The sequence below is a fragment of the Apostichopus japonicus genome, chromosome 19 (genome assembly GCF_037975245.1).
Source record: "Apostichopus japonicus isolate 1M-3 chromosome 19, ASM3797524v1, whole genome shotgun sequence".
Classification (NCBI taxonomy): Eukaryota; Metazoa; Echinodermata; class Holothuroidea; order Aspidochirotida; family Stichopodidae; genus Apostichopus; species Apostichopus japonicus.
Genome location: NC_092579.1, coordinates 30760023 through 31048380, shown reverse-complemented (window position 1 = coordinate 31048380; position 288358 = coordinate 30760023). Strand labels below are relative to the sequence as shown.

Below are 288358 nucleotides of genomic sequence, written 5' to 3'. Positions count from 1 at the left end.
CTGATCAGCTAGCTCTCAGTGATGCTGTAAATCTCTCATGCTTTAGATAAAAAACAAACCTCAGTTGGAATCTTGATCTTAGTAAGACATTGACACAATTGATCACAACAGTCTCCTAACAAAGCTCTCTTATTATGGTATCAGAGGTACAGCACATTCCTGGTTCAATAGTTACATCAGTTCACCTCATTTAATAGTAGCTCTGACCCCCTGCAGATAAATTGTGGAGTACCACAAGGTTCCATTTTGGGATGACTTCTATTCATCTTACATTTACCAGGATTCATGAGCTCTCTTATTAGCTGAATGATACAAATATTTTCTTCACGTGAAAAGATGCAAAACTTGTACAGGATAAAATTAATAACGAAATAAATTGTTTCAATGAATGGTTCAAAGCCAATAAATTATCTTTAAATATTAATAAAACAAATATTGTGGTATTTGGATCATATAGCAAAAAGTGGGATCTAGAGATCTTTGTGAATAATATCACAATCAATATAGTCGACAATGCTAAGTTTCTGGGAATCACCATCGATGCAAATCTTACTTGGCAAATTAACCATATTCATTCACTTTACGTAACTGTAGCAAGTGCTGTTGCTATTATTCCAAATGTTAAGTACCATATACTGTGTAATGTCATTACAACTTTTACAACACATTAATACTTCCTCATCTTTCATATTGTTCCACCATTTGGTTGGGGGCTATTCTTTTTGTCTGACTAAAACTAACAGTCTTACAAAAGCGAGCTATTCGATATATTGGGAACATACCTCAGCGTGCAAACACCAGTAAATTATTTTCTTTACTAAATCTTCTTAAGTTGTCAGATCTAATCCACTAGAATCTTGCTATTTTTGCTTTTAAAGTAACACAAGGGCATGAAAATACAAATATTTTACAAGTCCTCTTGTTGTTCTCTTTCAGGACTCAGCAAAATCTGTCCATGGGCATCTGGATGACTCTGAGAGAGTAGTGACCTTAGAGGTGAGTATTAGTATAATTCCTTCAAGTCGCTGTTTCATTGCTGATTTTATTTAGTACCGAACAGTCTCTTATGAATAATTACCCAAGAAGTCACCTGTTGAATAGCAGTGCAGTTGTACCAACCTCCATTTTCTGTAGTCTCGGACTTGGACCCTGGATGTCTGGGATCCAGACTTTTTGTCATACTTGTCTCAGATCCAGATACTTTTTGACTGAGTTCAGGCAAGTCCACTCATGGTGGGATTACTGTTTGAGGAAGAACCGTGGGACCGTGGGGGGGGGGAGGACATGTCAACCCAATATTTTGAATGGGGAGACAGAAGATGATGAAGATATGTTTGATAGCAATTCAAGCAACATCACTTTTACTTTCTATTTCCAATTCTATTCCCACTTGGTGCAAATATTGTGGCCCTTGTGTCATGCATAGGTCAGAAGGCCATATGTATTGCAATTATATCTGTCATTTCATGCAAAAATAAAAACAATAGTTCAAAGAAAGAAGCCCTGAATGCTTGAAAATTCTTCACTAGCTATATAATGTGCCTACTGCATGTCAAAGGGTTACAGTAAAATGGGCACATAAATCATTTGTTGACATCTTTCATTGCTTTGTTTGTTATTTGTCAAAACCCCAGATTACATTTTTTTCATTGAAATTTAATTCTTTGCAATTAATCACTTCACAGCAAAACCAGTAACCAGCTGGGGGAGTGGTGGAGGGGGAGGTGCATCAGCAAACTGTGTGTTTTGGTATCCATGCTTGTGAAAAAAAATTACTTCAAAGAACCTATTTTATTTTTAGATTCTCCTCAACAACTCGATAAGTATATAAGAAAGGTAGGAAAAGCTGTCTCAGAATATACCAACATCTGTGCTCCACTTGACAGGTTGTACAAATTTCTACAGGGAGGTATGTCTCTTTCGTAAAATAAGCAGAGACCTCAGGTGGCACCACAATTGCTGTTAAAATGACAGTCCTTTTTCCTTAAGTAAGACATGCAGGCAGAGTTACAAAACATTTTGGGAGGATCCTACTGTGCAAATTATTATTATAAAGTCTGAAATTATTTTTCATGACCTGGGATAGTGTTACCACAAGGCCAAGATGACCAAAATAAGTGAAGTACAACCAAAAGTAATCATGGAAAATATTTTTTGAAGAAAGGTTGAAAATGTTGCTTGTCTTCCATTTCATATTTCGTTATTCCCCCAGCAGAGCAATTTTGATTTTTTTTTTTCTTTTCTTTTTGGACAAGATGTCAGTTTTATCTTATATGCAACTCTTAAATGGTAAAAATGTACTTCTTTGCTGTTTAATGCAGAAATCTTAACAGCTCAGAGAGAGACTTAGCATTTTAGAAGCAAAATTCTCTGTTTCGTCATTCTGCAGGAAACGGGTGGTCAACTTCAACTCCACCGGCATCAGAGAAGAGAAAAAAGACTAAACTATCAGAAAAAAAAACAAAGCTATAGTGTATATTTAGTCAGCTGCAGCTATGTTTTGGAACTTCACTTTCCACAAATGTTTTTGAGGTTTTGGTGAGTGCCTATTCTATGTAATAGCTTCATGTAATACAGAGTTTCATAGCTGTTCCAATGTTCCATACATCTGCTTTCTATTTTTGCGATTGGAACATTGTTTTTGTTTGGTATTGCATATGCAGGTACATTAATTAACACACTGAGTTGTACTTGATAATGGTCTAACATGATGGAAACATGTACAGTACATTGTACATTATTCTATGGTACCAAATATACCTAATCGATTTATTAAAGATTGGATTACTTTTAACATCCTCAAAAATTAAACATAAAAAATCAAATGTTTCTTGGATTGGACTACATGTTTCACATATAAGTGAAAACCATTCTGCACAGCAAAGTTGCCCCAAATAAAGTACCATCTGATACAACTTTTGGACTGATAGCTGTTCATATATATAGCATAAGGCTTGGCTAGAATGGCACTGGCACAGGCAAAAGAACACCAAAGGTAAACTTTCAGATGTATGTATGTATATTAGATCCTGCTGCAAGCAGGAACTCGCGAAGAAGCCATCATTGGCTTCACAAAGCCGCAAGGTGACCGAAGTCAGTCTCTTACATTTATATTTAACGTCCATGATTATGAATTGTTAATTGTCAACAACTCTGTAACTGGAAGACATACATTAATTAATCTGGGAGTGACTCAAACCGGGGACCTTATGATTGAAAGGCACCAGCTTTAACCACTGAGCTAACACTCCAGTCAGATGTGGAAGTCTACAATTTTTAATTTGAATTTCTAGGACCCATAGGAGCAGAATAGTTCAAAATGTTATACAAGGGGACTGAACCAGACATCTACCTCCACAACTTAACCCTAGCCCTCACTACATGATTGGTAACCTGATGTTTAACCAGCTTAATGAGTTCCTCATCCATGCAGTGCTGTTGCAGAGACTATAAACATATCAGTTGCAAAAACAGTGTAAGACAATGACTGTGTCTCTGAAGCACATTTAACTGTGCTCTGTAATACTGTAAACCTTGATGGAGTCAAACTTAGGTGATATTATCAGAGTTCTTCTAAATATTACCCTTTGCCTTCTGTATAACTGCATTGCCCCCATCCAAAACTTCTCCTATGTCATACTGCATACACAAGTGCAGTATTCACAAAGCTTCAAGTTTTGCTGAAACGCAACATTCACTAGACCCTGTCGAGGGTATTTTCACTTGACATAGCATCAAGTGCCATGGTCTTCTCCGCTTTCCGTACGTTGGCCCTTTCTAATAATGGCTAGGACACACTGTATGTAATTGTAGCCTAGACCAGCCATAGCAGATGATGTTGTATGAGGTCTACATACTAAGTGGAGTGGCTGCTGCATGTTAATACCTTGCACATCGAATGTTTTCAGTCTTATAATCCACTAGGGTACATCATGCCATTTCCTGCTCCTTCATATGTGCATCAAGGTTTATTAGCCTACTCACTATAATTGATTGTCTGCTGTTTTGCAAATTTTCAGACAAAGTTGAAGTCCACAGCAATCACAGAGAAATACCAGTGCTACCCATCAGTTATGGAGTATAAGATAATTAGTCAATGTTATTCTTTGCCAAGCAATAAATTTGAATGTTTCATCATGCAATCTGCCCCCCCCCACCTCTCTTCCCCTAGGATTGTCTTTAAGAACAATGTAACAACCTAATTGGACAATTTTTAACTGGACTGGATATGCTTGAGGTGAACAGTATATCTACCTGTAAATAACATTTCAGTAAGATTTCTTTTAGTTATTGTACATGTATTGTTACAATGTGTTATGTGGTTTACAAATCCTGATTAGCCAGATTTTGGCCAATTGTCTTGTTCTATTCGTAGCAACTTAACAGTTGTACTAGACTGACAATATCAGTTAGACATGTTCTCTACAGACCTGGAATACATTGGATATGTCATGAAGGTCAGTTTGAGAGGAATCAGCTGAACTAAATAAAAGTACTTTTCATCACTTTTCAGAACCAGGGATGATAAAGCCTGTCCCGCTGACCCTTCTCAGGACGATGATGTTGCAGGTAGGACAAGCCAGACCAAATCCACTGTGATCAGAATTACCAGTAAAATCTGGAAGAATCCTAAATGTACATTACCTATTAGACTTTACTGATTGCTCCTATAGGGAGGGGGGAGGGGGAGATTAAGTTATCAAATCCACTTTGATCAGAATTACCAGTAAAATCTGGAAGAATCCTAAATGTACATTACCTATTAGACTTTACTGATTGCTCCTATAGGGAGGGGGGAGGGGGAGATTAAGTTATCAAATCCACTGTGATCAGAATTACCAGTAAAATCTGGAAGAATCCTAAATGTACATTACCTATTAGACTTTACTGATTGCTCCTATAGGGAGGGGGGAGGGGGAGATTAAGTTATCAAATCCACTGTGATCAGAATTACCAGTAAAATCTGGAAGAATCCTAAATGTACCCACACTGGTAGCATTGTTGCAGACTTACATTACCTATTAGACTTTACTGATTGCTCCTATAGGGAGGGGGGAGGGGGAGATTAAGTTATCAAATCCACTGTGATCAGAATTACCAGTAAAATCTGGAAGAATCCTAAATGTACATTACCTATTAGACTTTACTGATTGCTCCTATAGGGAGGGGGGAGGGGGAGATTAAGTTATCAATAAATGTAGTGTCATCACTCTCCAGAGTGGATATCGCCGTTATTCCATAGTTATTCCATACTCTCCGAGAAATCTGGGTAGGATTAAGCATGTAATCTGGCACATGCAGGGCCCTACATTTGGCCGTTTTGAACAAATTGATCTATTCTCCTGTTACTAATGACGTGTGGCACACTGACTAAAAACTATCCTGGAAAATAGACCCACCCGAAGCTGCAGTCCACCATGGAGTCGGGCTATAAACAATCTAGGTGCATCTCTACCTCCACATTGCCGGACGAACTCTTGCCAGTTAAGGCACCCCCTAAGCCACCCTCCCTACGACATTATAAACAGTATCCACCAGCCAGTAACCTACACTCTGGGGCACCACTAATTTAAACAGAAGAACCAAGATCAAACAGTGTCATATAGATCTTTAAGTCACAAAATGGAAGCGCATGCGCCATATGTTCCTAGCCCGATTCTTGTATTAGATACAGTAACTACTACTGATAAAGTAGAATAGAATTGTCCAGTGTGACTTAATTACATTTAATTCATTTATTTGTTTTATCGCCAGTTGTGTTCAATGGGAATCATTAAATCACAACTGTTGCCCTAAGTGTTGTTTTTATACTATGTCACCATAAATGCTGTGGAAAGAGTTAAATTCACATAGGGCGACAATAAATGCCGCGACATGTATATGTGTAATTAATTTATTAGTTAATTAAATTCCTTGCTATATGTACTTGCAGAGGAATTATTATAAATAGTACCCATACTGGAGTCCTAACAATGGTCCAGTGTGATGTAATTACATTAAATCGCCAATGTTGCCTTAAGTGTTGTGGAAAGAGTTAAATTCACAAAGGGCAACATATATATGTGGAATTAATTAATAAGTTAATTAAATTCCTTGCTATATGTCTTTAGCAAAGGGACTATCATAATTACAACTCATACTGGAGTCCTAACAATGGGCCAGTGCGAAGTAATTACTGTACATTAAGTCGCAAATGTCGCCCTAAGTGTTGTGGAAAGAGTTAATTTCACATAGGGTGACATGTATATGTGTAATTAATTAACTAGTTAATTGTATTCTTTGCTATATGTACTTTGCAAAGAGATTATTATAAAAAGTGCACATACTGGAGAACAATGGTCCAGTGTGACGAAATGACACTAAATCACCACTGTCGCCCTAAATGTTTATTTATGCTATGTCGTCCTAAGTGTTGTGAAAAGAGTTAAATTCACCTAGGACGACATTAAGATGTCGCCTTAAGTGCTTTATGTGCAATTCACTATTATTTTAATTAAACACCTTAGTATTTGTATAAGGCAGAGGGATTATTTATAAATAGCACACCATCAGTCCGGTTCTCCTTCAATACTTCTCTCCAGAAAGGACACAATTTTCTGGTCAATGGTTCAAGAACGGGATTGATAAAGTATACCGTTTGTATTAGAAACCATTACTTCATCTAGCTAAGGATGTGAAGAATTATTAGTCTCCAGTAGTTCTTGATTCAGTGGTCCATATTCAATTCATGTGGAGTTTTCAGGAACTATTACCAGTTATGCAACGAGTCAGGGATAGAGTCACTAAATTTCCGAGAAATAAAGTAACTCAAACACAAGTTCATGGACAGTTTTCCCATAGATCTAGATTATGCAGTGACCCAAGTCCAAGATTCAACTCAAACGTAGGTTTCATAAAAGTGATATCTTGATTAAGTATCTTGATAGTCACTGACTTTTTCATGTTTGCTAATAGTGGCTGTACCAGATTTCATTGTCTTAAACTCCACAGGTCACAAAGTTAAGCATTAATTTTCGGCATAACTTTTTTTCTAATAGGGTTGTGAATGAGTGGAATGGTTTGCCTGAGAAAGTTGTACTTTGCAAGTACTGTAGTGTGAATGGGTTTAAGAATGCTTTGGACAAGCACTTTAAGCATTGTAATCGGGTCTGATCGTTTGTGTCATCAGTTTTCTTCCCTCTCCTATAGGGTCTTTGATGGGGACTTGAGTGTCCCTCCTGATCCTTTTTCTTTACTAAACTAAACTAAACTAAACTAAAAGGGTCAAGCATAATGTATGTGTGCTTAGGCCTACGCAATTGCAGAAGCCAACCTTCTTAACCTTTTTGAACTAGAACTTTAGAAGGTTAACTTAACCTTTTAGACGGTAAGCTTAACTTTATCTTTGCAAATGTAACACGAACACGGTTGAGCAAGAGTCGTGCCAGCAATGCCACTGCATGAGGGAAATTCACAGTGACAGAGTAAATAATTGCTTTCGCACCCACGGATGAACACATGTTAGGTATATTACTATCACTAATCTGGGGAAATTGCATTTAAGAATATAAATATGTTTATCGGCTAGTCAACAGTTATTTAAGGTATCATTTAATTCTTTTCATTTACTCCATTAGTGATCTTCCCTTTTCCAACAGCTTTACTGGAAAGACTCTTGCTCAGCCGCATTACACAAACACTCAGTTACGAACAGAATACTGCAGATAGCTGATCGTTAACTATGTTAGGAATCCACATGCAGTTCTGGTTATAAAAATAGTAAGAGACAAGATCTGTTTTTCAATCTATGTTTATGGTGAACTACGATTAAGAATAATGAGTTGTAATTTTAATAAATGAGCCCTTCAGTACTGATAACCAGGATTTTAGTTATCTATTTTTTCTTTCTTTACAGTACAGAAATGCAGGGTTGCACTACACCATTTCCAACAGAGGAAGTATGGCAGAAAACAGGTGGAATTTTACATATAAATGCCCAAAATATGTGCTGGACAGAAAGGTTCAATAATCTTTGGAACATTGACACCCCATACACTTACATGAGGAAACCTTTTCTCATAGATGTTGAATAAACAGTTGTAAGAAGATTAACATGTACAATTGGTTCATTTTAGAAACATTTAAAAAAGGTTCATAACAACTGTCATATGGGTGAGACTTTGGCTATGAGGAATGATGTGGTCATACAAATTCCCATCAGTAGTGAAGATAATGGTTCTGATATTCCCAAATATGGAGCTGACATAAGTAATCCAGGTTCCCACTTGCCAAATCAGCACAGAAGTTAATATATATACAGCCATGTGAAATACATATAATGAAATGGGAGAAATCACAAATTACCCAGAACAAGTTTAGATGAAGTTTCTAATGAATATAAGAAACTTTTTGACTCAAATCTTCTAGATATTGAAAGAGATCGAATCGTTAAAACTGATTTAGCTGAATCGGGTTGATGTGAAAGATTGTCCAAACATTCATGTGGTTAATGATCAATTGTGTAGGAATCCAGATATTGTGATGGACTATTGTGATGGGGCCAACTATAAATCTAATGCTTTATTTCAAACTATGTTTTTTTCACCTTTTCAAGTGCTATTTCATTGTGCAAGAAATGGACACTGATTGCTTTGATAGGGAATGCCATGTATATGATGTTGTAGAGTCATACAATACATTAATTATAAGAAAGCCAGAGTTCTACTTATCACTGTACTTTGCCATTATTCAAAGCAGATGTTAACAGCTAAGATGTTTATAGATATTGATAAAATCAACTTTGCTGTTCCAACAACACCATTACTAGCTTCACAACAGTATTTCAATGTGCTGTAATCTCATTCATTTTCTTTTTCATCAGACAGTACAGTGTCTAAATCAGCCAGCATTGTCACACAATAATAATTATGCCAGACCCTGCAACTTTAGTCAACAATGGCTCATATTTTGTATTGCACTTGGGAAGTGAGTGAAGATAAACTAGACGTAATGGACCGCTTTCCGAAAGGTAAAATTGCAACAACATTTTATTGAATATACTCTATATGAATGAATCGAAATGATTAACTGCAGTTTTAGAACAAAGTGTGAGATAGAAGTTATTGTCGTGAAACTAAAGCAGTATTTATGAACTCCTCACACCTTTGACCTCACCTTAAAAGAACAGAAACAAGTTGTTCAGGTTGAAGAGTTAGCAACTTCAAATTAGGAAATTGTTTCATATTCAAGAAGAAATCAAATTTCAACTTTATGATAAAGAATGGAATGATTGCATGGGTAGGTGTGAAAAACCTCTCAGCTACCTCAAAGGGGAAAAGTGAAAGTAATACCCATCACCTCAGAGCTTAGACCATCACAGACTTACACTCACTAAGTAGTACATGTAGCTTATTTGATAGTGAAGTCGTAAATCTGATGAGTAGCCTACTTCTGTGCAGTGTGCCTAGCAGAGCAAAAGCGACAGTCAGAAGTTTAAAAGCATACAGTACTACTCAATGTGGTTTAAGTATCAGCTGAACTGAGCCCAAGCTGCATTCAGAATAAGCATAGGCCTATATACATTGAGACATATGGAACTGGAAAGCTCACACCTTTACAATGTCAGACCAAGATTAGATGGCATGGGCTGATGACATAAACGAAAAGTTGGCAAACCATACATCAGCCCCAGCAAGTGGCACAAGGGGATGCAGAATGTGGACAGGTGCCTACACCATCAGTATGCCAGGGGCACCATCATATGGCATTATTTTCACAATGCTAACCCTGGCAGCTAAGAGAAGAGGCAGCAGAGTCCACATTCTGACATATATGCTCTTCAAAGTATTGTGCAAAGTAAAGAAATCTTAAGGACCAAACCATTTGACATCTACATATGCCACAACAGCCTACATGTGGAGAGAGGTGTCACATCTCTCAACAGTATCTTGCAGTGCAACACAGCAGAAAGCCTTGAAAGTTTGATGGCACTTGCCAAGTTTATGGTCATCAGCTTGATTGCCTACTTCCCTGAGTGAGTGATACTGTTTTAACTCATAACAGTGAGTGTGGATAGACTCAGTTTACAAATTACTGGCATCATTGATAAATATTGTCATCTTCATCATCAGTGTAGTTTTTCATCCTAGAGTAACTGGTCATGAATCAGTTGATCTTTCTTATAGATACTGGACTGGTTTATGTTTTTAGTTCTATCATGTAGCTTGTATGTTCTCTCTCTGAGTTGTGCTCTCCTCCATCTGTATGCTCTGCCTCTCTTACGTAATTCATCACATTGCTGTTTTCTTTGCATCTATTTCAGAGTCTGGATTCATGGACTATTTGAGCTCACCTTTAATACTGCACCTTCCATCTTCCTGGCTATGGATTCTCCAGGCACATTATTTGTTATGGGTATGGAACTGTAGTCCCTGTACTGACCAATGCACGAAAGTGTGGTACTATGTTTTGGATTGGTCACAGTGAAAGCCTTATTGACGGCATCTTCTTTTGAGTGGAAGCCTCAAAACTAGTGGACCATAATCATTTGCTGCAGGTGGGTGTCTCAGATATTTTGTTTAGCATGACAACAACTTGTTACTGTGATGGTAATCAATAACAAATGTATCCATGGTGACATTTGCAACTATTACATCTCTGCATTGGCTTGCTGGAGCAAATGGAGTCTTACTTCTTGCATTATGCTCAGAGGGTTGTGATATGATCATATTCTGCCTGAATTGGAAAGTCTTTGGAGAGGCCATGCAGTTGCAGTGTCTTCTTAATTAGACCCCTCTTTTGTGCCATGTTATGTTTCATTAATTTCTTTCATTACCTGTAGGTACAAACTGGTTGTAGTGTACTGACAGCAGGACTGGGAAGAGACATGCTGTTGAGCAATCTACGAGCTGCACTTGAACTGCCCACTACTCAGAGGCAGCGTGGGGTACCCGTTCCTGGGAAAGGCAGCCATATACCTGGAGCTCATCCTGTAGTAAGTAATGTTGATATGCACATGCTATTGTGTCTGGGCTGGGTAAAATATAATTCCTTATGCTAGGTTGCCAAGGTCAGCTCTGTGCATCGTTGTCTTTGTAGAGAATTTCAGAGTGTTTGGTAGACCAAACCAACTGTGAATAGGAAATAACGGCTTTCAAACAGCATGTGTTTGTATTTGATTAGATGTGTGTGTGCGTGAAGCTTTGGGGTTGGAATGGGATTTATTGTGATTGGTGATTACCTAGTATGTGAACATAGAGCCTTCGATATTATTTATAATTCCTTTTGAAACAGGAGTACTGGAGCATGAAGTTGATGCACAAATTTAGAAATGAGAGGAACACATGCAAGCAGAAAAGAGGAGAAGAAACATTGGGGGCACCTGTTCCACTGAAATTAACCAAGTAGATGACCCAGCTAGCAAACAAAGGCATAAAATGTAAGTTCAGGTATAACTTTTGAGAATGAAGCTCATCTTGAGGAAAATAGACATCATTAAATAATTAACATACTGGAACATTGCAGCCACTGGGAAGGGTTTTTCCTTTTCTCTGTTTTCTTTCAAATGTAATTTCCAGTGGATCTGGATCTTAGTACATAGTTCCTTTCTGTGTCAACGTAAAAATAGGACTTCATGAAGTCAGACCAACTTAAAATTGATCTCAAGCATTGGGCTTTTTGATAGGTCTATTTATATGTAGGGTTATGCACTAGATAATTCCAGTTTCAGCCCTCCAAACTAGTGTAGGGATATGCACTAGTTTATTTGCAATTTCAGCCCTCTAAACTAGTGTAGGGATATGCACTAGTTTATTTGCAATTTCAGCCCTCCAAACTAGTGTAGGGATATGCGTTAATTTATTTGCAATGTGGCCCTTCAAACTGGTGTATACAATTTCAGCCTTCAAAACTCCAGGAAGTTGCGGGTAAGGGACCTGAAAAAGTTTGTGGTCAGGACCATTGACAACGTGGTTTATACACGAAATCTAAGATTTATGTATATATCCAAAAATATCCGTTATTTTTAATTAACTTTCCCTGTGTCAGTTTATCAAAAGCTCTATGAGGTAATAACATGTTTCATTTGTAACTTTTCTAAGATTTTGACTGATATGATGCTTTTTTTGTAGTTTGATGTGAAGTTAGGTGTTGCAGAAAATGTACGTTTGCAGTGTATGCTGAGGGCAGCTATGGAGACCAGGTACAATCAGGTAAGTTCGTTCCTCACTTTTTAAACATCTTAGGTCCAAGCATGTGTTATATTATGTGATATGCCTGCTACTACTGTACTAGATCCAATAATTATTTCAGTATGTGACAGAAGACGTTACAAGTATTCATATCTGCTTGCATTTCATTTTTATATTGTAGGTGATTTCCGCTGGTAGACAGCATAAGGCTAGATAGGTTGTACATATTCTGCGGTATTTGCCAGTAGCACCCTCAGTTTTATCACAAGTTTTTGTAGTATAAGATGGCCGTGTCCATGTGTATGATAAAGGTAACTGTTGTGTTCATATTGTTGTTGGCGTTGGTACATAATAGTATTCCATGGCATTGGGATTAGTTGGTCATATGTACACTTAGAGTTGTAATAAATAAGCTGTATTGATTCCCTTCAGCTATCATCTATTGACAAAGCAAATATTTTTTTAGATGGTTATGGATTTTGGACAAATTTAAGATTTTATATCTTATTTTTATTGATCATATGTCGGTTATAGCCATGATTTTTAGAATAGAAGGTTAATTTTTGACATGAGAAGCATTGTGGGTTGCATGGCATAAGCATTTAAAAGAGCCTTCTACTCCTTAATATTAAAGGAGCCATTCACTCGTTAATATTTTCTGAGCATTAAAGGACTAGTGTTCCAACATTTAAAAGCTAGTTTATTATTTTATCAAGCATTGTTTATTTAGGGGATAAATACGAGGGGAACCGGTCTTAAATTTGATTTGAGACCGATGATGACGTCATCGAGGAGGCTGAGCGGACCGAGGCGATAGCCGAGGTCCGCTGCACTTCTCGATGACGTCATCAGAGGTCTCAAATCAAATTTAAGACCGGGTACCCTCGTTTTTATCCCCATTCATAAATGACCCTCACAAATGTTAGAAAACGGCATTTTTTCGCTAATTTTTGCTGATCTGTATTCAATTCTCCTTATGCCTCCCTTGATCTTTTTCCTGAATGACGTAATAGTCACCTCATGTAAAACAACATTTTCTTCCCACGAACATTAAGAGTGAAAAAAGTACGAATAAAGCAGTGTCGTTTGGTCTTAAATTTTGGTAGTTTAATCAATTCAAACAATAAAAAATGGAGGGAAATGACAATTAAATAAGAACAGATGAACAAATTTCTAAAGATAACATTTTAAACGTTTTTTGACCTACCAAGTCAAATTGCGCAATAAACAGATGCTGAGTTATGTGTGTTTTGGAAAGTCCGTAAACCAGGGTTGTCCAACCTTTTGCAGAGGAGGGCCACATAGAATGATTATGATGAAGGAGGGGGCCACATGAACCCTACGCTCGATTTTTCGAATTTTTTTTGCCCGAAGCCCAAGACAACAAAATGTGAGCACTGGGAGATGTGTTTCATTATTGACCTTGGAATCCAGGGTCTTTTGGCTACTGTAAATCCTTAGAAAAGCTACCAGTTGAAACTGTGGGAAAAATTTCTCTTAGAGATCTTTTATGAAAGTCATAATTGAGTTTTCTATTTGTATGTCTTGAAGGTTCAGCAACACACTTTACTAGTGGGTTGGGATTACAAGTGGTGGGGGAAGTGGGGGGTGTTGATGGGCAGGAATGGGAGTACTTGGTCCTCTCTTCTCCCTGCAGCATCAAGAGTTGTTTGCCTGGGTTTTGTCAACCTACAATTTTATCAATCGGTGTGTGTTTTTTTTTTGTCGAGTCTGGGTAACAAACAATGGATTATCTGCTTTCTAATAAAGTTACCCTTACCTGACACGAATATTTTCGATAAGTATTCAATAAGTATTCAAAGATTTCCTTAGTATCCAGAAAATTTACCATATAACACACAGTACAAAAGAAGTATTCAAATACTAATACGAATAACTATAAGCCTTCGTCAGAGCCGAAATATGTAAATGAGTCAAGTATTCGAATACCTGTTAGGTATTCAAATAGGTATTCGAATAGGTATTCGAATAGGTATTCGAGTAGCTTTTGGAATAGCTATTTGAATACTTAGCTCATTTACATATAAGTATTTGCTCATTTAAATAATTCGGCTCTGACGAATACTTATAGTTACTCGAATACTTATTCGCTAGTATTCAAATACTTGTATGCTGTTAATTTATGAAGGCTTAACAGGTTTCTGAATACTTACTCGAATACTTATTGAATACTTGTATGCTAATCAGTTCCAAGTAGGAGAGTTAGGAATTTGGCCAGCTTGTTGTCCTAGCTCCTTGATTAAAGCTCTCCAAACAAATAATGAGAATAACCAGAATTCTGAAGTCTCCTTTTTTATTCAACAGCTATAAAATTACAAAACAAAACAAAAATAAAACTACAGCTTCTTCAATTTCATGTATCTTGGAGCATTTGTGCACTTGTATGCAAATCGTTGGTTCATCTCTTGTGGCTGTGGCTCTGTCCACTGGTTTCTGCCACACATACTGTGAATGCACCCTGAACATAAAACAAATAGAAATAATTAATAATGATAGGGCACAAATATACATTGGCACAATAACCACCCACCAGAAACGGAAAATATAATATATAATATTCAGTGCATTACAGGGACGTCGCAACGCGGGGGAGAGATGGGTGGCTTTAGACCCCACTTTTTTGCAAGCAAGCATGTTTACACATGTCTTACAACATGTCACAAAGTTTATATATAACCTTACTAGCCCTCCCCCATTCCCCTGTAATAATTATTAAAATGATGAAAAAATTGGCTTCTTGCATATAACCACATATGAAAAACAGAAATGTAATCACATTAAACCCTACATGCCCAACACTTAAATGTTTTGCATTTTTATAACGCTATTTCATTGGTAAGTAAAATCTCTGTAGTACGGTAAGAAAAACGTCAGACTTGAATGTGAAGTTTGACTAGGTAAAACTAGGAAACTAATCCAAGTACTGAATGTCCAAATAATTACCAAACATAGGTATTGCCCCATGCACCCATAAGAATAAGCTTAACTGTAGTAACCCTATAAGTTTAGGCCTAAACAAGAAATATACTACACATGTAGCCTCAATGTCTTATTTTAATTTGATTATTAATTTTATTAACTGCAAATATGCTGTTTATCGTGGCACAAGACAGGAGAAAATTAGAAGTTGAACTTGGTTATTGTGCCACTGTCAGAAAGTTTCATATGATTACACATAGAAATGAAACAGAAAAAAGGTCAACATACCACTTATTTTGATGATTTTTCTAGAATACGGCACCTTTCCTCTCCACTTTATCAAGCAGACTGCATTTTCAATTGCAATTTCTTTGTCCATCACCGAACTTAAAGGCTCTGGACTAACTTGTTGATCTTTAACCCAATAAATAACACATTTTTGAGGGTTGGTCTTTTTAGATGGGTCAACAATATTTTCCATATTCTTGGATAACTGCAGCAAGTTCTGAACATCCATTATTGGATATTTAGGCCTAGGCCTATCGCTGTGGGATAAAATTATATTTTCTTCCAAGTGTCAGCCTAATGTTAATAAAGTTCAGTCCACCACATGTTGGGCTGCAAGGACTGGAATAAATTTAGTCGGACTCAAAACTGAAACATTTATTTCTGCAAGCTCAAATTCAATCTGCTAATAAAAATTGAATAACATTCACAAGGAATAAATATCTATTCAAAATGGAGTATTAAGCACAGAATACTAAAACAGTAGGTCTATGAATATGATCGATGAGATTTTGGAAAGGCTTCAGCTTTTCAATCCTCCACGGTATATTTCAAATATTGCCGCGCCGGCGCACTTCACCTTGGCCAGAAAGCGTATTATAAGTAATACTAATGTGATGACACTAACATCATGAAAGGAAAGCTGGGATGCTCCTGAGGGTCTTTGTAATTTTGCTTGAGCTCAGCTTGGGCCCGCAGGCGTCCACAGGATTCTGTATCAAATCGTATGGAGAAGACGCCTAAACACAAACTTCCGTTTTCCCTGATAGTGACACAATGCTTCTATTGTACCTCATACATATTGTACATAATGCTTTTGCCTGTTTGCTATCAAGGTGCCTTGCAGAATCCAGGCATTGGTTATATCCACCATAGAGAAGTTGACATCTGTTTTTTCCGTTAAAGAGCAAATTATCAATTGCCAAGTTTGGTCCAGTTTTGTTGACCGACAAATTGTTTTGGGATAGAAACAAATGAAGTGTTAGTGCCCAGACAGACAGTTGCTCAAATATTTGCCTGTTGAAGGAGAAGTGCATTTCTGTGCTTGTTCTGTAATGGCAGTATTTAGCTCTTTTGTCCCTTGTCAGAGAGATGGAAGACAAAATGCTTAAAATGAGAAGGATTCAAAGGTTTCATCAAAAGGATGAAAGTTCAAACCGGATTTAAGCTAGAAAGGACTGGGTCTTGTATTTTTGAAGCATGAACGCCAAACGGATGGTTTCTTCGGCAAATCATGTACGATGTTGTCGTCCTCTTATATGAAATTGCTGATTCACCCCGTATGGCATATATAAGATGGCATATATAAGAATCTCCTTAGTAGTGTTAGGACCAGCAGATCAAAGTCGGCGACGAGAAACGACAAAGGAGGAATAAGAGAGATTAAAAGAGTCGCTCGTAAGACTTGTGTTCGATAAAGTAACAACAAACTGCATTCAAACGCTTTACCGTATGCTAATTATTCGTGACAGATACATGCCGTAGGCCTGGATAATGTCATCCACCTACCGGATGAAGTCAGAGACAAGGTCGGCGAAGCGACTGCCAAGGACGCAGGTGGGGTCAGTGAGACAGGACACAAACTGAAGGTCGGTGAACTGGAGTTTGAAGCCATGATGAGATTTTTGGACAATATGGTAAGATTTCAAAATGCAAAAATTCCAACTCACTTGGCCTGCAGCGTCTGTGCAGCAGACAAACTAGCCTTATTTGCATTTAAAGATCTGGGCAGACATAGCAAGCATTTACTATGCTAATTGCCAACCGATTGCGTCGCTAGTTAATGTATGAACTTTTTGATCATATGTGTACCAAGCGAATGCGCTTTATTAAGTGAGATAATTCAGTGAGAAGTGAGTTGTAGGAAGTCAGTGTGGATAAGCAGGTAGCTTCGTTCAGATGGTGGCTTTGATATGACAGATATTGAATCTTTCATTAAAAGTCTAAACTGTAGCTGGGTAAAACGGTATTTAGCCCCTCAGAGAGGAAACTGGAAAATATTTTTGATTTGTACCTAAAACAGTTCGGTGGTGCTTTTCTTTTAAATGTAATTTCAATAAGGAGGCAGTTTCTTGTATGTCTAATATTTTTTGCAGAGAAGTGTGTGAGGCTTGGGCTGAGTTTAATTTTTATCATCCAGACAGTAATTATGGTAATGAAATCATTTTAAACAAGTCATATATTGGTTAACAATAAAGTAATTTTCCAGTATAATCTTTTAAATCACAGAACAATTCATGTGAAAGATTTCATTAAAAATGATGGATCGTTAATTCCATATTACACGTTTCAAGCGAAAATATATATTAGAAATTTTCCTTTTCCTTCGTACTTTGGGATTATTCACGCCATTCCTAGTTATTGGAGGGGGTACCATGATTCTGTTTTGCTCCCAATGAGTGAAATTAACTTTAATATGTGCATGCGCACACATAAAATAACCAAAAATGTTTATAATAAGCTAATTACCGGTTTCTGCACGCCCCCATCGTCTATTATGAAGTGGCAAGCTATGAATTTTCCAGTGTAAATAGTTTGGAATAAGATTTTTAGGCTGCCTTATACGGCTGTGAATGACCCCAAAGTAGCATATCTACAATTGCGTTTTCTACATCGTATTTTAGGCATAAATAGCTTGCTTTATAAAATTAAAATGGTTAATTCTCCACTTTGTTCATTTTGCAAGAATGCTGATGAAACACTTATACATTTGTTTTATAATTGTAGTCACGTTGAGCGATTCTGGGAGGCAGTGAATTCAAATTGCATTAAAATTAATTATACTTTTAATTTGACCAATATTTGTTTTGGTGATTTTGGTGATATGGATAATCCTGTGAACTTTTTAATTTTGCATGCTAAAAAGTATATTCATACTTGTAGCTTGAATAACAAAATCCCACATGTGACGAATTTTATTTTAAGTTTCGCTTTCAACTTGACCTTCACTATTTCACTTCTAAGCAAAGCAATAATTTGTGTAACCTTAACGACTTCTATGATTTCTTTATGTAAGCTTCTTATGTAAGTCTTTTTGCTGATTCTTTTGTATTATGTGTTACGGTATTGTAAATAAATACAGTGGAAAAAGAAAAAAAAAGGTAGCTTCGTTCAGTCAAAGTAAACAGCTGTGATGTATCAGGATGGTTGGATACACCATTCGATTTGATTTGTGTCTTACTTGAAACTCTAATTGTTACAGCTTGATACTCTCTTAGATTCAATATATATATATATATAGTATTGGCAAGCTCTTGACTTAATAATCAGAATGGTTTCATACGCTATTGAACATAATCCAAACTTTATCGGTTTGGGGAACTTCATGAAGATCCCTACAAGTGATCTGTCGCACACCCCACCAATTTTGAAAATATTTTCAAGATCACCTGCATCCAAAATTGTGCCGTATATCATGGAAATGGCATAGAAACATAATGTTCCAATTAGTTTGGTCCTGAATGCACCAATGACAGTGAATGTGTGAGATTTGTAAAGAGATACTTGTCGAAGACTTGATATGTAATCATTTCATAAGTAAAACAGTAAAGAAGACATTGATGGAGGAATGTTGTGCTGCTGATGTTAGATGTAAGAGTGATTTAGATCTGCACCCAGCACAAAAATTTGGTCACAGGAACTTTTTATTTTGTGACAGGGTTACAGAACAGGCTACATTTACTGCCAAGCCGTTTTTGAGACACAAACTGAAGCCCAAGAGCGACGTCGGCTACCCAGCCGCCTCCACCAACTTCACCTACATCTACGACAACGAATTTGAGAAGAGCAGATACGAGTCACCGATCAAGATGTTGAACAGGAGGCAGGCCGGCGAGAAGACGAAATGGCTGAACACGCCAAACACATACTCCAAGGTGGAGGTGGTGGATTGTAACCATTCTGGACAATGTGATTATGCGTCATCCACAACTCTTCTCCCTCGTTACATTTTTCACAGTGGGTAGGTGACAAGGACCCCAAGAGTGGTGATGCAGTCGCTATCACCGATCCACAACAGTTTGCAAGACAGGGACTAGATCCTAAGGAGTACAAGAAGAAGGTTAAACTGTACGTTGATGACGTTATACACTGTTATTTCTAATTGATTGTTTTATTTTTGTTATTTATCACCACTTTCTCCTTCCGCTCACTTCTTTCCCATTTTTTCGCCTTTCCCCTAATTCTGTCTTCCGAGGAGTGAATGATGTATCTGGTATGTTATAGAAAAAGTGGTAAAAAAAAAGAAGATATTGTAAAAGTGTATCAGTGGGTGCAGTGGCCCTGGATTCGTTGAAGCGGACTCCCCACGTAGGTAGGGTTCTCCCCTTGAAGGGAGCGGACTCCCCAGTTAGGGAGCCATTTCCACATGTAGGGAGGGTTCACCCAAGAAAGTTGTTTAAGTTGTGCTATTTATTACTTTTGTATTTTTATGTCAGGTTGAAGCGGGTGGGTGTATATTACCATCCCGCCCCCGACCCCCTTCCCACCCAGGATCATTTTACACACAGTAGACCCTTAGCAAGCCTCAAAAATTTGCTGTGAGAACTTTAAACACATACATTTTTCATTCTTAAATCTCTCCTCCTTAGTATCACTATTCAATGTCCTCTTAGTATTATGTTATGTGTCTTCTTAGTGCTTTGTTATGTGTTCTGTCATTCTGACATCCTTGATAGATGTCCCAAAGAGTGTCTGCCTGTGAAGTTTCCGTAATCATATTAGCCAGAAATGAATAAGTGATGAGGTCACACCTGCATCCAACAGAACGAGGCATTAAGCTCTCACGCCACACGCTCCTTGCAGCTGGTGCCAGGACCGCGGTGGCAGAAGGCATGAATTTTTAATGCCTCATCCTTAATGGCAGAGAGACTATGAATAGAAGTGTTATGTTACTAACGAGGATGTTGTCTACTCTTTGAATTTCAGATTAGGCAAGAGCATTTTGGGTATAAGACGCACCCTGGACCCATCTCTGAAGTTCTGGCAGGTATAACTTATGGAGATGCTTGCAGGACACAGGTGCGTTGGAATTTTCCTTGTCTCTGGCCCCCTCCACCTTCCATTCTTGTCCCCACCCCCCACCACCCCCTCTGCATTTTTTTATTAGTCCGCATTCTTAAAGGTACAAGAACTTACATTTCTAAACTACGGATATCTCTTGTTTTAGATTATGAATAGCAGAGCCACCTACCTATTTCTGTTTATAGATTGTTTATGATTTGCATACTAGTATAAAGTATACCTATTATGTTCGGTAGTATGTCAGCTGATAAGGTTTTTTGTTTCATGGACAAGACCGTAATAAGTTGGTGTAGGGTTACACAGCAGTTTTACGGGTATGCTACTGTAGACAAGGACGGAATAAAGCGCCCTCGCTACCTGTTGTGTTCTAACACGTCTCATACCAGCACAACAGTGTCCTGTTTCATTTAAGCTTTTACACTGGTTCGAGAGTAAACCACCTGTATCAGCCCGATGACCCTCTCGTAATATTGTAAACATTGATCAAGATCTAATAATATGGTAAAGTTTGATCAAGGTACCAGTTTACTTAAGAATAGAAAGTCTTTTTTTTTATCGTCTGTAGTTAGGTAATAGCTTGGCTGGCCTATCCCCCAATCCCAACAAATTATTTTATGTTATTTGATTAAGCATTATCTTGACTGCACCTACCAATGGGCTGCCAAAAACTTAAGTATCCTTGCTTAGAAGAATCTTAGTAAAAATCTTCATCATTAATCCAAAACAAGCACTAAGTAATAGAAAGAGAGAAAATAAAAGGGAGGGGGGGGGGGGGCAATTTTGTTTTATCAATGTGCCTTGTGTGACAGTCGTTAGGATACGATTCATGTGTACTTATTAAAGTGTGGTGAAATTTACGAATGGTCTTGACATTCCTGCAGTTAGGTTCTATGTAGGTAATATCAGTGAATGTAGAAAGTACATGTGCTACGGGGAAAAGTTGAGATATTAGCCACTCCCCCTTCCTCCCCCCTCCCCACTCCACCCAGTAAAATGCGAGGGTAAATTGACACTGAAGCTAGTACTTGGACATGCCACTGGAGTTGCACTTCATGTTAAAATCAATAGGTTGAACAAACTTCCATTGATAAGATCGAATTAATTGATCAATCTCAACTTACTAAAGCCAGCTTACTCGGAAACAAATATCTTTCAGTTATGGCTTGTTTTGATATTCTTCATTAATGATTACACAAAGTGATTGGTTTTAAGTGTAGAAATCATGTCACCTTTTATGTGAGTCATAAATCAATGCTTTGTGTTACTTTTGTTGGTGAACTCGGTTTGATCAGTGCTGTTCTACCCAACCTCTACCCCCATCCCCACCCCCAAATTGCAGTTGTTTTCAGATTGGTTTGACTAGACACATGTTTGAAAGACTTGCCTGCAGCTTTTGTTTACTTTTCAATTGAGTGTTTTGTTTTGAAATTAATTTTGAAGTGATATTGTTTTCGTTAGCTTCACTTTCACCCTTTTTTGCATGAAAAAATGTTTTTATGGTAATGTTTGTATCTTTGCTGAACATCAGAAAGAAAAAAAATACAAGAAGATAATTTCATAATGAAACTGTAGTTTAGAGAATTAATACCCAAGAGATTCTCAAAGAATATTATTTTAGATTTGCCAGATTTTCTGAAAACATCGGTTCTGATCCTGCCAGACTCTATGTTTATTGTTCAGTTAAAGTAGCATTCAGCTTGAAAAATCTCAATAAAAAACCAAACCATGTATTCCATATCAAATACGAACTTAATTGATGTTCAAATGATAGAAATTACACAAAGAGGAAGTTTTAACCTCCGGCTATGTCCATATTAGCTGTTAGCGTTAGTCTTTACCATGTTTTTACTGTTTCTAGCTTTAGTGTTTGGCTAACAAACAGTTTAAAACAAAAAAAAATGGGGAAAAAAGTGCTCCTTTAATCTAAATTGCCTGCATGGAATATAGCTCCACTTTTAGTCAAATTACAGTAGTGCATGTCACCTTTAAACCCTGTCTTTCTTCAATCTCCTTAAACTAGATCCCCCAAAATTGCTTGACTTTCTCTCCAAACTGGGATGTTGCCTCGACCAAAAAGAGGGGAGAAAGGAGAAACTGTTTTCTTTCTTAATTCAGCCATCTTTTTGGGCATTTGCTACAATGATGTGATTTTGCTGTGACGTTGTCACAACTTGTCACAACGTGTCACAAGTCTGTATTTACTCTGTCGTTGTCGTTGATGTTGTTGCAAGTTTTGGTTTCCTTCCCCACTCGGTCGACCAGGATGCGCCACTGTCGGATTCTTGTGACGGTATGTAACCAGGCCAACAGGAATAGGAAATAAATTTAATAACAAAACAAGAACAATAGCGCATCTTGGGAATAAAAGCAACCGAAATATCATCATTTTGTCACGGTGGATTTATATTGCAGACTTGAGGTTTCTGTATTATCTATGAGGACATGATTAGAACAAACATCAGTAGCAACTGAAGTTCTCTCTCACCCTGTTTACTTCATCCATTTTCATTTTTCTTGGTGGTGAAGGGTGATGGGTGTGGGGAAGTGGGGGGTTAAATGCCACCCTGAATATTTTAAATATGCAAAATTCTTAAAACCACAGAAAGATCAAATGTAAGAGAGGATCAAGATGTCTTACTTTACTTTTCATATAGCAGAAGGGACAGAGGTGATCAGGCTAATTAGCCATGTGAAGTTGCACCTCTTTGGGCGTGGGTCGGAGGGGGAGAAATACACCAAGGGTTTCGTACAGAAATATTGCATAATATTGCCTTCACCTGGTGGTAATTAGAATTGAATGAAAAGTGTAGTACGTTAAATGCTACTTCACAAAATTGATTGATCTTTTAGCTTTCAATGCAGTCTTCGTCTCTGAAATGCTCTCTCAACCGATTCTCCATTCAGTGATAAAAGGACATCTGGATTCAACTTTAAGTCTCTGCTTGTTTGTTTGTTTCTGTCCTCTCTAAATATGAAAGTCTCAATATCTGTCCCATCCATGTTTTGCCATGCCAAGCATCATATATTTACGGACTAATTGCACCCATTTCGACGGTGCTGAAGTAAAACTCCTTAAAGTGTTTTTAGGGAACTATCCAGTAGCTACTTGACCCGACTGTCAACTTATTTTCTATGGTTTCAATTTTTTCTTTAAATCCATTGGGATATGGGTGTTTTGAGTTTTTCATATGACATAAACACAAACAAAAATGTTGGTCATGAATAGCACACAGCTCCTCTGTTTTTACTTACATTTCAAAACTGAGTAAATTGGTTGGTTTTATAACTTGCCTCGTAGTTGTGTTCTGATGAATATCCTTCATTGTTTGTACTTACTTTCATGTGATATTTAGGTATAAAGCCCCATTAAGCCTTCCATTATAAACACGAACAAACTGTTCCCTAACCCTATTTTGGTACCATTGTGTAGTTAATAAGTAGACAATCTTGTAGGTGCATTGTTTGCCAAATATTTTGGCTGAATCTCAGAGAACGAGCGAGAATAGAAACCTCCAAAACATTATTATTCATTATTATTGAGACTTGTAACATCAAAGGACAAGATGTACAGTGACCTTTGAGTTAATGTTATATATTCTTTGATGGTATGATATTCCTTTTATTACCCTTATATTTCTTACATCATGGTGAAGCGTGTAAAACCTACCTTTATAATCCCCACCGGTTTCATACACAGTGTATCAAAGACTGGAACAGTATGAACTATCTTTTTAACTGTTTCCATTCATTTAGAAGATAGTATAGTATTCAAATGGTGGCCTTTACTGTAGAGTTGTTTACTCTGTTGTTCACTGTGATAGTTGAGTATAATTAAGTTACATAATATATGCTGCAAGACACTTGGGGCGATATTTTATGAAGCAAGTACGTTCCTTTGTAGCTACTTGTTCTGTTGCTATATGATCTAACTGTTAACAATGAATTATTTGACAACCTGTAGGCTTTATTTTCACACTCAAATGAGTACTTATTAATGATTACCCACATTGTTGATTATTATAGATGTGATTGAACACACAATATCACAACCTAATTAAAAGGCTTGTATTAGTATACATCTCTCTCCAGAGGCTCCAGTTCACTGTACTTTCATCAAGGGATGTCATTTTCTTATCATGTTTTCAGTTTTAGTACTTTTATCTTTTATGTTACTGTTTAATTATCATTCAATTATGGTGTGTATGTATGCTGTTGATAAATAAAAAGGATTCCAGCTTCCACAGAGTGGTAAAATAAATTGCTGTCCTTTGAGTTTCTTATAAAGCTAAGATTTATATCAGAGCTATAACATTATGTATATGTGGTTTTTCTGTTTCTTAATCTTGGCATCCAATTGCACTACACATCCAACAAGTGCAGATACCCCTCCCCCCACTCTAAAGATAAGAATGGGGTTACACGGCCCTTGTAATAATATTAATGAGCAGTTATTTTTACAAAGCTTAATCAAACTCAAATGTAGGAGAAGCCTGCACAGGCGTATGGATCACAACTTACACTACGGGTGGCTTCCAAGTCAACATTTTATATAAAATTTAGAAACTCATTTCAAATGGGAAAACTGTAGACTGCTCTTGGATGATAAACCCACCTTACATAGAACCTCCTGATTGCCAAACCTCATTGCTTCAAATGCCATTTTGCCTTAAATTTACCACTTGATCCGTACAGCACCAGTGATTCATCCTAGATGAAACCTGGCAGAGGGATCCTCGAGGGGGGGGGGGGGGGCACCTAAGATACAGTTACAGCAACTGAAGTAGATATAACTATTGATTCTATTAAAATTTAGCAAACCTCTACTTTACCCAACCTCTACTTCAATACATGCATAAGGAACAGATGCTCTAGAACTCTGCACAAAAAGGTAAGACTGTACTTTAAGAACAAAACCTCTACATGGATCAGAGAAACAGTGAATTTCATTTAATACCTTCATTTATATTGGGGAATGGGTTAAAAATTCAGACAATTTATCTACAAAATCTCAAATGTGACATTTTATCACAAAATTCCAGCAGTTTTTGCCAAAATTTGTTGTATCTGAAAATGTTCATACAGCTAGCTAAACAATTTTAGGCTGACATTTTTATGTCAAGATTCGCCCCAAGAGTCCGGCCCCCTCAAAAAGTGTAAATTATTATCTTTAGAATGTCTGTCCCATGGATATGCCAGACCTACACCCTCGCCCCCCCCCCCCGGGTTGATCATGACAGTAGGCCTACTGTCCCGTTTGACAGTAGGCCTACTGGCCTAATGCCAGACCAACCCATTCGGGTGATGATATATTGGTCATTAAAACAACTCAATAAATTATCTTGACCAACATGTTTAATGACCTTAGGCCTATGTTATGAGACCATTTGAATTGTTTCGTTGTAAATGTAATGATTTCAAATGGACATGCATCTAGCATGTCATTGCTAGTTTATTTTTTTTTCAATTAATACGTTGATATATTATGCGGTGTTTGTCCCACATGGCTTGCCATAGACGCACACGGTCGTGGTCAAAGGTTAAGCAACGGAGCGCGAATTATGATCTGTATATAAAGCTCACGAAAGGTTACACGAGCAGTACGTGCAGTTCGCTTCCTGGCAGCCGTTGGCTAACAATTCATACGTAATTGTAATTTGTAGCCTATTCTGTATGGGGGGGGGGGAACTGCCAAAGAATGTGAATGGCAGATATATTCGCCAGCTCGAAGGTTGTGTATTAGTTTTGTGGAGCAAGTTAGTACTTCACATTGTTTGAGTCAGCGAGCGTGAGAAATTACGCTAGCCTATCATATAATAGTATCGCTTAGGCCTAACGATAGGCTAGCTCACGTAGGCACTGGCGTCTATACTAGTTGGAATGCTAATCTAGGCCTAATATGATTATTCACTAGACAATTAACGTAAGTAAAGTAGGTCACTTTATATCTTCCGACAAAATACTAGACCTAGCTGGTTGGGCCTAATTACTTTCTGGTTAAGGCAAGTATAGTTAGGCTAGGCCTAACTTAGTTAGGCTAGGCCTAAATGTCTTTAAATTCCTACCAGAGTAGCCTACCATAGCCTAGGCTATGCCATCTAGCACTTAACACTAACAGTAACACATCCACAAGAAACTAACTCGCAGCCGGACAAATTAGCTTAGGATGAAAGCTCTTTCCTTTTTTTTTCCATCATGACAGGCAAGTCCGTTGGTTTCTTCTCCAACTTCCAAGAATAAAAACAATAGTTTCCTCCCTGAAATTATTTTTAGGGGTTGAAACCAATGTTTTCCAGGGGAGGAAAGAAAGACGGCTTGGCTGTGGAAAGAATTAATTTAGGTAGTGAAGCAACTGCACGTAGTAAATGTGTCTTGTGATTTAGGAGAGTTTGGTGAAAGAAAGGAACATATTTCAAGAGACACTTGTACCTGTAGTAATTGAAGAAACTGGTAAATAGGAAAACAAGGAGAGGAACCAAGGAGGGCATACCTATAGGCTAAATTTTCTATGTTATTTCATTCCCACAATGAATGCCATTACAAGCAAACGACCCATTACCACTATGAATTCCATGCATGTAAATTACCCCATGTTCGCATACAATCCTATGCAAACAATCCGGCCTATTCACAAACACTTTTTATCTTCCAATCACTGAACAGTTATACAAGGAAGATACCTGGTCACATTTTCTATTTTCATACTATCACAACTTTCTTTAGCTTACTCTACAAGAATATGCAGTCAGAGCCTACAGAACAACAGTCTCCTCCCTTGAAAATAGTATGTTAGTTTCCTTAACCATGTTATTTTCACCCTTAACTTTACCTTTCTCCCATTAAATCTTTTCTTACAGTTATTCCACTTACAACATCTATTCTTTCCACATAGCCTAGCCAATATGCCTCCCATGAAAAACCTTAGTTAACTCCCCTGAAAATGTTAATGTAAGTTGTTCAACTTTTAAGTGGGAGGAAAATAACGTTGTTAGGGGAGGGAACAAATGGCCCCAGGCTAGGCCTACCACCAAATGAAAATGGGAAACCTAGGCTAGCCTACCAAAGCGAAGGCTAGATAGAGATGAGGACTAACTAGCCTATCCTAGGCTTCTGTAAGCAACAGTACTCTGTAAAATGAAATTCTCAAGCAATTAGGCTGTGGTCTAATTGATGTTAGTGATGGTTCAAGTATGGAGAAAACTCTCCATGCAAGCTGATGTTACCTAGCGTAGGCAACTAAATTGATATACATGTATTAATTTGATCAACTAGCATAATTTTGACCTGAAGCTAGGCTTAACAGTATTGGTCCAACTCTCGGCATATCTTTATCAGATCATAGCCTTCTTTTGATGCCTAAGGCATGATTTTATGGTCTGCAGAACTGTTTCACTGAAACTTTGATTATTATTAAACCGAATTCAAACTTTGCTAAGTCGACCTCTCATTGTTGAGTAATTGTCTTTAATTTGGTTTTTAATTTGAAAACATTGATTGAAAGTTGTGAGGAACACAACTCATGGTAAACACATATTAAGAGTATTGAGAGATAAGTACAATATATAGTATCTCTGTGCTTGTTGATATAGAATATTATTACACAGGTGGAAGTCATGGAAGCACATGAGGGTTTACCATGAATATACTAATATGTTGTTGGTACTTGTGTGTTGGCTGAAAAGCCAGTTTTCATCTTTGCTAAGTGTACATGTTGTAGCTTAAGTGTCGGTCCTTATTTCACTTGTCAAGTTTCTCGTTTCAAGAATGATGTTTATTTCAGACATTTTTCAATTTTCCAGTTCCTCATGAATGTGCTTGCTAAGTTTGTTTAAACTAGTACATGCTCTCCAAATTGTTTGGCTGATGAAATGTTCTCAAATTGTGTTGAATTCATTCCTTTCAATCAGCTTGACCATTATAGTGAACAATATACATCAAAGGAAGTTTTGGCATTTTACCAAGTACTCCATAGGTTTGATAGCAATGTCTAGTAAGGTTCATTAAAGAGTCATATTGCAAGTATTAAAAATAAACAGGCAGTTAGTAACAAAAAGAGGTACAGTTTATTCATGTTTGTAAACATTCATCAAAAAGGTATCTGCATACGCAAACTGGAAGATGATCTTATGTAAAACTACTATAAAAAAAAAAATACTAAAATTTATTTCACACCAAAGGTATATATATACATATTGCTTTGATATTTGTCTTTACAGCATTGCATTGGCCACATTGATTCACAAGGAGACTCCATGAACTGTGACTGTAACATCCTGCTGGAGGTCTGAGACATTGAAGATTCTGTAATGCTTCCGTTTGGGTATGCAGTTTACTATAGTAACACAGAAATATTTAAGCTCTGGTATTTATTTCGTTTATTTCTGCCATTAAACCACAGTCATATACATTTGTTTATACATAGTTATATCAAGGAGGCAGCAGTCAGGGTTGTTTAGGTAGTCAGGGGGAGGGAGGGGAGGGAGTGTATAAAAATGAGTCTAGTTGCAATGTCTATCTGCTTTCCAATATATGAAATCTTATCTTTTACAATACTGTCTCAGGTGAAAGAAGAAGATGAAGAAAATTGAAGGAAAATTGTGAGTCTTGGATGTCTGTAATGAAGCTGGATCAGGTTTAGAACAAGTGGTTGAAAGATCATAAACTCCACCAAATACGAGAAGATCCTTCAAGCCTGTCCTCTACAGAGAGATCTGGAAGTGTTATCTGGAGGTGATTTAATAGAAATTGGAGAAAAAGTAAGATTCAAGGAAAACATCAGTGTGAGCCAGTATCATGAACATCAGTCTTGTCCTCTCAACAGTTGATTGTTGTCAAGATCATTTCTAAATGTAAGAGACACGGTGCCTTAGCCTGTTGGAACCAGTCGGTATTTGGTGTGGTGTGTTTGTATTAAAGTGATAAGTTCTGCCTTAGTTTATTGATATGAGTTGCTAATTAGTGTGGTCTGTTTTGTGCTAAATTAATGAAACCTGTTGCCTTAGTTTGTTGGAATGAATTTGTAATAAGTATTTTTGTTGTCTAAAATTAATAAGACATTGTACCTAGTTTGATGGAACGGGTTGGTATTTAGTGAGGTCTTTTTTGAGAGTTGTTCAAACCAGTGTCCAATAACTTTGATCTGACCATAAGATTCCATTTCTTTCACAAATTGCCCCTGTAGAAGAGTATACATGTTTTGTCTCACGGCTGACAGTTTGGTTGTTAACAGGGTTTGACTTTTTTACTTTTGCTGTTACTTTGAAGAAAAGTGACTAATTTGTTTTGTATTCCTCTCCTTTCATCAGAGATCTGTGGCCTATGTTGCTCAACAAGCTTGGATCCAAAATGATACCGTGAGAGGAAACGTTCTGTTTGGTAAAGATCTCAACTCCACCAAATACGAGAAGATCCTTCAAGCTTGTCCTCTACAGAGAGATCTGGAAGTGTTATCTGGAGGTGATTTAACAGAAACTGGAGAAAACTTAAGTTTCAAGGGAAACATCAGTGTAAGCCAGTATCATGAACATCAGTCTTGTCCTCTCAACAGTTGCTTGTCAAGATCAGTGCTAAATGTACGAGACACGGTGCCTTAGCCTGTTGGAACCAGTCGGTACTTTGGTGTGGTCTGTTTCGTGATAAATTAAAGAGACATTGTGCCTTAGTTTGGTGGAATGAGTAGCTAATTAGTGTGGTCTGTTTGTGCTAAATTGAAGAGGAGTACTGTGATAATTTGTTGGTAGTTAGTGTGGTGTGTTTGTATTAAATTTATAAGTTTTGCCTTAGTTTATTGATATGAGTTGCTAACCAGTGTGGTCTGTTTTGTGCTAAATTAATGAGACCCGGTGCCTTAGTTTGTTGGAATCATTTTGTAATTAGTAATTTGGTTGTCTTAAATTGATGATTGTTGCCTTAGATTGTTGGAAAGAGTTGCCAATTAGTGTGGTCTGGGTTGTGGTAAATTAAAAAGACAGTTGATTGTTGGAAAGATCAGAAAACTCAAAGATTAGCTGATTTGATGGAAAAACACAAGCTAAGCTGGAAAGCTGCAATAAACAGTCAAGGTTAGTCATAAGAAAGAAAGGTTCATAAAAATGTAATATATATTTAATTATGTTTGTTGGAATTATTTGCTAATTAGTGTTTAATGTTTTGTGCTAAATGTACGAGACTTACTTTGAAGAAAACTGGCTAATTTCTTTTGCATTCCTCTCCTTTCCTTAGGGTTCTGTGGACTATGTTGGTCAACAGTTAGCTTTTTGACATAGCGCTACCCCACTCTATGACTTCACTCCTTCACTATGACTTCACTCTATGACTTACCCGCCATTTACAAAACGTACGCGTCCTTGGATACCAACACAACGCTGCCGAGTACACTTTCAATTCATAGTGTGTCTCTTCAAAAGGAGTTCCTATTCTTTCCGTCCGCCGTCTTAGGCTGGAGACTAATTCTTTCTGGTAAGTGAAGTTTATGATCAATTTCATTGTATAGAAGCCATTTAATACCCGTAGGGAGGGACTGTTTGGCCAATATGACAACCACTTACCCACCTATAACCGCCCCCCTAGTCGAAAACCTAAACCTCTCTGATTTTGACATAGACATTAATGACTGGATCCCTGTACAAAAATAGCAGAAAAAGACAACGTCCAATCTACGTTGAAATGAACCCATCTCCTAACTCCAAACCAACCACCAAAAAGTCCGCTCAAACAATCATTGTATCAGGAATCTTACCAGAACTATCAAAAAACCTAATAAACACTTGCTAAACTAATCAATGAAGAAAAACCAAATGCCATGATCTCAAATATAAACCGTCTTCGTAGTAACGACATCCTAATCACCCCCATGACCCTAAATCTGCAAATATCCTCCTGAGACCATGGACTCAAAAGACTAAACTAGGCAACCCCAAACCAAGAATCCCCCAAAAAGTATGACAAAGAAACTTCTCCATAGTAGCCTGTGGCATAAACCCTGAAATTCAAATCAAAGAAATTGAACAAGAACTCAAAGACCAAGAATACACCCCAATACAAACTAAAAGACTCATTAGTCATGCCACAAACAATACAACTTGGAGAGTAAAAATGACGTTTGAAGAACAAGGGCCTCAACAATCCCTAATCAAACAAGGTTTCTACTTAGGATACTCTAAACACAAAACAGAAGAATACCACGAACCCCCCCAAACCACTCAATGTTTCAAATGTCAACTTTTTGGACACACCCACCATACTTGCAAAAATCAAACCAGATGTCTCAGATGTGGCGAAAACCACAGAGTTAAAGACTGTTCCAAACCAAAAGAAAACCCAAAATGTGCCAATTGCTCAGGGACTCATGTCGCCCTTTACAAAGGATGCCCAAAATTTAAAGAAGCTAAAACTGAAGCTAATAACAAACAACAAGAACAAAGAACCTACGCGAATGTAACCAATTTTACCCCTAAAATTGAAATAACGAATAAAATCGTCACTGAAAAAAAACTTAATATCGCAACCTTTGTAATTGAATTAGTACAATACACCTTCCAAACAGCCAACATTAATATTAAATCTGACGACCTTGCCAGTTACACCACCGTGTTAGCACTAAAGCACCTAAACTTAAATATCCCAGAAACTGTAATTATGGAACGTCTCCACCAACCTCTCCACCAACCTTCAGTATTTAGCCCTCCTCAATCACCTACATGACAAGCACACTCCCTCCTTCGGTCAAGTTCCTCCACCTAAACATCAACAGTATCCTTTCAAAATTAAGCCTCCTACTTAGTATATTCACCAACCACTCCCCAGATATCATTTTGTTAAACTAAACTAAATACAAATTCCCACCTTAGCATCCCTGGTTACCAAACTTTTAGACACGATATCTCTCGCTCTATGGGAGGAGTACTTATTGCTGAAAAAAACAACCTCAAAGCCGCCCTCCTCCCAAACCCAACCCAATCAAACAATTGAAATTGTACTCGAAAGAGACAATAAACCTCTCCACATTATTAGCTATTATAGTCCCCAAATGAGCCCATATCCACAATTAAAAAAAGTTCTAATAAAAATACAATACTACTAGGAGATTTAAATGCCCACCACATCATTTTTGGTAGCACCAAAATATCTGAAAAAGGCATATCCCTCTTAGAAATATGTGATAAACACAACTTAACAATAATTAACCAAAATACCAAAACTAGGATAAACCCAATAAACAATAATACTGAACTACTTGACTACGCCATAACCTCAAACCACCTTGCAACTAAAACTCATTCGATTCAAATCCTAGAAGATGACCTAATCAGTGACCATTTTCCACTCCTTTTTGAGATAGACATAAACCTCAGTCGCATCCAAAATAACGAATTAACGTATAATTACAATAAAACAGACTGGACATAATTTAAAAAGGGATCATAACAAACAACACTATTGCCAATTACCACAACAACAAGCTAAATTACATCGGCATATATTGTGACAGCATTGCCCAACATATCTTTAATACCTTCAAAAAACACTGCCCCTTAAAAGCAAAACAGAAATCCAAAACTAAATAGGAATATTCTTACACTAAATAACTCAGACGTCACCTACATAGAACCTATATGATCTCCCCAGATCCAACTCTAAAAACCTAAATTAACCAACCTAAAAAACAAATAAATAGACAAATATCGGCAGTCGACCAAAACCAATCCAAAACAAATGCGATTCAATCATTAATGACAAAAACCCAAAACACTTTTGAAAAAATTAAAAAAATATCATAAACCCATTACAACCCAAACACAGGTAATACAGACCAATGCCTTAGAGATAAAGTAGGTAACCTCATCACAAAAACTTAAGACCAAATAAAGCTTAGTGAATCATACTTGAAAACTATATTCAATATCTTAGATGGCCCTCCCTACGATAACAGATTCCAACACAAAATAAACCGTACAATTATCCGTAATGCAACCAGCTTTATCCCCAACTTCTAAGGATGTCTCAACAAAAACATCCCTCTACTCAAAGAAATAGATATAAATGATTGGTATAGTGCCACTGAATATGCAAAAATGCCTCCTCCCCTGGTCTTGACAACATAAATGACCTAATGCTAAAAGATTCCCCTCCGTGGGCCTCCGATATTCATTAACTCTCATATTTTCCCATTATTTAACAAACTCCTTAGACTGGGTCATTTCCCAACCCTGTGGACATCCGCCAAAATGATTTTAATACCGAAACTAAGTAAAGACACACCAAAATTCTAAACTATCAACCAATTAGTCTCCTACCAGCCTTAGGTAAGATTTTCAAAAGAATTATAGATAACCGCACCAGAAACCACCTTGAGCAAATTAATCACTTTGCCCGTATCAATCAGGCTAATTCCGGGCACACAAATCTACAATAAACCAAACTTTCCACCTTTCCAAAGAAATTTGCATCGGCTTCATAAAAAAACATGATACCACTGCCCTCTTCCTTGATGCCGAGAAGGCGTTTGACAAAATTTGGCACAACGGTATAAGAATTTAACTACTTAACTTTAATCTCACCTCCAATTTACACCAGACTTCTTTCCTCTTTCCTTAGTGAGCGCAATGCCAAAATATGCTACAAAAACCAACAATCAAAACCTATTCCACTTGGTGCAGGTACTCCACAGGGCGCTGTTCTCAGCCCCCTCCCCTGCACCCTATTTGTTAATGATTTGAACATCCCCCCTCTATCTAAATGCAACTATAGTCAGTACACTGACGACATAGCCATTTGGAGCACCAGTTAAAATATCTATATGACGGAACTAAATATTAAAAGAGCAATTACACATCTCGAAAAGTGGTGCTCGATGTGGAGAACAAAAATATATCCCTCAATATCTAACCTAGCCAATTTCTCCATAATAAACTCAAAATACCATAACCATATTGCCAAAATGAATCTTTTCAACACCTCAATCACTGCTACTCCTAATGCAACCTTCCTTGGTACCACTTTCGATAGCAAATTATCGTTTAATCTACTTTGTAACAGAACTGCAGGACGCTGCTGGTTCCAACTTAAATCCATTCAAATCCTCTCACACAAATATAACTTCCCTCCGAAAACCATTATCCAAATCTATAAATCCAAAGTAAAAATGATTCTCAGTTACGGGAGCATCTCCCTGCTTACCATCTCTAATCCCAATAAACAAATTTTAAACAGAATCCACACCACAGCTTATCGACTCGCACTCAAAATCCCTACCTATATTGCTACTTTGTACGTTCTTCGTGCAGGAAACACAAAATCTACTTTCACCCGACTTGAAGAATTCAACACCAAGTTATACAAAAACAACCTCGAGAACGACCCTTTGATTGAAGACCTCCCCCTGAAATACAAAGTCGCAACAACTCACTACCCCAAAACCAAACCCTTTCTGTATTCACAATTGTTACTACTTAAAGTCTCATTCCATTAAAAAAATCCTTTCCTAAATGGTTCTAGGCCCAAGTATACTTATATATACAGATTATATTGTTACCAAACAATAGAAACCACAACCACTCCCTACCCAAACAATAGAAACCACTCCGTCTCCACAATTCTCAGTACTTAAAAAATTCCTCTCCTTTAGAAATCCCTCCCTAAGTGACTCTTTGACTCTGACCTCGGGTATGATTATGGCTATCCTGTCCAATGTAAATATATAAGACTTCATTTACCAGCAATTCCCTGACTGAACATAGACAACCTTTCCAAGAAAAAAAAAAAAAATGTCTATTCTATAAAAACAAACTTATTATCCCCCGTAGGACCTCTCGCCAGGTCAACCAGGGGTTAAACTCCTTTTGATTTGATATCAACAACAACAAAAACAAAACTTTTACTCGAATTAAAAAAAAAGGTAACTAATTTCATTTATTTCATTTCATTTATTGATTTTTGTTCTATTTTAACATAAGTATGACATATGACATAGAAGGAGATAAGAAACAAAACTTGTGAAAGGAAGTGTATTAAAAAACCCTATAGGGCTTGTCGGGTAGTGACACTCCCTAAAAACTCCCTAAACTCTAAACTCCCTAAAGACATCATGATTAGATTTTGGTTTCATTTAATCAATAGGTGGAGGTAGAGGAATTGGACACTCTTGCGCAAGATATCAACGACTTGAAGTACTCTGCTCAGGTGGCCTCCATTCTAGGTATGTACTTAATAATAATATAATCATAATAATAATAATAATATTCAATTTACTGTGTTTGGAAAGAAACTTTTTGCTGCTTTGGATGAAGATTAAGGATTCTTGTTTTTCAAAAGGCAAAATGCAAGATGGACTATATATGAAAGGATGAATACCAAAACTTTAAGAAAAGAAATTGGGTGGGGGGGAGGGGGAATCAGGCAGAGACCATCATGTTACTACCCTGTTACTTTTGTGTAGGACGCTGGTTAATTTAAAAGGAAGAAATCCTTTAGTACCCTTGAGTTTCTGAAAGGTTTCTTCTTTGGGATAACAGTGGAGAGACATATCGATGTTCTCTTTTGGGTCTGATCGTCAGGAAAATGCAGATTAAACTGCCGTGTCCATTTGGAACCTTGGAATTGAACCCTGCTACTGGAACAAATGTATTCCATCAGAGCATAGACAATGATTCAGAGAAATATGGCCTTTATATTAATAATCTGTTGTTTTCTTTCCCAAATTTTTCTCTTTGGTTAAACAATGAGTGAAAAGATTCATTCGGTTGGAAGCAGCACCGCCCCTTTTCACACCTTTTTTGGGGGGGGGGGGGGGGGGAAGAGACCTATTAGCCCTTAGGGTCTGAAAATATTACAATAGGATTATTGTGGTGGACAGGACAGACAACAGTTATTTTTGCTTGTAGCTGAATGTATGATGTTCAGGGATCACAAGGAAGTATCAAAAGCCTGATCAAAACTGCCGTCTTTTGTACTATCGAAATTTGTCAGAATAAAGAAATTGAAAGCCAAAATATAAAGAGTTTATCTGGCCTTGTAGACTGTGATTGAACCAGTCTCTGTCATCTACAAATAATAGAAAGTGGGTATCCATTTCTGTTTGTGACAGCAATAACAAAAAATGACTGCAAATTAACAAGTTTTTGTAAACTTTCTCTATTCAGGGATTTGAATCCCAAATTCCACTCGAATATACCCCCCCCCCCTACTTATGAACTGTCACGTAGCTCAAGGTGACAAACTTACTACAAAGATGAGAATAGGCCTTAGGTGGTTCCTAATTCAATGACATTTCTCACAGTTAATTGAATTGACTTCCCCCACCCTCCGGATTATCCTCACCCATAGAAAATAACCTCCACCCAAGAATACATGAAAAAAAAACCATGGCTTACCAAGAACCTCTCTGCGTTCATTTTTCAGATTCCAATGAACCTTTCATCAGCAAAGGAATGGCGCAACTCGGTCTGAAGGACAATCGACCGCTGGCGGAATGGCTTGACCGGTACAACGCCAACCAGCCGGACCTGGCCGCCAAGCCCAACTTCACCACATTTCCACTGGACTTTAAGCCGTCACCGTGCAAACCGCTCTTCTTTGACATAGCTCTGAACCATATAGAGTTACCCTCCTTGGATGAGAAACTGGAACAGAATAAATCGTCCCCGCAGGGGGGTCTGGGTGGGTTCCTGCGTGGATGGTGGAGCGGGGGTGAAAAGTAACTCTCGATTTGCCACGATGTCGGAAAAAGGATTTCGGAAAAAGGTCTTTTGTATACATAAGCCGGTAGTATTTGGGAGGGCTCTCACTCTTCTCCTGCATGTGCTATAATCATCTTTTATTTAAGTTTTATTTGATTTTATTTGTTTTTTAGTATAGAAAACTACACCTTGTTGCAATGCAAACACCTCTGTGTTTGCATTGCAACAAAGGAAGGCCAAAAAGAATAACACTCACTTTTTTAACCTGGCTTGGCAAACAAAATTTGAAGAATGTTCAAAATGGGAATTGGAATTTTATATATTTTGGATTTGGTGTTTGTGTGTTTATCTTGTTTATCTTGTTTAGAGAAAAAGAAGAAAAAAACAGCATCTTTATTTGATGGGGCTTTAAAGTTTTAAAAATGGGTTTCGGTTGTTGATTTCTTGGTCTACAAACATTGTGGTGCTTGACTGACTGACACTTTATGGGGGCATGATAAGGTGACTGAATTTAATATTGGCAGGAGTTATGGATGGTAGTTGGAAGGACCAGGGGTGGGGTGGGGGGTGGTGAGGCGAAGGATAGAGAAGGAGAAATGAAAGTGAAGAGGGAGAATCTTTGAATTGAATTTTCAGTTTGCAGTAGCACAGGTTTGCTGCATGATAAGACTATATTTAAAGAAACTTTCAATAATGCACTCTTCGTGTATATAATTTGGGGTGTGGTAGTCGGAGCCGGGGGGGGGGGGGGGTGATTGAGACAGCAATGAAAGGGAGCAACCTTTCCACATATATGTTGTTTGTGCTATGGTAGTAACGTTTCCTTTTTCAAACTGGAGGGCAAAAAATGTAAAAATTGAGTTATCTAAAATTAATTCAAAATCAGGTTTAGTTAATAAATGAAAGTTAAAGACAATTTTATTGATGGTAGCAGGGGCGCCATGGTATTGTAAACTGAATCAGCAATCAGCCATGGAAGGCCAACTCCTTTTTGTTGGGAACTTGTCGTCAAGCAAACCTATGGATTCAAGCCCTATCTGGCTAAAGTAAGATGGGGTTATTATTTTTATCTAGGAGAAATCAATTCTTTTTCCCCTCATGTTGAAATGGTCTTCCAAATGTTTAAAAAAAAATGTCCAAAAAGAATGTACTGGTGTGAATTGGATAGCCACCTGGTGTGAAGTAAAAAGGCCATAGGCTTATCCCATATGTACATGTGACTGCTTAGTATCATTAAATAACTGCCCTCCAGGCTGATATTATAAATAATAGAAACATTATAGAAACTAACTGTCTGTTGTCACCCAACCATCTCAATAGTAGATGCAGGTATCACTAAGAATGTTTATGAAATATGTATTGCATGTTTTGATTAGTATTTGCATAATAATTTGATGAGGGATAACCTGTTTCTGGACAGGTAGTTGAAGGGTATTAACTGTGGTGGGAGGGATGAAGGTATATCCTGTCCATGAACTGATTTGTCATTAAAAAAAAGAAGTTATTTCAAAGTATCATTCTTTTTTTTCCTTTTTTTCTTCCTTTTACATGAGTATTGTAAAAGGAAAAGCAAAGATTGAGTTTGAGCCAGGGACCTTGAGATGCAAAAGCAAAAGTCTTTACCACTAGACCATTAGGTGGGCCTCTGGTTTCTAAAGCTTTACAAATATTTAAAGATCCTGCTGTTTGGACTTAGTCTTTTTTTGTAAAAACATTTTCTCCACTACTCCCTCACTCCCGATTAGCTAGTCAGGGGGAGGGGTGGCGGCGAACTCACCTTGTCCGCGTTGAACCTTGTCAGGGGGAGGGGTGGCGGCGAACTCCACTTGTCCGCGCCTTTACCTTGTCAGGGGGAGGGGACCTCGCCTTGGCGACCTCGCCTTGTCCGCACCCTCACCCTCTCTCATCCTCCCCCCTCTCACCCTCAGTACTCACCTTGTCCACCTGCCAGGAGGAGGGGGACCGCCCGCCTTCGGGATTCACCTTATCCACTTGTCAGAACTCCTTTTGCGAATACTCACCTGGGGCTTGAACCGATGCAATCCAAACCAATCGCTTACTGAACGATGGAATAACCAATTACACCATTTCGGTTCCCTCTGGAAAAACTTCGTTTCTTATATTTATACTTCCACTCCCTCCAAAGAACAGAAAAGTAAAAGGCTCTGTCTAGACATTAACCGCAGACATGATGCTCTGTCTGGTAATCGAACCGGAGACATGGAGTTTGTCTGTGTCTCTCCAGTCCAGAGCACTACCAACTGCGCCACTAGAACTGTTGAGAATTAATGCTCGTTTCTAATATTTAAACTTCAAAGTCCAGAATGGAAGAAGGAAAAGAGAAAAAAATCAAAATGCTCTGTCTGGGAATCGAACCTGAGACACAGAGTTTGTCAGTCCAGAGCACTACCAACTGCGCCACTAGAACTGTTGAGAATTAATGCTCGTTTCTAATATTTAAACTTCAAAGTCCAGAATGGAAGAAGGAAAAGAGAAAAAAATCAAAATGCTCTGTCTGGGAATCGAACCTGAGACACGGAGTTTGTCAGTCCAGAGCACTACCAACTGCGCCACTAGAACTGTTGAGAATTAATGCTCGTTTCTAATATTTAAACTTCAAAGTCCAGATTTATGACTTATGAAAAAAATAGAAATCATATAAACAAAAAGCCTTTTCCGGTCACTCGGTCAGATAATTACACGAAATAAGTGTATAACAAAGACAAGGGTGTCTTCTACTCCACGTCTAATTTTAATTTCGATGGGTGCTTCAGAGAGGACAAGAGAGGGGCCTTAAAAGGGGGTTTTCCAAATTGTGCACTTATAAAGAACACGTATTTCTATCGGGTCCTTTGAGACCACGTATCTCCCGAACGGAAGCAGATATGGACCTGGGAGTTGCAGATTTGGGCTCCTGAGCATCGGTTACCCCCTGTCACGTCATATGGGCGAAATCGATTTGGGGTCAATTTTTGGCAATTTTTATTTGCGACAAAAATAGGTTTTTTGTCTGAAAAGTTTAAAAAGTACTTCTTTTTGATACCCAATTCCAAAATAAACTTCAGATTCGTAATCAGCGTGTCGCGAACTACCAGAAAAGATACACATTTATCGAATTTGCGACAACAAGTTTTTGCACCTCAAACTTGAAAAAGTAAGACCGAAAAACTTTTACGACGAACAAAGGATTAAAATCTTTTGTTGCCCCTAAAAGTTTTTCCGTTTTCTATTGTTCCTCTGAAAAGTTGCAAACTGAGCGAAATAAAAGGGCGCTCGACGCATCTTGCCAGTGATACGTGATTTCAAAGCAGTCAATTCAAACCTTTGTTTGTCATCTTGAGTTTTATCTTGACATTTATGAATAAATGGGTCAAATTTTGGCATAAATTTGGAAAAAACTGCTTACGGTTTTTAAAGGTGAAAAAACTTTTTGTCGCAAAGGCGATAAATGTGTATCTTTTCTGGTAGTTCGCGACACGCTGATTACGAATCTGAAGTTTATTTTGGAATTGGGTGCTGTGTGGGGGCGTGCAGGGGAAAAAAATGATTTGTGATTTATGAAAAAAATAGAAATCATATAAACAAAAAGCCTTTCCCGGTCAGATAATTACACGAAATTAGTGTATAACAAAGACAAGGGTGTCTTCTATTCCACGTCTAATTTTAATGTCGATGGGTGTTTCAGAGAGGACAAGAGGGGGCTGAAAAGAGGGGTTTTTCAAAATTGTGCACTTATAAAGAACACGTATTTCTATCGGGTCATTTGCAGTGGCGGAGCTAAGGGTATTGGTCGAGGGGGGCGAGAATGGTCTGTAGGGGCGCTTTCGAAACTATCTAAGCGGAGCGCCACCACGGGTTTGGCGCGGAGCGTACCGAAAATTTTGAATAAAGATGCTCCTTAGATCGGCGGAAATGACACTTTCCGGGCCTTGCTAATTTGCAGATAAAGGATAAATGTCAATAGGTAGATGAGAGCGCAATAAAAACGTCAATAATAGCATATAAAGTGGTAAAAAGCTAAAAAAGGTCGCCAGCAGTCCATTTGAGTCCGTCAGGGGGGGGGGGGTATCCGCCCCCTGACTGTATGGACGCTGCGCCACTGCCAGATAGACCACCCCCCTCCCCCCCCCCATGGTACGCCATTTGACGAAAGAATAACACACCCTCAATGCAACCTATACCTAATGGACACTTTCGTGGTATGATTATAGTCCCCCAAATGAGCCCATATCCAGCATAGCATATATATGTTCTAATAAAAATACAAAACTCCTAGTAATTGCCAACATTATTTTTTCTGAAAAAGGCAAATCTCTTAGAAATATGTGATAAATACAACTTAACGATAATTAACCAAAGTACCAATCCTAGGATAAACCCAATAAACAATATTACAGAACTACTTGACTACCCATGTAACCTCAAATCACCTCGCAACTTAAACACATTCGATACAAATCCTAGAAGATGACTAAATCAGTGACAATTTTTCCACTCGTTTTTGAGCTAGACATAAACCTCAACCGCATACCAAATAACGAAGTGACGTATAATTACAATAAAACAGACTCCCAAAATACAACAACCAAAACAACGAGCTAAATTCAGTGGCGGCGGAACCGGGGGGGGGGGGGGGGTAAGCGCAACACAACTACGTCTTAGGCCAATGATTTGCCTCATTTCAGCCAGTTCTCCAACATCCCCTGAAAGATATATCCTTCCAATGGTAGCACATTTCCCATGGATATATCCTTCAGGGACATGGGGGGGGGGGAGGGTAGGTGCGGAGCATTGCAGCCAGAGCATTCAAACGATATGATAATTGATTGTCTGTATCATGCCTCATCGAATGTTAGTGTTTTAAATAAGAGTGTAATAAGCTAAACGCTATACACTCATCAAAATTTGCGTTTACACTACGAGTACACGCAAGGCGTGGAATATGGCTCTATGTGCGCAATTAATTATTAAACGAACAAAAACACAATATTAGCATTTCACCTGTACTGTATAGGGTACATGCATTCGTGACTGTGCTTGGTTCATAGAAATTTGTTGGCAACTGCACATGGTTTGGAATTACCCATTTGTTGACATTAAGAAATGCTTTCTGTTTTTTCTTAGGACATTTATTTAATTATTGCATTTAATTGCAAGTAGTAATTTACTACACTCAAAAACGTCTTTGCGAGTACACTACGAGTAATAGCTACTCTCTTAAAACACCCTCGAATATACAAATTACAATGCTTTTACAGATTTTTTGGTGCAATCTGAGAAATTGCAGGCTTGAGACCCATATCTTAGGGCTAGGTATTCGCAGCATAAAACACTCGGCAAGTGCCGTTTCCGGGCATCTGGGGGTTTGAAAACCCCAAAATTGTCTTGTACGCTCCGCATCAACCCATGGTGGCGCTCCGCTTAGATAATCTTAACACATTAGCACCCCAATAATTTTCCCGTTCCGCCGCGCCTGGCTAAATTACATCGACAATTACTGTGACAGCGTTGCCCATCAATCATATCTTCAATACTTTCAAAAGACACTGTCATTTAAAAACAAAACAGAAAACGAAAACTAAATAAGAAAATCCTTTCACTTATGAAACTCAGACGTCGCCTACGTAGAACCTATATCATCTCCCGAGACCTAACTCTAAAAACCCAAATTAACCAACTTAAATAGCAATAAACAGACAAATATTGGCGGATGAACAAAACCGCGTCCCAAACAACTGCGATTTAATAATTAATGATAAAAACCCGAAACACTTTTGGAAAATTTAAAAAAATCATTAACCCCATTACAACCCCAAACACAGGTAAAACAGACCAAGGCCTTAGAGATAACGTAGGTAACCTCATCACAAAAACTCAAGACCAAATAAAGCTAATTGAATCGTACTTTAAAAGTATATTCAATATCTACGATGGCCCCCCATACGATATCAGCTGTAAACACGAAATAGACCGTACAATTATCAGAAATGCAACCAGCTTTAACACCAACCCATTAGGATGTCTCAACAAAAAAACATCCCTCTGCTCAATAAAATAGATATAAACAATTGGTATAGTGCCACTAAAAAATGCATCCTCCACTGGTCCTGACAACATAAATGACCAAATGCCTAAAAACTCCCCTCCGATATTCATTAACTCTCATATTTTCCCACTATTTAACGAACTCCTTAGACTGGGTTATTTCCCAACCCCATGGAAATCCGCCAAAAAGATTTTAATACCGAAACTAAGTAAAGACCGCACCAAAATTCAAAACTATCGACCAATTAGTCTCCTCCCAGCCTTATGTAAGATTTCCGAAAGAATTATAGATAACCGCACCAGATCCCACCTAGAGCAAATTAATCACCTTTCCCCGTATCAATCGGGCTAATTCCGCGCACACAAATCTACAATAAACCAAACTTTCTGCTGATCTTATTTTTTAAGCCTCTGAAGAAGATCCTGCTAGGATCGAAACTTTTACACATTCTATTACACAGGCTCTCTAGTGGATAAGCAGTTTGCTAACAGTTTCATTCTGCTTATCTTTTAGGCCTCTTTTGGCCTCTGCTTATCTTTTAGGCAGAACAAAGGTTTGTGAATCCTTTGTTCGTTTTAAAAGTTTTTTCGGGTTTCTATTGTTCCTCTGAAGTTGCAAACTGACCAAAAAAGAGGCCGATAGAGAGCGCTCCACGCATCTTGCCAGTCATAAGTTATTTCAACGCAGTCAAATCAAACCTTTCTTATTCATAAATGTTCTCCAGTTTCACGGTGTTGTTTCCTCGGAAATTGTATGCTAAGCGATAGAAGTGTTCAATGTTTTAATCGTAATTTTTTCTTCAAAAATGGAACGGAGGGTGATAAAATACTGCCTGATACTGTTGTTTTAACTGGTTGTTGTATATTAATAGTTTTCAACCGCTCCGCGACATGAGCTATGCAGATTCAGGAAACGTTGTCTTGACCATTACTTTAGCAACAAGGCAATCAAAAGAATTAAGATCTTTTAAGGACTCAAAATGTAGAATATATATTCCAAAATGTTTCAATACCCAGAGAGAACAGTCTTCCTATGTGATATAAAGACATACAGATGCTCTATGTATGAGCACATGGACATATTCTTTGATCAATTTGAGCAAGAAAAGCAGCTCTGCCAACCCTTTAATAATTAATGAGTAACATGACATTGTTTTATTTTCACTATGAAACATTTTCACAAGTTACTGCCAAACCTAGAGTCATGTAGTATAAATCACTGAAAATAATGCCAATTTTGAGACCATTTGAAATATGAAGTTCAATAAAGGTGTACGTTTTGAGTTATCCTGTACAGCATTTGAACATCACCCTCCGTTCCATTTTGAAGAAAAAATTAGCATTATTTCTCAACAGTTGCAGTGACGCAGTGGTTAGCAAGGGCGTAGGAACCGAGGGGCTGGGCTGGATCTAACTGCGCCTAAGTTCAATACAGGGGAACTTGAAATGCAGATATTGGTCAAGAAAAATTGGTGGGGACACGGTATATTATGTCCCCACTACTGAAAAAAGTTGATGGGGACGCGTCCTGCTGTCCCCACCAGGATCTGCGCCCATGGTTTGAAGGCTGTTCATCCTGGAACGCCATTTTCATGCTCACTGATATGATGTGATATCTGCTGTTTGCTTAACAAATTCGAATAATTGAAATGAGACTGAAATATATAACTTTGATCTGTTTATTGTGCAATTCCCCACATTCTTTTCATTTCGAAAGACGCACAGTTTCAAGTTCAGTTCACTGAAGGTTTCGATTCTCTATCTGCCTTCAGTTTAGGTAAGATCTTGGGATATTCATCCCTAGATATCGCTGGATATTGCTAGAAATCCATACAGCACAGTGTTCTTGGTATTTCTTGGGATTTTTCGGGCCTGATCTTGGGAAATTGCAAAATCGGGAGTGGTTACACTCCATTTAGGTCAGTGCACGTATGGCAAGCCGTTTTAACATTTACCTCGCAATTCGACTTAAGTCGAATACATTTCACTTAAGTGGAATTCAATATCACTTAAGCAGAATACTATTTAACTTGAGTGGAATTCTATTTCACTTAAGTGGAATACCATTCCACTTAAGCTTAATTGTATTTTACTTAAGCTGAATTCATCAACTTGTCACTGCATCTTACTTAAGCTAAATCTATTTCACTTAAGTGGAATTGTATTTCACTTAGGAAATGCATTTCACTTAAGTGGAATTGTATTCTACTTAAGTGGAATACAATTCCACTTAAGTGGAATGTCCTGTCTATTTCACTTAAGTGGAATACAATTACACTTAAGTGGAATACAATTCCACTTAAGTGAAATGTGATTGGATAGTCTATTTCACTTAAGTGGAATGTGATTGGCTAGTGTATTCCACTTAAGTGGAATGTGATTGGCTAGTTCATTCAACGCCAAACTTTGCCCATGCCTTTGCGCGCCATTATAAACAACTTGCCGCGATACGTGTACGTACGTGGTGTCGATATGTGCACAATGAATATCGGCTGTCCATCTGGATCCAGCTAGCACTTAACATTTGTGCAAGGTGAGTACGTACGTACCTGACCTGGTACCTGACGAATACCATTACCAAAATAAAGCCATGGCAAATACATTACAAGTGGTTGGAGCTACAGCCGAAAACGCATTGACAAGGGCTAGAGAACGTATTACTTTTTTTTTATTTTGGATGGAATCTTTTACTTCGTCAAAAGTTTCACTATCTAAAAAGTTACGAATTCTGCCTATGTTACTTAAACAAGATGTAAGTCGCCTCTGTTGTGCATCATACTGATTGTTCCCCTGTGCAAGTGAGAAAACAACACTTCGAATTGTGTCTGTAACAACAATTATTTGATCGCATTCCAGCAATGTTAGATGTGAATGATTAGCCATAGCCATAATGTACACGTGCAACGAGGATCGACTACATCATCATATGTGATGAGCAATTGAATGCGTTACGACGAACATTACCCTAAATTGTATTTATATATAAGCCACATATCAACATTTCCACTTAAGTGGAATTGTATTTTACTTAAGCAGAATAGAATTCCACTTAAGTGAAATTGACGCCCAAAAGAAATTATTCCACTAAAGTGTAATTGTATTCCACTTAAGTAGAATACAATTCCACTTAAGTGGAAATGCATTCCACTTAAGTGGAATTGTATTTTTAAGCAGAATAGAATTCCACATAAGTGAAATTGACGCCCAAAAGATATTATTCCACTTAAATGAAATTGTATTCCACTTAAGTGGAATACAATTCCACTTAAGTGGAAATGCATTCCACTCAACTGGAATTGTATTTCACTTAAGTGGAAAAGCATTTCACTTGAGTGGAATTGTATTCCACTTAAGTGAAGTAGATGGACTATTTAGCTTAAGTGAAATGTTATTCCACTAAAGTGGAAATGTATTCCACTTAAGTAAATTACAATTCCACTTAAGTGGAATGTATTTCCACTAAAGTGAAATACAATTCCACTTAAGTGGAATACATTTCCACTTAAGTGGAATAACATTTCACTTAAGAAGAATGTATTCCAATAAAGTGAAATGTATTCGACTGAAGTCTAATTGCGAAGTAAATGTTAAAACGGCTTGCCATATGCACGATCGCTAGACGTCACTAATACACAGCCCGATCACTAGACTCGTTATCTATCGATGAAGTAGTGTGTTGCCGGATTTTGTCAAAGTTTTGGTACTACGAGCGAAGGTTATTGTTTAAGTTTTGTAACTCATCAGGAAGCAATAAGAGGGGTGGGGCATAGGGGTTGTGGGGGGTGGGTGGTGGGGCGTTCACACGCAGATTGGAACAATCTCAAGAAGTGATAGGTGCGTCCGCCTGCCCCCCCCCCCCATGCACTACATGATATTCACAGGAACTGTGCTCAATTCTCCAATCACATGCGGAATTTATTTTTAGATTCATTGTATGAGTTACGGTACGAGGTTTATGGTAACAATTAGCATTCAGGTCGGAGTATAACAGTTTATCTCTGGATGGCAGTGTTGCATCGAAGGACATATGTCTAGTGCAGTTCGCATATAGATCCTGGTCTAATACCGAAATGCATCATGTTCCTGATGACTCGGTCGAGTTCGAGACCAGCCACAGTTGGTTTCATAGCACAATTGTACATTTGTTTATATATATATATATATATATATATATATATATATATATATATATATATATATACATTAGTGAGAGAGGAAATATGAAAACGTCAAATGGAGTTGTCAGTGTAAGGGGTAGGGTGAGGCGCACACCCCTTCCAAAATCATCGATCCGTCACTGGCTACCCTATGTGTATAATAGGGATCAGCCCTGTAATTATGTCACTGTTCTTTTTTCTCTTCCCAGTTGCTTGCCGTTTTTTCTACTCCCTCCTTTTCTCCTTTTCCTCTATTTCTTCTTTTTCTTTTCCCTTCCTTCCTCCCCTTCTTTCCCCTCTTTTCCCCCTTTTTTTTTCTCTCTTTTTTTTCTCTCCTCTTTTACTTACCCGGGGGGCGCACCCCCCCAACGCCCCCCCTGGATATGCGCCTGATCAAGGTGGTCAGAATTTGAAAAATAATGTGATATATCAAAAAGAAATAAAAGAGGATATTAACTTATACATAAAATGCTCAAAGTTTCACGTTTTCCCAAAACCAGGGGAACAAGAATAGCTTCCAGCATAAGATTTGAATGTGGTCGATATAATTCAGCCCACGCGGGAGAAGCAGTTCAAGGCCACATGTGTGTGCTGTTGGATATGCCTTCTGATGCAGTGAATGTCAATACGCTTGGTGAATCCATCCATTGGGGGGCATTGCACCAGCACCAGTACAGAATCAGAGAATGTGATGCAATCTGGTCATGTGACGTGCTTCCTTCGTCATGGACAAACATTGTCCAGCTGTGTAAGGAATACACATTTGAATTATGATGATATATGTAAGAAAAATTCTGCTTGTGTACCTAAGTGGTTTAATGAAAATACAAAAGCAATCAATGATAATAAAAGCCAGAATGAAAACATTGCATGGTTCCTAGCTGCTGCTCATTGATTAATCTAGTATGGCATAGGGAATATAACCAGAATGAAAACATTGCATGGTTCCTAGCTGCTGCTCATTGATTAATCTAGTATGGCATAGGGAATATAACCAGAATGAAAACATTGCATGGTTCCTAGCTGCTGCTCATTGATTAATCTAGTATGGCATAGGGAATATAACCAGAATGAAAACATTGCATGGTTCCTAGCTGCTGCTCATTGATTAATCTAGTATGGCATAGGGAATATAACCAGAATGAAAACATTGCATGGTTCCTAGCTGCTGCTCATTGATTAATCTAGTATGGCATAGGGAATATAACCAGAATGAAAACATTGCATGGTTCCTAGCTGCTGCTCATTGATTAATCTAGTATGGCATAGGGAATATAACCAGAATGAAAACATTGCATGGTTCCTAGCTGCTGCTCATTGATTAATCTAGTATGGCATAGGGAATATAACCAGAATGAAAACATGGTTCCTTGCTGCTGCTCATTGATTAATCTAGTATGGCATAGGGAATATAACCAGAATGAAAACATTGCATGGTTCCTAGCTGCTGCTCATTGATTAATCTAGTATGGCATAGGGAATATAACCAGAATGAAAACATTGCATGGTTCCTAGCTGCTGCTCATTGATTAATCTAGTATGGCATAGGGAATATAACCAGAATGAAAACATTGCATGGTTCCTAGCTGCTGCTCATTGATTAATCTAGTATGGCATAGGGAATATAACCAGAATGAAAACATGGTTCCTTGCTGCTGCTCATTGATTAATCTAGTATGGCATAGGGAATATAACCAGAATGAAAACATTGCATGGTTCCTAGCTGCTGCTCATTGATTAATCTAGTATGGCATAGGGAATATAACCAGAATGAAAACATTGCATGGTTCCTAGCTGCTGCTCATTGATTAATCTAGTATGGCATAGGGAATATAACCAGAATGAAAACATTGCATGGTTCCTAGCTGCTGCTCATTGATTAATCTAGTATGGCATAGGGAATATAACCAGAATGAAAACATTGCATGGTTCCTAGCTGCTGCTCATTGATTAATCTAGTATGGCATAGGGAATATAACCAGAATGAAAACATTGCATGGTTCCTAGCTGCTGCTCATTGATTAATCTAGTATGGCATAGGGAATATAACCAGAATGAAAACATTGCATGGTTCCTAGCTGCTGCTCATTGATTAATCTAGTATGGCATAGGGAATATAACCAGAATGAAAACATGGTTCCTGGCTGCTGCTCATTGATTAATCTAGTATGGCATAGGGAATATAACCAGAATGAAAACATGGTTCCTTGCTGCTGCTCATTGATTAATCTAGTATGGCATAGGGAATATAACCAGAATGAAAACATTGCATGGTTCCTAGCTGCTGCTCATTGATTAATCTAGTATGGCATAGGGAATATAACCAGAATGAAAACATTGCATGGTTCCTAGCTGCTGCTCATTGATTAATCTAGTATGGCATAGGGAATATAACCAGAATGAAAACATTGCATGGTTCCTAGCTGCTGCTCATTGATTAATCTAGTATGGCATAGGGAATATAACCAGAATGAAAACATTGCATGGTTCCTAGCTGCTGCTCATTGATTAATCTAGTATGGCATAGGGAATATAACCAGAATGAAAACATTGCATGGTTCCTAGCTGCTGCTCATTGATTAATCTAGTATGGCATAGGGAATATAACCAAAATGAAAACATTGCATGGTTCCTAGCTTCTGCTCATTGATTAAGAGGGAACAATCCAAGTATGTTATGATCAAGTATTCCCTAAAGCTAAGTGAACAAAAATGTTGTTACCAAAATAATGCTAGCCATGGGGCCCTTCATACATAGACATGAACCATTCAAAATAAACAATTTAAAAATCTTAGTGACATTCTGCTGATTTATTCTCTTCTCCTCTCAAAGTAATGTAAAGTAATCATAATGTACATCATTGTATACAGCAGCAGGCATGCTACCAATGATTATGAGATACTACTCATTAAAGTACAAATTCAGATCTGACAACTCTAAGAGATGACTCGCCCACCTTTAGACTACTTCTATGGGATGTTGTATGCAAACTAATGATTAGTGAAACACCAAATATTATGAAGAATTAGCAAGTCACTCCAAAGAGCCAATCAGGATTGAAGCCATAAGCTCCGCCTACAGGTGTGCCGAACACCTAATCATGCCTAGACTCGCATTGTTCCTGAAGGGTTCAATTAACATCATGTACAATACAATTTCATAACTTGTTTGTCTCATTATGAAGGGTGAGAACTGAGTATACAACAATCCATTACAAACAACTCCAGGATAGCTATAAGGGTATTAAAAGAGTTTAATATATAGTTATATAAGTATATATATATATATATATGTATCTATATAAATACATGTATTCAACACCAGGACTTACCTCTTTAACCATAACTACTGTAATGATAGAGAGTTATAGTGTAGATGACAATACTAGATGAAACAAACACAATACATTACTGCATTGTTAATTATAAATATACATGAAGCACTGAAAAATCAAAGATATGAAATATTAAGTAAAAGTAGGACAATGTCTTAAAGACCTGAAACCAAAAAGTCAAGATCAGATAAAGGAAAATATGATAAGCCAGATTGAATGTTGATTTAAAACAGATAAAAGTATACAGTTTCTTGTATTCTTAAGTTTGCAATCATTTCATGTAATTTAGTTAATACATGTCATAACTTATAAAATATCACTTTAAGGTCACATGGTATCATGTGATCATGTGGCAAAATATATTACATATATAAAACTGGACAATCATTAAAATGAAAGAAATGTGTAAATAAATGAAATACACACAAGAATTATTTGCACTAGTACTCATTACTTTCTACTTTTACCCATACTTGTACAATTATGGCTTCATGCTTTTACTGGAGGCATTTTACTCATACTTAAACAAGCCTAATGATCATTGGTTTTTTTATCAACAACACCTAGGCTATGTGGCTTTGGTATAAACCTGTAGTTCTTCTTGATGTAAATCGCACCACAACAAATTTACTGTATATGTGTAGGTTCATTTTACAGCAACTTCCTTAGCCTGAATATTCATGTGCACAAATCTTTACGTACAATTAGGCCACTGGAAATATTTCATTCTATTTGGTTGGGTTTCTTGGTCTCAGGATTAAGGCAGTGCCACTTTAAAAATTGATGAAGCACACCTTAATATCAGGATAAACAGTGCCATTATAATAATTGATGAAGCACACCTTAATATCAGGATTAAGGCAGTGCCACAATAATAATTGATGAAGCACACCTTAATATCAGTATTAAGGAAGTACCACAATAATAATTGATGAAGCACACCTTAATATCAGGATTAAGGCAGTGCCACAATAATAATTGATGAAGCACACCTTAATATCAGGATTAAGGCAGTGCCACAATAATAGTTGGTCATTAACAGCTTACTTTCAGGATTAAGGCAGTGTCATAATAACAATTGATGAAGCACACATTACTATCAGGATTCAGTAAAGGCCACAGTTATAATTGGTGAAGCACACCACAATGAAAATCACTAATATCTTAACTGCTGAAAACATCAATCCATTTGACAAGTTTATTTTCAAGATTAACCATATAATGACACTGTTATGGTAGGTTAGAGTTACAGTGTGATGGTACGTGAAAAATTGTACTCTGTCACATTGGCAAAGTAGCTTAACCTTTCACACAGGAAGACCTACTAATTAGTTAATAGAATAACGTTAATTGTTCTGTTCAACAACAAAAACAAAGACTGCCTACTAAATTTCCTTTATTCCAGCTACGTCAATAGCATATTTAGGTAATATGTGTTCACTAAAAATGCCACTGTTGAAGGCCATAAGGGATGAAGATAGTTCTAATTCATATTTACCAAGAAGCATTCTAATTATTGGGTGATGGTTGGTTTTTCACTAAACTATACTACCATAGCAACCTTCTCCTTCACATGGTCCAATTGGAAAGACATCAGGTATGATGTTAACTTCGGAGGTGAAACGAATCGGTTGACCCCCCACTGCAGCAAATTCAACCTATATGGAATAAGTAATAAATATAATCATCATCCTCTTTTCCTTGTGTGAGCCAAACTCTATAGAAATTAAAGTGATAAACTGGTAACATCAGTAGGTCTGGCAGTAGGTCTGTTTTCAGGGGATTACATTGAAGGGATATCAAGGAACACAGGAAATTGGGAATTTAGGCCTAGACATTAAGTTTGATATTTTAAAGACCCAAATCAATTATTGCCAAGGTTTTTGGGGGGTTTTTTTTTTTGGTTTTTTTTTTTTGGGGGGGGGGGGTTAATGTAGAGCAATTTTGGGGCAAACTAACTGTTTTGAGACTGTCTTCAATACAACAAAAGCATCATGTTGTTTTATAATTATAAAACTGCACAATGTTATATGCTGGAAATACAGGGGATGAAATAGGTCCAGGAAGCTGAAGCATTTTTAGAAATATGATTTACATTGAACTCTATGGAGTATATCTTGGAGCCCTAGTGTGGGCCCCAATGCTGCAGCACTTTTTGGTCCCAGTAGAATACCAATTTCAGAGTCTCCTTAATAACTGATTATGGATTACTGTATAGTATCCGATTATAGAAGCCCCTTAGTAGGGCCTGCTGATTATAGATAACTGTATAGTATCCCATTATAGGAGCCCCTTAGTAGGGCCTGCTGATTAGAGATAACTGTATAGTATCCCATTATAGAAGCCCCTTAGTAGGGCCTGCTGATTATAGATAACTGTATAATATCCAATTATAGAAGCCCCTTAGTAGGGCCTGCTGATTAGAGATAACTGTATAGTATCCCATTATAGAAGTCCCTTAGTAGGGCCTGCTGATTAGAGATAACTGTATAGTATCCCATTATAGAAGTCCCTTAGTAGGGCCTGCTGATTAGAGATAACTGTATAGTATCCATTATAGAAGCCCCTTAGTAGAGCCTGCTGATTATAGATAACTGTATAGTATCCCATTATAGAAGCCCCTTAGTAGGGCCTGCTGATTATAGATAACTGTATAGTATCCATTATAGAAGCCCCTTAGTAGGGCCTGCTGATTATAGATAACTGTATAGTATCCATTATAGAAGCCCCTTAGTAGGACCTGCTGATTAGAGATAACTGTATAGTATCCATTATAGAAGCCCCTTAGTAGGGCCTGCTGATTAGAGATAACTGTATAGTATCCCATTATAGAAGTCCCTTAGTAGGGCCTGCTGATTAGAGATAACTGTATAGTATCCCATTATAGAAGTCCCTTAGTAGGGCCTGCTGATTAGAGATAACTGTATAGTATCCCATTATAGAAGCCCCTTAGTAGGGCCTGCTGATTATAGATAACTGTATAATATCCAATTATAGAAGCCCCTTAGTAGGGCCTGCTGATTAGAGATAACTGTATAGTATCCCATTATAGAAGTCCCTTAGTAGGGCCTGCTGATTATAGATAACTGTATAGTATCCCATTATAGAAGTCCCTTAGTAGGGCCTGCTGATTAGAGATAACTGTATAGTATCCTATTATAGAAGTCCCTTAGTAGGGCCTGCTGATTATAGATAACTGTATAGTATCCCATTATAGAAGCCCCTTAGTAGGGCCTGCTGATTAGAGATAACTGTATAGTATCCATTATAGAAGCCCCTTAGTAGGGCCTGCTGATTAGAGATAACTGTATAGTATCCATTATAGAAAACCCTTAGTAGGGCCTGCTGATTAGAGATAACTGTATAGTATCCCATTATAGAAGTCCCTTAGTAGGGCCTGCTGATTAGAGATAACTGTATAGTATCCATTATAGAAGCCCCTTAGTAGGGCCTGCTGATTATAGATAACTGTATAGTATCCCATTATAGAAGCCCCTTAGTAGGGCCTGCTGATTAGAGATAACTGTATAGTATCCATTATAGAAAACCCCTTAGCAGGGCCTGCTGATTAGAGATAACTGTATAGTATCCATTATAGAAGCCCCTTAGTAGGGCCTGCTGATTATAGATAACTGTATAGTATCCGATTATAAAAGCCCCTTAGTAGGGCCTGCTGATTATAGATAACTGTATAGTATCCATTATAGAAGCCCCTTAGTAGGGCCTGCTGATTATAGATAACTGTATAGTATCCATTATAGAAGCCCCTTAGTAGGGCCTGCTGATTATAGATAACTGTATAGTATCCCATGATAGAAGCCCCTTAGTAGGGCCTGCTGATAATACATAACTGTATAGTATCCCATTATAGAAGTCCCTTAGTAGGGCCTGCTGATTATAGATAACTGTATAGTATCCCATTATAGAAGCCCCTTAGTAGGGCCTGCTGATTAGAGATAACTGTATAGTATCCCATAATAGAAGTCCCTTAGTAGGGCCTGCTGATTAGAGATAACTGTATAGTATCCCATTATAGAAGTCCCTTAGTAGGGCCTGCTGATTAGAGATAACTGTATAGTATCCATTATAGAAGCCCCTTAGTAGGGCCTGCTGATTAGAGATAACTGTATAGTATCCCATTATAGAAGCCCCTTAGTAGGGCCTGCTGATTATAGAAAACTGTATAATATCCAATTATAGAAGCCCCTTAGTAGGGCTTGCTGATTATAGATAACTGTATAGTATCCCATTATAGAAGTCCCTTAGTAGGGCCTGCTGATTAGAGATAACTGTATAGTATCCTATTATAGAAGTCCCTTAGTAGGGCCTGCTGATTATAGATAACTGTATAGTATCCCATTATAGAAGCTCCTTAGTAGGGCCTGCTGATTATAGATAACTGTATAGTATCCATTATAGAAGCCCCTTAGTAGGACCTGCTGATTAGAGATAACTGTATAGTATCCATTATAGAAGCCCCTTAGTAGGGCCTGCTGATTAGAGATAACTGTATAGTATCCCATTATAGAAGCCCCTTAGTAGGGCCTGCTGATTAGAGATAACTGTATAGTATCCATTATAGAAGCCCCTTAGTAGGACCTGCTGATTAGAGATAACTGTATAGTATCCATTATAGAAAATCCTTAGTAGGGCCTGCTGATTAGAGATAACTGTATAGTATCCCATTATAGAAGTCCCTTAGTAGGGCCTGCTGATTAGAGATAACTGTATAGTATCCCATTATAGAAGCCCCTTAGTAGGGCCTGCTGATTATAGATAACTGTATAGTATCCCATTATAGAAGCCCCTTAGTAGGGCCTGCTGATTAGAGATAACTGTATAGTATCCATTATAGAAAACCCCTTAGCAGGGCCTGCTGATTAGAGATAACTGTATAGTATCCATTATAGAAGCCCCTTAGTAGGGCCTGCTGATTATAGATAACTGTATAGTATCCGATTATAGAAGCCCCTTAGTAGGGCCTGCTGATTATAGATAACTGTATAGTATCCATTATAGAAGCCCCTTAGTAGGGCCTGCTGATTATAGATAACTGTATAGTATCCATTATAGAAGCCCCTTAGTAGGGCCTGCTGATTATAGATAACTGTATAGTATCCCATGATAGAAGCCCCTTAGTAGGACCTGCTGATTATAGATAACTGTATAGTATCCCATTATAGAAGTCCCTTAGTAGGGCCTGCTGATTATAGATAACTGTATAGTATCCCATTATAGAAGCCCCTTAGTAGGGCCTGCTGATTAGAGATAACTGTATAGTATCCCATTATAGAAGTCCCTTAGTAGGGCCTGCTGATTAGAGATAACTGTATAGTATCCCATTATAGAAGTCCCTTAGTAGGGCCTGCTGATTAGAGATAACTGTATAGTATCCATTATAGAAGCCCCTTAGTAGGGCCTGCTGATTATAGATAACTGTATAGTATCCCATTATAGAAGCCCCTTAGTAGGGCCTGCTGATTATAGATAACTGTATAATATCCAATTATAGAAGCCCCTTAGTAGGGCCTGCTGATTATAGATAACTGTATAGTATCCCATTATAGAAGTCCCTTAGTAGGGCCTCCTGATTAGAGATAACTGTATAGTATCCCATTATAGAAGTCCCTTAGTAGGGCCTTAGTAGGGCCTGCTGATTATAGATAACTGTATAGTATCCATTATAGAAGCCCCTTAGTAGGACCTGCTGATTAGAGTTAACTGTATAGTATCCATTATAGAAGCCCCTTAGTAGGGCCTGCTGATTAGAGATAACTGTATAGTATCCCATTATAGAAGTCCCTTAGTAGGGCCTGCTGATTAGAGATAACTGTATAGTATCCCATTATAGAATCCCCTTAGTAGGGCCTGCTGATTATAGATAACTGTATAGTATCCCATTATAGAAGCCCCTTAGCAGGGCCTGCTGATTAGAGATAACTGTATAGTATCCATTATAGAAAACCCCTTAGCAGGGCCTGCTGATTAGAGATAACTGTATAGTATCCATTATAGAAGCCCCTTAGTAGGGCCTGCTGATTAGAGATAACTGTATAGTATCCGATTATAGAAGCCCCTTAGTAGGGCCTGCTGATTATAGATAACTGTATAGTATCCATTATAGAAGCCCCTTAGTAGGGCCTGCTGATTATAGATAACTGTATAGTATCCATTATAGAAGCCCCTTAGTAGGGCCTGCTGATTATAGATAACTGTATAGTATCCCATGATAGAAGTCCCTTAGTAGGGCCTGCTGATTATAGATAACTGTATAGTATCCCATTATAGAAGTCCCTTAGTAGGGCCTGCTGATTATAGATAACTGTATAGTATCCCATTATAGAAGCCCCTTAGTAGGGCCTGCTGATTAGAGATAACTGTATAGTATCCCATTATAGAAGTCCCTTAGTAGGGCCTGCTGATTAGAGATAACTGTATAGTATCCCATTATAGAAGTCCCTTAGTAGGGCCTGCTGATTAGAGATAACTGTATAGTATCCATTATAGAAGTCCCTTAGTAGGGCCTGCTGATTAGAGATAACTGTATAGTATCCGATTATAGAAGCCCCTTAGTAGGGCCTGCTGATTATAGATAACTGTATAGTATCCATTATAGAAGCCCCTTAGTAGGGCCTGCTGATTAGAGATAACTGTATAGTATCCCATTATAGAAGTCCCTTAGTAGGGCCTGCTGATTAGAGATAACTGTATAGTATCCATTATAGAAGTCCCTTAGTAGGGCCTGCTGATTAGAGATAACTGTATAGTATCCCATTATAGAAGTCCCTTAGTAGGGCCTGCTGATTGAGATAACTGTATAGTATCCCATTATAGAAGTCCCTTAGTAGGGCCTGCTGATTAAAGATAACTGTATAGTATCCGATTATAGAAGCCCCTTAGTAGGGCCTGCTGATTATAGATAACTGTATAGTATCCATTATAGAAGCCCCTTAGTAGGGCCTGCTGATTATAGATAACTGTATAGTATCCATTATAGAAGTCCCTTAGTAGGGCCTGCTGATTATAGATAACTGTATAGTATCCCATGATAGAAGTCCCTTAGTAGGGCCTGCTGATTATAGATAACTGTATAGTATCCCATTATAGAAGTCCCTTAGTAGGGCCTGCTGATTAGAGATAACTGTATAGTATCCCATTATAGAAGCCCCTTAGTAGGGCCTGCTGATTATAGATAACTGTATAGTATCCTATTATAGAAGTCCCTTAGTAGGACCTGCTGATTAGAGATAACTGTATAGTATCCCATTATAGAAGTCCCTTAGTAGGGCCTGCTGATTAGAGATAACTGTATAGTATCCCATTATAGAAGTCCCTTAGTAGGGCCTGCTGATTAGAGATAACTGTATAGTATCCCATTATAGAAGTCCCTTAGTAGGGCCTGCTGATTAGAGATAACTGTATCTTATCCAAGTATAGAAGCCCCTTAGTAGGGCCTGCTGATTATAGATAACTGTATCTTATCCAAGTATAGAAGCCCCTTAGTAGGGCCTGCTGATTATAGATAACTGTATCTTATCCAAGTATAAGCTGCACCTTGATACCCGATGTAGGATCTTCTTAGTATATATTCGATTGTCAATACTGATACAGAACCTGATTATAGATTTTTGTAGAGCGCACCACAGGATTACTGATTATCATTTTATTCCTGTTTAGTACCCAATGTTAGATTCCTTTAGCAGCCGATGGTGTATTCCATCAGCATACTGGAGAAAAGAAAGCCTCTGAGTATATAGTAGAGAATAGAGTCCTAGCTTTAGCATGCGATTATATATGCAGGCAGAAAACCAGATATTAGATTCTGACTAAGTTCTTGAATATAGATTCAAGCTGAGTACCCCATGACAGATTCCTGTATAGTACCACAATATAGACTCAAGCTGAGTACCCCATGATAGATACCTGTATAGTACCACAATATAGATTCAAGCTGAGTACCCCATGACAGATTCCTGTATAAGTACCACAATAAAGATTAAAGCTGAGTACCCCATGATAGATTCCTGTATAGTACCACAATATAGATTCAAGCTGAGTACCCCATGACAGATTCCTGTATAGTACCACAATAAAGATTCAAGCTGAGTACCCCATGATAGATTCCTGTATAGTACCACAATATAGATTCAAGCTGAGTACCCCATGACAGATTCCTGTATAAGTAACACAATAAAGATTCAAGCTGAGTACCCTATGATAGATTCCTGTATAGTACCACAATATAGATTCCACACAGTACCCGATCACTGCACTGAGTCCCTACAGCATCTCATCATATGTGCCTGCAGAGTACATGCCTGATAATAGATTCCCCTATGGTATCATAGTATAGCTGTATAGCCAAATATAAGATTCCTGATGCTACATTGTTAATTCCTGGAAGGTATATCTTTGATTGTAGGAGCAACAGTGTACATACAGAGCACTTTATCTTCTAAACTATAGTCAGAAAATTGGAAGGATTCCAAAACCAGCTTCCAACATGCAATGGTTAATACTAACCTCAATGAAAAAGCATGTCCACCCGGTAGTTGGTTTCTCAGTTACAGCGACAAAAGCATTCATCTCCTGTGAAATGGAATTGAAATAATCTCATTGGTATATGCATATCACTATAGGCATAGGTTTGTGCTTCCTGTAACAGATAATTATCCAATCCTATAGCAAGTTGAACATGAGTAGATATTGTACATTATCTAACATACAAGCACATATGTGTGACATAAAGATGGGGTTCATGTCAGTTAGAACAAAGTTGTTTGCTGTGTTTGCCTTGAGATGCATAGCTTGCAGCCTGGGCTAACTCAGTTGCTGTGTTTGCCTTGAGATGCATAGCATGCAGCCTGGGCTAACTCAGTTGCTAAGGTTGCCTTGAGATACATAGCATGCAGCCTGGGCTAACTCAGTTGCTGTGTTTGCCTTGAGATGCATAGCTTGCAGCCTGGGCTAACTCAGTTGCTGTGTTTGCCTTGAGATGCATAGCATGCAGCCTGGGCTAACTCAGTTGCTAAGGTTGCCTTGAGATGCATAGCTTGCAGCCTGGGCTAACTCAGTTGCTGTGTTTGCCTTGAGATGCATAGCATGCAGCCTGGGCTAACTCAGTTGCTAAGGTTGCCTTGAGATACATAGCATGCAGCCTGGGCTCACTAGGATATAAATTGCTACCGATGGCGGCAATTAGGCCTTGAAAAATGACACACATTTGGCGTCTCTGACGAATCAAGCACTTTTCAAGGCCAAAAGGAAGACAGGGCCTTCCTCACCTCAAACAAGGCTCAGCCATCAGCAGCTTAGATCCAGTGGTGTATCAGTTCCAATTAGCCTGTATATTGATAGGCCAATCAGTTTCCAGTAGAATGGGACTGAACATTTCAGGCAAAGTCAACTTCCAGGCAACTCTTTATGAATTTACCACAATTACTTTAAATTCAACCTTAAATTCAAACTTACCTCAGCTACTTCAAATTCTTCGTACACAACTGAGGACATGGCAATATTGCCTGTGGTATAATCAAAGAAGTGTAGCCGAAAGTCACGTCTGAAAAGAAAGTAAAATCAAAATTAAATAAAACTGTTAGTAAACTGCTTATCCACTAGAGAGCCTGTATGTGAGAGTGTGTAAAGGTATAGAGGGCCTGACGTTTCAATCCTAGCAGGATCTTCTTCAAAGGCAGAAAAGAGAGTACTCTACCAACTGTAGATTATTTATATCCATATTTAGTGATTCTTAATCCTCAAAAATTGAGTTAATTAATGTCCAGTAATTTTCAAAGTTTGATACAGTGTTCACTTAAAGCAGACTGATGAAGCAAAGACCAAAACTACCAAAGAAGATTGAAAATGAAACTAGAATTCAGTTATATACAAAACATGTGTCGTATCTGAACCAGTGTCAAGATTAGAACTGAATTCAAAACAAATACAATTTGGGTGAAAGTTCACAGGAATAAGAATAGCTCACAATATTACTATAAGCCGCCAATAAGAATACTTGCTGGATGACGAAACTGTAGATATTTTATTTATACTTCAATCGATGAAACGACTGAATGAAACCCGATATTTAAAGCCAGAAGGATGACTGCAACAGCCACATGAAATAGTAACTCAAACACAAACTGGAACAACCTGAGAGACCTATGAACATAATCAACTATTTAAAGCCATGAGTAGGAGCACAACAGCCACATGAAATAGTAACTCAAACACACACTGGAACAACAGGAGGGACCTATGAAGATAATCAACTATTTAAAGCTATGAGTAGGAGCACAACAGCCACATGAAATAGTAACTCAAACACACACTGGAACAACAGGAGAGACCTATGAACATAATCAACTATTTAAAGCCGTGCGTAGGAGCACAACAGCAACATGAAATAGAAACTCAAACTTCCCTAAACTTATTGTAAGCAATAACATCCAATCCATACAGTTTGAGCCCTGCCTTAAACTTATTGTAAGCAATACCACGTACACTGTGCAAACCTCTGGTTACCTCTGGTAAGCACCACCCTATAAATGCAGATGGGACTAATTCTGTCAAAGGTTCAAAGACCGGCTGACAGAGAAAATGCCATATTGTACTGTAACTATCTTTATCTTTGTCACATGGAATACTATGTCCTCTGTGGAATCATATTAAGATTCACAGACTGAATTGATTGAGCCCAGGTAATTGCTGATCATTGAAGAGATGCAGGTTTGCTATGTCCCCTCACCACTTTTACTCCAGATCAGATCAATTCCTAAGAGGAAAAGCGTTTTAAAGGACTTTATATTTCGGCCTGCTATGACCTCAAATGACCTCCATCCTGTTGTGCACACATTAATGAAGACCCCAACATGAGCAGAAACTTTGACAACATTCGTCTGGATCAAGCAAAGGTCTACAAGCAACAGCCTTGGAACTGATGTTGACAGACAGACAGACAAACTGACAATGGCATGAGCTCCTTTTTCTATGTCAAAAGAGAGCTAAAAAACAATATATATAACTGTAATCAAGGAATAGTAATGAAAATGTTTAAAATACATCCAAGCCATCTTAGTGCAGGACTTCCTGATGTTTACACTGGCACATTTTACTTCCTTGCACAGAGAGACTATACATAAACCAAACGTTTCCATTACAAACAATTAGAAGTGAAAACTTATTTCCTGCCCCATTTCATTGTAACCTACAAACCTGTACCTATTAGATTCGTTGTTGGTATGCGCACGATAAGCTGTCACCTTGGTAGGAGTTTGCTGCTCCACAACCATTCTGATTTCACCATGTGTAGCATTCTAAAAGGTGAAGAATCCAACACAAGTTCATGATTAATCAAAATATTAGCTAAATTCAAATTGATGGCTTTATCTGCTGATGACCATGCAGAAATGACCAATAAGAAGCCGATAAGTACATCTAAATCTCCAACGGACCTTCACTAATTACTCGGGGGCAACATGGTAGGATTTTTGGTAAGTAACAAACTAGGGGCCAACCAAAAAATGTGATATTTTTCAACCAAATGACTAAACATTGGGGCTGGGCAAATGAAAATCAAGATATGAAAAGTCATGAAACAATACTCAAAGATCTATGACAGAACCAACACATATCATATATAGCAAAGAGTTGTAGAAGTTGTGATGCTAGAGTGAAGAAAAGCTAGCTTTGCTCGAAAGCTCTGCAAAAAACTAAACATATTGGCTGTTTTACTTCCAAACACTCACTTAAATTAGCTTTTGTATCTCACTCAAGATTCAGCCATCCTCTAAATGCAGCATAGTTGTTAAACAGCAAAAAAGGGCTCATTGGAAAACCCTAACATGTCATGCACGTGGGGCATTTTGTACTGCAGGGAAATTCTCATGATGTTAACTTCAATTTATTGTGATATCATAGCATGTAGAGTCATCATATGTTTCCATACAAGGCTACCCACGTGTATTATGCTCCAACATTTCAACCACTAATTGGAAAGTTAAAAGGGTACTAACATAGTTAGTTCAATAAGTTCTTAACCTACAGAAATTAAACTAAGTCCACATACCTCTTTACGTGTCCATGTGAGAGTTGGAAATGTCCAATCCTGTTGAGAAAAGCAATTTTCTCTTTGACAGACTTTTCTATATCCACTATAAATGTGTGCACCAGCTGTAAATGTGTACATTAAGTTCCTTCTGATTAAGAATTAAGATACTGTGCATAACTTGGAAGCAGTAGCTTTCAGTCTTAACATTGGAAGAACAAATGACCTTAATTAAGCTGACATAAAAAAGCTAACATAACAGAACTTTGAACCCTGAAGAAACCAATATGGTTCTTGTACTCAAAAAGGTGGATCCAAAAACAACCTTAAATTTCATCTAAGTTTTACTTTCGTTATCATATTACTAGCTTACAGACTCTGCTGACCTCACATGACCATTCACATCTGCCATAAACAATAGTTTTTGTATCTTAGGTTAATCCACATATCAAGAAGAAAATTCATTCAAGACAAAGATTTAAAGAATGCAAACATTGTAGGATAAGATTCAGTTAGTCAACATGTAGCTGCAAACGAGTCACAGTTATAATCAGCATGTAGCTGTAAGACAAGTCACAGTAATAATCAGCATGTAGCTGCAATACAAGTCACAGAAATAAACAGCATGTTGCTGTAAGACAAGTCACAGTTATAGTCAGAATGTAGCTGTAAGACAAGTCACAGTTATGATCAGCATGTAGCTGAAAGACAAGTCACAGTTATGGTCAGAATGTAGCTAATGTAGCTGTAAGACAAGTCACAGTGATGGTCAGCATGTAGCTGTAAGACAAGTCACAGTTATGGTCAGCATGTAGCTGTAAGACAAGTCACAGTGATGGTCAGCATGTAGCTGTAAGACAAGTCACAGTTATAGCCAGCATGTAGCTGTAAGACAAGTCACAGTTATAGTCAGTATGTAGCTGTAAGACAAGTCACAGTTATAATCAGCATGTAGCTGTAAGACAAGTCACAGTTATAGTCAGGAAGTAGTTGTAGGACATGATCAGTTAGTCAGTATTTAGCTGTTAGAAGTTAATAACAGTAAGTCAGCAGGTAGCTGTAAGACATGATTCACAGTTAGTCAGCAGGTAGCTGCAAGAAATTACTAACAGTCAGTCAGCAGGTAGTTGTAAGACATGAGTCAGTTATAGTCAGCAGGTAGCTGTAAGACATGATTCACAGTAAGTCAATATGTAGTTGTATGACATGATTCAGTTAGTCAGTATGTAGCTGTAAGACATGATTCACAGTAAGTCAATATGTAGTTGTATGACATGATTCAGTTAGTCAGTATGTAGCTGTAAGACATGATTCACAGTAAGTCAATATGTAGTTGTAGGACATGATTCAGTTAGTCAGTATGTAGCTGTAAGAAGTTACTAACAGTCAGTCATTATGTAGCTGTAAGACATGATTCACAGTTATAGTCAGTATGTAGCTGTAAGACATGATTCACAGTAAGTCAATATGTAGTTGTAGGACATGATTCAGTTAGTCAGCAGGTAGCTGTAAGACATGATTCACAGTTATTATCATGTAGGCTTAACACTTTATAAGACAATACTTGTCAACATGTACATGACTTTACCCGTCTTTTGTAAAATCTCGCAGCAGGAAGAGCTCCTACCATATTCCAAATTTGCATTAAATGTTAGATTTGTAGGTAGTTGAAACTTACCTCTTCAACGCTGGTAATGAAGGCAATCAACTCTGATAGAAGGAAAGTAGCTCTGGGCGTGAGATTATGACCAACGTTGGGATGAATTCTACAAGGAATCAATAACAGCAAAGTGCAAAAAAAGGCATTATGGTTGAGATATTAATGCAACTAGTAAAAGCTTTTAGGAATCAGGTAGGCTTACACATAAGAATTTATAACTTGGGATAGCATGGTTACAAGATTTTACACTGTCGGTGACTGATATCCACTTTAAATGAGCTGTGCTATCCAATACACCCAATGATTACTATTACTCATTATAAAAATAAACTTGCAAATCCAAGTGTTTTCTTGAGATATCATGTCCACAGGGTTTTTAGGTATATTTGACTTCTGCTCATCTTTGATCTCCAATAAAAATCATCAAGCTTCATCTATTCATTATAGGATACCCACTAAACAACCTCCCAGTCAGATCCAATGCAAGTTCTCCATCCCCCCCCCCCCCCCGCCAGTCAGATCCCCTAACGAGTTCCCTATCCCAGTCAGATCCCCTGCAAGCTCCACCTCCCAGTCAGACCCAATGCAAGTCCCCCCCTCCTCCAGTCAGATCCCCTTACAAGTTCCCTATCCTAGTGATACCTTGCAAGCTCAACCTCCCAGTCAGTTGATTTCACCTCTCTACCTAGTTCAATATGTTAAATTCAAGTACAAAACAATCTATCTGCTGTCTTGCTATGAATACCCACCTTAAGAATGTTGGACCATTCATTTGATCATAAAAATAATGAGAATCATCGGGTAGGAAGAATTCATCATTGCTTGCTGTAATGATGTATTTGGGCATTGTCAAAATATCTCGGTAAGCTGGAACAAAAAATATCATCAAATATATTATGGCAATCTAGTGAAGGAACTTTGTCAATAAATCTGGGTTAGCAAGTTGACAAATATCATAGATATATTAGGGTACACTAGTGAAAGGAACTTTGTCAATGCATCAGGGTTAACCAAGACATTGACGATAACCAAGAGTACCCTGACAAATGGAATATTGTAAATACATCATAGTTATCTGGTGGACAAAATATCATCTACATATTACAGAACACTTAAATAGAACATTGTCATATATCCAAATTAGATTAGATAAGCATTGAAATATATCCAGATTAGATTAAATAAGCACTGTTGATATATTACAGTAAATTAGTAAATAGAACATGGTCAATATATAGGCGTTAGCTGGTTGGTCAAACATTGTTTATATGTTACGGTAAACTACTAAATAAAATATTGCCAATATGTAGGCAATAACTATAGCTAGGTTGTTTATGGTTACAGGCAATAGCTATAGCTAGGTTGTTAATGGTTACAGTCAATAGCTATAGCTAGGTTGTTTATGGTTATAGGCAATAGCTATAGCTAGGTTGTTTATGGTTACAGGCAATAGCTATAGCTAGGTTATTTATGGTTATAGGCAATAGCTATAGCTAGGTTGTTTATGGTTACAGGCAATAGCTGTAGCTAGGTTGTTTCTGGTTACAGGCAATAGCTATAGCTAGGTTGTTTATGGTTACAGGCAATAGCTATAGCTAGGTTGTTAATGGTTAAAGGCAATAGCTATAGCTAGGTTGTTTATGGTTATAGGCAATAGCTCTAGCTAGGTTGTTTCTGGTTACAGGCAATAGCTATAGCTAGGTTGTTTATGGTTACAGGCAATAGCTATAGCTAGGTTGTTAATGGTTACAGGCAATAGCTATAGCTAGGTTGTTAATGGTTAAAGGCAATAGCTATAGCTAGGTTGTTAATGGTTACAGGCAATAGCTATAGCTAGGTTGTTAATGGTTACAGGCAATAGCTATAGCTAGGTTGTTTATGGTTACAGGCAATAGCTATAGCTAGGTTATTTATGGTTATAGGCAATAGCTATAGCTAGGTTGTTTATGGTTACAGGCAATAGCTATAGCTAGGTTGTTAATGGTTACAGGCAATAGCTATAGCTAGGTTGTTAATGGTTACAGGCAATAGCTATAGCTAGGTTGTTAATGGTTACAGGCAATAGCTATAGCTAGGTTGTTTATGGTTACAGGCAATAGCTATAGCTAGGTTATTTATGGTTACAGGCAATAGCTATAGCTAGGTTGTTTATGGTTACAGGCAATAGCTATAGCTAGGTTATTTATGGTTATAGGCAATAGCTATAGCTAGGTTGTTAATGGTTACAGGCAATAGCTATAGCTAGGTTGTTAATGGTTACAGGCAATAGCTATAGCTAGGTTGTTTATGGTTACAGGCAATAGCTATAGCTAGGTTGTTAATGGTTACAGGCAATAGCTATAGCTAGGTTGTTAATGGTTACAGGCAATAGCTATAGCTAGGTTGTTAATGGTTACAGGCAATAGCTATAGCTAGGTTGTTAATGGTTACAGGCAATAGCTATAGCTAGGTTGTTTATGGTTACAGGCAATAGCTATAGCTAGGTTGTTTATGGTTACAGGCAATAGCTATAGCTAGGTTGTTAATGGTTACAGGCAATAGCTATAGCTAGGTTGTTAATGGTTACAGGCTGTGACAAAGTAATCTAAACTGAATTAAATAAACATTGTATGTATACACTGCTCAATGTTCATTGAGATCATTCCAGAAAACCTAACTATTCTATTACTGACCTTAAGGGCAGTTGTGTGCCAATTTCTCGCATTATCTTTTAATACAAATAAGAATCAATTTTTCCTGTCATTTCACATTCCAAATAAAAGAAATAAGATAATATACATTCTTTCAATAAGCCAAGCAGTCACAAACATTTATCTTTCTTTGTTGTGCCTGACCAATTGATAGATACATTTTCTTTTTAGCTGTGGTTTTGATCTTAAGATTCTTCATCTCTAATCCCAAATTATTTTGGGCAATCACTTGAAACTTACAAAATGGATCAGAAACTTGGACCAGTAGAGGAAAATTTGGATGACCATATAGACTTGTAGTATTTTCACTCCAATAGGGCTCCAGGGCAAAGGTCCATCCTTTCAGAGATCGAAAATGATGCTGCAAATTCTGAATGATACGGAGAGATCAAGATATGAAGACTTTATGCAGGTATCTTTGATTCAACTGAAGAGATGGTTTTAATGAACAGCCATAAACAATTTTCATTGTTGTGATTCATACTGTATACCAAAGAGACCATCATACCCAACAAACACAATTATGTCTTCAAATATCAGGAAGATGTTTGCACAAATGTTGTGTTTACATTATTAATAATGTTTTAATAACATTAAATGTTGAGTCGCTAGGCAAGATGGAGAGCATTTTCACATTTTCTAAAAATGAACTTGCAATATTAGCACAAGTTTATACAATTTCACATAAAATATTTTGGAGATGTTTCGGTAACATTTTAGGAGCATTATCAAAATGTTGTCTATAGCATTTTATGTAATGTTTAATGTTCACTGGCTAGAAAGTCAGAGCATTTTACATATTTTTAACATTAAAATATTAGCATTATGTTTCAATATCACTATAGGAAATGTTGTAGGAATTTTGGCATAATGGTGTGTCAAACATCTTAAGAATGTTAAATGTTGAGTCACTAGAAAGCCAGTAGAATATTTTCACCATGTTTTCTACAACAACATTTTGATATTATTACGTTTCAACAACATTATAGCAAATGTTTTGCAGCAGCTTAAATAAGGTTATCGGAATGTTGGCATAACGTTGTGTAAATGTCTTTATGATGTTAAATGTTGAGTCACTAGAAAGGCAGTAGAATGTATTGACGATGTTTTCTACACAACACTTTGATATTAGGGTTAAGTTTCAACAAATTTCTAGTAAATGGTTTGTAGCTGCTTAACTAATGGTTTAGGAATGTTTCTAAGAACGTAAGAAAGTCAGGAGAACATTGTCATGCTTTCTACAAAACAACATTTTGATATTAGATTAAAACTGGTCTGCAAATTTCTGCTGTCAGAATGGCCTGGTGAAGATGTGGTGGTTATGTTAAAGTTATTGGCTCTCTCCAAACTGGTAAAGACATGGTGGTTATGTTAAAACTATTGGCTCTCTCCAAAACATGATTTTATGTTAGAAAATAAGACGGCACGAGACCACACCTTTAAATTAAAATCAGATTTATAACCAGTTCTGCTCATTTTATCCATTTGGGGTATAACAGATGTTATAATCTTTCTACTTGTTTACCTTTGTTTGTCTGGTTTTACTAATACTTAGATTCTATAGTTTCTATCTAGTGTATGACAAAGTTTGCTTTCTTAACTTTTATTCCATTCTTAATGTTCATTCCTTAGCTTCCTGTCTATAAATTATTTGAAGTTTAACTTTGAATAAACTGAACTGAAGTATAACCATTTAATATTGCAGTATTCATTTGTGTATAGGATTCATTTTCGTGCATGACTTTTAAGATCACTAATAGAATCTCGTCATAGCAGATTCACTTCGATTTACAGGTCATGTATCCTAATATTACATACATCTCTGTTAGTTCAGGAGACAACCTAGTCACAAAGCTCTTTCTTACAATACATTTATTTTATTTTATTCAGAATTGAACTTTTCAATTGTTTTGTCCAGGGGCAATTTGTGTGGCCATATGATGTCTATGAAATTCTAGCATGTAGCTTCAAACTATGACATCATTACGTAATGATGCCTTGTTTGGTTCCTACAAGCATAAGTATAGGCCTATGACCCCTGACACTAGTGCCTGGGAAAGGGACCAGTTGTAATCAATTTCCCCCTTTCATTTCTATTATTGACTTCACAAAGTTAAAGATTAAGATAATAGAATTATTAGCAAGTCCCTAGTTTTTACTGCTTCTACATGCTATTATATAGGAGGTAAACTGACACAGCTGTGGAGTCTGCCCCAATATCAACATCTATGTTAATATCTACCTCTCATATATTTCCTTTGTTCTTTCTTTTTTGGACGCTTCCCTTTCGCTACTTAAATTAATACTTGGTTATACGTGGCAAACATGAAGGCAAAACCAAAGTTTAGTTATTCAAGCTCTCTATCCTACCTGACAACCGATGTTTCTCCGCAATCAAACATGATTACATTAAGTGTTATCAGTGAGTCACAGATACAAACCATAGTGCACTTACAATTGGTTTGTCCAAAAGCAGCAGTTTTGTATACAATGCTCAGAGTTAACTGTTACACTAAAACCAAAAGAAGCATGATCAATTTATACTATACTTTCTTACATCTTCAAAGTTGAGCAGATCTAGGACCTGTGGCGCTATACCAACAACTCGGTCGTCAACGGCTGCAGTGGACCAAGCAGTCCATCCTCTCTGTGGAAAAGTAAGTTATGAGTTGTCATATTTATGTGTTTTAACAAGCTAACATCTACAATGTTCATATTGCATTATATCCAAGAATAGAATGATGGTGCTTTGTTAAAAGAAACTGCAGTCTCATCACAGCACCAAGTGTACTAACTTAATGGCATACTTGGTCATACAGTTAGGATACAATGCCATATTGGTCATACAGTTAGGATACAATGCCAAACTTGAACATACAGTTAGGATACAATGTCATACTTGGTCAAACAGTTAGGATACAATGCCATACTTGGTCATACAGTTAGGATACAATGCCATACTTGAACATACAGTTAGGATACAATGCCATATTGGTCAAACAGTTAGGATACAATGCCATACTTGGTCATACAGTTAGGATACAATGCCATACTTGAACTAGTGAGGATGCTGGTTAACTTCTCTCAATGGTCGTATCATTTGACATGCTTAATTCAATACACAATGCCCATATCTTACGTCATGTTTGTAGCCCAAACAAAGTCCATACAACTGTTAGAGTAGCAACACAAGGTTCATGTGACAGTGTAAACAATGTTGATGTGACCGCTACCTCTGTAGCGCTAGAAACTTTTATGTGATGGTTACCTCATCATGCACAACGAAAGCATACCTTAAAACACTGATAGTTTTCTCTAGCTTAAACAATATTTATGTGACAGCTAACTACCTGTTTTCACAAACATGATATGCATATTAACTGTAAACAATCTTTATGTGACAGTTACTCTCTAGCTTTAACAATATTTATGTGACAAACGAAATAAGCATATAGTAAACAATCTTTATGCATATTCTACTATGATGTTCAAGTTCTGGAGATTTTCACTTTTACCCTCTGCTGACCCCAAAAGAACTTTGAGCTCTTCCCGAAACAATACGGTTCTAATACTTGGAAAGCCACATGCCAAATATGGGAACTGCAGATATTACCTCCTTTGAGATATTGTGTTTACAAGCTAGGGAGTCACATACACACCCACACACATTCACTAACAACCTTATATCAACAAAAATGGAGAAAAAGGCATTGTGCCCACTTATTTTCAGCCTACTCAAACACTCAAACATTATGAGGCTCATAACAACAGCTCATGTGTTCTTGATACCTGATATAAACACATACTGGGAACCTTATCCATGAACTGTAGTCCAGTCAGCGGTTTATTTAATACTGGCTTTATTCACCATAACTTACCTTTGAAGCACCAGTAAGATAAAAGCGACTTATCTTTGAATTCACAACGTTTGAAATGGTATCCATTGCTTGAACTGTTGCCTATATGTAAAAAATATGAAAATTAATTATAAAAATAAACTATTGCCACCAATACTATATATTTTTAAAATAGTAAAAAAATTAAAGAACTACTGTGGTTTATTAGGTACATGTAAATAGCAAAAACATCTACAAAAAAGGTCTACATTTCCACTCCAATCTCAAGCATGCAACTTTTAATATCATGAAGATGGAAATTTTGAGAATGAAACTTAAATTTATGTCGAAATGTTGATATAAGAAAAATTTGGAGAAAAGTTTGGAGATTTGAAGTAGAAAGTTTGACATTTTGCACATTTGTTTTGTTCTGTTCTACCATGTCCTTAATAAGCTACCGTACGTAACGATGTAAACCCAAATGAGGTACAGTCATGATTATCAACTGGTCAATCATGAAATTAGTTCACAGGGCAAAAGCATAGATACCAAGAGACAGCATCTTACTTCACATCTTCTCTGTTTGTTTTCAATACAGACAAGTGATTGGTTATACTCAAGAAATTATGCCGTGGTTTGCAACCCTTGGATGACTTAATCGTGCACCGCTGTACACTAGCCCAGATTCCTTTATGTTAATGAGTGAAAGTGATTGGTTACTCAATGCTATCAACTCTCTTTTACACCAATCTGTATGATGAGTAACTGACTGATAAGAGACTATATAAGGAAACCTGCTGTTCAGCCCACCTACACAAGAATATAATCTGCAAAGTTTGTCCATTCAGTCTCCAAGATGCTCCAGCACCTCATTCCGATCACTGAACACGTCACCCTTAAATATGTTTGAATATGAATATGTATGAATATGAATATGTATGAATATGAATATGTATGGTACATTGCTATACTAAAACTGATACATTGCTGGATTTTATACATTGGCATTGCATACTTTATGTCAAATTTAATGCATATATGCAGTAGCTCCATACCTTGGTCATCGGCATTCTTAGAAGAAAATAAGGATCTTCCGGAGCCTCGGTTATAAATCTGCGCCAGCAGAAAGCTATGATGTCGTCCTCATAACGATCAAAGTCCCGTTTGTCGTTCTGCAAAATTAAGAAGAGGGAAAAACTGAATGATTACATATAAATAGAAGGTATGAGGTGTACTGACCACAATTGGCCAAGTGTTTAGAATAAGAGTTACATGGCTATTGAGACATTTCATATCCCAGCTGATACCTATAAGATACTGATAACAATAAGACAAAATGTAGCCCAACGTGAGCTTATATCTGCGTAAAGTCCCTCAAGTTGATTTGATCATTCCATTCCTGCTCGTAGCTTACATGTTGCACATGTTATACGAACCATTGTTCTTAGCTGTTCTTATGCTACGGTGATGCTTGAGAATGCAAATTTAAATCTTCTTCTTCTTTTTCTTTACATATTATGTAGTAAACGAAATTTTACCCCTGATCGACCTCGCAAGAGGTCCTGCGGGGGATAATAGAATTGTTTTCAAAGAAAAGACAACGTTTTTTTTTTTTTTTTTTTTTTTTTTTTTTTTTTTCTGGGGATCAGTTGTCTTTGTTGAGCCAGGGAATGGTTGATAAGCGAAGTATCGTTACAATAGCATTGAATAGAAAGCCATGGGTGAATGGAGGAAAGAACCCGAAGTCAGGGGACAAAGGAGACAAAGGGCTAGCGAGGGAGAGATTTCTATTGATTGGGGTTTAAGTTCTTAAGTACTAAGGAATGAAAAGACAGATTGGTTTCGTTTATTCGGGAAGTGTGTGTTTACGACTTGGTATTTCAGGAAAAGATCTTTGATTAAAGGGTCTTTATCGAGGTTGTTTTGGTATAGGTTAATGTTAAATTCTTCAAGAAGTTTAAAAATAGGAGTTGTGTTGCCCGCATGAAGAACATGCCAGGTTCCGATATAAGAAGGGATTTTCAGTGCAATTCGATAGGCTGTTGTATGGATTCTGTTTAAAACTTGTTTGTTGCTATTAGAAATGGAAAGCAGGGAGATGCTCCCGTAGCTGAGGATCGGCTTTATTTTGGTTTTATAGATACGGATAATAGTATTCGGAGGGAAGTTATACTTACATATTATATAATACATAAAAATCCATATATTAGTCTTAATTGAAATAAATATAAAATTCATGATAATTTACAGTTCACATTTAAAAATTTAAGTGAATTTACAATGTTGATCCCACAACACCTGTGTAGAAGCAACCGTTGATGAGCATATTGCTACGTGCTCATGGTTTTTATATGGTATTTACTAGTTTAGAACAGTTGAGAGATCACATTGAAATGCCACAGAATGGGGATTGGTTTCTAGACCAAAAATATTGTCAACTTATATAGGCAATATATATATATAGCAATATATAAAGTCATCATTTGAAAATGCTAAAAGCGTTAAACACAACATGGGCCCAAACTTGAGTACCAACTGTCCTTTGCAAAATATGTGTTTCATTGATATCTGAGACAAAAAAAGCGCTAGGAACTGCATCAAATTGTGTGGTTGTTCCAGGCACTTTAATACTTGAATATTTCACTTTACAGTAGTCCTGATGTAAAGGTTCTTTGAATTATAACTTGCACCAGTTGATGAATGGTCTGTAAAGTTGCTATATCAAAACAAAAGTATATCATTATTAATTATGGTCTCATAGGTTAACATATTTTACCCCTAAGCTGCATTTCTGACAGTTTAGCGATAAAAGGTTAAATGATGGACAGCCCGCTATTGGCTAAATGTAAAATAGGCCTAGAGAAGATCACAAAGCTATTGTGCCATAGATATAAAGGAACAAGAATAGAAGTTACCACGGTAACAAGTACACTTACAGGAAACCGAATCGGCTGGTTAGGTACCTGAAATAGAGTTGCCACAACCCTATTGGAGGAGAGATGAGAGGGAGAGAGTCACATGACATTGTTATTACACATAGACATACCATACACCAAAATCAGAGTTATTGCTATCTTAAGTTAGCATGAATACAAGTTGGTGTAAATTCCCAGAACACTGAAGGTATTTTAGAAATTTGCCAGTGAAATGGAATGATTCTATGACAAGAGCAGATATTTGCAGCAAAATATGCTAAAAACTCCTCTTCTAACTCAAAATGTAGAAGTGGCAGTGCATGATTGTTGAAACCATCGGCCAGCACATAATGGGGAAGAACAGGTCAGATGAAAGCAGCTTTAATATCTTCCAACCTTGGAATATGATGAAGTCAGTGTGTCAGTCAACTAAGGGAACAAAACACACTGTGTCACATAACCTACAACAGTAGCGGAATCTTCTGTTGCAATGTTGTGCCAGGACATTTATCAACAGTAATTTTTAACATTACTAAACTGAGACCATGCAGTTGTCTTGTGAATGTCATGTATACAGACAGGTCTTACAAGCCCGGTAGTTATTAAGTTACATGTAGCACCATTCTACTAGAAATGGTGCAGCTGTATGCATTGACCAATGCTTACCTGCTCTGCTAAAGAAATGGCAAACTCCAACAGATGTTATGTAGACTTACACAACCATAGGTACACTATTGTATGTGGTTTCTGTCTTCATAGGATATTACATCCTTCATCCTTAAAAGAGGACATTCTGTATTGCCCAATCCCCTGTCACAAACCTTACTGTCACAACCTTACTGTCACAAACCTTATGCTGTCTTGGCAGCCGTTTAGCGCCGAAAAAATCAAGTCATTGGAGCCTCAAATGATATGATCTTAGGTGTAGTACAGGTTATCTGCCCATACAAGGATTTGAGTATACATGACATGCATGCAGTTACATTCACTCCCCCTTCAAAGTATGTTTTTTAAGGTGCTAGACAAAGGAAGAAATTTCTTCCGTTTACACTAAACATTGGACCAACAAACTTGTTGCAGAGGTGATGGCAGACTTGGCCAGATCCAGCAATGGTTACAATAAAAATACAAAGGAACGATACAGCTCCAGAAAAGTTTGATAATATTATTAATTAATAACATATGGGTCTCCTATTGGGTCTCCCACCATCATAGCAGTGTCACTATATTTGCATATGTAGAATATTAACACACATACCACATCACGATTGCATTAAACATTAATATTGTAGGTAACACATGAAGAAGCCACACTCTTAAAAGGATTGTCTGGTGGCCCAAAGAAATACCTTTAAAAATGATAAATAATTTTCCAAACATGTTGTCAAAGTATGAGAACGCTAATGTTGCGTTTGACAGAGAAACAATTTTTTAATCGTTAAGGACAGACATTTCCAATATGATTTGAACAGTACAGAACGTGAAGTTATCTATGCACAGTAATCCCAACAAAAACCGTGTTTGTAAACAGATTAATTTCTTCCTTAATTTATTGTGAAATTTCTTATAAATTAGATGTTTTCAAAAACTCCTTAAGCCGCCATATATGTAGTAGATTGGTGGTTTCGTGGTCTTTGTGTAACACAAGATTAGTTTGAACAGCAGACTCTTCGTTGTTTAAACATCGCACTAACCAGCTCCAACGCGAAGAATGTTTGCATGTAGGCTACTCTAACGTTTACAATTGGACAGTACTGCGAAGCCTAAGCTTCTCGATACTACATTTAGCTCTGACATCAATTCCGCCAAGTTTCATCTTTCGGTGTTCCGAATACTTTTCAAGTTTCCTTTTAATGTAAATTTGATCCGTGAATTTTATTTCAACGATTTAGAAGAACAGTTTATGAACTGTGGTTTGAATGTGAGAGTGTATTATGTGCAACGCTAAAAAAGTATACCAACTGGGCATGGTAGGATATACATTCGCGATGTGTACGTAATATACGTAATATATAATAGGCAATCACCTGTGCGTGTACACTTGAGAGTGTATGGGAGTCTAACTTCAAGCCGCCTGTTTTGCCTATTTGCCTGCGCTACGTCAATCACTAAGTTGATGCGTTCGAACAAACGGTACTTTTGATGAGAAACTGGTGAATTTGAAAACCAGATTTTACAAGAAGAACACGTCGAATGGGGACAGTTTTTACATGGTTAGAAAGAAAAAAATAAGAACTAGAAGGGCAATGTATCAAATCAAAGACAATTCCTTTAATCATCAAACAAACCACTGAGATATGTAACTACCTTGTATCATTTTTAAAACAGAGTATACTCACATCCCTAGCTGAGATGACATTTGCATTGTCCATGCAACTTCCTGTTTCATAATAGTTGGTGGGCTGAAAGGTAAAAAGTTAGCAAACAATGAATAACATTCATGGGGTATAGGTAAACTGCATGTCAGGGTGATTATCTTGAAATCTGCAGAAGACAGGGTTTGAAATCATTAATCTCTTTTAGTTCTAGTTCAGCTGAGTTGGGGAATTTATATTATTCCATTTTCAAAGATCATTACTTTAAAAGAAATGTAGAGCAGTGTTGCAGTTAGACCGTCCAGACAACTGAAGCCAGAAGAAATTCACTAACCTGTCTAGGTTACTCCCTCCAGTGATGAACACAAGTGCTGTATCCTCATATTTGATTTCATTAGGAATAGTAATAGACATGTAATGCCACCATATATGGCCATTCCCGGCCAATTCAGCTAGAAAAAAAAGATGACATTATTAAATTTATTATATTGTCACAAGACAAGTTTCATTAGTTTGTAGCCTGGATTATGAATATTGTCCAAACAGGTAATACAGTTCACATTGCTAAGCCACCCAGACTGTTAACTAGTAATTGTGGTTATGACAAATGGCAAGTTGGCAACCACCATATCCATTAGGATCAGCTACTTGCATGAACTGTGCATGTTAGTTTAATATCAAATAACTTTAATATAATGAAAATGTGGTACTATTCATGATTTTATAAATGTACTCAGTAAAGACATTTTGCACAAGCTTGTTTGCACTAAATATGTCCTCACTTATTCAGCACTCTACCTAATTCAATGGTCTGCTCCAAGTCAGGTCCAAACTACTATGAGTATCTAAGAGTATCTAATCCAGTTGCAGACTTCAGTCAGCTGCAGTTAAAACAGAACCTTCTCTCCCTTACATCCAAATATCCTTTATTTGGGTAATATTAGACAAACAAAATCCTACACACTGGACCCGCACAGAGGCTCTTAAATACAATCTGATATAATTGCATTCTCTGGAATGTATTTCTGTGTTGAAGTTAAAATAGTTGCAAGAGAACTGTTTGAAGCACTGCAGCTTCCAGGCTAATTGGAATATCTTCCACAGAAATAAAAAAATTCTCTTTCTGATATGTGCTTTGTGCTTTAAAGTCACTACAAGATAACACAAAATATTTCAAATTCCAACAACTTCTGGGACACTTTCCCCCTCCCGAACCCCCAACCACACATCCAACCAGGGCGTGGAAATAAATGCCATAGATATTGAATTTTTCTCTCACACTCACACATGTATTTTGTGCTTTAAACTCCAGAGCACAAGGGACATCTGAAAAGGCTTGAGCTTTCGGGGGCTTTTCCCCCCTGGACCACAACTTGGGCTCTGAGATATATTCCAGAGAAATGTAAGTATAATTCTTCTTTCACCTATGTATCGATCTATTTCTTAAAGCAAATTGGGAACAGCATCACCTAAACTCTCAACTTTTTGAAGTCAATTTCCTTTTCCAGAGAATGGCCCAAAACTGCAATTTTCATATCTGTCACCATTTTGACGGTAAGTGTGTCTCAAACAAACGGAATATATTCCTTTTTTCTTGTTTTGTTGTGGGTAAGTTGTCATAGTAATGTTCCTCAACTACATATCCATACAGAGATTCCTCTGTATCAAAGCAACAATTTTTACTGTTAGAGCGTGTTTCCTACAAGCAATTACGTTCTTTAACTGAAGGCCTTGGGAGCCTGGCCTACGTGAAAATTTTGCAACAATGAAATCATGTTGCTGTTATGTTATTTAACTTACGTTCCATACTAGAACAGCAAACATTTTAAAATTTAATCCAATTCAGCAACCCTAGCCTTCCAAGTAAAATGAATATATCCAGTGAACCTTTCAAAAGTGCAAGGCATTGTGTATATTTCATTGCAGGCATTTGTTTACCATTCATATGCAGGTTTATGATCACCAATGTAGAGCTGTTACTGAACATTACAACCTCGCGCACCTTCTCGTCATAAAGCCTACTAGGCCTAACGAGTAGCAGACCCTAGGGAAACCACTGTTTTGCTACTGCTGACCGACATCTTTGGAACAAAATGCCTGAATTCATTTCAAAGGTGGAATATCTTTGGTTATACTATAGTATACTATAGCCAGGGCACCTTGCGTAGGCTAATACTAGTAATAGTAACACTACGTAAGTCTAGGTTAGACTAGAGCCTAGGCAAGATGGTAAACTAAGCGACGAAACAAACCTTTGTATATCGTGTTATGAGCAAAGAATTCAGGCTTTATCAAAAACGTCTCATAGCCACAGCTTTTATGCGCCAAATACCTTATGCCAATACGAGAACACTCCTGTATATAGCCTATATTTGCCCAACTTTCACTGTGCAACGTTTCCGACAGTCGAGAAACCAAGGATTGTGCTGCACTTTTTGACCTTTGACACTGACACACAGTAGACGGTAAACACTGGAAATTCAACATTACTATGGAACGCTGTTTGTACGTTATGACAAAATCTTTACTTGCCGTGGACAAAATATAATCAAACAGAAGGGAACTAAGAGAAACTACCACAAATTGTGCTGTGGGATGCTTAGCGTGTCAAATGTGCGGCAAATTCTATATATATCATCTGACTGACCGAGGGAGGGCCAGTGGTGTGCGTATAAGGGGAGAGGGGGGGGGGGCAGTGATCACTTGTCACCCACACACAACTCCAACGTCCGGCAGGGGGCTTGCCCGATCGGGGTATTTTTCGCTATCAGTAGAGGAAGAATAAGATCAATATTAGTGGTGTCCATCCCTCCCTCCCCTCTTTCCCCATAAAAACTTATATACCTTATATAAGTAGTAAATATGCCCCAGAATGTGCCACTTGACGTTAAAACTTAATAAAATCATGAGAGTGAGCTTCAACAGTCCCAGGGACGCAAACCGTCCTTTGTCAAATCCTTGAATCCCCTTTGGCCCTTCCATAAAGATTTGTGCCTTTACCTAAATCAGTTTTTCCTCATAAAAATTCAAGAATATTTATTAGCACACCCTTGCATTTAGAGCTACTTTTATATACCTTATATAAGTAGTAAATATGCCTCAGAATGTGCCACTTAACGTTTAATCTTCGCCTTTACCAAAATCAGTCGGTGAGAGGCTTTGTGAATTTCCCCCACCATTGAAATCATGTGCACGGCACCATATTTTCACACGTCAAGGGTAGATTGAAGAGAAAAGTGACTTCTTGATATGAATACAACGCCAAATTGAGTAGACATGCATTGTTAGAACGTACAAACAAATTCAAGCACAATGCTGTTTTGTTCAATGAGGAGCCCATGAATGAGGGTCGTGAATTTGAAACAAAGTTAAAAAGATTAGCCCATATGCAAGTATTCATTTAGGGTGTTTGCGATGAGATATGATGCAACTCCGTGGATTGCCCTCTTGTTTATGTATGTTTTCTTCGTTTTGATTAACTCAGATTTCAAAACAAATTAAATTGGTTTTAAATTGGAAATCCAGCTCAAGATTAATCTGTGATAAATTCATGACAAATGTTAATTGCATAATTTCTGGTATTGTGACATTGTTGTGACATTTGACGCCGAGTGCGAAATCATGTCATGTTCAATGGAAATTAGTACTTTACAGCCCGGTTCGTTTTCCTGCAGCAGTATTACTATAAAGTATACATTTCGTTTTATGTTTCTACAACTGTATATATATATATATATAGCACCATGTACAGAAACGCTATCTTGCCAATAGTTGTGGTACCATAGGTCTTATATGGATGCTACCATTTTCTTATTGGCCAGTAGTTGTGGTACGGTTGGTCTTAAAGGGATGCAACCATTCCAGACTGTTCATTAGTGTTGTGGTTCAATACAGGTCTTGTAATTCTACTATAATATATGAGTTTTAGCGTTTTCTTTTCATTTACAGTTGTCTTTGAATTGTCCCTGAAATGTGACATATTTGAATGTTTAATTACCGGTAGTTGTCATTGTCTTTTGAACGGCATTTTTTAATTCAAATTTCCTCGTTATAAAATGATTCCCTCTGTGAATTGGATGAAATTTATTAGTATCCTATATCTTACTATATAGGGAAAGAAAGATTATTGTCAGTTCAATTTCGAATATATTTTAACAAATCCACCAACCTTTAAACAAATATTCTCTTCAACTGTGGCTTTCGCGTTCCACAGTGGCATATTAAAAGCCGCGCTGCAGCAGTCAACATGGACTAACTGACACTCAAGTTAAAAACATATTAACATTTATTCCGCGACGACTTCGACGCTTTTGGATGAGCCTTAATTTAACATTTGCGTATGATAGTGCACGAACGGCATGTTAGCCCATCAGGTATTTAGTTTTCCGCTCAAGTACAGGCCTACCTATACTTACGTGTACTCCATGCCTGTGACGTCATATTTAGTACCAATGTGGTGGTGTTGCTTGATGAATCTACATGGGTCAATTCATGGAGAAGTTGGTAAGAGTACTGAGGATCAGGTGTCTGACAGTACTCCCGGAGAGCTTGCTGGTAATCAATGACACCGGGATCATCTGTGGGTGATACATCTGAGGGTGATTCATTTTCCTTGTTAATAATTATTACCGTTATTACAACTGCAATGGCTGATGTGACGAGGGCTACGCCAAGAACGATGAAGATTTGAAAAGCCAATGTGCGTTTTCCGGCCATCTTCATTTACTGTAGAAATCTATTAACACATATAGCTGTTCGCTCGAACTGGAAACTTAACAAACCACTTCCAACAGCAATTCACTGCCAACTGACATACGTAAGACAAATAAAAGAGATCTACTTTATGGTATGGTACGAGATTTATATGATTGATTGGTACTCGTTGCTACAAAGAAAAGCAATAAAAAACAACAGTAAATATTGACTGACGATTCATATACCATCGTAACGTTGCACGACGAGAGGTTATAACAGAAAACTTAGCTGCCTTGTGACTCATTGCAACAAACCTTTTATAACAAATCACTCTGTGACGAGTCTGAAGTCAAGTCAATGGAAGTTGAGTTGTCGTAGTCACGTCAAGTCATTTGTTAGTTTTTCAAAGTCTGACACGATGTCTGGTAACTCCAGTCAGTAGCAAAGTGTGTCATTGTGTGACTATAGCATTAAATTCATTGTGTTCAGTGGCGGAGCGTCCATACAGTCAGGGCGGATGCCCCCCCCCCCCCGACGGACTCAAGTGGACTGCTGGCGCCCTTTTCATCTATTTACCACTTTTTACTTATTCGCGATTATTGACTTTTTATTGCGCTTTCATCTACCTATTGATATTTGTCACATTTTGTTGGCCATGACACTTATTTATTCTTCGTTTTTCTGCAAATTAGCAAGGCCCGAAAGGGTCATTTCCGGCGATCTAGGGAGTATCTTTACTCAAAAAATTTCTGTACGCTCCGCGCCAACCTAAAGGCGCTCCGCTTAGATACAGTCGAAATCGCCCATACAGACCATTCTCGTCCCCTCTGACCAATACCCCTAGCTCCGCCACTGGATCCCAATCATTCTTCACCGTCAATCCGTCTAGTATCCCCCCTCCCTCTCTACAACCGAACCTCGTTTGTTGATGGAATATCTAATGATAAGAGACACTTATTCTAATGTAAAATCAGCAAAGAGCAAGCAATAATGATTTTATCACTAAGATTTTTTATTAATTTCTTAGTTACACCGTCATTTAACTTCCCACTCAATCCTACACTCCCTGATACCCTTCCATCCCAATGTAGGAAACTTCATCGTTACACGCAGCACGCAACGATTTTTGTTCTACTTAATTGATCCTTACTGAGTCTCTCAACTTAAAAGCATATTTTTTTCCAAATAGATTAGTGAAAGTTACACAGTTTTAAGTAATAAATTAGAAGCATCTCTCTTGTTTAAGCATTGTATTATCGGCCTAGTCTTCCGATAAGCGTAACTTAGGGTTGAAAGAAATCAGTGAGAGCAGGCAGTAATGATATTAACTTACATATATATTTTCAAATCTCTTATTGAACGAATTATCAGCCCCCTGGTTACATCGTCATTTATCCCTCCCCATCAGTGGTGTCGCCAAGGGGGGGGGGGGGGGGGCACGTGCCCCCCTGGAAAACCTAGTGCCCCCCATCTGAGATTTGGGTTGGTAAAAAATATATATATATTTTGTTATATTCAACTCCCACCATCTGTGTTGGTTTTTCATAAGGACAAAGAAGCACAGTAATTCGTATTTTCTTCAAATGAGCTGCGAAAAAATGAAAAAAATTATCCTTGACCGTCGGGTATCGAAGTCGTAACCCGCGCCATCACAACAGGTGTCGATATTTACATTGAATGTGTCAGTGCTCACGCCATACCAGCGGCTATACACGTCCGCTTCGCGAGCTACATGACTCATCGTTCAAAACAATGAATTTCCCTGTTACTTCTTAATAGTTAATGAGAGAAAACGAGAAGGACAAGAAAGCAGTCGGGGGTCATGCACACATTAATTTTTCAACAAATGTAGGTTCTATTGATAGGGTTAGGCATAATATCGACATGTGGTTCATATCCTCTGCAAAATTCTCCGCGTTGTTAAAATCATTACCTCAAAAATAGCAATTTCTGGAGATATCTTCAGATCGAATTTAGCATCAAATGTGGCACCATTTTGCATTTTTAGACCCCTCCCACAGGACGGCGATCCGTATCCACCTAAGTGCCCCCATCAAATGCTGGTGCCCCCCTGTGCCCCCCAGACTGAAAAGTCTGGTGACGCCACTGCTCCCCATCCTGCCCTACCCTTCTTCACCTCACACACTCGGCTCCTAGGGTTAAAAGAAATCAGCGAGAGCAGGCAGTAATGATAGTTACTTATATTAATGAATTTTTTTCAAATCTCATTTAGGACGAATTATTAGGTCCCCCTGGTAACATCATTTACCCCCCCCCCCATTCGCCCCTACCCTTCCTCACACTCACCGCTTCTCTTACACCTAATATATGAGATATCCTCGTAAAGCGTGATGATCTAGGTTCCTCATTAATCTAATGCATGGGAGGAACTCGAAACTTTCTTCCTTATCCGCATATTCCAAGCTTTCTCCAAGAAAAGAGTTACAGTACCTATTACCCAGATGTTATGTAAATAATTTAAAACAGCCTCCCTCCTCATAAAACGTGATGACCTATGTCCCTCATTAATCTAAAGCATGGATGAACTCTCAACTTTAAGCATATTCCAAAGTTTTTCCACAAAAAGAGCTACAGAACCTATTACACACAAATTATGCAAATGTCACTGGACGGCATCCGTAGGGACATCGTTTTTTGGTCCACATTTGAGTTTCCATCATATCTTTAATCTGCTTTTCATACATATCTTTCAATGTGGTTGTTATAATGATCACATCTAATGACTTTTGAGTCGTATTTCTGTATCCAGTGGAATTGTCTCGCTGAGATATAAAAGGATGAATTTTCCGTACGTTTCCACGGTAGGCCCCTCTGTTCAAGGTCAATGTACGACTATAACATTAGGTCCACTAAGTGCGGATATTGGTCTCCATTTGCCACTATTACAGTAAACCCAACCGAGCAACGTATCTACGGTGTCTCTTAAAAGACATCATTATTAACAAAGTCGAAAAGAATTTTTAGTCTCTTTGGTGTCATTTTAAAAGTATTTCTGATTACATTACGTACAGATTCGCCCTCCCTCCTTTTCTATGAGAAAGTTACATATGGGAAACATGACAATGACCGTGATAAAATCACTTTCAAGATTACTAACGATCAATTTGCTCAATTTGTTTCCAAACATGGTTGAAAAGTAACATGAATTCCTCCTCATTCATTCATTTGTTTGAGCATGTTGAACGCTTGCGATAACATGTCACTTGACGTATTTATATGCGGCATGTTCAGAGTCCAACTCCTGTCAATTCTGCCAGTTTTATCTTTCACCTTTGTGCACACTACAAACACACTCACGAGAGTAGTATAATTTGTGAACATGTTGCCACGAAATATTTGCAAAGGCAAAGTGAGCACTCGGTCACAGAGTTAAAAAGTTTTAACCGACCAGTTAGATATTGAAAGCATGGGGTAGGAGCCAGGGGGCACTGGGGGTATGTGCCCCCCCCCCCCACTTTATCCAAAATAGCAAATGTGCCCTACTGGCAAATAAAATGTGCCCCTTTGATGAAGAACTGTCTTTTGGATATCTTAAGCCTTTGTTAATCTTATTATTTTATTTTACTTATTTAGTTTTAGTCAGTAGGCCTACATGCTATTTTTAAAATGGCACCCATATCTTTTTGTAGCACAGATAACAATAAACAATCTCAATAAATAGTATTGATAGCATACTAACACATCATATACATAAGTGATATGGCCGGTGTGTATCAGTTTATAACATAACAAGTGGTGGGCCCCTCTGGTGTTGTGCCCCCCCCCCCACTTTTTGGAAGCTTCCTACTGTAAGGAACTGAATATGTGATTCCATCTAGATTTTGCCTCTATTCAAACCTTGTAACTGTGTTCAAATACCAAAACATGGATTAAAGATTTACAATGTACATGCATAGAAGCCTGCCTATACTGTCTCAGTAATTCAGTAACTGTATAGAAGTAATACAATGTTGTATCTACATACATATGCTATGTGTTTATATGTATACTGTACCTCTTATTCCAAGTATATATAACATGTGAAAGTGACTGATACCGATACACAGTATCACATCAGTGAAGATTGTGGTAAGACTTGAAACTGTTCACTTGTGGTTTACTGATAAATGTTCACAGTAAATTAGTTTACTTCTTGAACTATATTGTGCACTATTTTAGGGAAATATGTTTCAAATGATGAACTTGTTACAAAGAAAACTTGAAAGTAATGATGTGTTCTCGTCAGTGACACTGATGATGTCATTCAAATGTGCTTGACTTGTTTTAGCACTTGACAGAAAGTGAAAGAATCACTACGATCTGTGTATGGAAATAGGTTGACATATTTTAGTACATCTTAAAATATTATCAACTCCTTCCAACTGCAGCTGTGTAGATGGTATTTACTGAATTGTTATTGGCTTTTAATAAATATTTAATCTCATTAGTTAAAGAAAAAGTAAATAACTTCCAATTTGCTATTTTTCAAGGCCAAAATAATTGTGATCTGGCCTGAGAGTTGTTCTGTCTATCCTAACTACGATGGCAGGTGTTCAATGTCGTCACTGTTCATCAAATCTTCTCATTCACTTTGGGTAAGCAAGCTGATTTGCCTTATGCAAGAAAATGCATTCTTCTTACAGTATCTCAACACAAAGAGCAATTAAGAGAAATGCTACATACACACTGCTTTGTAACACACATTCAGCCTATCTTTAATTATTCACATGTATATAGAATGTTTGTTTCCATGTATTGAAAGAGAAAAGGTAACTAGAAATGCTACATACACACTGCTTTGTAACACAATTTCAGCCATCTTTTAATTATTCACATCTATATGGAATGTTTTTTTCCATTTATTGAAAGACAAAAGGTAAAGTGGGAAACAAATACAAAGCTTAACACATAAAATATAAAACTAAAACAAAACATTAGTAGAAAAATCTAGAACACAGAGAGTATGGAAAGTACATAGTAAGCTTACATTGTTAAATAAAAGGATAGCATTGGTTTTCAATGATAACAAATTAATAGTTGTAATCTATTGTCATAAATGAAACCCCAAAATTTGTCACATTTTAATACTTTTTTTTTTTTTTCAAGTATGAACTATCAACTATCAACATGTAGTCTTGTATAAACTGGAATTTACTTTATAACTTGCTTGATCCAGTCCAACAATAATAGGTGTTCCTACATGTCGGTCTGGAACGTCTTTCATGACTTATATATTACATCATAACACAAACATGATGACTAAAGGTATCCTTACATGCTAGTCTAGAATCTCTTTAACCAATTACTACATTATAACACAAACACAACACTGATAATTAAAGGTATGCTTACATGTTAGTCTCGAATTTCATTCACTACTTATTACATGATAGCACAAACATGATGATGCTGATTAAAGGTATCCGTACATGTTAGTCTGGAATCTCTTTAACTACTTATTACATTACATTATAACACAAACATGATGATGCTGATGATCATTAAAGGTATCCTTACATGTAAGTCTGGAATTTCATTCACTACTTATCATATCATAACACAAACATGATGATGATGATTAAAGGTATCCTTACATGTAAGTCTGGAATTTCATTCACTACTTATCATATCATAACACAAACATGATGCTGATGATTAAAGGTATCATAACATGTAAGTTTGGAATCTCTTTCACTACTTATCATATCATAACACAAACATGATGCTGATGATTATTACAGGTATCCTTACATGTAAGTCAGGAATCTTTCACTAATTACATTATAACACACACATGATGATGATCATGATGATTAAAGAAATCCTTACATGTAAGTCTGGAATTTCATTCACTACTTATCATATCATAACACACACATGATGCTGATGATTAAAGGTATCCTTACATGTACGTCTGGAATTTCAAACACTATTTATCATATCATAACACAAACATGATGAGCACTGATGATTAAAGGTATCCTTACATGTAAGTCTGGAATTTCATTCACTACTTATCATATCATAACACAAACATGATGCTGATGATGATTAAAGGTATCCTTACATGTAAGTCTGGAATTTCATTCACTACTTATCATATCATAACACAAACATGATGAGCACTGATGATTAAAGGTATCCTTACATGTAAGTCTGGAATTTCATTCACTACTTATCATATCATAACACATGATGCTGATGATTAAAGGTATCCTTACATGTAAAGTCTGGAATTTCATTCACTATTTATCATATCATAACACAAACATGATGAGCACTGATGATTAAAGGTATCCTTACATGTAAGTCTGGAATTTCATTCACTATTTATCATATCATAACACAAACATGATGATGATGATTAAAGGTATCCTTACATGTAAGTCTGGAATTTCATTCACTACTTATCATATTATAACACAAACATGATGCTGATGATTAAAGGTATCCTTACATGTAAGTCTGGAATTTCATTCACTACTTATCATGTCATAACACAAACACGATGCTGATGATCAAAGGTTTCCTTACATGTAATTCTGGAATGTCTTTAATTACTTATTACATTATAACACAAACATGATCATTAAAGGTATCCCTACATACTAGTCTGGAATATCTTACACTAATTACATTATAACACAAATATGATGCTGATGATTAAAGGCATCCTTACATGTTAGCCTGGAATCTCTTCCACTAATTATTACATTGTTAAATAAGCTTTCTGTAATATTTTCAATTGTTTCACTATTAACATAAAGATGATGTCAATGTCTAAATTGTGACTGAAATTTGTATTTGCAGGTTTAGCCTTGACATACAAGATTAATTCTTGATATGGTATCGTACGGTGCGGTCATTCCTGCTTTGGTGGTTGGTTGAATATAAAAAGTAATCACACGTGGCTCTTTAGTCTGAGCATCACCATCATCATCCTCATCATCATTAACAACCAAATGACAGACACGGAAGCATTTGTTGTATGCTCTCCCAACAAATGCTGTGTCCGTAGAGGACATGGTCCCAGGCATGTTTGGGGTGCTTGTTACACCTGAGCAGAATATGTCATAATACAGAGCATGTCCTTGGTAATTCCACTTCAAAGTTGCACAAAGAGTGGTGAGACTTTGAGAATTTTCCAATGCCTTTGGAGCATAATGCCATGACAAATCAGAACATCTTATGTCACTCACTTGTTGGGAGCTCTGTTGCATCTCCAAGGGGTCACAGATCTGTGTAATAGTAAGGAGAAAACATTAACAGTCAATTTATCAACTGAAATGCAATCTCAAATAATCTACAATAACCTTCAGACCAGTATGGTCCACTTGCCTAGTCTACTTGTCTTGTGTACATACCAAACCATCTTGTCCAGATTATATGTCCAGATTATTTGTCCAGTCTTTCTGATTATCTACCTGGCCAGTCTTTCTGTCTAGTTAATCTGTTAGGGTCGGGGTATAGTCTACCTGTCTAGTTTGTCTGTCTAATCTACCTGTCCAACACACCTGTCTAGTTGTCTGTCTAATCTACCTGTCCAACACACCTGTATAGTTGTCTGTCTAATCTATTTGTCCAACACACCTGTCTAGTTTGTCTGTCTAATCTATCTGTCCAACACACCTGTCTAGTTTGTCTGTCTAATCTACCTGTCCAAACTACCTGTCTAGTTTGTCTGTCTAATCTACCTGTCCAACACACCTGTCTAGTTTGTCTGTCTAATCTACCTGTCCAACACACCTGTCTAGTTTGTATGTCTAATCTACCAGTCCAACACACCTGTCTAGTTTGTCTGTCTAATCTACCTGTCCAACACACCTGTATAGTTGTCTGTCTAATCTATTTGTCCAACACACCTGTCTAGTTTGTCTGTCTAATCTATCTGTCCAACACACCTGTCTAGTTTGTCTGTCTAATCTACCTGTCCAAACTACCTGTCTAGTTTGTCTGTCTAATCTACCTGTCCAACACACCTGTCTAGTTTGTCTGTCTAATCTACCTGTCCAACACACCTGTCTAGTTTGTATGTCTAATCTACCAGTCCAACACACCTGTCTAGTTTGTCTGTCTAATCTACCAGTCCAACACACCTGTCTAGTTGTCTGTCTAATCTACCAGTCCAACACACCTGTCTAGTTTGTCTAATCTACCTGTCCAACACACCTGTCTAGTTTGTCTGTCTAATCTACCAGTCCAACACACCTGTCTAGTTTGTCTGTCTAATCTACCTGTCCAACACACCTGTCTAGTTTGTATGTTTAATCTACCTGTCCAACACACCTGTCTAGTTTGTCTGTCTCATCTACCTGTCCAACACACCTGTATAGTTGTCTGTCTAATCTATTTGTCCAACACACCTGTCTAGTTTGTCTGTCTAATCTATCTGTCCAACACACCTGTCTAGTTTGTCTGTCTAATCTACCTGTCCAAACTACCTGTCTAGTTTGTCTAATTTACCTGTCCAACACACCTGTCTAGTTTGTCTGTCTAATCTACCTGTCCAACACACCTGTCTAGTTTGTCTGTCTAATCTACCAGTCCAACACACCTGTCTAGTTGTCTGTCTAATCTACCAGTCCAACACACCTGTCTAGTTTGTCTAATCTACCTGTCCAACACACCTGTCTAGTTTGTCTGTCTAATCTACCAGTCCAACACACCTGTCTAGTTTGTCTGTCTAATCTACCTGTCCAACACACCTGTCTAGTTTGTATGTTTAATCTACCTGTCCAACACACCTGTCTAGTTTGTCTGTCTAATCTACCTGTCCAACACACCTGTCTAGTTTGTCAGTCTAATCTACTTGTCCAACACACCTGTCTAGTTTGTCTGTCTTATCTACCTGCCCAACACACCTGTCTAGTTTGTCTGTCTAATCTACCTGTCCAACACACCTGTCTAGTTTGTATGTTTAATCTACCTGTCCAACACACCTGTCTAGTTTGTATGTCTAATCTACCTGTCCAACACACCTGTCTAGTTTGTATGTCTAATCTACCTGTCCAACACACCTGTCTAGTTTGTCTGTCTAATCTACTTGTCCACACACCTGTCTAGTTTGTCTGTCTAATCTACTTGTCCAACACACCTGTCTAGTTTGTCTGTCTTATCTACCTGCCCAACACACCTGTCTAGTTTGTCTGTCTAATCTACCTGTCCAACACACCTGTCTAGTTTGTCTGTCTAATCTACCTGTCCTACACACCTATCTAGTTTGTCTATCTAATCTACCAGTCCAACACACCTGTCTAGTTTGTCTATCTTATCTACCTGTCCAACACACCTGTCTAGTTTTTCTGTCTAATCCACCTGTTCAACACACCTGTCTAGTTTGTCTGTCAAATCTACCTGTCCAGCCTGTCTAGTTTGTCTGTTTAATCTACCTGTCCAACACACCTGTCTAGTTTGTCTGTCTAATCTACTTGTCCAACACACCTGTCTAGTCTTATGAGAGATACTACCCTTATGAGAGATAATACCCATATGAGAGATAATACCCCTATGAGAGATAATACCCCTATGAGAGAAACTACCCCTATGAGAGATAATACCCCTATGAGAGATACTACCATATGATAGATAACACCACTATGAGAGATAATACCCCAATGAGAGACAATACCCCCATGAGAGATTATACCCCAATGAGAGATAATACCCCTATGAGAGATACTACCATATGATAGATAACACCACTATGAGCGATAATACCACTATGAGGAGAAACACTACCGATGTGAGAGATAACACCACTATGAGTACTACCATTATGAGAGATGCTACCCCATGAGAGATATTACCCCTATGAGATAATACCCCTATGAGAGATATTACAACTATCAGGAAAGGTACTACCACGATGAGGAGATACACTAACACTATGAGGAGATACACTAACACTACAGTATGAGGAGATACACTAACACTACAGTATGAGGAGATACACTATGAGGAGATACACTAACACTACAGTATGAGGAGATACACTATGAGGAGATACACTAACACTAGTCATAGGTGTACGAGGCGGGGGGGGGCAGACTGCCCCCCCCAAATTTCCAGAGGACAAGAAATTTGGGCAAAAGTCCTGAAAAATTTGGGCAGCCTAAGAGGAGAAAAATATATATATATAAATATGCAGTAGCTTGCCGAATCTTTTTCAAATTTTTGCCCGACAATTCCGTGGAGAGCGTTTTGTGTTATTTGTTTTGTGACATTAATATTAATAAAGGCTTAATGATTTTCTTTCTTTAGCATCATGATGCCCGAATATTTCCGTGTAACACCATCGTAAGCGCAGCTCATCTGGGCTACCACGCTTTTTGCACTATCACCCAAAATTAAATGTATACCTGGACATCCTTGACATGAGTGTATATAAGAACCATTTTTTTCATGGATGGTGGGGGGGGGGGGGAGGGAGTGCCTACAAGCCTAGGAGTACAGGTTTATCATATTCTTTGTTATTTTTTTTATACTTTTTTTGTGAGACAAATTGCAGTCTCACCCGACACAGCGACATTATCCCGCCTACGTGTCATTGAACAATGTATGTTTTTTTCTGGAAGTATAGCTGAGTACTGTGTTAAAATAATAAATACGGTAACTAAATAGGAGCTTAAAAAATGTACTGTCCTATTTTTCCCCTTCAAAGTGATGTTACCATTTTTTCTTCTTCTAATTTACCAAATTTTTGGAGAAGTGTAAATTTCTAAAACGTGAGATTATAAAATGAAGAATGTTTAGATGCAACTTGCAAGGCCTCAGAAGTGCCATTTCCGGCAATCTGAGAGGCATATCTTGCCAAAAAATTTCTTGTACGCTACGCGCCAACCGATGGTGGCGCTCCGCTTAGATAGTGTCACGGGAACTTTCGGGCACAAAAGTTTCTGCCCCCCAAACTGAAATGGTCCCGTACGCTTATGATACTAGTATGAGTGCTACTAACACTATGAGGAGAGAAACCACACCTGTGACAGATACTACCACATTATGAGGAGAAATACTACCACTGTGGTGATTGGTACACCAACTATTGCATATGGCAACTATTCAAACACAATTTTGATTCTTGAAAACGTATTATGCAGTTTCCCCTTCTGTTCTTTTTCACACAGTTTTGACAAGTATTGATAGAAAGTTATAAGCTCTTTCCATAGTATTTACAAAATTACAAAAAGGTTTTCAGAATAAAACTTGAGTTCTGCATCCAGATGTTTTCCTAGAATTAAAGAGATATGTGCAAACAGAGGTATATGAACTTATAGGTGAAGCTACATTAGCAGTGTTTGAAGAGTGAATTAATTCTACTAACCAAGACCACTATGGACTAAATTATTAGAGTATCAACTTACCCTGATATCACCAACTTTGAAAGAGTAGACCGAGTCAGCAGATGGTTCTTGAGGAGCAAAGCAAGCAACACTGATTAACTCAATCCTTACTCCAGATGGCAGTGCAGGGTCAGGCAGCAAATAGAATCTAAGTATTAAACACACATTGACAAACAAAATAAGCAACTTTGACTAAATAAGGAACTAGCAACACATAAGCAACACTATCAGAGAAACTGGTTATGATATCAATTGATTGGATTTATATATTAGAGTATATAGTCATGGTATTAATGGATTGGTTTTATTTATTAGAGTATCTAGTCATGGTATCAATGGATTGGTTTTATTTATTAGAGTATCTAGTCATGGTATCAATGGATTGGTTTTATTTATTAGAGTATCTAGTCATGGTATCAATGGATTGGTTTTATTTATTAGAGTATCTAGTCATCGTATCAATGGATTGGTTTTATTTATTAGAGTATCTAGTCATCGTATCAATGGATTGGTTTTATTTATTAGAGTATCTAGTCATGGTATCAATGGATAGGTTTTATTTATTAGAGTATCTATTCATGGTATCAATGGATTGGTTTTATTTATTAGAGTATCTAGTCATGGCATCAAAGGATAGGTTTTATTTATTAGAGTATCTAGTCATGGTATCAATGGATAGGTTTTATTTATAAGAGTATCTAGTCATGGTATCAATGGATTGGTTTTATTTATTAGAGTATCTAGTCATCGTATCAATGGATTGGTTTTATTTATTAGAGTATCTAGTCATCGTATCAATGGATTGGTTTTATTTATTAGAGTATCTAGTCATGGTATCAATGGATAGGTTTTATTTATTAGAGTATCTATTCATGGTATCAATGGATTGGTTTTATTTATTAGAGTATCTAGTCATGGCATCAAAGGATAGGTTTTATTTATTAGAGTATCTAGTCATGGCATCAAAGGATAGGTTTTATTTATAAGAGTATCTAGTCATGGTATCAAAGGATTGGTTTTATTTATAAGAGTGTCCAGTCATGGTATCAATGGATTGGTTTTATTTATAAGAGTATCTAGTCATGGTATCAATGGATTGGTTTTATTTATTAGAGTATCTATTCATGGTATCAATGGATTGGTTTTATTTATTAGAGTATCTATTCATGGTATCAATGGATTGGTTTTATTTATTAAAGTATCTAGTCATGGTATCAATGGATTTGGTTTTATTTTTAAGAGTATCTAGTCATGGTATCAAAGGATTGGTTTTATTTATTAGAGGATCTAGTCATGGTATCAATGGATTGGTTTTATTTATTAGAGTATCTATTCATGGTATCAATGGATTTGGTTTTATTTTTAAGAGTATCTAGTCATGGTATCAAAGGATTGGTTTTATTTATTAAAGTATCTAGTCATGGTATCAATGGATTGGTTTTATTTATTAGAGTATCTAGTCATGGTATCAAAGGATTGGTTTTATTTATTAGAGGATCTAGTCATGGTATCAATGGATTGGTTTTATTTATAAGAGTATCTAGTCATGGCATCAAAGGATAGGTTTTATTTATAAGAATATCTAGTCATGGTATCAATGGATTGGTTTTATTTATAAGAGTATCTAGTCATGGTATCAATGGATTGGTTTTATTTATTAGAGTATCTAGTCATGGTATCAAAGGATTGGTTTTATTTATTAGAGGATCTAGTCATGGTATCAATGGATTGGTTTTATTTATAAGAGTATCTAGTCATGGCATCAAAGGATAGGTTTTATTTATAAGAGTATCTAGTCATGGTATCAAAGAATTGGTTTTATTTATAAGAGTATCTAGTCATGGTATCAATGGATTGGTTTTATATATTAGAGTATCTAGTCATGGTATCAATGGATTGGTTTTATTTATTAGAGTATCTATTCATGGTATCAATGGATTGGTTTTATTTATTAGAGTATCTAGTCATGGTATCAATGGATTTGGTTTTATTTATTGGAGTGTTAGTCATGGTATCAATGGATTTGGTTTTATTTATTAGAGTATCTAGTCATGGTATCAATGGATTTTGTTTTATTTATTAGAGTATCTAGTCATGGGATCAATGGATTGGTTTTATCTATAAGAGTATCTAGTCATGGTATCAATGGATTGGTTTTATTTATTAGAGTATCTAGTCATGGTATCAATGGATTCTTTTTTTATTAGGGTATCTATTAATGGTATCACCTAGTTGGTTGTAATAGCTGTCAATAGCTGACTCACTGTGGTGAATATCTTTACTCACTGTTGGTTCCAGCCATTGGGGTTCAGTGTAGAGGTATCCATGCCACAGGTGACATCAAGCAGTGCCTTGCAGTCACTGCCAACCAATGCTCCATACACTGCTGTAATATCGTCTCCTTGCATATCCTTTGGTAGATTAGTTGAAGATAGTAGAGCTGATTGGTGTACTCCCACTGACATAACCGCCTGGTCCATGGCTGTCTTCTCATCTACATAGATTATTAATCACAACATTCCACAGTTATGCATGCCAATCACACACATTAATAATAACTGTTACATAGAGCCCTACTAATAAACTGCTATGTAGCTTCAAATTGCTCCTTAAATGATAAGAATGCATTGGTGAGCATTTTACCGCTCAACTGTTAACAACACTCTAATACTACGAATACCAACTACTAGCAATTTAAGTTTTATTTACTTTGTCTGCACAATTACCCACAACAGATGGCTTACATTCTTCTAGAATATTTCTGGTAGTTAAGTAGATTTTGGAATTGATTTTGATACAGCATGGTGAAGATTTTATGATCCTCTGACAACCAAGGTCATTAGTTTGTACAACTTAACTTTCATTTTAAATAATGAAGTAGTAGTCCAAATTTTCCGGTTGCTTTTCACATGTGAATCAATTCTTTTATGAAATGTTGAGGATTGATATTAATTCTTTAAACACTTGCTGAATATCTTTTAAATTTGGTGACAAGCCAGAAGGGAATCCTAGTTTGATCAAATGTAATCTTGCGTAATACTTGGTAGGTTTGCTAACATGGTTATATGAAAAGCAAATCCTGTCCTGAGATTATTAAATGTGGATATAAACATGGATGGGCCCTACTATCCAGATGATAGCATTTGATATGATGTTTTAACTTAGGATTAAGATTATTTACAAGAAAGCAGCTAAGCACTCCTCCAGGATGAGGGCAATGTACACAATAATAATAATCAGATCTCCTGTGCTGAAAATGAAACTGGTCATTACCAATTTCAGGCCAAAGGACAATTTTGTTTCCATTGGATAACTGCAGTATCAAGCAACCTCCTGTTGATGCACTGCTTTTGGTGGTCATGGAGATTAACAGAGGATGTTTCACTTCCATATCCGTGCTGAAAATTCTGTAAGAGAAACACGCATGTAATTAAATATAATTAAGAATCACAAATCACATATGCAGCATAATTAGAAACCACACATCACATAGTCAACATAATAAGGAATAACATATCATATCGCAATTATCATTAAGAACCACATATCACATAGCTAACATAATTACGAATCACACATGGCATGGCCAGCATAATCAAGAATTGCACATGGCATACACAGCACTGTAATCAAGAAATCACACATCACATACCCACAGAATCAAGAACACACATTGCACACACAGCACTGTAATCAAGAAATCACACATCACATACCCACAGAATCAAGAACACACATTGCATAGCCAGCACTGTAATCAAGAAATCACACATCACATACCCACAGAATCAAGAACACACATTGCATAGCCAGCATATAATTCATCACGTAATAATCAGGCTTAGCACTATTTATCATTTGACAACCTAGAAAGAAAAAAAAAAACTGAACGGAAACTAGAGCCTTAAAAAAACAAGGACAGAACTGTGATTTTTGTTTGTTGATTTAATAAGTCATATTGAGATCAACCTCACGGTCTAGAGTTTAAGGAACATCTTCATAGAGGGGTTTTCAACCAGACTGGCATTTGCTTTGTTACATTACTGCTGTAAAATCCTCTTAGTAAAAACAAGAATGTCAACAAATGCTGCCAAGGTTGTAGCATATTACCTTCATTTTTCTTTCTTTAATGTTATATGACAAATTATCTTCATGTTGTTTTATTGAACAAACTTTTGGTGTTGAAAGAGGGATGCAGCCATTGCTGATTTAAATCCTCGACATAACATTCACAGCTTAATACTGAAGAAATTCAAAATGTTGTAGATGATGCATCAACTTTACTATTCAACTGAATTTTTCACTACTTTAAACCGGCGGCCAATGAAGGTTCACAATATAGGTAACCATAAAACAGCCTTCATAAATAGTGAAGATGTACACACAGCACACTTTGGCCGGTACTTAATCTAATAAGTTTTATAGTTGCTTTGTAATCACACTTTATCTATTAACATAGACTCTTCACGTAAACATATTAGAATTATTGGATGATGTCAATACTTGAATAGCTGTGTATTGTCCTTGGTTTTTAATCTGCCTTGAAGCTGAATGCATCCACCCCCATTGTAACCATCATCAATGGTATGAAGAAGCTTCTGTTTGGTATCAGCAAACTGCTCATTGCTGAAGGTGGGTTGTATTTGTTGTGCACTTAAATTGCACCACTGCTTCAACATGGCTGGCTGTGGGTGTGAAACATTCATGCAATGTTTAATGGCAGTTGTCTAGAATGCCTTGCGCAGCAAGGTCATTTCAGTTGAACATACAGACTACAGAAGCATTTTGTCATTAAAGGGATATGTTGTTGCCCGAAGTTAATTGCTTAACAGAACAGCTGAAAACTTTGTGCATCTTTGGGTCAAAACCACAAATCCATCATCCCAAGCATTTAGTATAGGGAGGATATGAATCTTTCAAATTTAGTGATATAAGTAAAATTGAAAACTGACTATAGACAATGGAAAAGGGCAAAGAAATTGATTGAGCTCTTAACTGATGGCAATCCCCTTTAAAGCCTTTTCTTTCCTGGGGTGCACAAGTCAGAAGCCACAATACCTTATATTGGGCTGGATAGCTCAGTTGCTAGAGCGATGGGCTTGTAACCAAGACGTCGTTGGTTGCAGTCATAAATTTCTTTGCCATTTTCCAAAATTAGTGATCCGTTTTGAAACTGGCAAAAGCAGAGTAAATGTCACCATGGCAACCCAGACTGTGTTTCAGTATAATATTTAATTTACTTATTCACAGAGGGGAGAATATAAAAGATCTGGTTTCATTTTTATGTTACAGTAGCTTTCCATACCTTAATGTCTATGGTTGTTATAGTTACACAGCTGCAGTGTCTCAGTCTGAACTGGAATGTTAAATGCTGGAGGCAATTAAGGTCTATGACTTCCAATTAATGTACTTACTGTCTTATGTCTAACAACATAGTAATTATTATCATTAACTTCAATTAAGTTATGTAAAATATTTATTTGTATTTATATATAATTCTAATCAACATTAAGGAAAATGCTATAACTTACTTTCCAATGTCCTACACTTCCACTTAAATCAATAGATAGACTGATTTATTTGTCAATATTGTAAGAATGTTAATAGTACTATACCATGCAGCAAACAGAAGTTACAGAACATCACTTGAAGGTAAAGAATGACTTGCTCAATTTTATTTAATAATGAGCAACAAATGAAGCTCTCATGTCAGTCAACAAACCTGGCCAAACTTGAATCCAATCTTTCCATAACCACGGCAAAAGTTAGAGAGAAATGGCAGAGAAGTCACCCCATGATAATGTAGATAACTGCCAAGTTGAGTCTCCCAAAACCTATTTCAAAATTGAAACAAACAAAATTAATCCTAGTCTTTGGATTTAATTTAAAGAGAAGATTGTCATGGCAGGTCATTTCTTCTGGCATTTTATATTAAGATAGATTTAATCTTGTCTGTTTATTTTTTTAAATATCTATATATCATAGGATGATGTCAGTTGATACTCATTAGTCCATTTTTGTGCATTTCAAATGATTTGTCACTATGTCTATTAAAGTCACTTTTGGCTATTGTTATATCTCATCACATTAATAATGCTCAGTCTGTTTCCAGGTGTCTTAAAATGGATTGTCACCATGCCAACTGATACAAAGTCTGTGTCTGGAAGACATAGAATGGATTGTCACCATGCCAACTGATACAAAGTCTGTATCTGGATGTCTTTTAATGATTTGTCACTATGTCTATTAAAGTCACTTTTGGCTATTGTTATATCTCATCACATTAATAATGCTCAGTCTGTTTCCAGGTGTCTTAAACTGGATTGTCACCGTGCCAACTGATACATAGTGTGTGTCTGGAAGACATAGAATGGATTGTCACCATGCCAACTGATACATAGTCTGTATCTGGATGTCTTTTAATGGATTGTCACCATGGCAACTGATAGTCTGTTTCTGGAAGCCTTAAACTGGATTGTCACCGTGCCAACTGATACATAGTGTGTGTCTGGAAGACATAGAATGGATTGTCACCATGCCAACTGATACATAGTCTGTATCTGGATGTCTTTTAATGGATTGTCACCATGGCAACTGATAGTCTGTTTCTGGAAGCCTTAAACTGGATTGTCACCGTGCCAACTGATACATAGTCTGTGTCAGGAAGACATAGAATGGATTGTCACCATGCCAACTGATACATAGTGTGTGTCTGGAAGACATAGAATGGATTGTCACCATGCCAAATGATACATATTCTGTATCTGGATGTCTTTTAATGGATTATCACCATGGCAACTGATAGTCTGTTTCTGGAAGACTTAAACTGGATTGTCACCGTGCCAACTGATACATAGTCTGTGTCTGGAAGACTTAAAATGGAACTGGTGTCACTTTGGCAATCAGCACAACCAGAATCTGGTGATAATCTGTACCAGTAATCTGGTCACTTGACAAAAGCAGTGCGTGTTGGCTTTCACTTGTGAAACAATCATATGAAGTCAATATTTTGTAAAATAAATAACATTACACAGCACAATGTACTTAGCCTCTGTAAAAACACATGCATACCTTTTTTGGTTTTCAATGAAGCTCTCTTTTGGTAAACACTCGTAGACCCAGCCAGGAGCAAATATGGCTGATGATAATGTTTTGTTCCTGATAACTTCCATAGCCTAAATGAAAGAACATATGAGTTAATACAGCAGCTAATAATTCTATTATTTGATATGCTAATAAACCTATCATATGATATGCTTATAATGTGATATGTTAATAATCCTATCATGTGATATGTTAATAATCCAATCATGATATGTGCTAATAAACCTATCATATGATATGCTTATAATGTGATATGTTAATAATCCTATCATGTGATATGCTAATAATCCTATCATGTGATATGCTAATAATCCTATCATGTGATATGTTAATAATCCAATCATGATATATGCTAATAAACCTATCATATGATATGCTAATAATGTGATATGTTAATAATCCTATCATGTGATATGCTAATAATCCTATCATGTGATATGCTAATAATCCTATCATGTGATATGTTAATAATCCAATCATGATATATGCTAATAAACCTATCATATGATATGCTTATAATGTGATATGTTAATAATCCTATCATGTGATATGTTAATAATCCAATCATGATATATGCTAATAAACCTATCATATGATATGCTTATAATGTGATATGTTAATAATCCTATCATGTGATATGCTAATAATCCTATCATGTGATATGCTAATAATCCTATCATGTGATATGTTAATAATCCAATCATGATATATGCTAATAAACCTATCATATGATATGCTTATAATGTGATATGTTAATAATCCTATCATGTGATATGTTAATAATCCTATCATGTGATATGCTAATAATCCTATCATGTGATATGCTAATAATCCTATCATGTGATATGCTAATAATCCAATCATGATATATGCTAATAATCCTATCATGTGATATGCTAATAATCCTATCATGTGATATGCTAATAATCCAATCATGATATATGCTAATAATCCTTTCATGTGATACATTAATAATCCTATCATATGATACATTAATAATCCTATCATGTGATATGCTAATAATCCTATCATGATATATGCTAATAATCCTATCATGTGATATGCTAATAATCCAATCATGATATATGCTAATAATCCTTTCATGTGATACATTAATAATCCTATCATATGATACATTAATAATCCTATCATGTGATATGCTAATAATCCTATCATGATATATGCTAATAATCCTTTCATGTGATATGTTAATAATCCTATCATATGATACATTAATAATCCTATCATGTGATATGCTAATAATCCTATCATGATATATGCTAATAATCCTTTCATGTGATATGCTAATAATCCTATCATGTGATATGTTAATAATCCTATTATGTGATATGTTAATAATCCAATCATGATATATGCTAATAATCCTTTCATGTGATATGTTAATAATCCTATCATGTGATATGCTAATAATCCTATCATGTGATATGTTAATAATCCAATCATGATATATGCTAATAATCCTATCATGTGATATGCTAATAATCCTTTCATGTGATATGTTAATAATCCTATCATGTTATGCTAATAATCCTATCATGTGATGCTAATAATCCTTTCATGTGATATGCTAATAATCCTATCATGATATATGCTAATAATCCTTTCATGTGATATGTTAATAATCCTATCATGTGATATGTTAATAATCCTATCATGTTATGTTAATAATCCTATCATGTGATGCTAATAATCCTTTCATGTGATATGTTAATAATCCTATCATATGATACATTAATAATCCTATCATGATATATGCTAATAATCCTATCATGTGATATGTTAATAATCCTATCATGTGATATGCTAATAATCCTTTCATGTGATATGCTAATAATCCTATCATGTGATATGCTAATAATCCAATCATGATATATGCTAATAATCCTTTCATGTGATACATTAATAATCCTATCATATGATACATTAATAATCCTATCATGTGATATGCTAATAATCCTATCATGATATATGCTAATAATCCTATCATGTGATATGCTAATAATCCAATCATGATATATGCTAATAATCCTTTCATGTGATACATTAATAATCCTATCATATGATACATTAATAATCCTATCATGTGATATGCTAATAATCCTATCATGATATATGCTAATAATCCTTTCATGTGATATGTTAATAATCCTATCATATGATACATTAATAATCCTATCATGTGATATGCTAATAATCCTATCATGATATATGCTAATAATCCTTTCATGTGATATGCTAATAATCCTATCATGTGATATGTTAATAATCCTATCATGTGATATGTTAATAATCCAATCATGATATATGCTAATAATCCTTTCATGTGATATGTTAATAATCCTATCATGTGATATGCTAATAATCCTATCATGTGATATGTTAATAATCCAATCATGATATATGCTAATAATCCTATCATGTGATGCTAATAATCCTTTCATGTGATATGCTAATAATCCTATCATGATATATGCTAATAATCCTTTCATGTGATATGTTAATAATCCTATCATGTGATATGTTAATAATCCTATCATGTTATGTTAATAATCCTATCATGTGATGCTAATAATCCTTTCATGTGATATGTTAATAATCCTATCATATGATACATTAATAATCCTATCATGATATATGCTAATAATCCTTTCATGTGATATGTTAATAATCCTATCATATGATACATTAATAATCCTATCATGTGATATGCTAATAATCCTATCATGATATATGCTAATAATCCTTTCATGTGATATGCTAATAATCCTATCATGTGATATGTTAATAATCCTATCATGTGATATGTTAATAATCCAATCATGATATATGCTAATAATCCTTTCATGTGATATGTTAATAATCCTATCATGTGATATGCTAATAATCCTATCATGTGATATGTTAATAATCCAATCATGATATATGCTAATAATCCTATCATGTGATGCTAATAATCCTTTCATGTGATATGCTAATAATCCTATCATGATATATGCTAATAATCCTTTCATGTGATATGTTAATAATCCTATCATGTGATATGTTAATAATCCTATCATGTTATGTTAATAATCCTATCATGTGATGCTAATAATCCTTTCATGTGATATGTTAATAATCCTATCATATGATACATTAATAATCCTATCATGATATATGCTAATAATCCTATCATGTGATATGTTAATAATCCTATCATGTGATATGTTAATAATCCTATCATGTGATGCTAATAATAGTATCATGATATATGCTAATAATCCTTTCATGTGATATGCTAATAATCCTTTCATGTGATATGTTAATAATCCTATCATATGATACATTAATAATCCTATCATATGATATGTTTGCAGAGAATGATTATTGTTTTAATATCTGTTATAAAATACAACAAAATTCATTATTTGTTGAACTTATAACAATCATCTTTCTACAGACTCTTCATAAGTAAATTTTGTTTTTATTATTCGATTAGCTAAGAATTATTTTATCCATCAGAAAGTAATTGATATTGTTAGAGTACCTATGTATGAATCAAGTGTTTTTTGCTATTCTTAGTCAACTGTACACATTTTGGTTCAGACAAGTGACCACCGAGGGCATTAAGTGAGTTGAATAACAGTAAGAGGTCAAATGCTGATAGCAACCACTCATGAGTAGATGTAGGAAACAATACAGTAGTTTTAGGAAACAACCAAACTATTCAACAAACAGCTACACTAATTTCAACAACTAACCAGACACGAAATACAGCAATCTGCTATTAGAAATTTCCAACATTAAAACATATTTATTCGAATGAATGACAGTACCTTCCAGGTATTCCAACCTCCTCCTCCATAACAATTCCTTCCAAACACATCAACACCAACAAACACATCTTGCCTTCTGCTGGCTGAGTTAGTCACGGTAGATTCCAGCTTCTGTTCAGTCCATGTATAATTGAGGAATATACCATCACTCCCATCAAAAAACATGCTGAAATCACAAGAATGAAATCATAAACTGAGAGAAACTAATGAGAATGTATGCAATACCACAAAACTACATGTATGCAATACCACAAAACTACATGTATGCAATACCACAAAACTACATGTATGCAATACCACAAAACTACATGTATGCAATACCACAAAACTACATGTATGCAATACCACAAAACTACATGTATGCAATACCACAAAACTACATGCAATACCACAAAACTACATGCAATACCACAAAACTACATGCAATACCACAAAACTACATGTATGCAATACCACAAAACTACATGTATGCAATACCACAAAACTACATGCAATACCACAAAACTACATGTATGCAATACCACAAAACTACATGCAATACCACAAAACTACATGTATGCAATACCACAAAACTACATGTATGCAATACCACAAAACTACATGCATGCAATACCACAAAACTACATGTATGCAATACCACAAAACTACATGCATGCAATACCACAAAACTACATGTATGCAATACCACAAAACTACAACATGTAATGTATCAGAGGAATGGGCGGGACAACTAGCATTAGCAATTTACGGAACTGCTACCCGCAGCCTGAACCTACGATTTTGAAATGAAACAGGACGGAACCGCTCCCTTAACAGTCTCTAAACCCCTTTCCTAGACAAACAAGGATACTTATCGGGCTGTGCACAGAGTAATAGTCTTTCTACTTCCAGCAAATCCCAAATATAGATCCTAGAACACCAATACGTGGATTGGTAGAATGAGAAGGAAGGGCATTGACTGTAGGAGTCCAGTCATAGAGGGAGCACAGTGTTAAAAAGTTCCTCAGTTCAGTTCATTCTAGACACGGTAGAACAAGAGTGCTTAGGTTGTGGGGAGATAGGTAAGTGAGGAGTGAAACAAATGAATAATGTTTTTATACCTGTTTAAGGGATTCAGCATGTCTTGCCATTTTAGGGATCCATCTTCAATGACACTATCGTACCAAATAACCTTGGCTCCAGGTTTTGCCCTGTGCATTGACTCCTTCAAGTACTTAACAAAGTCAATCAGCTGAGGCATATGCTGGGGCTGGAGAGAAGGAGAAAGAAGCTATGAGGATGCAGACCAAATGACACAAAATACAAATATTTAAATATCAACACAATTTAAGAGTGCCCTAATGACATTTTTACTAAAAGTTACTGACCAGCCTTACATTACCAAATTACAGTACTAAATCTAATGATTAAACTATTAGAATACCATTTGTTGTACAATATGCATTATGCAGTGATTAAACTACTTTAATAACATGTACTACTCTATATATGTTATGTAATATCTATTTGGGGGATGGGGGATTTCACCCCAAGGCCACTCCACAGCCCAGCTTTGTAAGGCCACTCCACAGCCCAGCTTTGTCTGGACCACAGCCCAGCTTTGTCTGGACTTGTTGCTCACATGCTACCTGTGCTCAGTTCTATTCTTTGCAAACAACAGCAGGAAATCAGCCGCCCTAGCAACCACGTCCTCAGGAAATCATCATATCATACCTGTATTGGATTCTCAATATTGATCAGCCAGCCATCAAAGTTGTAATAAATTGCAACATCTACCAGCTTATCGGCAACAGCTTTGAAAGCAGCCTCACTTTGGAGTATTTCCTGACATCTGATTGCACCCTCTTTCCACTCAGTGATGAAAGTACCTGAGTTCAATTTATCAAAATGAGAAGCATTTGATACGAGAGGGAATGAATTGATAGTTATCATCCAGTGTGTTCATTCAATGGTACTCTATGATACCAAACAACAGACTACCAACGACAATCAATTAGTTTGAAAACTAGTGAAATATTCATATGTGAGTGTGCATAACAGAGTAATACATCTGAAGATTATCACTTTAACAACAGGGTTATATTGGTAACAAATGGTATTGCAAACACTGCTACACTGTCCTATCAATTTGAGTGAATCAAGTACAGTAGGAAAGGAAATGATGTTATGAAACAAACAAGAAATGTGACCTTAGCAAAGGAATTGTCAGTGAGGTGCAATCATGATAACTCTCTGTCAGGACATTACCAGTAGACAACAGTAGACTACATCAACAACATGTTAGCTACATACTAAACCATCATGTATGGTAGGGTACAATCATGATAACTTTCTGTCAGGACATTACCAGTAGCCAACAGTAGACTACATCAACAACATGTTAGCTACATACTAAACCATCATGTATGGTAGGGTACAAGCATGATAACTCTCTGTCAGGACATTACCAGTAGACAACAGTAGACTGCATCAACAACATGTTAGCTACATACTAAACCATCAAGTATGGTAGGGTACAATCATGATCACTCTCTGTCAGGACATTACCAGTAGACAACAGTAGACTGCATCAACAACATGTTAGCTACATACTAAACCATCATGTATGGTAGGGTACAATCATGATAACTTTCTGTCAGGACATTACCAGTAGCCAACAGTAGACTATGTCAACAACATGTTAGCCACATACTAAACCATTATGTATGGTAGGGTACAATCATAACTCTCTGTCAGGACATTACCAGTAGACAACAGAAGACTACATCAACAACATGTTAGCTACACACTAAACCATCATGTATGGTAGGGTACAATCACGATAACTCTCTGTCAGTAGCCAACAGTAGACTACATCAACAACATGTTAGCTACATACTAAACCATCATGTATGGTAGGGTACAATCATGATAACTCTCTGTCAGGACATTACCAGTAGACAACAGTAGACTGCATCAACAACATGTTAGCTACATACTAAACCATCATGTATGGTAGGGTACAATCATGATAACTCTCTGTCAGTAGCCAACAGTAGACTACATCAACAACATGTTAGCTACATACTAAACCATCATGTATGGTAGGGTACAATCACGATAACTGTCTGTCAGGACGTTACCAGTAGACAACAGAAGACTACATCAACAACATGTTAACTACATACTAAACCATCATGTATGGTAGGGTACAATCATGATAACTCTCTGTCAGGACATTACCAGTAGACAACAGTAGGCTACATCAACAACATGTTAGCTACATACTAAACCATCATGTATGGTAGAGTACAATCATGATAACTCTCTGTCAGGACATTACCAGTAGACAACAGTAGACTACATCAACAACATGTTAGCCACATACTAAACCATTATGTATGGTAGGGTACAATCATGATAACTCTCTGTCAGGACATTACCAGTAGACAACAGTAGACTACATCAACAACATGATAGCTACATACTAAACCATCATGTATGGTAGGGTACAATCACGATAACTCTCTGTCAGGACATTACCAGTAGACAACAGTAGACTACATCAACAACATGTTAGCTACATACTAAACCATCATGTATGGTAGGGTACAATCATGATAACTCTCTATCAGGACATTACCAGTAGACAACAGTAGACTACATCAACAACATGTTAGCTACTGTACATACTAAACCATCATGTATGGTAGGGTACAATCATGATAACTCTCTGTCAGGACATTACCAGTAGACAACAGTAGACTACATCAACAACATGTTAGCTACATACTAAACCATCATGTATGGTAGGGTACAATCATGATAACTCTCTGTCAGGACATTACCAGTAGACAACAGTAGGCTACATCAACAACATGTTAGCTACCTACTAAACCATCATGGGTAGAGAATAGGATTCCATTCTCACCATGCTATACAGTGTGAATAGCTTAACATGTCATGCAAATCACCGATCCCATGATTTATAATGACCATCAGAGAGAGATTAACCCTCACTCTATACTACCTTGTCAACACTAGATGATATACAGACACCAACCTAACATTGAGACACCATTTGTATGGGCAGCATTAGTCCAGCCTGGTGGTGGTATGGATACAAAATGATGACTGAAGTACACAAACAGATCCACATACTGCCAGTGGTAAAATCGGTAGCATTCTTTCTTTGGCACTCCCTGCACAAACCTGTGAATGAAACATGGTAGTACGTAAAGAATGAGTTTAATATAAATATACTTCAAGGTGGAAGGCAGACTTACAGTATATCCTAATAGTAATACCAAGACACAAAGCAGAACAGCTTGGTGGAAAAAAAAAAAACAGTTTTAGGTCACATAGTGATTTACCCAGCTTCTCAGTCAAGTTGACCCAACCCTGGGATGGCCAACATTCCACTAAGCTGCTGGGTCAAATCTGAGTCAAATTTTGACCCAAATGATATTACAGTGTAGGTTGTTACTATGCCATAAAGCACCACTGAACTTTTTGAGTTAAGCCTTCATTTATCTTTTGTTTGTAAATTATTCATATCAACATCATTGTGTGTATGATTGTATGCAACATATTGTCAGCCCTTTTCATAACTTACATACACGTGCATTAAAAAATGAAAATTGTGTGTACGTTCTGTGACTGAGCGGGCAAACATATTTCAGCAGAAGTCAGTCACTTAAGGGACTGTAGTGTGTTTCTATGTACATAAAATTTAGTGACCAGAATGAGTGCAATGACCGGCTGTGCCAAAGTTAGTGACTATCCCTGGTGTTAACTGGAACCAAAACACTAAAAAATTCAAATTTTCCCAGCTAAATCAAGAATGTTACCCTTAAGATGCTATGCTATCATACCAAGCCTAATCATATCAACAACTGATTGTGTGTGGGTTTTCTCTTTTTTTACAAAACAGGCCAAAGAATTACTGTATCAAAATGCAAACTTGATTATAACCAGAAAGGCAACAGACTTACAGTAGTCATTCCTTCCCAAAGTTTGTACAAGGATGTTCAACAGTTACACTGCACTAAAGACTTTTAAATGTTTACCGTTAATGACTTCATGTAATCAGCAAGGTTCTTGCAGTCATGTGGACCTAACCTGTCTAAGCTAAACGTTCTTAGTTATTATGTTTACAGAACTTTTGTGACATTGACCTCTGTTGGCCTCAAATGCCCTTTTGACTGCCACAGGAGAGCTTAAGAGTGTTGGTACCCAAGAAGGTGGATACAACATTATCCAACCATTACTTTTAAATTTCTGTTTACATGGTTCTCAGTTGTTGACCTCATAAATCTTGACCTCCATCACCTTCAACTATAGGTTACTTGTACTCAACATGGGTGATTTAAATGCCAACTATGAATTTCATCCAAGCTGTACTTTTTGAGGCATCCTTTTCACAAGGTTTTCAGACTTTGACCTTTGTAAAGAAACCACAAAGGAATGAACAAGAGATTCCATGATAGGTCATCCAGCAGTATTACCATGTAGCTAGTTTGGTCAGGTTTCAAGCTTAAAATCCTTGATTGTCAGCTACTCGGTGCAGTTATACCCTTCACCACAGTTTCCAACTCAAAGCATCCTAACCCATAACTCTGGAATATAGAATTACTTTAATGTTATTCTATGATAGAGTTATTAATACCAAAGAGTACTGTTAAGCGTTTAATGTTGTCTATGATAGGGTTAATACTACCCTAGATTAGTGTCAAGGGTTTATTTTTATGTCTATGATAGGGTTAGTAATACCCTAGATTAGTGTCAAGGGTTTATTTTTATGTCTATGATAGGGTTAGTAATACCAAAGAGTAGTGTTAAGGGTTTAATGTTGTCTATGATAGGGTTATTAATACCAAAGAGTAGTGTTAAGGGTTTAATGTTGTCTATGATAGGGTTAGTAATACCCTAGATAAGTGTCAAGGGTTTATTTTTATGTCTATGATAGGGTTAGTAATACCCTAGTAGTGTTAAGGGTTTAATGTTGTCTATTATAGGGTTAGTAATACCCTGGATTAGTGTTAGGGGTTTAATGTGGGTTAATAATACCCTAGATTAGTGTTAAGTACAGTACCTGTCATCAGTATAGCCTCCCATCAGATCATGACAAACTAAAGTTAAGGGTGTGTCATCACCATGCTCGGTCCTCTTTGATAGAGGTTGTGTAGCTATGTTAAATTCATCCTCGCCAGGCGTCCATAGAAGTAATTCCTCTAAGGTTTTGAAAGGCACAGTGATTGGCTCACTTGTTTCTGGTTCATAATGTTCACCTGTAACAAACAAAAGTTCAAGGTAATAAAATTACAAAATTTACAGGTTAATTCTTGTGAACTTTTCATCACCTTCCTGTTTAACAAGCATTTTATAGTACTTAGCGCTTTCAGAAAAGTGGAAGCATCATCTCAGTTGATCTAACAAATTTTTCTCACAACCTAACAAAAATGTTCAGAAAGTTCACAAAAGTTCAGTTCTGATCTAATTGTCTAATTTTGTAAACATAATTCTGTAAGTCTGAGACAATTTCAACAGGTTATTATATCTTGACATTATTATATCTTGGACAATAATACTTGCATCAGGATATTGTAGACTTAAGCATTTGACCCTCATTCTTGAACAACCAAACACTAAAGAGGCCCGTAATATTACTAAAGCCAGCCCAAGAAGGACTTATGCAGAAAATCCATGAAGGACACATGGGAATGACCAAATGCCGATTACAGGCTACAAACCAGTGTCTTCTGGCACTAAAAAAGACATTGAAGAAGTTGTGAGGGCATGATGCCAAGAATATACAGTAGATGATCTCAGCCTGAAGAGCAACTTAAACCACATAAAATACCAATCATGCAGCCCTGGAAAGCATTAGGGACAGACATTCACATAACGTGTGGTAGATTACTTATTGATTGTCCATTATTCCTCAAAGTACCCCACTGTCAGACAAATTACGGAAAGATGGATACTCAGTACTCTTATCCTAAACAACAACACCATTACCACTCATACCAGTTCACAACCCCTGAAGGTACTGTAGAACCCTTCATAGATAATCAAAGACACTTCAAGGAATGAAGTACCAGCATGTAAGATTCCATCTAGAACCAGAAATTCAACAGTAGGCTACCAACCACACGAACCAACATACAAAACAAAACCGCACCCTTACACTACAACATCACAATCAAGACAAAACACATTACAATTACAATCATAAGACACATACTACAGACATGATCAAGAAGACAAATGAAGGCATATTAGATCTTTAAAACATCATTGTTACACTAATTAAATTAATTAAATACACGTTTTTACATGCATTATCAAAATATTACAATTATCAAGAATTTTTCATCAACAAATATTTAAATGTATGTTTTTTGTAAATCAATATTTAGAATACTTTGTCATTCTACAATGATACTGTCAAACAGAAGATGTCATATAGGGTATACTGATGATAAAAACTATGCAAATTACAATAATCTCAGTCATATTCATAATAATTTTAATTTTAAGCAGTTCTAAGCAAACTTTTATACATCATCTTCTTGTCCCAACCGGATTCTGAACAGAGCCACAATAAAATACTCGAAACTAATTGGAACTGTTTGTCTCATGTGTACGTTCTTGATGTCACAATACTTCCCTAACACGGACCCGGTGATATTACACTGACTTAGGTTACCTAAATTAGGCTGAACGTAAGTAATTAGTAGCCTACAGTAGCTAAAGTTTAGGCATAACTTAGGCTACGTTAGGATATGAATGTTAGGCCTTACCCAATTCAGGTTCAGGTGAATCAGACGGCATAGATTCGGTAAAGTTTTCTTTCTTCACTCTGACATTCTGCTCTATGCATACAACTGAATGATTTCTGATATCGTCTGCCATTGCACTGAGTTTCATGAACAACGACCTTGTTACAGTAGTGTTACAGCACGGGATCCAAAACCTAGCTTTGCTGATAATACGTGATATAGCCCAAATCAAATGGTCCTTACATGACATTATGTCACTTTTGGGTTTCTAAGGACGCTTTTTACACATTTCTAAGCTGAAGTATACCGGTCAGCAAGAGCTGTGGCTGAACAGGTAGGGGAAGGGAGGGTAAAGATTTTTTTTATAAAGATTTTTTTTTTATACTGGGGAGAACTGGGTCGGAAGAAGGTATCCGCTACCGGTTTAGATACGTTGATGCAACTGTATAAAATTTCGATTGTGTTGTACATGCAGTACGGAAGTGTATTGCTGCCACCATAAAACTTTCCAATTTCGTAGTTCGAGGGAGGGGGAGGAGGGGAACCTAAAGTAGCGAGTAGCACAAGAATACATGTGTGTGAGAAGAAGGAAAGAGATGGGAAATTCAGTTTCTCTGGAACGTATTACTTTCTTTGATTCAGTAACTGACACTTTAAGTTGAAGTTTCGTGCGTCGTATGGAACTTGATTGCGGTCTTGAATAAAATTTACCACAAAATCTCTATTTGAGTCAATAAGGAGATAAAATGATGGAATTGATATAAAACCATTTTGAATCAAAGTTTTGCATCATTGAAAGACCCTTGCAGAAAAAATTCTACAATAGAGAGACATCCCTCCCCATATAACGCACACACGTAATGAGTCATATTGTGTGTCCCTCATCCTGCCCCCCCCCCACCCCTCCCCTTAAATTAGAATTCGTAGTAGAGAGTAGAGCCCATGGCGATATGAAAAGTACTAAGATAATTATAATGATAGCATAATATCATCCAATTTATCCAAATCTGGGAAAAGTAGACATAAAGGAGAAACAGAGATTGTTTTTTTTTTTTTTGTTTTTTGTTTTTTTTTTTTTGACATTTGTTTTATACCCTTGTGAGAGGGACAAACTAAAACGAATGACCGAATGACAATTGACTTTGTACAGGGTTAATTATCATTCGCGAATGACACCGAATGACAACGAATGACAGCGAATTACAACGAAGGACAACGAAGGACAGTGTTGAGTGGAGATAGAATGATTAACGGAGTGGAGTAAATGCTGTTATTGGTTTTCTGCGTAAAAATGATTTGAGGAAAATCGCATGTTACGTGGTTGCAGCGTTTTGGTGTAATTTACGGATAGAAACCACAGGGAAAGTTTTTTTGTGAGAATGCGCCTGAGTGCTTTGACATTTACCTCTGTAGACATATATAGAAAGATAACTGAAGCCGTTTCAAGATTATAGAATTGTTAGTTTCTAACAATTAATATCGGAAAAATGACGTTAAATTTACTTTTTAAAATCAGACTTACAATTTCGCTTACTATAAGGTGCGTTTTTATCTTGTCCGTACTCCGTACTTTACTAGATCTAGATACCCACGAAGTCTGAACTGTGATATCCGGTTGAAGCAAATGTCTGTGCTGTCATTACTGTCATTCGTTTTAGTCAACGCAATTTTTTTAGTGTGTACAACATATTGTCATTCGTTATTTGTAACGCAATTGTCATTCGTTTTAGTAACACCCTTGTGAGACCTAATTGGCATCGATTTGCATATCAATTCATTTCCCCCTAAAATATTCACTAAATATCCGCAGTAAATAAGATTTATGTGAGCAGGTGTATTCATGACTCATAGACCCGGAAATTTCTGTACGGAGTTCTGTTTGGGTTTTGAAGAAGGCTCACAAAACGAAATGCATGTATCTTTCTTGAGTAAAACTGGCTTAAAACAGAAGCAAACAAGATTACAAATAGGCCTATCTATAACCAACAGCATTAGAAATATTTTGTTGGAGAGCGATAAACAGGGAAAAATATTTTCAGGGTTTTATTAGGGTTTAGAACCCGGGCATGTGAGACACCCGGGCATGTGAGACACCATTTGAACCCGGGCATGTGAGACACAAGGGTTCACGTACCCTGGGGTACCTCCCACTGAGTTTGAAGACAATCGGTCCAGCCGTTTACGAGCTTTTGACACAAAATTGGACACAAACATACAGACGCGTTTTGACCCCTCATGTATTCACCCTGGGTTACCCCGCCAGAGGTGACACCCGCCCCGAGAGTAGCTAATCAGCGGGAAAATAAACCATTACTATCGCAGCTGTTGCTATGCCACTGACATAGCTGCATATGACACAACTGGCAAAGGAACATAATATCTCTTGTTCCGCCCTATGGGAGCGATGAGATCAAGTAAACAGAGGAAACTAAATGTTATTTTTAACTTTCAGGCCAGTATGTGCATGGATGCATGGATGTATTTCCTGTGTGGGCAGAGCAACTACTCTATATAATGGTATGCATGGATGTATTTCCTGTGTGGGCAGAGTAACTACTCTCTATAATGGTATGCATGGATGTATTTCCTGTGTGGGCAGAGCAACTACTCTATATAATGGTATGCATGGATGTATTTCCTGTGTGGGCAGAGTAGCTACTCTCTATAATGGTATGCATGGATGTATTTCCTGTGTGGGCAGAGTAACTACTCTCTATAATGGTATGCATGGATGTATTTCCTGTGTGGGCAGAGCAACTACTCTATATAATGGTATGCATGGATGTATTTCCTGTGTGGGCAGAGTAGCTACTCTCTATAATGGTATGCATGGATGTATTTCCTGTGTGGGCAGAGTAACTACTCTCTATAATGGTATGCATGGATGTATTTCCTGTGTGGGCAGAGCAACTACTCTATATAATGGTATGCATGGATGTATTTCCTGTGTGGGCAGAGTAACTACTCTCTATAATGGTATGCATGGATGTATTTCCTGTGTGGGCAGAGTAACTACTCTCTATAATGGTATGCATGGATGTATTTCCTGTGTGGGCAGAGCAACTACTCTATATAATGGTATGCATGGATGTATTTCCTGTGTGGGCAGAGTAACTACTCTCTATAATGGTATGCATGGATGTATTTCCTGTGTGGGCAGAGTAACTACTCTATATAATGGTATGCATGGATGTGTTTCCTGTGTGCATGGATGTATTTCCTGTGTGGGCAGAGTAACTACTCTATATAATGGTGTACATGGATGTTTGTCTTGTGAGGGAAGCAATTGTTTGATGGTGTGCATGGATGTATGTCCTGTGTGGGTAGAGTAACTGTATTATGGCGTTCATATGTATTTCCTTTGTGGGCAGAGTAACTACTCTATGTCTTGTGAGGGAGTCAAGTGTTTTAATGGTGTGCATGGATGTATGTCCTGTGTGGGTAGAGTGACTATATAATGGTGTATACGGATGTATTTCCTGTTTGGGTAGAATAATTATGTAGTAGTGTTGTTGAATAGATTGTGTCGTGCATTTATATAGAGGTGGTTCATTGAGAGTAGTGATATGTAACTGTGTGGTCAGATGGATACCATGTCTATGGTGTAGGTATGTAGCTGTGTGGTCAGATGGATACCATGTATATGGTGTAGTCATGTAACTGTGTAGTCAGATGGATACCATGTCTATGGTGTAGTTATGTAAACTGTGTGGTCAGATGGATACCATGTCTATGGTGTAGTTATGTATCTGTGTGGTCAGATAGATACCATGTCTATGGTGTAGTTGTTTAAACTGTGTGGTCAGATGGATACCATGTCTATGGTGTAGTTATGTATCTGTGTGGTCAGATAGATACCATGTCTATGGTGTAGTTATGTAAACCTAAACTGTGTGGTCAGATGGATACCATGTCTATGGTGTAGTTATGTAGCTGTGTGGTCAGATGGATACCATGTCTATGGTGTAGTCATGTAGCTGTGTGGTCAGATGGATACCATGAATATGGTGTAGTCATGTAACTGTGTGGTCAGATGGATATCATGTATATGGTGTAGTTATGTAGCTGTGTGGTCAGATGGATACCATGTATATGGTGTAGGTATGTAGCTGTGTGGTCAGATAGATACCATGTCTATGGTGTAGTTATGTATACCTAAACTGTGTGGTCAGATGGATACCATGTCTATGGTGTAGTTATGTAACTGTGTGGTCAGATGGAAACCATGTCTATGGTGTAGTCATGTAGCTGTGTGGTCAGATGGATACCATGTCTATGGTGTAGTCATGTAACTGTGTGGTCAGATAGATACCATGTCTATGGTGTAGTTATGTAAACCTAAACTGTATGGTCAGATGGATACAATGTATATGGTGTAGTTATGTAGCTGTGTGGTCAGATGGATACCATGAATATGGTGTAGTCATGTAACTGTGTGGTCAGATGGATACCATGTCTATGGTGTAGTAATGTAGCTGTGTGGTCAGATGGATACCATGTCTATGGTGTAGTCATGTAACTGTGTGGTCAGATGGATACAATGTCTATGGTGTAGTTATGTAAACTGTGTGGTCAGATGGATATCATGTATATGGTGTAGTTATGTAGCTGTGTGGTCAGATGGATACCATGTCTATGGTGTAGGTATGTAGCTGTGTGGTCAGATAGATACCATGTCTATGGTGTAGTTGTTTAAACTGTGTGGTCAGATGGATACCATGTCTATGGTGTAGTTATGTAAACCTAAACTGTGTGGTCAGATGGATACCATGTATATGGTGTAGTTATGTAGCTGTGTGGTCAGATGGATACCATGTCTATGGTGTCGTTATGAAGCTGTGTGGTCAGATGGATACCATGTATATGGTGAAGTCATGTAACTGTGTGGTCAGATGGATATCATGTATATGGTGTAGTTATGTAGCTGTGTGGTCAGATGGATACCATGTATATGGTGTAGTTATGTAACTGTGTGGTCAGATGGATACCATGTATATGGTGTAGTTATGTAACTGTGTGGTCAGATGGACACCATGTCTATGGTGTAGTTATGTAAACTGTGTGGCTGTATGCCACACATGAAAAATATTTAAGTATTACCGTTCTAGGGCAAAAAATCAACACAAACTTTGCTACTAAAACACACTGAAAGCTGGTAACAGAACCTCTGAGCTTGTGTTCTCTCCAGGGAGCCAAGTAGCAGAATGAAATATAATAAAATAAGAACCTGTACCACCAAAATTGAGAGAAGCTTTAAAAGCAACAAAGATGAATTTCAAAACTTTTTATTTAATGCAATGAAGATGGAAATTGATTTTAAAAAGCCAATGAACTGTAATCAGATAGTCAGACTGAAGTACCAGCAAATGTGAAGTTCCAATGAAACCAGCTACATGGATAAATATATCTATATGTGCCTGGTGGTTTCAAACTTACTGTAAGATGTACCATGGCCACACAATGAACAATTAATATTACTTAACATCTGCAATCAGCACCACTCAAACATCTGTCTAGTACACAATGTGTGCATTAATGCATTTGCACTGTCTTTATTTTTCCTAATCCATCACATATCTCACAACTTGTATTTTCATCTTCTTCATTTCATATCATATTTCACAAGTACTCCTAGTGACTGACTGGTGTATTTGCACTGTCTTTATCTCTGTGGACCATGACTCCCAAGTACTCCTAGTGACTGACTGGTGTACTTGCACTGTCTTTATCTCCGTGGACCATGACTCCCAAGTACTCCCAAGTGACTGACTGGTGTATTTGGAATGTCTTTATCTCCATGGGCCATGTCTCCCAAGTACTCCCAAGTGACTGACTGGTTTATCTGCACTGCCATCATTTCTGTGGCCCATATCAAATTTCACATTACTCCTATTGACTGGCTGGTGTATTTGCACTGTCTTCATCTTCGTGGAACATATCATGTTTCACATTACTCCTAGTGAGTTCATTGATGTATCTGCACTGTCTTTATCTCCGTGGACCATGTCTCCCAAGTACTCCCAAGTGACTGGTTGGTGTATTTGCACTGCCATCATCTCTGTGGCCCATATCAAATTTCACATTACTCCTAGTGAGTTCATTGATGTATATGCACTTCCTTCATCTCCGTGGGCCATCACATATCTCACAAGTACCTCTAGTGACTGCATTGATGTATGTGCACTGGGAACATGTCCAAGATCCAACACTATATTGCTGTGAGTTTGTTGTGCTACTTGGTCCTCCACTGTGTGTAGTGCCTGTGAGAACATATGAAGTATTGAGACATTTCAATGAGCATATCATGTAATATGAAGTAATATCATTTTAAGCATAGATAAATGAGGTACTCAAAACTTTTACTCAACAAAAATCATTAAAAAGAAGACACTAACTTCAGATTTTGCAAACAAATTGAAACTTGTGGGACACCAAATATCTGTATACAACTAAATGGTTGATATCTCACTAATAACAAACAGCCAAACGATTGTAACCACAAAAATGTTTTAGTGTGATCGATTTGTGTCTTAATGGTTGATATCTCACTAATTAGAAACAGTAATGATTGTAACCACAAAGATTTCTTACTGAGATTTACACACACCTAAAATAACTGGGTTAGACATTCACCTCTGTTGACCTTAAATAAATAAAATGGGTCCAAATATCAAGTACGAAGTTCACCTAATCTTTACATTTTGAATTGTGTTTTCAAAGTTTTCAGATTTTGACCTCTGTTGACCTCAAATGACCTTTGACCTCTACAGAAATTGATAGCATCCTTGTAATATTGTCTGACAAACAAAATACCACCTACCATCATGGGCGTCCATAAAATGTTCAACGGTCAGCCACTGCTCTCCCTTTGACCATGCCTGGACTGTTTCTTTATCTCGGTGTTTTAGAGCCTCAAGAAGGGGATCCATATGATCCTAAGAAATCAATATTAAATGATTATCAAATCTATTGTGTAATGACAAATCTGTTTGCCTTTCAAGCTCATGTTTTATGTCTAATCCCATTTGTGAGTTACTAATTGCACAACCTTAGGTAACATCAAATGTTGTTGACTGGAGGCAATGTGAGTCACATTGACCTTGAGTTTGACTTGTGGCTTGACCTGGCAATAAACGACCAATAAATGAATGGTGACTAAAGTAAACCCTACAAATTTGATATAACATCATAAATGCATACTTCCCTTATTGATATGTAATAGTATCAAACACTGTGATAACCCTTAGCTAGCAATAAAAACCTTCCACAATTGTTACCAGCAGAGTACATGCCTTGGTTTGAAACTCCATTAGTATATCAACTGAGCAAGACATCCACTCAGACCTTCACTTATTGATGGGCAATATTATGAAAAGGGATGAAACCAAGACTGGTTGAACAAAGAACTGTGGTACTAGTAAATGACATGGAGTGCTGCAGGTAAATTGCTGGTTTCTCATCACATCCGCGAGATTATCTCTGAGGTCCTATCTGTACTGTTTATTGTGTCCCTGGGAAACTGAATTGTTTATTAATTCATTGTTAATTGACAATGTCAGCAATCTTCTAGGAGAGATGGTAAAACAATTTTGTCCCTTCACCAACCAACCCTTTCCACAAAGTTCCATCCAGATCAACATAAAACTCTAAAAGAAGAAGCCTTTTTTAAGAATGACATAGTTTGACCTGCTTTGACTTCAAATTATGACTTCAAATTATCTTTTGCATACACATCTATGAAGCCAATAACATGTGCAACAACAACTTTCTTCAGGATTCAGCCAATGAGTTGCTAACAAATACCCTTATTATAACTGATGTTGACAGACAGATAGAAACACTATTGAGCACTGTGATTTAAGCTCCATTGACTAACACAACAAGGCTTGGTACTCTTTGCCCTCCATGAAAACAGTAGGGCTCATCCACTCATACTGAACATGGTCTTCATTCAAGATTCCATCCTTGAGATATGCTGTTAAAAAAGTCTTCACATTTTGCCTCAAATAACCTTTGGCCTCCACTATAAACACTAGCCTTGTCAACATCAATCAGGAACATGTACATACAAGATATCTTGTTTACAAGCAATGTGCCACACACATACATAAAACACACACATGCCAGCACCATAACACAGATCCCGTTTCCTCCTGCAAGGAAACTAAAATGGAGGAATGTTTGTCTAGGCAATGACATAGTATTTGTAAATGCCCTTACTGTAAATGCCCTTACTACATGACAAGTCTTACAACTAAAACCTACACTAAGATGAACACTAATATTCTTTGTTCTTTGAAACCATTTCAAAGTTACTCAATGATCAACAAATGATCTATTTCCAGCTCAGAGAACTTATACGAGGCTTACCATAAACTCATCAGAAATAAAATAAATCTAAAAGGAAGAGTTGCAGATACTTACACGTAACGGATACACATCCATTGAAGCTAGGTAAATCAGGAGATGGAAATCAAGCATGGCTTCCAGAAACTCATCACTTGTGAACTGTTTCATGTACTTAGCCAATGAAGACATGTCTTGTATATCACCCACATCGGACCGATTCTCAATAGGAAACAATTCCTTGGTTGTCAGAGGGTTGAAACTCTGGAGAGGTTCCAAAGCAAATGCACTTGGGACCTGTAACGTAAGAAAATATGTTACAAAATGTGAAAAAACATATATTGTAACCTAACATAGAAACATAAATGTGTCTGGGGATATCCACAATGTAACAATTGAGCAGATAAAATCCACTTGTAGAAATTCACAAAATCATTTGAAGTGCAAAATGTATCTATTCTATTGAAACCTTTCCAACTCTATCACTCTATCAACTCTATCACTATGCTTCTGTGTGCAGTCCTTAGGGTAATTCAAGTTTTCTGTAAGCTTAGATATACCAATAAAGAACATCATGTTGTACGACATGCAGATAAACAACGGATGATGGTTCAAACTTACATCAACAAGTAAAAACTCGACTGGTAAAGGCCTTGCTAGTAGTTTGGATTTATTCCCATAACTGTCTGTTTGCTGTAAATGGAAGATAGAGGAAGGAGCAAATAGTTACACAAACATGTTAATAACATGGTGCTAATAACATGGTACCTGTTAATAACATGGCACTTATAACATGGTGCTAATAACACGGTACCTGTTAATAACATGGCACTTATAACATGGTGCTAATAACATGGTACCTGTTAATAACATGGTACTTATAACATGGTGCTCATAACATGGTACCTGTTAATAACATGGTACTTATAACATGGTGCTAATAACATGGTACCTGTTAATAACATGGTACTTATAACATGGTGCTCATAAAATGGTACCTGTTAATAACATGGTACTTATAACATGGTGATAATAACATAGTACCTGTTAATAACATGGCACTTATAACATGGTGCTTATAACATGGTACCTGTTAATAACATGGTACTTATAACATGGTGCTAATAACATGGTACCTGTTAATAACATGGTACATATAACATGGTGCTAATAACATGGTACCTGTTAATAACATGGTACTTATAACATGGTGCTAATAACATGGTACCTGTTAATAACATGGCACTTATAACATGGTGCTAATAACATGGTACCTATTAACAACATGGTACTTATAACATGGTGCTAATAACATGGTACCTGTTAATAACATGGTACTTATAACATGGTGCTAATAACATGGTACCTGTTAATAACATGGCACTTATAACATGGTGCTAATAACATGGTACCTGTTAATAACATGGTACTTATAACATGGTGCTCATAACATGGTACCTGTTAATGACATGGTACTTATAACATGGTGCTAATAACATGGTACCTGTTAATATCATGGTACTTATAACATGGTGCTAATAACATGGTACCTGTTAATAACATGGTACTTATAACATGGTGCTAATAACATGGTACCTGTTAATAACATGGTACTTATAACATGGTGCTAATAACATGGTACCTGTTAATAACATGGTACTCTGAAGTATTGTTGCCTTAAAGCTGTGTGACTAGTGAAGACTATGTACTCACAGAATAGAAGACATCAGGTACATATTGTTGGCTAGTAGATTCCTTGATGTAACCTAATTCGGCAGCATCCTTGGTTGGTACCAGACAGTTATCTTGGACCAATGACATGCACTGATTGGACACCTGGTAAGCCTCTGTGTGAATCTGTTTAGAAGAGTCTCCTGAGAATACAAACACAAATTTCACCTTTGTTCAATGTTAGAGCTACAATTGGAGTAGAGGTGAATAATTCAGGAAACTACAAGACATGTATATAAGAACAGCAATCACTCCGACTGAGATGAGCGGTCAGCTTGTCTGAGGGTCTTTACTGAGATGGGCGGTCAGTTTGTTTCAGAGCTTTTACTGAGATGGAGGGTCAGCTTATCTAAGGGTCTTTACTGAGATGGACGGTCAGTTTGTTTCAGCGGTTCTACTGAGATGGAGGGTAAATTTGTTTTAGAGGTCGTTACTAAGATGGAGTGTCAGCTTGTTTCAGAGGTTCTACTGAGATGGAGGGTAAGTTTGTTTTAGAGGTCTTTACTAAGATGGAGTGTCAGCTTGCCTTAGGGTCTTCTATTCTACTGACTTTGTTTTAGAGGTATTTACTAAGATGGAGTGTCAGCTTGCCTAAGGGTCTGATGGAGTGTCAGTTTGTTTCAGAGGTTTTACTGAGATAGAGGGTCAGCTTGTCTTTTACTGAACTTCAAAGGTTCTTTCTTATAATCAACTAGAAGTCACTGTGCCAATAAGGAATGTTTATCTTAGTCAAAATGCTCAAACAATACACAAATAATAAAGTTAATATCAGTTGATGCATCCTAATTTTACAAACAAACATCTAATATTTGATCAAGGAGTGTTGGTTGTCTTGACATAACCCTGTGTGATGTTACCTGAGAGATTACAAACTTTACAGCATTCAGAGTTATAAATAGCTAGTTTGAGAGTTTGGTTACAAGTGTCACCCAGATGATCTTACCAGTCACAATACAGGTAACAAACTTTGATCCAAATGACCCATCTGTTGACAATCTGCAGGGATTGGGATGCTTTGTTTGGAAGTCAGCTGCCATGATACATTCCTCAGCACTCAGAAAATGAGATTCCTATAATTGAAGATGTGTAAACACTAGTAATAACACTAAGCTTCATTACTAGCTATTATTGCTGCATTCCTTAAATCACATCAACAGAACAATGGTTTAGTGTTAACATGACAAGATAAAAAGGAATCTTTTCTCCAAAAAGTCATCTTTTCATGCCTCAAGAAAAAGGAATTAACCAATGTGCAGAGAAATTGTTGTTCCACATGACTTATCGAGCTATATAGGCCAAGATTGACAACTGTCCAACGTTAATTTAGAGAACAACTGTTTGAGGTGAATTTGAAGCAAGAAACAAAAGAGAAACACATCCCAAGAATGAGCAACATCTGACAGAATAACTGTCTGGAGGTAGCATTGCACAGTATACAAAAACACACAACCCCTTAGAGCTATATAGGTTATTCAGAATTAAACACACACATGACTATACAGTTGTGTGACAACTATGCTGAGGACCATAAATTACTTGAAAGGAGAAATAAACCCTAGCCTTTTTCTGCTTAGAGATTACCGTGTTGCAGAATGCTCTTTTCGACAGAAGCAACACGAATGTTTGAAAATATTTCTTTCAACCTTAAAAATTGATTTAATTGTCACCCATGGGCATTCGCCATGTTTGTTTTAATTCCAACTTTTTGTGACGTAAGGGAGCCACATATAGCATTTCAACAGAAAAAGTGTTGCCAATTCAAACAATACTTACAATTGCACAAGTAAAAAGAAAGAAATATATTGTTAGATAAAAAGTCTGTTTTTCATTTACAATACATTTCTAAAAGGTTTTAACAGTAGAAGAAATAGTTTTCGAGTGTAAATGTGTGTCTTTTTTGTTAAATATCACAGGTTTTATGACGGCTGTAATTACACCACATTGAAAAAAGAAAATGTTCTTCTGAAACACATTCCGGACTCACACTGGCAGTTACTCTGATGCTGGTACTACCGACACTAGTAACAGTACTGTGACGGACGGAGGAGCAAGCTTAATGCTTTGTACGTTCTCTTTTCTCTGGAAACCTTTCCCACCAAGAATAACATAATATCATTTTCCCTTCCCTGCTCCTTCCTCCCCACAACCAAATGCTTGGCACTTTGGCATTTTGCAATTCTTAGCAGAGAGGGGAATTGTTAAACTTATGATGTGGCTTGATGACATCATTTTGGAGCGCTCTCGTTATTAAAATTAACATAATGGATGCCAACACAGTAGGTGTGAAAAAATACTTGGAAATTTGTGGAAAGGCAGTTTTGACTAGTTATTTCACAGAGGGTGCAAGATTGTTAGCCTCTACTATGAGGTCACTGCAAAACCCCAGGGTTTATGTCTCCTTTAAGATATAAAAAATCACTATAACCTTTGCATGCATACTTCAACACACACCATTATACATCATATGAAGTTTGGTGAGGGCATCATACAAGAAACACAATAAATTTATAATAAATTACACAAAATACGTGAAAATACTAACATACTTACCAGGTTACGGACATGTTTAACAGTGCCTTTAGTAAGATCATCAGCCAAGAGATCGGTGAATATCCATCCCACCTAGTAAGTAATAATAGTAGTCAAAGAATCCATAAGGTTGCAATGTAATAATCCAAGACTAAACCTGTCAAAGACTGTACACGTTAGTTTAATGTATGACTGGATGTGATGCTATAAGCAGGGTAACAGGAGATATTTTGGTTGGAACCCAACATGGCTGAATAACACAGGCTGACAGGTTTTCTCTGTTTACTGTAATCTTTGAAAGGTCCAGTCACTAACATGTTATATCAAATTGGAAGCCTGCCAAACAGTTGAGCTCTGCTGACCATGTCCATGTGTTTCTCATGTAGCATTGATTGTGCACATCCATGTGTTTCTCATGTAGCATTGATTTGCATAGTCGTGAGTTTCTCATGTTGCATTGATTGTGCACATCAATGTGTTTCTCATGTAGCATTGATTTGCGCATCCATGTGTTTCTCATGTAGCATTGATTTGCATAGTCATGAGTTTCTCATTAGCATTGATTTGCGCATCCATGTGTTTCTCACGTAGCATTGATTGTGCACATCCATGAGTTTCTCATGTAGCATTGATTTGCATAGTCATGTGTTTATATGTTGCTTTGAGAAGACAGAGAACAGGCTCAATGAAGCTACACATTTATGCATTACAAAGCATCACAATATTGATGCAACAAAACTTTGTTCCTCCTGTCATACGTGGAAGTTTTATAATGTACTCAAACTATCAATACTACCTGATGGTTTTTAATGGGGGTGACATATCTTTCTGAAGATGTCTTTGAAAGGTATCCACAGTACTAAATGATAGTTTTTAATGGGGGTGACATATCTTTCTGAAGATGTCTTTGAAAGGTATCCACAGTACTAAATGATAGTTTTTAATGGGGGTGACATATCTTTCTGAAGATGTCTTTGAAAGGTATCCACAGTACTAAATGATAGTTTTTAATGGGGGTGACATATCTTTCTGAAGATGTCTTTGAAAGGTATCCACAGTACTAAATGATAGTTTTTAATGGGGGTGACATATCTTTCTGAAGATGTCTTTGAAAGGTATCCACAGTACTAAATGATAGTTTTTAATGGGGGTGACATATCTTTCTGAAGATGTCTTTGACATGTATCCACAGCCACATCTCTCACCTACATTCCATTTTGTATGTTGTTAATAAGGGTACAGGAACCAGTTCATTCCATGGCTGTGTGTCTCATTAAATTAATGTCTTTGTATGTTGTTAATAAGGGTACAGGAACCAGTTCATTCCATGGCTGTGTGTCTCATTAAATTAATGTTACCTCATTGAATGGAAGCACACTGTAATAAAGAGTTCTTGTTAGCTTTCACACGACAGTATACTAGTTTTAAGTGCAACCTGTCTTTAAGCACAATATTATGCCATTGGTTTGACCTTGGTTGCATTCTAATCAAGCCTGATGTATAAATATCCATAGTTTGAGGTTCAAAACATTTAACAGCTCCTAATTTGCCCACATTCTGTAGTCTGTGGTGTACCTCAAACTTAACGCAATGCTATTTTTTGCAAACAGTTGGTGTGTACAACTACTCTAGGTATTAAATTAATGCCTTGTCTTTCCCTTAGTGGTGGAGTACAGAACAACAAATTTTTTGCAAATTCAATGGAAAGTGTTCTTCAAATGAGCTTAACTGTGTAGGGTATAGACTTACAGGTTATAGACTTACCCTTACAAGGCCGAGGCTTTGTGCTATGTAGTCCACAATTGAATCCTTGTCATCAGAAATCAATTCCAGACTGTTGGGTGTTCCAACCTGTTCAAGAAAGCAAAATAACTAAATTAATAACTGAGAATAACACTGGAACAATGTATCATTGTGTACATCATAACTGTCATGAGGTAGTCAACAATATGACCTGGGGCAGGGGGAGGTGGGAGGGGGAGGTGGGAGGGGGTGGGAGGGGGAAGTAGCTGATAATGTAGAAAGTAGAATCTTTATCTACATCAGACCTGCTGTAGTAGAAGCCAATGATCTTCATGAATAGTTGAGAAAGATGCTCTTATACCAAGCAGTACATCTTTTTTACCTCTACCTCACTGCCATAGAGTTATCCAATGATACACCTTCGGTGGGAGGCCTGGGGGGGGGGAAGGGGTAGGGGGGCTTAACTAGTTGAGAGTGAAATACCTCTATACTTAAATACCAAGAAGTATATCTTTATCTACATCATCACTGCCATGAGTTAGCTGTGATATTTCAAGCTATGATTTATAAATAGGCAAGAATATAACTCTAATAACAAGAGGCACATCTTTATGTAACTCATGGTTACCATAGAGGAAGCCAAATAATCTTACCTGAGGTGGTTCATAAATAGCTGAGACAGTAGCTCTTATACCAAGAGGCACATCTTTATGTACTTCATAGTTACCATAGAGAAAGCCAATCCTCTGTTTTCCAGTCTTTCTCCAGTAATCAAGGAATCTGTCGAACATTTTGGGATTTTCAAACATCACGTTATCCACATGCCTAAACGTCTAGAGAAAGAGAGACAGTAAGGAATTAATAGAGATTAGGAAAAGACAATAACATGAATGTACTTATGCTAACTCATGGATATTCATACCAGGACTTGGTTGGCATAGCAACAGCGATCTCTGTCACTATCATGGATATTCATAGTAGCAAATAGGACTAGGTTGGCATGGCAGCAGCCATCTCTGTCAATATCATGGATATTCATAGTAGAAAATATGACTAGGTTGGCATGGCAGCAGCAATCTCTGTCAATATCATGAATATTCATAGTAGCAAATAGGACTAGGTTGGCATGGCAGCAATCCATGTAAATTCCATGGATGTTTAATAATACTAACAAGAAAGTTAAGATCAGAAAAGCAGCAATTAACCTTGATAACTGTATGGCTATTAATAATAACAAGGAATGGATCTACTTTGTCAACCGCATGGTACCTAGGTAATATCAAATGTCTGTACATATCATTGGCTGTTTACCTAGTTAGCATCAAATGTCTGTACATATTTTCAGCTGTTTACCTAGTTAGCATCAAATGGCTGTTTACCTAATCAGCATCAAAGTTCTGCATAGATCATTGTCTTCTTCTTAACTGGAGTTTGCATCAATCACCAACTGTTTATCTATTCAGAATAGTTTTCCGCAATTCATAAACTGAATAACTCATAACAGTACTAGTCTGCATAAGAATCTTGTTTCCTATGCAGTTTTCCACAAAGATTTGGATTTTGAAAGGTATTGATGTGAGTTCACCTTTCTTATATTGCAATACCATTCTATTACATCGGAATGTGTATGATAAGACAGCTGTGAGATATGATCAACTCACCTGTCTGTCCAGTGTTATTGCACTAGGTTGGCACTTGGTACAAATGCCAGCTGGCCAAGGAGCATGTTCTGTGCAACCAGGCTTTATCTTGCAATTTGGATTTTCCAGAAGTGCAAACTTTCCTCTGAAATTAGACGTGTTATAACAAAGCTCTGTTAGTGACCAGCTGACAGATCAGTAAGAACATTAAAATCTCTGGCTGCAAACCTCTATATTGCATTCTGTTTATGTTATTAAGTACAAACCTATTAACAACTAAAACATGCATGTTGTCAATGTCTACAAACAATGAAATTTATCAGGAGATCTGAAACTTGGCAAAACTGCAAACCTGACAGAACAAAGGACATTAAAATTAGTATTTTCCATTTTGCAACAACTTTCTTATGAAAGCCATCGGCAATTCTTTCATACTTTACGCAACCTTCACAAAGATTCACAAAAACCCCAAAGATAGCCCCAGAGCTGTGAATCATTCAGTTTACTGAGAGAAATATTGAAAGTAATACAATCATTAAAAGTCAATCCTAACCAGGTTTACTCTAGAGATGTCCTTACTTGTCAACTCCTCCCATCAGCTTTCTAAGATGGGAATGAAATGATAGATGTTTGATTGGTGGATCATGCTCCAGGAGGTACTGCTCATTGTACGGCTGAGGAAGAAAAGTCAACAGATCAGTACAAACTATTGTAGTTAGTACTAACTCAAGTTCCATAAGGATTGTGTAAAGCTACTGAAACTTCTCTTAATGGAGGCATCACCTAATCAGTCCCTAACAACTGCACTGTACATCTCAACAGACTCTCCACATATGAACTTCAAACATCAGAGCTTGATAACACACAGAGACAGGAGACCACTCTAACTGACCACTCTAACTGACCACTCTAACTGACCACTCTAAGTGACATTAAGTTAATAACAACAAGGAAGCTACATTGTCAAGTATCAAATGTCTGTCAACGTTCCTTTCTTGAATATATAGTGTTAGACTTTGTGAAACCCAGTTTAACATATAGGTAAGACTTACATAGCTTTACTCATACTCACTGGAGACTTACAGCTCTGCTTTCTTGCATAGAATACATTATGCTCTTAATCAATGATTACACTTAAAATAACAGACAAGATAGATACCTCCAGTGGGACACAGTGCACACATTTGGCATTGGCACCATGACGACACCTAGAAAGGAAACAAAAGTAACATGCCTGTAATATTATACAAGAATGAAGAAATCTAAAAACCTGTTTACTTTAAAGTGTCCCCAAGTTTACACAGATTTTTTTTTTTAACTTTCCACCATTTTTCTTTCATTTCTCAATGCTACAGTGCCTGCATGTCAAGGCTGACATGGCAAAAACGTCGCGACTTTTAGTGTCGTTTACAGACGCAAATTTACACTTCGATGTTTTGCAACACTTTCATTCCAAACAAGCCCAGATACTCCGAAGGAACGTGAACGTGTGGTTTATCACATGCAGTGTAGCAAGAGATTATACCGATCAGTTCACCATGTAACAAGGACAAAAGTGTCGGTAATCACAACATTTTTGCTTAACTCTAATTCTATTCAGAACAGGACTTAAAACAGTATTTCCTTGCCATGTTCCAAAAACCTTGTGAAATCGTCGTAAATCCAGCAGCACAGAGAACTTACACTGAAGGCAAACAACCTTTGCAATAGTTCTAGTCAAACAGTAGTATAATACTTACTAGGCCTAGAACCCTATAAATACTGTGGGCCTATATGCAGAACAAGTTGACATAGGCTAGTGAATAGAATGATATTTCAACATTTTAGCAACTCATAAATTAAGTATAAAAAAGTCTGATGAACGGAAACTTGTACCTCTTACATTGGATAACTAACTCATAAGAGAAAGCAAAAACCGAAAACTGTGTACAGGAAACTTATCATTGGCTGAACGCCAATGCAAAAATGCTGAAAGTACAAACACAACTTGGCTGGTTTGCATTTGATTAGCAATATTATAAACTCTACCGAGTATTACTACCAAGTATTAAAAAGTGACTTTTTGCTATAACTCCATATAAGGGGAAGTTTGAATTGACTAGCAACCTTCACAGGTATAAGAGTATGTCACATGCGCTCATATTATGTTATTACCATGGTAACTGAGATCACATGCAAAGTCAGTAGTCAAGTATCAATAAGCAAATCTTTGGGTATATGATCAGAGGTCTTGTAAAGCATCGAACATGGTACATTGCTGACTTCTATACTAATACACCAAAGGATGAGGCCAGTCCCCACACGCAACAGAACACTCATATTCTGCACAACAAGATTTCTGACAGCACGTTAATATAGACTTAATGATCATGCAAACTAGCTCATGGTAAAATTGCTCAGATCAAAGGTCTATCAACATGAAAAGTTAAATAACCACAAAAAATCAACCGACTCATGAATTATTCATAACCCTTGTAGTGCGACTTCATCCGTTCACTTTGTTAAAATTGTAAACACAGCTGAGCATGTACACTATACCCACAACATCACTTCTGTGAAAATACTGATAATGCTAACTAGCTTGCACATCTATTCTTTGAAAAGTTGGCCGTATTTGTTCAATAACTACTTCAAGTTTAGTGTGGAGGTGCCCTGTGCTAGGGAATTATGCTTTGATGACCTTCTGAATGAATCATCAAGGTCAATCAAAGCGAAAAGAGACTTTTTGTTGTGAACAAAATGTTGAATAGACTTGTAACCTTCACAAATAAAATATTGTCAAAATATATAGTTACAATGGAAACTGAGGTCAAAAGTCATGGTGTGTTTTGTTCAGTGGGACATTCAGGAATTTTAAAAATTGTTGTTGTCATAAGCAGTTATTCATGTAAGTGTTTTTACAATGTGATATCTCACTTTGTGGATTGCTCAATACACTTCTTCTTGGCAAGGCAGATGCTTGTTATTTATGCAACCAGCTACTTCTAGGAAATGAAGGCAGTTGTTATAATCAAATACTTCTAGAGAAAAGTGTGCTAATTTTAACATAATAATCTACTTGGTTCCTGAAACTGTTGTATAATTCATATGAGACGGTTTCCAATCTAGTTTGAATAGTACTGCGCTAACTACTTTAGATTTTCATTGGTGGGATAATGACGCCATATCCTTGTTAGTATTTTTACAGAAATGGTGCTTAAGAGAGTTCTATAAGACTTTGGTGAGTTGTGGTATATTAATATTCTCCTCTTTCTAGAATTAAGTATGAATGCCATGGAATATTCTTTTAAGCTACTTTTGGGAAGGAGGTAATCATCAACATCAGGAGGTACTCCTTCAGACTCTTGTCTCTCCTTCAATATTCTATCTAGGGCTAATTCTAAAACAGCAGAATTTCAAATGAAATTATCATTTCATATTTCTGGCATTAACACAATTTTATTTTAACCTACAGGACTAATTAACATAACAAGATGCTGCTGTACAACAAGATGGACTCACAGCTGCTCATCTCTTGATCTCGTTATTTTGCCATCTTCTTTTGCTAAGATGATATCGATTTCATCTTCCTTGACTGTGGATAATGGTGTTACTTCTTCACTGGATGAATCAGGCGTAACAGAAGGAGACTTGCAAGGAATGAGATATAACATGTCTCCATGTCTGCGATATAAGAAGAAAACAAAATGTCAATTTATCAATAACTGATGTAATTTGTAATCTCCTACAGAAGAATTCTTAAGATTATGAAGGTGAATGAACAACAGTGGTTAAAGTTCCAGGCTCAGCAGTTTACATCCAAATGTCCATGACAGCAGACAATACAACTTAGATTTATGCAGACGTGTCTACTAGATAGCCAGATGTATGTCTATGGTAGAGTACAAACCAACTCAGATTTATTCCAGCAGCAGTTTATATATGTCCATGACAGCAGACAATACAACTTAGATTTATGTTTCCTTTTACAAAACTGCTATGCAACTTTGCACTTGTAAAGCAATTTGAAGACATGCAATGCCATAACAGATAAATCAATCCCTGCATAGACTCCCCAATATTTGGTATGTGTCCTGAAGAATGAGCAGATATACTGATATAGTAAGACAATTTACTCACTTTAAACTTGCAGACCTAATTGTCACCTTGCTACTTCGTTTCAGCTTATCAGATTTATCTCGGTTTCGGAACAGTTCAAATCCATCCAACGGTATACCACATGAATCTGCAACCTTGAAAAAAGAGCATTTAATTCATCAGACACATGATGCATTGACTCATTAAAAGCCAAAACTTGATGACTCACTAAAAGCCACCACTTGATGACTCATTAAAACCACCACTTGAGGACTCATTAAAAGCCACCACTTGATGACTCATTAAAAGCAACCACTTGATGACTCATTAAAAGCCACCACTTGATGACTCATTAAAAGCCACCACTTGATGATTCATTGTAAGCCACCACTTGATGACTCATTAAAAGCCACCACTTGATGACTCACTAAAAGCCACCACTTGATGACTCATTAAAAGCCACCACTTGATGACTCATTAAAAGCCACCACTTGATGACTCATTAAAAGCCACCACTTGATGACTCATTAAAAGCCACCACTTGATGACTCATTAAAAGCCACCACTTGATGACTCATTAAAAGCCACCACTTGATGACTCATTAAAAGCCACCACTTGATGATTCATTAAAAGCCACCACTTGATGACTCATTAAAAGCCACCACTTGATGACTCATTAAAAGCCACCACTTCATGATTTGAAGATACCTAACACCATTATGTAGTTCAACATTTGGATTAACCACAACTCTGTGGCCATTTAAATCAACCCATCTTGTACAATAATGTTAAAGGAATGATGACTTATTATTACACATTTAAACACCTTTGGGAGTTGAAATGATATTAAACTTCAAACAGGAACTTTCGACATTTACATAACAATCATCGTTATGTAGCCATTTATATATCAACTACCAACATGCAACCCTTGCATTCGTAAAAGAGTTAACACTAATCTTTTAGTTATCATATTAACCATCATTATGTAGCCACTGCCCTTTACATATCAAACACTTAACCTTTAGTCATTACACACAGTATACCACCAACCTGATGCCAAATTTATATGATATCAATCACCATTCCATATTTGCTAATTTATAAAATATCAACCATCTATCACCCAATCTTTCCCTAAGTTGCAACAATGCAAAAGTAGAGGTGAACAATTTCTGTTAATTACAAATCTTAAGTCAAATTTCATGAAATACTTACCATAGGGAAAAATTTGTAAAGTGTTACAGAAAGTGAAACATTGATTCGTATGGTCCCAGCTGGACTTTGAACTCTGATAACCTGGAATAAAATGAAAGATAAGAGTTTTTTTCATGCAACATTTCAACCCATAATATATATAGTACTATTATGGGTTGCATTTCAACATTACAATATTATGTATTTAATATATAGAGTATTATGGGTTACAATTCAACATTAAGAATATTATGTATTTAATATATAGAGTATTATGGGTTGCATTTCAACATTTAGAATATTATGTATTTAATAGTGTTTGCACGGGTTATCCGGGTACCCGGGTACCCGCCCGACGTAATACTACCCGGTTCCTAATTTATTACCCGAATCCTACGCAATGTGTGATTTAAAAAAAAAAATTGCAAATCTACGGTTAGGCAGATTTCCCATTGACTTAGTGTGGTGTTAGGCTACCATGTGGTTGAAGATAACAGCAATAACGAAGTATTCCATGGATATCTTATAACTGCGTCACAATTTCAGCTAATAAACAAATGGCTATGCTAGATTACCCCATTGACTTAGTGTGGTGTTATGCAGCCATGTGGTCGAACGTAACAGCAATAATGAATGTGTTCCAACTTCCATGGATATCTTATAACTGCGTCAAAATTTCAACGAATAAACAGATGGTTAGGCTTAGCTAGATTTCTCATGCATTGACTTAGTGTGATGTTAGGCTACCATGTGGAAGAAATTATTATTTATTCATTCGTTTATTTCATAGAAGGAAAGGCTGACAAGTACTTTTACGACATGTTTATGGATTGTAGACGGGATAACTAAAATATAATAATCGCAAATGGCTTTTTACTAATCGTGTATTTCAAATGCGATCAAATTGCGCGAATCGCGTAATCTCGCGGCTAATGCGAACCCTGGGCCTGCATAATAGATAGTAGTAGTAACAACTGAGCTAAAGCCTAAAGGGATATTTTATGGTCTGATCAAATAGACGTGGAGAGCAAGCATAATCAGCGGCGGCAGTGCGATGTTAACAACATTACTACTTATTATATTAATTATATTAAGTAATTAACAAGTTTATGACAGAAAAAAAGCAAATAGAAATTATTGGGGAAGGTTTAATACCTTACCTTAAACATACGTTTTTGAACATGAAAACATTGTCAGTAGAGAATATAATTCATTTATTATAGCATTTAATATGTAATTTCTTGAAAATCGTGATACACGAGGGTAAACAATTTTTTCCCGGGTACCCGGATACCCGACGGGTAACGGCTCTCGGGTACCCGGTTCCCGATTTTTGGACCCGTGTAAACACTAGTATTTAATATATAGAGTATTATGGGTTACATTTCAACACATGGCATAATACTCTAATGCTTATAATCTCCTATCCACTTATGCAATCCAAATGTGATTAAAATCTGATCAGGTTGATCAGAGCCAACGCCAACCTTACATAACAACTGCCTAAGTATATACTGTAGTAATGGTGGTTGCACCAATACACACAGAATATAATACTAGTTAGTACTGTAGCTGGTCAGTCAAGGTATTCTTATTGTGATGTCATGTTTCATGATTACATATTGTTTATTTCATATATTTCTTGCAATTTGACTTACAATATAATAAAATAAAGTGTGTTTTGACTTGAAAAACAATTGACTTGTGACTTGATGAGAATAAGGGTGAGTGGACATTGGACAGCCATACTGGAAAGTAACAAAGCTCTAATGTAACATTAGGCCTACCTCAACCATTCTGGTTGTATATGTAGCATATCACCTTTTAATTTCAAATCTGTTACCAGTTTTAGTACCATTCAAACCCATATTCTGACAATAGGGAGGGGGAACCCTTATACATAGTCCTCTCCCCAGACCGCAAAAACTTGTTCTCTTTTCTCCCATCAGATAAAATATGGGAATCACAGGTAGGAAGTACTGGATATAGTGTTACAAGGACTGGATTAAAGGTAGTGCTAAATTTAATCCTGCAATATTTTTGGATAAACAATGTTTAGCATATTTAGTATCAGTAAAGGATAGCAGTGAATAACTGAAGTATTTATATTTTGCCATACATGTACAAGTTTTCAATTCTGACAAATTACTTACAGCCCGTACCTTAATGCATGTGATGGGTGCATAGCACAGAGGTGCCTAAGTCTTGCAACTGCATATATACAACCTGTCACTGTAAAGAACTAACAGTTCTACAATACAGACAGCACTGCTGGCTACGTATCTCTTTGTCCTGGATTAAATATCATATATTATAAGAAATAAGTAGCTCAGTTTTGCACTGCAGAAACTTCTCCAATGTTACACTGGATGCATAGAGTACTGTAGTTGTATGGTAAAATATAGTAATTTTGTGTGTTCCCGAGATTCACGTACTGTGTTATACATCTGTGTACAGCTGGACTGATTGCCACTGTAGTTGCTGTGTTTGTTAGCCAAATTGAAACCACTTTTTTCAATCGCAATTTTAATCTACAAAGTCCAAACAAAAATGGCAAAATTTTTCAGTGAAACTAGTGTATTTTGAGACACTTTCATGGATTATTTCAGCCATTTAGTGGAATCATACAGTAAACTTCAATGCATGCGTGAAGTTAGGGAAATATTTCCTTGCTTCAAAGACTTTAACTCCCAACCTTTGCAAGTATAAATCTCTTTATTTCTGGCAGATTCTGGTCAAACCATCGATGAAATCACATTGATAAGGATAGAACTAACAGCTGAGTAAAATCAGCGAGATCCTCATTACCGTTATTGGGCTTACTGCCTCAAATTTACTGTATAGTAAAGGCTTCATAATTGACTCACCTTCGTAATTGACACACCTTCAAATATCACTAGCAACGATACAGCAGGCAACCAAAACTTTTTGCAGCAAAGCAGAGTTACATATTTCATGAGTCTGAATCCATTTCAGCTATGTGCTGATCAATTTGTGGTTTTTAAGCTTGTAACAGACCCCCCAGCTTTGCACATATTTTGGGGATTTGGAAATCTTACTCCCTAAAAATTACCCATATTACCACAGCATTATATACCACTACTCTCTAGGATCTGACCTGTCTGAGCTTAGAGGCTCAGAGCATAGCAACAACATTCAGAGTCAATTGATGTATACTTACACAAAAGTTAGTTAGCTTATGTGTCAATTTAGGGGTATGAAAGAACTTGACATACCAGACATTTTGTGGTCAAATTCTGCTCAATTGTATGTTGCATGTGCACAGAATAATTAGTTTTTTGAGATCATTACATTTCTGAGGAACCACACATATGAAAAACACACACAGTTGAGTGATTTGGATTTTTCCTTGATAAACATCGATGATCAAATCCTTAACTAAGTGCATCAATTATGAGCCCACCATGATATATGGTATTAACATGTACCACATAAGTAGTGAGTTTCCATGTAGGCTTGAGGCAAATGCTCTAAATAAAATATCCTGAAGCTGATGAACAGCAGGCACTGAAAAAGAAGAAAATTTCGACCAAACATTTTTGTGCAGAGAGTGTTTTGCAAAAATACCATGATGCATGGATTTTCTAGGCCTAGCCTAGGATAACAATGAAATTGTGCAGGCAGAAAATTGACACCATTTGTTTGCGCAGGGAATGCATTCACTGCACAAGGCATACTAGGCCTACAACATCTTAACTTCGACCTCATTGCCTTGCCTTACTCTTAAAGTCTTAGCCTCAGGACTACCCTAGTCCTACGTTATGCTTATTATTATTAGTAGGCCTATCATGCCTAACTATACCTAGGCCTACACCACAGACTAGGCCCAGGATAGTAGTAACTTTAATAATGGGCTTGGTTAGGCAAAAACTTCTGTTTAACCAAAAGACCACAGCCAAACCCAAATCAAGGCATGGTTTGATTTTCAATCATAAACAGAAAAACAAGCAGATACACACGATATTTTTTCCATCCATAGTTGTTCTCAATGTGATGAATCGTTTCACTGTGCTTTGCTTAGTCACGACGTTGCCTAAGTAAGTGTTGCGCAAACCGTATCGTTACCTAGTATTCGGTGCATTAAACCAATCGCTGCTAAATCTGAAGCTAGCTGCACATTCAGTTGCACATTCAACAACATCTTCTGCCCTACTTTCAGCCAAACATTCAGCATATCTAGATATGAAAATTGCCAAATGTATACGTTTAACGGGTGTGATAGGTCCTAATTTAGATACACACAACAATATCTCAATATTCGGCACATTCTCTAGAGGTTCCACTTAAAGGCTTTACCGAATAATGAAAAGATACAATTTACTGAGGTACGCCCGCATTTGCAACGTAACTGGCATAGAAAGCAAAATTCCTTCAAATTGAAACTGCATGCTCTTGAGATGTTACTCTGTATAGGAAGTAATTAAGATTCTTTTCGGGTTTTTTTTTCTGATAACATGCAGAGTCACCTTTAGCTTCCAAATAGACCTACAGCCCTCATTTAAAACAATGAATTTGAACACTGAGAATCCGAGCACTGGCACCTATAATTTAACAATTCAAAAGTTCTTAAAATCTCTTTGTGAGATCATGTCTTGAGAAAGACTCAAACCCACGTGGAACATCATCAGACGATACGTATTCCAACGCACTTACTTTTGCAAAAGTACCAAAAGTAACGGTGAATAATCCTAGCGTATTAAAAGAAAGCCTGCTACTGAAAATACATGAGAGTACAGAAACCTGTCTATCTCGAATCAAACTAAACTTTTCTTCCCTTGGATTGTTGCCAAAAAAACTCTGCCTTTTCCCCCCTCATATACTTCAAAAACACTTATTCCCTTGTCCTTTGTTCCTTTTCGTGGATTTCCTTAATTAATGTGTACATGGTTGACCCACATAATAGGGTAATGTCCAATATTGGTACCGTATACTTTACTTGTAAAATAACACTAAATTTAGAAAATAATTACTGTGTGTAATAAAATGATAATGTTAATGGGCGTTTGTTATTAAGGGTTCTTGCCTAGTGTTTCTACACCCAGGAGAAAGGCATGAAAAATCACCTCCCCCCCCCTTCTTTTAGGTGCATGAACCGTATATATGGTTTCATTTGTTCTGGATATGGTAAAACCGTTTTACTAAAAGGAACCAGTTTTCCTGCTGCGCACTTAATGATGTACAACAGCCACATATTTACACTAATTGATGGCTGGAGACATGTGTGGTTCTGACAACAGGGACGTTGCTAGGTTCTTGTGATTGGAGGGGCAAGGGCGTAGAGAGCTTTCCTGAGGTGTTGGGGGGGGGGGGCGAAACCAGTCGGATGTTCGAAGATGACGTCACATGGGAAGCAGAAATGACTTCATACTACAACACATTCGTGGCTGTTATCAATGTCCGGATATTGTGACTGTCATTAAGAGCCCCTGTCACATTATTTTTTATTTCTACCCAGTCTGCGATCAGCTTAAATTAATTTAAGAGATGTTGCATAAATAAAACTTTCCTATTCCGTCATGTTTTTGACCACCGATTTTCCAATTATTGAAGATTCAAGCGAATTATAGGGGGAGGATAAACCCGTCCCGCCAGGGCCCCATTCCCCCTATACACACCCTGCAGCTATACGTCCCTGTTTCTACAAACAGCTGTTAGCGTAGATGATTACGTAACCAGATTTATTATTTGCAGTTCTTTTTAATCAAGATTCCTAACCAAATCTGAGCACATGTTATGAGCAGGAGTAAGAGATTCGAAGCAGCTAATAGAGGTGGTGCAAATATGGTTTCTCGTAGTCTCGTGTGCCCATTTAAAAGTAAGGCTCATTTTGTTGAAGTTGTCTGTGCAGGTAGAGATAATTACACTTGTCAATGAAATGTCAAGGGTGAAACTGTACCACACAAGACCAAAGTCCAAGAGTAATCGAATGCCGCATACTGGTTTGTGCCGACTAACTGAATAAACAATGTTCTCAGTACTTGTAAAGGTCTTAGTTTCTGGTGATTTATCCCGTCGTTTTAGTTATACTAGTTACTATATACTGTATAGTTTTGTCATCACTCCGGTAAGATATTGAGGAATTTAAAGGTGTCTCTGGATTCTCCGAGGATCGAACATATAGAAATCAACATCATAAATAACATCACCGTGATTGGAGGGAACAGCTATCACATGAAATACGAATTATGTGCAGTGTACAGTAAGTTAGTTCCAGTCAGAAAGAATTTTTCTTAACAGGGAAGAAGTGGTGTTTCATATTGCAGCAGGCTGAACTCCGATATAGTTATACTGTCTACTCGTACACTGTTAGCCAATCCGATGACTGCAGTGTTAATTGCCCTTACATGATCTGCTCGAATGGATTTTAAAGTTGTCGGGTAAGGACTCGTTTACTATCTATGTAGCATATGAATAAAAGTTAAACAGTTAGTTCGGATCGAACTTTGGCAACTTATTTTTACATGATTTGTATGAAGCAGAAACAGTTCGCAGAACTAGCCTTTGCCTGCAGGATTATGTGTCACCTGTCATCGACATTCATCAAAGAAAGAACATATTTATGATTAGTCCGCAAAAGAACACAGTGCTGCGGTTTGGAGAAAATATAAGAAAGAAAGTTTTCCTTCATTCTAAAGTCGAGAAAACGAGCTTCATGGTTGAGAACTACGAGGAATCCATCGAGTGTAATTCAACAGTGACATTCGAGGAAAACCGGTCATGTTCTCGAAACATGGCGTATTCACTTTTTCGATCGAAAAAAAAATCACTTCTAAGGTCAGAGGTATTTTGTCTCAGCCTTGCTTTAATGATCGCGACGTGTTGCTTTAATTTCGGCTTTCAGTATGGAGTTGTTGACAAACAGCAGCCTTCAAGTAACTTTAGAAATGCTCCTCACCTTAAAGCACCGACACTGCGCAAACTCAGTAATATAGTAGACGTATGGGATGAAGATGATGATAACTGGGAGGATATAGAGCTCAGGAGAGGACATATCAAGAATACAAACGCAAATGCAAAAGAAAATGTCAAACTGGCTGAAGGTAGAGATGTAAGTAATAGCAAAGATCTGAAAAACGACGAAAACAACAAGCAGAACGATTTGAGTGAAAAGAAAGATGTTTTATTACGTCAGAATCAACTAAACATAACTAATTTGAAGTCATCCGTCGATGAGCTAGGAATTCCTCAAACGTGTAAACATATGCAGCCATTGGATTTTAATGTGATTTTGTACAACTCACTCACCATGTGCGCCAGCCATATTCTTCTCAACATTGCTAAATATGCGAATAACCGTCTATTTGTTGAAGATTTAAAAGACCCGCTTCACAAAAGTTCACATCCAGAGAAAGATATTGTAAAGTATGTGGACACCAAGCCCCTTCCGTCTTTATTCCACTCACATACGTTCTTTTGTCCAATGTCATCCACGGACGAGCGTAATATTACGTTTATAAGTATGGTCAGGAATCCTTTGGAAAGGCTCCTTTCACTCTACTACAGTGGTACACACGCATTCAGAACGGCTGGTGTCAAGGTTAAGTCTTACAATGAATGCGTTCTTAGCAACGACAACGTATGCGTTGGAAACTGGACAAGACACACACTTGTGCATCATTTCTGTGGTTACGATGAAAAGTGTGCGCACGCGTCAACGTGGGCTTTTGAAAAGGCCAAATATAACATTGCCAACAAATATTTGGTGGTCGGCATTGTGGCAGATTTTGAACGTTTCATGAAGCTATTGGAAGCATTAGCACCCATTGTTTTTAATGGATACAATGACTTGACAGTGGACATGGCAAAGCTGTTAGATAAACGAATCTTCGGAAGTAACCTTGATGAATTATCACCAGAAGTTAAATCAAAGATGGAGAAACATCTTGAAATGGACTTTCAGCTCTATAATTTTATAACACGACGATACTTAAAACAATTACAGTTATGCGAAATCGAATAATTTTGAGATGTGAGAAACAAACGAAGTGGCCGAAAATCAGACACATTAGTCATTTCAAATCGATTACAGAAATTCGATGGGGACGTGGGGGACGGGAGGTGTGACGGGAAGGGTGCATATGGTGTTGGTTCATTTCGTCAAACAGAGCAGGAATAAAGTGTGATGGTTGTAAAAAGACATTCGCGAGAGATACTAAAACCTTTGCAATGACAAATTTACGTATCCTTGCTTAACCATTTTATTCTCTTGGTCTGCTGTGATAAAAGTGATGGTTTGCCAATAGCCTACGACAGCATGATTGATGAAGCAACTCACGCTTCAGTAGGCTGGTTCATCTGTGTTACTGCCTAGCTTCCACAGGTTCTTGATTAACGATATATGTAGCCTAAGTACAGCAATGTTTACTAGGTCAGCCTGAAGCTCGTAGTATTCAGTGTAATGTTTACCAGGTTAACAGCCTGCACCCAGTAGAATTCCGTGTAATGTGTACTAGGTCAGCCTGCAGCTCGTAGTATTCAGTGTAATGTTTACCAGGTTAACAGCCTGCAGCTTGTAGTATTCAGTGTAATGTTTATTATGTCAGCATGCAGCTAGTAGTGTTCAGTGTAATGTTTACTAGGTCAGCCGGCAGCTAGTAATATTTTCAGTGTAATGTTTACTAGGTCAGCCTGCAGGTCGTAGTATTCAGTGTAATTTTTACCAGGTTAACAGCCTGCACCCAGTAGTATTCCGTGTAATGTGTACTAGGTCAGCCTGCAGCTCGTAGTATTCAGTGTAATGTTTACCAGGTTAACAGCCTGCAGCTTGTAGTATTCAGTGTAATGTTTATTATGTCAGCATGCAGCTAGTAGTGTTCAGTGTAATGTTTACTAGGTCAGCCGGCAGCTAGTAATATTTTCAGTGTAATGTTTACTAGGTCAGCCTGCAGGTCGTAGTATTCAGTGTAATGTTTACCAGCTTAACAGCCTGCACCCAGTAGTATTCCGTGTAATGTTTACTAGGTCAGCCTGCAGCTAGTAGTATTCAGTGTAATGTTTATTATGTCAGCATGCAGCTCGTAGTATTCAGTGTAATTTTTACCAGGTTAACAGCCTGCACCCAGCAGTTTTCAGTGTAATGCTTATTAAATCAGCATGCACCCAGTAGTATTCAGTGTAATGTTTACTACGTCAGCCTGCAGCTCGTAGTATTCAGTGTAATTTTTACCAGGTTAACAGCCTGCACCCAGCAGTTTTCAGTGTAATGCTTATTAAATCAGCATGCACCCTGTAGTATTCCGTGTAATGTTTACTAGGTCAGCCTGCAGCTAGTAGTATTCAGTGTAATGTTTACCAGGTTAACAGCCTGCAGCTCGTAGTTTTCAGTGTAATGTTTATGTCAGCATGCAGCTAGTAGTGTTCAGTGTAATGTTTACTAGGTCAGCCTGCACCCAGTTGTATTCGGTGTAATATGAATCTTCTGTAATATAATTCGTTATGACAACCGAAAATTATCAAGACGTTCCAATTTGATTTTATCGAAATCCTCGAAGCTCTCGCAATTATACTTCTATCGTATACTCTATAAGAGCGTTGCTATGGACACAGTTAGCTGCTTGGCCGGATTTTGATTTGATTTATTACGAGACAAAAGGCGTAGGGTACAGAAAAGTCTGTCCAGTGGACAAAACAAAACAATGAAACAATTAATAAAGAGAATACACTAAAAAAAATACCCTAAAACAGGCAAGACACTAAGATTGGATCAGAGTTGTTAAATACCTTAATTAAATGAGTCAACTTTAAAAGAAGTTTTAAAAAAAGTTTGGTAGAAAAGTTGAAAAGAATTGAACCTTTGATACCAATTACCAAAACTAGGTAAAACAAATGAATTCCACATTGGCCAACTTGTCTCCTGCAGTATCCACGCAAAAATGGAGGGGGATTGATCTAAATTAATGGTATGGGATACTTTGAAATTTAAGAACCCAATGCGAATTATATATATCAATACCACATCAGCGAAACGCAAACTTCCCATGTAGAGTTTCCATGGTCATTGAGCCCTACCCAAAAGATCCCACCTCTAAGAATAGATGTTCATAGTTCATTAAAGCTCTTTCAGTTGAATATTGTAGATATATCTTCCGACGTCTGAAAAACCCGCGACCTACCGAGAAAAAAAATGATACGACCCACATTTGGGTCGCACCCCAAGGTTCGTGAACCATCGCAATGGCGACTCTAGCTCATTTGCGTTCGGTGACTAAACCCAATTATCGCTGACAGAAACTATATGAAGGATAAGAAGGATTTAGTTTTGACTGATGTAGGAGAAGAATAATCCAATTTACAAGCAATTCTAACTCTCTTTTGAGATATGGATCATAGCACGGCCGGGGTGGGGTGGGGGAGGGGGGTGTTTTCAAGGAGACTGTGGACAGAGCGATTTCGTGACCGACTAACATATTTGAGACTGGCCGAGCAACGCTTTGAATAGAAAACAATCCAACCTGCAATTTTCATAATTGCAACTTCACACTGTTATTGGCTGGGATTACATGAATGAGGGCGGACAACTGCAGCATGTTAAGAAAAGAAGTACATGCCATGAGAGAGATGATTCAATGCACAAAACTGCATATGAGTTATTGAGGAATTCAATTACTCTTTAATGTATTTGAAACTCATTTCAGGATATTTCTTGTTCACTCGTAGCTTCTTTATTTATACAAACACACATGAACAAAAGACACTATAATTTCCCTGGAAGTATGGCAAGCCCTGCTGGGGACTCAGTGAACTTTACCAGTTCTCTGTTGAGCCTTAGTGCTCGTTCGCTGAATTTAATGATCTTTAAGCTTATAACTCTTAAACCAACACGTTGTTAAGATTAATCCCTGTTAACCGTGCCACAATCCTATATATTATCTGTTATTTTGCTGTAAGTGATGGGAATGCCTTGTGTAAATCGATTATTTCATGTCTTAATAGGCTCAACATTCACATGCGTATGAAAACAGTTAATGAGCATGCGTAACCGATTATTTCATGTCTTAGCAACAACATTCACATGTGAATGAAACCAGTAAACGATCTAGACGAAATCGTTGTGTACAAGCGAAACATTCACATTCGAAACACTAAGCAGGACTGTGAAGTTGTCATGAACACTGCCTGTGAGGCGTTGGTAGAGAGATGTTATTTTCCTTTGTGCATTTTTTGTTGTTGAAAAATAACCATTGATGATTGAAACTATACGAATGTATGATATAGGCTTGACAATGCGGGCTAAGGGTTGCCTGGGCAAAATTTCCCAAAGTCAATACTTAAGGGTAAAGAATTGCAGATGGATTTTTCAAATATTTCAACCAATGCCTACTTATGTTTGTTTTTCTTAAATTTATACATCTCACACTTGATGGAATTGTTTGAATACGGCTGGGTTTTCATTGTTGACTTTGGTGGTTGGGCAGAAATTGATGTCAAAGGTGTGATAACATTTGGCAGATTCTAGCTGCGAACGTTGCTTTGTTGTCTAACACCATTGTTCTTTGCCCCGCGGATGGATTCAGATTTCGTAAATCCCGCAAAGTTATTGATTTACAAGCAGCAAAGCTAAACTGCTGCTAAAAGCTAAAAGCTAATCTGCTGCTAAAAGTTAAACTGCAAAGCTAAACTGTGATGAAAGTCACATAAGAAAAGTGACGTTTCTGGAAAACCGTTGCATTTGACCACTTCAGTGTGCTGAAAAGGAAATGCCTACTTCTGGTTTCAACATATTTGATATTTATATAAATATAGATTCAAAGAGAGCAAAAACTGTTAACAAACTGCTTATCTATCTTGCAAAAGCCTGTGTAGGTAAGAATGTAAAAGTTAGAAGGCCTGACATTTCTTCAGAGACTAACTCAAACGAAAACAAAGTTAGAACGCATTAAGAGACAGACAGACAAATGAGCATTAAATAGAGCAAAATGAATAGAGCAAACTGAATAGAGCAAAATGAATAGAACAAAATGAATAGAACATATGAATAGAACAAAATTAGGCACAGCAATGGAGAGGTCAAATGAAAAGGGAAGGGAACTTAAAAACCGTTTCTATGGCCACAGATCAACAGTCAACATTTTATAGACTGAAACTACGATTGGGCGATATTTCAACCTTCCTAAAGTACTTCGGATGTGATCCTTCAAGGCATTGAAATTCTAGATCACCGGCGCCGGGTACAGTTCGCCCCTATAGAGAGCGTGTATGGATCCAACGCCTTTGCACCAATCAACCACATGGTCCCAATATCTACGAGGGGATTGACCCAAACCGCCCCTCCCTTCTTCATGCTCCCTCCCTACCTAACCTCCCCCCCTGCCTCGACACATGACCTCCAGCCTCTCTCTCTTTCACCATTTGTATCTGCATTCACAGGTTATCCTTCCTAATCCCCCTTCCCTTTACTTTTCTCCTCCATTATACCTCCCATTGTTACACCCCTCGCTAGTCTGTCGCCACCGCCCTACACCCTCTCATCAATCTTTCCTTCCATCTAGCCTCTCCTTTGCTGTTTTGTCTATTTTAGCTCTATTTAGCTCTATTTTAGCTCTATGTTAGCTCTATTAATTGCTCGTTTGTCTAATTTAAGTGTCAGTCTATCTGTCTCTCTTAATGTGTTCTGATATCTTTTTTTCGATTCAGTTTCCTCTGACACAGATCCTACTATATAGGGTCGAAGCGTCAGGACATATAGTTTTACATTGACGCAGATTCGACAGCTATATGTGTTATATGGAAAGGAATTTTGGAATTTGAGATGTTATACTAATTTTCGACCCGAGTGTCTGCTTGGTGTTATGCTGCAGGTTGATAAAAAAGGAGGCCATTATTACGAAGGATATTCAATGGTAACGTTGAAATGTTCATAACATCACTATATCATCCAAGCAAGATTCTAGCTTATTCACAACCGTGTTTGACGTTGTCAGATTAGCTCTTTGATGTGCATTCATATTGGTCAGCACCAGTCATCAACATTGCTAAAAAGTAGAAGAGATGAATGGGTTCGAGTTACTTGATGTTGTGATCACGAACTGAAGACAGACAGACATATAGAAGAAGAAGAAGGTCCAATAGCGTTTTAACTATTTAAGTACTATTTTTACCATCTGAAAGGACTATGGGGCGAAGATTTGACATTTCCTGGTCCTTCATTGCTTGCTGTTTTGTGTCTTTTTCTTATATTTGCGCAAATAAACCAGATATTCATCGCAATAATCATCAAACGAATGCACAAACTAGGACCGCCCTAGATGAGTATATCCAGAGACCGGACCCCTCATACTGCTACCGTGTACTAACACGGACCATACCTACTACTAATAGAGCAAAACATATTGATCACAACTGGATACAAAAGATTGCTAATACCTACGTTATCAATATGACGTCACAAACCTGGTTGACAGGTAAGTGCAAAATACTTAATGAGCATTGGCAGGATAAAAGTAATTACTCTTGAAAAGTAATATATGTTTAGTTCACCTTGCTGCAGTAAGCAAATGTTATCGGTTAGCATCCGCCGACCGCCGTTATTATAAATCTAAAAGAAAATGTGTGACTGTTGACTTATGAACTGTTGACCTATGAACGCTATATACTGTACTATAAGATAACACTTAACAAACAGTATTTGCGCATGCGTTATTAATGATGATGCTTTAACCATCAGATCTAGGAACACGATATACTAATCTAACACATTACTAATTGTATTTGCGCATGCGTCATGAATCATGACGGTGTAACTATCATATCTAGGAACGCTATTAACTGTGATAACACTTAACTATTTGTTTTGTTTTTTGCGCATGCGTCATTAATGATGATGTTGTAACTATCAGATCTTGGAACACATTGTATGCTAAGATAGAAAGTGACTAAGTAGATATATTTAAGCACTTCATCTAATCACAAGCTGCTAAAATCAAGGTCATTCAAGAAAATGATTATTGGTTGGATATTATTTGTTGCTTTCCAGGAGACGATGTTGACAAATCGGTTTGGTGGCATTATATGACGGTTTCCATACCGGAAGTAATCAGGAGAGAGGACACCGCTCTACTCCTCATACAAGGAGAAGAAAACACAGATAAGTGAGTTTTCAAGTGCAGTATTCATCACAAACAATAAGTCCGTAACATACAATGTAGATGGGACCGGGGAGAGATCGGGGAGAGATCGGGGAGAGACCGGGGAGAGACCGGGGAGAGATCGGGGAGAGATCGGGGAGAGACCGGGGAGAGACAGGCGGAGAGTTCGGGGAGAGATGAGGCATGTTGGTTGAGGTATTCGTGCCTTACCTTAAACTAATTTTCATAATCACAATTTTTATAATCACAATTTTCATAATCAGTTTGAACTCATTTTCATAATCGCATAACAATCAAATCGTGATAATTTTGCAGGATTCCCCGTTTCCGAACAATTTAATCTTCCTAGACACATCTCTCAAAAACCTTAATGCATTATAATTGATTCTCACTTCAAATCCTTAACTGAACGAAAAAAGATATCGATTGGGTTTTTCGTATGAAGTCTCATCTCAGCGGTCTCAACAAAGATTTGGGACTCCTAAACAACTACTAGTTCAACAAACAGATGTAATCCGATCTGACTTCTTCCTTCTTATTTCTTGTTTGTTCCTTAATCTGATTTCTGTAAAGTCAATGTTCAATCGCTACTAATTCATCATTGCCACTCGTACTTATCTAGCGTCATACTTTCATTGTGTTACACGTTGTACTTTTCATTCCATGGCCAGCAGTGGCGTAGGAAGGTACTTTTGAGTGGGGGGGGGGGCTGAAGACTGATGGCCAGCCTAGGGGAGGGGTCTAAGGGATTTTTTTGCATTTCCAGGTGGCCTCAGATGCAATTTGGTGCAATATAGCACACTTCAACACCCACTCCATTTTGTAAAGAATTTTGCATTTTCACCTGGCCTTAGATGCAATTTGGTGCTTCAAATGAGATTTTTTTTTCTCATTTGGAAATGAAAAAGGGGTTTTCTGACTTGCGGAGCGGGGGGGGGCGGAACGATACTTCCGCCCCCCCATATTTTTCACTGGGGAGCTGGCGCCCCCAGCCCCCCGGTTCCTACGCTCTTGATTGGCCAGTATACTGCTGACGAAGGTCCGGGGGGGCAATATATTTTTCTAATACAGTACTCCTTGTTTGTCAATTATGAGTCATATTTTATTTCTATGCTTCTTTTTATGATAATATCAGGTTTTTAGGGTTTGTCAATTCATCCCTTGACAGGTTGCTGCTTTATATGTTTATACTTCATCCGAATTAGTTTATATGAAATATCTCAAAGTGTCATAGTTCACATTGTCTAGTTACATATAGAAACTATATATCTTCACATACTTGTTTGCTCCAGATATCTTGGTGGAATAACAAATTAATATCCCTTTATGCATAATACCTTAGTTAATTGACAGTTCCTTCACACACTTGGTCATATTTTCTGTGTAAATGGCATCGAGTAACTAAACTACGAAATCATTTTGTTATAGCCTATAAAAAACGTTCAAAATCTGTTGACCGCAAATGCAAGTTATCCTGGATAAAAGCATTATTATGCATTCCATTATAAACGTGAACATTCCGATCTCTCACTCTATACACTCTCTCCACCCCCCCCCCCTCTCTCTCTCTCTGTAATGCTAATGTGAGGTAAACAATAACACAATCATGACTTTTGGCCCATTCCCATAGAACAAGCGACTTTAAATGTTTTGGTAAGGGGGTTTAGGGTGCAAAATGGTGTTATCATTTTGACTACATGTTATATATAATACAACTTTCAATGTTTCCAATGCAACCGACTTTACGTGTCTTTATTACAAAATGTCCGCCATTTGCAATACAAAGGATTGTTGGACGGGAGGGTGGGAGACATGTTCCCTATTTCTCACAGTGACACTGACGGCCCTGTGTGTATCACCGACAACATACCATACCTTTACAAATACATAACAGGACGTGAGTGAAGGTACACGTAAGAATCTCAAAACCTGTTACATTGTCCTAAATGGAGATTTCTGTTTTGAATAATATGATAATCCAGTGCAAGACGACGCACGGAACTTTGACTATAGGTGTCGATCACTGAATCAAATTGAACTTATCCAGATATATCTCGTTCCCAGTATGCAAGTTAGTATGGCTAATGAGAAGACCTTCTTATAGGAGCAGGTTACACCATGTTATTAAAACAACATAGCATATTCAATATCATATATATATATATATATATATATATATATATATATATATATATATATATATATATATATATATATATCATGGCTAGTTTTTTCTTGTCTTTCTTTTACAAATTGTTGGCCTCCCCGTTTGGTCCGAGAACAATTTTGGGGGATGGGGGGGGGTGTTAAGAAATTAAAAGTACTACTTTTTACTCATTCTAGAGAAAATATTAGACTAAAAAGAAATTCAACCATTCGCCCGTAATCGAGATGTATAAAGACATTGGTGAACTTACCGTGACTTGATATCACGCACCGAGTCCAGCCCGAATTCAGTGCACAGTCCAGCCCGAATCAAGTGTACAGTCCAGCCCGAATCAAGTGCACAGTCCAGCCCGAATCAAGTGTACAGTCCAGCCCGAATCAAGTGTACAGTCCAGCCCGAATCAAGTGCACAGTCCAGCCCGAAACCAGAGTACTACGAGTTTGACACAAGTCAGAGTATAATAAGGAAAGGATGGACCCGAGTAATGGAGCCCCGCTGTTACTTAATATCGACATTATGAGACCCGTTTGAAGCTCCCACTACAATTAGTAGATGGACCTATACCGCATCCCGATTACTTTTTTCCACAGAATATAAACCAATGTTTTTACCTGTACGATGAAGAACCATTTAATTCATTTACACTCTTTCTTTCCAAGCCCACCTAATCCATTCACGGACCGCAGTATTCACCATTTCGCTAAGTTGGCCAACAAGCTGCAAATGTAAGTTTTCACTCATATTTTGGTTCCTCAATCGTCGAACATCGACTTATACATACAATAAGTATACTCTTCTGGATTCAATTGAAATGTGTACTTTCAACATGATTTATTTCTCTTTAAATCCTCTTCCTATGTATATCTATACAGAAGAATCCCGTTTTAATAACAAATATAAGTTTCTGATCATTTTGATTGATCTTTCGTCTGAAGTCTCACATCACCGACCTCAACAAAAAGTTGGGACCCCTGAATAACTGTCATGGTTTTTGGTACTTTTCCGACAGTGCCGCTTGCGTCATACTTTCATAGTCTAACATTTTGTACTTGTATTCCACTGCCAAGTATTGCTGTATATATATATATATATATATATATATATATATATATATATATATATATATATCCGAGCTTATCAGTATTTGTTAATGCAAGTTACAAGGTTGCAAGGGTTATTACTTCATATTTGACTTTCTTGTTATTTTCAGGGTGGTGGCAACTGTTTACCAAATACCTAACGGTCCAATCAACTTTTTGGTATGTCGTTTGTAATCGAGTGATATTTTGACATAATTTAAATTGGTTTAAAAATGTGATAATTAAAACGTTTTTGTTTAGCATTTCCGTTGACTTACTGATTTTTACTTTGTTTAAGAGTGTTCACATACCGTTAGTCATACTTAGACTTACCCTCGTTCACTATCCAATTTACTCGGTTTCAAACAAGTTTTCGTTTGCTCTGTTAATAAACAAATTGAAATACTATTCATAATTAGAAAGTAATCTCTGCGCTCTACCAGTAAGCTGCCATGAGTCTGTCATGAGTCGATTTGTTTTGCAGGGATACTAAGAACATGTGAAATCACAATGCTCTTTATTCTAATCAGGCTACTTAAAAACAGACTTCATCTAAGGTGCTTATTTCAGAATCCACTTTAAAGAAACATTCCAAAATATAACCAAACATCGCCACACCAAAATATCACCATAAGCTGATAATAGAGTAAATGAAAGGAATGCTAACCCTCTCTGTTATAGAGATTATTTTTATTAATCTGTATAGGACTCCACTAATAGCGAATCATCGGATGAGGCGATTGCACACTCTTGGCGACTCTTTATTGAAAACAAGACGGACAACGCTGATTGGTTGATGCAATTACCAATGACAAAGGTGATTACCTTCAGTACATACAGCCAGTGGCGTAACCAGACGTTTTCATCGGGTGGGGGTGGGGGTGGTAAAGAGTTCGATTGGGGGAGTTTCGTGTGCGACCTGTTCGGACAATTTAGGTATTTTTGTAATAAACCCCATTCCCCAAACACTTGTAACAATGGTAACGGTATTGGTTAAGAATGCTTCTTTACTCAAATTAAACAGTTTATTCCTGAGTTCCATCCGCTAAATTTTTGAAGGGATTGTCTAAAAATATGAACTTGATATATTGTAGAGAAAGTCACTATACATATTAGCTTATATAACCATGTGTGCTGTTCTCATTCTGCACATAAATGTATCGTTCACCCATTGTCTGCAAAGACGCATTTCTTTATAACTTGATGATTCATTTTTTTTCAGTGAATATATGTTATTTGCCGACTCATACATTCTTCAAATTATTTTCACAGTTTCCTTAATAGTTTGCTGTAAATTGAGTGATAACGTTGTCTCTAAAACAAAATCTATAAATCATCTTGAAACTTGTATGCTCTCATGTCTGACAGGCTGTCGTTCGCGCCATGGATACGGTGACGTCATTCGCAAACTCGAAGATAAACCGGTTTTACCTCTCTGGAGCTTCCAAGGTTGGTAGGCTTTAATAATGGTGTCAAACTTTCACAGGTACGACAGTCTTAAACAATCGATGATGTCTTCACGGGGTATCCTAAAGTTCCATTCCTATGAGGAAACCCAACCAACTCCGTCCCGGAATTGAAACTATGCTTGTAACCGCTGCGCTAGATTCGTAAAATAAACCACCTAACTAGAACTATGTGCCGCAAACTAAGCATTTGGTGGATTGTATTTTCCACAGCTCTTTATTTCTACTTGGCCCGATATATCATAAAACCCACCTAAGTGGTTCCCACAATTTAGCGTATACACTTGGCATAATTAAAAAACTCAGGACAATGCCACTATAGCAGAATGCACGATTTGACTATTATTGTTTTACTGGAGAGCCCCGCCCCCCCCCCTCAACACACACACACACACACACATAGGATTCTGCTGCAATGACCCCAGTGAGAGACTTCTCCTTTATAAAGCCCATCATTCGCCTCTTGATCTTCCACAGTAGTTCAGCCCCTACCCAGTCGGAGGGGTTTGAACCCCCCTCCCCTACCTCGATGTCACGCAGACGATGATATTTTTGGCTAATATCTTACAATTTCAGAGAGGCTGGATAACGTGGACCACTGCGGCGGTGGACAATCGGATTGTCGGTATCATACCTGTCGTTATGGATATGTTGAATCTCCCTTCGGTAAGAACTACTCAACAGTAAAATTATGAATAACAAATGAATTCATAACGTATGAATAACATATGAATTCATAACGATATGAGTAACACACAGATAAATCGGGAGCTGAACTAGTCTGAGTGTTTGAGTTTTGGCTTAGTGTGTAGTTTAAGATTAAAACATTTATGTTAACGCTTATCACAGAAAGATTCGCCAATAAACGAATCAGCTTATTGGAATCCTGAAGTTGGATGATGGTAGGAAGAGATTATTGTATTTACTCAATACTTTTTTAAATAATAGGTTTCTGTAGATATTTACGTCCTCAAAGCCTATGGTGTGCTTAAACATAAACCGGTATGATGGTCCCTTTTCTTACTATTTCTACCTTTCTATTTCGTTTTTTCCTCTTTAAGAGCATCATGCACCACTACAGATCCCTCGGAGGATGGAGCTTCTCCTTGGAGCCATTCTGGTCTCAGAACATTCCTTCTTGGATACTTCATCCAAACTTCCGTAGAATGGTTGATATAATAGACCCGTTGCGTAAGCATTCAATTGAGATAGTGTAGGGTGTAACACACTCGTGCACGATAGACTCCTCACACATAGACTAGCACTTGTGTGTATATATATATATATATATATAGACTAAGAGATAGACTAGCACACATTTGGTGGTGTAGACTATAGTACACTTAGAGATAAACTAACAGAGCTTTGAGGTCATACTATAGCACGCACTTAGAGATAGACTAACAGAGCTTTGAGGTATACTATAGCACGCACTTAGAGATAGACTAACAGAGCTTTGAGGTATGCTAACATGAGCACGCATAATGGTCGGTAATACCGCTCTTAAAATTGACATACAGCATTCATATAACAAGATATGTAAAATAAGTGACCCCGATGAGCAGTTTGGCCAGGTAATGTTCTTACTGAGAAGTTCCGCCCAAAAGTGATAGAAACATAAACAGTCCCCTTACTCGTTCCTCCCAAATGAGACAAAGGCTAGGCTTAGTCCTGTCGTTGCAAAAGTGCAGTTCTGTGATTTTTTAGTTGGGTTTCTAGACTGACCAGGCTCCATCTCGACAGAATTTTCTGAGAAAGAATCAGTAGATTGAATTTCTACTAATTTGTATTAGCAATTCCATGTCTGGCATTAGTTCATACTTCAGGCGTAGTATAGCAACGTCATCAATGTACACTGAACTATATATGCTGGCTGAGAATGGGAATAGCAATAGGCCTAGCTAAATGCAATCATGTGGTTTGTTTTGCGTTTATGCTCGGTAACTTTAGGTAAATATGGACATAATGATTTTCAATCAGTACGGGGGAGGGGGTTGGGGCTTGCATCCTCTCTATGTCAATGCATATGCATGGACAGGGGTACTCATACCCCCCCCCCCCGTTACTGAGTACCCTGTCCCTTGTATAGAAAAACACTTGTAAAACTAAGGCTGCCAATGATGTCTTGCGCAAAATACTACAATGGTTGACAACCAACCAACTGTACGGTATTCCCCGTGTTGTCCTGTTTTATGATGGAATAACTCGTGCGAATATTTCTTTATTGTATACAGAATACCTTACTCGCCTAGAGATTCCCAAACAGCTAATCATAGCGGGGAACGACCAGACTTTTCTACCGGATAACTCCCATTACTTTTATAGGAATCTACTTGGAACAACGCTTCTAAGGTATATAACTGTATATCCATTTCCAGCAAACAAGTCCTTTTGGCGGGCTTAAAGAAAAGAGATATAAATGCGTTGTTGTTGCAGGAGAGGGTGAAAGTCGTCTAAGGTGAGTCGTCAGTATAGTGGCGTGCAAACGTTTTCCGACGGAAGCCTATTTAGACTATCATTTAGATCGACGATTAGATCTAAACGCAAGGGTGTGGTAACAGAAACTCTTGGAAAGATGGCAGGTATGCCCCACATGTATGTATTTTAGACCCTCCTGCAAGCAGGAACTCGCGAAGAAGCCTCATTGGCTTATCAAAGCCGCAAGCTGACCGAGGTCAGTCTCTTACATTCATATTTAACGTCATGATTATGAATTGTCAACAGCTCTGTAACTGCCAGGACGACATACATTAATCTTGGAGTGACTCGAACCCAATCCATAACCCGGACAGCATACCTGAGACCGTCCTTTGCCCGAAGGATTTGTCTCTTTCTTCCTCGACTGATTGTAAAGAAATTTACTGAACGCTTTCCTCCATGACTTACGATAAAGGTGCTGGCCATGGCCCCCATTCCCATTTTGTGTGCACGTTACTGGTCGTCATTACAAGACTTTCTTGCATGAATTCACTTGTGAATGTACAAACCCATATTCCTCTTTGTCAGTTACCCGATTGGCTGTTTGCAACTTATCCTTTATGATACTTTGTCAGTTGAAGGAGATTAAAAGTTTGATGATCTCTAACTGTTACCATAATTCAATCTTGATTATTCTATCTTTTACAGAATTGTTCCTAATGCATTACACACACAAATTGGAAGGGAAGCCAGCAAGGTTCTGTCGAGTTTTATCCTAATGATGGAAGAGGTAACTCATTATGTTATTTTAATAATTTCATTAGGAGATGGTGGGGTGGGTGCGTTTCTATGTGGGCCCTATAAACTATGCCGATTGTTGCATTATATTGTAATGCACTGCAGTTTTTAGTTTTTAAATTATACAAGTTTGGAAGAATGGTCTAGATAAGTAGAACAACTTCTATAAAGAGCAGACTTCTATGTAAGATTGGACCAAGGGGAATATAATATATATATATATATATATATATATATATATATATATATATATATATATATATTCATACATATATATATATATATATATATGCATCCATATACGTGGCATATATATATATATATATATATATATATATATATATATATATATATATATTCATACATATATATATATATATATGCATCCATATACGTGGCATATATATATATATATATATATAAACATAATTTAAATTGTAGTGAATTGGAGAATCCAATACAGTGAAAAATATGTTGGATATTGGTGTTATTTACATACATATACGTGGCATGTACCTGTATTGCCTGGATTTATTGCAACTCTTGCTATACATGTTGCCATAAAATTATGTACTAGATATAACAGACATGAGTGATTGTTGTTACTTATATTGAGAATATAATAATTCGTACTGCTCTGCATCATTCCCAGGCTTGGAGACTACCGAAAATGACTTGGACTCGCGCTGAGGTAAGAGGTTGAGTCTACTAAGAGAGCTTGTCTATAACAATCATAATAAAAAATGTTTAGCCTTTGAAGAAGATCCTGCTAGGATCGAAACGTCAGGCCAACTTATTTTTACACATTCTCCTACACCAGGCTCTCTAGTGGATAAGCAGTTTGCTAACAGTTTTATTTTATTTTGATATATAACAATCAAACAGTTAGATTCCTTGGCGAAAGGTGGAGTGAGTGGTGTTAACTTCAATGAGTACCTGTTAAGTGTGGTGAGCTGTGATTATGTTTGGTCTGTGTTGTGGACAGTTGTGGTTAGTAGCAAGGAGTCGTGGATAGTTGAGGATAGTGGGTGTTTGAGAGTTGTGTGTAGTTATATATATAGTGGTGCTGACGGTGATCGAGATGGAGTGAGTCGTGGATAGTTGCAGATAGCGGGGCTTTGGAAAGAATCGTAGATAGTTGTGGGTATAGTAGTAGGGAGGTGTGGTGAGCCGTGGATAGTTGAGCATAGTGGGGCTTACATAGAGTTGTGTGTAGTTGTAGGAAGTGTGTCGTGGATATTAGTAGGGAATTGTGGGGAGGTGTGGTGAGCCGTGGAGAGTTGAGCATAGTGGGGCTTACATAGAGTTGTGTGTAGTTGTAGGAAGTGTGTCGTGGATAGTTGTGGGTAGTAGTAGGGAGGTGTGGTGAGCCGTGGATAGTTGGGCATAGTGGGGCTTACATAGAGTTGTGTGTAGTTGTAGGAAGTGTGTCGTGGATATTAATAGGGAGGTGTAGGGAGGTGTGGTGAGCCGTGGATAGTTGGGCATAGTGGGGCTTACATAGAGTTGTGTGTAGTTGTAGGAAGTGTGTCGTGGATAGTTGTGGGTGGTAGTAGGGAGGTGTGGTGAGCCGTGGATAGTTGGGCATAGTGGGGCTTACATAGAGTTGTGTGTAGTTGTAGGAAGTGTGTCGTGGATATTAGTAGGGAGGTGTGGGGAGGTGTGGTGAGCCGTGGATAGTTGGGCATAGTGGGGCTTACATAGAGTTGCGTGTAGTTGTAGGGAGTGAGTCGTGGATAGTTGCAGATAGCGGGGCTTTGGAAAGAATCGTGGATAGTTGTGGGTGGTAGTAGGGAGGTGTGGTGAGCCGTGGATAGTTGGGCATAGTGGGGCTTACATAGAGTTGCGTGTAGTTGTAGGGAGTGAGTCGTGGATAGTTGCAGATAGCGGGGCTTTGGAAAGAATCGTGGATAGTTGTGGGTAGTAGTAGGGAGGTGTGGTGAGCCGTGGATAGTTGGGCATAGTGGGGCTTACATAGAGTTGCGTGTAGTTGTAGGGAGTGAGTCGTGGATATTAGTAGGGAGGTGTGGGGAGGTGTGGTGAGCCGTGGATAGTTGGGCATAGTGGGGCTTACATTGAGTTGTGTGTAGTTGTAGGGAGTGAGTCGTGGATAGTTGTGGGTGGTAGTAGGGAGGTGTGGTGAGCCGTGGATAGTTGGGCATAGTGGGGCTTACATTGAGTTGTGTGTAGTTGTAGGGAGTGAGTCGTGGATATTATTAGGGAGGTGTGGGGAGGTGTGGTGAGCCGTGGATAGTTGGGCATAGTGGGGCTTACATAGAGTTGTGTGTAGTTGTAGGAAGTGTGTCGTGGATATTAGTAGGGAGGTGTGGGGAGGTGTGGTGAGCCGTGGATAGTTGGGCATAGTGGGGCTTACATAGAGTTGTGTGTAGTTGTAGGAAGTGTGTCGTGGATATTAGTAGGGAGGTGTAGGGAGGTGTGGTGAGCCGTGGATAGTTGGGCATAGTGGGGCTTACATTGTATATACACCAAGCAAGCCCAATACTGTCAAGTGTCATTAGCCACCCGTCTATTCATGTCCTTACTGTGTCTCCATTGATAGGCTACACTTTTCTATTTGACTTCGCATGTACTGTATTATCAATCCATCATTTCCATCCAAATTCATCGAAGAACGCAACACACGGTTCGATCCTTGTTGAGACTGAAATGGAACCTGTACGTGTTGGAGGCTGGGTGGCACTTACACTGAGTGGAACGAGGTAAGACCTCTCTATCACTACTCTGATCATAATATCAATGATTATTATTATGTTTTTATTGCGTTACCCAAATATTAATGCAATATCAGTTCGAATATAGGCGCCAATGGGGGTAACATCAGTTCTAATATATGGAGGTAATATCAGTTCTAATACATGGGGCTAATATCAGTTCTTATATATGGGGCTAATATCAGTTCTTATATATGGGGCTAATATCAGTTCTTATATATGGGTTAATATCAGTTTTTATAGATGGGCTAATGTCAGTCCTAATATGTGGGGGTAATATCAGTTCTTAGATTCAGATTAGTGAAAGTTACACAGTTTTAAGTAATAAATTAGAAGCATCTCTCTTGTAAAGCATTGTATTATCGGCCTAGTCTTCCGATAAGCGTAACTTAGGGTTGAAAGAAATCAGTGAGAGCAGGCAGTAATGATATTAACTTACATATATATATTTTCAAATCTCTTATTGAACGAATTATCAGCCCCCTGGTTACATCGTCATTTAACCCTCCCCATCCTGCCCTACCCTTCTTCACCTCACACACTCCGCTCCTAGGGTTAAAAGAAATCAGCGAGAGCAGGCAGTAATGATATTTACTTACATTAATGAATTTTTTCAAATCTCATTTAGGACGAATTATTAGGTCCCCCTGGTAACATCATTTACCCCCCCCCCTTTCTCCCCTACCCTTCCTCACACTCATCGCTTCTCTTACACTTAATATATGAGATATCCTCGTAAAGCGTGATGATCTAGGTCCCTCATTAATCTAATGCATGGAAGGAACTCGAAACTTTCTTCCTTGTCCGCATATTCCAAGCTTTCTCCAAGAAAAGAGTTACAGTACCTATTACCCATATGTTATGTAAATAATTAAAAACAGCCTCCCTCCTCATAAAACGTGATGATCTATGTCCCTCGTTAATCTAAAGCATGGATGAACTCTCAACTTTAAGCATATTCCAAAGTTTTTCCACAAAAGAGCTACAGAACCTACAACACACAAATTATGAAATGTCACTGAAAGGCATCCGTAGGGACATCGTTTTTCGGTCCACATTTGAATTTCCATTTTATCTTTAATCTGCTTTTCATACATATCTTTTAATGTGATTGTTATAATGATCACATCTAAGGACTTTTGAGTCGTATTTCTGTATCCAGTGTAATTGTCTCGCTGAGATATAAAAGGATGAATTTTCCGCACATTTTCACGGTAGGCCCCTCTGTTCAAGGTCAATGTACGACTATAACATTAGGTCCACTAAGTGCGGATATTGGTCTCCATTTGCCACTATTGCAGTAAACCCAACCGAGCAACGTATATACGGTGTCTCTTTAATGACATCATTATTAACAAAGTCGAAAAGAATTTTTAGTCTCTTTGGTGTTATTTTAAAAGTATTTCTGATTACATTACGTACAGATTTGCCCTCCCTCCTTTTCTATGAGAAAGGTACATATGGGAAACATGATAATGACCGTGATAAAATCAATTTCAAGATTACTAATGATCAATTCGCTCAATTTGTTCCAAACAATGGTTGAAAAGTGAAATGAATTCCTTTCTCATTCATTCATTTTATTTAAGTATGTTGAACGCTTACGATAACGTGCCATTAGGAATCGTTGCAGACGCTCACCCAAACTGTTAAAAAATACCGCCCTCCCACCTTCTCTTCCTACACTGCGCTCCCAACAGTGGCGAAGCGTCCATACAGTCATACAGTCCCCCCTGACGGACTCAAATGGACTGCTGGCGCCCTTTTCAGCTATTTACCACTTTTTACTTATTCGCGATTATTAACTTTTTATTGCGCTCTCATCTACCTATGACATTTGTCACATTTTGTTCGCGATGACACCTATTTATTTTTCGTTTATCTGCAAATAGCAAGGCCCGGAAAGGGCCGTTTCCGGCGATCTAGGGAGTATCTTTACTCAAAAAAATTTCTGTACGCTTCGCGCCAACCTGCGGTGGCGCTCCGCTTAGATAAATTCGAAATCGCACATACAGACCATTCTCGCCCCCTCTGTCCAATACCCCTAGCTCCGCCACTGTTAATATCAGTTCTTATAGATGGGGATAATATCATTTCTTATAACTGGGGGTAATATCAGTTCTAACCAACGGCGTCAGCACGTTAAGTTTAGTACTGCCGGCATCGTCTCAGAGGCTTCAGTCCTCATAATATAATATAAATGACGATTTATGTTGTTTTTAACCTAAGCCTAGCTATACAAATTGCAAGAACATCTGTATGCAGTTATACAGAGTATAACAAACCACGAAGAACTACTCTTGAAAATTTAGTGCTAAAAATAGAGCTTACGTGAACATAAAATACTTGTAACAAAAATCACTGAAATTTTCTTACATCTTGCATGAAATTTTAGAAGGGACTTTCGACGGCTTATGGCTAAGGAACCGGGATCAAGTGTCCAGCCAGTTCCCCAAGACGTTCGATTTGACAATTTTGAAGTCAATACACTGGTAATTTAAAATTAGCTTAGTAGTAATGTTAACTAACAATGTATTAACACTAATAATAATACACTTTGCGATAATTATTGAATATCAACCGACCATGAAAGGCGTGACCAGGGATATACGCAGTATTCCTACTTTTACAGTCAATAAAAGATAAATTTAAGCAGAATTTTGTCTTGTAATGCCATCGTTTAAGGGAAAGATTATTTTAGTGTACGTGATGTTATAGCTATTTCGGTTTCAAGATATATAATATGATAAATCGTTGGAATGCTCCTATAAGGCAACATTCATTATGAAGTCGGCTCCTCGGAGCATTATTCCATTGTTTTATTCCACTGTAATAACAAAACCAAAACTTGTTCTTTTAACTTCGTATAAACAACATGATATTTGCGGCCATAAGTTTTGTTTTCCATTGAGTTTGTGTTGCATTTAAGGAACTGATCTTATGTTTTGTGTGTTAGACTTGGTAGTCCAGTCACTTCATTTGATGTGTACAGAGCTATTGGTCAATCTAACCGGTAACTATGATGAGAAGTCATTTATTAAGAGACAGATCAGCACTTCATACTGTTCTAATATTTTTCACTGGCTTTACACTTGATACGGAAGATGATCCTCTCATAGTTACCAGTGTTTTAACGATCATTTAATGACATTGTGCTTTTTCTATGTGTTCAGACACCAACTACTTTCGAAGCGGTGATCAGCATTCCAGCTCATAGATGGGCCTGTTTCTTTATTGAGGTACGTGAAAGCTCGTTCTGTTGAGGTAACTTTACTCTGTCCAATGTTGAACAGTTATTCTAATCGGTAACAATTTCAGAGCAATGGCGTTAATGGGGGGGGGGGGGGGGTTGGTCTTACAACTGAACAGTAGTGATTCTATTCCCCATTTCAAATCTTCCCCCCCCCCCACACCACAGTAGTATTTATGAGCACAACATTAATAATGTATAGTCTACATATATGCCCAAGAATCCTCCAAAACAGGGAGGACCCTCAAATCCCCTACATGGGTCGACTTCAACGAATCCATGGCCATGTCAGGTTTTAGTTGGTGAATCATCTATTTACTTTTCTATCCGTAGCTTCATTTTCTCGCACCAGGTAATGAAATCATGTCGACCACAACAGAGGTGCACATTGTTCCGTCCACTTTTCCGACAAAGCCATGCAATGCAGAGGAATGTATCAGCCATCTTGTATGATCCCAGCCGGCCGTTGACTGCGTGCTAGCAGGCTAAGCTATACTGCTTGAACCATTTCGAGAAATAAAACCGAATCCACCGAAATCGATTACATTTTATTTGTTAAGCGATAGAATTTTGATAAGCTACGTGAATGATGTGTCTCTCTTTACACCTCAAACGTTGAAAATTTGAAACTAACAAATACTGCCATAACTGAATTCCTTTAAACATGGCTGATTCTCGTTTCATCACGGTTTCTGGACTCGGTCCTAATTCAGCCTTAGAACTGTTTCATTCATGTGGCAGCCTCCCACTCATACTTTCCCGTCAATCCGTCTAGAACCCCCCCCCCCTTCCCAACCGAACCTCGTTTGTTAAAGGAATATCTAATGATTAGAGACACTCATTCTAATGTTAAATCAGCAAAGAGCAAGCAATAATGATTTTATCACTAAGATTTTTTATTAATTTCTTAGTTACACCGTCATTTAACTTCCCACTCAATCCTACACTCCCTGATACCCTTCCATCCCAATGTAGGAAACTGCATCGTTACACGCAACACGCAACGATCTTTGTTCTACTCAATTGATCCTTACTGAGTCTCTCAACTTAAAAGCATATTTTTTCCAAATAGATTTGTGACAGTAACACAGGTTTTAAGTAATACATTAGAAGCATCTCTCTTGTTAAAGCATTGTATTATCGGCCTAGTCTTCTGATAAGCGTAACTAAGGGTTGATAGAAATCAGTGAGAGCAGGCATTAATAATATTAACTTACATATATATATTTTCAAATCTCTTATTGAACGAATTATCAGCCCCCTGGTTACATCGTCATTTATCCCTCCCCATCCTGCCCTACCCTTCTTCACCTCATACACTCCGCTCCTAGGGTTAAAAGAAATCAGCGAGAGCAGGCAGTAATGATATTCAATTACATTAATGAATTTTTTCAAATCTCATTTAGGACGAATTATTACGTCCCCTGGTAACATCATTTACCCCCCCCCCATTCTCCCCTACCCTTCCTCACACTCACCGCTTCTTTTACACCTAATATATGAGATATCCCCGTAAAGCGTGATGATCTAGGTCCCTCATTAATCTAATGCATGGGAGGAACTCGAAACTTTCTTTGTTATCCGCCTATTCCAAGCTTTCTCCAAGAAAAGAGTTACAGTACCTATTACCCAAATGTTATGTAAATAATTAAAAACAGCCTCCCTCCTCATAAAACGTGATGATCTATGTCCCTCATTAATCTAAAGCATGGATGAACTCTCAACTTTAAGCATATTCCAAAGTTTTTCCACAAAAAGAGCTACAGAACCTACTACACACAAATTATGCAAATGTCACTGAAAGGCATCCGTGGGGACATCGTTTTTTGGTCCACATTTGAGTTTCCATCATATCTTTAATCTGCTTTTCATACATATCTTTCAATGTGATTGTTATAATGATCACATCTAAGGACTTTTGAGTCGTATTTCTGTATCCAGTGGAATTGTCTCGCTGAGATATAAAAGGATGAATTTTCTGTACGTTTTCACGGTAGGCCCCTCTGTTCAAGGTCAATGTACGACTATAACATTAGGTCCACTAAGTGCGGATATTGGTCTCCATTTGCCACTATTGCAGTAAACCCAACCGATCAACGTATTTACGGTGTCTCTTAAAAGACATCATTATTAACAAAGTCGAAAAGAATTTTTAGTCTCTTTGGTGTCATTTTAAAATTATTTCTGATTACATTACATACAGATTCGCCCTCCCTCCTTTTCTATGAGAAAGGTACATATGGGAAACATGACAATGACCGTGATAAAATCAATTTCAAGATTACTAACGATCAATTCGCTGAATTTGTTTCAAAACATGGTTGAAAAGTGAAATGAATTCCTCCTCATTCATTTATTTTATTTGAGCATGTTGAACGCTTGCGATAACATGTCATTACGAATCATTGCAGACGCTCACTCAAACCGTTAAAAAATACCGCCCCTCCCCCTTGTCTTCCACACTGCGCTCCCAACAGTGGCGGAGCGTCCACCGTGACAGTCAGGGGGCAGATGCCCCCCCCCCTCCCTGACGGACTCAAATGGACTGCTGGCGCCCTTTTCAGCTATTTACCAATTTTCACTTATTCGCGATTATTGCGCTTTGATCTACCTATTGACATTTGTCACATTTTGTTGGCGATGACACCTATTTATTCTTTGTTTATCTGCAAATTAGCAAGGCCCGGAAAGGGTCATTTCCGGCGATCTAGGGAGTATCTTAACTCAAAAAAATTCTGTACGCTCCGCGCCAACCTGTGGTGGCGCTCTGCTTAGATAAAGTCGAAAGCGCCCATACAGACCATTCTCGTCCCCTCTGACCAATACTCCTAGCTCCGCCACTGTGTTTCATTCATGTGGCTCATCCGTGCTGTGCTGTGCAACAAAGACTGGGCAACTAAATCCTTTATTACTTTTTTTTGTGGGGGAGGGGTAGGGTTAGTTTAAAAGGGAGGAGTGTACACCCTTTCGCCCATGGATTTGCGCCTACGACATGGGGGTGTTAAGGTTTCCCATTGTCTTCATGGCAACCCATTGGGAAGGAAACCAGTTTCTAGTGGGCTAAGCAACCAAGATAAGACAACAGCTCATGAAATACTAGTGAGGGAGGGGAGGAGAGGTAGGGAGGGGAAGGAGAGTGAGCAGGGGTGGAGAGTGGTATAGTAAGGATAGGGGGGAGGATGGGAAGAAAGAAGTGGGGTACGGAAGGAGACAAAAGGAAGGGAGAAGAGGGGGCAATGATGGAGGGAGAAGAAGGGTGGAGAGGAAGGGAGAGAAGGGGTAGTGAGGGAGGGACAGGGGGAAGTCAGGTAGGGAGACAAGAGGTATAGGGTGATGGAGAAGAGGGGAAATGAGAGGAGGGGTTAAAGGGAGGGACATGGAGGAGAAGTGAGGTATGTAGACAAGAGGCAGGAAGGAGAGAGGAGGGGGATTGAGGAGAGTGAGGAGGGGTAGAGACATTGTTGAATACATTGTAAGTTCATGAACTAACATGTCGGTATGATATAACTTCGATGCTGAATATTCATGTCAAACTATATAACCAAAACTTCAGCCAGTTGGGACAATTCAAGAATCCAAAGAGAGGATGGGGTTGGGGTGTGTGAGGAGGAGGTTAAGATTCCAGGGACCTACTTTCCCACCATGACACCCATCATTCCATTATACACATTTAAATTCTAGGACACATCTTTCTAGACAACATAAAGCCAATATGCTGCCAACAGTCATAATAGTAGCCACATTTTTAAAGTATACGAGAGTAGTTAATGTAAACTGCGCATAGACAGATCATTTACTAGATCCATATACCAAGTGTGAAGTTCATTAAAGATTTACTTTGAGGCTATTGTGATGGTGTCACACTTTGACCTCTGTTAACCTCAAATGATCTTTGATTCCACAAGGAATCAAAAACAGTAGGTACTTTTGATGTCCAGACAACTCATGTTGTTGTTTACCAAGAAAGACCAAAGGCCAAAAAAGACAAAAGACAAAACTTGAGTAGAACCCAAACTAAGATATAATGATATTTGACAAAGAATTGGTTAAGATATCGACAAATAAAATAAAATAGTGTAACTTTGTGCATAATGCACTGGTAAACAAGATACACTGTTGACCAACTCCACCCTTACTGCATGACTAAAGTGACAGACAAGATTCATACACAAGATTAGGCAGACAATTCACAAATTGATAAAGTAATTGAAAAGTTTGATTCTACACATTTTTAAATTCCTTTTAATGCTAATCTAGGTACACTAGGCTGTTCTTACCCAAAAATATATCCATACATTTATCTTACATGATTCTATATTACCCATCTGGAAATCTCTTTAGTAACATCAGATTCTACCATATGTGACCAGAATACAACTTTACAAACTGCTAAAGCCTTGCCAGAAAGAACCTCAGAACAAACAATAAATATTCTGAAGTTTTGCATCAAACCAAACCAAATCATCATCATAAGTGAAGGTAAACAATAAATTCCATGTCAAAGTTGCAAATAAGGACACAACCTCCCTTAAGTGACTACACTTGACTGTGGGAGCAGCCATGCTAACATAGATACATGAAGTACTAAACACTGAAGAGGGGTTTAGTGCCTACACATGGCTGTAAGAGCAGCCATGCTAAACATAAATACATGAAGTACTAAACACTGAAGAGGTGTTTAGTGACTACACATAGCTGAAAGAGCAGCCATGCTAAACATAAATACATGAAGTACTAAACACTGAAGAGGGGTTTAGTGACTACACTTGGCTGTAAGACTGAGCAGCCATGCTAACATAGATACATAAAGTACTAAACACTGAAGAGGGGTTTAGTGCCTACACATGGCTCTAAGAGTAGCCATGCTAACATAAATACATGAAGTACTAAACACTGAAGAGGTGTTTAGTGACTACACTTGGCTGTAGGAGTAGCTATGCTAACATAGATACATGAAGTACTAAACACTGAAGAGGGGTTTAGTGCCTACACATAGCTGTAAGAGTAGCCATGCTAACATAGATACATGAAGTACTAAACACTGAAGAGGTGTTTAGTGACTACACATAGCTGTAAGAGTAGCCATGCTAACATAAATACATGAAGTACTAAACACTGAAGAGGTGTTTAGTGACTACACATAGCTGTAAGACTGAGCAGCCATGCTAACATAGATACATGAAGTACTAAACACTGAAGAGGTGTTTAGTGACTACACATAGCTGTAAGAGTAGCCATGCTAACATAGATACATGAAGTACTAAACACTGAAGAGGGGTTTAGTGACTACACATAGCTGTAAGAGGAAAAGAGATCTAAACATTTAAAACATCTTTTCTCTAATTCTTCTTGTTAATCAACAAAATAGTTTGTGTATATAGTCAATCCAATGACACAGCAGTACTTCTTCCATCAGTACATTAATGTTCATATATTCTATGATAAAAAATAAATAGTAATTATCTGAAAGAGACATAGCTGTCAACAATATCACAACTAGCCTCACATTCAATACAAATACATATAAATACATATTTCAATGCTCTCTAATTTATTGGCATATCTATTTCAGTTGACCATGGCTTAGTAAAGGATTCCCTATTTACAAACCTGTTTCAAATCTAATCCTTATTAATAATGAAACTCCATAATATTGAACACTAGCTTCCCCAACACCTCAGCTTAACCCCTCCTTCACTCAACCCCTCTTCCAACCACCTCTTATAACTTCTCTCCACATTTCCTTCCCCCAATCATTTCAGTGAGTTTATTGGTTTCTATTGCACAGAAGACATGGATTACTCAACAGATGCATGGAGAATTCAGAAACATTTAATTCCATCCTCCCAAGCTATCACACAAAGCAATCAAACTGTACATGCCCTGAACGACAGCAAGAAATGGAAAAGTCGGCTCAGTTCCTAAAAATGAAAGAAATTGAAAGATTCCATTTAACTAAAGAGGGTTGTCCCTCCAGGAAAGAGGACCATTGGCAGTATGGGCCGTTATTTTACTCTCAGGTTATTGATACTTTTACGAGATTCTTCAAGTATTCCAGAGAAGGGCGATCGTCAGGATTCCAGCAACAGCACTGCTCAACAATATTCTGTGGATCGCTAACTGGGGAAGTTGGTGGCTTACTGTTTGTACGAATCTAAAGAGGAGAAAATGTACAATTGATAGTGTGTGAGCATTGAAACCTCTGAGACAATTATATTGGACTGCTAGCATGCTAACAGTGTGGACAACACTGTCATCAAACAATCAGAAACTTACTGTGTGTCTTGCTTGAGCCAGAGTCTTGTGTTTTACCTCCCTGTAAGGCTTAGTTTTGGTTATCAATTGGTACCAAAGGACTCCAAGACCCCAGATGTCTGCAGCATAACTTACATCACCTAACTCCAAAATCTGGAATGAAGCAATGGATATAGTTTCAACATTAATAGCAGCTCAGTGTATCATCTCAAGTCACTTCAGGATAATGTCTGAATGGTTCACAACTTACAGTTCATGACAAACAATGTATGCTTGGATACCAAGCAACAGTTACCAAGCAACTGCTACCTCAAAAGAACATGTCCAGGCAATGACTATCTCAAAAGAACATGTCCTCTACCTCCAGGGATCATGTCTGGATGGTTCACAACTTACAGTTCATGACAAACTATGTATGCTTGGATACCAAGCAACAATTACCAAGCAACTGAACATGTCCAGCCAATGACTATCTCAAAAGAACATGTCCAAGCAATGACTATCTCAAAAGAACATGTCCTCGACCTCCTTGGTTCATGTCTGGATGGTTCACAACTTACAGTTTATGACAAACAATGTATGCTTGGATACCAAGAAACAGTTACCAAGCAACTGCTACCTCAAAAGAACATGTCCAAGCAATGACTATCTCAAAAGAACATGTCCTCTACCTCCAGGGATCATGTCTGGATGGTTCACAACTTACAGTTTATGACAAACAATGTATGCTTGGATACCAAGAAACAGTTACCAAGCAACTGCTACCTCAAAAGAACATGTCCAAGCAATGACTATCTCAAAAGAACATGTCCTCTACCTCCAGGGATCATGTCTGGATGGTTCACAACTTACAGTTTATGACAAACAATGTATGCTTGGATACCAAGCAACAGTTACCAAGCAACTGCTACCTCAAAAGAACACGTCCAAGCAATGACTATCTCAAAAGAACATGTCCTCTACCTCCAGGGTTCATATAACTGATGTGGTATGACTGATGACATATAGCACCATGACAGCACCTTTTCATGTTCATGTGACTGATGATAGTTAGCACTATGCCAATATTATGCCAGAAATCTGTACGATATTGACTGTTTATGTGTATTCCTTACCTCTGGTGCAGCTATCCGAGGGGAGATACCCTCCAACAGTGTAGCATCCACTTTGACAGAAGGAGCACCATCTGGTATCAGAGTTAAAGAACCTTGGCTGATCAACAGAGTTGTAGGTTTGCCATAAATGATATTATCCGCTGTCAGAGAAATGAAACAGTTAGTAAGGTAAACTCAAACCATTGAACACAAAATAGCATTGACTCACAACAAACACTATACAATATGCTAGCTTAATGTCAAAGGAGGAATAAATAATTAAAAAATTCCAATATAACAAATCCAAACAATATAATATCATATCATATCGTATTAAAAATTAATAATATAGTATTACAATTTAATAATATAGTATTACAATTTAAAAATATCATATTAAAATTTAATAATGTAATATTATTAATATATAATATATCAATAAATATAATATAATATAAAATAAAATAAATCCAATTCCACAGTGAACACTTTGACAATTTATTTCTAAATGTACAGAGTGAAGAAGAATAACAACCCAATTAAGATCGAGAATGTAATCACATTGTTTAAAGAATGTTTATGGTGGTAATGTGGTAACTTAATCCATTATACTCACAATCCCAATTAAGATCGAGAATGTAATCACATTGTTTAAAGAATGTTTATGGTGGTAATGTGGTAACTTAATCCATTATACTCACAATCCCAATTAAGATCGAGAATGTAATCACATTGTTTAAAGAATGTTTATGGTGGTAATGTGGTAACTTAATCCATTATACTCACAATCCCAATTAAGATCGAGAATGTAATCACATTGTTTAAAGAATGTTTATGGTGGTAATGTGGTAACTTAATCCATTATACTCACAATCCCAATTAAGATCGAGAATGTAATCACATTGTTTAAAGAATGTTTATGGTGGTAATGTGGTAACTTAAGCCATTATACTCACAATCCCAATTAAGATCGAGAATGTAATCACATTGTTTAAAGAATGTTTATGGTGGTAATGTGGTAACTTAAGCCATTATACTCACAATCCCAATTAAGATCGAGAATGTAATCACATTGTTTAAAGAATGTTTATGGTGGTAATGTGGTAACTTAAGCCATTATACTCACAATCCCAATTAAGAGAGAGAATGTAATCACATTGTTTAAAGAATGTTTATGGTGGTAATGTGGTAACTTAAGCCATTATACTCACAATCCCAATTAAGATCGAGAATGTAATCACATTGTTTTAAAGAATGTTAATGGTGTAAATGTGGAAACTTTAGCTATTATACTCACAATCCCAATTAAGATCGAGAATGTAATCACATTGTTTAAAGAATGTTTATAGTGGTAATGTGGTAACTTAATCCATTATACTCACAATCCCAATTAAGATCGAGAATGTAATCACATTGTTTAAAGAATGTTTATGGTGGTAATGTGGTAACTTAAGCCATTATACTCACAATCCCAATTAAGATCGAGAATGTAATCACATTGTTTAAAGAATGTTTATGGTGGTAATGTGGTAACTTAATCCATTATACTCACAATCCCAATTAAGATCGAGAATGTAATCACATTGTTTTAAAGAATGTTAATGGTGTAAATGTGGAAACTTTAGCCATTATACTCACAATCCCAATTAAGAAAGAGAATATTGTGCTGATGGAGGAAACTCAGGGCTGAAACAACTTCTTCAAATGGAATCTGCCAATCCCAGTCACCTTCCGTCTCCAAGATTTCTTGAAATGATAATCCTATGTAAGAAATATAACAAGTTGCCTTCTGGAGGATTGTTTCTGAACCGAGTGATGTCATTGAACAAATTAATACACTGAATTAATGCAACTGAGCCAAGTTTAACCAAGAGATGAAACTGAGCCAAGTTACGTCAATTGTGACTCAAGAATCAAACTTCAAGTAGTACATGTCTGTGTTACATATGATGCAAAGATTTTCTCTATTTGTTTCTATTTGGATAAACTTGGTTTATCTAATCAATATAGGGTGCTTCCACATACAACAGAAGAAATTCATGCAAGGTTTCTTCCTTCAGATATCTTGTTTAAACATTTCTGACTTTGACCTCTGATGACCACAAACGACCTTTATCTTCTTATGCAAATATAGCGTTCATCTATTCAGTATGGGGCATCCATATACAGCAGATGATAATCTCCAAAGATTCAATGCATGTGACAACCAGATTGCATGGTTTTCTGACCTCAAATGACCTTTAACTTCTAGTAAAAAGAATGGGAAACATGCATATACTCCAAACAGATTATCAGTACAGGGTTAACCTATTAAACATAGATATGAGATCTATCTACAGTAAGCTATCACACTGGACTGACTAACTGACTGACTGACTGACTGTCTGATGTGTTTACATCAAATGACCACTGACCTCCACTACAAACAATACAGAGCATCCACATACCACAAACCACCATCATCAATAGTGCAATGACATACCACATACCACCACCATCAATAGTGCAATGACATACCACATACCACCATCATCAATAGTGCAATGACATACCACCATCATCAATAGTGCAATGACATACCACATACCACCATCATCAATAGTGCAATCACATACCACCATCATCAATAGTGCAATGCAAAAACAAACTAAATTTCTCTCACCTTTCACAAAGTCTGAAATGACAAAAAGATGGGCCTCCGTATCAACCAGGTCAATCACGTTCACCCAGTTGTCACAGTCAAGACCCTGAATTATCTGCAGAGCTGGCAATAAGGTTTCTCTTTTTGTAAGCTAAAGTAAAGCAGAAGAAGAAAAAACAAGAAATATACAATCTAGTTAATATCTGCCATTTCAAGTACATAGCAACAGAAACACTAATTAGACTTAAGCTGCTCCAATTGTGTTCAGAGCTTCATGACAAGACTTTCCCTATTAACATCAATCATTTGCACAATTTTGTATAGAATAGGACAAAAACTTAAAAGTAGCTCCTCTTGTTTCTCACAGCTTTAATCATGATCGATTTTGTCAGAAGTGCAAATGTCTGGCATTGATAGAAATTCTGTGAAACAGTACCATACTATAACCATGTGATTAAAAGGGAATTAATTAAACCAACATATGTCTGTGGCATGTCCGGCATGTGTTCTGGTATGGAGAATTAATAGTACCAGCATGTGTCTGTGTTCTGGTAAGGAGAATTAATAGAAACCAGCATGTGTCTGTGTTCTGGTAAGGAGAATTAATAGTACCGGCATGTGTCTGTGTTCTGGTATGGAGAATTAATAGTACCAGAATGTGTCTGTGTTCTGGTAAGGAGAATTAATAGTACCGGCATGTGTCTGTGTTCTGGTATGGAGAATTAATAGTACCGGCATGTGTCTGTGTTATGGTATGGAGAATCAATAGTACCAGCATGTGTCTGTGTTCTGGTATGGAGAATTAATAGTACCAGAATGTGTCTGTGTTCTGGTATGGAGAATTAATAGTACCGGCATGTGTCTGTGTTCTGGTATGGAGATTTAATAGTACCGGCATGTGTCTGTGTTATGGTATGGAGAATCAATAGTACCAGAATGTGTCTGTGTTCTGGTATGGAGAATTAATAGTACCAGAATGTGTCTGTGTTCTGGTGAGGAGAATTAATAGTACCAGAATGTGTCTGTGTTCTGGTATGGAGAATTAATAGTACCGGTATGTGTCTGTGTTCTGGTGAGGAGAATTAATGGTACCGGCATGTGTCTGTGTTCTGGTGAGGAGAATTAATAGTACCGGTATGTGTCTGTGTTCTAATTAATTTATAATATTTATGATTTATAATAATTAATAATTTATAATTGATAATTTATTCATAATAATATTACTGTTTTAAATGTGCTTGGTCCATGGCAAAATACTGCAATATTGCTTCAACTCATATTAATATCGATATTAACCTATACAGGATGCATGACATTGCATCAAGAAGATATACCTGTTTGATAACTACAGTGGAATGCTGATTGTCATTCCTTTTCAAACGAGCAAGCAGCACATTGAACTTGCCAAAGTCACCCAAGAAGTGGAAAGGATGGAATTCGCATGCGTCCTTTGCAATATCACTATCAGGAATCTGAAAAATATTTAAACAAATGAAAATGTTAACACATTTGCAGTCAAAAGCTGTATACCTTTCTTCATCTAAACTTCTTTAAATGTACATATTGAATACATACCTTAACTACTGTAAACTTGATCTCATTTCACACTGTAGTTGCTTTTTTTGTGTTGAAACAATACTATCAAAGGCAAGACAAAATAAAACTTTCTACAACAAAAAGTTCCAACAGAACTAGTACAAAGCTTAACTTTGGCATTACAATTTAGACTTTTGTTATTGTTGAGCTGAAATTATGTTTGACCTTCTCGTTTACTCTGTGATCTGAACATGAACTGTATGATGCTCATATAAGCAGTTTAAGATTGAAACTAACATGTCTACAACATTGTCTGACTTTGGGTTCCACTGGCCTCAAATGACATTGCCATGAAACAATAGGGTTCTTTGCACTCATTAAGCTATATTTAAATGCAAAGTATGATTTTCATCCAAGCTTTACTTTTGGGAGTTGTCTACAAAGTTTTCAGACTTGAACCTCTACTGGCCTCACATAAACAGTGACCTTAATAAAAACAACACCATTCTGATCTGCCTGTAGAACAAGGTTCTATGAACATGGTAGGAAATTCATGTAAGTTTTACTCTTTTATATACTCTTTATATATTCCTTATATATATATATATATATATATATATACAGATATCAAGATACTACTGTAGCATACTACTGTAGCATACTGTAGTATAACTCAAGCATACTTCACAACCTCAACAATAACTTTTGTGTATTTTAAATCAAAATAGCAAGACAAGGAACAAAACGAAACCACCCAAATAATCTTTACGTGAAAACAAAGAAGATTATTATCTGAACTTCTACAAAATCGAATATATGTATCAAAAGGGATTTTCCAACTGTCACATCAAAAGAATAACTTCCTTCACATCAGTTCATCAAATATAACACAAACACACCAATGCAAAGGTCTCAGGTCAAGTCCTTTGTTAACATTCCAATACGTGTTGGTTTAGTAAGAAAGAAGGAAGGAAACACATTTACAGTCCTACAGGATACTGTTCATGTACTGAAATGTATCTACAGGTTATAAAAACTATCACAAGTTACTTGAATGATCAGGAAAAACCAGATGAAAAACTTTGGATGGTAGAATGAAAAGGAAAGGCATTGTCCGGAGGAGCCGGTCTTAGAGGGCGCAGTGTAAAAAGGTTACCAGTTCATTCTAGGCACGGTAGAACAAGATGCTAAGGTTTTGGGGAGACAAATAAGCGAGGAGTGAAGTAAGTTGAAAATTCTGCAAACTGTAACAGAATATCATGAAATACAATGATCACTCTTTTGTGCACCAAAGTTGGTCTAATATATAATGCAAAATGTAATTTAATGACCCTGTTAGAAGGCACATATATATATATATATATATATATATATATATATGAAGTATTATTTACACAACACAAACCTGCAAGGAATATGATCTCTGTATGAATGCTCAAATAAGGTCCAAAACAACCAGTTAGAAGCTAAAAACTCATGTATGTCTTATATCGGCAGGGTCATGGCTGGTATGGGGGTGATGATGGGTAGAAGGGGGTGATGATGGGTAGGAGAAGGAGACCTGCCATGAGGAGGTACTATTGGCCTGACACACATCCAGTATAGGTCTGGGCACCCATTCACTGTAATGAACCTTCTTTGTCTTGGAGGAGTTGCATGAGATCCTGTTATAGTTAGTGTATGATCCAATAATTTGACCTTTGTTTGATTTTTTTTTTTTTCAAAGACACAAACACATAGTTATTTAAATTAAGTCAGACTTCTTATCTTGACAATTGTCACAAGTTGTATGGAAATTTAAATCTCCTGTAGGTTGACTATTAAAAGTTGATGGCTTGTAAAACTCTCAGTATAATTATGCGATTGGTCTGATAAGCCGACTGGTTTGTCTTTCAGGGTCTCTGGAGGTTTAAGCAGATTTTAGGATCTTTAAAATTACGCTATAGCAACTTGTCCGAGCGGGCATTTACATTGTAATAAAAGTTAACATCACGTTGTTATGATTATTGAATGACCTTATTAACTGAACATAAACCCAAGTATTTTATCAATAAGTAATGTAAGTAATGATGTTGTAATATTTTGTATAAGTCCGACATAATTATTATTGGTCATTAAATTCGTCATTGTAATAACTAATATTGGTCTTTTGTTTAATTGTTGCATCTTGCATCGTACGGGCGTAAACACCCTAGTATTCCGAAAATTCAGCGGACCCAAAATTGTCTCAGGGGTTTTCTGTGACAACAATAGCAGCACATTCTTTGAACTATTCCTCATTCATCTTTAATAGTAATGCCTTTAGGACTTCCTGTGAACAATCACCATTTTCAGAAAGTTCTGTTTCCAGGTAACCTGTATGAACTTTGGATGTGAAGGACCCATTTGTAATACACAGTTCCACTGAAATGTTCTAATCAAGTCCTGGCTGGAATTCCCTGTTACAGTATTAAAATTGCTGGTTGCATGAACAATGATGCCTACCTGATGATCAATGTGTGTGTGAGTGTGTGTGCTACAATGTGTGGACTAACGTACTCATTAAGTACACTGCATGATCTAACAATTTCTCCTTCACAGGGATTAATGTGTTTCAACAGGTTGAATAGAAAGGGTCTAGCACTGCAGCAGCTATGTGGTATCTCTTGTTCAATGTAACAATCTTCAGTTAAAAATGAATGAAATTCATTTATTATATCAAATCTGAATATGAAATGTAACTTGGATTTCTACTGTGTTCCTACCATGGAACTACTACAGATTTAAGGCATATTACTAGGCATAATATGTACTTTGAGCTTTGTTGTCATAGAGACCATCGCAATATTTACAGCAGCTACTGAATGAACCTTGGATGGTACTTGAGATTGCCATTTTAAAGAAGTAAACATAACCTTTAAGATGGCCGTTACAACTGGTGCTAGAATTATATACAAGGTCTGGTCCAAGCAACACTGCTGACATATTAGCTAGCACTAATCTTAAATTCTATGACATAACCCCTTGACATTCTGTGTAGCTTGATTTAAAACCTGCCAAGCTACATAGTTTGATTCAAACCTGCCATGCTACATAGTTTGATTAAAACCTGCCATGCTGTATAGTTTGGGTAAAAACTTCTATGCTACATAGCTTGATTAAAACCTGCCAAGCTACATAGCTTGATTAAAACCTGCCAAGCTATATAGCTTGATTAAAACCTGCCAAGCTACATAGCTTGGTCCAAACCTGCCAAGCTACATGGCTTGATTCAAACCTGTCACTCTTTGAACTTTGATTAAATCCTTTGATGCTTTGTAGTATGATTAAGCCTGCCATGCTTTGTAGAGTGATTTAAACCTGCCATCCTATGTAGTCTGACTTAAGCCTGCCATCCTATGTAGTTAATAAAACATGCCATCATTGCCATGCTCTGTGGTGCGATTAAACCTACCATCCTATGTAGTTTGCTTTAATACCTGCCATCCTATGTAGTTTGATCAAACACGCCATGCTATGATGTGTGATTGAAACCTACCATCCTATGTAGTTTGATATAAAACCTACCATCCTATGTAGTTTGATTAAAACAAGCCATGATGTGACGTGTGATTAAAGACTGCCATGCTATTTAGTTTAATTGAAACCTGCCATCCTATGTAGTGTGATTAAACATGCCAGTTATGTAGTAATTAAAACATGCCATGCTATGTAGTGCAATTAAAACAAGACATGCAATGTAGTGTGATTATATCTGAATGCTGTGCAGCATAAACAGTATTTTAAACATTTTCGCCTGGCACTGTTTTTGATGATTAATTTACCAAATTTTACCGTTATCAAAATATGGGTGAATACTTGGCACAGACATTAGCAAAAATTTGGGGGGGACACCCCCACCCCTTAGACCCCGCCCCATGACACAACTCTGCCGGGCACTCAAATGTTCCTGAGCACATCCCAGGTCACTTTGATTATATCTTTACATACTATACTAACACACTACGGTATGATCATCTAATCTATGCATATAATCACACTGTGTACATACAGTACTACACTAACTACACGTGTACATTATCACTTACCAGACAAGGCGGAAATTCCAAATGATAAAAATAGCTTAAACACAGCGTTAAGATAACTGAAGATATGGCTCAAGGTTAACAATATTGGAAGGAAATATCTGGCAACACAAGGTACACATAAGTTCATCTAAATAGATAGATGAAATTTGATACTGTGTATATGAAATGATATGTAAATTCATCTAAATATGTAATATTTGGTATTGCTTAGATGAAATGGTGTGTAAGTTCACCTAAATTGGTCACATTTGGTATTGTTTAGATGAAATGGTATGTTAGTTCATATAAATCATCTAAATATGTCACATTTGGTATTGCTTAGATAAAATGATATGTAAGTTCATCTAAATTGGTCACATTTGGTATTGTTTAGATGAAATGGTATGTTAGTTCATATAAATAGATAGATGAAATTTGATACTGTGTATATGAAATGATATGTAAATTCATCTAAATATGTAATATTTGGTATTGCTTAGATGAAATGGTGTGTAAGTTCACCTAAATTGGTCACATTTGGTATTGTTTAGATGAAATGGTATGTTAGTTCATATAAATCATCTAAATATGTCACATTTGGTATTGCTTAGATAAAATGATATGTAAGTTCATCTAAATTGGTCACATTTGGTATTGTTTAGATGAAACGGTATGTTAGTTCATATAAATAGATAGATGAAATTTGATACTGTGTATATGAAATGATATGTAAATTCATCTAAATATGTAATATTTGGTATTGCTTAGATGAAATGGTGTGTAAGTTCACCTAAATTGGTCACATTTGGTATTGTTTAGATGAAATGGTATGTTAGTTCATATAAATCATCTAAATATGTCACATTTGGTATTGCTTAGATAAAATGATATGTAAGTTCATCTAAATTGGTCACATTTGGTATTGTTTAGATGAAATGGTATGTTAGTTCATATAAATAGATAGATGAAATTTGATACTGTGTATATGAAATGATATGTAAATTCATCTAAATATGTAATATTTGGTATTGCTTAGATGAAATGGTGTGTAAGTTCACCTAAATTGGTCACATTTGGTATTGTTTAGATGAAATGGTATGTTAGTTCATATAAATCATCTAAATATGTCACATTTGGTATTGCTTGGATGAAATGATATGTAAGTTCACCTAAATTGGTCACATTTGGTATTGTTTAGATGAAATGGTATGTTAGTTCATCTAAATAGATAGATGAAATTTGATACTGTGTATATGAAATGATATGTAACTTCATCTAAATATGTAATATTTGGTATTGCTTAGATGAAATGGTATGTAAGTTCATCTAAATTGGTCACATTTGGTATTGTTTAGATGAAATTGTATGTTAGTTCATATAAATAGATAGATGAAATTTGATACTGTGTATATGAAATGATATGTTAATTCATCTAAATAGGTCATATTTGGTATTGTATAGATGAAGTGGTATGTAAGTTCATTTAAGTAGATAATATTTGGTACTGTTCAGATGAAATGGTATGTTAGTTCATATAAATAGATAGATGAAATTTGATACTGTGTATATGAAATGATATGTAAATTCATCTAAATAGGTCATATTTGGTATTGTATAGATGAAGTGGTATGTAAGTTCATTTAAGTAGATAATATTTGGTACTGTTCAGATGAAATGGTATGTTAGTTCATCTAAATATGGAACATCAATATTGTTTAGATGAAATGGTATCTAAGGTTCATATAAATAGGTAATATTTGGTACTGTTTAGATGAAATGGTTCATCTTATAGTGTTTACACAGGTCTAAAATCAGGAACCGGTTACCCGAGAGCCGTTACCAGTTGGGTATCCGGTTAAAAAAATTGGTCCTACTTAAACTATTTAAAATGCCTCTATATATCTCTGGGGGGTGGGCCCTACAAGATGTCACACTCAAACTATTTAATTGCCTCTATATGCATATCTCTGGGGTGGGGCCTACAAGATGTAAATGCAACATATGATGGTCCCACCCAAACCATTTAACAAGCCTCAATTTGCATATCTCTGGGGAAATGGGCACAGCATGAGGCTGCCTCCAGTAGAAAATGTTTTTAATGGATCAAGGTCAAACAGAGTTTGACAATCAGAACAACACTATTTAATGCAGATGGCACCAAATTACAATCATAAACAACTTCTCCATAGCAACCACAATGTCAATATCCATACAATAGGGAGGTGTTTCTTTTTCAAGAAAAAAATCAATACCACTCTTTGACAACTTCAAAAGCAAATATTATGTTCAAGTTTATTTTATATCATAGTGAAACAGCTGAGACTGTACAGAAGCAATTGATTTTACAAGTTCAAATAACATTAATGGTTTTGTGTGGACTGTAGCTGCAGAAGTACTTCACTACTACAAGATATATGGATTCTCCTTGATATATTTTAACCCTTCTGAAGATTCTGCTAGCTTTTCAGTAAATATGATTCAAATATTTTGTTACATTTCCACACATGAATGAAGGACTGACATAACAGGGAATAATTTATCTAGTACCTCATCACAAAATTGGGAAAAAACTTTTACATAGATCTATAGCAGTTTTTTATTTAAACATTAAACCATATTATTTTATAAAAAACAATATGCAGCTTTCAAAACTGCTATAGATGCAAGTTTTGAACACTAAATTTTACCCTGCATATTGAACGAAGAGTAGGATCATCATAATTAATGTGAACTCTTTTATGATCAATTTTTGTGAGTCTGTAAGTAGTCACAAGTCATATGAATGGACCTTGCAGAACCTTTTCTCTAAGGGAAGAACATCATTACAGGATGGTTTGAGCCCAGTGCAATGTTACTACATGTTTTTCTCGTTTAATGTACGAAATGAGAAAATAATATATATTTACTTCAAAGTCATAGCATGGTGAGGACTATATCCATACCATCTCTATAGCCAAACCGTTGCTTTCTGTATAATCATCTGAAATGAGTCAAGTTTACTAAGTTAAGGTTCATCATAATCATCAACCACCTCTACACCACCCTGCTTTGCCCCTCCCCCCCCACCCACACACACACACCCTCCTCCTGACAACATCTATTGAGAATGACTTTTTGAGCCTTACCTGAGCACCAGGAAAGGAATGAATAGTAGCTGACATCTGTTCCATAACAGAGAGTTTACCAGCAATGGAAACCTCTCCTTTCACTTCCTCTATACCTAGGTGTCGGCCAAGCATTGTCCGCCTGAAGTAACAGAAAAAGAAGAAGACATGACAGAGCAAATAGGCTAAGCATACATTACTGGCAGCTACTGGCTAAATCACAAACCACTGTACTGAAAGTGTATTGCTAGCAGTTAATAGGCTTAATCTCTATCTTAAAGGAAAACATAAGCATACATTATAAAACTATTGAACCACAACATAAGTATACATTGCTAGCACTTTATAGGCTTAATCTCTATCTTAAAGGAAAACATAAGCATACATTACATAACTATTGAATGTACAACATAACATACATTGCTGTTAATAGGCAAAATAATGTAACTATTGAATGTACAACATAACATACATTGCAAGCAGTTACTAGGCTAAATTATGTAACTATTGACAGTAAAATATATAAAGCATGTAGTGCTAACAGTTAATAGGCAAAATTATGTCACTATTGAATGTACAACATAATATACATTGCTAGCAGTTAATAGGCAAAATTATGTAACTATTGAATAAACAACATAATCATAATAGGCTAAATTATAGGCCTTGCCAAATACACTCGCCAACTTTACTTGGCAAGTGTGAATCGTGGGCTAGTCCACCCCAGTTCATCATATACTAGCCTACACAATAATAGTAATAAGACTACCTTTGCACAATTTTACACAGAGTAGTATTTAGATCAGGGTTGTCCAACCTTTTGCAGAGGAGGGCCACATGGAATGATTATGATCAAGGAGGAGGCCGCATGAACCCTACGCTCGATTTTTCAATTTTTTGCCCGAAGCCCAAGGCAACAAAATGTGAGCACTGCGCGCGAAGCGCACTGATTTATTTTCCAGCCCACTCCCCCCCCCCCTCCGTTGAGAGGGTGTCACACAAACTGACCTGTATGCAGTTTTTTGGACCCAGAAGGTTCGAATGATTGACTATATAGCTTCAAATTGTTATCAATAAATCTGCTCACTAAAATTTCGCAACGTAGAGCAACCCTGAGGCGGGCCGGACGCAACCCTGAGGCGGGCCGGACGCAACCCTGTGGCGGGCCGGACACAACCCTGCGGCGGGCCGGACTGTGGCCCGCGGGCCGTAGGTTGGACAACCCTGATTTAGATGATAAAGCAGTACCTTGGCAAGTTAAAGTTGAAAGTTGATTTCTGTCAACAACCAATCTCAATGCCGGGTACAGTATTAAACTGCATAATATGGTTCGCTATTTGTATACATGCAATATATACAGGAATATTTCATGTGAGTTGGTTGTTCACAAACTTCACAAAGCATTTTCCTTTCATTTGAACACTTTCAGAGAAAACATCATTTTGAAATCTTATTTTATATTGTCACTCAGATCCGGGAAGGGGTTGAGCTTGCAAAGTGGGTATTGCAATGTGACTATTGTGTATTCATAAACAAATGGTACTCATATATTCATTTCTAGGACAATTAAAAACATTTGTGGAACATCGATGTCATGAGGGCTTGGCTATGCCCAGGCAACCTGTAAAACATCAGTTGAGTACAGTACTAGCCTAGCAGGCCCACTAGTCTACTTACAATGAACAGATGGAAATCCCCTGAGCACTGTACTTATAGATATTAGATTACTAAATGACTACAAATTATAAACTGGGACAATGTACATCAGCATGGATAGCTGTTGTTTTATGAAGCATAACAGCCACATAACAGTAAAGCCATAGTTTTACAACCTAAACAAAAGTTGCTATACACAGATTGGTGTCAGTCAATGGATAGTGTTACACAGGAAATGGCACACAAGATTTCACACTCTTGTTTGATGAAACACTATAGGGCGTACAATATCCATGCCTGAAAGGTGACAAAGCAATTGTAAAGCAGAAAGACTGGAAGGGTGATTGCATTGAGGCTGTATATCTCATGCATATGAGCACAATATACACAATAGGCTCAGTGGTTGCCTAGGCATACTACGTAAAGCATATCAATCAAAGCAGGACTGCACTGCCCCTCCATGAACTCACAACTTGAACGAGAACACTTCATACATTGAATGAACAATGTACAGCACATTAATGGCATATAACTCATGGAAGATTCCCTTTATATACCTTCCACTATTATAACTGAATCCCCACAAACCCCACCGCTACCATCACAATCAATACCTTTTGTGTGATTTCGAAAATGGTGATCCTCTTAGGTTAATATTCAACTGCAGTTTGGCTGCATCTTGTTTTCACAACCAACTTCTTTAATCAAGAATTTGCTTGATTTAAATTTGAAATGGTCGTACATGTGTTGAATATATATATACTTCACTTGTTCTTTTGCATCAGAAATGAGGGTTTGCAGTGCTCACTAGGGAGAGTATTCCTGACATGTACATACCGTTGTGTAATGGCTCGGCAGAATGGCATGCTGCAGTGGGATTCTTGACATGTCCTGTTATGGTCTAGTACGTTGTGCAGTGTTCCATCGCAACGAGTGCAATGGGGAAGTGTGCCAAGATGAAAACACCGATCCATCAGTACAAGAAAGTACTGTGCCTGTGAGCAAAGCAGAAATCGCTATCAAGTTCATAGCTGTATCAATGTTCAAGCCAATCAACTCTGGTTTGGGATCTATTTCATGGTATCAACTAAACGGAAAGCCACCAGTTTGTGTTACCAGAGCTTAAACTGCACTAGTAACAGCTGCTTGATTTCAGTACAGAACGGGTTTTTCATCTCCGTCCATTATTGCACCTGACATCTCACCCAACTCATTCCTTAATGGCTCTGTCCCATCTTTTGTAAAACATTTAAAATGAAAAGAGAGAGAGAAAGCAGGTGGCCTCCAATAAATGATCTACAGTATTAAGTTCAAACTAATTACAACTTCCATGCATTATGCCTTCATCATTCTCAAGAGTATCTTGCAGATATGTGTTCAGCTTCCAATCATCGTTGATAGAAAACCTGCCATTGAATCCAGACGGCCATTATCATAGTGTACTCCGATCAACACAACAATGCAGTACTGTAAGAAGCCATGACATGAACCACTCATTTGTCAAAGTCCAAAGACTGTCCATCAGGTATTTGTACTAACCATGGGAATCTACCTACTACAAATAGACCATACCCATACTAACCATGGGAATCTACCTACTACAAATAAACCATACCCATACTAACCATGGGCAATCTACCTACTACATATAAACCATACCCATACTAACCATGGGAATCTACCTACTACAAATAAACCATACCCATACTAACCACAGACAATCTACCTACTACATATGAACCATACCCATACTAACCATGGGCAATCTACCTACTGCATATGAACCATATCCATACTAACCATGGGAATCTACCTACTACATATATGAACCATACCCAAACTAACCATGGGAATCTACCAACTACAAATGAACCATACCCATACTAACCATGGGGAATCTACCTACTACATATAAACCATACCCATACTAACCATGGGGAATCTACCTACTACATATGAACCATATCCATACTAACCATGGGAATCTACCTACTACATATATGAACCATACCCAAACTAACCATGGGAATCTACCAACTACAAATGAACCATACCCATACTAACCATGGGCAATCTACCTATTGCATATGAACCATACCCATATTAACCATGGGGAATCTATGTACTACAAATGAACCATACCCATACTAACCACAGGGAACCTTCCTACTACATATAAACCATACCCATACTAACCACAGGCAGTCTACCTACTACATATAAACCATATCCATACTTACCATGGGAATCTACCTAAACTTAAACCAAAATGAACCTCTTGCATTATCCTGTTTGACCGCTTTGGACCTCAAAAGGACCTAAAGTGGACTTCCACCAATTTCATTGCATTTACCAAATTACCAGGGGGGCTATACATACCAAGAAGGCCAATGTATATTTCAATCGTGTATATTTTGAGTTATCTGTTTATAAGTCAAAGGCATCACATACACTAACACACCAAGCAACACACGTATGTTAATACCATGGCAACGATTCCTTTTGCCCCAGGCTATGAACAAATAAATTACTTAAGTATTCACTCCACTCAATTCAAAATTAAGTGAGATGCTGCTTCTAATGGAATATGAGTTAAAATTGAAATTATAGATTGCAAATGAATATTCAACAGACAAGATGAATACTTTGCTTGTATTGGCTACAACATGAACTTACCCCTAACGATATTGGGAATAGAAACATAAATTACGTTAACAATGCAATGTTACAGAATTTAATTACATACATACTTCTAAACAATCCCATGATTTACATCGTATCTGTGACGTAGTGATGTCCTTTGGCTTTCTTGCCTTCCTGGGTTTACACAGATTAGCTACCACAAGACCCATGCCCCTGTTACTGTCACCTGTTACTGGATCTGTCAAAGCAAAATAGAAAAGTCATGATATTAAGACATTCATTGTTTAACTGTTTCCTTGTTAAACAATCAATAGTTTTAACCTTAAATTGGTACTTGGATGTGTGTGTGTGTTTTAATGCAAACCCCAACACATTTAAATAACACATGAGTTGTGACTTTCGTAAACTTTTCATATCCAACAAAGTTACAAGTGTTTTAGATTCTGTATACATACCAATACTTTATTCTGTATACATTCTGTATACATAATAGTACTTTATTCTGTATACATTATGTATACATACCAATACTTTATTCTGTATACATACCAGTACTTTATTCTATATACATACAAATACTTTATTCTGTATACATACCAATACATCTTACTGCATACATACCAATACTTTATTCTGTATACATGTCAATACTTTATTCTGTATACATACTAGTACTTTATTCTGTATACATTCTGTATACATATCAATACTTTATTCTGTATACATACCAATACTTTGTTCTGTATGCATACCAGTACTTTTTTTTGTATACATACCAATGCTTTCCCTGTATACATACCAATACTTTATTAGAATCTGTATACATACCAGTACTTTAGTCTGTATACATACCAATACTTTATTCTGTATGCATACCAGTACTTTATTCTGGATGCATTATATACTTTATTCTGTATACATACCATTTATCTTGTATACCAATTCTTTATTCTACACACATACCAGTTCTTAATTATACTAAGCCAGTTTCAAAATGAAAGCCTAAAAGTGATACCAAACATGATCAGGGTGACTACACTCTCCCTATGGTTACTTGCCATATTAGGAAAGCTGAACTAAGCATGCTTATAGCCAGTTTCAAAATGAAATGTTTAAAACACTGTTGCATACATTTAGTACAATATTCAATGTCGTTTATTTGCAGAGTTCTCAGAATCCTGTTACAATTATGTCTTACTTGTGGCTCTTTTAACAGTGTATTGTCAAAAATAAATCTGAACTTTAGCTGAGAGTGGCAAGTAACCAAAAATTAAAAATGCCAGAATATTTTCCAGTCCTGTTTCTGGTCAGAAAAACAATTACCATCTTTCAATAGTGTATTCATTTGTGCTGATGGTTTACCTCTGACAGTGAATAAAGAACTGCTGTCCATGAACAAGAAATATGGTTTTAAGAACTTCACATGCCAATTTTGTCAAACTTGTGTAAATATATTTTCATTTTCTTTCTTGAGATATCATGTTTAAGAGCTGAGGAGTGAGATATCTCACACCCACACACACTTACATGACAACTTTTTGGTACTGGTACCTTGTCTGTCTAAAGCAAGTAAAAAACAAAAGTCCGTACCTAATGAATCACACCCACAATCTGTTTCCATAGGTCCTGACATACCATCAGGTGGAGTTTCCAAAGAACCTGTAAAATTGAAAGAAAATTTGACAAGACATGGACAACTGTAAATATAAATAGATATTTCCAAATCAAGGAATTTTAGCTTTCAAGATGTAGTTTACCTACTTTTAGGTATTTACTTTCAATGAGAATACATGAAGTCCAGTTAAATAGTCATGTATGTGAATACATGATGCGTCCAGTTTATAGTCATGTATGTGAATACATGACACATCCAGATCACATTGATGCATGTGAATACATGACTTGTCCAGTTTATAGACATGTATTTGAATACATGACACTTCCAATTTATAGTCATGTATGAGAATACATGACACTTCCAGTTAATAGTCATGTATGTGAATACATGACACATCCATATCACATTGATGCATGTGAATACATGACTTGTCCAGTTTATAGACATGTATTTGAATACATGACACTTCCAATTTATAGTCATGTATGAGAATACATGACATGTCCTGTTTATAGTCATGTATGTGAATACATGACACATCAGATTATAGTCATATTATGTAACTTCATGACTCCACCAGCTCCTAGTCATGCATGTGAATACCTGACACGTCCAGCTCACATTCATGTATGTGAATACATGACTTGTCCAGTTTATAGACATGTATTTGAATACATGACACTTCCAATTTATAGTCATGTATGAGAATACATGACACTTCCAGTTAATAGTCATGTATGTGAATACATGACACATCCATATCACATTGATGCATGTGAATACATGACTTGTCCAGTTTATAGACATGTATTTGAATACATGACACTTCCAATTTATAGTCATGTATGAGAATACATGACATGTCCTGTTTATAGTCATGTATGTGAATACATGACACATCAGATTATAGTCATATTATGTAACTTCATGACTCCACCAGCTCCTAGTCATGCATGTGAATACCTGACACGTCCAGCTCACATTCATGTATGTGAATACATGACTTGTCCAGATTATAGTCATGTATGTGTACAACAAACCTTACAGAGAATATCAGGTACTGTATCTACAATTGCATTGTTTCAGGACTGAGGGTGGTAGCACACAATTGCCAGTACTATTATGACTTGCTTTGATAAGATATGATAAACTTAATTAAACCCCACAAATGGTACATGAATGCTTGTATAAAACAGTGAACAGTGAACAGTATACAAAATATAACAAAATATAAAGACATGAACAAACAATCCTACAACAATACAATGGACAAGAGACCAGAACAGTCCTTACAAAAGGTCCCAACTGGCAAGCTCTAGCCTTTGAAATTTAATCTATGGAGTTTTCTGCATTGCTTAATAAATCTGGAGTGTCGATTTGTACTGGCCAATGAAAACGGCGTCCTACCACTCCAAGGGAAAGAAGGCCATTGCATGATACCTTTATTGTGGATAATGGTAACAAAAAACAGTCTACTGTAGATCTAGCAAGAAAATGACCATAATTTGATGAGTATCTTGCAAAATACATTTTATAATTTAACTCACCACTGCAGCTTGTGTCTGATATAAGTAGGTCGGTGCTACGCACACTACAATCACATGTTTGATTTTTAACTTCACAAACATCTGAGATTGAATTGGCCCCTGCAATCAAACTGGACAATCTGTCTGTTGTTAATCGTTTAATTAGGTTTTCACAATCCTGTTGCCACAATGGGCGTGTGTCAGTTTCCGCGAATACACTACTAGCATTGCTTAAACTCAGAGGATCTTCAACATCATCACTTTCTCCCCAAAACCCACTAGATGCTTGAGAAAGCTGCGTTCTTGGCGGTTGGCGATTGGGTACATCCAGTGATTGTTTCCCCCATACTTCATTTCGGTCCTCTAGCCTCCCATCAGATACATCAGAAGGAGTGTTCCGTTCTGACAAATTTCTATCAAAACTACCATAATCCGATCGAGAAGCAAAACTAGAAGAAAAACTTGATGACAAGCTAGCTCCTACACCAGAATCAAGGTCTGCTTCATGGTCAATACTTTCTGACTGTGCATACTGTCGTTGAAGTTGACACCACCGTTGTATGCTTCGTTTTTGATTTGATACAGTCCCAGTTTCGGGTTCGTTTATCTCAATTGAAGGCACTTTTACCTGTGTAATAACTGTGTTACCTAATTTCTGGCAAAGCTCGTCTTTGTTCTCTAAGTGATCCATTGCAATGATTAATACAGGTCAGGTGTCTTCTTATCATGCCACATTCTCTTATGTACAGTAGTCTTCTACTTGCACTGGACCAGCATTCATAATCACTATGAAGAAGAATGATTCGTTCAATCTGAGGAAGGAATTATTCAATGCACTGTTAGATATTAAAGTATACCATGCAGCTTCTGTACAGTATGTGTGGCTGGCAAATATAATACTCGAAACTAGGGATTGCAATTCATTAAAGTGAGTCACTCTCCTTGACTTCTTCAGTAAGGCAAGGGTATTTGTTCTTTGCATGAATCATGTAGCCCTTTGTCTAAAGCTAAAAAGCAAAATTTTACTAAAGCTAACTTTTTTTCCAGAGTTTGATATGAATTACTGTACCTCATTTTAGCTTTCATATCAAATGAACTGCACACCTGAGTGAACTCATGACCACCAACTTAACTACCTTGGAATGTTTAAAATTTGGTTACAAATCTATAGTATTATATTGTAAGTTCATATAAATGGCAAATTTATAAACTCTGTAGAGAGTGAAAGCAAATAGAGGTTCACATTGTAGGGTATGACAGCCTTGTTTTATCTGTACTCTAATGTAATTCTGTGTAGGACCTGTGTAATCCTGTAGTTCTGTGTATTCTATGTAATCTCTAGGCTAGTATGTGAACTGTATTGCGCAGCTGTAATCTGTATACTGTAACTTACAGTATCTAGTAAGCATGCTTATATTCCAGGGATGTGTAGCTCACACACAGCCATGTAATATGGTACAGCCAGAGGGTCACATGACCATGGAATTTGGGAGAAATAATTATAGCATGGACCATCAGAGTGTCTTTTACCCTTTTGGTGTCCCTACACTTGCTGTAGTGTCATGGTCAAGGGTTGGGGGTGTGGGGATGACCACCAATACAAAATATTTGGTTTCCCCTCCCCCAATGAAATTATCTCATCCAAAGTCCCAAACCAACCAGTTTTGCAAATAAAAAGTGATCCCACCAGGTATTTGACAAGGAAGGTGGAGGGGGTAGGGTGGTTGAAACAATGGCAGGAGGATAGTGATAGAAGGCATAGATTGTGGGTCTAACTTTAAAACATGGCATCCCACTTACAACATGTCTAGCCTAGGCATAGACTACAGGTAGGCATGAGTTAAAGTGTAACTATAACCCAATGAAAACATTTCAATTAGGCATATAAAATTACTGCTGTCGGATCAAGTCCATTAGTGGTTGTCACCTCATTGTCTATGAACATACTGTACCATTGCAAACTAGGAGTGTGCAGTATGTGCGTATGAAGGATTAGGGAATAACATTAGTTCAGTTTACTAAACGTCACTTTAAAATATAAGGAAGCTACTGCTTTGCATCACTTAAGCAAGTAGGCCTATGACTCATTAGTGATCGTATTCTGCTGTAACTACTACACACATACTGAACACCTACTAGACCTAGTTTGTAATGAGTTGTTTAACAACAATGACCTGGCAACTGCTAACAGACTTGCAAACATCTTGAAGTAATATTGTAAGGCTACCATGAAATGATACTAAGCGCTGCTTGTCTGGAATTAGGGCTTAGCCTAGGTCTACACTAACCAATCCATGAATTCCATGTTCGCCAACACTCACTTGAGCCTTTAGGCCTCGGGTAGGCCATACCTAACTCAACTTTCCTTTTCAGTTTACTCAGGGCAGAGAGCGTCAAAATGAGGTGGTTTTAAATTACCAAAATTCGACAAACTAACCGAATGCACGACGAAGGATCGTCGACATTTGCTTTACTTTAAATTTTTGCGTTGTTGACTACATGTAGCCCTGGGTAGGATGGTGACTTCGAAGTTCGCCCACTTAAGACTTAAAACACCCCAAAACTAAATCTTCTGGTCTAAATCACCAGAAAATATACTTCATATGGTGGGAGAATTTTGTTATAGTACGATACACGGCCAAACTTTCTTTCCTGCAAACTGTTTTCACGTTGTTTTCCAAGAAGATTCTTCGTGATTGTGGAACTGGTATTTCTTGCTAGAGTATTGCGAATTTCGGCCACGCAACCTACAGTGTGGCGCTGGTAAAAATTGGTGGCGCTGTTGCTCTTTCAGTAATTATAACAGACTTCATAGATCTTCGTCATTTTATTGACAAATATGTAAGTAATTTCTTGCACACGGGTCATTTTGGAGAGAAAATAACTGTAGCTTCGTACTTTTTGGTGAAATTTGGCTCTTCCTGTAGGTTTTCATGGTGAAAATCGTGTATTTCTTAGGGTGCCCGAACTTCGCAGTATGGCGAACTTCGCAATATACTATAAAGGTCTAGGGTAAGCCAGGAACTATGAATTATGAATATGAATGAGTTAACTTGTATTACCTTCTCACCTGTCTAGTAACAGCATCACTGAATTTAGGTTGTAGCCGATGTAACTCTTTTTCTTGTAATGTACCCAAGACTCCCGATGATGTAGTCCGTACGCTAGATCGGCCCAGTCGACAAACTGGCTGTTCAGTTCGGCATGGAAATAATGTAGCTGCACACCACATGAATCAAGATACTGGATGCTGAGTGACTGACTGACTACTACTACTAGTACTAGGCACCGAGTTCAAAAGCCGTCGTCGAAAACAACCAATTAGGCTCAGCTACAGGCCGTCTGCTACACATTTCGCAGAATATTTGCGGAATAGCAAACGCGTTGAATGGTAAATGAATGGCATATATATCTCCTGTCAAGGCGTATTTAAATATTCATAGCTGCATTATGTTTGTCATTATGTTGTAACTAGGGAAAAATCTCAGGGTAATTATAAAACAGTGGCGGCGCTAGGGGTGTTGGCAGTGGCGGAGCGTCCATACAGTCGGGGGGGGGGGGGAATGCCCTCCGGACTCAAATGGACTGATGGCGCCCTTTAATAGGTGTCATCAGAGCCTTATATAGAGAGAGTTGCGACAACTCGGGTCCCGGAATTTTCGATCACGTGACCTCATGGCACCATTTTGGGGCCAACTAATTCTGGCCGTAAGATCGACAACAACGTACGTTCGAGCAGTCAACATCTGCGCTGCCATCACAAAATGCCTGGCTGTTCAGCGTGGGGCTGTTCAAATCGTCCCGAAAATGGTTCAAAACTTTTCAGATTCCCAACAAACCTAGATAGGAGGAAAACTTGGGAGGCAAAAGTAAACAGGCTTCACTGGAAGGCGAACTCCAATCACAAACTTTGTGATGTGAGTACTTCACCTAGGCCTAGTACAATGAACTAAGATTCGTAACACTAGGCCTAGCCTAGTCCATAACCACAGGGATGTAAGTCTTCCGTATTTTTACGGAAATCCGGTTTTTTTTTTTAATTCCAATTAAGTTCCACAAAATTGTACAAATATCAAATACACAACGCGGCAAAAATGCCTGGCCCGTTGCAGCAAGCTAACTTCAATTTTCACTCATCGCTCAACCAAAATACCATTTCCTGTTACACATCGCATTGCACTGTACAACATTGTGTGTGCCATGTGAACATCGTTGCGTACGTGCGAACTTCAAATCGGCATAGCTCATTTCTGTCGTTGAAAAACCTTGCCTAATTCACGTTGATTCGTAACTGCTGGTGCTCGACATAAGTTTCGGAAATAACGCTTGTGATATTTGTGAGCGGCTAAATCTACGGGATACGCATATGATAGTCGATATTCGTGATCGCTTTCAAATGTGAGACTGTTTTTTATTCCGGATTTCGCTGCGACGTATTCGTTACTTGGAGCTAGCCTAACATAACGATAGTGTGTAAAGTAGTCAGAACTAGGGGAATAATGTGTTAGAGCGCTAATACTTTTGAGCTAGCCTAACATAACGATAGTGCGTAAGTATTCAGAGCTAGGAGTATGATGCGTTAGGACGACATTCCCCCGGTTTCTCCGAATAGTTTTCCGGGTTTTTTTTGGCTGCACTTACATCCCTGATAACCAGGACTGTGGGTTACTGTGGGTATGGTGCAGTGTACATACACGCATAGTTAACATCACAGAAAACAGAGCATAAATTTCAGGCATGAAAATGGTCTATTTTTAACAAGTTCTGATCAAGAAAGTTGCGATGTTGGGATGAGATCTGTTATAAGGTGCATAAAAATATCTCTGCAAAGTTTAGTGGGTATATTCCTTAAATTGAAGGCTCCAGCGTGGCAAGACAAATCGGGGATCTACGAAGCACAGTGTGCAATACAAAGCACCTAGGGCTAGCCTAGCCCCCTAATGAAAAACTGCTTGGCTCCATTGAGTCATGAGCTTGTTCGGATTATTATTTATGAAAATTTGGGTGGCGATCTGGCAGACCATTGAAATGATTAATCATTCTGCTTTGCACTTGATGATTTGAATTGAACTGGTCCAGAACTCCACTATCTTTTATGAAATAATATTGAAAAATTAGGTTACTAAAATATCACTGTAGGCTAGGTAAAAATATTTCCTAGAACATTGTGTCCTGTTAGAGGATAAAAACTAACAGAGTCAACTGAAAACCATAGGCCAAATTAGGCTCAGGAATCATGTTTGTCCATGTCATACATACTGTAGGTACGGTATACAGATCCTAATTCATATTCTTACAACCGGGCAGTTCCAAGCAAAAGAGGACATAACCCAGGAAATTCAATTTGACTGAGCCTAGACCTAGCATTTTACCATGGTTAGCGGGCAACTCACCCCCCCAGCAATCCCCCCCCCCCCAAAAGAAAACTTCTCTAATTTTCGACTTCTGACAATTTATGCTTCTGCAAATTAAGTATTTTGGTGGATCAGAATTTGCTTTACCAGAGTTGACCACTTTTTGATGAAAATAATTTACTTTTATTTTGGCCTTCCATGTCCCATGTCTTGTGGAATGCCCCATTTCAAAGCTGTTTAGTTTTATTTTGGTGTTATAATGTAAAACAGTTTTTAGTTTTGCTGCTATGCAGAAATTATTAGTTTACAAAATATAGTGTTGCATGAAAATCTTCATTTGTTTTACTTTAGTATTTGTCTGTTTACTCTTTGTCTGTTTAAATTGTATTTTTTACTGGACTTATGGGTTACACATCTTAAACGTGTTAAGGCATAAATGTGTAATGCCTGGTAGGAATTGTAGATATACTTCCACAATTTTGTCCGTATATACTGTAAATGCCCTTCCCTTGCCCTATTTCATTGCCCTATTTCCCGGCAGAGAGTTATATTAAACAGATATGCAGAGGATTGTAAAAGTAACCACAATGTAATCATGATTGTAATCACGATTACATTACAGTGTAATCGTAATCGATTACTTCAACTTTAGGCTGTAATCGTAATCGTAATCATACATTCTCAAGTAATCGTAATCGATTACATTCAGATGTAATCGCCCCAAGCCTGATGTGATTGGTCCATTTAGTTACCATAGCAACCAATTTTCAAAGACCTAGCTTCATGATTCTGTGCACCATGTCAGTACCAGTCACATGTCCAAATATCAACTTCATCAGCCATTGCTAGCTCAAGTTACAGTTAATCCCAATTTTGACCAATCACAGGCTTTGTTTGGTTACCATGGCAACAATGGAAGAATGTACATTATTCCGCAACTGTGCAATATGTGTTACAATATGATATATAACCAGTCATAATACAATTTTACCGTACCAGAATATCAACTGTTGAATTTTGACTTCCAAATGTGCCAACCTCATCCCCTTGAACTTGAGCGCAGCCAATCCCTCCCCCCCCCCCCCCTCCCGTTCGACACTCGACGCCCTACTTACACAGCCTCGGCGCCCAAAAGCACCACAACATTATCAGGCCAAAAATAAAACCCAGAATCCCGCTCACACTTCTACAATGCCATCGAAAAATTCCCCTATCCACCTGAACGCCCATTCCCACACATACTGTATGTTGCCCATTTGGCCCCAAAATGGCGCCCAAATTTCAGTTGTCGCAACTCTCTCTATATAAGGCTCTGGGTGTCATCGCCAAGTTTGTCAGAAAATTACACCAACAAAATGTAACGAATGTCAATAGGTAGATGAGAGCGCAATAAAAAAAAGTCAATAGGCCTAATAGCGAACAGGTAAAAAGTGGTAAAAATCTGAAAAGGGTGCCAGCAGTCAATTTGAGTCCATAAGGGGTGAAGGGGGGGGGGGCATCCGCCCTCTGACTGTATGGACGCTCCACCACTGGGTTAAAAGTTCCAAAGTAATTCGAGTATGATGCTCGACTAGGCCTCATACAGCGAAGTTCATGTTTCATTAACGGAATGCCCATACTATTTCGTATAATTCGGCTAGAGGGATAATTGCTACAACATGCTTTATGGGCCCTCTGCTAATACCGGCCCAGGGAGGTTCCATGGGATCAGACTAGGTCGTCTCGATCAACATCTTAACTATCGTGCTAATATGATGCATGTCCATGTTTGTCCCAGTATATATTTCTTGACTAGACCTACGCCCGGGTCTGCAAATATTTTCTGAGCTGTTACATTATCACCTTTTCTTGAAACATATATCGATCAAACGTAGCCTACATTAATTTACAAATCTTGTGGGATTCCAGTATCATCATTTATTTGCATGATCTATCCGACAGGACCTAGCTGATAAAGATTGCAATGATAAGAGGGAAGGGATAAAATTTCATCCGTCACACTTTTTCAACTATAGCCTATATAGGGTTGATGTCCGCGGCATTGTCAAATTATTCAGCTGGATCCAATAGTAGGCCTTTATCAAAATGAGCTTCAGAGGCAAACAATCAACATTTCCATTTTGTTAGGCTTACGTTCCTCGCGTTCATTAAAGGTCAACTCTATTCTCCATTTCCTCAAAATTTCGATAAAAAAGTCAACATTTCGATAAAACATTAAATTACGTACCGTACATTATTGGACATAAAATAGCCGGAATTTCCAATGTCTCATTTGGGCCACCGTAGCATCTACAAAACTAAAATGCCACATGATAAGAACCATGGGCGGCGATCCTGGGGGGGGGGGGAAGGGGGGATACATCCCCCCATGAAAATGGGTGGAGGGGATGTAATACACCATATCCCCCACCAAATGCCAGGGTTAAGAATATCGTGAATGTACGGCTCTTTTTTAGCTTCATTTCTCGCCTACCATAAACGCAGTGCGATCTTGTCAAATAAAGCGTCTTTTTAAAGCAAGAATAGTTGACTGTAGGCTTCATTGGCCCTATAACAACAAAATGTATTATTGCGCCCACGGTATTGATATAGTACATATATGCACCCTCATAGTATTCATATGGGCCCTATAGTAGGCCTACACACGTACATGTTCCCTCGAACAGCTGAGAATCTCATGTTACCAGGGTATTGCTTAATACACGTTTCACCTGGATGCCCTAGCAATCGGTACCTAGGAATGTAACTATGTGTAATTGTGTATTGCATGTGTGTAGGCCTATAATAGCCTGCATGAGGCCATTTTCTTCATCGAATAATATAAAAGAGCTCTCGAACATTTTAACGTAGCGCCTGAAACAAGATTGACAGGGGCAATTTTCCCAAAATAACACCCGAAATTTAAAAAAAAGGAATTTTAGATCCTGATTATGAGATATTTCGGACATGATATCCCTATTTTAAAGTTGGGTATATGCCGCTTGGAAACCTCGGGAAGTGCCGTTTCCGGCCATCTAGAGGGTTTGTAAATCCAAAAAAATTTCTTGTACGCTTCGCGCCAACTCATGGTGGCGCTACGCTTAGATAGTCAACAAGGTCATATCCCCCCCCACTCGGAAGTACGGATCACCGCCCATGATAAGAACCTCGACCCACGGCGTTTTCTCTCCCGGACTATACTTTTTGACGGTTACGCAAGTGCTTAATAATGCAACCTACCCTATCCAATGCCGGCCGTCCATACCCTCGCCGTTCCCACGTACACACAACTCAACAGTGGCGTTGGCCTAACCGATACGGAACCCATCAATTAGAATTTTACCAACCCCCTCCCGCACTCCCCATGCACACACAGACAAATGAGATGGGGATGCATATCCTTCTTCGTCACAAGTATACGTAGTTTCAAAGCACGAAATGGTTCAAAATCGGAAAACTGTCATCAAACTCCAAAACGATTGTGGATATTTCATGTTGAACTTGCAGTTTCTCCACATATATTTGTGTAACGAAGCAAGGAGTAGAGGGTGACACGTCATATTGATGGAGTAATTAAAGAACGGTACTGTCGGTAGTTTGGCTACAGAACTGCAGTCAGGAACGGTTTCATCCTTCTGGGCATTGTTCCAATACAGGTTGTAAACATATCTTCAAGAAATTTGCATTAGGCTGTTGTAAAATATGCTTACTCATATGCTTACTGCTTTAATTTCCCCCTCCCCTGCCCGCCCCTCCGAACCCATGCATGGGACAGCTCGATACATCTCTGCATCTCAGACGAACAAGATGTCACATATCATACTATTTATACAGCTCCCAAGGTGTAGATATTATTCAGGTCTCCTCCGCGATTCATGCGCATGACAGGTTTCGAGGGAGATGTCCGTGGTTAAAAATAAGCCCCGTGTTTTGTCAATTCGGATATATTTTTAGATTTCAGTATAAACCCTTTAGGCTCATTGTACACGTATATTATATTGTCTAGTGCCGTACAAGTCCAGAGCCAAATAATTTCATTTAATCATGGAATCGATATCGCTACTTAGTGTCTTGCGCAGGATTTCAAAGCTGCATGTCAGGGTTAAATTCAAAAGTCTCCCCGAATGGACATGAACCTTTACGACATAAGACTCCTATGAAGGGGTTTGGACAGTCAGGGGCGTAGCGAGCGGGGGGGGGGGGTGTGGGAAGGGGGTGTCACACCCCCCCAATAATTTGGTCGCTGTCGGCAAATTTTGGGTCTGTCGGCAAAAGGAGAAAAGGTGAAGAGAGCGGAAGGGGAAGAAAGAAGGAAAGCTGAATAGAGAAAAGGAGAACGGGAGCTTCTTCCGTGCCAAATTTGACTTAAAATATGCACCAGATTGCATCTAAGGACGTTTCAAAACTAAAAATTTTCCAAAGGGGAGGGGTAGACCCCCTACCCTTAGACACCTCCCCCATTTCAGTCACCACTTCCAGATCTGTCGGCAAATCAAATTTGACTTAAAATATGCACCAGATTGCATCTAAGGACGTTTCAAAACTAAAAGCTTTCCAAAGGGGGAGGGGGACACCCCCTCCCCTTAGACCCCTCCCCCATTTCAGTCACCACTTCCAGATCCGTCGGCAAATCAAATTCTCCACACCCCCAACAAAAAAACCTTCGCTACGCCCCTGTGGACAGTAGCGTACCAGACATTCCAAACGTGGTGGGGTGTGGTGTGTTGTTGTTGGGGGGGTTGGGGTGAAAGTTGGAGAAACAAACAGTTGGCGCATGACGCACCTGTATAAAGCGCACATCACAGGAATATTTCAGATAGGGGCTGGGGAACACGTCCTAACCCTGACCCATCCCTCCAAATTTTAATATAAGAATATTTTGGGTTTTACATTAGATTCAAATTTGTAACAAAACTTTAATGTCGTATAACAAGGCTCGAGCATTCACCATTCATCCAAGAGGGAAATTAACCGTCTTCAAGTAACGTTTCAAAAACTAAACCAACAATCGCCGCGCGGCAACTTGCTTTATATTCACAACTGTTCACTATATTAACTAGCACAAAAGCACATGTCAGAAAGAGGAAGTTAATTTCGGTGAAAGGTACTCCAAGCCTGAAAGCTATAGTGCTTTCTTGTAGCTATTTAAAAGTAAAATCTAGATATTTGACATTTCATTCGAATCATCCAAAGTCCTGCGGGGGTCTTAAGGCTAAGCCCCTGTAAGGCTTAGCATGTCCTTAGCCTAATATGTCCCCAAAGAAGATAAAGAAGATGTAAGGGATAATGTTTAGGTGAATGGGGAGGCAGGTGGGACAAAGTAAAAACTCGAAGCCTTGAGCTTAAATGTCTCCAAATTATCTTGAAAAAAGTTTCTAGTTAAATCCATAAAGTAGTTAACATTTCGAGAAATCTGTCGAAAAAGTTGCAGGATATTGTATATTGTGAGTTTGCCAGAGTTGAAATTTGAAGAAAAAACATTATACTTCCAATGTCTCCAATGTCTCATGTGAGTCACCTTAAAGGCATTGAAGACTCGCCCCAAACCGCGTATGGCCATCTGAAAAAAAAGTTAACTTTCTGTTGCTTGCAAGTGATGTTTTGTTTGTGTCGCTGCAAAATGCAGACAGTTATGAAACGTGATACCTTGTTATCTTTAGCTAGACCTGAGATGTCCATCGCTGTTTCGTTTGTACACTGTGCTGTGGGTATTGACCGCAGCTGTATGTACTGACTGTACACTAGTGTCTATTGACCGACGGTAGCAAGCTGTGTGTGTATTTTCTGGGATCGATGGTGGTGTCTAACACTTCTGTTACACGTCATTCGAAACTAGGTCAGATTACCGGCATTAAACGTTTCTTTTTGCGCGAGTCTTCACACCCTTTAACAGCTACAAAACCAAACTTCTGTTTGGGAAATATACCATGACACACCTTTCTTCTGCACCACAATTAATTAACTACGACATGTGAATTGCAATTCACCTTCATTATTACTGTGCGACCAATAATAATGTTTCATGTACATTTAATCGGCGTGCCATGTACTCACTATGCAAATTTGAAATATGCAAATCACTACGACATTTTCCGGTATTTACTATTTGGACATCTATGATTCTCACTTCTCAGTGAATGTTAGAAAAAGAAAGAAAAGATTGTCCAATTGAGTAGACGTAGGTCAAGATTCGTTCGAGTCTGCAAAGTAAGTTAGAGGCAGTAATTATTTTTTTCTTCTTTCTTTCTATGCATCTTTTTTACGTTAAACAAAATTTCCTTGCTGTGCTATTTTTTCTGTAATGTGTATCATCGCTGGCATGAAATAGTCCATAGCATAGGATAGTACCTGTTTTGCGAAAGATTGTTAATGCATTTGTAGTCTAGTCCTAGGGCCTTGGTCTTGTTAATGGTGTAGGCAGATTATGGTTAACAAGCTATCTCTTAACATGAGTAAGACAAATTTTATCACATTCATTATTCCATATGATCAAGTATTTAATATATTCATAAATAGCTGAATCAACCATTTTGTAATGTTTAATTTGTAGCTTGATGAACTGAGGAGGACTGACCTGCTTTTCTATATCCTTCAAGCAAGATGGCATCACCACCATCTGGGTTGCAACTTAATGACTTGCCAACAGAACTGCTTCATTCAGTATTCACATACCTTTCACTGTATGGTGAATTGCAATCTGCCATGCAAGTATGTCGACGATGGAAACCAATTGCACAAGGTAGGAATGGTAACTTTAAATAATGTAAAGTTAGTCAAATTCATTTATCAAATCTTGATTGGTTATGATCGACTAAACAAATTGTATCATGTTTATATCTGCAGTCTACGTTACATTGACACATAACAAAGTTGCTATAATTTATCCAGTATTGAAATCGATGAAAAATGCTATGAAAAATTTCCAAGTTGCTATACATGTCCAAAGATGCATAGCAGTTTCTTACACAGGAACTATAGTCATATATTAGGGACAAATTACAGAGCAGTCAGGAACCATAGGTATCTGTATAATAAGGGACAAATTAGAGAGCAAACAGGAACCATAGCAATATATAATAAGGGACATGATACTGGCTAGTAGAAGCACCCTATAGGTTAAAGTGTTCCAACGTCAAAGGTCATTTGAGATCAACAGAAATCAAAACTTGAAACCTTGTAAGCATGACAATTCCATAAAGGTACACCTTAGTTAAACATATTTATGTGTAGATACACTTTAGTGATTGTGGGAGCCTCATTGTTTCTGTGCATGTGAAATGTCATTTAAGGTCAACAAAATGTCTGCAGTCCTTCAATGTAAACAGACAAATGTTATTCATGACTGGATTTGTAACCAAATATTTGTGCAAGAACCTTGCTGATCACTTGGAAGACCAAATTTTATATATGATCAGATGTAGTTTCAGTTTATTCCAGTAAAAATGCAAGCTGCTTACATTAAAATTGAAGAAAGGAAATATAATCAATACAAAAATAAGAAAGTATGGTCCTAATTAGTAAAAACAAAACAATTTCAAGAAAAAACATTGAATAAACAAAGGTTGAAAAAGGATAAATATTTAAGATAGTAAACCTGTTGTCTTTCTGGTTAAGATGATAAATGAATTAAGGAACATAAATTAAATGTCTTATGACAACAACTACCAGAGCAAACTGCTTTATTCATCAAATTTGTTTCTTTACACAAAGTAATGAAATCAATGAATGTATATTTATCTTATTCTGGGTATCCAATTAACTTACCCAAAGCTATTTAGCCTCCAATATCAAGATATTTAAAAGATGGATTGACGTTTTCTCGCTTTTTCATTGCAGATGTTCTCAAAGGTAGGGAAGAACTCTTTAGACATCGTGTTAGTGAAAATCAATTGACATTCAACACTAGTGGCTGCCCATATATCAGCATTCCTGCCAGGACTGATCATGCTAATTGTATGCATGGTCGATGCCTTTACGTGTTTGGCGGATTCAAAAATGAGGGACAGGCCTACAATGATCTTTGGAAGGTAGATATGACTTTGAGGAAAGTGAAGAGAATACAAACAAACTGCAAAGGTTTGTGACTTTATGCTGAAACATTTCTTAGTGGTGTGGTGTGGTGTGGTGTGATGTGGTGTGATGTGGTGTGGTGTGAGGATGCAGGGTTTATATTCATATACATTTGTTTGTATTTTACTTTTCTCTCTCTCTCTTTTTTGAATTACCATTCAAAACTAGTATGATTGGTTAAGAAGTTTGTAACACATGTGTTTAATATGCAAATGCAGACAACTTGTAAGAGGCAATGTTATTGTTCTTGTCTTAAAATTTGCAAAAAAGGGTTAGCTTTGGGAAAGCTAAACATGTGCAGATATTTTCTTGTAACTTATTATATTTTCTTTTGACAGAAAATCAGAAAGTAAACTATAAAGTATAAACCCGGTTTACATTTTACCGAGCTATGTTCTGCCTATGCGCTACACTAACATTGGATTAACTGCAATCTTCAATTATTGTAGTTTGCTTAAAGACATTGCTGTTGGTTTTAGATGAATGGATTAACATATTTAAAAGTAAGGGAGAAATAACTGTCCCTTGTAATTGTAAGCTGTGAGAGAACTAGGGCAATGAACCCTACTGTAAAAAGTATTTCACAATACAAAAGTTCTTTTCAATTTATTTTATGAAACAATTTTGTTTATCCACAGAGAGACGACCAAGTCCAAGGGGTTATGCATATCTTTTGCCTCATGGTGAAAATACCTTGATTCTGTGTGGTGGAGTCATTGAAAAAAAATCCCCATTTGCACCAACTATCTTCCAAAGTGCTACAGAAGAAATTTTCAAATTTGACATTCCAACCAGTACATGGAGCCTCTTGAAATGTAACCAAGGAAATAGCCATCGAACTGAATTTGCTATATATGACTGTTGTATTGTAGGAGACTACTTATTTACCTGCCACAAAATCAGTGAAGATGGGTGAGTGTAAAAAGTAGTTATTAAAGGAATGTGTAGGGCAGCAGTCTGCAATCCTCTAAGCCCAAAGCCTTCCATGGACACTGAACTATGACCCACCAGAGACTCCATAGTTTGAGGAACATAGTAGTAGGACTATCAACATATATTTATGGTTCATTGAGCATTGATAACAAACAGTCAAGTGTGAATATCCTATATTGTGAGAACTTTCATAACGTATAAGACCGCAAAGTTAACCAGTAAAGTGAAACCGATTTTGCAAACCTGCAGCTTTGGTCGGTTTGATAATGAAGATGGGCAGTGAAAGAGGAGGCCGGTACTAACTGCATAGAAAGGGATGTTTTAACCTCAAACACACAGCAGTAGCTACTGGGGCAAGCACCAGTATCACACATACCAGTCTGCTTGTATACCTTGCTGTGATAAAACTTGTAAATCTCATAATGTAATCTGAAAGATAGACAAAAATGATTTCAAAGAGTATAAATAATGTGTTGAATAATTCTATTTCTTGACAGCTTTCAGCTGCAGTACACAGATTTGTGTTGTCATCCATCATCCATCCAGTTAGCATCAAGTAAACCATTTCATGCCCCTGAAATGAAACTAGTGAGTTGCTTGTTGACCTTTTCTTGTCCTATTCTGTGGAGTAAGCCTCTCTTTGTTTCTTCTGCCTGTTCGAACATTGTTGCCTCTCATTGGCTAAGTTCAGAGCAGACTCTTAAACCCCTAACACATGTAAACTTAACATGTAGTTTCTAACTATTTCCTACCTCAAGTGGGCCAACTATACCACTTAACTATGTCCTAGGTTCAGGTGGGCCAACTACACTTGTTAATTCTGTCATAGCTCAGATGGGCTAATTCTACTGGCACTTACGTTTGTTTAGGTCAGATGGAACAGCTTCTCTCTTGAAGAACTTTGTCTTTATGATAGATCACTGAATTTGGAACTTTTATATAAGTGCTTTAATCACCATAGAAACAAACAAGGATAAAAGTTAATGGATTGTTTTTTTGACTTGAATTTATCAAATAAAGTTTGGTGATTCTAGTTCGCCAATTGCCAAAAAAATATAAAAAATGATTGAATGTTCTGTTCGAAATCCTTCAAATATTGAAGATGGCTGTAATGGCCGGTGCTTTGGTCATCTTTAGTGATCTTTAGTGATCTGTGCCCAGCAGATGCAAGTTTGTCCAATATTTTAGTTGATGTCATTAATTTTGTGTTATTATTACTACCAAGTTTCATTTCTTTGTGTCTTTCTCTATAGTTCTCTGTAGATGACAAACACCTTCTGGTACTCACAAATCACCCAACTAAAGTAAGTAAGAGGTCTCTAAAATTGACAAAAGCCCAGCACCCTCCACTGTGTTTACTCCTCAATTATCTATCTAGGGCCTCGCTTTCTCTTTCAAGAATTATTTTGTAACTTAATCTGACACATGCATTAAATCTATATTTAGTTATAATTGGTCTTAATGAGATGAAATTGTTTGCTCTTTGCTAACAAGTATTTCTTGTTCCGAAGATATTCATATCGAAAGGAGGCACAAACCCAACTGTCATCAGAACCTTAAGCAACTCGTTGAAAGAGCTCTGAAAATTTTGCTCTGTATGTAAACTATCAAGTGTTTGTCACTCAGCTGCCATTTGTTACAAGGTGTGATGTCATAGTGGCAACTGGGGGATGAAGCCTTTTGCTGTTCTTTTGTTTTGTCCTTTCATTTTGGTTTTTTCAAGATGATTATCAACAGAGCACTGCTAAGTGTTGCACAAGTCCCAGTTCTTATTATTAAAACCATTACATCTTGCAAATAGAATAAAGCTTCGTATGACCACATTGCCATTATTTAGTAACCAAGACTTGCTTTTGTATTTAAAGGAGTGACAAGACAGGGTCATTGTTCAGTTGTTTATTGTCATGAAGATTCCCATAGATTTACATATGCTGGGTATGACAAACCCATAAATTACCTTGAATTAAGCACATTAAACAACATCTGAGAAACTCTTGAGACTTGAAGTAGGAAGCGCACTGTTTCAAATTTGTTATAAATTCTTTCTTCTTTTGTACAGAAAGAGTGCAATGCTTACCTTCTGAATATTCAAGACCTTGGTGACCCATCTCCTAAGTGGACTAGTCTCTTAATATCAAATAACAACAAGCGTTTACCAAACCCATGCCAAACCTGCAAGGTAAGTTGCACTATCATTAGCTGCTGGAGTTGTGTATACATTCTCAGATTGTCCAAAGTGAGTGTATACTTATACCCATGGGATACACACAAACTAGGAGGAATGATTATGTGAGACATGTGGTCATGTCACACACCATTCATGTTCTTTCAGAGCTCCTGAACACAAATGAGAGGTTAGTGCACTTGCTGCTCCACCCATCCATTGAGGGTCTTATGAATGGCTTAGAGATATTTATGGAGATGGAAGGGTTTCTGTTAGACCCATTCTCTGTGAATGAAATTTGGGTTAGGTTTAGGGGATTGGGTTTAGGGGATTGGGTTTAGGGGATTGAGTTTAGGGGATTGGGTTTAGGGGTGATAGGATTAGGGGTTATTTAATAAGAGCACCAATGGACATCAAGAATTAGGGCTTCTCCAATGACTACATTGTACAAATCATTTAAATAAAGTTCACACAGTTCATAACCTATGTAGAATCTTGTTTCTCAAAGTTTGCAACAGTTGAACGAAGCAGGACTTGGTATTGTCCTCTGCTTTAACGGACTGTCGATAACAGATGTGAAACTTTAAGGATTTGTGTATGTGGCTTGATAATGCCGATAGCATGTCTTAAAGTATTAAGTGTAATGCTGGGTGACGGGATTCTCCATTGCTTGTGTTTTAATCCATCTAATATAACTAGCGAGTGTGTGCGAGTATTAACTGTGTGATGAGCAACTACACATATGGGGGCAGTCATGTTCACCTTTAATTCAAATAGGTTGCACTATTTCAAAATAAGATTTGCAGTACATTTACATATGTGTGTGATTTCATATATAAATTCACACACTTGTTACCAGTAGCTGCTTAGCCCCAAATCACATTGAAACACCTCAACAAACAACTTCTTTATTCCATGTTCATCTCAATACAAAATTGCATTGACAATTAAGTTGGATAAATGATGTGGCTATCATCCTGCCTATGAGTTGTGAAGAGTTAAACGTTGACCCCATGTGCTACCAGAACAGTCCAATACAGTTGTAGCATTAATCTAGGCATAGATTTCCAAAGAAAAATATAAGAGACCTCCTTAAGTCTCAGAAATAGCTGTGTCTAAAGCATGAATTATAGTTAACCCTTAATAATGAAAACGGGTTACAATATCGAAACACTAAACATTAGTAATATCATATTTACCTTTACAGGATGATTTGAGAACAGCAAAATGTGAACCATATGGTTTTGGTAGTTATGGACTTTTTTGTAAATATACACAATAATTTCTGACCAGACTTTTTGGAGAAACATTTCAGGGTGTCCCCAGCTTGGAAGAGGGATCCTGAGGGACTCCAAACAGGGAAAACATATGATTTCTCCACATTTCTTAAGGTTCAGATTTCATACTTTCCTTGTGAGGCTTCACATCATAATCCAATATTTCTTTTGTTTCACAGGTTGGAAAATACATCATTGTCTTTTACCCCTTGGAAGGAACTCTCTTGTTAAATGCTCAGCAAAGACTCTCGGCAGCAAAGAAACTGACTCCAAATGGAGTGAAAGGCTGCCCTCATTGTACACAAGCAATCCATGCAGCTTGGAGAGGCCGGTGTGTCTTCAGTGATTGTGATCGACTGGGAACCTCTATACAAACAGCAATACTGGATACCACTAGTGCAATAAGTGCTGGAACTCTGCAGTGGTTAAACAGTGATATAGACTGTACAGGCTCAACCTATCCTACTCGAGGTCAGACTTACTTTCGACCCTTCCAAGCTGTACCGGGTACTGCACAAGTCGTCATCTTAGGGTGGAAACCCTGTCCCTTGAGAGATTGCAAGCATCCTTGCAGTATTGATGTTCTAAGATAGTATTATTGCAGTGAAGAACTGTTGCATGAATTCAAGATTAATGTCATGGTTGGCTACAAGTATTTATTGAAGTGTGAAAAGTCAAAGTAAGCAAGTAGTACCTGCTGGCTGTGGTGGGGGAGGGTAGTGGGGGAGAGTAGTGGGGGAGGGTAGTGGGGGAGGGTAGTGGGGGAGGGTAGTGGGGCAGGGAGTGACACAATTACCTCTCCAATGACCTGTCCCACTACATGATCAAATAAATCAACAACATCAGCATAATTAAATATTGCCAAGGGATGTTTATATATAATGAAGGACTGTGTGGTAAGTAAACACTGTTTTAACTGAAATTGTGAGGATTGAACAAGCAGGTTAGATTGTGATGGCCAATTGCTGTGTAATAACTATTGAAATTGCTGTTGTAAAGAGAGCATATGGCTCAATAATGAGTCATCAAATTAGATCCTTTAACCAACCTAGTTCAGTGAGTTGCCATTTCAGACATTTATACCAAAGTACAAGATACCCTTTTAATTATCTCAGCAATTCATAATTTCTATTGATTTTCAAAATTTCTTCCCCCAGACATAATTTTTGTATTAGTATTACTCACATATATAACGCACACATTTCAATTTTCTGCATTTATTTAAAGTGATCCTTTACTCATCATGCCAATGAATCATAGTTGTGTCGCTGTTGTATCTAATAAGTAACAATAATATTTCTTAATTTTAAACAGGTCTTCATATTTATTCAGAATATGGCATCTCTCTTGGCTCTTTTCATTCCCGTCCCCAAAATGAGAAAATTTACCGTAAGTAAGTTCTTGACTCCTTCCATTATTGAGTGGGTCAAAGGTCAGTATGTGATCACCAGTGGCAAAAATTTGATAACAACATCTGATGGTAGGGTGGTAGGTTTCCCATAGTGAGAAGTTTTGGTGTTGGTCAACAGGAGGCATGGAATGCATTGGATTTCATAGTATCAAGTAACCATCTGAAATAGTTAAGGGTCAAACTCTTCAGCAGTTTACCTTCTGGTTGACTCCTGCCTAAGAGGTTAAACTTTTACTTGTTTAAGCAGTGAATAAAAATCCAACAAACATCGACACTGACTTATGTTTAATATTGGTTTCTTCTTTCTTTGTATTTGGAGGGGATGGGGGGCAAGGGAGGGGAGGGGTGCATCACCACCCTTGTTATATCCAATGACAGTGAATGATTCCCCCTCCCCCACCCTCCAATCTAGAACATGCCGTTTTATTACAGCTATTTTCTAGTCTATCACCTTCCCCTCCTCAATCAACCTCTTACACCTAGTGATGGCATCCAAGAGGTGTCATCCTTGCATGCCCACGGTGTATAGCTTTGTTAATTATCAGCAAGGTTATTATCTTTGTCAGTTACAAAAACAAAATACAGAAAACATGATTTTTCAGTTGTAATTATTCATTTAATTCAAAATATGCCCAAACTGGGGGAATTTAGAATGAATAAAATTTGTTCTTTAAAGATGAACATAGAAGAACAGTCAAAAGCTCTTCCAAATAACCAACCACCCCCCCCTCCATCCCCCCACCTTCCCTTGAACTTCTGTCTTCCAAGATGTGGTGTGAACGACGATGAAAATGGCCTGAATGTCTCCCTCAGACAAAGTTTTGTGTACTGTTAGTGAAAGGACCAGGTAAAATGACTTAAAAGGATTTCAAAGTTTTTGTAAGGGACCTAGAACTTGCAATTTTAAATACAAGTACGGTGTATGATGGACCAACACTGGCAGCTGAACGAGCTGGTAACACAATTATGAAATGTTACATCATCGACCAACAACCAATTCCTGTTCAATAAAACTGGCAAGAAAATGAGCCATGGTTATATTTATTGCTCGGATATCACCCACCCCCCTCCCCCCAGATGTCTGCACACCCCACCCCTCTCGGGTTAAGGATTATGTTTTCTGAACCTGTACCGGTAGAAATGAAGTCATCTGTTAATCCCACCCTTCCCCACTTAGGACTTTTAGAAGCAAGCCTTGCAGTAATTCATTTCCTTTTTAAGTTCCGTGACCGATACAGCTGTTTCTAGTCGATTCGTGTCCATCTTAACGTCACTCCAACCAACGTCATGTGACCATTAAAACAATAACATAAGTCTCTGCGAATCATTAACTGCATCTAAAGCTCGTCATGACGAGATCCATCCGTGTCAAACTTAGGTCCCGTAAACTCCTCAAAAGATACTCGTTTGTCGCCGTCTTTGTCATCTTTACTGATGAATTCATTCACTAATTTAGTGATTAGTGGACCTGACGGATATTGGTCGGTCTCGACGAGATATTCTCCAATCTGGTGGGACGAAAGAAGACGATATATCGGAGATAAAAGCAGCAATAAATAGTAGGTATAGTCGGTCCGTGAAGACACATCTCTGGTATTTCATATTGGGATATGCCGACCATCCATAAATAGCAAACAATGATATGGATATACGGTATGCATCATGGATAGACTGAAGACTGCTGCATGTTAGAAGAGAAAGCATACCTCTTTCTTTGTCAAGTAACCGTCTTTATCGGTATCGTAGACTTTAAACATATTTGGCATCCCGATCATGTAGTTTGGTACAACATTCCACATCTGTACTTCAAATACCAAGTCTCTACCTCGAGGAATGTACTCTTCTGTAAGAAGCAATGATGACGAGAGATTCATCACGCGATAAATATGATATTGCTTACACTTAAAAGTACTTACTAGATAATTAAATATGACCTATGAACAGTGCATGGGCTTTTCAGTACAAAATCTTTACCATTGTGTGTTATTAGAGATGCCCTTTCTTGATTTATCCTTTTGTTTACAAGAAAATAAATAAATGTAGCTACTAGAGGCCATGTTGCTGAAAAATTAATTGAAGAAATATATATATAGCCTATTTCAAAAGTGCCATTTTGTTTAAAACCTTCAAATACTGAATTATGTGGTACGGTATGCACAGAAGATCCATTTTGTCGGAAAGTTTTGAGGTAACTTTGTGGTTCCCTCCCGCCCTTCCAGGTTGAACCCTCCTCAACCACACCTGGTCCTAAGAGGGAGATTTCATCTCTAACGAAAATAGTCAGAAACCGGTGAATGGATATTTCATTTTATATTACAGCTCTGTTTCTAAGAAAGAGATTTATACTATAGTCTATAGTACGTATGTCTTGTGTGATATTAATACGGCTCGTGCACTCACCTGAAAACACTTTCCGTCCCCCATTGACTAGTTCCTTTGGCACCCATATCCTCCTATGTTCGTGATTACATTGTCCTGTTAATCCAATCCGTAATCCTTCCAACAGGAAATCCATGTCCATGGGGAAGTTAACCGGATTAACCATTTCGTTTTCGTCATCAATGTTAAGTACTTTCTTCATATATTCCGTACTAAAGAAAGTAAAAAATCCTAATACATTTATCATGTTAAAGAGGAAGCATTAAATGCACCGTTATATTGGCACCCGTACCTCAACAGGACTGAAAATTGCATTATATATTGCAGTCATGACTATACAAGACATCCGTACAAAGCGCATGCATTACTATATATGTGGTGCAAAGGGAGAAAGTATTACATTGATCATTAGAAGGAATCTGTACTTTGATAGGAGGTAGTATTAATACATATTCATCAATCTATATGCGCAAGTTCCATGCATGGTGTATCCTTCCTCCATCGGCTTCGATTCTCTTTTCAATCTTCAAAGCAGTAATATATGTTAATTTGACAAATTTCCATGTTCATGCACAAATATCAAACGGATTATTGTTTGTGGGCTTGACCTTTCTCCTCCTCCCCCCCCCCCCCCCGCATTTGGTTGTTTCCCATGCCCTTTTCTTTGCTTCCTGTACCCGCTCCTCTTCGCTGCATCATTAATCCCTCTCCCTTCATAATCCCTATGTCCCTCCCCTCATAATCCCCCGCTCCCGCCCCTCAATGCCTATCGGTTACATGTGAATATGTTTGCACCTGTAATTTCCCGAAGCCATACGATACGTATACACCAATCAATTTATCGGACACTTTCCTCGGTTGTTTCTCGGTAGCGACTACTATGATATAAGTAGGCCTATACTGTAAAATACACTGGATACAAAACTAGAAATCAAATGAGCTCCTAAAGCGCCACAACAACTTGGGAAAACATAAACAAGTGACGTGAATTGACATGTAAATTAGTATACGATGCAATAACTGATAAATGGTATTGTCTTGTGCTGGTTTTCAGCCTAGAGTGCTTTGCTGTTGTGCTATAAATAACAAATACAAATTGTTAGAGTTGATACATTAATTTAAGAAAAAGGCCTTAACTGAATCACCAACATCATCGTGAAGCTGGCTTCAATCAAACGTTCTAGACAAGTTCAAAGTTATAGGCCTATACTTTAATCTTGAAAACCTTAATGGCCATAGAAATATTCCAGAACTAAATTGTTTCAAACATTTGGGGGGGGGGGGGAGGGGGGAGAGGAAGGATTTGAGATGAACCACCTAATAGTTTTTTTAACATGCGTCGTATGTACACTGTTGTGAAATTCATTATGCATACAGTTGCGTTGACCAGTTGTTAACTCAAGTGTGGGGAGGGTAAAGGTAACTGTTTTATATTTTTTAATTTATTTTTACTTTACGTATATTAATTATTTTAATTATTTTTAATACTAATTATATTTTCAGCACTTGTGAGCTTTGAATAAATATTGAGCATATCTGTACCTGTTTAAGAATATCTCGTTCGTATCTTGATATCTTCCTATAAAGTCCATGTGTCCTTGGTAGCCTCCTTTTAGCTTCGCCTTGCATCTCGGGGATTCTTTAAGTACCTCATATGTCACCCTAGGATCATCCTCTGCTTTGTGAATTTCGCCCCCCTCTGCAGCCCATAATACACAGGATAAGAATAGCGATATTCCGAGGAGGATCTTAATCATGATGGTAAAGGTAAAGTTGGTATGACAATCTTCTTGAGAAAAGGCTCAATCATTAAATGACTCCTCGCTTGTCTTTTTGTTGCTTTGCCGTAGATCACTAAGTTGTTAAAGTAGCGTGGCGACTTGTGACAACTCCACCTGTAGCTAGCCTTTATTTACTGTACTCGGGAACGGACGCACTCATCAAGTGTAACGATTACGTGTCGAATTAAAACAAGACAAGCCTCTTAAAGAACACCCTTATTGTCATCCAAATTCGGCATAGAAGACTTCCAGTTTATGTTGTTACTTTACTCTAATTACTTACTCTAATTGTCACTTACTCTAATTAGTATGCTCAGCTTTGTTTTTCACAAGAGAAAACCGATTATGCAGTGATCTATTTTAGTAGTGCTGAGGATATATAAAGGCTAAGATATGGAGATAAGTATTAAAAGCAATATTTCAATTATCCGCATGGATATATATAGGCCTATGAATTAGAAGCATGTTCCCTTTAAGGGCGAAGGAAGTTTCTTTGTTTCCCCATTCCTGTGCATCTGTTCTTTTCCCATGACGTCACAGTCCCAAACCATCGGATGCGCCGTATTGTATGTTGTTTTAGCATCTTCATTTACTTATTACTCGTCCGCAAGGTTCAACGGTCACTATCTTTCCATTATCATTATAGGGCTAGTGCTAATTGTGTATATTAAAACATATACCTCGCTCCGTTTAAGTTTGATCTGGAGCCTACAGCCTGTCGGAGGCTGATGTCCTAGGTTTTGTCCAATGTCTCGCAGCATGTTATACCCTGATATGTTTTGTATTTCAGTATAGAGCAAGAGGCATTTCGCCCAACCAGCCTGGTCATTTCGCCCAACCAGCATGGTCATTTCGCCCAACCAGCATGGTCATTTCGCACAACCTTTTTTTTTACTAATGTTCAGTCAGAATAATATTACTTTTTCTATTTCACTTAATACGATTGACACGTCCGCTTGAGCCAAAGAGTGGTCTTGTGTATGCTTGCTCCTTTTGTTAGCTGATCGTATATATAGAGGGATGAGGCGGGGTGGGGATGGGGCAGAGGGGAGGGGAAGGGGAGGGGAAGGGGAAGGGGAGGGGAAGGGGAGGGGAGAGGGAGAGGATGGGTAACTTGTTTTTAACAAGCGTTAAGTAGTACTTACAAAGATTGATAAAAAACATTCTGAGGGCCGATTGATTGACGCCACGCTATAGGTTATAGAGTCTCTGATGCCAGGCAAAGTTCCAATTATATCAAAATTACCGTAAAACGGATTCTAAACACGTGAACCGATCTAATGTATTTTCAAGTTTAGTCATGTTCAGTTTTACTTAGGCATTACTTTATGCTTATATCATACCTATTTAGTATCATTTAATCCCCAGTGGTTAAATTGTATCTTTATCAATATACCAAGCCTTCGAAGCGGTCTAACTTGATTTTCTGCTACATAGCAAACAAAAAAATCATCAAACCTGAACCTTTATAAAGACATGGTGATTCACGTCAAATTATCATGTCATATATGACCACTTCACGCTCCTAGTTTCAACAGCCATGCCCTTCATCAACCTGACCCACCATGTTGTACCGTTTTGGAATCATCGGGCACCATTCCCTGTCACAGTATTGTCCGACGTAAACCAAAACCATCATCAAAAACAATTAACGATTGCAGTTTAGCGAGTTGGTTGCTTTATACAAAACTTGCTGCAAGTGTGCATATTATTCAGGTCAAACCCACCTCCTCCAAGATATACATGAAATTTTGCATTATGGATTATAGAGAACATTGGAAGTTTAATGTACATTGTATCACATTGTATCACATCGATAGATAAACTGAAAAAGGTTTCACTTGGAAACTAATCTGCAGTGGTGACTATCATCCACTGACTAATTTGACTAATTGAAGAAGAGAAGTGTTTATCAGGTGAAAGTTAGTTTAGGACCAAGCTACCATATCTCGAGTTAGAGATAATGTATTTGAGATTAACGGTGTGTGATAGTTTTAATTTTGGGATGTACGCCAACTAGTCTTAATGGTCTCTTTCATGAGAGGAGACAACCCGAGACGAGTACCACAGACATTATATATGCAGTGATGTTTGGCCAATGGTGTAATGCATTAATGTTGCAGTAGGCACTGGTTCCGATGAACATTTCAGGAGGATTAACATCAAACAGCTTACGACACGGTACCTCCAATGGGCTTGGTGTATAGTATGTTCTGCAGCTCCTCGCTGATTTCCAATGTCATTGTGTATGGGCTATTCAAAATTAAAGAACGAAGGACATTGGTTTTGTCAAAAGGACTTGTAGATCATTGGCTGGTGCGGTAGCAGTTACCGCAACAGGCATGGCGACGCCATCTTGGTAGAGAGTTCAGCCAATTACGATGGTCTGCAGAATATGGAATGTTATTAACATTTCATCATGAAAGTTTTAAAGCAACCATCGTATCTCTAAATTTATAGTTATGACGTAAATATCGTCATACTGATGGACAGGGCCATTAGTCTCGAGAAATGTGAATAACTCTGAGAGGACATACAAGACTCCTTGACTTACCAGGATATATATGGTATAACTCCACGGTTAAAGAACTCGCGAAAAGTGGGTGCAGGCGGTTAAAGAAACTATAGTGATTCACAGACGGTATGTGGATGGGAAGGCCTTGGGGTGGATGAATGTCAACGGTGGGTTTTTGTTTCTTCGTTTTTAAGTGATGGCGACACACAGCTACAGTATAGCTATACGTGTCGTTTTAGTTGAATCTTTAATCATGCATCGCAACACACAAATTTATCGTTGCAAGTAAAGGAAAGCGTATATGTCCGCCTGTGAAGAGCTTAAAAATGTTAACTCGAGACAAGTATATACAGCAGATATTTCTGTTTCATCCATCACGTGAGTGTTACAGTTATTACTATGTTCTCTGTGTAATGGCTGACAGTGCCATTGATATGTATAAGCAAAAAAGATAGAGAAAACACGACATGATTAATGAACAGATAAAAGAAAGTGATTCATTCAGACATATACCCCTCCTATATACTAAATTGGTAGTTCAGTTAATATCTATTCATTATTTGGTAGCTATGTATCTATCCTTTATATTTACCTATCCTCTATTTGGTATATATATATATATATATATATATATATATATATATATATATATACATTATTTGGTAGTTATACCTAGCCTTTATTTGGTAGCTATATAGCTTATTTTAGTAGCTATATATCTATCCTTTATTTGGTAGCTATATATCTACAGATCCATTAATTGGTAACTATATAGTATATACCTACTGTTCCATTATTTGGTCGCTACATATCTATACTTAATGTGGTAGCTATATATCTATCCATTATTTGGTATGCCACCACCACCACCACAATTACAAGGCTGAAACTGAAATAAGCCCTTTTAGGAACTTCTTTCGTCTTCATCAATCAAAAGCATGTGACCATTCCTGCATTAACATGTAGTGTATATGAATCGTTTATTGTGCTTATAGCTCGTCACGGCGAGACGCATTCGTGTCCCACTTAGGTCCCTTAAACTCGTCAAAAGATACTCGGTTGTCCCCGTCTGTGTCATCGTCAGCCATAAATAAATTCACTAATTTTGTAACGAGTGGACCAGAATGTTGTTTCTCAACATTAACGAAATATTCTCCGACCTGAAAGAAAGGAAAAGGAGGTTTCCCGTTAGCACTAGAAGAACATAAAGACTGGTTCACTCAACATTATATATGTATTCTGGAGGGAGCATGGTAGTCTAGTGAGAAATATGTATCTAAAGAAATACGAAGCGCGTTACATACTTACGACATCACCTTTTCCAAATATTCATTGATATTTTCCTTATATACCTTGCTTTTTTTTAGAAAATAAAAGATTGTTTGAACCCTAAAGAAGTGATTCCTATTACAGATTTGAATAAAAGTGACCAAGCTTGTTGCGACAAATACGTCAGATATCCATATAATGGTCACTCTCACTGCGAAATTTTTATTCCAAGTAAAACGACGCCTCTTGGAATATCTTGTTGTAATTGGGAAAGTTAGAACATATAGCTTTAACCTCTTTTCAGCAAGTTAAATTTAGGCAAAACTGGCGATTTTTAAGAGGCCGGTAAATTAGAAATCAATTTGTTTGAAGCATATACCTCTTTCTTTGTCAAGTAGCCGTCTTGGTCCGTATCGTAGACTTTAAACATATTTGGCATTCCAAACATGTAGTTTGGTGCAACATTCCACATCTGTACTTCAAATACCAGGTCTCTACCTCGAGGGACGTACTTTTCTGTAAGAAGTAATGATGACGAGAGATTAATAACGCTATAAACATGAAATTGCTTTCATTTAAAAGTACAGTAAAAAACGTCAAGAAGCCTATTGTTGTCTGTGCATATAGCAAACCACTAATAATATAAGAATATATATATATATATGTGTGTATATATATATATATATACATATATATATATATATATATATATAAATATATACATATATATATAAATATATATATATATATATATATATAAATGCGTTGGAAAATCAAGAACAGTGAAAAAACTTCCAGTCTCCACCGGGATTCGAACCCGGGCCTGCCGCTCTGTACGCGGACACCCTAACCACTAGGCTAAGGACGCTGATTGTATGTCCAGGGGTTCGAAACCGGTAAGGAAGGTCGTAATTCCACTGTAGGCGTTTGTCCCCTGTATCGAACAATACTAGTTCTGTTTTTGGTGACATATTTTGCCTTACTCTAGAGATCAAACATGATGCTAACCAACTCGAAATCATTTGTGATTCCTAACGCCGGATCTATATATTCATAGGTTGATGAGTGTAAAGGCATGTTGTTAAAATGTTCGTCCTCTCTTTTCTTTACTTTTTAAATTAGAACCTTTTCATTCTGACTTTTCACTTACCTGAGAACACTTTCTGTCCCCCTGTGACTAGTTCTTTTGGTATCCATATCTTCCTTTTTTCGTGATTACATTGTCCTATCATTCCAATCCGTAATCCTTCTATGACGAAATCCATGTCCATCGGGAAGTCAATGGGTTCAATTTTGTCCTCATCAGTTTGATTTCGTAATTCTTTCGTGTATTCCGTACTGTCAAAAGTACAAGAAGAAATAAGGTTTAGTATATATATGTACGCACTATACACTGCAGGTACATGCGTAAAGCGTTGTCAAGTGTGCATGCATATATATAGACTGGGAATCACAGTATAAACGTTTAGCAAAAGTCGGTTAAATTCCAAGCGTTAATATGCAAATGATATTTAAATTCATGTAAACTTTTAATGAATATTTAAGGTGGCGACGATAGGCAGAACTACAATTGATACTCCGCAGCATTTAAAACAAAATGAGTCATTATGAATTATACGCAACTTACAATATGGTCAATGTCAGAAACTACTTTTTTAGGCGCCGGCTCTCTTTGCCCAGATATAGGCCTACTTCATAACGCTATACCGAATTGTTTAATAAATTCTAATAGTTCAACCAAAAAGTTACGATACAGTGTCGTCCTTTACGTATTTGTAGCACATTTGCAAAATGTGTTAGTTCAGGCCCAGATAACAGTCTTGTATATCATTTCCAGTCACATTGATTGACATGTCGCTGATATATTAACGGGTCATTTCTCAACTTAAGTGTAGGCCTATTACTATGTATAACTATAGCTTTTTGGTAACTCATATACAACATATCAACATAAATGTGCCTATATAGGCCTGGAGTCAACCTTTAAGCCTACCAGTCCTACCTGTTTAAGAATATCTCGTTCGTATCTTGATATCTTCCTATAAAGTCCATGTAGCCGCGATAACCTGATTTGCAGGTCGCCATGCATCTTGGAGAGTCCATCAGTACCTCATACGTCACCCTGGGATCTTCTTCAGCTTTTTGAATTTCGGCCGCTGTTGCAACCCATAATACACATGATGTGACCAGCATGCCGCATAATGTAATCTTCACCATAGTGGTATGGACAAAACTAGTCGTAGTTCTTGGTCGGGTGATAGAAATTTGCTGTTTAATTCGTTCGCTCCTGGTACGGTAATTATTACTTCTTCTTACAACTACACGGAGTTTCATAAACGTGGCGATATGTGAATTTCACACGTCATACATTTATAACGTGAATAATAATGATAATAGTATATCACGCATGCAACAAAGCAAGATAAGCTGTCTTCATTGTCTAGAAAAGATCAGATTAAAGGGGTAGGGGCTATTTGCCACTCTGAACACGTACATATATAGCTAACTTATTAGAATACAGCTTACAATGGTAGTTTTCAAGAAAGAAAGTGTCCCATCTGACAACAGATGCATTGAAGTTTTGCAATGATTTACAGAAGATAACCACAAGAGCGAAAGTATTTTCAATAAATTGGAAGAAACAGTTTCAGACAGACACTCTTTAAGTTCACGATATTGGATAGTTTGTTGACGCACTGTAATGCAGCTGTAATTTCCCATGTATGTTCCCCATTATCATAAAAAAGCATCGTATCTTTTTATCTACAACTTGCTCTTTGTAGTTTTGAAGCTGGCTCAGTTGTATGGTGCCGAATAAACTCCAACACATTGGCAATTTTTGTCCCACTTTTTGCATGCTTTATCTTAGTTCATGACTTTTTTTACGGCAGCTCGACAAGGCTGACGAGAGGTGGTCAAGGGCAATACAGTTCCGGGCCCGGTGTCAATTAGAGGAACTATGGTCGAGATATGGGGTAAAGAATAAAGAACAATCGACAAATGGGCCTGGTGACACATTTGTTTCTGGGCCCGAGCTGGTTAGATATTTACACCACTGAGTAGAGGGAACTGGTCGAGTTGAAAGGCATATCTGCCTTCCCGTAACATTATCTTTGGATTACAGGCAGGCCATGCGCCGCCAGAATATGTGACTCCGCCTCCCATAATGCTTCACTAGCACTTCCCGCGGCAAGTGTGATTGTCAGGAGTCAATGAAAGTAGATTGGCCGCATTAATCTGTAAAGACAAGACGCGTTCGATGTCCGAACTGATATGGCTCCCCCAAAGCAAGACCCTGCCAGAAGTAGTCCAAAGAAACCCAAGTTCGAACAGCTCCAAGCCGATCATGAACTTTTTCTCCAAGCTTTTGAGAGTAAGTGTGATTTTCGAACAAAGGAGGACTGTAACATAGCCTCTATATCCTTAGTAATAACGAACGGCGTGAGACTATGTAACATAAGCTGTACTGTATTGTTACTGTTAGGATAGATAGTGAGTAACGTTAGGCCTAACATTAGGCCTAGTTCTACAAGCCTACGTAAATTAGGCCCATTCATGTCCTGAATTGAACGCCTTTGGTAACTTCGGCCGTCAAGGAACGCAGAGCTTTAGAGACTGCGCAATTAAAACTGAACAGTAGTCTAAACAAAGGCACAAACTTTCTTACTAGAAAGTGTGTGACTTTGTTGATAGCACACTAAAATGTTAGTGTACTGTTACTTATTTCATGATACATTTGATCCAATCACAAAAACAGTATAGGCCTACAAACAACAAAGTATGAAAACACAAAAGGAAACCAAATTCCTGTAGCCCGAAGGCCTGTACACCCTTAAACCTGCCTTAAACTTATAGGACCTGCCTGTGTTATTATCCTAACAAACATTGAGCTTGTCCTAACTTAGGCTAGGCCTAGTCCTAAACTGCTAAAGACTTTTAGCCTAAGGTCCATTGCGAAAAGTTCAGTGTTAAAAGATCAAACATGTAATAAGGACAATGTACAGAGTTTTCATGCAACATTATTGGTCCCATCATTGATTGGCTAGACTTAACAAGTATGTTACGTTAGCCAAAATAAGGCTAGGTTACAATACATGCAAACAAGTCCATGTAACAGAAGGGGTGTCAGTACGACTGTCACAGGCTTCAAATGTCTAGTGGGGCCAAGTATTGACTGCTGTTTCAGTCAAAATCTCAGAGAACTGTGATCTGGGCCTAGGCTGCATATTCTTGCATTAGCACAAATAATAATCATGACGATAATAACAATTCCTGAAATTTTATAATACTCTGACAAAAGAAATACAAAAATATTGTAGAAAATGTATGTTAGCAATTTAGCAATGTTAGCAATTGTCCGTACATAAAATAGCTAATCTTGGGTCAAACTAAGTAGCTAAAGAATACTTAGCAACTACTGGAAAACATCTGAAAATGATGAGGTGCAGTCACATTGAACCAAGTCGTCCTTGCTTTTATTTTGAGAGTGATGCATTATTATGTTTTCACAAAGTTTACCAAGCCTCCATCCTGGTGTGAAGGAGCAGTCATAGTGGTGATAGAGCACAGTTTGGTGACTAAGACTGTGCCTCCACACAAGGATTGAGGTTCAGTTGACTGACTGAATACAAATTAAGCTAAAATATTAAGGTAGTAAACTTGCGGATATTCCACAATACTTCAATGATCATGGTTGTACAGACGCTACTGTGCACTTTGTCCATGTAGTATGCGCAGTGGAAAATAATTGAGGATACATGTATCCACCAGCACCTGACTGAATCAAATGCCGCCCATCCCCGACCACTCCAATGGTTAAACTTCCAACCCCTCAGAGCAGTCAACATAATCTCAAGCACTGTACAGAGCAATGTAATTCTTGAATCTGTATGTGAATCAGTATGTATCTGTATACAATAATGCACTACTCTACGTAATCTATGAAATGTTGGATTACGTAAGTCTCTGAAGAAATAACAGGACAGGAGAGCTTTGTAGTTTAACATGTATTAGCCATTGTTCTTAAAAGGATATCTGGAGCTTTGTACATTTACATGTATTAGCCATTGTTCCTAAAAGGATATAGGAGTAAAATAACTCATCAGTTAAGATGACTCATTTGAATGGAATTGACACGTCATTGCAGCAAAGATGCCTAAAGAGATGGTCTTTTTCCTCTAAATTTGTCACAGCAATGGTTAACTGACATTTCTCTTCCTTAATATTTCAGAGCCAACACAAATATACAGATTTTTGGCCGCCAGAAATAAAATAACAGTAAGTTGTTCTTGATATTTTGATCAAAGCAGTGCAATTTCAATGGATATATCCACGTGTATGCAACTATGCTATTATCCTCTGCTTGGATCATACAGTCTCTCAGTATGTTACTGTTGATATGGCCTCAATATTATTGCCACTATTGAAACACATAAGATACAACTTTTAAGGTGTGTTCCAAGTGGTAATAGATTTGCGGTTATCACATGGGAACTGTTTGTACTCTGCGGTGCATAATGTTAAGGTTATCTTATTTCTGGTCCCGCTGCCTCATTGCTATAACTATGTATGAAGAAATGTACTTCATTTGTGATTTAATGGCAGAAATAAACGAAACGAAACAAAAGGTAAAAACAATACAAAAGGAGAAATCTGACACATACATTAATGTAAATACTATTTTACTCAAAGGCCAAAATGGACATTTAGGTTTGAACTTTTGTCAACTCTCATTCATAAATCCCCTTCATGAGATGAAATGTTGTTACAGATTATGGTCTGGGCATTTGTGAAATGAGGTATTTCATGCTATTTGAATGTCATTTGAGGTCAGTAGAGGGGATCTGGAAATTCACTAGTAATGCAACATCTTCGTAGTTGATTTCTGTACCCCAAGATGAGTACAGTGGATGTTGAGATGCAAGGAAAAATCATCTGCAGTACATTCAAACCCGAAAACATTGGTTTGTAAACTCTCTAACGCTAAATGTTCATGGTCGTTTAAGTTACATCATACCTCAGTCAGTCCCTGTTGTTTCTTCAAAAGTCATTTGAGGTCAAGAGAAGTCAGATTCTGAAAACTTTGTTAACACAATTTCAAAGACAAAGTTTACGTAAACTATATACCAGAGGTCTAAGCCTGAAAACGTAAATGGGATAACTTCAAACCTTGGATGAAATTCATTCAAGACATCGGGATCAACCTTCATGAGTACAAAAAAGTCATGATCAGGGTGTAATTTAGTGTTCAAAAGTTGTGTGGCAGTTTTGAAGACTCAGAATTATTTCCCTCATTAATAGTAGTGTTCCCGTGTACACAAACTGCTGTGAGTAAGCTGTGGAGATCAAAGGTCATTTTAGGTCAAAACTTGAAAATGAAGTGTACAGTGTTACGGTAAATGTTGGCTAGTAAATTCTTTCGGCTTTCTCATTTTTTTATTCTCTGTGCGTTAGGCCTGTACATTGTTAAATGTTGCTTTTTTTCATTGTTTACTGTGCACATTAATGGGTTGCCATGTTTCCATTTCTTGTTGCAGCCAATTTTCCTTCACAGAAGTTTGTCCTACCTCAATAGAAGATGCACTAGAACTAATGAAAGGAGGTGAGTAGCAAGTAGACCTGTTTATTAAGGTATTAGGAATATGATTTCTTAGCAAGTATGTGTGTTGTTAGGTGTGAGTTACTTATAGAATAGGGCTGTGTTAGTTACACTTGCATTCTAACAATTGTTTGCATTGCTAAGTTAAGTCAGAAGTAGGTTCCGGCTACAACAGCTGGCTGAGTGCAGGCCATGGCACACACAGGAATGTTATGCACGTCACAATAAGAGCATGTCAGTTGAGGTTTAGTGAATCTTAGTAAGCCTACACATATGTTTTTAATTTGATATCGAATCCTTCTCACATATATGGAACAAGAAATCAAGAAAATGTATCCTTAAAAGAACAGTGTAACTGCATTAAAGTATTCAAAGACCTCACTGGCATATGAATGTCTTCTTTTCTTTAAGAAATAAGTTAATAACATTTTCTTTTGTTTGTTAAAAAGTAAGTCTATTTCTAGTAGCTTCTGCCTAGAGCAACAATATGTAAGGAAAATAAGAACTTTTACAATAATGCCTGAAATAGCTTTACAATTAAGGAAATACTCTTGGGAGTTGCATGTGTATAGTTATTGTACAGCTCAACATGCTCTGAGTGCCACCAAGGCAGTCAGCAATTTAGTCCCTTTTATTCAGGCATTATCATTTCAGTGCAACAACAATAACAACAACAGAAAAAGCTATTATTTTGACATAAATGAACTGATTTACATCAGATGAACAATGTATGCCAACACAGAAGTAGATAAATATACGAATGTCTCACCCATGCCATTATGCTGTCACTTGATTGCACAATCGTTCACGGGAAGTATATAATGGATGCGTTACTCTTCAACAACAATAGCTAATTACTTAAAGCAGGCCTAATCACTGTGTTAGTATCGGATACCAATAGCTAATTACTTAAAGCAGGCCTATTCACTGTGTTAGTATCGGGTACTTTAAGGTTCAGTACCTACCACATTGCCATGGTAACATGCTGTTGTATGTTCAATTTGAAAGATTCTATTGAATGATTTGCTTTACCTGACCTCTTTTATTCGCAGGAAGACGTTCAAGCCAGATAATTTTCTTGAAACCATCCAAACGAAGAAACAAGGCAGTAGTACTTCATGCAGGTATTCACCTCCCCTCATCCTCATATCTCTGCATTACATGCAACAAATTCAACTCTTGAAATTAAGTATAGAGAGCATATTAACAACAGTGTTTGGATCAATGTAAACATGTTTTGATTTTAGTCAATTCACAATGCTTTATTCAGTTTGCCTCACAATTTATTAAGACATCTGTTCCACTGCAATGCTTAACACAAGCAGAGCCTGTAGATCACTCTGAAGTGTTTTTTTTTTCAATCTAAAAACTAGTGGAGGGAAAGGAGAATTTCAAAATAGAAGTTAAGCTGTCACAAACTGATTACATCTCAACAGATATTTCATTAAATATATACTTGATTTCAGATAATGAAAAAAAATGACTCTTGGTTAGTTTAAGTATTGTATCTTTTAGCAATAAGGACTATATAGCAACTTGAATAACCTGGTACGTTTGTAAATTTAAAAATTTCATTATTTACATTTTGATCTTTTACCAGGCTTCATGGGAACAATCTACAAATCACTTTCCAGGAACTAAGGCTATCCAAAGGTAATTTGCATGTATTTGCTTTGCTTTCCAGTATCGAGGGTAAATACTTTCTCGAAAGTACCAATAATCCATCAGTTTCTCCAAATAATATTTCCTTTTCTCTAAATATAATAATTATATGCAGATTGATTTGACCTACTGTCAGTTTTTGCAGTTTTTGTCTTCCTTCCGACAAGAGTTCAATTTGCATTTTCCTTTTTGTTACTTCAAAATATCCTATGGTATGCAGTATGTGTGATTTAATATCCTATGGTATCCAGTCATGTAATTTAATATCCTAAGGTATCCAGTAATTGTGATTTAATATCCTATGGTATGCAGTATGTGTGATATAATATCCTATGGTATCCAGTCATGTAATTTAATATCCTAAGGTATCCAGTAATTGTGATTTAATATCCTATGGTATGCATTATGTGTGATATAATATCCTATGATATCCATTAATTGTGATTTAATATCCTATGATATCCATTAATTGTGATTTAATATCCTAAGGTATCCCATTGTGATTTAATATCCTATGGTATCCCATTAATTGTGATTTAATATGCTATGGTATCCGTACTTGTGATTTATCTGTTGGGCTGCCTGCAAGTTTCTTGCTTCTACGGTTCAAAATGAGTGTTTGTGAAGTACAGCAAAACTAGAAGTAAATATTACTGAATGATGGTTCTTGAAAGCTCATATTTTGATAAATTTATCCGACAATCAAAGTTTTCACCTTGCTTGCACCTGTTACACTTGAAGCAGATTTTTACTGAGGGCTCAGCTACAGCAAATCAGGAAGACATTAATTCAATTGTTTTCAGTGTACACATCGTAGCTGGTATGGATTAGATTTCATTACGTAAGAAAAACAAGCTCTCATGACACTTCTTAAATTTCAGAAAATTTATCTACAGCTCATAGTGATATCGTTAATTCTAACATGGGCCTAAGAGAAATGACCTTTTGGGAGGGGCGGTGGGGGGGGTGAGGAAATTGTAAATAAAAGAGACAGAAAGCCAACAGTCTTAGTGATTACCTGCCAAATTTAATGCAAATGCATTACAATGTTTCAGGCTGTAACCTATGTTGACGACAAGCGGACTTTCGACCGTTATCAATTTCAATAGGGATCTTGTGCACACAACTGTGGATCTACATACCAATTATAAAGTTCATCCAAGCTTTACTTTTGCAGTGATCATCAGTGTTAGCGCTAAGCAAATAAATCCCGGAGATAATTCCCCCTCATATATACATTTGGGAGGGGGAGGGGGATTTGATTTTTTTTTACTCTCGAGTAGTACAATGTTCCGAAACCAGCGTCATTTGAGGAAATGGTGAAACAATGCAATTGTGTTAAGTTTTCTCAATTTATTCAAATTATATACCACTTTCTTTATCACTCCTCCATTTCATAAAGGCCTGATCATACTCAAACTCACCGTAATGACGACCCTCTACTGCAATGAGGGGTTAGATGGTTGACAGAGTGTGTGGAGAGCCTATTTCTATGACCCTCTACTGCAATGAGGGGTTAGATGGTTGACAGAGTATGTGGAGAGCGTATTTCTATGACCCTCTACTGCAATGAGGGGTTAGATGGTTGACAGAGTGTGTGGAGAGCCTATTTCTATGACCCTCTACTGCAATGAGGGGTTAGATGGTTGACAGAGTGTGTGGAGAGCCTATTTCTATGGCTATTCTTTATCAAGTTCTGCATACTGAACCCTCTCTCACAAGTAGCAGAAGAGACAGGCAGAACTGCTAAATTAGGAAATTAACCTCTCAGCCATCTCTGCCAATGTGAAGTCAAGGTAGTTGTTTGCCACTAACTGCTTAAATAGTGGGAATTCTTCGTTGACACAAGATTCAGCATCTGGCAAAATTTCAGCATAGTGATCCATTTATAGTTTGATACCAGTCACAGCATACTCTTTCAGCTGAGCTCTAGCTGAAGGAAGCTTCCCCATATTGTTAAGGGTCTAGAACACTGAAGCTGGACGTTACTGATACATTGTTTGAGGGAAATCTTCCTCAAGTTTGGGGGAATTCAGTTTTCATCTCATTAACCTGATGAATCAAGCCCTCGGTGAAAACTTGACGTCAACACCATTGTAACTAATGGTACATACGACCTCATCAGTGTCACCAATCTCTGCAGAAGCACTTTGAACCAAATCCCTAGTAGTGTTCGCAAACTCTGCGGGTGATTTATCCATTGCCTGAACATAGCTTTTGGTTGACTCTATCAAAGGATGGACTGCAGTCAGTGTTAACGGAAAACCTTTGAGAGGATTGCAAATTCTGCCAAGAACATCTCTCAAGTATGCTGTATCAAAACAGAGGACTTAACAAAATAAGAGTGCAGACCCTTTGCAGTTGGGTTGGCACCATTGTTTTCAAGGGTGATGAGGATTGATGTATTAATCCTATAGAGGGAAGTGATAGCATTCCTCCTCATGCTCAGCTGCCTCACACTGTGGAGACCTGCATTCCTTCTCATGCTCAGACAACTCACACTGTGGAGACCTGCATTCCTTCTCATGCTCAGCCGCCTCACACTGTGGAGACCTGTCATTTGGAGGTGCTCCTCTGACAGGGGTGCCTGAATTTCTTTTAGGTTTGTCATTCGTGCTAGAGAGTTGTGTGAAAATAGGCAAATAAAACAGTGCACCTTTTTCTCATAACCCTGGAGGAACCTTGTTCCCTGACTTACCTGGCTAGTGACAGTGCTAGACTGTGCTACTCAATGGATGCCTATTAGATAAGGATTTTCTTCTTTCAACTTGGCCACTATCCCTCCTCTTTTACCCATTGTTACCGAAGCTCTTTCCGACCCAAACCCCAAAGCTTTTGTATTTTCTATTCCCATGTCCCTGTACACTTCCTTCAATTTAACTGTCACTATATCAGCTGTGCCACCCTATATTTCAACATGTTTTACATTGAGAGTTTCCCTGTTTCCACAATTTACAAGTGTCATGTATATGATCAGAGTATTATAAACTAAGAAATGTCACAGTACTCTCATATAAATAACACCAATAAGGAGTGTTTCTTTGATTTCATCCTGGATTACACTGCCAGTGGCAGCCCTCGTCTCATCCTGCTCTGCATGGTGAGAGTACCTCCCATCTTTCAGGTGACCAGCATGTGGTGGAGTCTGAAACTTGAAGGAAAAAAGAAAGAGAATACCTAATAAATACTTGTGTTGATTGTGTAATGGCTCCAAGAAAATGTTCTTTTGCACTAAAACTATTTGGGCTGGTAGCCTTCCCCTAAGGCCCACCCCCCTCCCACCCCAAACAAAACGGTGTGAGGAAAAAATCTGAACACTAAGCAGTCACATTTTTTCGTTAGTAATTCCTCAACTGCATGAGTTTGACATGATTAAACCACTTATGCTTGTAAATTTACTTGTTTATTAACTCAGTTGTGTGTTTCCCTCGATAAATATTAGTTTGCTAGTGTTGATTCTTGAAATTTTTGATATGATACATGTATAATAAATATTGGAGGTTTTCATTTAACAACAAACACTTTTTGTTTTCAGTGGATATATATAGCAATAGAAAGGAGTAAAGTGAACTGTTTCAACTCTTATTGACAGTATGAAATCACACTGTAACAAAATGGCACATTTTTATTACATGGCTTTTAAACCATCATGTTACTGAAGAAAAGAAGATTTTTGGAGTTGTTATTCATCTTAATAAGCATCTATTTGATTTAATGTGAAGATGTTAGTTAGGTTTGCTTTTCTGTGAACATTTCTTTCATGCTTGAAGATACAGCTGGATGAGGACAAGGGTGTGGTGAACAGGATGGAATGCAAAAGAATTGATCACATGGTATTTAACCAACGAGTATACTATCATTCATCCAGAATATTGATTCCTCGTGTCAGTCCAGTAATGATTTTTATACCTATTATAGTTGCAAGTTCTGCTTGTTTCAAGTATATACTCAGTGTCTTTGCATGTGCTTCGTGACTTTCCATGCTTTTTCAACTTTTTCAGGTTCTGAATTACTAACAGAAAGTCCACCTTCAAAAGTTGAAATCGTCCTGCTTAAAATTTGCCATAGAAGAAGAAAAGTGAGTTCCTTAATTTACATAATTTCCTGGAATAATAATGGAAATTCATTAACATATTTGCTTTTAGCTGCTGCAGAAATACTTAAATGATGTGAAGTAACTTGTAATTTGGTAATGTACAGAAAGCCTCAGGATAACACCTTACCTTACATCACTTCAGGATAACACACTACCTTACATCACTCCAGGATAACACCTTACCTTACATCACTCCAGGATAACACCTTACCTTACATCACTCCAGGATAACACCTTACCTTACATCACTCCAGGATAACACCTTACCTTACATCACTCCAGGATAACACCTTACCTTACATCACTTCAGGGTAACACCTTACCTTCATTCACTTCAGGATAACACCTTACCTTACATCACTCCAGCAAAACACCCTACCTTACATCACTTCAGGATAACACCTTACCTTACATCACTTCAGGATAAAACTTTGCCTTCCATCTCTTCAGGATAACACCTTACCTTACATCACTTCAGGATAAAACCTTACCTTACATCACTTTAGGATAAAACCTTACCTTACATCACTTCAGGATAAAACCTTACCTTACATCACTTCAGGATAAAACCTACCTTACATCACTTTAGGATAAAACCTTACCTTACATCACTTCAGGATAACACCTTACCTTACATCACTTCAGGATAAAACCTTACCTTACATCACTTTAGGATAAAACCTTACCTTACATCACTTCAGGATAACACCTTACCTTACATCACTTCAGGATAAAACCTTACCTTACATCACTTCAGGATAAAACCTTACCTTCCATCTCTTCAGGATAACACCTTACCTCACATCACTTCAGGATAAAACCTTACCTTACATCACTTTAGGATAAAACCTTACCTTACATCACTTCAGGATAACACCTTACCATAAATCACTTCAGGATAAAACCTTGCCTTCCATCTCTTCAGGATAACACCTTACCTCACATCACTTCAGGATAAAACCTTACCTTACATCACTTCAGGATAAAACCTTACCTTACATCACTTCATTATAACACCTTATCTTCCATCACCTCAGGATAACACCTTACCGTACATCACTTCATGATAACACCTTCCATCACTTCAGGATAACACCTTACCTTACATTACTCCAGGATAACACCTTACCTTCATTCACTTCAGGATAAAACCTTACCTTCATTCACTCCAGGATAAACACCTTACCTTACATCACTCCAGGATAACACCTTACCTTACATCACTCCAGGATAACACCTTACCTTACATCACTTCAGGGTAACACCTTACCTTCATTCACTTCAGGATAACACCTTACCTTACATCACTCCAGCAAAACACCCTACCTTACATCACTTCAGGATAACACCTTACCTTACATCACTTCAGGATAACACCTTACCTTACATCACTTTAGGATAAAACCTTACCTTACATCACTTCAGGATAAAACCTTACCTTACATCACTCCAGGATAAAACCTTACCTTACATCACTCCAGGATAACACCTTACCTTACATCACTTCAGGGTAACACCTTACCTTCATTCACTTCAGGATAACACCTTACCTTACATCACTTTAGGATAAAACCTACCTTACATCACTTCAGGATAACACCTTACCTCACATCACTCCAGGATAAAACCTTACCTTACATCTCTTCAGGATAACACCTTACCTTACATCACTTCAGGATAAAACCTTACCTTACATCACTTCAGGATAACACCTTACCTCACATCACTTCAGGATAAAACCTTATCTTACATCACTCCAGGATAACACCTTACCTTACATCTCTTCAGGATAACACCTTACCTTACATCACTTCAGGATAAAACCTTACCTTACATCACTTCAGGATAACACCTTACCTCACATCACTTCAGGATAAAACCTTATCTTACATCACTTCATTATAACACCTTATCTTCCATCACCTCAGGATAACACCTTACCGTACATCACTTCAGGGTAACACCTTTCATCACTTCAGGATAACACCTTACCTTCAATTACTCCAGGATAACACCTTACCTTCATTCACTTCAGGATAAAACCTTACCTTCATTCACTCCAGGATAACACCTTACCTTACATCACTCCAGGATAACACCTTACCTTACATCACTCCAGGATAACACCTTACCTTACATCACTTCACCTCAGAAAATACTTTTAATGTTTGTCTTTTTTTCTCCTGTGCAGAACATTTGTTCTCCTACCAATAGTATACACTTAGCCAATGTGGAAGTACCAGTGTTGAACCATCATGACCCAGAGCTAGATACAGTTAATCCTTGCCAATCAGTCACATTTTCAAGTGCCTCGCTAGGATTAAATAACGGTCATCGAATTAAGACATTCCTGCTCCTATTCAGGGTGCAATGTCCTGTCAAGTCCAACAGTAACGTTACCAACGGTTCCCCAGTGTGCAATGGTGAAATCAAATCGACAAGTAAGTTGTTTTCTGCCACGGCTTCCTTTGCTTCTCAACCAATATAACCCTTCTGTTAGGCTTTCCCTGTAAGATCCAGGGTATATTTTAGTGGTAAAAGTTTGCAGGCTCTTAATGTAGTACTATGGTTTCTGTGTACAAAAACTGCTAAAGTGATTGCACTTGTTTCTAAGCTAGTTCCACATAATAATACCCTAAAGAAGAATGTGCTCCCCATTAAAACAGAACGGCAGAACATTTTAAACTTGGGTCGTTCCATATCAGATCACCAAATGTTGGAGTATATAGTAGTTAGACCTCTTTTAAAAATTACCAACTTTATGGTATGCTTGGAACACCATGAAATTAGCATATTTTAAAATGTCAGTTGCATTGCTGTGACAGAAAGTTAGTAAGGGCGTTTAACTGCTGAGAAATCAAAAATCAAGAAAATGCCATGGTGGTGACATATTACGGAATTTCGGTGTGATAATTTCACCAATTTTCTGCCACATCGTAGTAATAAAAGAGGGACTTACCACCCTGTTTTATCCTTCTCAGCTGTCTCTCCATCACCGAAGAGAAGACGGTTATCAAATACAACTCCAGAAAAGGGGTCTCCGACTCCCTCTGAGAGAGAACATTCCATTAGAGAATATTCCACCTATTTCACTGAATTAGTGCTCATCGATAAACAGAATAGATGTCAACTAACAGATGGGGACTATGAGGTCACATTACAGGAAATGAAACCCAAGTTGCCACATTTCAAAAGGGCGTCGTGGGAGACCATCTCTAGCTCACCGGTAAGGCTCATGTAACCATCTCTAGCTCACCGGTAAGGCTCATTTAACCATCTCTAGCTCATCGGTAAGGCTCATTTAACCATCTCTATCTCACCGGTAAGGCTCATTTAACCATGTCTAGCTCACCGGTTAGGCTCATTTAACCATCTCTAGCTCACCGGTTAGGCTCATTTAACCATCTCTAGCTCACCGGTAAGGCTCATTTAACCATCTCTAGCTCACCGGTAAGGCTCATTTAACCATGTCTAGCTCACCGGTTAGGCTCATTTAACCATCTATCTCACCGGTAAGGCTCATTTAACCATCTCTAGCTCACCGGTAAGGCTCATTTAACCATGTCTAGCTCACCGGTAAGGCTCATTTAACCATCTCTAGCTCACCGGTTAGGCTCATTTAACCATCTCTAGCTCACCGGTTAGGCTCATTTAACCATCTCTAGCTCACCGGTTAGGCTCATTTAACCATCTCTAGCTCACCGGTAAGGCTCATTTAACCATCTCTAGCTCACCGGTACGGCTCATTTAACCATCTCTAGCTCACCGGTTAGGCTCATTTAACCATCTCTAGCTCACCGGTTAGGCTCATTTAACCATCTCTAGCTCACCGGTAAGGCTCATTTAACCATCTCTAGCTCACCGGTAAGGCTCATTTAACCATCTCTAGCTCACCTGTAAGGCTCATTTAACCATCTCTAGCTCACCGGTAAGGCTCATTTAACCATCTCTAGCTCACCGGTAAGGCTCATTTAACCATCTCTAGCTCACCGGTAAGGCTCATTTAACCATCTCTAGCTCACCGGTTAGGCTCATTTAACCATCTCTAGCTCACCGGTAAGGCTCATTTAACCATCTCTAGCTCACCGGTAAGGCTCATTTAACCATCTCTAGCTCACCGGTAAGGCTCATTTAACCATCTCTAGCTCACCGGTAAGGCTCATTTAACCATCTCTAGCTCACCGGTTAGGCTCATTTAACCATGTCTAGCTCACCGGTAAGGCTCATTTAACCATCTCTAGCTCACCGGTTAGGCTCATCTAACCATCTCTAGCTCACCGGTAAGGCTCATTTAACCATGTCTAGCTCACCGGTTAGGCTCATTTAACCATCTCTAGCTCACCGGTTAGGCTCATTTAACCATCTCTAGCTCACCGGTAAGGCTCATTTAACCATGTCTAGCTCACCGGTAAGGCTCATTTAACCATCTCTAGCTCACCGGTAAGGCTCATTTAACCATCTCTAGCTCACCGGTAAGGCTCATTTAACCATCTCTAGCTCACCGGTAAGGCTCATTTAACCATCTCTAGCTCACCGGTAAGGCTCATTTTAATGATTATGTAAGGTTAAAGATGACAGTTGTACACACAACATGGTACTGTATAAGAAGAGGGCATGAAATTTGTCTAATAAGAGTTGCATATAAGGAGCCTGTCAATTGATAAGGTAAGGGTTAGTTCAATCTGATGTTATTATGATTATCTCCATCTCTTCTCTTCTCTTTTAATATGTTATCCTCTTTTATCTATTTCTCGTTACATTCCTCTTTCTCTTACTACGTTTGATCTGTAGGTGAAGTCATCACTAAACAGCTCATGCTCTAATCCAATGCTCAAATTTAACCTATCCTGGAGCAGGGAGGAGGTCATTGAAAATGGAAGGATGGAAGAAGGAGCACCAGAGGAGCCAGCACCTCATGATGACATCTCTGTTAATTCTCATACATCCCCTGGACATGCACACACCTCCTCCTCCTCCCCAGGCAGACAGCATGTATCACCAGCACGCTCCTCTCTCAGGAACGGCCAAGTAGCAGGTAGTAACATGCACCATTAACATTCAAATAGTGGCTAGACAGTGGCTCTGGCTAATGAACGAGTAAATGAGGCATTCAATATGTGCAGCCAAGAAAGTAAGGCAACGAAGCCTATAAATTACAGATTGGCGATCATTCAGTTAAACTACAATTTCATAACTTGAATTTATAATGGAGGGTGAGAATGTGGAGAGTATACGCAGGGATACATTTAGGTCTCCAGGGAAGCATTAAGGGACTTGACAGCTTTTACTGTTAATGATAATATATTATATTATATACAATTGCATGACGCTATAGTGCAAACCAAAAATATGTCCAATGAAGACAATGTCAGTTGATTAACTAATGGACACTTATCTGTCATAATGTTACCTGCTCAATGATTTCTTAGAATTCCTCCACATAATCCATTAATGTTACCTGCTCAATGATTCCTTAGAATTCCTCAAATTAATTCATAATGTTACCTGCTAAATAATTGCTTAGAATTCCTCCACATAATCCATTAATGTTACCTGCTCAATGATTCCTTAGAATGCCTCAACATAATTCATAAATGTTTACCTGCTCAATGATTCCTTAGAATTCCTCAACTTAATTCATAATGTTACCTGCTAAATAATTGCTTAGAATGCCTCAACATATTTCATAATGTTACCTGGTAAATGATTGCTTAGAATTCCTGAACATAATTCATTAATGTTACCTGCTCAATGATTTAATGCAAGCTAAGACCAAGAATATCAAAACAGTTTCAGTTACTTAACTGGACAATGGCAAGCATTAGCATTAATAATTGGTAGTTGTTTACTGGTGATCAGTGGTGGATTGTAGCACTGCTGGAGGAGGGCAGGGGGGGGGGGGGATTAGGTCATTGCAGTTTAATATATCACTGGTATGGGTGTATTATTTGCTGGATGAGATGTTGGATCACCACTAGATTGATAGTAAATGAAAGTTTTTGTATGTTTTGCTTCAAATTTGCTATCAACTTGTTTAATGCAATGTAGCAATTGTTGGAAATGCTTCTGCAAACATTTGGTCAAACAAAAAAGGTATTTGATGTTTACAGATAACAACAACACCACACCCCAGCAGCCCTCGTGGAGGGGTGGCCCTAGCCACAGGACAACACCCACCAAAGATAACCCAGAGGTGCCCAAGCGAGTCTACTACCAGTTTCTATATAATAATAACTTACGCCAACAGACAGAGGCCAGAGACAACCTTAGATGTCCGTGGTGTTCGGTCAACTGTATGGAACTTTACGGCCTCTTAAAGCACCTCACTCTCTCTCATTCCAGGTTTAATTTCACCTTAGTGGTAAGTTAACCCCTTCAATCAATTGTCTGGTAGCCACTAGAAGTTACCGTAGAAAACAATAAACAATTTTCCAAACATGGTTTCAAAGTTTGAGAACGCTAATATTGCGTTTGACAGAAAAACAGTGTTTTAATCGTTTAGGATGGATATTTCAAATATACTTTGAACAGCAGCGAACGTGACGTCAGATTGCGACATAATCCACGCTGCAAACAGTTCCTACAGTAATCACAACAAAAACCACATTTGAATACAGATTAATTTCTTCCTTAATTTTCTGTAAAATTTCTTAGAAATTTGATATGTTATAAAAAAAATTTTATTAAGCCGTCATCATATATGTAGTGCATCTGTGATTTTGTGTAACACAAGATGAGTTTGAACAGCAGACTCTTTATCGTTTACATTGCACTGTCCAGCTCCAATGCGAGGAATGTGCGCATGTAGGCTACCGTAAAGTTTACAATCAGACAGAAGATCTACCAAGCCTAAGATTCCCGGTACTACATTCTGCTCTATAACATCGATTGTGCCATCTGTTCCAAATTCTTATCAAGTAATATTAGAGAAGCTTCATTTAATGTCAAGTTGATCTGTGAATTTTAAGTCAGCGCTTTCGAAGAACAGTTTATGAACTGTGGTTTGAGTGTGAGAGTGTATTAAGTGCGATGCTATGTACGTACCAACTGGGCAGATAGTTTGTAAACCTCAATTCCTCAGCATTAATGTTTATTCATCATCGATATGGTGTCAAGGTCATTTGTACATCTCTCTTCCTGCGTCTTAATGTTTATTCATCATCAGTGTGGTGTCCAGATAACTTGTATATCTCTTTTCCTCAAGGCCTGATTTTTATTCATCAGTGTGGTGTCCAGTTGACTTGTATATACAAGTCATCCACACACCCAATGATGAATAAACATTAAGCCACGAGGAAAAGAGATATACAAGTCATCTAGACACCACACTGATGAATTAACATTAAACCACGAGGAAAAGAGATATATAAGTCATCTGGACACCACACTGATGAATAAACATTGAGCCATGAGGAAAAGAGATATACAAATCATCTGGACACCACACTGATGAATAAACATTAAACCACGAGGAAAAGAGATATATATCTCTTTTCCTCGTGGCTTAATGTTTATTCATTATTATTGTGGTGTGTTGATTATGTACATCTCTGTTCCTGCTGGCTTAATGTATATGCATTACGACAGCAATTGAGCTTTTATGTTTATTCATACAGGTGAACAGTTGATTTTACAGTCTCTCATTCACAGCCTCATATCAAAGGTGCTCGTATTGATGTCACAATCAATGAACATTACGATGGATCTTACGCTGGCAATCCACACAATCTGACCTCATACACAGGATATGCCTTTAGAAGGAATGGACCTTGCCGCAGAACTCCTGTCACACAGATAATTGTGGCTAGGTGAGTATATAGGGATAGGTTTGTGGGTTATGGTTGTGGGTAGGTGAGTATAGGGTTGTGGCTAGGTGAGTATAGGATAGGATTGTGGCTAGGTGAGTATAGGGATAGGGTTGTAGGTAGGTGAGTATAGGGATAGGGTTGTAAGTAGGTGAGTATAGGATAGGGTTGTGGCTAGGTGAGTTTAAAATAAACATGACTGTGTGTTCAGAAGTTGAAAATTTATGTTGATGTTTAAATGGTCTTCAGGTCCTGTTAATAGTTTAGTCTGCCCAATATTTGCCCTATAGGTGATGTTACTGCAGTGGTGCTCAAAAAGGTTCCATAAAGCTGATGTGATTTAAAACCTCAAAGTTTTATTGATTTGTGTAGTTGATTTGAGTATATCTAGAAGTAACTCCATCCTCATCCATGATTCTGCATCTTCTTATAGACCGCAAAGATCCAGTCATGATCTGTCTGAGTTCCAGGAGGGAGAGCACAAAGATTACCTCACTCCAAGACCCATCGTCTCAGGACACAACAGGTAACAAATCATTTGGAAATCTCAATTTCATCTTTTGGGACATTCTTGGTTGTACTCCAACTGGTAGAACGTTTAATCAAGTTTCTTATTGTTTGTCTGAAATAATGAAGTATCTCAGTGTTGCCTAACACATTACTCTATACTAGCCTTTACATTGACACCATGCTCTCTCTCTCTCTCTGACATGTGGATAGGGTCTACTACCACACACACACACTTCAACCAATCAGACCCCAAGAGATGGATGAGGACAGTGAGGCTGAAACTGACCCTGAGTGGATGCAAGAACGAACCAAAATGGTGAGACTACTGATTGTTAATATGTGTCTCCAATAATGTTAATGATCTTATGAACCCTATAACTAATAATGTATCAGTGTCTCCCAATCTTGTTAATCAACCCCCCACCTGCCACCCCCCCACCTCCCACACTGGATACTTGTACTGTCAGACCAGCTTATAGCTCCCCTCACACTGGACACTTGTAATGTCAGTAGTATCAGATTGTAACAGCCTCGCATCACACTGGACACTTGAAATGTCAGAGCAGATTGTAACAGCCCCTGTTTTTGTTTTTTTCAGATGATTGATGAGTTCACCGATGTGAATGAAGGAGAGAAAGAGGTGATGAAGATGTGGAACATGCACTGTATGAAACAGAAGTAAGTATAGACTAGTGGTATTGTGTGGGTCTGGGGGGAAGAGAATGGAGTGGTATTGAGTGGGTCTGGAGGGAAGAGAATGGAGTGGTATTGCGTGGGTCTGGAGGGAAGAGAATGGAGTGGTATTGCGTGGGTCTGGAGGGAAGAGAATGGAGTGGTATTGCGTGGGTCTGGAGGGAAGAGAATGGAGTGGTATTGCGTGGGTCTGGAGGGAAGAGAATGGAGTGGTATTGCGTGGGTCTGGAGGGAAGAGAATGGAGTGGTATTGCGTGGGTCTGGAGGGAAGAGAATGGAGTGGTATTGCGTGGGTCTGGAGGGAAAAGAATGGAGTGGTATTGTGTGGGTCTGGAGGGAAAAGAATGGAGTGGTATTGTGTGGGTCTGGAGGGAAGAGAATGGAGTGGTATTGTGTGGGTCTGGAGGGAAGAGAATGGAGTGGTATTGTGTGGGTCTGGAGGGAAGAGAATGGAGTGGTATTGTGTGGGTCTGGAGGGAAGAGAATGGAGTGGTATTGTGTGGGTCTGGAGGGAAGAGAATGGAGGCAATGAAGTCCTCAGATGGTTCCCTTCCACCGACTGTCTCAGTCAGTGCATCAAACTTACAGCAGGGGAATGTATTTTGATAGCTTTGAAGTAGTTTGCAAGTTTCTTGTCTAGGAAAATATTGTCCAAGTAAAAACATGATCTAAGTGTTTCTGAGTTGTTTGATGTTATAGTGTTAAGGTATTGGAGTAGTTGCTAGTGTTGCTGTATCAATGTACAGTGTGCAGACATTACTATTGCTATAGTGATGTTATAGTGATATTGTGGTTTAAGGTATTGGAGTAGTTGCTAGTGTTGCTGTATCAATGTACAGTGTGCAGACATTACTATTGCTATAGTGATGTTATAGTGATATTGTGGTTTAAGGTATTGGAGTAGTTGCTAGTGTTGCTGTATCAATGTACAGTATGCAGACATTACTATTGCTATAGTGATATTATAGTGATATTGTGGTTAAGGTATTGGAGTAGTTGCTAGTGTTGCTGTATCAATGTACAATATGCAGACATTACTATTGCTATAGTGATATTATAGTGATATTGTGGTTAAGGTATTGGAGTAGTTGCTAGTGTTGCTGTATCAATGTACAGTATGCAGACATTACTATTGCTATAGTGATATTATAGTGATATTGTGGTTTAAGGTATTGGAGTAGTTGCTAGTGTTGCTGTATCAATGTTCAGTGTGCAGACATTACTATTGCTATAGTGATGTTATAGTGATATTGTGGTTTAAGGTATTAAAGTAGTTGCTAGTGTTGCTGTATCAATGTACAGTATGCAGACATTACTATTGCTATTCTTTGATCATTTTCTTTTCAGTTACATCGCTGACAGCCAGATTCCCACTTGCTGTATGAAGTTTGTTGCTGAGAAAGGCAGAGAGATACTCTCAAGAGGACTTTATCATAACTTTTTGCTTCATCTGGTTAATCTTTATGACTTTAGCTTGCTGCATCCTCAGTTGATAAGTCAGATTATGGCCCAGCTAGATAGAGTCAAAGAGGATATGATCAACCCCCCTTCTGACTCCTCAGGGACCTCAAACCAGTTGATTAATACCCTTGAAGTGCCTGGATCAACAGATCCATCCACACCTATAGTTGTTAAAGTGGAGCCTAAGACGAACCAAGAAGAAATGAGTTGAGGACATATTTAGTAGCAATGTTTGTACAGATTAATGGGTATTTTGCATGGGTCTTGACACTGCACACTGTTTAAGAAATATTCCCATGAATGCTAAACTTAGTTTACGACGATGGACATTAATGCTACCTAGCAGAAAACCTTCCAGAGAACTTTATGCAACCTCCAGGCACCTGTGCTTGAGACGAATTAATGCTGCAACCTTCAGGAACCTGTACTTCAGGTGTATGTATGCTGCAACCTTCAGGAACCTGTACTTTAGATGGATGTATGCTGCAACCTTCAAGAACCTGTACTTTAGGTGGATATATACTACAACCTCCAGGAACCTGTGCTTTAAATGGGTGTATGTTGCAACCTTCAGGAACCTATACCTAAGATGGATGTATGCTGCAACCTTCAGGAACCTATACTTTAGGTGGATGTATGTTGCAAACTTCAGGCACCTGTGCTTTAGGTGGATGTATGCTGCAACCTTCAGGAACCTGTACTTTAGGTGGATGTATGTTGCAAACTTCAGGCACCTGTGCTTTAGGTAGATGTATGTTGAAACCTTCAGGAATCTGGACTTTTGGTGGATGTATGCTGCAACCTTCAAGAACCTGTACTTTAGATGGATATATGCTGCAACCTTCAGGAACCTGTACTTTAGGTGGATGTATACTGCAACCTTCAGGTTGATGTATGCTGCAACCTTCAGGAACCTGTGCTTTAGATGGATGTATGCTCTACATGGGGGATATTCTGTTTCAAACAAGTTTCAAGGCTCTTAGAACTAAGAACAATGCACCATATGCTGGAGCTAGTGTGTTTTTCAACTGGTTTCGAATGGATCTCTTTGGTTTCTGTTGGTATTCAACACCTTAGCTGGCAGTTTAGTATGTGACATGAGTGGGAGTAATATTGCACATTAGTATAGCATCACAGTTTAATCATAAGGATTGCACAGTCAGTTAAAGCCACTAGAAATACTCTGAATATGATTTCAGGCAAACCTCTTCATTAAAATTATTCAAAAATCCTCTCAACTAAAAATATCAGTATTCCAAAATACTTCTTTCAAAAGCATTTCTTCTTTAATTAATTTGTATTTGGCAATTCATTACAATTTCATCTACTTTTTGGTAAAGTTACAAAACCAACCAGTATGATAAACTGATTGAAATTCAGCCTGATAATGAAAGCTTGCATGCATATAGTAGCTAGAAGCTACTATTTAGTATGTCCTCACATAGGGACATTCAATTGGAATAAAAAACAACAATCTAGTTTGAGGGAATAAAACATAAAGTTGAAGGGATAAGACATCATGAACTCAAAGGGATAACATGAAGTTGAGTGTATAACACATAAAGTTGAAGGGATAACACATGACGTTGAAGGTATTACACATGATGTTGAAGGGATAACACATGACATTGAAGGTATAACACATGATGTTGAAGGGATAACACATGACATTGAAGGGATAACACATGACATTGAAGGTATAACACATGACGTTGAAGGGATAACACATAAAGTTGAAGGGATAACACATGACGTTGAAGGTATAACACATGACGTTGAAGGGATAACACATGAAGTTGAAGGTATAACACATGACGTTGAAGGTATAACACGACGTTGAAGGTATAACACATGACGTTGAAGGTATAACACATGACGTTGGAGGGATAACACATGACGTTGGAGGTATAACACATGACGTTGAAGGTATAACACATGACGTTGAAGGGATAACACATGACGTTGGAGGTATAACACATGACGTTGAAGGTTTAACAAATGAAGTTGAAGGGATAACACATGATGTTGAAGGTATAACAAATGAACCTGAAGGGATTAAGACATGGGTTGAGTGTCTAAGACAGTAGATAAGTTAGTGTCCTGATTATCCTTCAGGTCTTTTTTATAGTCTATTGTGCAATGTGATGATATTACAAAGGCAACCTTGAAACAAAGCTTTTATTCAGCATTCTAATCTCCTTGGTTATTGGAGTGAAATTGTTTCATGTATTTCTGTAAATCACTAGTTCATAAGTTGCTATTGCAGGTTTAATAAGTATTTTAATGTCACCTTGTACAGTTGGATGGATCATTAATTTCCTACTTAAACTGTTAAAATTGGTTGGCTGTGTAGACTATAAAGAATGTAAAACATTGGCAATAATATCATTTCAATTCTTGTAATGGGAGCATTCCACAGCAAATTGTGATACTCTGTTAATTAATCTGTTAATTCAGTGAACTCTGATAATTAATCTGTTAATTAAGATTCAACAGATCTTTTTTCTCTCCTTTGTTTTTTTACTGTGACTTTCAACTAATTGTTCCTTAAGATGTTTGTCTGAACTTCAAATTGTGCCATTTGTGTTTCCTTGATTTTTGCTTTAGTTTTTGTTTGTTTATGTGTTACACGATTGCAGGTTCTTAATGATGTACTCTCATGTTTGAGTCAGCACCTCAGGATTTATATCTGCGTCAGTCTTTCATCTTGCCTGTGAGATTGTCCATATGTGGTTTGCACACAGGAAGGACAGCTTCCAGGTACATTAGAATTAGCAGCACTGTTTAACCATGATTCAATCTTTTAATGTCACACTCAGCCCTTGTATAGTAAGAATCTAAAATTTCAGTGGGAAAACCCCCACATGTGCCAGATAATGTACTTTGCCAAATTGACAGTTTTCTTATAAACTTGAATAGTTATTTTCCCTGTGCAAACCGTTTGCACAGAATTTACTTAGTTATTGTGTATTGTTACACCAATGCAGATGGTGGTGTTTGGTTGTTGAACTGGGAAAGTGTTGCAGTTACATATTATACTTCATGAAACCAGCCTTGCTAGTATATTAGGTGTTTCACTATCTACATGAACGACTATCTACTCTGCTAGTGGTCCTTCTTGTATTATAGATGTGTGTCACTATCTACAATGTCATCTTATGTGCCACTATCTACTCTGCTAGTGGCCCTAGTATTACAGATGTGTGTCACTATCTACAATGTCATCTTATGTGCCACTATCTACTCTGCTAGTGGCCCTCATATTACAGATGTGTGTCACTATCTACAATGTCATCTTATGTGCCACTATCTACTCTGCTAGTGGCCCTAGTATTACAGATGTGTGTCACTATCTACAATGTCATCTTATGTGCCACTATCTACTCTGCTAGTGGCCCTAGTATTACAGATGTGTGTCACTATCTACAATGTCATCTTATGTGCCACTATCTACTCTGCTAGTGGCCCTAGTATTATAGATGTGTGTCACTATCTACAATGTCATCTATGTGCCACTATCTACTCTGCTAGTGGCCCTTGTTGTATTACAGATGTGTGTCACTATCTGCAATGTCATCTTATGTGCCACTATCTACTAGTATCACTATCTGTGATATAACATAGTGTTATGTCAGCTGTGTGCCACTATCTACAAATATCACTCTGTGAATTCATATAGTGTGATGTGATGTCATCTTATGTGCCACTATCTACTCTGCTAGTGGCCCTAGTATTATAGATGTGTGTCACTATCTACAATGTCATCTATGTGCCACTATCTACTCTGCTAGTGGCCCTTGTTGTATTACAGATGTGTGTCACTATCTGCAATGTCATCTTATGTGCCACTATCTACTAGTATCACTATCTGTGATATAACATAGTGTTATGTCAGCTGTGTGCCACTATCTACAAATATCACTCTGTGAATTCATATAGTGTGATGTGATGTCATTTATGTGCCACTATCAGCTAGTATCACTATCTGTCTGTGATATCAGATAGTGTGATGTCAGCTGGTCAGGTTGGAAAATGTTAATAAAAATAACTCAGTACTTTTATATCCTAGGTAGCTAAGGATTTCTATTTAGTGTTCCTCCCCATATGTTTCACATTGAAACCTTTCATTTCTTTAGCAATGTTTGATGGCACAGAGTTTTGGTGACACTTTAGGTTAAACAACAAACAAGATTCAGTCGGTGTTGAGAGTGGAATATGGTGAACTCAAGATTCAGTCAGTGTTGAGAGTGGAGTATGGTGAACTCAAGATTCAGTCAGTGTTGAGAGTGGAGTATGATGAACTCAAGATTCAGTCAGTGTTGAGAGCGGAGTATGGTGAACTCAAGATTCAGTCAGTGTTGAGAGTGGCGTATGGTGAACTCAAGATTAAGTCAGTGTTGAGAGCGGAGTATGGTGAACTCAAGATTCAGTCAGTGTTGAGAGCGGAGTATGGTGAACTCAAGATTCAGTCAGTGTTGAGAGCGCAGTATGGTGAACTCAAGATTCAGTCAGTGTTGAGAGTGGAGTATGGTGAACTCAAGATTCAGTCAGTGTTGAGAGTGGAGTATGGTGAACTCAAGATTCAGTCAGTGTTGAGAGTGGAGTATGGTGAACTCAAGATTCAGTCAGTGTTGAGAGTGGAGTATGGTGAACTCAAGATTCAGTCAGTGTTGAGAGTGGAGTATGGTGAACTCAAGATTCAGTCAGTGTTGAGAGTGGAGTATGGTGAACTCAAGATTCAGTCAGTGTTGAGAGTGGAGTATGGTGAACTCAAGATTCAGTCAGTGTTGAGAGTGGAGTATGGTGAACTCAAGATTCAGTCAGTGTTGAGAGTGCAGTATGGTGAACTCAAGATTCAGTCAGTGTTGAGAGTGCAGTATGGTGAACTCAAGATTCAGTCAGTGTTGAGAGTGCAGTATGGTGAACTCAAGATTCAGTCAGTGTTGAGAGTGCAGTATGGTGAACTCAAGATTCAGTCAGTGTTGAGAGTGGAGTATGGTGAACTCAAGATTCAGTCAGTGTTGAGAGTGGAGTATGGTGAACTCAAGATTCAGTCAGTGTTGAGAGTGGAGTATGGTAAACTCAAGATTCAGTCAGTGTTGAGAGTGCAGTATGGTGAACTCAAGATTCAGTCAGTGTTGAGAGTGGAGTATGGTGAACTCAAGATTCAGTCAGTGTTGAGAGTGGAGTATGGTGAACTCAAGATTCAGTCAGTGTTGAGAGTGGAGTATGGTAAACTCAAGATTCAGTCAGTGTTGAGAGTGCAGTATGGTGAACTCAAGATTCAGTCAGTGTTGAGAGTGGAGTATGGTAAACTCAAGATTCAGTCAGTGTTGAGAGTGCAGTATGGTGAACTCAAGATTCAGTCAGTGTTGAGAGTGCAGTATGGTGAACTCAAGATTCAGTCAGTGTTGAGAGTGCAGTATGGTGAACTCAAGATTCAGTCAGTGTTGAGAGTGGAGTATGGTAAACTCAAGATTCAGTCAGTGTTGAGAGTGCAGTATGGTGAACTCAAGATTCAGTCAGTGTTGAGAGTGCAGTATGGTGAACTCAAGATTCAGTCAGTGTTGAGAGTGGAGTATGATGATTTTAAGGTTGCCATTGAGATACCATTAAGTTATGATACTTGCTAAATCTGCCATAGAATGAGACAAGCAATATGAAAAGAATATTGATTATGTAATAGATATCTCATTCATATCACATTATTAGATCTTATATTGTTAAAGTATCCTGCTATCCTGTATGTTAGCATCTTGTTAGAAAGCCTAGTATGTACATGAAAGAATAGATGTAGGTTATTTAGGTGGGGGAGGGGTGGGTGGGGGGGTGGGTTCATCGGTGTTGTTTTATATCATCTTATCCCTCTCCATGCTGCATCTTCTTGGGAGGTTGGAAATTATGTACATTTTATAATGAATGACTTCATAACAAAAAAAACAGACATATTTTCAACTCTTTTGTAACATTTTTTGGCAGTCTTTGTAAAGAAAATAAATCTGAGTTGATGATTAATTCCATTTCTATGATAGCCTTCATTTAAGTCTTTGGTGCCTTAACTGTTCTAAGGGGAATAGCTGTAGTAATTAGTAGTAATAAGTAGAATCGGGAGTGATAGATTTCCTTATTACATATACATGTTTACACCGTCATGATTGACTAACAATACCTGTTAGGCTATATTTCAATTTGTGAATCTGTCACAACAACTTTTGTTTCTGTTTTAAGAGGAATTCTAGGTTGTTTGTCGGTGGATCTTTATCAAAACTTTCTTTTTTAGCCATCCTTTATTTGTATTCCATTAATTGCATTACATTAAGTACATTATCTTTACATGTTACATTACAATAACATACGAGAAGTGACAAAACGATGTGATACACCCAATCCAATGATAAGTATCTTATAAATGTTCATTGTTAAGTTATCTTGTCAACCAAGATGACCATGTCCTAAAATAAATTTACTTTTCCTAAAATCAGATTTCAACTTCTTAAATGTAATTGGAAGACTTTTACTTAGAACTATGTACGTAGTATGTAACGTAGTATCTTGTACGTAGTATGTACGTAGTATGTAAACTGCAAACTGTAAAAGAAGTCCAACACTTTTGGGATTTTACACAATAATTTTTGTTGATAAATGAAATTCTTTGCATGAAAAATTATATATAAAAATTCAATAGAACTATTTATTCTTCTTTGGGAATCAAAAATATCCTTAGTTCATTTGGGTAAATGCTACTTAAATTCCATTGTATTTAACCCAGAGAATTGTAGTGTAAATTCCATATTACAATAACACAGCTACCATTTTGTTCTGTCAGTTTATAACATGTTGTTATAAAACTAAGATCATTCAAGACACTTCGTTTAGTGGGAAGAATGCAATGAAGTAAAGTCAATTATTTATTCCATTAAAAGGAGTTTCAGTTGGCAAGCAATGTACGTCTATCAAAGAAAACAATATTACACAGTGTTAAGTTTAAGTGAAAACCTCAAATCAATATCTTGCCTTTACTCAAGACATGGTTGATTGATGGCAACCTGTTTCGACTGGCTAAGTTAGTTAAATGTACCCTCTTTTTTTTTGTAAAAATATTCTGTTAAATGACTGCAAAATTATTAAGAATGACAAAACGCCTTCCAGTTGGAAGTGTCCCCTCATTATGACAGCATCCGTTTTGCTGTTTCCAGAGGCATTTATAAAATATCTCAAAATTTGCAAAAATCATATAATTCTTGATCACTATATATAATATTCTATGTGAGGATGAGCTTTCCGACTCAAGATGCAAATGTTTTCAGCAAATTAGTTAACAGATAAAGTTCAGTCACCAGAAAATCTTTTAAGCGTCATATAGTGATATAAATTTTCTTGAGTAAAACTGGAAGGTACGATGTGTGTTTAAACTCTTTATATAACATTTGTAATATAGTCGTTGAAGTCGTACATTCATGTTGCTTTTGTTGAATTTTAACATTTATAAGAAAACACTCCCCTACCATTCTTAGTATGAACCCTACAACGCATAAGCATTTCTAGGTCAAACCGTACTGTTTCCGCGTAATCATTATGTGTTGCCGTAGTTACTACTAGAGTGCATTCGCATGAATTTTCATAGCAAGGTTGAATTCACTCTCATAGAGGTGTGTTCTTTGACGGGATCGTTTGCGACATCTGGTGCCAAGGGACTCTGTAAAGTAAATACAAACAGACCGAATTATTGATGAGTGAATTAGTATATGCATGTGTAACTATATTGTAAGCCATGTACTCTGCTGGCGCTGAATCTAATACACAACAACCATTTAATAACTCTCTACTTCAGTACGATCGAAAGCGAACTTCGGCGAACATTATGTAAGTAACTATAGAAGTTCATTAAGTAACGTTCATTAAGTTATGTAAGTCACTATAGGTTTAACGTGCATTAGGTTAGATAGTCCCGCTGTTGGTTAGCTCACAGTTATGGGTGATATAGGAAGGGTATAAAAATATCAAATAAATTTATGTTCTTATTAGAGTTGACTCATAAATTTTAATGAGTTCCAAGGTCAGTCACCATTACATTACTGAAATTTACCGTTAGACCTACATGTCATGCACTGGCCGCACAATGTTGAATACCGTATAGTATATGAATTAAAATTATACAAATAACCGCCCTTTACGAACTCCCGTAAATGTGGTTTACAAATGGCTTATGCATACAAATGTCATACATGATACATGCAATAGTCCTTTGCTTTGGCACCCATCCCCCTCCAATCATTTATAAGTTTCAATACTAGCCTACTACAAGGATCCTCCCTGATTCGACCACATAGGTAAATCATTAAACACAAACATACTGCTTTAACTAAAAGCAAACATCATTCAGGCAAGTTGAAATACAGGTTAAAGTTAGATTAAACGTAATTTAATGCTAGTTCTCATTTGTATGGTTGACATGATACATAATACATATTTACATTCAGGGGAAGCATAATTAGAAGTTATCTACAGAGTGGAATGTCTGGTTTGTTTACAGCTTGGATCTACTCTCAAGTAAACACTGCGGCCGAGAGATATCTCAAACTAATATCAAGCACCGACTGTAGTCTATATTCGTATCCCTCACTGACAAAATCAGATTCAAGACGGTTGCACTCACGAAAAATAGATACAACAATTCAAGATGGCTGACGACTTTATCGTGGGTGAGTAGAATACTCCTTGGAATCAATCATTAGAATCAATCAATAGAATCAATCATGTTTGTCACTCAAATCAAAATTGTCGACGAAACCAGTAGCATTTCCGTAATAATGTACTTGACGCGCACTGGATAACTTGATGAATCGATATAATTGCGTCGGAGATATCTACAGTGGTCTGTTAGTCCAGTTGGGTATTATCTCTGAACTTCTGTAGATATGTGCTAGCTCAAGATGTGTGTTAATCCCTTCGCCAGTTCGGTTATCATTAGACCCAAATAAGTCAGCCAATAACAAGCTAATATTACGTTTCCCTCTAATTCCTGGCTCTTTAGATTCAAGACAGATATTGCAACATATTTACTTTATAGAGTTTGCAAAGATCACAAAATATTCAGATAAGTATATACAAATTAACTAAGAATGAATCTACTGTTTAAGAAAAGTCACCCAATAAAGAACCTGGGCACGAAAATCCAAACAACCGAAGGACTGATCCGCTCTCAACCCCAGTCCCCTTGCGTCGAGACTGTGACTGTGTGATCATCGTCAGGTGTGTATCACCATTCCCCTCGAAAGGGAACAGATACTACACATGATCTTAGCCAAAAGGCCGAGAGGTGATTATGATCTTAGCCAAAACGCACATAAGCCATGCATATTGCATCAATATGCTTTGCGATGTGTATGTGCATGTGCTTCTTCTCTTAGCTAAAGCAAAGTTGTTATGGTGTTGTTTGTTTGTTTTCGTCTTTTTAAAATACAGTAATTTTTGATTCGGTGTGTTCATAAAAGGTTAGTCTTAATGTTGCGTCGTGTTCGTTGAAAGTATAACATCTACATATGTTGACTAGTACAGCCAAAGCTCTTTTAACGTATATTTGTTATTGTTTTCGTTATAATATATTACTATACAAAAAGGTGATATCAATGGTTTCTAAGGGTTTTGTAACGCATATTCATGAATAACACTCTTCATGCAGCCAGTTAGGCCAATTTTCCAATGCCAGAATAGGCCTACCGCTCTTTAATGTAATGCATGGACGAAACCATTGGTCAAGGGATTCCCGTCTAATACCAATGATCTCTTATTGAGGGGGGTGGGGCGTGTTATAAACTGCGCATTAACTCCAAAAGCAGCGGAAGGCATATAAACTTTAGAAAGCATGATACTTAGTACTAGCAGGATCATCCGAAGAACGATCCTGCTATCATTAAGACAAAAGAACTGAAAGACGTCTTCTCGGTTGGCGTGGATGTTGGCAAGCTCAAGTGTTTACTCTTTTGAGATTATTTGCATACTACATGTCGGTCATTTAATCACGTGATATTAACATAAACATATATGTCAATTTGTAACCATCTTTCCCCTACAGGTATAATAGAATGTTCCAAGTGCAAGGATCCTCTATCGTTTAGAGTTACACGTGACGTCAACGAGCATCCCAATTCTGACGAATGGTTTTCAGAAGTAGCAGTGAAGTCATTGAGGCAAAATAAAATCAGAAAAACCGGAGTCCAGGTCAGCAATTCTGGACTAAATTTTTTTTTATTCTTGAGACTCTTTAGGAATGTTTTAAAACAGTTTAGAAAAAAAAATCATCAACATTTTTAGCCAACCCAGCCTATTGAGTATATAGGCTAAGTATGTGTATATAGTATGATTGATTTATGTCATTAGAAATTTGCTCGGAGAAAACGCCAGACAAGACACACCCTCTATAGTTACAAAAATAATAGGCTAACTCTTGTTACAATCTGGTTCGCTAGAACAGTTGAGTTTAATGTCATTTTGTATATGACTCTATAGTCATACTGACTTTGATGGTGTACGTAAAGTTATTTCGATGCCACCCTTCGTGTTAAGTTTTTGTCGTTATCTTACCGTATTCCTTATCTATACCCCACCACATGGTCCATACCATAGCTTGTGTTTCAACAATACGTCAGTTAGAACTATCGGCAGTTGTTAGATTAACTGGTATGAATATTCATTTTAGTTCTCTCATACGTACGTAGTACTGCATTTATACATACCCATAGCCTACCACACACTTATGTCCATGGTATGTGCATGTGGTGATACTACAGCAACATATAATAGATTATTGAGTGGAGAATAAACTTGACATTTATCGATTTGTTAAGAACGGAATTTATTGTATAGACTCAACTGTTTGAATAACAAATCAAACTTCTCAACAGCCTCCTTCCGGTATTGTGAAGAGGCCGATGAGCAAACAGTAAACAACAGGAAATACCAAAGGCGAATAATACAAACATCCACAAGTGACTTGAACTTGAAAATGATTCAAAATTGAAACTGAGGAAATTGATAATAGCATTCGAAATTGTTGGTAATATAATTGACAATGTTTTCTAAAAAAAAATGGATGATGCCGCCAGAACTAGTGAAAAATAATTAGTCTTTCAAACTGCATGAGAACTTTGTTTTTTTTATAATATAATAGTAATACTGAGTAATACTTGGAAAAGTCCATATTTATACGATTTGACATCTTTATTTTACCGCTTTTGTTACAGGTGATGTGTGACAGTTGTGGAAATGTTCTCGGCAAGGAAGTCAACGAAATTGGTAAACCAGCTCTTGAGTTGCGTCCTGGATCACTCGTGTTTGACAAGTTATAAGTGACTCGTTGACCACTCTGACACCTCCAATAACCTAATTATTCTTGCAGGGGTTTAGGTCTCTGACCTGTATGGAGATTCTTGTCAGATCTACATGTCCAGTTTGTATCCGGGATTCGCGATGAATGTATGCCGTGATAATATACTCAACATTGCTGTTGGATCGTTCAGGCAGTTTATAATATAGTTACTCTTCAATGCCGATACTTACTCATTGACTACTTCACTAGTGTCAAATTAAACAATATATCAATCCTATACGTAAAGAAACTACGGCATTGCTCCTCCTAAGACCCGAGACCAAAACACGGCGGCGATAAAAGTACAGCAGCCGTGTTCAGACAGAAAGATTAATAACATGAAACAATGTTAATCTCAGGACATGCGTTTCAACCCCCTTCTCCTTTCCTTCCAATCCCGAAGCACATAATATCCCCCAACCCCCACCCCCACCCCACCCCGCGTGCTTTACAAGTGAAGGTTACGAAATATAGAGGAAATCTCGATCTACTTGCATGAAAAGAAATGACCGTATCCGTATATAAGAGTCCACCCAGATTAAAAGGGTTCATCCCACCAGCTCTCCCTGCCACCCCCCCCCCCTCCCCTCCACCCTATCAAGTTGTATGAATATGACAATTTTGTTGGACTTTCTTAGCTTGGTAGCGCGAAACTTTATGCATTTTGAAACAATAATTGCTACACTCGGTCATATTTAGCCACCGATCTCTTTCTTTCCCTATTTTTTTGTTTGGGGGGAGGGGGGGGGGTGTCCTTATCTTCATGCTTTTACAATGAGTATAAGTTATAATGGTTAAGCTCGAAGTAAGCAGAATTATGTGTCATTTGTGCTACCAACTTGAATGATAAGCATATGCTCATGCTCAAAGGAAACGAAGTGTGGGGCAAGTGATGTTTGTTATTGCTATCCCGGTTTTCAAGATATTAGACTAAATAGTCCAGTCACTTTCATCGATGAGCCTCAGGGTCATTGTCAAACATGTGGTATAAAATTCTATTAAAAAAAGTCGTATAAACACAATACTACTTGAATTGGTGGCGGTGATATTCAACGATCTCAAACATTTATTTGTAAATTATGTGCCTAAAGTTGTCCTTTAAAATGTTCCATATCTCTCTAATTAATTTCATTCTGCTTCTGTTTTACTTGTTGTAGCACAAGGGATACTGTTTTGCTACGCAAAAATATGTCAGAGTTTGAACGTTTATATTATTATGTACTTAAATGTGTTGCCGTGGTAGCCCAATTGTTCTTTTGGTAATTATTAATATTGTATATCTGTCAATATCTATTTATAAAGCTTTACAATGCAACTATGGGCTCGGTTTTATTTACTGTTCACATTATCAGTCTGATACTGTACTAATTAGTACAGCTGAAAAATTCCCTTTGCAGTCCCACGCTATCTGCAAAACACACAGGCTACAGTGTATTTCCATCCCGTTGTGGCGACGAAATGCCTAATACTAGGCCTTTATTATTATTATTATTAATAATAATAATAATATATATATATATATACATATACCGTATATATATATATATATATATATATACCGAATATATATACCGTATATATAAATATATATATATATATATATATATATATATATATATATATGTACGTTATATATATATATATATATATATATATATATATACCGGGTATATATATATATATATAACGTACATATATATATATATAAATATATACATTCATTCATAATAATATACAGTTATTATATCAGCTTTTATGCTACTAATCGTTATTTGTTTACTGTTTGCAGTTTATCCATTAGTCATATATATTATCAATATTAGAGCCGTACGTATCAAAACCATTTAAATATTCATATTTTTCTATTCCTGTAGGCGGATGGAATTCTTTCGAAGTTTATCTCAATTTTCAATCCATCTGATTAAATGTGTCGTTTAATGTAAACTAATGATTTTTCGATGGGATAGTTTTCTCCTACATGGTGTTTATATGGATTGTGCAAGGGAGATATTCTCCCTATATGTATACGTCAAATGTTGTTTGTTTTAATATATTTACATATGTATAATCTGATCAGTTTATCGTCATTAATTATATTGATCTATTTCGTGCTATTTGGCTGTGGGGTTGTACATGACATGCTTCATACAAGGCCGTTCCTGGAGGAGAGATCTTTGCACCGTTTGGAATTATTAACGATGGAGTAATGGGTACTCAGGGATCCCATTAACATGCATAACGTTAAAAACACTCCTCAAGATTTGATCACCGTGTATCCCCCCCCCCCCCCCCTTTCTCTCTATCTCTTCACCTCACTATCTCTCGAAGCCCGTCACGATAAGTTCATTACTGCAGTGGTTATCGAGGGAGCACTTTAGTTGTGATCTATATGACCTAAACATACCTCATATGTCTTGAGTTTGAAGTACTGATTGGTACACATGTCAGTTGTGTGTGTTTGATATATTATATACATAGCCCCGTTCTACAAGTCTTACTGATTTTCAATAATATTCCAGGGGACCATTGTGAGGTTCAAGGCATGATGTTTCCTTCTGTTGTTTGAACTGAACTGATAAGGTGCGTTACCAGCTGCATGATCTGTTTCGGACATGTATATATGTATTTGTATTCAGTATTTGTATTCAGTAGATCCTCCTGCAAGCAGACACACGCGAATAGCCTCATTGGCTTATCAAAGCCGCAAGCTGACCGAAGTCAGTCTCTTACATTCATATTTAACGTCCATGATTATGAATTGTCAACAACTATGTAACTGGACGACATACATGAATCGTGGAGTGACTCGATCCGGGGACCTTATGATTGGAAGGCACCAGCGTTAACCACTGAGCTAACACTCCTTACACCACCATTACCCCCCCCCCCCTTTTTTCATTTAATATGCCCGGATTCATTGTGATTCTTAATTGTTCGCTTTATTCTAATTTGCTTGAAGTCATTCCTCATATTAAAATGAATTCAACATGACACAGCTAAAAGAGTTATATCTAATTCAGAGGTTATACTGTCAATACACTAGTTGTAACTTTTATATCCAACCTCGGAGTTTCAAAATAGGACAAACTATCAAATGAAATATTATTTTTGTGTTTAATTATAGAGAGCGTGAAATTGTTCGTCCCATCGCATATTGTTGTCTTATTTTCAGTTCTGGACTCTTTGCAGATTTCTGTGTTTTTTCTCATATATTTTTCTCTTATTCTCTCTCTCTTTCCTTTCCTGTATGTACCTTTTCTTACTGAAATTATTGTTTGCTAAATCCACGGCACTTTGTAGAGTAATACCTGTATATTTTAACCGAGTATCAAACCGCTGCCGTCAATATGCCTTCATTGCAGATAACACTAACCGCGTGTATTATTTATCTGCTCCCGCCATTATTGAAGTGCATTATAAAGTAAATCATTTACTTAGTAGCGCCTTGCAATAATCTCACCATATAATCTTCAGGTCCAAAGTTCGAGTTTGTCTGCCAACACCATCAGACTGAAATGCTTAAAGTGGTGTAGTTGTCCTTTCTAGATGTATTTAATGACTGAATGCAAAGCGTTATGTCTCGCATAAAGACAACAATAGCTTTCTTCTGTGTAGGTGGGTTTTGTTATTTTATGTAAGGTGGGTCACGGTGCTATTCTGTGTAAGGTGGGTTGTGTTATTCTGTATTATTCTGTACACCATATGACCCGTGAAGGTCTCCCGTCAAGAGAGTGATGACTGGTATTCATGATGAAAATAATATTCAACAATTGTATTGTAACAATTTTTATCAGGAATAATGGCAAATTATCTCCTTTTTTGGGGGTGGCGGAAAGGGGGGGATCGGATTGAGGGGACTGGAGGATTTATATAGAATGGCGCTATATTTCTGGAATTTTTACTCGCTTGATAAAGATCTCAAAGTTTGCCTTGGTCACATCTGTATATAGCATTAGCATAAAACTATACACACTGAAGACTGTTTGGAAAATTTCCTGACATTTCACATGTTGACCAATTTCATAAGTAAATCGTATCGCAATAGCGCCATCGTTCGGTCTTTTAATCTGAAGGAAAATTTCGCCTATCAGGTACAGCCTAACATCAGTTATAAATCGACGAAATTCTCTATAATCCTGTAAAAATAAACGTATTATTCAATCCTCTGCCTTAGAAAATAGTGTAAATGGGTAAATCGATTCATTATGCATCTTATTAAACATGAGAGTTCGGAACTGTAGTTTAAGATAAACTTGTTATGCTACGTACGAGCTGCGCTGAAATCTATCGTACCACAGCTATAGCCTACATCATGTAGGACGAGAATGTTTTTTACGTAGAAAATCTAACGTCACCCTATTTCGGACCGTTTCCATGTAAAGGAGTCAAGGGTAGTGGTGAACACCGTTCACAACCCCCTGCGACCACACTTAGTCCCATCCATCCAAAAGTCATTCATGTAATGAACAGTTATGTTGACTAGGCCTTTCATAAAATGGCTAGGCCTGGACTGAAGCCTGTTTGGCTAGGCATAGCCTAAACTAGTAAGGCTTAGCCTAGCTGCCTTGTTAAACCTCATGCCGTCATGAATAAGGTTACCATATGTCCCATTTAATCGGGAATGCCCTGCTTCTGCAACGAAACTGTATTATCCCGCCGGCCAATTAAATTGCCTCAATTTTCTAAATGCTTTTCTGATATTCTAAAACCACTTTTTTACAATAGGGCATTGCTAAATCAAATTGTACACATGTATGAACTATGAATAGATTATGAATGATGTAAGGCATAGGCCTAGAGACTACAAACATAACTATATGACTGTTTCATCATTATGAACACAGTGCCAAGTTTTCATTGTATGAGTGTACCAAGCGACTACCTAACTTCTTTTTACTGCACTTCAAATTAAACTCCAGTGATCAGTTCAAGACATTGAGATAAATACATAAAGACATAGACCTAGGCCTATAGGTGCTTTGTTCAGATGTCATTCACCATGATTTTAATCAAATTATTTTTCTTTTCCATTACAGATTCTCTCTTCTTTGTCACTTCAACAACTGCATAAAAATGGTAATTTAGTTTCTATAAAATGATGTATGTATTTTGACTTACTAAGAAATATATAACACTTTGTACTTGTATTTTCAGATATATTATATGAATTCATTTTGGCTATACGTTTAATTTATATAAAGTCTGAAGGTGTCAAATTTAAGAAACCTTAAAAAATTTATAAAGTATTTTGAAATGAAGGCAAACATGATTCAAAGAGAAATGGGATTACTGTCTGAGTACTGTGTCACATATTTTAAAAGAGTGAATGGGGGTCGGGGGGGGGGCAGGGTTTATTGGATGGTATTTGTGCCATTGCAATAACATGTGACTGTAAGAACTTAATATCCTGGTTCTAAGTTTGTTAAGTTGTCTTTGTTTATCAAGACTGGTTGCGAGCATTCAGTGAATTTGCTTCCAAAATTTCAGTCCTTGAAGCACTGATAGTGCACTCCCTTGAAGCATTAATTGACCAAATGTTAAAAACTTACACTTTATTCTTCTTCTTTTTTCCAGCCTAAAGAGGTCAAGGAAATCAAGAACTTTCTGCTGATTGCTCGCAGGAAAGATGCAAGATGTACGTTAAGTTTAATAGCTTCTTTTACTCTCAGAGGTTTCATTGTAGGCTCTTTTCCTTCACCCTCCATCAAGTGCTCAGATGTGGGATAATTTTTTGCTTGAGTTTATATCCTTTTTGACCTACCCATAGTTTAAATGCTAAAAGCATGTACTTTATTGACTGTCAAACATGAACTGATCAATGTGTAAAGAAAACTACATGCACATATCTAAGATATTTGAACATTCCCTGGTAGGGTAACAGTTGACTTATGAAGTGGGACATTCTACTGAAGACTAAGCGATTTCTGACCCCCCCCCCTCGTATGTATAAGAATGGTGGTAGTATATAAGCAACAACAGAAACTAAAGAATTCAATTACAAGATCAAAACACTTTCATCTTGTTTCTCTTTAGCGGTGAAGATCAAGAAGAACCCAGATAACTGGAAGTTTAAGGTTCGATGTAGCCGTTACCTCTACACCCTGGTCATCAAGGACTCAGAGAGGGCCGAGAAGCTCCGTCAATCTTTGCCTCCAGGTAAGTGTACAGTCAGTAGAATGGAATGTAGGGACATTGTCTAATTAGAAAGGAATGTAGGGACATTGTCTAATTAAATAATCCATCATCTGTTTGAGTTTGTGGTGATTTCAAAACATTTTAGTCACATAACAATTCAGTTCCTTAGCTCAACTTTACATGTAATAAAGAATCAGGAAATGATGAACTTTCTTAAACATCTCTGAATTGCAATTCAGCATGTGGTTGAAGCCCCATTATTCATTCTGTTATAAACACAGACTTACTGATTCTTAATTTGACATTCGTTAAATTATCACACAACCACTATATGCTTTTTTTTCCTAATTTGATGTAGCTAGTGAAAGTTCAAACCTTGACAAAAGTGTCTGTTCTTTGTTAATAGTTTGGTTGTGATGAAAGCATTAATGAGAAGTCTGCTGGCAGATGTATTGACCTCTCCATTCATACTGTGCATTAGGCAAAAACCCACAAGTCAGTAGTGGCTTGCCTTGCACTATTGAGCCCTTCAAGTATTTCCACAGTGTAGGCTACAATTGTTTTGAATAATAGGTATTGAGGCCAAAACATCTGCAGTTGCATGCTGCCAATTAATAGTTTGAACTGACCATTGTGTTAATAAACTTAGGTTAACGTTTCCTTCGCTCAATCTCTGCCAATGGGCCAAAATAAACCAACATCGTGATTGTGTGATTATTGACTACACAATAGAACTGATAAAAGATTGTTAAGACCATCAAGATTGAATGCATAATTTAATATCATTATGTGAGTGTCGAGAATCATCAGTTACTACTGTACTAATGTTGAAATACATTTTAAACTGTCTAGCTTGGATCTTCCAATGTCAGGTACTCAAACAAAATTTACAGATGCTATGGCAATTTTAAAGTGTTCTCTGAGACATGTTAGCAATTTTCATAATAATGTTTTAGTGTTGACCATTAAGTCATGTCAACGCAAAAAGTCATTGGGCTGATTACTTGTTGGATCTTGGTAATCAGAAGTCTGCTGGCAGATGTATTGACCTCTCCATTCATAACTTTGTTCACTTGTTAACTTTGTTCACCCTCAGGATTGTTACAAATTTAATGATCAATTTATTTGTTTGTTGGAAATTGCAAACATCATATGTGCAAAAACAATGTTGACACTTTGAGGAAACCTTAACATTCCATAATGCTTTGCAGGTGTTTCTGACTTGTCATTGAAATGATGTTTAGAAACATCAGTTTACATTGGGTCTTAAATGTTACTAAGTCTAACAAATTTGATTGATAATGAGATTGGTAAATTGATCAAAAACACCCTCCAAGATATGCAAGTTACAAATCAATCTGATTCAATTCAAAACAATACATTAACCCTGCACGATATAAAACTTGTGTTAAAATGTGTGAAGTTTGGACAATTGTGAACTTAAATCGGATCATTTCAAATTAAAAGTAAGCTAATCAAACTTCTGAACCACATTGTCATTGGATTGTAGAATAGGAAAGACATTAAAACATGTGTCAAAGTGAACTCAAACAGCTGGTGAAAGATTGTTAGTTCAGAACTCTAATCAATAAACAGTCTTTGATGGCCTTACAGGTAGATTTTCTTTGATGTGCTGAACAAGAAATGGACTGTACCATGCAGACAAGTAGATTTTCCATAATACTATGTATTTCTGATCAGATGCTATAATTTGATGCATATTGAGGACTTTTTCCTTCTCTTTCCTTTGCAGATCTTCAAGTAAAGGACATAAAATAGATGTTTTCTAGCACTGTTTTCGAGTTCTGAATCATTGGTTTGGAATTTGGTAATGTGTAAATAATAAGAGGAAAAAAATTACTTCTTTTTTCTTGTCATTTTTATGTCAATGTTCAGAATAAATACACGAAGAGGACTAGTCTCTTGTATTAAATCAGAAGGCTCTATAAAGGGAAGGCTCGGTGATAGTTAAAAGGAAAAAAAGTACAATAAATACTGTGTATAATGGAATCTGTCTCTATCATCATCTGATGGTACTCTCCAAGTTACAGGCAATTGAAACACAGAAATCATCACACTTATGAACTCAACATTTTAAAATTAATTAATATGAACCAATCTCCCAAGATGGAATTTGCAGTGCATTTAACCCTCCGTGTAGGATGCAGTATGTGTGTTATTATTAAGGAGGCAAATGTGTTGTTGGTCATGTCATAATACTGTAGTTTATACTTTTACTCAGGACTTCTTTATTATTGGCAGATAAGAACCTCTGTTTGCAGGCTGATGTGACAAGCATTATTTGGATTATAAGCAGTGTTTTGAGGAATAAACTGTAGACACTAGCCTAATGTGAATGTCATAGGACTTTAAATGCTTGCAATGAAACATTCAAATAACTCATCTTAATATTTAGGTCATTGTTCTGCTCAAATATTGGCATGTCAGTATAACATCCATGTAGCTACCAAACACATCAACGTCACAAACTGGAAATATAGTTATTAAACACATCAACGTCACAAACTGGAAATATAGTTTTTAAACACATCAACGTCACAAACTGGAAATATAGTTTTAAACACATCAACGTCACAAACTGGAAATATAGTTTTTAAACACATCAACGTCACAAACTGGAAATATAAGTTTTAAACACATCAATGTCACAAACTGGAAATATAGTTTTTAAACACATCAACGTCACAAACTGGAAATATAGTTTTTAAACACATCAACGTCACAAACTGGAAATATAGTTTTTAAACACATCAACGTCACAAACTGGAAATATAGTTTTTAACACATCAACATCACAAAGTGGAAATATAGTTTTTAAACACATCAACATCACAAACTGGAAATATAGTTTTAAACACATCAATGTCACAAACTGGAAATATAGTTTTTAAACACATCAACGTCACAAACTGGAAATATAGTTTTAAACACATCAATGTCACAAACTGGAAATATAAGTTTTTAAACACATCAACGTCAGAAACTGGAAATATAGTTTTAAACACATCAATGTCACAAACTGGAAATATAGTTTTTAAACACATCAACGTCACAAACTGGAAATATAGTTTTAAACACATCAATGTCACAAACTGGAAATATAAGTTTTAAACACATCAATGTCACAAACTGGAAATATAGTTTTTAAACACATCAACGTCACAAACTGGAAATATAGTTTTAAACACATCAACGTCACAAACTGGAAATATAGTTTTTAAACACATCAACGTCACAAACTGGAAATATAGTTTTTAAACACATCAACGTCACAAACTGGAAATATAGTTTTTAACACATCAACGTCACAAACTGGAAATATAGTTTTTAAACACATCAACGTCACAAACTGGAAATATAAGTTTTAAACACATCAATGTCACAAACTGGAAATATAGTTTTTAAACACATCAACGTCACAAACTGGAAATATAGTTTTTAAACACATCAACGTCACAAACTGGAAATATAGTTTTAAACACATCAACATCACAAACTGGAAATATAGTTTTTAAACACATCAACGTCACAAACTGGAAATATAGTTTTAAACACATCAATGTCACAAACTGGAAATATAGTTTTTAAACACATCAACGTCACAAACTGGAAATATAGTTTTAAACACATCAATGTCACAAACTGGAAATATAAGTTTTTAAACACATCAACGTCAGAAACTGGAAATATAGTTTTAAACACATCAATGTCACAAACTGGAAATATAGTTTTTAAACACATCAACGTCACAAACTGGAAATATAGTTTTAAACACATCAATGTCACAAACTGGAAATATAAGTTTTAAACACATCAATGTCACAAACTGGAAATATAGTTTTTAAACACATCAACGTCACAAACTGGAAATATAGTTTTAAACACATCAATGTCACAAACTGGAAATATAAGTTTTTAAACACATCAACGTCACAAACTGGAAATATAGTTTTAAACACATCAATGTCACAAACTGGAAATATAGTTTTTAAACACATCAACGTCAGAAACTGGAAATATAGTTTTAAACACATCAATGTCACAAACTGGAAATATAGTTTTTAAACACATCAACGTCAGAAACTGGAAATATAGTTTTAAACACATCAACGTCACAAACTGGAAATATAGTTTTTAAACACATCAACGTCAGAAACTGGAACTAGAATTTTCCAAATATCGAAATGAAAACATTTCAAAGTTTCTACGAAACAAAAGTAAATAATGACAGTTTATCTACAAATCACCATGGTAGGACTTCAAAATACTACTTGAAACACATAAAATATTATAACTGTAAAACCTGATTGGTTATTTCAGTTACATGCCCTCACAGTCAATAAATTGATCTGATGAAATATCAACAAAATTCATAATTGGCACAGAAATGTTAAGTGGAAATATTTAAATGAACATGATGATGTGAATACCAACCTCTATTTTCATTCATCTAAGAAGGGATTAATGGATCATGTTTCAGGAGTAACTAATTGCATCGTTTTGATTGTATCCAGAAACTTAGCCTGCACATCTCTGTTAATCACTGCAGTGTTATTTTCAAATTGGAGAATAAATTTGAACTAGTAAAACAAATTTGATTGATATATTCATATTGTGGGAACCAACATCACACAAAACAAACTGTTGACTGGACGATTAATCTTAGTTTGTGAACATATCCCATTATACATGAATAAATGTTGATAAAGATGGAAAGTCCTCACTAAGTAGAATGATTTGGTGTAACTACTGCTGCCACCACTATAACAGTAATCTCCAACAGAGTACAATTTGCCTCATAATTTCTCATTGATATTTAGTGACCTGTAAGTATAACCATGCACAGGGTGTTTGAGTCTGATTTGAAAAGCAGTCTACATAAAGCACATTAAAGGGTGTGAAGACTCGCGCAAAAAAGGAACGTCTAATGCCAGTAATCTGACCTAGTTTTGAATGAGGTGTAACAGAAGTGTTAGACACCACCATCAATCCCAGAAAATGCACACACAGCTTGCTACCGTTGGTAATTAGACACTAGTGTACAGTCAGTACATACAGCTGCGGTCAATACACACAGCACAGTGTTTAAGCAATACAGAGATGGATATCTCAGGTCCAGCTAAAGATAACAAGGTATCACGTTTCATTACTGTCTGCATTTTGTAGCAGCAGGAACAAAACGTCACTTGCAAGCAACAGAAAGTTAACTTTTTCAGATGGCCACGCAGTTTGGGGTGAGTCTTCAATGCCTTTAAGTCACCATAAAGTAACAAGTTCGAAAAATCCAGAAGGAAGCAGATTTTCATGGCCAATTGAGTGGATGGGTTTAGGGGGGGGGGGGGTTGACAGGGATATCCAATGAAAAGATACACAAATTGATAAACTTGAAAAGATGTGTTTTTTCTTTATTGTATCAGGAAAAAGAATCAAGATATAACAACTTTCATAACACATATTCATGACATCATTGAGAGTCTAACTTTAGAAATATGTTTTGATAAGTGAATATTTGATAACTAGTGCAATATCTTATCTACAGCGGCTGGTTGCATACATCACGAAACACTGCAAACTGGTTGAACTTCAGCAGATTCATTACATAAGAATTCATTCTTGCCTCAAACATGCACAACACGCTTTACCAGTTGATAACACAACTTAATCCCAAATTCTTGAAGCAAAGTAGTGTGTTTTGTAACATTACAGGTGTTCAAGTTTATAATAATGATCCTGTCTGTGGTTCCAAGAATGGTGCATATATCACCAGGATGCTTGATACATGTTCTTACATTAGTCACAAATAAATCTTACTCTGGACACCATTTTACAAAATCTTATGTTACCATACATGTGAACCTTGGACAAGAAGAAGCTAGAAGCATCTTTATTTCAGTATATCACTAGCCATGCCAACATTAGTGTTACAGGTCTTGGTGTCCGTAAATCACTAGTCATGCCAACATCAGTGTTACAGGTCTTGGTGTCTGTAAATCACCAGTCGTGCCAACATTACTGTTGCAGGTCTTGGTTTCAGTAAAGTATATAAAGAGGTACATGTAAAAGGTGTTGCAAAAACATGAGATTGTGACATACACATTTATTTGTCAGTAAACCTGAAATGAAATGAAGTTTTAACTTTGTGACTAAACGATTAGCACAGTTACATATTAGCATTGTACTTGACGAGATCCACAAAGCTTTTAATGTACATTTAAATTAAAACTGGATTATTCTAATCAGAAAACCAACTATTCATAATTGTATCCAACATCACATTATTACTACAGTTCATGTTATTTCCATTAACAGATACAACATGATTTGTCATCACAAACCAAGAAAGGTTCACCCTTTGTACAATTTTTCCATTACCGAATCCCAAGATATCTTGATAAGCCCGGGTATTACTTGCACAAAAATATATTGGGATATTGTTAACAGTGATCTTTCTTGGAGACTACACATTTAGACTTATCTGTGGTCATTAACATATGACTTGACAACTTTGTAAAACTATTTTTACGAATTTTTAAATCTGAAACAAACACTGAAAGTGACCTCAATTGAATGCAATGATTTTAACGATAAAATAACAGACCATGTAAGAACGAAGACCTTGTTACAACACTCATCGTGATAGCTTCTTCCATTGCAGAGTTGAAGAATTGTGAAATATAGTCAGGTTATTTGGTGCAAGGAATATTTCAGTGGTAGTGTGACACTTAAAATATATTCCACAGTTGAAGATCCCATTTCAATATCTAAGTGTTGTCCCTTACTCAAGATGATTGATTGGATGAAACACACATTGGCTGATATAACAACAATTGTTCTTTTTTTCCTGTAATGATCTTGGTGTAATGTTTGTCCTTGAAACCTGATGCATTTGGAATGTTTGCTTAAAGTAGTAAAGTTTCTCTTTAATTGGAATAATGTCACTTTTTGTGGAAATACTTTCTGGACCTCCCACTTTGTATATATCCCTCTCTCTTGAATTAAATCAATTTGCTCTGTGTGGAGTGAAAAGCTTTAAATATCTAACCGATCTAAGCTGTTGCAGTTTCAGTAATGTGTTATGTCTCTGTGACTCCCTGTCATGCTACACACACCAAAACTGAATAGAATAGAAATCAATGAATGAACCTTAACAGATTAGCTTATTCATGATACAACTGTGCTAGTGAATAGTTATCTGTGAAATACTAAGTGTGCCTATAAGTATGAATAGACAATTATGTACAGTAAGCCTAAGCTGAAGTATTTCATTTGAATGCAACATTTGTAGGACCCTTAGTATGTGGGCCTGGTACCTGCCAACTATACAAGCAACTGCAGGCCCTCCTGTGTGTCCTATATATACATAGGCAGACTACATAGGCAAGGGCTGAAGTTTGGTTGATGTCTCGTTGTGCCCATGTATCTAGTCAACAAGCCAAGCTTAATGTAGACATACAGACCTGTAGCAGTGCAGCCAGTCTAATACGCAGACCTACGTTACCCAAGGATTTCTCAAATGCTTAAGATGTTTGTTTACCTTGTTTCAAAGCAGAGCTAATTCAGCTACTTGAATGGCAAGTCTAAATAGGTTAGGGGTGGGGAGGGGAGTGGTGACCAAAAATTATCCTCAAGCAATATTGCTGAACCTCTAAGTTTACCTGACCTACCCTGATGCATAATATGCAACTGAGATGAACTTTCCATGGATAGAAATTTGACTTGATATTGATTCCAATGTCTGAAGTTTCCATCTGTATTTATGAACCATCCTTCTTGTCATGAGTAATGACATACAAACATTAAATAATGATCAGTTTGCAGCATACAAGCCTCCATGTCTCAGGTACACCAAGACTCTGCACTGCCATGATATAAAAGAACAATAAAAGGAAGTGGCAATATCTCTTGCCACCAAAACTCCACAAAATGTGTTCATTTTGGCAACTTTGCATCACAAGAAGTCCAGTCCAGTGTGGAGTAATTTTTTCAGATTTTAACTGTGAAAATGACCGGCTTGCTAGTGGATGATGACATCACTGGCAATTTAAAAAGGACTTTGTCAATGATTTCATCTTCGAGTTCGACCACCGTTGTTGCTGGAATTGTGGATCTGTACGGGAGGCTGGGATTGTTTTCACTGCTGTAGGTTCTGAAGATGAAAACCAAAAAACAAAGGTATTAGTTAAAGTTGTCATAAAGTGGTGTGAGGAGATCTGTAAGGGATGGAGGAATAGTGAGAAAAACCACGGTACTAGTGCATATACAAATAATGAGATTACTACATTAATACTGCAGTGATATATGTAAGGCATTAAGGACTGGTAAAAAACACTATGGTACTAGTGCATATACAAATAATGAGATTACTACATTAATACTGCAGTGATATATGTAAGGCATTAAGGACTGGTAAAAAACACTATGGGTCTAGTGCATATACAAATAATGAGATTACTACATTAATACTGCAGTGATATATGTAAGGCATTAAGGACTGGTAAAAAACACTATGGGTCTAGTGCATATACAAATAATGAGATTTCTACATCAATACTGCAGTGATATATGTAAGGCATTAAGGACTGGTAAAAAACACTATGGTACTAGTGCATATACAAATAATGAGATTTCTACATCAACACTGCTCATCCACTCAGTCCACAACTACTGAATTTCTTAATAGTTATAAGAATACTTGGTTGGGTGCCACTGACCCACAACACTACAGACTCATTCCAAGAGTACCAGACAAGTTACATGTCAATGTTCTCTGAATTTTCCTTTCGTAATTTAAATGTACTCACTTGAATCTATCACTGATTGTGTTCTTCTTGAATGGTTCGGCCACTGAGCTAGTGTCCAGCCTACACTGCATGGCTTTCCCATCCAACTCTCGGTTATGGTACGTGCTGATAGCTTTGAGGGCGCTCTCTCTCTTTGAGTATACCACCTCCGCCAATCCCTGTTTCACCATGCGGACCCGCTTAAGGACACCTAATGCTCCAAAGAGTTCCTGTGATAAGAAGATAACATAATTCAATACTGTTGCCTATAGGTTGAGAGTACTAGAGCAATGTTCACACTTGGGCATGGTAGTAGATCTAAAGCAGATCAGAGAAGGGAAGTTAGCAAACAAACCATGTAACCAGATCATTTGGAGGGGAGGGGGGGTATCTGATTTTTGGTTTAAACAAGTTTTCTTTCCTAAACCATGTGAAGTGAAAACCATGCAACCTTATTGCAATAAGGAATGGGTAAGGGGGGGGGGGTGGAGGGAGCAAATGAGTAAAACATCTTGTGCACCATGTTGGTGTTTATGACCTACCTTGATGTCTTCTTCAGTGACTGTACTCTGAAGGTTGGAGATGACAACCCTGGTACCATCCACTGAGGGTCTGACACGGGGAGTACTCTGATGAGAAAAAACAAAGAACAAATAATTTATTTATTCATGACTAACGTAACACTTTATTTTCATATGATTACCTTACGCTAAGATTCAGTCTGTGGTTTTTTGTCTTTTGAAGTGCAATACATTCAAATTTCCACATAAAAAATCTTAAAAATAATAAAAAAATAGAGATCATAGTAGCAATTGCTGAGTGCATCAGATTGACATGTATGAAGGAATGCTTTAAGCATGGCTTTGTTTTTTCCTTTATGATATAACTGAATATTATCAGCACCTTCATAAATCAAGCAAAGCAAACTATTGCATGAAGGATCAAGGACTGTCTTCAGGTGACATTCTGTTGTATTCCATCAAGATTGGAATTCCTTTAAGCCTTAAAATTAAAATAGCAAAATAAAAGACAAATAGAGCTCACAGTTAGTCTTAGGGGACCGCCGGTATCGAGAGTACTTCCAACAGATCTTTGAACCTTTGTAGAAGATTCGAACCCCAATCGCGGATTATCCATAGCTGGTCTCTGTCTCAGCATTATAGCAGGCTGAGGAATAACAAAATGACAGTGTGCTTGATACAGACATCTCTCTGATTCTCAAGCAATATGACATTGGGTGAGGTCACAGGTCACTTGACCAGGATAATAGGTTTTAACTTTGTGAAATAAACATTGCTTCGTTTAAGGTGATGATGTTTGCATCATTTGTATCTCAAGAATGGGTATGAAACATCCTTCAACATAGACTTCTTCTTCTTTTCACTGATGAATTTATATATTAGTCTCTGAACAATTCCTTGCATTGCCTCCAAGTGTTTCCCACTTTTTAAGTCCTTGCTAGAAAGTTCATTAGTCAATGACTGAATCAAACAGCCTATAATGTTGAAAGTAGACAGGCTTTTGAAGGATATCTACAATCGCACCCAAAAGTTTGAGAGTTTCTTACCTTTGTTGGAGGTGAATGTTGGATTGATCCCAAAGTCAACCGTCCAGATGATTGGAACTTATCCCTACCGCTGTTAGAAACTACAATTTTAAAATTATCAGAAGATGCTGACTCTCTTGGTGGACTTATCGGCTTGCGCGATGAAAAATGTGTTGCTGATGACGTGTTACGAACTGTAAAGAGTTCTGGTGCTGTGTTACGCACCGTAAACCGTTCCGCTGATGTATTGTGCACTGTGAACTGAGTTGGAGGTGGGACATCATTCTGCACTGAAAGCTATAGACAAAACATTGAACAGATCTTCAATTGAAATGAGGAGTGGGAAATGTCATCTGATTCAACACAGATTTTCTTGCATTGAAAGAAAATCAATGTTGAAATTTACTGGATTGCAAATATCGTGTAAACTTGAAATATGTTACACAATGAGTAATCTGCAGTACCAAACTATCATGATTAATCATATTCAACCAAACATTCTAGATGTCGCATAACACAAAGAAAGAAATTAATATAGAAAAAAAAAGGCAATACTGACAATCAGATTAATAACTTCCTTTGTTCTAAATAGCCCTTTAACCACAAATTATATCATATACTAATAATGAGACAATGAGATTGCATAAAATTCCTTCAAATACAGGAAGTTGGTAAATGTTGACTAGATGTTGCAGACAGGGTTCCAGGCTATGGATGATACAAATGCCATGTTCTTGGAATCTACTCAGGTTTGTAACATCTAACATGTAATAATTTGATAATCTGAGACATCGTTTGTATAAATGTATACAATTGTTTCTTAATGCTCAGTATCATAGGCAAGACAAATTCTGGACCTTAAAAAACAACAATAAACTCAAGTTAAATGACTCACATCTAGACTTGAACAATGTTTGGTCAGATTCTACCAAAACTGTTTGACACACAGTTTCTTCAATAATTAATATAATTGATCTTTTTGATGTTCAGGAGGCAACTTTATATTAATTTGTGTGGACAGAATGTACTTGCTGAGGTGAACTCACCTGCAGGGACTGTGTCTTTTGACCCTTGTTGGAGATTGTCCTCTTCAATCCTCCAATTTTCACATTTTGTGGTAAACTGTCGTCATCACCCTTTGGACCTGTTTTCACCCTCTTGGCATTTATTCTTGCCCTAGCATCAGTCTGCCTCGCTTTCTGAATCAATTTCTCACGAGCATCTGTCTTTCTTGCTTTTGCAATTAACTTGTCACGAGCATCCGTAAGGTGCTGTGTATTCCCCAGTCGAACATTTGAGTTCCCCAATCGACCCTTTGAGTTCCCCAATCGGCCATTTGAGCTTCCCAATCGAGACTTGACACCAGTTGCTACGACCTGATTCTGTCCTGCTCGTCCTCCATTGAAGTTTCTTTTGGTTCCTTGAAATCTGCCTCTGCAATTTATAGAAGTGAAAGGTTTACTGTGTGAAACTGATTTATTTAATCAGTCTGTTCTGCTTTCCAACTCTCTTTGACCCAGCTTTGTGTTATCAAATAGACAAAGTTGAAAGGAAATTTGGTAAAGATGACAGCCTATCGACAATCTGTGTGTTAGTAATATCATGGCTTTATACAAATATTTTGAAAAGCTTTTACTTATTATCACTCAGTGTTGGTAAGATTCTTCGAAAGTCCCTTTAAATGCCAGTGGTTTAATAGTAGTGTGTGTAAATGTCACTGTTAATTTTACAACTGTATTTTGAAAAGTAAATGTTAAGCAAGGGTTGTGTTGGCCTCTGTGATTTATGCTTAAAGTTAAAGATTCTGGCCAAAATTGTCAACTTGACCTAAGTTAGACTAGAGCCTGAGGTGAGACACAGATGAAGAATGTTCAGGACGAACAGTTAGGCTAGGCCTAACTTAACTTTACATTATGCCATCGTTTTATTTATGACATAAAATAACATGAAAGCGCGTTAAAATGACAAAAGGGGCTAACATTGATCACTCTACGTTGGTCTGACGTTTCGTCGTTAGCCTAGGCTAGGCTACATTTGAGGCCAAGTTAGGCCTAACCGATTTCATGTGCATTGATAAAGGAGAAAGGGGATTCGAAGTGAGAATAAACATATAACAAATATACCCAGTTTACCTGCCACGTCGGTTGCCTGAAAGCTTTCGCTCTTTTATTATATCGTCAAGAGATCTGTCAGCCATTGTATTCGCTTTGAATAACGTTACAACTTACAGTTACAGCTTGCCTGTGGGTATAGCCTATATGTAGACGTGCACGCATGTATATACAACCTATGGATTACTATAGTACAGCCTAACTAGCCTAGCCATAGAGAAAGACCAGATTGTCATAAATGCTGACTTGCTATATCTACGTACCTAGGGCCAAGAACTGGCAATTTCATAAAAGGGTAATCCCATCAGTGGCGTCACTATTTGGGAAGGAGTACGCGTACGGGGACGGGGTAGCAACCCAGAAAATATTTATTTATATATTTCATCTTTCAAGGGTTAAACTCATTTAGCGATACAAAATGCTAATCTAACATGAGGCCCTCAAACATAATTTACAAATAGAGTAAAATAAGAATAAAACACAAAATAAAATCACAAAGAACACTGAAATAGAAGTACAGAGGGTAGAAAAAAACATGTCAAGGTCTGGTAAAAACACCATTACAATACCTTAACAATCATTTCTCTAAAACACGCAAGAGTGTTGGCATGTTTCATCTTAAGATTTAGCGCATTCCATTCGTTTGCCGCTAAGCATTTAAATATATTTCTATGTTAAGATCATTTATAATTTTGTATACCATTTTTATTCTTTTTTGCTTCATATATCTATCAAAAGCAGTGGCGGAGCTAGGGGTATTGGTCAGAGGGGGCGAGAATTGTCTGTATGGGTTCTTTCGACTTTATCTAAGCGGAGCGCCACCACAGGTTGGCGCGGAGCGTACAGAATTTTTTTGAGTAAAGATACTCCCTAGATCGCCGGAAATGGCCCTTCCGGGCCTTGCTAATTTGCAGATAAACGAAGAATAAATAGGTGTCATCGCCAACAAAATGTGACAAATGTCAATAGGTAGATTGATGACATGTTATCGCAAGCGTTCAAGATGCTCAAATAAAATGAATAAATGAGGAGGAATTCATGTCACTTTTCAACCATTTATTGAAACAAATTTATCGAATTGATCGCTAGTAATCTTGAAATTGATTTTATCACGGTCATTGTCATATTTCCCATATGTACCTCTCTCATAGAAAGGAGGGAGGGCGAATCTGTACGTAATGTAATCAGAAATACTTTGAAAATGACACCAAAGAGACTAAAAATTCTTTTCGACTTTGTTAATTATGATGTCTTTTAAGAGACACCGTAGATACGTTGCTCGGTTGGGTTTACTGCATGCAATATTGGCAAACGGAGACCAATGTCCGCACTTAGTGGACCTAATGTTATAGTCGTGCATTGACCTTGAACAGAGGGGCTTACCGTGAAAACGTACGGAAAATTCATCCTTTTATATCTCAGCGAGACAATTCCACTGGATACAGAAATACGACTCAAAAGTCCTTAGATGTGGTCATTATAACAATCACATAAAAAGATATGTATGAAAAGCAGATTAAAGATATGATGGAAACTCAAATGTGGACCAAAAAACGATGTCCCTACGGATGCCGTTCAGTGGCATTTACATAATTTGTGTGTAGTAAGTTCTGTAGCTCTTTTGTAGAAAAACTTTGGAATATGCTTAAAGTTGAGAGTTCATCCATGCTTTATATTAATGAGGGACATAGATCATCACGTTTTATGAGGAGGGAGGCTGTTTTTAATTATTTACATAACATCTGGGTAATAGGTACTGTAACTCTTTTCTTGGAGAAAGCTTGGAGTTTTGAGTTCCTCCCATGTATTAGATTAATGAGGGACCTAGATCATCACGCTTTACGAGGATATCTCATATAGGCCTATTAGGTGTAAGAGAAGCGGTGAGTGTGAGGAAGGGTAGGGGAAAATGGGGGGGGCGGTAGATGATGTTACCAGGGGGACCTAATAATTCGTCCTAAATGAGATTTGAAAAAAATCATAAATGTAAGTAAATATCATAACTGCCTGCATGCTCTCGCTGATATCTTTTAACCCTAGGAGCGGAGTGTGTGAGGTGAAGAAGGGTAGGGCAGGATGGGAGGGATAAATGACGATGTAACCAGGGGGGCTGATAATTCGTTCAATAAGAGATTTGAAAATATATATATGTAAGTTAATATTATTAATGCCTGCTCTCACTGATTTCTTTCAACCCTAAGTTACGCATATCGGAAGACTAGGCCGATAATACAATGCTTTAACAAAGAGATGCTTCTAATTTATTACTTAAAACTGTGTAACTTTCACTAATCTATTTGGAAAAAAAAAATGCTTTTAAGTTGAGAGACTCAGTAAGGATCAATTAAGTAGAACAAAGATCGTTGCGTGCATGTGTAACGATGAAGTTTCCTACATTGGGATGGAAGGGTATCAGGGAGTGTAGGATTGAGTGGGAAGTTAAATGACGGTGTAACTAACAAATTAAAAAATAAAATCTTAGTGATAAAATCATTATTGCTTGCTCTTTGCTGATTTAACATTAGAATAAGCGTCTCTAATCATTAGATATTCCTTTAAAAAACGAGGTTCGGTTGGGGAGGGGGGGGGGGTACTAGACGGATTGGCGGGGAAGAATGATTGGGAGGCTTCAAAAGTCTATATTATCTTCTATCGGATCAGGGCGACGGATTTCGGGAAAACATGACGAAGAAAATAGTAGATATAGAACCCGTAAAATCTCATCAAGGCGATGATCCACCGGGTCTATCATGTTTCAGATAGTGTTTGACAGTGGAGGAATAGGGTATAGGGAAACATAGGCAGCGGATTTTGATACAAGCGGGCGTTTGGCGCCTCAGGCGAATACAATATACCTTTCGAGTCAAAGAGAAAACCAGGGCTTCGTGAGTGACATCTCATCCTAGCGGCGCTTCAAGCCCAACGGTGTACTGGTTCAGAGCCGGTTGGGCAATCGATAGTCACTACATACAATGGTGGAACTATAACACATAAGATACAGCAAACATTTTTATCACCTAAGATCGGCAAATCTTAGACCTATAATATACGCATATAGTAGAATAGTTTCTACTCTCCTCGAATAAACTAAAATATCATGTCTTCTCGGAAGTTCTTTATATCAACTTTCTTTTGTTCGGTACTTTTTATCTCCAAGAATATCGACATTTTATTCCTATATTTAGAAAATTTAACTCCAAATTGGGATGTTTTATCCAGAACTTTTGACATCATGTATCGAAATTTTGACGTTGCATTTCGACAAAGGAGTTTATTTCGAAAAGGTTGTACCGTATTTTATTTCGAAAGTTTGATTTTCAACCGACCTGTTTTAGCTTTATACAATTTATTTAAATATTTTGATATTTTATCGCAAAATGTTCACATATCGTGTTGCAATTTTGACATTAATTTCATATCGACACTTTGGCGCTTTATCTTCAAATTTCGAGTTTCATATCAACATTTTTTAATATCGATTTAAAAGTGTGAAACTTTTCATGGATTATGGGAGTCAGGGTTGTTTTTTTACATGTCTTGGAAACATGTGGTTTGATTGGATACATATATCTTGGCCAGCAGTGGACAAATACAGTGATTGTTTGTATGTGGTTTGGCAAGGAGGGGCAGCAGAATTTCGAATGTGACTTAGGCTTTGCTGTGGAACCAAAATAACAAGTTGGAAATCGATACCCCTGCCCCTCTACCTACGGTGTCTCTGATCCCTTCATTCCTGGAAAACTGAAGGAAAGAGAAAAATAGTCTACACATTGAAACGGGGTGACGGGAATTTCTATACATGTGTATATGATACTCCAATGCAGTGTGCACAACAGTCCCCCCCCCCCCCCCCCCGCCACCCTTTAGTATCATATATTTACACCGGTCCCACAGATTGACCTCTGACCTCCCCCCTCTCTTGTCAGACTTGCCCTCATACACATCTTCGTTTTGAACGATATATAACTATAGGCCCACAGACGAGGTATTAACACTTAACATATTCATCGGAACCTTAAATCCTTCCCAAATAAACATCAGTTGTTTATTAACAGATATATTCTTAACAGTGGCGAGTTTGTTTGGACAAAGAAAGTCTTCCTGGAAAAGACAAATGCATGATGAGACATGGCGACGATAATGTTGCTGGTGTTTGCGGAAGGGCGGTGTTTGGTGTATCACTTCTTTGTGGACAGTGTGGGCCGGATATTGGTCTGTTCACATAAACATAAACAACCTTGTTCATGAAGTAAATAACAAGTGTTCACAGAGAGCATCGACAAAGAGCTAAATCATTTCTGAACTACTTGAAAGTTATCGTAGGTTCGTTCTGGTTTTTATGAGCTACTGTGATAGCAATTAGGTACAAGTTAAATCTGCTTCTCTGCTAAGTTCTAGTTAGCGTACATATTTTTTAAGTAAGTTTAATAGCCGTGTATGTAGCGCTCGTGTAATTCTACAATAACTCTAAAATGGCTTATTGCTGTTCTACCGAGACATTGGAGCTTATGTACCACGAAAATGAGAAAAGAGACAATGCTATAACCAAGTTAGGTAAAGCAAACCTGTCTTCAAATCCCTGCGTGGCTTGCGACAAGGATGTTCGTCTTCATGGCCTTAACTCTTGGAAATTTATTTACACCGCCCAGGACTGCGGTGATAATTTGATGTGGCGGGTCGCTCGTTATACGGGAATGGAAACATCGCGGTTTGGAAATGACGCGGTAATTTGCCGGAGCTGTTATCGTGATATGGAACGAAGAGAAGCCAACGAATCCTTGAAAAGACGGTTACAAGCTAAATATAAATCAACTGCCGGTTTTATCCAGTGTCGGAAAGGAACTGCTCCAACAAACGTGCACTCAGAAAAACCAACCAATATCAAGGTTAATAGCAAGCAATCACCAAAGTCTTTTCCGACCATTGGTTCTAAAATCCCAAAGCGTGCGGAAAGTCAAAGCCCTATTTTGGAACCAGAGTCGCAAAAAGTAGAAGCGAAGTCTTTGACACCTTATGATCCAGTGACACCAAGCTCCTCTGAAAGCGATTCTGGGACTTCTATGAATCGGTATCGGAGACCGATACCGTCACCAAGAAAGTCCTTGAAGGAGGAGAGTTTGAGAGACCCTTGCAAGACAGAACTTGATTTGGTAAGTTCATACGTGAATTCCCTATATTCTGATATTAGACGTTCTTCTTACATCTTTCTTCAAAACCTTTATGCTCCTTTTCTTTTACTTGTTTTGTTAAGAAAGCACATTATATGGGATCATTTCCCTGAATCAGTTGAAGTAACAGCAAAAGCCGAGTCTTTAGGAACGTTCACCGGAGTGAACGCTTCCCCTGCTTCATCTCCCATGTATTTCTCTCCACTCCCCTCCTCCTTATCCAATTTTAGTTAAACAGCGCCACCTTTTTGGCTGTAATTATCAATATGATGTGAAAAAGGTGCAATCGAGCATTATGACGCGGACCGCAATTTACTACTTTACTAAACATGATTACGCGGGCCTCCTTTGCTTTTCTACGCCGATCGCCATCGCCTTTCACTTCTTTACGTAATCCCTAATTACACACACCCGTGCCTCCAGGCTCCAGTAAATTATAACCAGCTTAAGTTCCCTGACTTTCACTTAGTCTAAACATCCTTCTCGCCTTTTTTTTTTAATATCTTTCCCATCCCATTTATTTTCATCATCCTGGATTTGGTATCGTAAAATTAAAGAAATATACATAGTAAAAATGTAAATGAAACAAAATAAAACGGTTATTGTTAATGTCACCTATAACCAGCTACCCAACTTTACCACCCTTGATCCCAATACTTACTGGTCTTGTATGGTTTGGTTGCCCACATTTAAGTGAAAATTATTAAGTGGACTAATATAGTCCTCTATATAGCTGATATCTATCGTTGGTCGCTCTCATGACTATGCATGGCTGCAGCGACGGATCCACGCAGGTATTTTAAAAGGTGGGGCGTTGCCCCTGTGTTGTTGAAGCCGACTCCCCTGTAGGGGATGTGGACCCTCCCAATACAAAAAATAACAATAATAAAACGTGAAATGGTATATTCACTAAATTTGATTTGAACGCGAGTGGCTGAGAAAAGTATACTGCTTTTTGTTATATGTCGGTTTCAAATGAGAAGTCCTAGAGGCGATCTAGGGAACAACAACAACTTTTGACAATATCATGTAGCTGCCACCATGTGAGAAAACAAAATAACATTGCGTCATCAAAACCAACCCAAACTTTGATGCGTGAGAGATGCTGACCGTTTTAGCAGACAACTGGCTAACATGTTAACATACTATCATCAAAAAGAAACCATAAGTGCGCAAAAACTGGGGTTACATGACTTTTCTCTGAAGATGTGCGTCAAAATAAATATAGGGAAACAAAAAAGAACATATACGTACAGGTGATGGTAATTTGATGTTAGCAGATAATTTGTTTCTCTGGCAGTAAGCATATTAAGTATTGGTTACCGCTAACTGTGTATAACTGTTCTTTAATTTACAAGACAGAAATAAGATCTTTGGAGAGTTAAAATGTACCAGGCATAATTTACTTTTACAAACGAAAGAAACAACTGTTTATATCTGATACAAACTTTCTAGAATCTTCCTGGCAATATGACTGCCGTCGAGTTGAAGGAGCAGGGTAACAGGTTTTATGCAAGCAAGAAGTACGATGAAGCCATCTCTTGCTATACCAAGGCTATCGTAAGTACTTGGCCTATGTTATATCCTAACTAGTCAGTCTGCATACAGTACTAACTACTTCTATAGCTACTTATAGTAGTACTATCAGTAAAGCAGCAATCACACTCACAAGCGATCGCAACATAAGCTTAATACCTAGGCTATAAACCTTGATTAGTGGCTAGATATTGTGTAGCGCCAGAGTGCCGCCTATTGTAGCTGTAGTAGACTAGTAGCATTGAAGTCTAGTTAAAGAGGCCATGACACGAAAAATCCAACTCATCGAGAGTAACTTCCTCTGAATCTATGAGAAAATCTATGTTCAAAACTATCCTCAACACCTTGAAAACCTCAAGGACTAATTAGTAATTAACGTTTTAATATTCGCATCCGAAAATAGATATCTGAGAATGCGATTTCACAACAAGACAATGATGACGTCATGTTAGGAACACACGTGCAAAGCCCAGGCATGTATCGGATGCGCGACGATCATACCGTTCCATATACACGCACATTTACACTGAGAGAACAACCACTGTATTACGCTATATCGTTAGAAATTTCAAGTTTGTTTTACAACTGTTGTAAACTATCCGAGAGAAATGCCGGTCCGTTGTGTTGTTGGGGGCTGCATAAATATCATTACCCATGCAATTAGCCTTCATCCATGGCTGAAGGACGAAAAAAACACGGCGATTATGACCAAGTTAGTGCACAACACCAGCGCCGATTTCACTGGGCCTAGCCAGTATGCAGCTCCGAATGAAGCGAACACTTCACGGAAGCATACTACGATCCCTCCTTTTTGTTATGAAATAAAACAAATGGACTTTAACGGTTCGACATAAAAGAGTCATTCTTCTGTCAAGTAATCCACAAAAAACTACTCTGAAGACCAGATCGGGGAACAGGAAACCTCCAATGGGGCAAGTGGCGATCCTTAGGAGGTAGCGCGCCGAGCACTAGTAGTACTATAGTATTAGCGTTACTACACTGAAGTCGCAATAGACGAAGAGATTTTACTGTATCATCTAAATTAACACCCCCTTCATTGCTCTATTGTATACTAATAAGCTATGAGGTTAGCTTCAGAAGCGATGGGTTACATCTTCTTGTGAACAAATCTCAGTGCCCCAATTTATTTCTGGAATATGCTGGATCAGTTAGTTATAGCAATAATTTCTTATTCCTATTCCAGGAAAACCATTTTTTATGTTGTGGAGGGAGTGGGGGTAATGGGGATGGGTCAAAATAGGTAGGTAAAAAGATTTTATTCCAAAGGGTGTTTAATTAAATCTCAAAGCGATTTATTTTAAAGTCACAGAGCCAAAAATTCACACAACATAGTTCAAGTGTTAAATCATTGAACAAAATTTACTCAATATCAGTTCTAGACAGTCATTCTGGACAATCTGAACTAACATTAACAACAATCATTGTATTATATGACATAAAAGTAAAACTGTACTTTCCATAAACATTATCATTCTTAAATTACACTAATGTAATTTGTGACATCAAAGGAGGTTAAAAGAAAACAACTTACATGAATTTTTTTGCCTTAAGCCTACAAAGCAGTTGCATGTCCATCGCTATCAATCGTTGTTGTGACAAATTAATTAGAATAATCCAGAATCAAATACAATAAAGGGTTATTTAAACCAAGAAACACTGCACGAAGGAACTCACATGCAAAAATGTTACACAAGCACGACGACACGTACAACACTGATGGGCAATGTGAAACACAGCATCACACGCATTAAAGCAATCGAAGACCATTAACAGGGTGTACTGCTGAGTTTTTGAAGAAAGACTACAAAACAAACCAACTGCTGCTGAAGAAACAAAGTCTAAACATTCAAGAGTTCTGCTGCCTCCATTGGTCATTATTATGACTTTTCTGTCAAATATCATTGGTGATATGGATATTTTGGCTTCCAGATTAAAGGTACGAATCAAACGTCTGGGAGGTAAATGCCCCTAAAAAGGTCAATGCCTGTTCCCTTATGCACATATTATATGACATCACGGTCACGCCAACACTTGTGTCCAAATGCTTCAAAACATGCCTTTTCTTTCATTGTTGATGTTGGGTCTGGAAAATAACCTTTTCATCCTGAATTAAAAGTCTTGAATTTCAATATATCAACACTGAGGGAACCCTGACGGATTGATAATCCAACACAATTGTAGTTTAGAAAAGGTGTTCCTGGAGGAATTTCTCAACCAAGGCTTCCTATACAATGAGTTTTCTCCTGGCAACTTGAATCCAGTGTAATGACCATTGGCTGGAAAATCACTTCTGATCCTTTGGACTGCACATGATGGTAGCACAACCCTGACGTGTCTTGCTAGGAACCCCAAGTATCATTGAACCTGTTGACCGTAGGCTATGTATCTGTACTGCCTGGGAAAGAATTTATGAAAGTTCAAAATGTATTAATGTTGGCCATGATGTTCACAATAACAAGCAGGCATACAATGTACAGTTATGGTTACATTTGTTGTGATTTTACACCTTCCGTGTATCATGAAACATTCTTTTGTTTCAGAAAATTGATTTGCAAAACTCCAGGCCAAAGTACTAGCCAAGTAATAATGAGTATGAAATAACACATATGCCTACCTAGCGTGGCTGCATAATGCAACTTACATCCCCGAGCCAAACTTTCAGTATGCAACAACCCTACTAGTACTACACACTCTACATATGGGTTGTAAGTTACCGTAACACAACGCACAATACGGTTTAGGGTGTTCCGCGAATTCCAACAACACATGCACAAAATGGACTGGATTTTGTTTTTAAATGCTTCGTTAATAAATTCTTACCACGTTGTATGTTCCTTGCAATGGTTTCGAACGGATTTCTTCTTCGATATGTTGTGGAGCTTCAATTTCGGCTCGTTTAACAGGCTCGAACTGATACGGTTCTAACACCTCCGCTCCACCCTCAACGTTTCGTTCAATATTGGAATGATCATCGCCTTCACTCTCTGCTTCGAATATGAGAAAGGGCACTCTAATTATAGCCCAATTTCACTGCCTAGTGAAGAACCATTATCACTTTGAACTTCGGTTGCTGCAATTGGTTCTGGATCCGCCATTTCACAGGAAATTTTGATTTGATATCGCACTTGTGATCGATGTTTTGTTTAGTAACTACTAGTGGTATGTGTACTTGTCTACTGTGTACGTGAATGGTATATTCGGAGGATCGTAAATGTGTTCAAAACGTGACGTCACATGACGTCATGCGAATCGGAAAATTTTCGAGTAAACAAAGTTTCAAACGCCGAAAAGGGTAAATTCATTCTCAATTTTCGACTTGAAAAATCAAGTTTTAAACTGGCAGAATGGTTGATACATGTTCTAGAGAACATTCTTTGATGGATCCCAAAAATATAGGACTTTGAAATTTTCGTGTCATGGCCACTTTAAGTGTTGCGCTGATAATCGTTTGCGATATTGGTAACCAACCGATATTTGCAATATCGGTGGCCTATCGGTATTGGTCAAATTTAGACTCATTGCCAGTAACGGCAAACCAATATTGAACATTTTTTTCCACAACAATGCCATTTCTTGTTACTTATGATGATTTATGAATGTGTTCTAAAAAAAACATCTCTTTAGCCACAGTGTCGATTATGATTTCTATCCAGCACTTGGTCAATATGCCAATCAGCTGGTAAAGGAAACATGACGCAAGTTCTGAAAAATATTTTTTCATCAATAGTGATCGGTAAGCAGACCAGTCAGGCCACTTCACGTTATGTTCATGGCAGTCCCTGTCGCACGTTAAAGTAAATGTCACCAGTCTGGCCGCAATATTATACAATTGAACACAACATGATTAAACTTGAACATATCTGCTGACACCTGTTTTGCCCTTGCAAGTATTTCTCGGCGAGAATCCAAGAAAAAATTATCTAAGCATAGTAATTTTAAAAATAATCTTAAGGTTTTTGTCAGAAAATATTTTTGACAAGTAATTGGAATCTCATTGTATAAAAAAAATAACTGGGTCCAACCTTATCATTGTATTTTGGGGGAAGTCAGATCTTCAAGTCCAAATTATTGTTTTTTCATGAAATATTATTTTGTTGCAACTTGCAAGGTGTATAAGGTGTGACTTTTGATGTACGCTTAGAGGTAGGATAGCAAAGGCCTACAGTACCTAGTTCTCATTAATTTTTACCGACAGTATTCAATTTAATGCCTAAAGGGAGGGACTTGTGAAATAGTAATAGGCTGGGGCTCATTGTTGCTGTTTTCTTTGTTACTCTTAACAGCTTAAGTATATGCTTACTCTGCGGTTGAATATTTTGGAAAGGCTTGGGAGTCATTAATTGGGCTTGGTGGGATATTGAGTTTACCGACTCTTTTCTTCATCACAGTTTATTCTAACCTATAGAAGCTCAGCTATATAAAGCGGCTGAGAATACCCTACGATATGTGTATGTGTACGATAGGTGTACGCGAGTTCTACGTGAGCGGTACTAGTAGCAAATATGGACAGGCGACTTTATTTTGAAACTAATAATATATGTTATAAAGTACAATTGAGTATATAAACATAGAGTTTACGTCTACACGAGTTATACGTGAGCAGTACTGTACATAGCCAAAATGTCAACTACATGTATTTCCTTTTGATCACATGCATGATTCAAAAACTTAAATTGTGAATTTACAAGAGTTAGTCTTGTTATCACTTCAAGGGATCATTTGACTCAAAACTACCATCACGATATAGAGAAAAAAGCAATCTCAGTGGGTACCTTGCACTGTAATATGTGAATCAGTAATATTCAATGACCAGTTGAACTCAGTTAAAGCATTAGACTATATTTGACATGATTATCTGGCCAAATTGAATGTACACTGAGATTACAATTGATGTTTTCAGGGAATAATTTAGTAATTTAGTTTTCAGATTCAGGGTTACAGTTTTGAAGGCTCTGGAGTTTGTCTCTTATAAAAATACTATGTGTTCCTGTGTAAACAACTTCTACACATCTTTGCCCTTGTAGCAGTTTGATCACTTTGCATAGCATTTGGCAATACAATACCGGGATATATTATTCCCTGTGTTCCTAGTCTCACTCTTTATACAGTAAACCATGGACAATGCTCAGTGACTTTGTCCACCAGTTCATTGACTGCCAAAGCTGGCTAATTTATTGATGTCATTTATATTGATGATAAGAATGACATCATTGACTCATATAATTTCACTGGTTTTAGTAAAAGGTAATTTACATTCATTTGTTGTTACATGACATCTGTGAACATTGGTGTCTCATTTACCTTGCATGCTAACTGAATGGATTATTACCCCGGTTTTCTTCTGTTACAGATGAAAAATCCACAAGATGCCAGATTCTTCACCAACCGGGCCCTCTGCAACATGAAACTTAAAAGGTGGTCGGATGTATTAGATGACTGCCGCCTGGCTATGGAGATTGATAGGTCGAGTGTCAAAAGTTATTTCTTCCTCGGTATAGCCCAACTGGAACAAGAACTGTACGATGAAGCTATCATAAACTTAAAGAAAGGTAAATTGAAGGACAGATTGGATTGAAAGGCAAATTCACAGAGAGAAACATACCTATTTTTTCTATTTATTTAACGGTACAAACATTGACTTATTTGTGAACTCCAGCAAACTCTACGATGTTGAAACAAGATTTTTGCTGGAGGAAGGACAAGGTTAGGAGAATGCTTCTATCATCTCCTGTTGGTCACACCCCCAACATTATGGTAGGGGGAAAATTCTGCAAATAAGTCTGTTCATAAGAGAACCTAACTAGCTTTACACCTGGAGTATATTATAAAAATGGGGCCAATAAATGGATGATTATCAGAACATTTCACTGCCATTTCTCCCTGTCTGGTATAACATGATGTCTGTATCATATGGAGCTGTAATTAACATTGATAGGACCCAAACAGCATGGCTGTAAACAATATGGAATACTAATGACATGGTGGTTATTGGTATGGAATACTAATGACATGATTGTTATTGGTATAGAATACTAACAACATGGTTGTTATTGGTATGGAATACTTACAACATGGTTGTTATTGATATGAAATTCTTAGGACATGATGGTCATTGGTATGGAATACTTACAACATGGTTGTTATTGGTTGGTATGGAAAAATGACAATACTAATGACATGGTTGTTATCCGTATGGAATACTTAGGACATGGTGGTTATTGGTATGGAATACTTATGACTGGGTTGATATTGGTATTTAATACTTATGACATGGTCTCAACTTACTGTACATGGCAGAGCAAAACTATTACTAGTGTATTTGATCATTTGTTTCAACATTCTTGTCACTGATAGGTAGGAGTCATAAATTCAGTAAATGGGGAAGAATGCGGTATCAAATTCTCATATTTTATGCTGCAATTAGATTCAAACATGTCAGCACATTGACATATACTGTACGTAAGTTTTCAAGTCAATAGTATTGTGTACACAGTACACACACTTTGACTTCACATACCTTTATATCCATTAATATTTGTTCAGCTCATGACCTGGCCAGAGAACAGAAGAAAAACTTTGGTGATGATATTGCTTGTCAACTGAGATTAGCGAGGAAGAAGAGATGGAATGTGATGGAGGAGAGGAGAATCAGTAAAGAGATTGCTCTTGAGGAGTACCTGAGTAAACTCATGTCTGAAGATCATGACAGGTTTGTTCATTGATTGGTTTAGCTTTGAGAATTGATCCCATTAGTTATTAAGTACTTTATGTCTGGGATCTCAGAAGATATGATAAATCTGTGAGGATGATTTGAATCCAATCGAAGAGAAGGAAGAAAGATTCTAATAGTATCTTTATTTCATCTGTATGAAATGTCAGTTAATTGCATTAAGAACTCATAGAGTGAAGTTTACGGAAAATAGAAACATAACATTGTGATGCCAAGTATGTTACTAGAGAAAAAAAGATTGCACCCCAGGGACGCAAGTTCCCCAAAAAGTTTGCGTCCCGTAAAAAAAACCTTGCGATCCGAGCAAACACCATTTGCATATATTGTATCATGACCTACAGTACTTTTACTAGTGGAGTTGTTAAGATGTGATTGTATCATTGCCTTTACTGTGAGAATGTTCTACACAATATATATGGGGCAGATGGCCCAGTGCCCTCTGCTTTGCTGTTTAACAGGGGTGGCCCACCCCGCCCTTCTTTTTTGCCCGCCCTGCCCTTTCAACCAATTTTCACTGCCCAACCCCTCTTTCATCCACCCTTGTATTTCCCTTCTTGCCAACTCCATAGTCACTCCATGCTTTGACCTTGCAGCGATTCCAACAACCAACTCTTCAAAAATCCCTGTACCTACAGTGCGCGTATCTCTTGCTAAATTCCACACAGTACACTACTGCATGTTCAAACTTACAGTAGGAGTTTCAACTACAGTACACATGCACAAATCATCAAAACCTGGGCACTTTGCTGTGTTTGCAAAGAACCAGCTCCATGAAAATGGCTATATTTTATATTTGCCTATGTACATAATATTTTACGAATATCAATTAAAAACAATCAAACTTTAATGGCTACTTTTAACGATGCATGAAGTATGTATGTATGTATGTATTTTAGATCCTCCTGCAAGCAGGAACTCGCGAAGAAGCCATCATTGGCATATCAAAGCCGCAAGCTGACCAAAGTCAGTCTCTTACATTCATATTTAACGTCCATGATTATGGATTGTCAATTGTCAACAACTCTGTAACTGGACGACATACATTACTCTGGGAGTGACTCAAACCGGGGACCTTATGATTGAAAGGCACCAGCTTTAACTACTGAGCTAACACTCCACACTCCAAAGTACAGTAGTTTACACACGAAGTTGCACCAAAAAATTAACTGAAGCACGTGGTCAAAGGGACTATGAAATAGTTTGCAACAGAGAATCTGCTGGTATGGTATTCATGTGCATTTTACATTAGCAACTTTCAATGTGGGGAGAGCAAACAAACTGTGAGATGAAAAATTCAGTATTAGAGATGTTACCTTCCCACATAATTCATAGATTGTCTCAACTCATAATCATAGCATTTTGTGATCAAAACAATGTCTCAAATATTACGTGATCGTCTCATGAACAATTCAACTACGTCCTCATACCATGGGGGCTTGTTATGTACTGTATGCGACAGCAAGGTCTAACATTAGGATAATTGAGTGCACACATATGATAGCCTATGCTGTACCTCAAACTCTCTACACAGGGAAAGTAACATAGTTGCATACATTGTGTTCATTGAGCACTACGGATGTAAGAATATCGATGTAAGAATAATGGGTAAGGGACTATCGGCCAATCAAATTACTGGAAATTTGGGAACAAATCATTGACTATTTTAAGCAATTAGCATGAAAATCTCTGTACTGGAAATGTGTTGTTAACCCTGTACCTTGCTGGTTGATTGTTATGATAAATTTGTTTTCAAACAAATTCAACGATTTTGTAGGATTGGAAATTTTTTTAGTTCTTGTCAGAAGAAGTTGTGGTTTATTGAAAAGAAGAAAGAAAGATGTTCATGCAAAAATGTGTTTCATTATGTTTTCCATTGACCTAGTTGAGAGTGTGTGTACTTGTTTTGTGTTTCTCAAATAAAAAGTTTGTCGGACAGCGGATGCAAAGCAATTTGACGATTTTGCCTCCCTGGCTAAAACATTGTATCCCTGATGCAGAATCCTGCATTCGTAACAATGCAGGGTGCCTCAGTGCAAAAGGCAGGAACATTAAGGCATCCATTCAGTGGTTTTCGAAGGGGGGGAGGGGAAGTTGAGGGGGATGGTGCAATAAAGAGGGGGATGGGAGGGAGTAGAGCATGTCATTACATTTCATTGACTTTTAAAGGCAAAGCATGTATGTGTACAGTATATCAATTTGATGAGTTCAAGTGCAATACACTATAAACTATCATAGGTTTTCTGACCTACATTAACAATCATCTCCTATTATATGTTAGCAATGCAAATGTAACAACATTTGCAGCATATGATTTACGGACAGATTTCTTTGATTTTCATTTATTTTCATTTCACCCTTTAGACTTTCTTTCTTTAAGGATCAAGTAACTGGAGTTTGTAATGTCTAAATATATCAGTTCATGTATTTGTTGATTCAGCATTGCGATTTACAAAACATGACAAGCCACAAAGTCTGACAAAAATGATAGTATTGTCTTTCTGGTTTACTTGCCTTGCTCAGTTATCATGACTTTAAGATCTATTTGCCTTTCAACTTCCAGCTCCAAAGACAGAAACCAATGTGTCTTTAACTTAAATCTTTCAGCCAACATCTCTCACCTTCATTCGTTTTCAGGAGGATAAAAGAGGTAGACAGGACGTCGGCTGAACTTGGTGAGGAAGAATCCAACAGAAAGAAAGCAGAAATTGAAACTTCAATAGTGAGTAATTTTGTATATTAAATGTATTAAATGGAGACACAAGCCTAGGTATGCCTTTCAGCCAGCAAACCATTCAGCTATCTGTTTGATCATAATAATCACAATAATTACAATAATCTCAATAATTGCAATATTCACCATAATTACAGTAGTCACCGTAACCACAATTATCAGCCTAATCACAAAAATCACAATAATCACCATAATCACCATACCACAATAATGACCATATCACCATAACAACAATAATCACCATAGTCATAATAATCACCATGATCAAAATAATCATCATAATCACAGTAATCGTCATAATCATCATAATCACCATATCACCATAGTCATAATAATCACCATACCACAATAATCAGCATATCACCATAGTCATAATAATCACAATAATCACAAAAATTTCTATGATCACAATAATCATGATGACAATAATCATCATAATCACCAGTATCATAATAATCACCATACCACCATAGTCATAAAAAAAAAAAAAAAAAAAAAAAAAATCAAAAAAAAAAAAAAAATCACCGTAATCACAATAATCATAATAATCATAATAATCACCGTAATCACAATCATGACCATAATAATCATAATCACAATAATCATGAGACCAAAGTAGAAGTAAAGAACAAAAGGAAAAGCTTTCCTGAACCTACAATGAGTCTCCACACACTTTGCGCCTACTTGTAAAATGATACAACAAAACCACAATTCTTCTATGTTAGTAAGTAAGCCATTGAGACTTCCCAAGATACAGATGGGGGATGAAGGTGGATAAATCTTATTGAATACTGAAGAAGACGCTACCATTTATATATATGCACTCGCAAAATATAGTTTGATATTTATCCTACCCCATAGATGCCTCCCACAGGGACCTTTCTGAAGCAAATCAATTTCACAGCAGGCCAAAAATGTGATCCTTTTCTTATAAAGTGACCTTTAACTCTTAATTCTGTTGAAAGAGTGATTTCTCCTTCCACTTTTTAGGCTTCTTAAATCGGTGGTTTCTTCAGAGAGCTATCAAACATGAATCTTCCTCAGCCTCTGTCGATGAACTGATGACTTCTCTCTGTTCTGTGCTTTACATTTGTTCATTATGAATGATGTCTCGCCAAGAATGGTTAACAAGTTAATGCCTAGCAAAAGAATTGTAACACTTCATTCATACTTCAAAAGCAAACTCACAAATGGAAGACCCTCGATATTCATTTTTACGTTCCCTTGTTGAAACATCGGGTTTAAACATCATCCATACTATCTTTTTCTTGACAGCAAACATTTAGGGACGACTTAGGAATTCTATTCTCTGCTGTAGATGAGAGACGAAAGGTGAGTCTGAGCAAAAAGAACCACTCTTTTACTATTTCCTTCTCTGCTACAAACCTACAACACCTTATCAGACAATCATTCTTGATGTATAAGGACAGTTGCTCTGAGGTATACAGTTGAAAATGAATGTCAACAACTTTGGTATGTGGCCTTAAAGTTCCAGTCTAGATGTTTGTTGAGCAAAATATGACATTATCTTCAACTTTACAACATTTTACACCAGTTATATTTATGACTATAAAGTAAAATTGAACAGAACTTGTTGGGATTTTACTTTTCTCATTGTACTGCTTAGAATACACCAGTATTGTGGTGATAGCAGTTAACACAAGTCTATGTTTTCACTGTGCGTGTTTGAAGCAGCCAAGCGTGTTATGCTTGAGAGGTTATTGTTGCTTTTGGTTATTCCTTTAAACCTTAGCTCCTGTTTGGACGTTAAAAGTAGGTTGTAGTTTGTTAATTAAGGTTCCTCTTTAGATGCAAAGGTAGTAACATACATGTTTGTAGCATGTTGTAAATGTGAAGATATTTCCTTTCAGTTGTTCCCTTGGTATTCTTGATGGAAGCCAATTGCCTGTAGGATAAATATCAAGGGGTGGTGGAAGAGGGGTGTTTGTAACCAGTTGTTACCATGAGCTTTTCCCATTCTTAATCACAAACAGGAGATGACACTGATTGCCTGTTTTCAATCTAGTTGGGGCGGGGGGAAGAGGGGGGGGCATTGTTGGGGGTAACAGTATGTAGCATGTATTTAGTATTATTTACAATCTCTTCTGAGTAATACTAGAATCAAGATGTTCCTGACCACCTTGCTGAGATATTCTAGGTGGGAGTGGGTACAGCGTGTTTCATATTTCATTTACAACCTTCTCTTCTAATCTATATTAGAAGCGAGATGTTCCTGACTACCTCTGCGGTAAAATAAGCTTTGAACTGATGAAAGAGCCGGTCATTACTCCTAGTGGCATTACCTACGACAGGAAAGATATTGAACAACACTTACAGGTAAGAAAAGATGATTTCAACAGTAGTAGAATACATAGCTTAGCGTGGTGTGTAGTCTTTTGTTTTGTTGCTATTTCAAGAGATTTTAAAACCCGAAGAACATTAATTACCTTGTAAAGCCTAAGCAATGTTCTTCTTTTGTAGTCTGCTTTGCTTTTTAAGTCCATTTTATGTCATCACAGTTGAAATATCATGTTACATTTGAGTGCAGTGACTGGCTAACTTAGTGAGGTAGGGGGTTAGGGTAAGGGCTAACTAATGTGCCCTCCACTGGTGGGTGGTGCAGACCAACAGCCATCAACACACCAGGCAGGATATGAAAACACAAGTCTCTTGTTAACTTTAGATTAATGAACAACTTCCATATACAGTGTAGAGTTTAAGCTCTCAGAATTGTGCATATTTCATCTTATAAGCTGAATGATCTTACTGTAAGCCATTCTTGACCATCCATCATGTTTCTTAACATTTTCTTTTCACAGAGAGTTGGTCATTTTGATCCAATCACTAGAGTGAAACTTACCCAAGAGCAACTGATTCCTAACCTGTCAATGAAGGAGATTATCAATCACTTTATATCTGATAATGAATGGGTAGAAGACTATTGAATCCATCCAGCTTGCCAGATTTGACCTCAGAGAGAAGAGGTCAATCCGAAAAACATTCATCCTGTGTGACGTTTAAAGACGCCATTTTTATCCGTACCGATGAAAGTAGCCGAGGAATTATGGATGGTTCCACTTGGAGTATTTGTTGGACACCTTGATGAACAGATCAACTGCCTGAGGATTTTGCAAGCAACTCTACCCAGTTTCTGTAGCTGGTCACTGATACTCCGGAGTTGTTGCTTGCAGATGAAAATCAAAAAAGTCTCGGAAGGGTTTGAGTCTATTTCTAAAGAGGACTGTGTCGCTAGTTATCTCAGGGTACTTCCTTATGTCATTGTTTTAAGACAGAGAGAGATATTTCAATCAGTAAGCTCTGGAGATAATTTTCATGGTGGAAAGTTGAAATAGGTCTCTTACTTTCAGTCAAAGCTAACATATTCTGATCAAGGGTTTGGGGTGCCGAAATATGATATTCATAATTTGACTGTAGATCTGTAGATTAATATCTATAGAGAAATTTCATCTCATTCCATTGTTATAGCTGATTTTATATTTACATTTTCAACATTTCCATCATGGCTGAACTGACAGGCAACAGAACACAGTTAGACAAAGAACCAGTCTGGATGTATATATATATACAGAGATCTAATGGCATTTTGCTCTGTTAAACTCGGAACATTTCTGATCAGCTCGACAATATTTCTATGTTTCTGTCATTCCATGTGTGGATAATACTTCTCTCATCATTTCATTTTCTTCTATTTCTGTTTACCGAACAATGCTCATTTTGTTTGATTAAAAGTTTCAAAAATTAATGTGCTCTTCTAAGATTCACTTTCAAGATTGTGTAACTACAATATGGAAAGTAAGTGGAAATATTTAAAAGAGAGTTTTTAAGTCGGGCTGGAAATATGACAAAGACAATAAGCTTAGACAAAAATGAATCTTTGTTGAATCTCTGGTTTTATTTTTTTGAATGTTAACATTGGGATTCAGCAGTCGTTTCTCTCTAACTGAATTTATGTTTGAAGAGTACAAAGGATATTTCAGGAAGGAAGGCCTTTGTTATGGATATTTCACAGTAGCTAGTTTTGTCCTGCAAGAGCCTATGGTGTGTCAGCTGTCTCTTTGTAAGGAGGCTGTTGTTTAATTCTTTGAGAGCTTCTACCTTAGTGCTATGTGATTACTTAGTTGAAATTGATTACTTGCTATGTGTTTTCTGCATTACTGTATGTGTGACTGTATCTGACAACAGCAGAGTCCAGAGTTAGGGATTTCATTATGGTAGTTGTGGTGAAAGTTGTCTTTTCCAATGCATCACTTAATTATTTTAGACAACCCTTGCAATTTGACTGATTTGTTTTTGTGTTTGACAGTGCAGACCATTGACAACCTATCAAACATTTCAATGTAATACATTACAGTGCAGACCATTGACAACCTATCAAACATTTCAATGTAATACATTACAGTGCAGACCATTGTCGACCTATCAAACATTTCAATGCAATACATTTCAAGTAGAAACATGAAGAATATCAAGGGTTAGCAAAACATTTGAAGAGCATGTAGTACAACAACAAGACAAACCACCCACTGCCATGGCTTGAGTAATGGAGGCTTCATTTGAGTCACTTACAAACCTCCATAACCAGAGATAGGAAGAAGCATTAGAGATAAATTTACAAGAAGGAGTTAACTTCCATCCAGATGTCATAAAATATGATCTCATATGCAGCATGAAAATGTAAAAAGTGGAAAGCTAAGTTTTTTGATCTGTTACATTCTGTGAGTGGTAATTGAGTCAGCATTTTCTCGGTCTGTATCCACTCAAGAGATTACTAAAAACATGACTAGTATTTGCCATATAGTTTTATGTCCATGAATTGCAACTACACTTATTTCAGCTATTATTATTATATAGTTATGCAACATTTATTTAATTTTGCCTGCAATTTATGTGACGGAAGAAATATTTTGGGTGTATTCATTAAAGCGGTCTTGCATTATCTTAATTTGTGCGGTGGTTTGGGGTTAGATCATTTTTCTTTTCTGTTCTCTCTGGAGTACATATTCTCTTGTTTCCAGTGCTTCATATTTGGAAGCATGCTGTGCCTTCAGTCCATGTTAACTTTGAAGCCTCATTATGTATTCAACCTTGACACTCTGAGCAATCTGTTTTACACTATTGTGTTATAAATAATCACAGTCATAACGATGTACATTTTTGCCAGAATTTTGACTCGTTCGCAGAATTCAAGAGAATGACATATTCAGATAATAACATTGCCTTTGTTTGTCCAAAACATTTATCAGATGCATGCGTGGGTAGGTGTATTGACCCTTCCATTCATTAATGTACGTTAGGCTATATGCTGAACTTTGTCAGTACTGTATCCGTAGCAACATTGCCATTGCTCTCTCCATCTCTAGGGCCCTCAAATAACATTTTCAAAGCAGAGTAAGTCGTTGGAAGGACACATGTACTTAACAAATATCCTAGATTCATTAGTTATTTGCTGGCACCCAGTGACCGCACTGAATCCAGCCATAAGTATTCCCTGAGTGGCCTAGATTGTATGTTGTTTTCTTCATTCTTTTAATGGTACTATTACCGCCAATGAATTTAGTCACGAATGCGCCCAATAATATTTCACACTTGATTGTAAATGGACAAACAATGGACACAGTGTTATTGTATGAATGTTAATATGCTAGTTCTCTGAGAATTGGCTGAAACTTTGGCAAGAGTGTCAATTATCCTGGATGTATGGTTATTACTCACACAATAGTACCAAGGAAGCATATGTGTCTGTGTTTATTATAGGATGTATAATGAGGCTTTCAATGGTTGCGCTGAAGACAATCTTACATTTCTTAGAAAACTGAAAATTATTTAATTTTAGCACCTTGGAATATTCCTAATTTTTGTAGTTCTTGTCTCTGATACAACTCAAAGGCTTGGAGCAATTTTTGCTGTAGGTCTTCCTATGTAAATAGAAAATTCAGCTTTGTTTTCTTAGCCTGAAATAAGCTGTTTATAATCTTCAACTCCATTGGGCTCTTCATCTCTCATATTCTTTCTTTCT

General features: G+C 37.4%; 12 protein-coding genes, 2 long non-coding RNA genes and 1 pseudogene across 20 annotated transcripts in view; 6 read left to right on the top strand and 9 right to left on the bottom strand.

The window, feature by feature from the left end:
• Positions 1-50084: 50084 nt before the first annotated feature.
• LOC139960165 (autocrine proliferation repressor protein A-like) lies at positions 50085-80907 on the bottom strand. 4 transcript variants are annotated; one of them, XR_011790413.1, is made up of 16 exons: positions 80498-80907; positions 76417-76534; positions 76107-76169; positions 73789-73837; positions 71908-72024; positions 70895-70975; positions 69574-69663; positions 67257-67386; positions 65076-65193; positions 64345-64432; positions 62688-62726; positions 61841-61935; positions 60095-60182; positions 59147-59212; positions 51466-52281; positions 50085-51417 (listed from the first exon to the last, which is right to left on the bottom strand). XR_011790413.1 is itself a non-coding variant. In XM_071958324.1 (15 exons), exons 1-15 carry the CDS (start codon positions 80802-80804, stop codon positions 52162-52164), a joined length of 1569 nt encoding a protein of 522 aa, XP_071814425.1. In that variant the 5' UTR covers positions 80805-80907; the 3' UTR covers positions 50085-52161. The 4 variants fall into 4 exon arrangements, 3 of the variants coding, with proteins under 3 accessions (XP_071814425.1, XP_071814426.1, XP_071814427.1); XM_071958324.1 differs by having other exon boundaries at positions 50085-52281; XM_071958325.1 differs by lacking the exon at positions 80498-80907 and adding an exon at positions 78335-78584 and having other exon boundaries at positions 50085-52281.
• A 4664-nt stretch (positions 80908-85571) lies between these two features.
• Positions 85572-111269, bottom strand: LOC139960029 (cytosolic endo-beta-N-acetylglucosaminidase-like). Its single transcript, XM_071958042.1, has 13 exons — positions 110841-111269; positions 109130-109325; positions 107099-107247; positions 104770-104924; positions 104157-104305; positions 103057-103222; positions 99188-99291; positions 97839-97950; positions 96620-96801; positions 95390-95523; positions 94403-94610; positions 92138-92264; positions 85572-88015 (listed from the first exon to the last, which is right to left on the bottom strand). The coding sequence occupies exons 1-13, from the start codon at positions 111067-111069 to the stop codon at positions 87590-87592; spliced, it is 2337 nt and encodes a 778-aa protein (XP_071814143.1). The 5' UTR covers positions 111070-111269; the 3' UTR covers positions 85572-87589.
• Positions 111270-116088: 4819 nt separating this feature from the next.
• Positions 116089-136183, bottom strand: LOC139960022 (nuclear protein localization protein 4 homolog). Its single transcript, XM_071958031.1, has 16 exons — positions 136064-136183; positions 132105-132185; positions 130928-131040; positions 130310-130471; positions 127968-128016; positions 127388-127482; positions 126830-126953; positions 125822-126001; positions 125190-125276; positions 123447-123518; positions 121840-121966; positions 120879-121039; positions 119787-119858; positions 119244-119462; positions 117640-117754; positions 116089-117079 (listed from the first exon to the last, which is right to left on the bottom strand). Exons 1-16 carry the CDS (start codon positions 136079-136081, stop codon positions 116940-116942), a joined length of 1815 nt encoding a protein of 604 aa, XP_071814132.1. The 5' UTR covers positions 136082-136183; the 3' UTR covers positions 116089-116939.
• Positions 136184-144099: 7916 nt separating this feature from the next.
• LOC139959817 (uncharacterized) lies at positions 144100-149644 on the top strand. Its single transcript, XM_071957693.1, has 4 exons — positions 144100-145504; positions 146077-146191; positions 149015-149080; positions 149566-149644. Exons 1-4 carry the CDS (start codon positions 145216-145218, stop codon positions 149627-149629), a joined length of 534 nt encoding a protein of 177 aa, XP_071813794.1. The 5' UTR covers positions 144100-145215; the 3' UTR covers positions 149630-149644.
• Positions 149645-150145: 501 nt separating this feature from the next.
• Positions 150146-164754, top strand: LOC139959816 (autocrine proliferation repressor protein A-like). Its single transcript, XM_071957692.1, has 11 exons — positions 150146-150251; positions 150803-150883; positions 151477-151566; positions 151962-152091; positions 153135-153252; positions 154027-154108; positions 154769-154807; positions 156748-156836; positions 159244-159340; positions 160022-160087; positions 160432-164754. Exons 1-11 carry the CDS (start codon positions 150231-150233, stop codon positions 160549-160551), a joined length of 933 nt encoding a protein of 310 aa, XP_071813793.1. The 5' UTR covers positions 150146-150230; the 3' UTR covers positions 160552-164754.
• On the bottom strand, positions 164097-189665 carry LOC139959815 (uncharacterized). 2 transcript variants are annotated; one of them, XM_071957690.1, is made up of 12 exons: positions 189280-189665; positions 186239-187029; positions 184664-184732; positions 183181-183311; positions 181268-181425; positions 178796-178916; positions 171423-171560; positions 170110-170239; positions 169086-169208; positions 167469-167608; positions 166375-166506; positions 164097-166252 (listed from the first exon to the last, which is right to left on the bottom strand). In XM_071957690.1, the coding sequence occupies exons 2-12, from the start codon at positions 186906-186908 to the stop codon at positions 166115-166117; spliced, it is 1950 nt and encodes a 649-aa protein (XP_071813791.1). In that variant the 5' UTR covers positions 186909-187029; positions 189280-189665; the 3' UTR covers positions 164097-166114. The 2 variants fall into 2 exon arrangements, with proteins under 2 accessions (XP_071813791.1, XP_071813792.1); XM_071957691.1 differs by having other exon boundaries at positions 189288-189665.
• LOC139959819 (uncharacterized) lies at positions 172226-178759 on the bottom strand. Its single transcript, XR_011790229.1, has 2 exons — positions 176840-178759; positions 172226-176728 (listed from the first exon to the last, which is right to left on the bottom strand). It is a non-coding gene; the product is annotated as an uncharacterized lncRNA (long non-coding RNA).
• Positions 189666-197617: 7952 nt separating the features above from the next.
• LOC139959457 (F-box only protein 42-like) lies at positions 197618-205675 on the top strand. The gene is made up of 8 exons (XM_071957093.1): positions 197618-197757; positions 198101-198289; positions 199387-199626; positions 200259-200532; positions 201051-201141; positions 201807-201857; positions 202613-202732; positions 204174-205675. Exons 2-8 carry the CDS (start codon positions 198151-198153, stop codon positions 204585-204587), a joined length of 1329 nt encoding a protein of 442 aa, XP_071813194.1. The 5' UTR covers positions 197618-197757; positions 198101-198150; the 3' UTR covers positions 204588-205675.
• Positions 205676-205996: 321 nt separating this feature from the next.
• Positions 205997-209934, bottom strand: LOC139959458 (peptidyl-prolyl cis-trans isomerase FKBP2-like). Its single transcript, XM_071957094.1, has 4 exons — positions 209327-209934; positions 207806-207996; positions 207112-207248; positions 205997-206913 (listed from the first exon to the last, which is right to left on the bottom strand). The coding sequence occupies exons 1-4, from the start codon at positions 209539-209541 to the stop codon at positions 206743-206745; spliced, it is 714 nt and encodes a 237-aa protein (XP_071813195.1). The 5' UTR covers positions 209542-209934; the 3' UTR covers positions 205997-206742.
• Positions 209935-212428: 2494 nt separating this feature from the next.
• LOC139959456 (uncharacterized) lies at positions 212429-215736 on the bottom strand. The gene is made up of 4 exons (XM_071957091.1): positions 215352-215736; positions 214500-214687; positions 213729-213865; positions 212429-213240 (listed from the first exon to the last, which is right to left on the bottom strand). Exons 1-4 carry the CDS (start codon positions 215681-215683, stop codon positions 213070-213072), a joined length of 828 nt encoding a protein of 275 aa, XP_071813192.1. The 5' UTR covers positions 215684-215736; the 3' UTR covers positions 212429-213069.
• A 776-nt stretch (positions 215737-216512) lies between these two features.
• LOC139959455 (polycomb protein suz12-B-like) lies at positions 216513-239766 on the top strand. The gene is made up of 15 exons (XM_071957090.1): positions 216513-216722; positions 218580-218626; positions 219886-219950; positions 221000-221071; positions 221548-221600; positions 225611-225687; positions 227897-228146; positions 228687-228931; positions 230497-230740; positions 231816-232066; positions 233356-233513; positions 233944-234036; positions 234231-234336; positions 234619-234698; positions 236061-239766. Exons 1-15 carry the CDS (start codon positions 216623-216625, stop codon positions 236383-236385), a joined length of 2166 nt encoding a protein of 721 aa, XP_071813191.1. The 5' UTR covers positions 216513-216622; the 3' UTR covers positions 236386-239766.
• Positions 239767-245399: 5633 nt separating this feature from the next.
• LOC139960737 (U2 spliceosomal RNA) lies at positions 245400-245498 on the bottom strand (annotated as a pseudogene).
• Positions 245499-255457: 9959 nt separating this feature from the next.
• On the top strand, positions 255458-261414 carry LOC139959832 (uncharacterized). 3 transcript variants are annotated; one of them, XR_011790237.1, is made up of 2 exons: positions 255458-256177; positions 257757-261414. It is a non-coding gene; the product is annotated as an uncharacterized lncRNA (long non-coding RNA). The 3 variants fall into 3 exon arrangements; XR_011790236.1 differs by lacking the exon at positions 255458-256177 and adding an exon at positions 257616-257646; XR_011790238.1 differs by lacking the exon at positions 255458-256177 and adding an exon at positions 257624-257719.
• LOC139959831 (uncharacterized) lies at positions 259078-266315 on the bottom strand. The gene is made up of 7 exons (XM_071957712.1): positions 266157-266315; positions 265071-265458; positions 264046-264321; positions 263523-263645; positions 263021-263107; positions 262500-262708; positions 259078-261844 (listed from the first exon to the last, which is right to left on the bottom strand). Exons 1-7 carry the CDS (start codon positions 266219-266221, stop codon positions 261682-261684), a joined length of 1311 nt encoding a protein of 436 aa, XP_071813813.1. The 5' UTR covers positions 266222-266315; the 3' UTR covers positions 259078-261681.
• A 6299-nt stretch (positions 266316-272614) lies between these two features.
• The window catches only part of LOC139959873 (E3 ubiquitin-protein ligase CHIP-like), a 16710-nt gene continuing 966 nt past the window's right edge, over positions 272615-288358 (top strand). Inside the window, exons 1-7 of the mRNA XM_071957778.1 lie at positions 272615-272863; positions 278211-278409; positions 279404-279569; positions 282225-282309; positions 283597-283653; positions 284542-284658; positions 285141-288358. The exon at positions 285141-288358 is cut by the window's right edge and continues 966 nt beyond it. Coding sequence (XP_071813879.1) covers positions 272774-272863; positions 278211-278409; positions 279404-279569; positions 282225-282309; positions 283597-283653; positions 284542-284658; positions 285141-285266 — 840 coding nt within the window. The 5' untranslated portion in view covers positions 272615-272773 and the 3' untranslated portion in view covers positions 285267-288358. The remainder of the gene's footprint in view (positions 272864-278210; positions 278410-279403; positions 279570-282224; positions 282310-283596; positions 283654-284541; positions 284659-285140) is intronic.

Excerpts from the sequence above, each read along its gene's own strand:
- LOC139960029 (XM_071958042.1), bottom strand. The coding sequence starts at position 111,069 with ATGTCATGTAAGGACCATTTGATTTGGGCTATATCACGTATTATCAGC. Across the intron at positions 97,951-99,187 it reads TTCATTGAAAACCAAAAAAG|GTTTTGGGAGACTCAACTTG; the intron begins GTATGCATGTGT and ends ATTTTGAAATAG. Across the intron at positions 96,802-97,838 it reads TTGGATTCAAGTTTGGCCAG|CCAGCCATGTTGAAGCAGTG; the intron begins GTTTGTTGACTG and ends TCACACCCACAG.
- LOC139959456 (XM_071957091.1), bottom strand. The coding sequence starts at position 215,683 with ATGAAACTCCGTGTAGTTGTAAGAAGAAGTAATAATTACCGTACCAGG. Across the intron at positions 213,866-214,499 it reads GGGACAGAAAGTGTTCTCAG|AAAAGTACGTCCCTCGAGGT; the intron begins GTAAGTGAAAAG and ends TACTTCTTACAG. Across the intron at positions 213,241-213,728 it reads GCTACTTGACAAAGAAAGAG|GTCGGAGAATATTTCGTTAA; the intron begins GTATATGCTTCA and ends CCTTTCTTTCAG.
- LOC139959817 (XM_071957693.1), top strand. The coding sequence starts at position 145,216 with ATGGGGCGAAGATTTGACATTTCCTGGTCCTTCATTGCTTGCTGTTTT. Across the intron at positions 145,505-146,076 it reads GTCACAAACCTGGTTGACAG|GAGACGATGTTGACAAATCG; the intron begins GTAAGTGCAAAA and ends GTTGCTTTCCAG. Across the intron at positions 149,081-149,565 it reads TTGGCCAACAAGCTGCAAAT|GGTGGTGGCAACTGTTTACC; the intron begins GTAAGTTTTCAC and ends TGTTATTTTCAG.
- LOC139959458 (XM_071957094.1), bottom strand. The coding sequence starts at position 209,541 with ATGATTAAGATCCTCCTCGGAATATCGCTATTCTTATCCTGTGTATTA. Across the intron at positions 207,249-207,805 it reads GGGACGGAAAGTGTTTTCAG|AAGAGTACATTCCTCGAGGT; the intron begins GTGAGTGCACGA and ends TGCTTCTTACAG. Across the intron at positions 206,914-207,111 it reads GTTACTTGACAAAGAAAGAG|ATTGGAGAATATCTCGTCGA; the intron begins GTATGCTTTCTC and ends TCGTCCCACCAG.
- LOC139960165 (XM_071958324.1), bottom strand. The coding sequence starts at position 80,804 with ATGAAGATGGCCGGAAAACGCACATTGGCTTTTCAAATCTTCATCGTT. Across the intron at positions 69,664-70,894 it reads ATCTTACTGGTGCTTCAAAG|AGAGGATGGACTGCTTGGTC; the intron begins GTAAGTTATGGT and ends ACTTTTCCACAG. Across the intron at positions 60,183-61,840 it reads ACCAACAACGAATCTAATAG|ACGTGACTTTCGGCTACACT; the intron begins GTACAGGTTTGT and ends CTTTCTTTTCAG.
- LOC139959455 (XM_071957090.1), top strand. The coding sequence starts at position 216,623 with ATGGCTCCCCCAAAGCAAGACCCTGCCAGAAGTAGTCCAAAGAAACCC. Across the intron at positions 221,601-225,610 it reads GGAACTAAGGCTATCCAAAG|GTTCTGAATTACTAACAGAA; the intron begins GTAATTTGCATG and ends CAACTTTTTCAG. Across the intron at positions 234,699-236,060 it reads ATGCACTGTATGAAACAGAA|TTACATCGCTGACAGCCAGA; the intron begins GTAAGTATAGAC and ends TTTTCTTTTCAG.
- LOC139960022 (XM_071958031.1), bottom strand. Across the intron at positions 127,483-127,967 it reads TGCACTGTGTCCCACTGGAG|CCGTACAATGAGCAGTACCT; the intron begins GTATCTATCTTG and ends TTTCTTCCTCAG. Across the intron at positions 119,463-119,786 it reads TCGAGTTTTTACTTGTTGAT|GTCCCAAGTGCATTTGCTTT; the intron begins GTAAGTTTGAAC and ends CTTACGTTACAG.
- LOC139959457 (XM_071957093.1), top strand. The coding sequence starts at position 198,151 with ATGGCATCACCACCATCTGGGTTGCAACTTAATGACTTGCCAACAGAA. Across the intron at positions 199,627-200,258 it reads AATACAAACAAACTGCAAAG|AGAGACGACCAAGTCCAAGG; the intron begins GTTTGTGACTTT and ends GTTTATCCACAG. Across the intron at positions 200,533-201,050 it reads CACAAAATCAGTGAAGATGG|CTTTCAGCTGCAGTACACAG; the intron begins GTGAGTGTAAAA and ends ATTTCTTGACAG.
- LOC139959816 (XM_071957692.1), top strand. The coding sequence starts at position 150,231 with ATGCAATTACCAATGACAAAG. Across the intron at positions 152,092-153,134 it reads TGATATAATAGACCCGTTGC|AATACCTTACTCGCCTAGAG; the intron begins GTAAGCATTCAA and ends TATTGTATACAG. Across the intron at positions 160,088-160,431 it reads GGGCCTGTTTCTTTATTGAG|CTTCATTTTCTCGCACCAGG; the intron begins GTACGTGAAAGC and ends TTCTATCCGTAG.
- LOC139959815 (XM_071957690.1), bottom strand. The coding sequence starts at position 186,908 with ATGGATCACTTAGAGAACAAAGACGAGCTTTGCCAGAAATTAGGTAAC. Across the intron at positions 171,561-178,795 it reads ATTCCTTTCCTGGTGCTCAG|ATTCCTGATAGTGATATTGC; the intron begins GTAAGGCTCAAA and ends AATATTTTTCAG. Across the intron at positions 166,507-167,468 it reads CTCGGATAGCTGCACCAGAG|ATTTTGGAGTTAGGTGATGT; the intron begins GTAAGGAATACA and ends GCTTCATTCCAG.
- LOC139959831 (XM_071957712.1), bottom strand. The coding sequence starts at position 266,221 with ATGGCTGACAGATCTCTTGACGATATAATAAAAGAGCGAAAGCTTTCA. Across the intron at positions 263,108-263,522 it reads GCGGTCCCCTAAGACTAACT|AGTACTCCCCGTGTCAGACC; the intron begins GTGAGCTCTATT and ends TTTTCTCATCAG. Across the intron at positions 261,845-262,499 it reads ACAATCAGTGATAGATTCAA|AACCTACAGCAGTGAAAACA; the intron begins GTGAGTACATTT and ends TTTCATCTTCAG.